Raw genomic sequence first — 283,671 nt, 5'->3', positions numbered from 1 at the left:
ATTTCTCGTCTTATCTTCCAGGTTCTTGACTTGTAAACCCGGTGAAGGTAGTGATTTCAAATATTTCCCTAGGGTGGCCTCAAAGCGGGAGAAACCCCTTGTGTAAGCCCATGACCAAGCCAACATTACGGTCCCCGAAAGACCTTTCAGATTGATCAATAATGTATGCATTGCGAATATGTCCAAAACCTTAGACACGAAAAGAGTGCAAGGTCTCGAGAATATTTGTCCCAAAAACCTCCAAGTGAGCGATCGGGATCAAGAAATATTCCCCAACGAGAGTGTGTGAGAAGCCCTTCAAATTAAGGATCTTAGCTTGGCATGCTCAATAAATCCTTTTCATGAAGCAAAATTGTTGTCTTTCCTAAATCAAGGTTTTCATCAAAAAAAAAATATAAAATAATAATAATAATTAATTATCATTTTCGGGAATGACAGTTCTCCCTTCAATCAATTTTCCCCATGGAGTCTAATAGTCAGCGATGTCATCTAACCGAATGAGAAGCTTTCGGTATCACGTTGTGCCAAGTAGCTTCCCCAGCAAGTAGATGTAGCTCTATCTGCCCATGCATTTAATGCCATATGTGCATCATTCTAAAATTGTTTCGAAAGTCCTAAGTTGCATAGGAACTTGGCTTGAGCGATTCGATTGTTGGCGACAAGTTTCAAGCTATGAAGCAAACATATCACAGATGTTCATTGGCGGAGTTCCGATCGACATGCAAGCACTAAGGTCGAGAGCTTGCCCCGTGCAATCCAGAGAATGTACTCCAGAGGCCGAAGTGTAAGTTCAGCCCCGTGTAGCACTCTCTCCCCGTTGGCATATTATTTGTTAGAGCTAACCTTTTTGGATAGGTAAAATGAACTTTAGCTTCCCGATGCCTATTCTATAAGCGGGTTTCCTCACTCGTGTAAGCAGATACAATGCTGAGGGGAACCGAGTCCTTTTAAAACAGCCTTTTCATGGGTCAAAGACCTCGAACCGTGGCTTTTTCAAAAGCCTTTTCACGGGTCAAAGACCCCGAAATGAGACTTTCAAAACAGCCTTTTCACGAGTCAAAGACTCTGAATTGAGACTTTTCAGAACAGCCGTTTCACGGGTCAAAGACCCCGAACCGAGACTTTTTCAAAATAGCCTTTTCACGAGTCAAAGACTCTGAATTGAGACTTTTCAAAATAGCCTTTTCACGGGTCAAAGACCCCGAACCGTGACTTTTTCAAAATAGTCTTTTCACGAGTCAAAGACTCTGAACCGAGACTTTTCAATAGCCTTTTCACGAGTCAAAAACTCTGAACTGTGACTTTTCAACAGCCTTTTCACGGGTCAAAGACCCCGAATTGAGACTTTTCAAAATAGCCTTTTCGTGGGTCAGAATACCATGAACTGTGACTTTTTCAATCGCCTTTTCACGGGTCAAAATACCGTGAATTGTGTCGTTCCCTTTGGGGCCAAGCCCGTATCATTTTTACGGTCGTCCCAAAGGTGTGTTTGTTTGAGCTAACCTTGCCCGAACAGGTACGGAGAGGCATGAGCCCCGGAGCTAGTTCCCCGAGCAAGTCCCCTCAAGTCCGGTGAGCCTTAAAGCCCGGAGCAAACGCATTGCCAAGTGAAGGCCAAGCCCGTATCGTCTATACGGTCGTGCCATTTCCATTTGAGGACTAAGCCCGTATCGTTTATACGATCGTCCCAAAGTTTTGTTTGTTTCAGTTAACCTTGCATGCGCAGGTACTAAGAGGATTGGAGCCCTGGAGCATATTCTCCGAGCGAGTCTCCCCATTTTTGGTCTCGATAGTTGCTTTGGCGGTTCTTCCCAAGCACTGTCGGGTTAGTTTATCGACAAAATTAGGTGTCCTTTCGTCTTGGAATAGAACCTCTTCGAGCTCCCATTCCAAGAGGGGCAAATGTTGACACCTAATTTTGGCGTTCCCCGTGTTATATATATATATTTATTAAATAATGACACGTCTAATTTATTTTCGTCTTATTGCAAAATAGAAAAGTAAAAAATATATATAACTAAAAAAAAAAAAAAGAAAGAGAAAATAAAAAAAATGAAATGATGAGCTATTGAATATGCATATTTTCTTGTTGTACTATAGAATGAAAAAAAAAATCAAAAATCAAATTTTATTTTATTATTTTATTTCTTTTTTTAAATAAAAAAGAGAAAAGAAAAAGAAATAAAATCGGATCGGGCCGGTCAAGCCCGCTCGGGCAAAGCTCGGCCCGCCCTTTCTCCCCTTTCCCGCGAACAGGCTTGTACCGGCGGCCCACCCAAGTCCTTTTTCTTTTCCCGCGAGCCTAGCTTTCTTTCTCCTCGCATGCGCCTAATCGGCATAGCCCATCTTTTGCTCTTATTTTTCCACAGCCCATCTTCTTCAACTCACATTCCCCCAAAGTCCATCTCTCATTTATTCATTTTTTTTTCTCAGTCCACTCACGTTTGTCTCTCACGTCACCTTCTGCACACCATCACATCTCACTTCTCTCCCTTGGTCTTCTTTCACCCACGTCCACATCCAAATGAGATTAATCCCCAGCCACATAATAAAACTTGCTGAAGGAGGCAAAGTGAGCTTAAAAAGAAAGAGAGAAGGGCAGGCTGGAGGTTGGTTCGTTCGGCTCGAGGAAGAAAGGTTCGACGACCAAATAAAAAAGGGGAGGAAACAGAGAGGATTGGGATTGGTTCAGAGGAAGCTCAGAAAGAGGGAGAGCACAGCAGTTGATTTCCGAGAACTCACTCGCGAACCCACGACTTCGTACGAAAAGGTTGGTGTGCTCTCTCGGGTTTGGTTGCCCCGTTTCGGTCCCAGAGCTCGCCGGGCCGAGAACTTTGATTTCTCGGACCGGCGAGCCTTGGGTTTCGGTGAATTTCAGCCTAGGTATCGAGTTAGTTCACTTCCATTGTTGCTTACTGTTTGTTGTCCGAAGTTGAACGGTTGTTTCGGTCTTGCCTTGCTCACATTTTCATTTGCGACCAGCCCACGTTCTCAACGAAATACCCTCGCTTTCGCCATAGACTTTCGCGCAGAATAGTACTCACTTCGCGCTTGTTAGCCCCTATATCATTTGTTAGTCTGCTGTACCTACTTTGTCATACTCCGTGGATCGTCGTTTGGGACGATCGGCCGTCTAAGAAGGCCGGCCCGACGCCAACCATATTTCTGCCCGTCGCGACCGAATGCGAGGGCACTTTGGATGAACGGACGCATTCGCGGGTCTGTCTCGGGTGCAGACGCAAAAGAGGATGAACGGAGACGACGCGAGCTCGAACTTAGGCGAAGTGAGGCCTGAACCGAGGCGACGCGAAGGTGAACGAAAGCGGCTCGAGTTCGGGCCGAGGCAACGGAGGCGGATCGGGAATTTGAACGTAGTTGGCGCCCATGAATCAAATCGGTGGTTGAATGAGAGTTTCGGAGGTGGCTACGAGTTCAAGGCGGAGCGACGCAAGCCCGAACGGAGGCGAGCCGAGGCTTGAGTTAGCGACGCAAACGGGTGACGACGCGTACGTGAGTGGTGCGGTACACGAACACGGACTAGCGACGATGCCAACGTGAGTAAAAGGAGGCTCAGGTTCCGGATGGTGGCGGTCCGACGAGACGACAACGTGTTTGGCGAACCCCCGCGTCAACCATCCGGTAGCGGGCGAGCAAATTAGAGTGAGCGTAGCGGTGCGAGTGTAGGAGTCCGGAAGGTGCAGCGGCTGAGCGGGAGTCTGTTGGCGTCGAGAATGCGGCGTCACCGTCGGTGCTGCAGAGCGACGTCGTGTGAAAAGACGATGAATAGTGGCAGTGGCGCGATGAATGGATCCCGGCGGTGCGGTGAACGAAACCTCACGCCGGCGCGATGATCGAGTCTTGGAGGTGACGAGGCGAGCGGCGAAGCCCGTTGGCGTCGGAAGAGCAAAGTCGCCGTCTCGGTTGCAGAAGAGACGGAGGAAGCCGCGCGAAGAAGATGATGAATAGGAGTAATGGGGTCATCAAACGTTTTTTTCTTTTTTGTTGACTACATTGGGCTGGTGCGATGGGTTGCTGAGGAAAGAAAAATGACATGCATTTGGTTTGGTTAGATGGGCAGGCAAATTAAAGGTTGGCGCATTTGGGCCGGCGTAAAAAAAAAAAAAAATAAAAGAAGAAGAGGAACTCGGGTGATCGGATGGGCTGGTGAAGAATAAAGAAAGGATAATATTTTGGGCCTGATTTGTGTTGTTTCTCGAGTGGGCTGGTGTGGGCGAAATGAAGAAGGGTTCTTTGGGCTGTGCTGGCTTGGGTGTTGCAGGTTGGGCCGGAAGGAATTTAGGCCTAGTTCGGTCAAAAAGAAAAGTGGGCCCGAGCTTTTTTTTGCGGCCCGGGGCCAACTCCGGTTCCCTCTCCCGGCCGGGATCAGGCCGTAGACCCGGTCCAAGCCCGGACCCGAGAACCCGGACCCGGTTCCGGTTCCCTTTAATAATAAAATAATAAAATATTAATAAAATAATAAAAAATTCAAAAATTCAAAAAATAAATAAAAATTCAAAAAAAAAAATCAGAAAAATTTCAGAAAATTAGAAAAATGGTTTCTTTGACCTTTTTACCCCTAATGTGAATTTTAAGCCTAAAATTGGCGTTGATTGAAGATCGATGTCCAATCCGATCCGATAATCGTTGTAATTCGACCTTCGCGTCGAAATTGTTTGTTTAAATATCGCCATCACAGATTTGGTCCGCATGTGCTTATCCCGATCTTTATTTGGCATATTTATCCGATTGAGTGTTTAAAAACACCGTCTTTTGAAAAATTGCCCGTTAATCGCTTTTCCTATATTGTTAGGTTAAGGATAATAGGTAATTGCATGAAATGACAGAAAATACATTATGCATGATCATTTAGTATTGGTTAGATACCCGATAAGTTTAAAATGATATGCAGAATGTGTGGTCACCTTAGGGAATATCAACTGGTTAGGTACCGAAAGGGCGCTAATTATCTAGTTAGCGTAAACAAGTCCCCGAACCTAGAAGCTCGGGTTGCGTAGGAATCGAGATAACCCTCCCGTGTCTCGATTGGTTTCTAGCCGACCCCAATAGGCTAGTGGCGACTCTTAATAGCATTTTAATTTGCTAATCGGTAAAAAGAAATCCAATGTCACGCGAGGTAGGACTTGGGAGAGTCCACGCCATTGATCTATGGCAATACCTCTAAACCCGCCGGACCCTCCGCGGGAGGCCGAAGGCGAGGTCGCGACAATTATCAAGGGTATAAGGGAAATCGAGGGAAAGTATATTGACTACCTATCGTTCTTGCTAGATAAGAGGGTGGTCCCCGTCGGCCCGCTTGTGGAAGATACTATGTTTGAAGATGGTGAAAAATCCAAAATCTTGGACTGGCTGGACAACAGGGAAGAGAAGTCAACCGTCTTCGTGTCGTTCGGGAGCGAGTACTTCCTCTCGAAGCAGGAAATGACAGAGATAGCTCATGGCTTGGAGGCCAGCAAGGTGAACTTCGTCTGGGTCGTGAGGTTTCACGACGGGGAGAGAGACGCAGAGGCGAACAGCAGATGCCACTTGCCAGAAGGTTTCCTCAAGAGAGTCGCAGGAAGAGGCCTGGTTCTACAAGGGTGGGCGCCGCAAGCAGCGATACTACAGCACTCGAGCATTGGTGGGTTCGTGAGCCACTGCGGATGGAGCTCAGTGATGGAGAGCATAAGGTTCGGGGTCCCGATCATCGCGATGCCAATGCACCTGGACCAGCCCATGAACGCAAGGGTGGCGGAGGAGGTGGGCGTGGGCACAGAGGTGAAGAGGGACGAGACGGAACATCCGGAGAGCGGAGGTGGCGAGGAGCATCAGGAATGTGATGGTCGACAAGGCGGGGGAGAGAGTGAGGCAGAGAGCGAGGGAGATGAGAGGTATCATAAGAAGGAAAGGCGATGAAGAGGTCGATGGGGCTGTGTACGAGCTCTTGCAAGTTTGCAGGAAGAGGAATTGGGGGGAAGAGCATCATAGGATTCTAGTACCCAACTGACGATGATGATGATGACTGTCCTGTTTTTCTGGTACTTCGTCCTTAAGATGAACATACTAAAGAAGCCATAGTGTAAAATATGACTCCGATGACGAACAATCTAATGGTCAACCGTCAATTTCTTTGGTATCCATCTCAATGTGGTCATGTTCTGGGAGTTCCCATTAGGTGAAAATCCAAAACTAGCCCATCAAAAATCCAGCCACTTACGATAATACTCGCAAGTCGTCGGAGAAATGATGCCGCCGGGCGTGCAGTGGGCTATCCGCGGGCACACCCCGCAAGGTATTGAAGCCATTGCCCCCACCCTGTGCTCCTTCGTGGCATCGGGCAACCTCCTGCACTTGTAACACACCCTACCAGTCGGGATGGAAGCAAACTCCCCAAGTCCATTGCTCCTCATTTCGATCACGTCGTTGTCCAAAACCAGTGCCCTCACAATGTCCCCGATCTGCTGGCTCGAGTAGTCGTCCTTCAGGACCCTGGACCGCCGGACGGCGTCCGCGACGGTGTCCACCGTCGAGACCTTCAGATTCCTGATGTGCTTCAGGCACTGGTCCTTGAGGAAGTTGATGAACTCAGAGTCGAGGCTCCCTTGGTCGTTGTACCACTGCCCGCCGGTGATCTCCGGGGAGGGCTCGAACTCGGAGGCGAGGAAGTGCTTCCGCCCCTTGAACTGGACATTGACCACCTCCTTGATCAGACCTCTGCCGAGAAGGGACTTGAGGGACTTATCAACGACGTTGTCGGGGAGCCTGGTCTCCCGCTTCATGTCCCTCGACCAGATGCCCAAGTCTTGCTTGCTCTGGATCAGATTGTAGAGTATCTTCTCTTGCTCAGTCATGGACTGAGCAGGAGCTTTCGAGTCCGGTCGCTTCCTTTTGCTCATCGCTGTCACTGAACACAAGATTATGAAATTGTTATCTTAACCAAAGGAGAAAAATTGCTCCCTCCGATTGCAAAACGACGTTAATCTTGAAAAAAACAGAGAATTTATACGACCCGTCTGGAAACTGATCACTAATTCGAGATTATTCTCACAATCCACCACCGTATTGACCACTAGAAAATTCTTACAACTAAATCAATCCACAAAATTTAACATCGTGAACCAGTTACAGATATGGTTCTCGCGTAGTAATAGTTCAAACCAGTCAACAGATGTACAAATCGGAGTCCTGAACAATCAAGAATTCATAAACAGACAATCGGCTGGTGATCAAACTATCAAATGGGGCATAAAAAGGTCCCTGTCTTCTTGATAACACACTGGAGAACAGTGAAAGAATGAAGATGGGAACCTGATTGGGGAGCGATTGGGCGGGGGGAGGAATCTCGACGGAGCTCGGGCTCAGCTGCGCCGAATGAAACAGCGGGACCGCCCAAGGCGACGGAGCTCGGCTGAGGAGTGGATCGGCGATACGATCGAGTTCCGCGTGGGCAGAAGGTGAAAGTCGTGAAAGCCGCCTGAACCCGCTATCCGGCGGGCTAGTCGTCATCCGGTCGAGGCTGCACGGATCGAATGGATTCGGTCAATAAAGAGAAAACCCATCGTCCATCAGAGTTCACACGAATCACTAAACACGATACCAAGCGACAGAACCAAGCATACCATGTTCGGCGGCTCCGCGGAAAGAACGGGAGAAGATGGAAGCACGAGGAGGAGAAGATCCCTTGGAGAGGCCGACACCAACGACAGTTACAGTAAGCGTGACAACAGCGCGAGCTCGCAGTGCTCTGCTCTGGAACTAAAACCCTTCTCTCCTCTTGGTTTGGGTCGGCACGTCTGGGCCTTCTTCCCTTTGGGCGAGAGTCGATGAAGAACCCAAAATCAAGAAAAGGCGTTTCATAAACACCATACTTCAAACTGGAAAATTTCATATAAAGTCCAAAATGCCCTTATTTTCTTAAATAAGAATTTAAAGTAGGCTTTATTTTAAATAAAGATCTAAAGTACCCTAATTATTTCAACAAAAAAAAAACTTGACCAAAGATATTTTCGTAAGTTACATTTTTTATTTTTTTCTTTTTTCTTTCTTTTCATTTTTTCTTTCTTTTTTCTTTTTTTTCCCTTCTTGTCGGTAGCTAATCGCCCACCGGTGAGGGCCTTGCCCGGGCGAGCTAAGGGCTGTCCTTGGACGGCCTCGTCTTGCCCAGGTGTGGATAGCCTCCGCCTCGCCCAAGCGAGGGCCGCCCTTGCCGGTGGCCGGCCATCGCCTAAGACTCGCCACCGGCGAGAAGGAAGGGTATGAAAAAAGCAAAAAAGCAAAAAAAAAGGAAATGGGAAAACATAAAAGCGAAGAAAAAAATTAAATGATGAAAATGTCATTAGTCAAGCCATTCTTTAAACAATGATGGCACTTCGAGCTCTTTTTTTTTAAACAATATCCACTTCAGACACCTATCTAAGAAAATGAGAGTACTTCAGACCTTTATTTGAAATTTTCCCAACTATTTTTATATTCTAGTGATTCACCTTCATCCGACCCTAAAACCCCTCTAGAAAATTGGAGCTGAGTCTTTTATCCGGTCAGTATACTGGTCCTCGTGTGGACTAGCCTAAAATTAGTCGGGGTAAGGCCGATTAGGCCCAAAATCATGCCTTGCTTTGTTTCCCTACATGGGAACATTTTCCTTTTGTAGGGCGACAAACGTGTCAAGCGTTTTAAGGAGTTAAACACTTAAATATCCCTTGAATTAAAACTATTTATTGTACAATAGTGATCCCTTAAATTTGATTTCTCAAAAACATTATCCCTCGATATACATAATTTTTCAAATTATTTTCTACTTATCATTTCTTGCATCAATTAACCATTTCAAAATACTTCACGAGTACTTAATTTTTTATGTTTTACCTTTTTATAATCGGTACCTTGTCTATTAGAAATATGTCTCGAATTTGAGCCCGAAACGAAAATCTGAATTTCTAAAGCATATCTTCATCGTGAAGTTAAAGATAAGAAAAAGAAGCATACAATCTTGGATTCCGCATTGGATAAGATTTGTTTTGAATCCCATGAAAATCTATTCTTGGTGAAATTGGTGTGATATCTCCTATTTTAAATAGATTTACTAATTCTTGTTAGAGAAGGTTTTTCTATTTTGGATTTAATCATTATCTTTAAATTAAAAGCGGATCTTCATTATGAAGAGTATCAAAGAGGAGCTTCTATTAGTGGAATTATATCAAGTAATCAAGTGTCGAAGCTAATTAAATATTATCGTAAGATTTGCATTCAATTCCTTCGTGAGATTGAGAGATTATTTCATGAGGAATTGTGGGGCTAAACACTTGTGGGATATTTTATTGTAATTGGGGTTGGGAAATACTGAGAGTGTTTGAGTAACTCAAGTATAGTTTGTAATCTCCGTACATCACTTGTTCTATAGTGAAATTCGTTGTTGCTCTCCCCTAGACGTAGGTCTCTACAATCAAACTACGTACATCCGATATCCAATTTATTTTATTTTTTTGTCTATTTTATTGTTCGATCATTTGTTCTGCGCAACAATCGATATCAAAGCTAGGCTTGCTTGAGTTAAAGCAAATCGATGGCGACAAAAGAAGTTGAAGTGAAAATTGATAGATTTGAAGGGAAAGACTTTGGTTTCTAGAAGATGCAAATGAGGGCTATCTATATCAGATGAAACGGCACTTGCTCCTGTCTAGGGAGAAACTAGAAACGATGAAGTAAACTAATTGGGAATTACTGGATAGACGAGCGATGCGTGTTATTCGGCGATGTTGGCTCATAACGTCGCGTTTAATATCATAAAAGAGAATACTACCGTGGGTTTGATGAAAGCCCCGTCGAATATGTATGAGAAGCCGTCCGCAATCAACTAGGCCTATTTGATGTGACGTTTGTTTAATTTAAAGATGGGCAAAGGTGCGTCGGTTGCTAATCATATCAATGAATTCAATGTGATTGTTAATCAATTGGGTTCAGTTGATATTGACTTTGAAGATGAGACATGTATTTTGATTCTTTATCATCATTGCTTGATAGTTGGAATACTACTCTTATCGCTGTTAATAATTATTCTGGTTCAACAAGTTTGACATTTGATGGGATTTGAGATTTAATTATGAGTAAGGACATCCGTAGAAGAGAATCCCGCGAATCTCTATCTACTGCTTTAATAGGTGAAAATAGAGGAAGAACTAGTACTTGTGTTAACAAAAGTAGTATGAACTCGAATAGATGCAATCGGGCTATGACTGGTGGTGTTGTTTGTTGGAACTGTGGCAAGAAGGAGCATCTTAGAAAGAATTACCTTAAGCTGAAAAATGAGAAGGATAAGGAAATTAAAGTTGAATCTCCGGATAATGTCAGCATGGTAGCCGACGGTAATTCGGATAATGTTGATTATGTCTTATCTGCCACCGATGATTCGTCATGTGATGAATGAGTTATGGATTCTATTGTTCTTTTCATGTTACACCTAACTCGAATCGGTTTGCTACTTATCCGTGTACGGATAGTAGTAAAGTGCGCTTGAGGAACAACGTTGAATACGATATTGTAGGTATTGGTAATGTTAGAATCAAAATGGATGATGGTATTGTAAGGACATTTACTAGAGTAAGGCATGTTCCAAAGTTGAAAAAAATTCGATTTTCTTGAGTGCCTTGGATTCAGCTAAGTGTCGGTACTCTTCAAAATGTGAAATTCGAAGGTTGTTTGAGATGCCCCGGGTGATAATAAAAGGAATCAACCACGATGGCCTGTGTGAGCTTCAAGGTGAGACAAGAACGGAATTCGCAAGAGAGACATCAAATGCATCCGTTCAACAGTGTGAATTGTGGCATATGCATTTGAGGCACATAAGCGAGAGAAACCCGAAAGTTCTAAGTAAAAGAAATTTATTATGTGGTTATATTGCTAACGAACTGATTATATGCATGTGCTGTGATTTAGATCAACGGCAAAAAATATAGTTTAGTGCGATCGTCAAAGAAACCACGGAAATTATAGAATTACTTTATTTGGATGTTCACAAGTTGTCGTGGTTTCCTTTGCGGAAGAGTGCTAGATTTATACTAACAGTTGGTGGTGACTACTTAAGGAGGACCTAGGTGTTTGTGCTTAGGCACAAGTTTGATGCTATTGTCGGGATTAAGCAATTGAGAGCTTTGATCGAAAAGGAAACTGGTAAAAGGATCAAGCAGGTTCGGACCGACAAAAGCAATGATTTTTGCTCGAAGCTGTTAAATAAATTCTGCATGAATGAAAGCATACCACAACATGTTGCGGAGTTGATGAGTAGAATATTACTAGAGAAGACTCATAAAATGCTCTATAGTACTAGTATGGCTAGGAGATTCCTAGCACATGCACTAAGTACGGCGAGCTACATGGTGAATAGATCTCCATCTACCGCAATTGGATGTTGGGCTCCCAAAAAAGTGTGGTCAAGTAACGTCGCTGATTATTCTGTTCTTAGAATACTTGGTTGCCCATGTTATGTTCAAGTTAGTGATGATAAGCTCGATAAAAGGGCAAGAAAGTGCATGCTCCTAAGCTATGCGCAAGGTGAGCAGGGTTATCGGTTGTGATATCAAGAATTAAATTCACATGTTATAAGCAAAGAAGTTACATTTGACTAGTCTCCCGCGCTTCCGGCAAAGAGTGATTATAGCAGTGCTAATACGGATTTGGACAGTGTTTAGCTTGAGGTGGAGTTGTAACTAGAAACTTCTGAGATAGCAGATACTAGCGAAGCAATCAACATAGTTAATGCTTGTAGCGAGGTGGAGTCTATAAAACTAATGGTTACTGTAACCGTTGATATTAACAAGGTATATGTTTGATCTCTTGATAGATGTGGATGCAGCGATGGTTTTGCTTTATCCGTTGTAGAGGAGCTTGTGTCAGAAAGTCCTTATGGAGTAGTTAAGGGTACATGTGTGGTCAATGTTCTAATGAGGTCCTCGATTATAGCGAAGTTCAAACGCGGCTTGGACTTGGAAGACTTCTATTGCGGTTGAGCCTGTTGGGGCTATGGAAGACTAGTAGCGAAGTGTGAAGTTCTAGAGAAGCGATTATGACATGGCTCAAACATCGAGCCAATGTGGAGATTGTTAGAAATATGTCTCGAATTTGAGCCCGAAGTGAAAATTTGAATTTCTAAAATATATCTTGAACGTGAAGTTAAAGATAAGAAAAAGGAGCATGCAATCTTGTATTCTACATTGGATAAGATTTGTTTTGAATCCCATGAAAATCTATTCTTGGTGAAATCAGTGTGATATCTCATATTTTGAATAGATTTACTAATCCTAGTTAGAGAATGTTTTCCTATTTTGGATCCAACAATTATCTAAGTAGATCTTCATTGTGAAGAGTATTAAAGAGGAACTTCCGCGATTGGAATTACATCGGTATCCAAGTGTTGAAGTTGATTAAATCTTGTCGTAATATTTGCATTTAATTCCTTTGTGAGATTGAGATATTATTTCATAAGGAATTGTGAGGCTAAATGCTTGTGGGTCATTTGATTATAATTGGGGTTAGGAAATACCGAGAGTATTAGAGTAACTCGAGTGTGATTTGTAATCTCCGTGTACCGCTTGTTCTATAGTGGAATTCGTTGCTGCTCTCCCCGTGAACGTAAGTCTCTACGATTGAACTACGTACATCCGATGTCCGATTTATTTTCTTATTTTGTCAATTTTATTGTTCAATCACTTGTTCCTTGCAACATTATCCCTTTTGCTTAACTTTTATTCTTTTCCTAATTTGTCATCTTTAGTTCCTCTATTAAAGTGGCTATATTCACCAAATTCTAACACAACTTTATAATTTATTAAGACAAAAGTCAATGGACAAAATTGAGGAACTTATTGAGACAATAGAACATGTTGAAACGTACGTATGGGACTAAAGTGGAGACAATATTGAACATTTTCATACAGTCTAAGGACTAAATTGAACAGGTACCAAAAGTCCGTAAACCGTGTTAAATAATAATTAGAAGTTTCGGGATGTCATTGCACATTAAATCAAAGTTGAGGGACCATTTGTGTCATTTATCATGCATGTTTCATAAACTTGTCATCAATTAGCAAGCAACAAGAGGGATGAACTCCAACTTCAACTGATATACACAGCTCAGTGTGCTTTCGAATGTTCAAATACAATTGTTCTCGCTCTAAATAATAAATATTCATTCACCAAGAACAGAAAAAGTTCAAATACATCCTTGTGAGATCAAATAGAAACAATAGTATCAAGCATTAAAATGAGAATAGCTTGATCACTTCTATCAGGAAGAATCTTCATATGTCAATGCACAGACTCTGCATTCTTGCTCAGCTCCTCAAGCTTCTTCATCCGCAACTTCTCACTCTCTGATAGAAGCTGATACAAATTATCACAACAAAACAAGCCGTGATCAATCATGAGGATACACCAACGTTATTCAAATCGCAAACTGTGCACGCGATGCTTGACATTAGAGGAGGACGATAATGAAGTGAGGAGAAGAATCGAAACGGGGGAAGATTGTGGATGATTCGAATGGAAGATACCTCCATTAATGTGGTCATTAGTAGAGCCTTCTCCTTGCTCTTCTCATTGAAAGCTTCCATGGCTTCTTTGTACTCCTTTTCCTGATTGGATCAGCATACCCAGATGACGAACCGAAATGAGAACCGATGCCCCCACGAAATGGTCCGAACAGTCCCATATGTGTCAAAGTAATTGAAAGGGCTTTCTCCGAGACAGACAATGCGGAACGAGGGTCCCCGTGAAGGAAAAGTTCATGCGGAGACTAGACTACGGATTGGAGAGTTTAAGGTCTGACCTTTTTCTGGCAACTCTGTCCGAGCGGCTTTAGCTCGCGAATGACCACATCAATCTTCTTGCGAACGGTCGCGACTTCCTTCCTCAAGGGGTCTGCTAGCTCTTCCAGATCCTGACAGATCATCAACACAAAGTGGTCGACAACCGATGCTTCACAATTAGCTCTTAGTTCTTTACTAGTGTAACCTAACGGTCCGAAAAATGCAACTTCATCTAGTTACGGATGAACCGGGAGAGTGTAAAGATGTTCGGTCATTTTCTAGCAACATATACAATGTGGCGCAGGTTTAGTGCGACAGAAGACAGATAAGTGCAGATAAAACTTTGGCTGACGAGAGCTTATCAAGGGCTGACCTCCCAAATCTGAGCTAACCGCCTTGTCGCTTCCTCGGCACGCCCCAACTGAAGTTCCACTCTCTCCTTGACCTCCATCTTCTTCCTCGCAATCTCTTCTTCCCGAGCTTGCAAAGTCGATATGGCCAACCTTGAGATGTCCTCCTCTTCGTTGACCTGGTCTTCATCCGCAGATGGCCTGCCACCGCCATTGACGCTCCCATGGTTCTTCATTCTATGCAACTGTAGCATAGCAATTCGGTCGTTTGCGGACTAGTTCGAGCAGAGGGCTCACGTTCTTTTTAGGGGTCTGTTTTTGTGTGCCCTCGCTCCATCCTTCCTTAGCCTTTTGCTTCAATCCTCTGCTTCTGCGAATGGGCAGAGAGCTTGCTTGCCTTTCAAAACATTCCAAGAGAAAGCAATGACAAAATAGAATCCTGCACTGCCATCTGCACAGCCAGCTATTGGTTTTGTGAATAGAAAGATTAGGAACTCACTCCAAAATTTCTTGTGCCATAATCTTCAATTAAGATTGAGATTTAGGAGAACCGTTCTTACTTCTTTAGACGTCTGTAGGGACAAACGGAAGACAATGTCAACAATCAGCAAAGCAAACCATGCTGTCTCCGAAAACAGTAAGAGACAGGGATAATGATAAGGGTGTTTTGTGACTTTTCTTCTATGTTCAATGTAGTCCTTGACTAGTGCTCAAACTTTTTAAACAACTGACTTAATATCCTTCGGTTACGAATTCTAACACCGTTAAATTGATGTTAGATTTGCCATGCCGGTGTTCATGTGTCTTCTAGTTCAATTTTCTCTCATTGTATTTGGCTCAAAAAATAGGGAAAAAAAATGCCGATTTGGAAAACAACGTGACAATTCCCGTCATGGTTTCAACTTAAAAATTGCTGACGTGACAGTTCAAATCCCAAGAATGCACGTGACTGGCAACATCCTTGATGGAAGGACGACATTGAGTGGATTTTTGAAAAACTTAGAGATCACATCAAACGCTCAAGAAAAGTTCATGGACCACTCGTATAGTTTTACCTAAGAGAAAATGGCATCTTGTTGATTAGCCTTGAAAGTCTTCCAAAGAGGAAGATCGTGGGAATCTGCTGTTACCCTTTCCTGCAACTAGAATTGTCGAACTGTCAATTTGGTATATGACCAACTGGGTCCATTTTCCAATATGGGAAGCTCGTTTGGTAAGTCATCTTGAGGTGGAACCAGAAAGTTGTTGGGGCAAGAAGGGTTGAATCTAAAAGACACTTATGTCATCTATTTTGGAAAAGATATATAAGAATAGACGACATGATATGTGTCTCAAATCTGATCTGGGGGTGCAATGTGACAGATTCAATGTTCTATAGAACTCTTGTTACTTAATAAATGAATTTAGTAGATCAATCACCTGCTAATATATAGTAAAAAAAATCAATTCAGATTTAGGCTCCTTTTGTTTTGCAAAAAATGTGACATTTTCCAAGAAAATGAAAATACTTTTGAATGTTTGGTTGAGACCTGAAAATGAACTAAAAAATATTTTTCGCTCATTTGGTAAGGAAAATCTAATTTGATTTTCCACGTTGTCGTTTAGTTAAAAATTGTTGATGTGGACACCAATAGTCCTACGAGATATAGCAAACCGTTCTACATGATACGGCCAGTGCTAATTTGGATAATTTTTTTATTAAATTTTTAATTTTATTTATTTTTTATTTTCTTTCCTTTTCTTTTTCCTTCTTTCTCAATCGCAACCGGCCGGCGGTGGCCATAGGCAAGCTTGAGCTCGCTAGATCCCGGTGAGGCCGGGGGAGCTCGCCAACCTGCATCTATCGCTAGTTGTTGACCATCATTGTGGCCCCAACGACCGAGGAAGAAGGAAAAAAGAATAAGAAAGAAAAGAACAAAAATGGAAAGAAAGAAAAAAATTATTAAAATATAAGATAATTAAAAAGAAAAGGAATGTGAATTGAGAAGAACATTTTCTTTTTTTTGAATGTGTCTTTTCGATTAATAGAATATATTTTCCTTAATTATTTTATTTTCTATAAATCAAATACAAAAAATTCTCGTTTTTTGTGAAACAAACACGCTTTTATGTCACCTGCTTTATCATTATTCAAAAGATATGCTACAATTATCTTCTTTTTTTTTTTTTTTTGGTCGGGATGCTACAGTTATCTAATTTGGTAAGAAAAAGGTGGCAAAAGTCTAAAACAGTAGTCACGTGATGTATTTCGTCTTGGCAGAACATTCCAAACTGGGTCTCTTCAAATTAAACTGATTAAATTTATCAGAAGAGGGATTGATTGCCGATCAAACTTGAAAAATTTTCAAATAAGAACTTATAGTACTCTCATTTTCTCATTTTCTCAAATAAAAGCTTGACTATGATTTTATTTTAAAAAAGAATCTGAAGTGCTTAAATTATTTTAAAGGAAGGCATCGCCGAAGGGTATTTTCGTCTTTTATTTTTTTTTGCCATTTATTTTCTTTTTCTTTTTTTCTTGCCTTTTCCTTTCTTTCTTTTTCTTTTTCTTTCTCCCCCCTCTCCCCAAGCCATCGCCGGACTTAGGCGTGGGCTGCTCAATGCCCGGCCTCGCCAACCCGGGCGAGGGCAAGGGTTGCCCTCCTCGGCGCGACGAAAGCCCTCACCCTCGCTTGGTCTCACCAGCCCAAGCGAGGCTATCTCACCAACCCAAGCGAGGGAAACTATCGCCCGAGGCTGGTGATGGCTTGGGAAGAGGAGGGAAAAGGAAAAAGAAAAGAAAATTTTGAAAGAAGAAGAAAAAAACAAAAAAACAAAATATAAAGAACAAAAATGCCAATCGGTCGAGCTTTTCTTTAAAATAATTTGAGCACTTCAAGCTCTTATTTGAAGCAAGTTTCAATTCATGTCTTTATTTGAGAAAATGAGAGTATTTCAGGTTTTTATTTGGAATTTTCCTATCAAACTTTTTCACACTCGAAAAAAAGGCTAGCCTAAAATGCATTTAAAGGACTTGAAATTGAGCGAAATTTTCCAAATCTCTAAGTTATTATAAATAAATAAATAAAAAATTTGAATGACAAATTAGCGATAGAACGTCCGGTTCATAAACCTCGAGGGTGAAAATCTCGGGTCCATAATCTCGCGATTTCACCTAACGATATTGCGTTTGCTAGAAAGTTCTTGTCATCAGCTTCCGGACGGCACGAATAATCACGCGAATCGGACAGCCTTGCCTATAAATACTCTTCATTTTGCTCATTTGGGGGAGAGGAGAGAGGGCGCAGTGGGGAGGCCTCGCTCCCTGCAACTCTATGTGGAATTTTTATTTGTTTTCAATATTCTAACGCTTTCAATAGTAGGAGTGTCAAAACCGAACAACAAATCGAATTAAGAACCGAATCGAATTGAACTGAAACTTCGTATATTTTCAATTCAATTCGGTTAGTAGAAAGAACCATAATTTTTTTATTGGTTCAATTTTTTTTTTTTTTTGCTCAGTTCAGTTAACCAAACCGAACCACACTTGGGCCTAGACTTCTCAAACTCAAAATACACAAAACCCTAGAATAGCCCGTTCCATTATCCGGCTCACTACCTCCTCCTCCTTCCTGCAACTCCACTTCAGCCCATTCTTCCTCCTCGTTTCCTCCTTCATCTCTTTCTACCAGCTCCAATTCTTCATCACCGCCCTGCTTGACGATGTTGAGGTCGAAATCCACGGCCGGGCACATTGCGCGATCCTCAGACTCCTAGGGTCCGAGATGCGAGGATGAACGAAACGGGAGGCAATTTTCTGAGTTTTTCCTCTCAGGTGGTAGACGAAGCTATGCGCATGCAGCAAGTGAAGTGAAAGGGGTTGACATAGTTGCCGGTTTTAGATTTTCAAAGTGAGGAAGGACATTAAAGAGGGAATTAATGACCTTGAACCCTCCAAAGCTTGGAGGCAGTTGAAGCCGCAAAGAGAAAGGAGATTGGCTTTTTGAGTCTAGGTCTTTCCAAGCGAAGAAGGTGAACCGGATTTTCAAATGCGCCTCTCCGCCGCCTTCAAAAGGGAAGAAATCATCCCAAAGGCTTTTCTCGACAACCAATTTCGTCTTAAATAGAATAACCCTGTCAATAGAAGAAGATTCAGCAAAAAAACATCAAATTCGAAGCAAAGGGAGCTCGTCAATCCGAAGGCATGATGAAGCAAAGACAGGAGAGAAATGCACCTGCAATGGTGAGCTTTCTCAAGACTAGAAAATGGTCGAACGAAGATCGATCGAAGTGAAGGAGGCTCTTGGCAGTTCTCTCTTTAATGACCTTCCTCACTTTGAAAATCCGAAAACTGGCAACTATGTCAACCCCTTTCGCTTCACTTGCCGCATTCGAATTTCTTCGTCCGCCACCCGAGAGGGAAACCCAGAAAACCGCCTCCCGTTTCTCTCATCGTTGCATCTCGAACCCTAAGGGTCTGAGGATCGCGTAATGTGCCCGGCCGTGGATTTCGACCTCAACGTCGTCGAGCAGGGCGGCGACGAAGAACCAGAGCTGGCGGAAGGAAATGAAGAAGGGGATGAGGAGGAAGAATAGGCCAAAGTGGAGTTGCAGGAAGGAGGCGGAGGAAGTGAGACGGATAATGGCAGGAGCTATTCTAGGGTTTTGTGTATTTTGAGTTTGAGAAGACCAGGCCCAAGTGCGGTTTGGTTTGGTTAACTGAAAGAAAAAAATTGAAGCAATAAAAAAATTATGATTTTTTCTATTAACCGAACTAAACTAAAAATGTACGAAATTTCAGTTCAATTTCAGTTCGGTTTGGTTCTATTCTTGGTTTGGTTCGTGGTTCAATTCTAACACTCCTACTCAAAATACGTTCATAATGAGTTTTTTAAATCTTAAATTGAAGTTAGACTGTTAAGACGCTACATCTGTTGTAGTTGCCTGAAACCGTATGAAAAGAGTTATTGAAAAATTCGAGATCAACAGACAATTCCACGGATTTCAAAAAGTTGCATTTCAAATTCCATTCCGACTTCTATTCAATCAAAAAAAAAATTTCTCATTTCGACTTCTGCTCGATCAAAAAAACAAAAAAAGCCATTTCGACTTCTAAGTCATTTAATTGTGTCTCATTCAATGTCTCTTTCCATGGGATCGTGGCCATATTAGTGTTGTGGTGTCAAAACGCATCACCATCGTATGTAATGAGTGGCGTGATTTGACTGACAATGGACATATTTGACTGTCTGCAGCCATTAGACTTGACTCATGATCGCCGTTCAAGATAAGGTCGGATCATCTAATTGTCAACAACAAAGTCACACCTAACTTGTTCCGAATAAAAAGGTCCATAATATGAATTAGGATTACATTGAACGATGAGTGCAATTGGAGCACTTATTAAATAATTAAATTGGAAAAAAGTTAACAATTTAAAAATGGATTCGAATTTCCTTTTATCAGATAACTATAACAAGTGGCCAATTAAGAAGCATCGACACTCTTCGTGGGTCTTCATGTCTTGCCCGACACTCTTTGACACGCGATCGACATGTGGTCGGCGTTCCCGACACACCCGCGACAAATAATCTAGTCATTTTGACACGCATGAGATTAATTTTAAGCATTTTCAATAAATTATGGATCAAAATATAAATTTATCAAAAATATATATACTTAATTATATACCCAACCACAAAAAAAAAAAAAAAAATCTAATGGTGAATCCCTAAAAGAAAAAGAAGAAGAAACTCACTATCGAATACAACATGTCGAAATTCTCTTTTTTTTTTTTTAAATGACGTGTTGGCGTGTTGTGTTGTATTGTGTAGCGTGTCGCGTGTCAATATCGGTATCGGTGTCGGTGTCGGTACTACTTAGATAGCCAGACATTCTCTCGAACAAGACAATGTGTGATTTTGTGGATATAGCTGTCCTTTTGGTTTTTTTTTTTTTTTTTTTTTGTCAGAGATATAGTTGTCCATTTAGTTAAGGGGAAAAATTCAATGAGTCTCGTTTTTGTGTTTTTGTCATTAAGGTATTTATAAACTTAAGTTCCATTTGTGTCGCGACCTAAAAATTAATTTAGGTTAATGAATTATTAGGTTAATTAGATGAATTAACTAACCTAATACGGACTCTCCCAAGCCTTACCAATTCACAACTTAGGTTTGATTTTTAATTTAGAAATCACCACTAATCTTTTTTGGTAGGTAGACTAGATACCTAAATAAAGTACGGGAGAATACTTTATTTTCTATTAACTAGAGATTCTAGGTTCGAGGATTTGATTATGTTAATTTTTAATTAACACCCTTTCAATATCAAATTTCATGAAAATGCCTTTTCCCGATTGATGATTTGTGATTTTGATTTCCTTTTTTTTATTTTCGAATTTTCCATTTTTTTATTTTTTCAAATTTTTGAATTGAAACAGATGAATTTGAACAAAATTAAACAAAAATGCCCATAATATACCTTTAAATCCGATTTTCTGATAAATCTTCTCATTCCCGAATATCCGGGCTAGAGCGAGATTTTGTTCGCTACATTCTCGGGGATTCGAGCTAGTATGCGGATAATGGTATAAGATATCAACGTCCCTTCTTGCAAAAGGGCGAATCACGAAATCTTATACTAAATTGCGTCCCACCCCATAAGATCATGGTCAAGGCTTGCAATTTAATATTCCGAAGGGTCGCACACAAGGGAGCATATATTATAGGCAATTTTGTTTTAAAATGTTCAAATATTTATTGAATTTTCGGAAATCCCTAAAAGATTCTAGAATTTTCAAGGAGATAGGTTCATATCCACAAATGATTGAAATCTTTTAAAAAATGGAAAGATTATCTTCTGAAATTTTTCAAAGTATATTAGATAACTTCCTGAATTTTAAAGATGCATTCAATATTCCTAAAAAAAAAAAATCTGATTCAATCTTGAGTTATTTGAATATTCCGAAAATATATCAATATTCTACAATATATGATTATATAAGAATAATTCGAAATAGGCAACAATACGTCTAAAATATATTCAAATTACGATTGTTACCTAATTCGCGGATAACTTTCCGAATTCGAATTCCGAACCAATCTTGTGATTCAAGCTTGAAAATTGAACCGATTGGCTAAGGGGATTTGCGCACGAATCAAAGGTTTCGGTGAAGGCGCATCTCGACTTGCAGCAGTAATTTTGACCACGAATCCACCTAAAAATCTGCACAAAATAGTCAAGAAATCATTCGTAAATAGCAGTAAAATTGATCATGGACAGCGGGCAAAATCTGCACTGAATAGTTAGTGAAATTGTCCAAAAACAGTGCTGTTTTTGGTCACGAACAGCAGCAAATTGTACCCCCAACAGCAGCGAACTGATCCCTCAACTTGTAGCAAAAATTCTTGGAACAACAACCAGAACAATCCTTGGTCATGCGCGACCCTTTTTGTGTCCTTCTTGTGCGGACCTTCAGAACATGCGCAAAGAAACCCTTGAATTCTCTCTTTTCCTTTTGACATGGACCACCGAAGATAAAAATCACCGCTCCCCAAAGCCTCCTCCTTTCTTTGTCGTATCTCCAATGTGGCTACGAGAGAATTCTGCTGAGTTATGTGTGGTCTCTCCTCCTTCTGCTAAATATCGCCCTTTCTTTTGACCATGTGCTAGAGATGTTGAGCGCTTTTAGAGGGCACCTGAACCTGCGAGAAGATTGTTATAACCTGCTGGAAATTCACCTACAGACACGTATTTCTGAATGTTTGTCTTCTCTGGATTTGTTTGTGCATGAGTCAACCATGTGGACCAACTCCCTTCTCTTCCACGAAGCTCTCAATGTGTCAAACCTCCTTTTGGGCTTCCACCTGTATCACACTCTAAAACCTGCAGGAGAAAGAAGAAACCTTCCTCTCCTTCCATCTCATGGCCGTGTGCTCTATGAAGGCCTCCAAAGTGCCATGTATTGCTCGAGTTAAAGTGGCAAAATCCACCGAGCAGAGGACAAATCCAATGTGAGGTATAGCACCACAACAAAAGGAGGAATCTTTCTGGACTCTTCCTAATGTGTCTCCCTTCTTTGCGTGCGGCTGTCAATCAGAGAAGACAAAGTTAGTAATCAAGAGAGAGAACCCCCACTTTTGTCACCTTTCTTCAAAGTCTACCGTGGCTTCAATATAGTATCCTCTCCATGGTGGCTCACAGAACCTGCAAAGAAAAACGTGAAGAGAAGACTTCTCTCTTGTGGCCGTATAAACTGTGAATGGCCCCCTCCTTTCTCAACGTGCCGTAGGTGTATAATGAATGTGGCCGCCCACGATCTCTCTCTCTTCTTTTTTCTCTGCCGTGTGTGACAATTGATTGACCTCCCCCCTGTCATGTGACCTAGCCATGTTTATATAGAGAAACCTTAGGTCAAAATCTAATAACGCGGGCTTAAGTTTTGGCCTTATTTTGATTAGTAAACTTTAATTAAAAGGTCTTTTTCAAAATCAAAATTTAGTGGACTGAAAATTAGACTCTAAGGCCTTGTGATTTTCGACACTTGCTCCCTTATGATGGCCGAATTATGGAATATGGGCTCCGGTCTTCCGCATGTCAATCCGGATCCAAATCCCGTCATTGGCCCGAAATAACACAAATGCAATGCATGCTTAAGTTATATATGCTATACATGAAAACTAATTTTTTTTTTTGTGAGAATCAAGGCTAATTCTCATTTTTGTGAAAATAAATAATTTAAGAAAAATCAAAATTTAGGTGTCAACAATTTGTCTTGCGGAAAATGCATAATTTGAAAAATATTTTTCTAAGAATAATAGATCATATCCCGTGAAATAATTAGTTAACAAAATTTTTTCAATAATTTATGTCTAAATATTTTGTAGATGATGAGAATGTTTGTTTTTTTGCCCATTCTTTTTGTCGGCAATGCTTTTAGAAAAAAATTTTGCGAATCATTTATTTTTTTGTGAAAGAAATGAAGCACGGGTTTATAAAGGCTTTAACGAAAAAAACTCATTAACGAGACCACTGGATGTTTTTTCTAAAATAAATAGCGATTCCAAATTGTTCATTTTTCAGAAAATAAATTGAACTTTTAAGTTCACACTAATCCCACCCCTTATATATATTTAGACATACCATAACATTTAAATGGTCCAAATAGCCATCGCTAAGAGATCATGATGAAAGAGCAAAAGCATACCTTTCACATGGATCGACCCACCTCGTGATTTTGACCCACAATTCCTCAATTGTTGTTTCTTTGTCTTTTGTGTTCAAATTAGAACAATTTACAGATTTATTTTCTTTTTTCTTACGAGAATCCTTAGTAAATTTAATTATTGGAATTCTATTTTGGAAGAATGTGATAAAGTTGTGATGTCTAGAACATCTATTCAGATTCTATCTAAAGCTCAATCTCTAATAACCCCAAGTTACATACAAGCTTTTGATTCACCACCTTTTGTTAAGTGGAATTATAAGTTAAAGTTGTTAACTATTCATTGTTATAACTTAGATTTGAGATATGTTTATTATCCAAGATTACCAACAGCATTTAATCTCATGATAACAAGAATCCTCCATAAATTTCAGCTTAAGCACATTAGTAAGTGTCAGCAAGGACATCAAGTTCGCGTAAAAACAAAGGGAAAATGACAGAAGGTGTTGTGCTAAAATAAATGTGTTTTTAATTATATACACAGTCTTGCATTTTCGTGATAATGCACAGTTTTTACATTTCCAAATAAATAACGACTTTCAACCTTTCCATGAGAGATTTCGATTAGTTAGTTCTTTTGAAGGTTTTCTCCCCATCTCAATAAGTTTGGTGTGGTATTAGCTATTTGTTCTTCTAATTGTAAAATAAAGAGGAAAAAAAAGGTAAATTGACCAACGAAAAGGGCGAAAGGATAGAGCAAAGAAATTAATTATCCGTTCGTATTAAGACCAAGCACTTGGTAAAATTCCTTAATTACCATTATAGTGCAATCAACCTCATTCATTCACTCTATGTGGAGAAATTACCAAGAAAGTTCTAAACTTGTTGCACTTGTGCTAATTCGGTCCTAAATATTTTTTTGATGATTGAGTCCTAAAAATTTTGCAATTGTATCAATTCGGTCTACTTTGCCACCTGGTGTTGACGAGGATAATTTTTAATAATTTAGTATTTACTAATTATCATTTTTTTCTTTTCTTTTTTTCTCTTTCTTTTATCTTTTCCTTCCTATTCCAATTTATGGTTGGCTAGGGTAAAAAAATATTATTAAAAATTATCAACGTCAATGCCTGCCGGTAAAGTGAATTGAATCGACACAATTAAAAAAGATTTAAAACCTTTTGGCTAATTACCCTCCTTATATGAGATGTTTAGTATAATTCCCTTATTTTCTTTCTGGATTTTTGAATTGTAAAAAGTACTTGTTTTTGGTTATCGAGAAAGAATGAGAAAACATTGGTCATATGTTTTATTATTAGCTATAATGATTACCAAAAGATGAGAATTAATTCAGCATTAATCCTCACATTTTTTTATGATTAGGCTCCGTTTGTTTGGCGAAAAATAAAAATTATTTCAAAAATATTTTCAAAAAAATGATCACTTGAAATACTTAGCCAATGAAAATATTTTCATTATCGATAATGTATGTCTAAACATTTTCGTAAATAATAAAAGTATTTTTTTTGTTCGTTTTTCATCGTAAGTGATATAAGCGATCGGTTTTAGTAAAATGTTTTCCCAATCATTTGTTTGCTTAGCAAAAAATGAATAATTGAGAAAATATTTTACTAAAACTGATCGTTCCTATCACTTAAAAGCTATTTATTTCGCAAAAGATGAATAATTAGGAAAATATTTTACTAAAACTCGTCGCTCGTATCACTTGAAATAATTACTCGGTGAAAATTTTTTCGTTGCCGATAAAAATTTACATCAAATCATTTTTATGGATGACAAAAATATTTTTTGTTTATACATTTTTATTAAACGATATAAGCGATCAATTTTTTTTAAATACTATTTTTCGCAAAATAAATGCAATAAAAAGTTATGATAAATTTCCCCGACATCGTGAAATCCGTGAGCCGCGATGCGTGTGAGTCAACTAACAAAGTGAGCTGTGCAGAAAAGGCGAACGGCCTCCAAAAACGCATGAACTATTCGGAATCACCTCTTCATCTCATCGCTCTGTTTTGGAAAAAAAAAGATATCTGCCCCCCCTTCATAAAAAAAGTAACAAAACGACGGATCTTGGTGCTGCTCATGGTGCTTCCGAGTCGCACACCCTTCGTCGCTCGCGTCCCGACAACCCTTCCGTAACATCGCAGCCGGTTCGTCGACGCGATCGATGGCGATGACGATGGCTCTGTCTCCACCCGATCAGGTCCGAATCTGAAAGAGTCGAGAAATTTTGCTTTTATCTTCCTGTTGTTGCGTCCGATTTGCTTGGTTTGCCGCTATCGATTCGGCAACGCTGTGCCGCGATCGATCGATAGATCGAGCGGCCCGTTTGGATTGCGATCGGTGATTGGCAGTGCCTAGGGTTTCTGGCGATTCGCTGACGCGTGCTAGCGCGCCTCGCCTGGTGCTCTCTCAGTGGATTCGGTTGAACGAGGTTGAGACTTTTGAGCCACGCGGGGTTTGTTCGCTTGATCTTGATTAGGGAGTGGGGCGAGTGAGGTTTTTGAGCGGGGATCGGAGATAGTGTATTTTTACTCTTGGAGGTGAGACGAAGATGCAATCGAAAAATCCTCGGGACTGTGAGATATTATCTCCGCTGGGGAAATCCATAAAAGTAAAGCCTGCTGTGGGTGCTGAACTGCACGCTGTTTCGCAACATGGTGGTCTGGATGGATCGCACGGAGGCGATGATCGGAGGAGTTTGAACTCTACGGGATTGGATGAGCCTTCAGGGGATGGGGGAAGAAGTTCGCCAGAAAGAAGGGGTTCTTATTTGCCCTCACATGGTGCTAGAGATGGTCGGGTCAATTCGAGATTGGCGACGTCGGGACATATCAAGAAAAGGTCTTCCAATGATGTGGTTAAACAAAGGGAACTTGAATTGGGTGAGTTCATTGGGGATTCTGATGCTGACACAGATGATAGTAGACTGATGCATGGACAATCTAATGATTATGCGTCTCGTAGATTCATAGAGGGAAGAGAGTGTAGTCAGAGTAAGATCCTACCCGCTGCTCGGGAATATGCGATGGTGGATAGAAAACCAGTAGCAACGAAAGATGGTGTTGTAGGGGAGCCTTATTGTGAACTTTGTGCGATGGAGGCAGCATTACAGGACACTAATATGCGCCGGTATGAAAGTGAAAGATATGGCTGCCAAGATCGCATTCACTTTAATAAGTTGCGACATCTTAAACCTCACCAGCAAAGTGATGCAAGATTTCATTCAAGAGCTGTTGCTCGCGCAGCTGTGCCTGTGGCTTATTCTAAACAATCAAGTTATCACAATGATTATGGGAGGTCGTCAGGCAGTCATTCACGGAGAGAACTTGTGTACTCTCATGGGTTTAGAGAACCCTTGAAATTTATTAATAAAAATTCAGAGAGGCAGAAATATGCAGAAACTTCATATGCAGGTGCCGATTACCAGAGAATGGTTACTGATTCTGGAAGAGATTCTGATATGGGACTGAGGAATATGCACATCCACAGGCAGCATGCTTATGACACCCCCGGGGATGAGCAGGACTATTTTGATGTCAAGCCACAAAGACTTGCTCATGAGATTGATAATTTGCATGAGACGATACCTATTCATGACCAAGTGAATGATCAAGCACAGTACAACCATGGTGAAATAAATAATCATGCTAGAAATATGACAGGACCAAGTATTGTTCGGGTTTCTGTAGACAATGATGAAGAAAATGCCGAGGATTATAGGAACTTTGAGAGGAGAAGTGCATGGAATCATGCTACCATGGAGGATTTAACTGTTCCGAAGAGTTTTAAAGCATCAAATGTTTCACATCAAGGTTGGACACGCGCTGATTATGGATCTACCCCCGCCATTCATAAGAGCAGATCATCGCAAGAGTCTGCCTTTTTACGTATTGGCGTAAAGCAAGCTAATCAGATCTCAAAAGTTAGACCAGGATATGATATTAGAAGAGATGATGACTCATTGATCCCAAAAGAGAACTATTTTGATGCCCCCATGTCCAATTATGATGGAGGCACGCACAGAACTGCTACAAGAGTAAAGAGACTGAAAGTGGAAGAAGGCTGCAGTTACGAGTCTTATAATAGGATACCAAAAAGAAAAATGTATGATATAGAGGAAGATTTTGGTGGCTATGCTCATAGAGATTCAATGCCTGCAAACAGAAACATATGTGAGTTTGAGGATCTAGATAACAGCGATGAGTTGGTTGAGGAAGATTATAGGACTGAGTTATACTCATCTAGTGGTGTAGCATATGATTCTGACGAAGAGAGATTGAGTGAAATGGCATATTATAGACAAAAGCATCATCAAGATGATGTTTCAGATGATTGTTGGTCGTACCAAAATAGTTCGGAGCATCAACAAGTGCATCCAGGGAGATTATCTGAACATGGACATAGATACTCGAAGAGTTATCTTAAATCTCAGCCTTTGAAACAGCACAAGTCACAACACAGTTACAAGAAGCGATTTTTCAAAAACCAGAAAATAAGGAAGAGATATGATGAATCCAATGGGGGTCAGCATTCAAATGATGGTGATGGATTTGAAGAAACAGAAAGTGCTGTAGTATCCGAATTTCCAGAGGAGTCGGAGGAATTTGAGAAATCAGTGCATGATGCCTTCTTAAGTTATTCAAAAAAGCTTAACACTAACTCAAGGGTTCAAGGACGATACCTGGCTCAAGGAAAAGCTGGAAGTTTATTCTGTGTAGTATGTGGCAGGAGGTCTGTTTTCCTATCCAAATTTTCTTATTTGAAGGTGGAGTACTTGCTTTATATTTTGATTGGTTGTCCAAGAACTATGCAATTGTGTTTCAAGCCATGTCAGCCGTAAGTGAATATCTTTTTTATGGTTAGGCTATCCTTAGGATAATATGGTTTCTTAATTCAATCAGCTGAGCTTCTTTTGCAATGCCAGTTTAGATGGCGTTGTCACTGACTCTGGCATCCTTAAAAAGGAAAACAGACTTCACTAGGGCTGGTGCTATATGCTTTCTGACATTGACAATGGTCATTGTGACTTCATACTGTGAGTGGTGTAAGTTGAGCTATTTGAAGAGGAGATATTGACGCTGTTGTAGTCAGGAAGCTTTTTTGGGTTCTGCTCCCATCTGAGTCTCTTAGCTTATGCCATGCCATGAGTAAAGTGGGTCACTTGTGACATGCTGTCTGGGCACAATTTTGTATGTTGACGGGCATGAAGTTAGTTTTGGTTGAGTTCCATGCTTTCATATGCTAGTGGAAAACTATATCCATTTTCTTGCCAGCTAAATTGTTTGCAAGCTGTTTGGAGTGGAACCAAAATGCTTTGGGCAGCATATCATATAAAAAAACTAGCTGATAGTAATAGTGATTTTCAACAAGGATGAGTTTAGCATGCCGATTGGAGTTTTCTAGCTTAGCTAAATGCTTTTATCTTGTCCTGGGTATTTGGCCCAGTGGCAAGTGAGAAGTTCAGATCTGGGTTGCAGGTGTGATCCTGCATATGAGCAAAATCGAAAAGGTTTTCGTTTGGAATCAGAGTTGTTCTCTGATTTATATCTTTCAGACTCACTCACACAGTTCGGGCCCTCTCATCTTTATAATTACAGTTAAGGTGACGGTTCAAGGGGCCTAGGTTTCTCTTTAGCTATGATTATGCATTATTTGGACTGGTCATTCTCAAACATAGAGCAGAGGGAATGTTAAAATGAGTTGAATACCTCCTTTTTGCTTGGTTTTGATGGTAAAGGTACATGCTTATGAGCTTTTATGGTCAAGAATCAGTGTTGACACGCTTGAAGTTCCTTTAGCTTGGCAGTGGAACCCAAATCTTAGTAGATCTGGTGGTGCTGTATGTTATTCTACTTGATGCTTAATCCATATCTAGCTCAAACACGTTTGAGGACTGTCTGATTTTTCAGCTTCCTGCTCAAACTGGGAATTACTTTACCAGTCTTTGAGCGTGTAATTACAGCATCTGGAGGTTTTCTTCAATCAGTATTCGCATCATCATTTTGTTTTCCGTGTGTCAATCCTACAATTGACATATCTCCTCTGATAAACATTTTTATGCTATTCTATGTTCTCAGTTCATCGTATCCTAGTCAAGCATTCTACTTCCAGTTGTTATGCTGTTAAATGTAATGTATATGTTTAGCTGATACGAGCTATGTATACACTCATTTTATTTAACATCTGGAAAATGATTTATCTATACAGTGACATCCTGGACATGTTTGTTAGAGAAGGTGTGCGCTCTCATCACACTTGTCGCATAGCATATATGTGGCCATGCACACACTACATGCACACATGCATGCCTGCGCACATAAACATACCCAAAAGGTGCTGCTTTCAATTTAAGGTAGCTTCAATTTTGAAATTATAGTTTTACAAACACAGTCATACACCCATTCACCCACCCACCCACATAAACTCAATTTTCACACTTTACTCATTGATTTCTGTCAGGTCTCTTAGAGGTCTGCTTTTTCTTGTCTGATTTACAGGTCTATGGAGTGCATTCTGATGCACTACAATTAGTGTTTTCTTCTGAAAGCAGCGTGATGTTTTTGCAATTGTTGTTTAAAGGTTCATTTTTCTGGAATATCTGGATAACAATGGGCTGTTCTATGGAAGCTGCTATTAAGGGAGATGCTGCTACTGAATGTCTTCTACTACACAACATACGCTTAGTTTATATGGTTCATTATACTGGTTTATAGTCACTGGTTCTTGATCACCTTTGACTTGACGACTTTCTTCCTATTTGCACATCATCTGTAGCACTTATTTCCACTTTTGGTTTTTAGTGCTTTTTTGTGCTTTAAAAGATTCTTCTTTCGAGGATGGGTTAGCGTCTTTATTGAATAAGATCCGCCCCTTCTTTGTAGAATGAATAATTTCCTCATCCTGTTATTACAATAATGGATTATGCACTGTACTGATGAACTTCGTATCAATGCCCTACAACAGCTCCTCCAAGGAGTTCCAAGGTACTCAGAACTTGGCAAAGCATGCCCTCATGTCTCGGAAAGTTGGGCTGAGAGCTCAGCATCTTGGACTTCACAGGGCAATCTGCGTTTTGCTTGGGTGGAGTCTTGTGACTGCAGACCCGATAAATTGGGTTCCTGAAGTGTTGCCTGATGACATAGCATTGACTCAGAAGGAGGACTTGATTTTGTGGCCTCCCCTTGTAGTCATACACAACATTTCTATGGCAGTGGATGATCCTAAAGACCAGAGAGTAATCCCAAGGGAAAGGGTCGAAACATTTCTGAGAGGTTCGTGCTTGTATGAATTTTTTGAGCTAGAACATGCTAATCCTTCTGAAGATGACTTCTTAAAAATATTCCTCTTTCTTAGTCACCTCTTCATGAAAAAGAGTTGGTTTTATAACATTTAAAACTAATTTAAAGAAAGCCCTACTCATAGCATTTCCCTTGGGCTTTGTCTCAGAGCTTTCTGATTATTCCTGATTCACTCGTTGTGTGATATGCCTGAAGTTAAGGCCCCATATGCAGCGTTCATTCTAAAAACAGGATATTGACCTATTTTGATTATGCTGCTTGGTTTGTTTTCCATATTATGGCAGGTAAAGGTTTTGCAGAGGGTAAAATGGTGGTTTGTCTCGGAAAGCCTGCAGACCAAAGTGTCATTGTGGTGAAGTTCCTAAACACATTCTCCGGACTTGGAAATGCCGGGAAACTGCACGAGTATTTTGCTGAGAACAAACGCGGGAGGGTTGAATTTCAGAAGAGAACTACGGATCATGGCAAAGGCAATGTCAGTGAAGTGCCAGGATTGCAGGGAGATGACCTAGAGGAGACACTTCTCTATGGATATATGGGGATTGCTGAAGACTTGGACAAAATCGATTATTATGCTAAGAAGACCAGTTGGGTAAAGAGCAAGAAAGAGATCTACGATCTTGCAAATGCGCCCGTCAAATCCAAGGAGAATTAATCGTGACCGACCTAGCCCTCCATGATCGACGAACTTACGCGGCTTCATTGAGTTGTACTGGAATTAGAGTGCATTTTAAAGGCTGGATGAGGACCTTTTTCTATTGCGAGATATGTGTATGACGTTGAACTTTTATTTTCTGAAACCAAATATCTTTAATGCTTCTAAAGATAATGTACAGGTGCAATGACCTCTTCTAGCTTTGCACTTAAGAGTCTAATTTATGGCCCTGTTTGGTTCAGTATTGGGAATAAGCATTGGGACTCTAAAGTCCTTTGGCCAAATGTAAATGGTGTTTGGTTCATTTTTAATTACATCTCAAATGCTCTCTAAAGTCCTTTAGTCCAAAGTATCTCTAGAAGTTCTTTGGACTAAAGGATTTTTGTGAAATGCAATTAATTTTTTTTCTTTTAAATTTGTCACCTTAACTTGCCGCCACTTGCCGCCGCCGATCGCCACCTCCCACCACCGCCGACAATTGCTCTTTTTTTTTTTTCAAAATGTAAAAATACTTTACAAAGTTCATTTTTCATTAAATAGTATTTACGTCAAAGTTGTTTTCTAATGTGTTTTTAAAATACACTTTACCAAACACTATTTACATTTTAGAAAATGTCTTTAGCCTAAAGGTATTTATATTTTTCCAAATTGTTGTTTTCTAAGTCTCCTTTTTTTATGGTGAGATGGTGGGTTGACTTTCCTGTGTATGAGAGAGAGAGAGAGAGAGAGAGAGAGAGAGAGAGAGGGGGGGGAGGGGAGGGAGAGCAGTAATGTCAAATTAAGTAGATTGCACAACAATTTGATTTAATTGTTACGCGTCTAATTAATTGTTCAATGCTTAGGAAATCCAAATAGAATTGCTTTAATTGACAGGATTATGTGACACATAATGTAGTCGATAAGACGTGAAAACTCGTACAACAGTCAGCTGCCAAGCAGCTAGAACACTAGCTCTCTCCCCTTCTTCTCCCCCACCCGTTACTTGAAGGCTGTCACGAGAAGTCACCAACTTCGCATCAAAGCTCGGCGATGGTCGCAACCTTTCAACGTCGATTGAGGTTGGGAACACCTCTATACGGCCACGGAGTTATCCCAGCTATGCCAAGCTCCCAGACAGAGCTTGCATAGTCGTCACAAGCTCGAGTGGCAGTGAGCTCACGCAACCATGGCAAGAGCTCTAGCTCGCCGTAAGTTTGGTTGGGGTGAATCGGGATTTTGGACATTTGAAGGGGAGAGAAGAAGAAACTTTATTTGCACGGTGGCGTCCTCGGGGAATAGGCGCAACTTTACTAGTCGCGCTCCAGCATCAGGTGACAGCCACTTTAGCTCGATTGAGCCGGAGTCAGTGCCGGAGGGGCTTGAAGGAAAGAATGCCTTCCCGAAGCACTTTAGATCCGCAAAATCTCGTCTTACCTAGTGTTATGTCCAATCTTCCATCCTAAAAAGGTGTTGGTCAAATGAGAAATCTTTTTCTCTATGGTATGGACGTTTGGGTCACATATCCAAAGAAAGAATTGCAACATTTCATCAAGGATAATACACTCGTCTCTTGATTTTAGCGACATGAACCCTTGTGATGACTGTATTAGGGGGCAAAAAACAACGAAGCTGTTTCAAATACATTTCTTAGCTGGAACAGAGGAGGAGAACGTTTCAGAGATGAGAAAGAGTCACCAACCAGATTGTTACCAAAACCGGCAAAAATAGAGAATGTGAGCACCACCGACTCCCTTCGAAATTACACTTGGCACGGGTATTATGGATGAATGATCACCTTTTCATCTGTTTAGGTATGTAAAATCCTGAATTTTCTTGTTAATGACAGTGCTAATACTAGACATTCTCCCACCGAAGCCAATGTCAAGCGGTGCCGGATCCAAGGTCTCCGCAATTTTCCTCCGGGATGCGGACCTTTCGCACCGAGGATCGATCATCTGACGACGATCAGGGCTAATGAAGGTGAGTTGAGGGACAGATTCGATCTCAGAGGGAATTGTTCTTGACGAATGCAAAGAGTCAGTCGATGAAGGAGAAGAAGAAGAGGAGGATGATGATCCTAAAGAAGATCCGGAAGAAGTGATCGTCTCTAAGAACGGAGAATGATGGTTCAGGGGATCTTAACCCGGTCGAAGATGAATATGAAGACGTAGATGAGGATGAGGACGGCAATGGCAGTGAGGAAGATGTGGATATTGGCATGGAGCGTCTCACATCGGATAATGATGGTTAAGGGTGATCAATTAGTATTTTACCTTAGCTGTGGTCGTGACAACTAAACAATCGACGTGATCTAGAGCGACCGAGACGACTAACCGAACCTTAGATACTATTCTCACGACACGCTCCTTAACATCCAATTACATCTCTTAGGTTAAGTGATTGCTTGCAAATGTTTTCTTCAAGTTCTATCCTTGCATGTGTTTTATCTTGATTGATCGGCTGTCAAGATCTATCGGTCATACACATGCAAATTTACCAGTCAGTGGATGAGAGAGAGAGATTTAAGCTTTTCCAATTTGAGGAATCTTATGGACTAAATTATAGTTGTCTTGTCATTTTTAAAAATTTATCAACCCATATGAAGCATTTTGGAAACAAGTTTTCAACGTCGTAAAAATCTTTTACAAATGTATAACGAAAGAATCGAGTATTTAACCGACAATGTTTTTGAGATTTTCCAAGGCCATGCTTCTGATTAATGATTTAGAGACATGATTATTACTTTGAGAGACAAACCATGTAATTAATCCCATCCCATCCCTTTTTCTTTATTTAAATCTTACTAAAACGCTATCAAAGATGTACCTACATTATTACGATGTTCCCAAAATAAAAATTCATTACATTTTGGCCTCCTTTTTTTTTTTTTAGGTCATTTCACTCATCTTCTTCAAGAGATTTCTCTTGGAGTACAATGGTAAGTTAGCAAAGGACCAAACATTGAAGTGAAATCTACAAGAAGATGGGTAAGAGTCTTCTTGAACTGAATTTTCAGAAGCATCGAATGCAATGCTTTTTGACTCCATAAAGAACATCATGATGCCCTTTTGAACGAGCACGTGTACTATACAGCTATCCAATATTTTGTAGGTTTTTTTTTTGGTCACAAAGAAAAGCTTTTGTAGGTTTGGAAGGTCAAAAAAGGGTAAAACTGGTTGAAGGATTGAATAGTCAACAGATGCCATGAGAGCTTTTTAGTTACGATGGCGTTGTCAAATTCATTACCATCTCTTTTGGAACATCATGTTTCTCGTTCTTTTAGGAGTGAACAAAACGCCCCGCTTTACACCTAATTAAAACGCATTTGAATCTAATCGATAAAGTCTAAAAAATTCAGCTTAAATACACTACAAGTGTCAAAACTTATGTACGATACTCACTTTAGTGCCAAAATTTTCAAAACGATTACTTAAGTACTAAATTTTTCTTTAAAACGATCATTTGAGTGTCAAAACTTTCAAAACAATTACTAAAGTGTCAAAATTTTTAAAAACGTTCACTTCGAGTGCCAACTTTTGCGAAACCATGTCAGCTTAAATATTAATAAAAAATAGGTTACGTCGAATTTTTGACGAGCCACGTTAGCTCAAATCGGAGTTGGCACTGAAATGAGTGTTTTTCAAAAAATTTAACACTTAAATGATCATTTTGAAAGTTTTGGTACTAAAGTGAGTACCACACACAAGTTTTGACACTTGTAGTATACTTTAGCTTCTAAAATTTAGTCTGTTGAGATCTCTACGGGCTAAAAAAAACATAAAATTAGGCTAGTAAATTGGGTTGATTATTGCAAATGGTTTAGAGTCTACATAAGACATAAAATGAGTGTTCAAGGATAATTCTTCTAGCAGTTGATAGAGATGGCTGCATTCTTTAGATAGATTGTTCTGAAGAACGGGGGAACATGTGGCCACTAGGACTCAGTTTGTTTCACGGAAAATGAACACTTTAGAAAATAATTTTTCAAAAAACAATCATTTATATAGTTGATAAAAATGAATAACCAAAAAATGTTTCCATCATTTACGCGAATATTTACACATAGATTGTTGTCGGTAGCAAAAATATTTCTCATTAACTAATTATTTCAAGTGATATAGATCATTTTTAGGAAAATGTTTTCTAAATCTAAATCACTATTTTCCACGAAACAAATGGAGTCTATGATGATTGTCACTTTCAGTCACATCGCAGCTTGAATTTTGACGAGCAAAATACGGATTTATAGAACTAACTTGGAGAGCGATGTGGCACACTAAGCTTATGATCCGTATTAAAGTACCAAATCGAATTTTTCCCAAATCACTTTGTGCACTCGGAAGATTGATCGTCGATGGATTTTTCTCTTACCCTAATTGTCACTTTATATACTAGTCCCATGAGGTGCGCGCGATTGTTTCTTATGATTTGTGCATGTATTCACCCTCTTACAGACATTTTATCCGGGCAACCACTTCAACTTTTCGTAAATCCAGTGATAAGACAAATACTCAAATACACATGAGCAAAAATTTGATGACCCTATTATAAAAAGATGAATGGAATTTGGTGACCAATGTGAAACATCAAAATGAAATCAAAACATGAATTTCGTCAAGGATATGATTTGCTGACTCCCGTTTAAATCATTAGTTTCATATAAAAATTCGAATACAATGATGCCGAATCTACATATTCCGTATTAGCTCAAACTTGTAATCAATTGCAGAACTTTAGTAAGTTGCCGGTAAAGTTTTTAAGACTCCATTTGTTTCGCTAAAAATGAAAGATTTGGACAACATTAACTTAAATTGTTATCGATAACCATAATATTAGTTATTGGCTAATTATTTCAAGCGATACAAACGACCATTTCAGGATAATGTTTTCCAAATCATTTATTTTCTGCGAAACAAACAAAGCCTAAATAACTACCAAAGACAAAAAGCGAGGTATGTGAAATGAGGACTAGATACATGTATATAGAGTCTATGAACTCCTAAATAAGATTTGTAGGAGGAGTATTTCGATTAATCGAGACGACGAAACTATCCCCTAGCTTTCAGCTGCATCCGTTAATCAAGCTATTGGTCACCGTAGTCCGATGACGATTCGTAATCAACTTTAATTTGAGGTGGATATTAGAAATATTTTATAAAGGAACAATTTTTCTTTTGTACTAATTTGATTGTTTATGTAACATACGATCCTACACTTAGGTTTGATCCCACTTTTTCTAATTCTATATTGTCGCCTCTAGATGTAATTTTCCTTTTGGTGAATACAAAATAGTCCTTTTCACTAGTAATATGTTATATTGCCAAGGTTATTGCGATTAGACGGTAGTGAAGTTATTGCAATTAGACAACCGTTTCCTATCAAATGAGAAAGAGAATAACGTGCTAGCTTGCTGCAAACGTGAACCAATCTCCAAGTAAATACAACTTGGCTTCATCCACATTAGGGAATGAATTACAACATTTGACAAATGTTCATGACTTTTCTGAATCAAATAAGGCTTTAATTCACTCATGTTTACTTGAAATATAATACTCGTCAAACTTTTGAGTGCAAGACGATGGAAAAGACTTAACAAAGTCTTGAAATTTCCGAATGAGGGGATTTAGACCACCAAGTGCCTCGAAATTACGGGGATGCATCCACTACTCTAGGGTTTGGAACAAAACGTAACATCATGAATTTTACGAAGAAGATAAACTACATTTTTACAATTTTGTAACATATTTAGACAAATTCACACAAATTAATCAATTCACTAATCCCACTCCCTTGTTTTTTAGGCGCATCAAACCCGTGATTATGCCTTTCCCCAAATGATCGAGAAGGGAGAAAGGCAAATCCGAAGAACGAGCAGGGAATAGGCATTCAGAAAGATGAAAAGAATAAAGGGGGAAAGAGCTAAAAGGGAAACCAACAATATCTTGTAGTATCAATTCGGCCTCAGAAAATCTATTAAAATATGATGGAAAATCAAAGAACTGATTCCAAATAAGTTTGTTCAAGGCTTGGGATAACATTGTCACGAATCTTAAGCATTCGCATATAATGCCTCACTAAATATTCTCTAGGATAAGTGTATTGAAAGCCCTAGAATTTGTCATTAAAGTGTAATTGAGTTTAAAAACTTTTAAAAAGTGTAATCAAGTTCTAAAACTTGTTAAATTGATGAAATCAAGTTCTTTAGATAACTCCGTTCAACTTGGCCATCAAAAAGTACTGTCGAAATTTTTTATTATTTTTTCCCTCTTACGTTCAACTGACATAGCCGAACATGAAGTATAAGGCTAAAACGATACATATATGATTTCTTAACATAAAACTTAAGTTTAGATTGAAAAAACAAAACTAAATCTAAACAATAATAAAAAGGAAACCAAACGAGGGCTTGGGCCTTCGTTGCAGCCTCCCCACCATCATTGGAAACGGCTAATGATGGTGGGGCGATGGCCAACGGCCCTCGTCGACCGTAGAACCTAGCCAGATCCGGTGGCTCTCGAATTTTATGACTCAATTACACTTTGATGATAAAGTTTTAGGACTTACTTATCTCGTGTTTTTTTAGTGATTGAGGAAAAAAAATTTATGAGTGCATGGATTAGCCACACTACAAGGTAAGTAGGTCGGATTCACTATTAGTATAGCAAATTCCTATAATAGACATAATCTTGTTGTTACTAGTTATAACAACTTGCTGGCAAAATGCTAGAAACAGTTGGAAAGTATATCCCAAACAATTATCACTTTTCCTTGAATATATGTGGCTATCTCAGAAGAATCCAAATTGTATCAAAAGAGATTATACGCAGCAAGAATTTGACAAGGCATGCAAATGTCTTAACACCCCTTTTTCTGGACACACCACAGTGCCAGTCAAACGCCTTCATAAACTAATCCACAGAGATCTTGGCTGGACTACATGTAATGACAACAATCATATGATCTTGACTTTGCCCTTAATCCACCTTAAAAAAAAAAAAGAATTAACGAATGTTTCAACCCAAATGCCGCACAGTATCCGAGATATGTTCTGCTTTGATTGTGAGATTTTGATTTTCAATAGCATTAAAGTATAATTGGCCAAATTTAGGGCACCCCCACTTGGCCCACCTATAGGGAAAAAAAAAGGTAAATAAAGATGGGGAAAAGGCTAAAAATAAAATGTTAAATTAATATCCAGCTGTTGGGCCCACACGTGGGTCCTCGCCACACGAAAGCGAGCCACGTGGCATAGCTTGATTTTGCCGGCCCATGCCCCTTCCCATTCCCCCACTCTTCAAAAACATCTTATCTCCTTTGGTTGCTTACCCGCTCTCAACACAGTTCCATTCAATTGTAATCTCTCCGCGCCTCTCGTCAATCAAGTTCCATATCTCTACTAGGGGCGGGGTGGCCTCACCACCACCTATGGCCACCGCTCCGCCGGCCGCGGCCGCCGCCTCGACCGACGCGAACCGACCATGCGCCGACGACTCGGCCGATGACCTACGGAGCCTCAGCTTCAATTCTGCCGTGTCAGCGGTGGATACCGTAAAGCGTAGCCCGAGTTCGGGGTCCGAGACGACGTGGACCGCCTCGAGCTTCGTCTCCGCCTCGTCCTTCAAGCCCCACGCGCACGCGCCCTCCGACGACCCGTGCCGGGACGCTATCCAGCGCGCGAGGGAGGCCCGCGACGGCTCCAAGCTCGGCCTCGGCGACCTCCGGTTCATGTACAGGCTCGGGAGCGGCGACATCGGGAGCGTGTACCTGGCGAAGCTGAAGGGCGGCGGGGAGTGCATGTTCGCCGCCAAGGTGATGGACAGGAAGGAACTGGCCGGCCGGAACAAGGAAGGCCGGGCGAGGATAGAGAGGGAGATCCTGGAAATGCTGGACCACCCCTTCTTGCCCACTCTCTACGCCACGCTGGATTGTCCGAGGTGGTCTTGCTTGCTGACCGAGTTCTGCCCCGGCGGGGACCTCCACGTCCGCCGGCAACGGCAACCGGAGAGACGGTTCGGCGAATCGGCTGTCCGGTACGTAGAAACTCGTTATAAATTCACGTAAACATGATCTCTTGACCTCTCTAAAACGTCTGAACAACCCGACACAATCCCAGAAATGGAACTACATTACAAACTCGTTTCGATTTGAATTTGAATTTCTCTTCTTTTTTTTTTTTCCCCCTTGGCATTATTGCGAAATAGCGTGATGAACGAAAGATGATGAACAATCAAGGGGAGGTCCACAAATAAATGAATTAAGTCGTGTCTGTCGTGCACTGTGAATCATAATAAATGCCACCATCTGATCCAGGAAAGTACAGAGTAAAGGTCAGCTCCTCCTCTTCTTCTGCAATGATTGCCGCTCTATTACCAGTTTTGGTGGATCTTCAGACGAATTATTTGGCTCTTGGTTCCAAACTTTCTGCCCTAAAGTTAAAAAAAAGTTGATTTCCATCTCTCTTGAATCTATGCATACCAAGTTCACAATGTCATTGATTAACCAAAATCCTAAAAAAAGATTTTTGTTAGGGTTTTGTTCAAGAGAGCCCTACCAGGGCGCTCTTTGGCCGTACATGGTTATGGGAATATTGTGATTTTGAATGCACCGATTACTCATAACACGAGAAAGACAGGGCATTAGAAATAGCAAGAATTCTTATGTTAATCACATGCCATATATGACGAAGCACTAGTGATTTGCGTTTCATTGTCTTTTCCACGTAAAACATCATTCAACCAACATTTTATACTCCGATCAGACGGACAGAAAATGTGATTTTTATTTGTAAAATGGCCTAAATATCTCTGAAAGAAAAAAAAAAAAAAAAAACCGAGACACCCACACTCAATGATTGATATACTTAAGCTCTGATCTGGCCAAAAAATAATGCTTAATTAAAAAAAAAATCAAATCCCTTCTAAGGAGTTTTTTCAAGCCTCCCAAAAAGAGATTTGTGCATTTAGAATTAGGTGGATTGAAAGTTTTTTTTTTGTGAATTGGATTGTGCGAGGCCCACTCAAATTATCAAACAGTACAGAATTCGAACTAATAATTATGCCATGCACTGACTTTGCATGGCGTGACAAAATACGCAGAGACAAAACATTAGTACTCTTTGCCCTTAGCCTCTCTCTCTCTCTCTCTCTCTCTAGAGAATACTAATAATTAAAGTTTTGATTTCTTAATTAGTTCTTGCAAAGTTGGAAAATCTATCTTTTGTCACGTCCCTAGACTTCACCACTTTCTCACTTTTTTATTCATTTTTTTTTTTTTGGCTGGGGAGGGGGCCATGATTGTCGGATTCTTCTCACATCATTCCCCCACTTTTTCCTCTATCAGAAATTGACATGCCATAAAGGAAACCCCAAAAAACGTAATCGAACGGTGCCTCGGCGATTCCAAAACCTCTCCTCTGGCCTGCTTTGAACGTTCATGATGCAACCCCCGCAATGGACCCCACCTCCGTTCATGATTGTTTGTCATTACGCCCATTCTCTCTCTCTCTCTCTCTCTCTCTCCTCTTTATTGAGCTTCTCGAACGTGGCAGACAATGCGACATTCTTCCTAGACTTGGAATTCTATGTATCCCCTTTGTCTGTACTTACGATGTAGTCAGTTTTTTTAAAGATTTCTCTGGTTCGTTCTTGTTCGAATAGGTTCTACGCGTCGGAAGTGGTGGTCGCGCTTGAGTACCTGCACATGCTGGGGATCATCTACCGCGATCTCAAGCCCGAAAACGTCCTCGTCCGGTCGGACGGCCACGTGATGCTCACGGACTTCGACCTCTCGCTCAAGAGCGACAAACCCGCGTCCGCGGCACAGCTCGTCTCCGATCAAGACGGCCCCGCCTGCGACGACCCGGCCGAGCGCCCTCCGTTCGCCGAGTCGTCGTGCATCATCCCCAGCTGCATGGTCCCCGCCGTCCCGTGCCTCCACCCGAGGCGCAGGCGCAAGAAGAAGCCCGGCGGCCCCCGCGGGAGCCTGGAGATCGTGGCCGAGCCGGTCAACATCCGGTCGATGTCCTTCGTCGGGACCCACGAGTACCTGGCGCCCGAGATCGTGCTGGGGGAGGGGCACGGCAGCGCGGTGGACTGGTGGACGCTGGGGGTCTTCGTCTTCGAGATGTTCTACGGGGCGACGCCCTTTAAGGGGATCGACAACGAGCTGACCCTGGCCAACATCGTGGCCCGGGCCCTCGAGTTCCCCAAGGAGCCGTCGGTCCCAGGGCCGGCGAAGGACCTGATCGCGCAGCTCCTGATCAAGGACCCGGCGAGGCGGATGGGGTCCACGATGGGAGCCACGGCCATCAAGCACCATCAGTTCTTCGACGGGGTCAATTGGGCATTGCTAAGATGTACAAAGCCACCCTACATTCCGAGGCCGATCGATTACAAGGACTTTGTGAAGGCAGATAGTAGCGCTGATAATTCAATGGAGTATTACTAGGGAAATTCAATTAAAAGAGGATTGTAATTAAGCCAATGCTAAGCTTGTTTCTCAATACCGTGCACGAGTCAAATCACATTGGGCAAAGCATGCCTTGGATGCCAATCCGAAAAGAAACTTTTTTGGGACAGGTGGGTCTTCAATCCTTAGGACCACTGGATAGGACCACTGGATAGGACCACTTGATAATGCCGATCAACGTGGGGATGATTATGTAAACATATATTGTCTGCAAGGTCAATAGGAATTTGTGATAAGGACGCATCATTAGTGTACTAACTTGCGTAGGACACTCATTTGAGTGTCATAATTTGTTTTTGATTATTTAAGTGCCACATTGATTAAAGATCATTCACTTGAGTGCCGGGGGTGATTCTTATAGCCAAAATGTCTGACGTGACATTAATTTACTATATATGTGCTGATGTGGCTCGTCGGAGATATGAAGTCAGCAAAAGAGTGTATGAACGATGTTGTTTGGACCATTTTGTTGGCCCAAGTCGACTTGAAGATGGAACCCAAATTTGGCCTAAAGGATTCCAATTTCGTCCGTGAGGAATGACGTTTGAGTATCGATTATGCCATTTGAGTAATGATCCTCAACCTGTGTTCTTACCCAGCTTTCGCGCAATCAAAGCCACCATGCATGTCCTTCACGGGAACGAGGTCCACAACAACAGCGAAGAAGAGCACATGAAGAACATGATCCCCCACTATTTATAGTTATTCTAGAGCCGTCAAATGGGTGGGTGGGTGGGTCAAGTTAGGTTTTGGTCGGAATTGAAAATGGTCTGGCTCATATTAACCCATTTTCATGTTATACAAATTTAACAACCCATACTCGACCCAATCCATATGCAACCCGACCCATATTGTTAAAATAATTTAATATTGAAATACATTTTAGAGAAAACCGTTTCTTATGCATTTTTAAAGAGATATATGTTGCTAAAACAAATATTTATAGTTTTTTCAAAAAAATTCTGACCCAGTTAAGACAATTATCCTGGCTAATTCATTTAGGACCCCGTTAAGTTTCTAAATAACGCATTTACAACCCACTTTAACTTGTTTTAACAAAAAAAAATTATTTTAACAACCCATTTATGATCCATCACCTTTAAATTAGAGTCAAATATGGGTTCTAAACCCATTTTGCCACCTTTTAAGTATACTAACTTGGTTAGTATCGGAGCATTTACCTACATGATGAGGTTTGGATCCATCTCTAAATTAAATCCACCTCAACTCTAGCAAAGAAATTGATTGCCATGATTATTTTATCTTGGTATGTTTTTCTCGATATTTTCACTCTTGCAAATTGTAATCTCGATACCGGCATTTTCAATAATACAACAAGCATAGTTTTTAACTCTAGCTAGAGGATGAATAGGTGTACTGTGACACCAACTCCTTTCTTTTTCATGCCCCATTCTTACAATTTTGCACTTTAATCAAAATGATCATTTTTGGCAAAAAAAAAAGAGATTGATCCTAACATTATGGAAGCACATGGCCTCTCCTTTAGATCAGGTTGCCATGATAAATCTTGTCGCCATGTGATGTGGTGTGGGATCAACATCTTAAAAACAAACGTTCGTACCCAACTCACGTGCTCAATATTCCATCTATCAGCAGCAGCAGCAGCAGCAAAGGAAAATGGAAATGCATTGTTTTTCCTAGAAGGAGCTTTACCTTTCAACATGCAGTGCCAGATCGATTTCTTCCACTTAAAATTGCAGGGTTGAAGATTTGGAGGCAGATGAACGAAGTGATAGCACAGGAGGATAGAGGGCAATGACCTACCTCTTGACAGGAAACAGATGCTTTATCTTCATGCATGCTTGCAGATAGATAAGCAGCATGACAAAGCTTTAGATGAATGGGTACTTGCAAACTAGTCATCCGTCGCTTTATTTTTGTGTCGGTCTCTCCTCGAGCAAACGATTGAAGCGATGCATCGATTTTGATCATCTATAGGGAAGCGATTCGCTGCTTTCCTTTTGCCAAATTTGATATACATCAAGAGAGTAGTCTTTTAAGCTTCGTGGCCTACCGCTGTGGCCAGCAAACTTCTTTTTGTGGAGCAGATAAATTTCCATGTCCACCCAATAACTGATCTCAGCCACCCGGAAATAATCACAAGTACACACTAACTAGGCAATTTGCAGAATGATTCATTGGTCGTACTACAGAAAAAGCCGTTGAACGCCACAAGCAAGACGCCATCTATGCTTAAGGCGCACATAATCACAAGGAGTTATTTTCTTAATTAGCATTCAAGCGCATACCACGCTTGAATGACTGAGTTTATGTGAACTAGAGTCTAAGCTTATCGAGATAAAGCATATCTATAAACCACTAGCACCATTAAAGCGAATGGGGCGAAGAGATTAGGCAGTGGCCACCGCTTCGGCGGCCTTCACTTCTTCGGCCGGCTTCACTTCTTCGGCAAGCTTCACTTCTTCGGCAGGCTTCACTTCTTCGGTGGGCTTCACTTCGGGTTGGGCAGGGGCTTCTGCTTCCCAGAAAGCAGTTTGTTTTCCGGACTTTGAGACGGTTTGCAGGACAGCATCGGGCTGCACATTTCCCTTGACTGTCACCTTCTGTTCCTTCAGATCGATGTCGAATGATTCCACACCTGAATTTGCAATTATTTGCAGTTTCAGGATCAGAGTAGGTAATACCAATCAATTTTGCAACCACATTATTTTCAGCAAATCACGAATGCTATCAATGATGTCAAATTAGTCATGTTTCTGCAGTCTAATCGGTCCTCAAAACCATTTTGAAAAATATGGGGAATCCAACTGATATAGCTATCTTAAGCACAATTCTACGACTGGCAAAGCAGGGGACATGCAAAGAAAGCTGGAAAAACATTTTAACTGCTGACGATTTGGAGATTGCACGTTCTTTATTTGTTGCTTTTAGGAACCAAACTCTAGTCGAAGAAAAGGCAAATTCTAAGGTACTTTAACAATACTTGTGAAAAGTAGACTTGAAGAACAAACTTCACATAGCATTGAAATGATGCAATGCAGAAAAAACGATAATGTCCTGCTGCTTATGTGACCAAAAACAAGGACAGAAGGTTGAGGAGAAAACAGGAAACAAACAGAGCATGCACAAATAGCGAACCTTCCATTTTTTCCAGCACCCTCTTGACGGCTCCCGAGCAGCCTTGACATGACATGCGAACCTTGAGAACAACAGTCTGTGGGAGTAAAACAAAGTGTCAAAAGAGGAAAACGATAAAATGGTCTCCTTTTCCTATAAGAAGTCCAAATATAAGGAGAGAGAAGTTGAAAATAAAACAATCCAGACATAAGGAAAGAACGGATCAGTACAAACTTTGGAATTCACAAACACCATCTGAATTTACGCACTCAAATTTCATACTACTTCACATGAGGTTTCCGCAGGACAGATAAATGTTCATATTAATGAAATTAGCTGAGCTCCTCTCTGAAGCCACGATAGAAGATGGATTATTCGAAAATTAACACTTCAAGAAGCACTCCTGTTTGTTCTGGAATGACAGAATGTTTTTGGGAATGACATTCCTGCTTCGTTGTAGCCTCAGTGGGACTCCAACTTCTGTCAAACATAGTTGCATCTGTTGTGATACTTTCAAGTACTTCCCGCCTCTTATTAATCTAAATTAATATTAGAATTTGATGGATACATAAGATATCGGGCTCCTAAAGATAGTTCTTTAGACGACATTTGTCAGAGAAGTTGAGTGATTTGATTCGTAACATTTGACCTCTATACCGGTACGTGTATGAAACCAAAGGTGAAATGTTACAACCACCTCTGTCGACAGCACGGAATTGACAACAACCCTATAGATCAAGGCATGCATATAACTAAATCAAGAGGGAAAAAAAAATGCAAACTGTTGGTATCATCTCAAGTACAGCTACTCGGTATCCAGATCTCTCATATATCCCATTTCGAACTTTTCCTATTAGACAAAAGGAGATGGGGATAATTTGGAAGCTCTGAATTCTGGGATTCAACACTGTTGCAGCCCACCCAACAGGATTTTAACAAGCTAGGAAAGAAATAGAGAACTTTGCCATATTTATTCAATGACAGAACACAACAAACATCCTCAATTACTCGAGCATAGACTCATTTCACAATCATTCCAATCTTAAAATCGGTCGAATTAAAGCATCACGAAATAACCCCTCAATGATTTCAGAATAGCTTGAGTGCTTCACTTCATTGACAGTTGACATAAGAAGAGCATAGCCTTTGCAGCCAAATCACACAGACTCATCTAGCAGATTCGGCCCAATTTCAACCGGTTCAATTTCACATTCACGCATCATGGGCTATTAAAAGAGATCAAAAGGTGCAAGCTCCGACAAAGAAACCATCTTTAACTTCTTAGTCTGATAAGAGAAAGCATGCCCTCAGGCACAAAAGAAAAAACAATGCTTACCTCCCAGAAAAAAAACTTATCTTTCGGCAACGGGAATTGACCCATTTACACAGAGAAGAAGAAAGAACAACCCAACCATACTCTCGAAAACAAAGAACACCAACAACGATCAAAACACTCGCAAACTAATTGCTAACGTAAGATAAACCAGTTACCTGAGACATGGTTCTGAGTTTGAAGAACGAAAGATGAACCAGAAACAGGGGTAGATACCAAACTTTGAAACTACCGTTCTTTTTTGTGGCCTTTGAGTGTTGAAATTGGGGGTTACGCGGTGGTGGTCCTTATAAAGGGATCGACAGGAGGGTCCGCCATGGAGGGTCGGGTGTGGGGTCAACGGTTCGAACCCCATGCCTTGACCCGCCACCATCATATATGACTTGTGGCGATTCAGTTTTCGTAACGTTCAAAACACCCCTCTTCTAATCGAATCTTGACTGGCAAAGGGACAAAGCGAGATTCCAATTGTCAGGGGCGTTTGTGGGAAATCCATGTCACGTTCTTTGTTCGCCTTGCTGCTCGAGTTGGATACCCACTTAATATTCCTCATCCGAGACCGTTCGTAATTTTGCAAAAAAAAAAAAAAAAAAAAATCATTTTTCCGCGACATGAATGGGCAAAGGGTGCTCGAGCAAGCCTCAATCGAAGGAGAAAATCTCTTGTTCGTACATGTCCAATGTCGTGATCAGATCTGTATGTCACCTCATGTTTATAGAGTTCATCATTCGACAAATGAAAACATTAATATAAAACCCAAAAAAGGGAGAAGCCAAACTCCAAAACATTAACCAAACCAATCAACAACTTCTTGTTAGGAGGAATGGTTTATTTTTTTTGCCCTTGCAATTTATTTTTTCAAATAATATTTATCATGAAATTTATGAAAAATATCCAAAATCGGTCGCACAGAATCGGGTAATGTGATTTGAATCAAATTCGCGACAAGATTAGAGGGGTAAAGATTCGACCGTTAAAACTCGGACTCAAGATTTTGGGCAGTACGAGAATACCAAGTAGTGGCAGTACAAGGGTCCGAGGCTGCAGTACCGAAGTACGAGGGTGCCCACGTAACTGTCGTGGGAGAGTAGCGTCCAGCATCTTGTCCTACTTTCGGGTAGGATTGGTTGGCGAACCACCATGTCCTACTTTCTCTTTTTACCTTTTTTTTTTTCCTTTTCTTCTCCCACCACCCAAAAAAAAAAAAAAAGCAAGAACACAACCGAAACTGATCTTAGATGCGATTGAGACATAATGTGATGTCCACGTAAACACTCATAGATAGATCATGCCCAAAATATTATGTTATGACTCGGCTATATCCCTGTCGAATGGTGCAATGAGATCGTGCTTTTGTGAAAGCTTTCTAAGGATGCTCCTTTTTGGATGGCCGGGTCTTGGGATATGACAACTTTTAACCGTGATTGCCTGAAATTTATACGTGGACATTATCCTTATATTTTCGACGTATCAAAAATCACTTCAATCGGAGTTTTTTTAAAGAAGATACCGTGGTGTTTCAATCTAGGCCATATATTTGGATCACTTCGTTAAAATCCGAGATCCCAACAATTTTGTTTTTTTTAAAATAGGCCCCCATTTCTAGATAATTTGGGGGGCGAGCTTCCTTTGGCCGCAAAAGTCAGGTTAATCGGACTCTAGATAAGAGAGCGAAACAAATAGTCAAGATTGAATCGAAAGTCAAAGGAAAAAAAGCAATAGAGGTGCAAAGAACAAACAAAAAATGGCCTTTATTGATAGGGATGAGGCATGATTCCAGGATAGAATCGGACAGTTACTTCCTAGTCCCATTCCAACTTTTACTGAGCCAAGGTCCGGTTTTTTATTTTATTTTTCTATGAACCGTAGGTTCTGGTACGGGTTCCCGATTCCTCAATGGAACCGAACTGGAACTGGAAAACCCTATCATAAACAAACCCTAACAAGGCATGACATAACAAACCCTAACATCGTGAATCACTTGAGAGTTCTGTCTCCCTACCTCGCGACCTCTCGTCCACTGGCGACCGTGAATTGCTATTGCCTGACATGTATTTTAGGCCATCCTTCTTTTCTCTGTATTTTAGGTTTTGAGGCAGTTGAATCCAAAATTGGTTTCCAAGGGTCATTGTTGATGCATCGACTCTGTTGAAAATGGTGAGAGAGAGAGAGAGAGAGACGTTTCGGTGGAACTTACAAGCATTTGTAACTTTTACAACAGCAAAAACATAACCTCTTCCGCTTTTCTCTGGACGAGCTCTTTCGATGGAAGAAAGGAACTCTTCCAGGGGAAGAAAGGTGTCGCCTTTGGATCATTTTGAGGTATGCCCAGTAAAATCGTGCATTTGGTTCTTTTTTGTATTTCTATGTCATTGGGAATGTTAGAGAAAATTTGGGCAATGTCTGTTTGCCAAACTTTTGATGGACATGAGCAGATTTTGAGACTTTTTTAGAGGACCTTATGAAACTTTGGACCGTGCATTGTTCAATCCATGACAAGTGGGTTCATGGTTTTCAAACTCATTCCTTTTTTGAGATTAGAGATAAGTATTGAAAGATGAGATATTTTCAATTTTGTTGTTGCGATCACTCTCATTTTGCTTAACTAAATATGAAAAAAAAAATTGAGAACAAATTGAAATTGGCAAGTTCCCGAGTACTCTGGAATCGGACCCTAGAATCTGGGACTGTAATAGGATAAGTTCCAGTTTCTAGGGTATGTAGGGTAGGTTCTAGATTCCAAAAAATAATAAACTTGTTCTAGCCGGTAGTTTCCATTTGGAATCGCTCACCCCTATTTATTGATGTGTCCAAAGTACGAATATCAACAGGTGAATCAAGGTAATAAAACAATACAAAATTAAAAAAAAAATATATATATATATATATATATATATATATATATATATGAAGCGGACAACATTCACATAAGTTAGTTCCTGCCATTGGTCGAATGGACATAATTGAGGAAACGCGAAAAAATTTATAACTTAAAAGTAAAATTAAAAAATTTAGGACTCAATTGAAAAAGTGCAATAGGTTTAAAATTTTTCTAGACAATTTTCCCTCGACGTGTACTCTTAAGTTAAAGGCTCTTAATGCACTTATCTTAAAGTTTCAACACGGGTCGTGGAGAAAATCATGTGCAGCCTTTGCACACTTCCACTATTCTTCACGTGGAATAAGAAGTAAAATCACAATTTAAGGATGTGTTTGTTTGGCAGCAAATTTAAAATTTTGGAAACATTACCCAAAAAATGATGGATTATGTTGGGTTATATAATGGTTACAACCCGCCCATGTGGGCCAAGCCCATAATCTTCGTGCAGTCCATGAAAAATCCACTTACGGAAATATATTATTACCGAAAAATGGCGTCATATCATGGAGCAGTAAAAAGCAACAAGATACAACCTTGTCTACCATGGAAGTCGAGTTCGTAGCATTGTCGGCGACAAGACAAGAAAGTGTTTGGCTTAGAAGATTTTTGGATCATTTGAGTGTTGCTAAAAATGATACAAATCCTGTATCGATTTATTGTGACAGTTAGGTTTATAATAGCTTACACTAATGATCCTAAGTTCCACCGCAAGAACAAACATATAGACATTAAGTATAACTATGTAAAGAATATGGTAGCACGAAAGGATGTCAATGTACAATATATATCCACGCATAGAATGTTAACAGTTCCTATGACGAAGCCGATTTCTAGATATGTTTTTCTTAGTCATGCAAAGAATCTAGGACTGCGTAGAAGTTGATGTACTGAATATTTGTATTTTCCCTAAATGGTCACAGTTGATGATATTGTTTATTTGATATTTATGCATGTTAATGTTTGGTGCATTATATTGAGAAAGTATGTCGGACAAATGAGAAATTAGCCCACTCACATGTGCAATTGCCTCTATTTATTGTGTGATGAATAGAGATAAGGCAATTTTAAGCTTATTATCTAGATGATAAATGAGAGCTCAAGCTTAAAATACTAATGCCGCCATAACTAAGTGTTAAAATGAGGTCATAATGTTTATTATTTCTGCAGTTGAAGTAATCCACACAATTCATCTTGCCTGTTTGAAATGCCAAATGTGAGTTCTAAAAGATTTTTTTTTTAAAGAGAATAGATTTGTGAACTCAAGTTAGACATTGGGTATGTTTGAACTATCATCCGTACGATATTATTTGTAAAGACATGCGCTCCATAGGAAAGGAGAGAATACCGTAATACGTATTTCATACTAGGTATGCATTATTCGACCAATAAGAGTTGGTAAAAGTTTTTATCTCAACTTTTTAAAACTGTGTGAGACTTTAGAAGATAAGAGTTCCTCAATTAGTGCCCTCACAACTCTTATTTATTCTCAAGGTTTCTTTTCGGTATTTGCTGTCTTAGAGTGTTGCCAATGATCATGGATGATATGGTATAATGGGGCATTTCTAAAAAAGTGAGCCGAATCGAAAATGAGAGGTTTAAGGAAAGGGGAAGATCAATATATTTTTGACTCACATTATAGTTGGTATTCTACGACCGGTCAATTATGATTGTTTTGAACTTAATCATAACTGTGAATATAATATATGTTGTTTAAAGAAATCAAGAGAGGTAAATGTGAATGATCGATCTAGGATGCTGCATATTGGATCTACTCTAAATAACCATGTTTATTTTGAGCTGCTATATACTCCTAACGGATGTATGGCGGTGAGCTCTCATAGTATGTTAGTCGCACAAACTATTTGTCAGTATGAACTTTGCAAAGAGGAGAAAGTTATGATTTAGCCCATCATGGGCGAGTGGGAGATGCTCAGTTATTTAATGATTATGGGCCGCCCATTTGGGCCAAGCCCATAACCTTTGTGCAGCCTATGGAGAAGGGAGTTTCCTTTTTCATAAAAGAAAACGTCGTCTTTTATAATAATACGAAAGTCCTCCCCAAAGAAGTGATACGACGTTCTCCCTACTGATAGATTCTATCGATGAACTCTCCTCCAACGAAGCGTTGCCAGATTCGTCTCGGAGATTGCAAAGGCGACATTTAGTCTATGAAAAATAAGGGACGCTGCGAATTCCGTGTCGTACTCTTCAATCGGTATTTCAACTATCCTGGGCATGTTCTTCCGCTGCAATTTCTTAGGAATTAGTTTCCTTCAAATTATTTGGCTTGGAAAATTAATCAACAAAAATCCCCGACAACAATTTGTGCCTACTACTCATTTATTATTATAAGCGATACAAGCAATTATTTTTTAGAAAATGTCTTTCGAATCTTAAGTTTTTCATGAAATAAACAAATCCTAAAAATTTTCCAAGGAAAATTGAAGAAGTTCATCAAAAGGGTTAATACCACGAAAGAAACCATAAACCGGTACACATGTGATAAATTTATCCTAATTAATTTTTTATCACCAAAAACCCTAAATTAGTATACATGTGATAAGTTTACCCCAAATTAATTTTTTTATAGTACACTTGTGACAAATTTACCGCAATTAGTTCTTGTTCAATTGAGTTAATATCGCAAAAAACCTCAAACAGATACACCCGTGACAAACGGAGGATAAAAATCTCAAACGTGTACACTCGTCATCCGACTCGGTAATTTGATGACAAAATTTAGCGAAAACTAACGAAAGACAAATTTGTTAGAGATATATCGGTTTGGGGTTTCTAGCAGTCAAAAAATTAGTTTTTGGTAAACTTTTAACGGTTTGAGTTTTTTGTGGTATTAACTTTAATCAAAATATATATTATGCATTTTGGGGAATACCTGTGTCTACAACCTCACAAGATTCTATCACATCAAAAGACACCGTCCAAGCAATCAAGAAATTGCCAACGTGTCCGCCACCACACATCTCACATCGGCATGCTCGAAATCCCCACGATTAAAGAACAAAAAAGCCAACGGAACCAAACAAAGGGAACTGGGTTTCAGCAATGCCCATCAGCTGACCCTGATCCTCTCTACCTCCATTTTTACCTCACAATTCCTTTTCCATATGATCTCAGCTCGATTTCTTCCTAATTGATTACATTTGATACTCCTTTCATCTGGCTCAACAATTTGTAACCAACACTTGTTTTTGCTGGTTAGGTTGGCGCCTTTGTCCGTCTCGCATGGCAACAGTAATTATTCTAAGCCGTTTCGAGTCTCTTGTGCTTGTCTTCGAGCGAAATGAATCTTTTCTCAGCGCTGCTTGCACATCACCGGTCCTTCCATAAGATTATGCAATGGAATTGATGTAGTTCACACTCATATTGACAAGTTAGTCTTCGGACTCTGGAGACTGTTCTTCTTGACAATGACCGATTTCTTGGACCTCTATATCAAGGGAAAATTACCAAAAAATTCCTAAATCTATTGCAATTTTGCCGATTCAGTCCTAAACCTTTTCTCATTGTGTCAATTCAGTCTATCCGGCGAAATTTGGCCAACCGGCGCTGACATGGATGCCGGCCGGCCGACCGACGATCAAATATTTTAATATTATTTCTGAATTTTTATTTTATTTTATTTGTCCCGTTCTTGATACGCAGATCCAGAGAGTCCCAAGTTCCATGAGAGCTTGCAGATAAGCTCGCACTCCCACCCATTACGGCAAAGGCGATAAAAGTTTTCCCACTACTCGAAGCACACATTATAGTATTATCCAACCTGTGCCACTTCTCCTATCTTGAAGATTTACTCTTGAATTCTCGTTCCAAGCCAAAACCCGCCCAACGTTTTCTTCACAGACTTGTGTGAACTCTCTCTCTCTCTCTCTCTGTTGTTCTTTGAGTACCGTACACTCTTCAATCTCTCTCGCAACTTCAATGGCTTCTTTAACCCCAGCATCTCCCCCCACCTGCTTCTTAAGCAACACCCAATTGAAATCGCCTCCTGTCCAGATTTTCTTTCCCCTCACGAACCCTACTCTAGGGACCAAATGGGAGGGATGGCGGGGACTGAGCCTCGCCATGGCAGTACGACGCTTGCCTCGCTAGATCTGGGCTGGCGAGGCTCGGCCTCGCCCCCACTGTGACGAGGGGAGCCGTGCCAGTCGTCCCTCTGGCCGGTCGCCGGACCTCGGCGATCGACATCCCTAGGAAAACTAGTGTCCCTGTGAAGACCGGCGTCCCTCTGCAGAAGAAGGAAGGGGAAGGAAAAAAGAAAAAGGAAAACAAAGAATAGATAAAAAGGGAAAAATAAAATAAAAAATTCAGAAATAATATTAAAATATTTGATCATTGGCCGGCGGGCGTCCACGTCAGTGCCAGCCGGCCAAATTTCGCCGGATAAACTGAATTGACACAATTACAAAAGGTTTATGACTGAATCGGCCAAAAAAAAAAATTTAAGACTAAATCGGTATAATTACAATAGATTTAGGACTTTTTTTTAATAATTTTCCCCTATATCCATCACAGCACAATATAACTAGAACTGAAGCAAAAGGACTGATTTGACCTTAACTAAGTTATCTGATGGCGATCAAGATAGAGTGAAAATTTACAAGTCAGGCGGACTACTGATTGTTATAATTAATACGATAACGAGGAAATACTTTTATCGATACATTTGATAAAGCGAAATTTCATAGCAAGATCTCCTACGGGCAAAAGCTGGAGAAGTATACCTTCAGCTGCTTATCTAATATACAGGCCTAATTCCCTAAAAAAAAAAAACCTCAATTTTAGATTCAGTTCCAAATCCACCCTGAACTTTTTCTTTTTTGTCTTGGAAAAAACCTTAAACTTTAGATTTAGTCTCAAATTTGCCCCGAACTATTTTTTTTTTGTCTAAAAAAAGTTCAAACTTTAAGTACAGTCCCAAATCAGCCCCAAATTTTGTTGTCTTAAAAAATCACAAATTTTCAATGTATTTTCAAATCTACATAGTGGTCCAGTCCCAACTTGACGTGGCATTCCTACGTCGATAAAAACACCCGCATTAGCAAAGTAATGGGCAATAGGTACGGACTAACGTGACATTTTCAAGTGGATATTAAATCCACCCCAATAAATAAATGCTCCAAAATGAAACCATTCTAGGATCAAAAAATTATGGACGAATAATGGAAACATTTGGACATAAGGCTAATGGAGCAAATTTAAGATTAGAGTAAAAATTAATGATTTTTTCTTGGACAAAAAAAATTTAGGGTAAATTTGCGATTGGGAAAAAAGTTTAGGGTTTTTTATGAGAGAAAAAAAAAAAGTTCGAGCCAGATTTGGGACTAAACCTAAACTTGGAGATTTTTTCTGAGATAAAAAAAGTTTGGGATAGATTTGGGACTTGACCTAAAGTTGTGAGTTTTTTAAGGAATTTTGCCCTAATGTACAGCTCCCAAACTTTCCTATATTTACCACTTTTGTCAGATGCAACTCCTTGAAAACATAATCACTTCTCCAAGAGCCTAGCCGAGGTACATGCAACAGCAACACCCTCGGTGAAATTTCACGACTACAGAAAAAGTAGGATGTTTTGTAATTTATCCAGTACTACTGCAAAGCAATGGTGCTTCTTGATCTTCTATGTTGTCCTGATCTGAGTTCTGGCGCGACCAATCTTCAGGTTTCAGCAGACAAGCGCACGCAAAAGACAGAACCTGAAGATGTACATCGTTTTAGAAAAAATGTAATCAAAACTCTATCACTGGGTGACAAAATGCGATCTCTTTTTCTTTTCTCACCATGCATACAGAGGCACATACAATGCTGAAGCCCTTGCAGTTGAAGGGGGCACTATCTGATAGGAACCAAGCTGAGAAAACAGAACATGTAAAGATTAGTATGGTCGGCTAGAGAAAATACGGTTTCATAACGCCGAATGAAGATAAAAGCAGGCAACTCACCGGTCAAGGGACTCATGGCAAGAGGAGATAAAAAATTGGCGATTGCTTGTATACCAGCTATGAATCCTTGCGCCTTTCCCTGCAGGTAAGTTGAAGCCGGTATCTTTTAATCACTTTTGATGAGTTCAAAAGGGTAAGGCCTTGCCTATCTTTACTCAGTCGCGCTTTTCATCATCTTTACCAAAAAAAAAACAGGTAAGGCCTTCATGATGCGACACATAGCAACAATTCTTGCTTAATGTGCAGAAACAATGAAACTATAGACTGAACTAATTAAGAACAAAGCACATCGATCATCACGCTTCAGAAGCTTAGATGCAGTTTTTTTATCCAAACACTGCATGAGCGCCACTAGTAGAAAGGAATTCAATCAGATACTACGGAATGCTTGGACACAGATCGAGTGTGAAGGTTAAGATATCTTAAGTTCTATGACCTGACTAATCTTTTCCATCACTTCCAGTCGGGTTGACTTGCTTAATCAATTATATCAGGCAATTTTCAACCTCATTGCCATTCAAAATGCTACTTCAGTTAGTGAGGTTTATAGGGAGCACAGACATATAAATCGTCCAATCTTTCTGGAGTTAGTAATGGGCTTCTAGCTAGCTCTCTCACTAAAAAGCAGGTGACACTATGGAGATCACATAATCATGCAAACTTTAAAGCACATTTTAATGCCTCGAACTTTTCTACGAACTTCATTTTAGTCCCTGTACATGAAATTTCGATAGTCTCATTCTCTAACATTTGTTATTGTGTCTAGTTAAGGGAAACCATCTGCATTTTTCATACTCTCTGGAAGGGCTTTCATAGATGTTTCTCATTTTGAAGGAGACGACCAACACATAGCATTCTTGTCATCCTACTTAGTTGTTCCCCACAACAAAATGTCATCCATTAAGAATCTACTCACAAACTGCACTGAAGGGAAAATTAACTCTCGATGCATAGTATTTTCAAGTGAGAAAAAGTCCAACAAGATCAGATGATTATTCTAGTGACTTCATCATGTAACATCCATGACATGACAACAAAGACAGGTTGGCTTACAGAAAATGACCTGTGTGTATGTTGTTTTCATGAGGGTGTATTAAAGAACAATGACTTGAGGAGGATAAAGTACAAGTCTTTCAAAATAAAGTGCCAGGCAAGTAGATTATACATCCAAATTTATTTAAATGTCTCTCAACATAACTTTTGAGTCAAGCTATAAAAAGAATGTATCAACTAACTGAGCTGTGTAAGTTTGAATTTCTGTTCGCAAGACAAGTTCAAGTTATGCATGTATAAGCATGAGCTAATTTCACTGTCCTCAGCACTGATAATTTGGCACTGCAATGTGAGCATTCTGGCAATCCGTAAGTGCCTCCAAATTTGACACCAAAAGATGTTTCCAATGTCAGTCATAGCAAGCCCAAACTAGTTTACCTTCTGTCCCCATAGCAATAACAAACTCTTTTGCTTATCCTAAGGCATGCATATCTGAATCTCGGTTTGTATTCTCAGAAACGGAGAGTGATCAAAGTGAACATCCTTTGGTAGCAGAGTTTGGCAGTAACTACAAGTCCATGATGCACAGTGCATAGAAACAGAATAGATAATGGAAGTTCTATGCTAACCTGATCGGCCGAGCTTGATGCTTTCGAAATTATGGTGTAGGTCTTCACATTCAGATGTTAAAGTCGATAAACATCACCAGTGGCAAGAGTAACAAGAAGGACAATGCATTAGAATGAAAGTCGCTCTCATGCGAGGAAATGATGAGAATAGTTACTTACAGCCGGATCAACAAAGGCGTAAACAACTCCGAAAGAGGCACTTAAGTATGCCACCTGCAATATGCATTGCCACGATTATTATATCATGAAGTCTGGAGAATCATCAGAACTCAGAACGTTGGACTTAGGTGAATAGAAAGCTATAGTTCCTTCATTTCACTTAATCACCCATAAAGGGTGCCCTCCTTTTTTCTTTTGTATGTTTTCCCTGGTGTTTCCAAAGTCATCCTACTTGATTTTCATGCTATTGACAACTCCTAAAACCAGGAGGAGGAGAAGAGATTGAAGAGTTAATCTAACAATATTCTCTTCTTCTGAAGAAGCCATTAGCATTATCATATTTGCTGAAGAACTAGTGTTTGGAAATGAGCCTAATTTATATCTTTTATACGTGACAACGGTTGAAGGTCTCGTTACTTTGCTTGATGTATGCGTAATAGTGTCCCATCCCCTATCTTCACGAGATATTTCTCTGTGTTCTCTACTGACCATGCTGCATAATAGCACGCTAAATTTTTCTGTTGCTTCAATAGTCATGAGATTGTTCTTTTTCTCTGACCGAACTGAAGAACCATTTTGGGTAGATAGAGAAACATACCCATGATGCCCAAGCCAAGCCATAGAACAATGCCTGTGAAGGGAAAGGCAATTCCCATGATTATCCATCTACAATTATTGTTGAAGAACTGTAGTTATCTGAGGAAGTACAACTTACATAAGCAATTGATGCGAGTAAGCCTATGCAGAGTATTACTTTTTCTCCGACCAAAGGATTTACAAGAGGAAGAACCAAGATCTGCAAAAACATAAATTAAACAGAAGATTGATTAGGAGGTGATTTTGTACCAAATAATCAGAAAAGCATCGGTCATGCCATGAAATGGTAAATGAATGACATTGGATGTGGTTCTGCAAAAGACACAGTACAAACTAATGCTTATTGAGACCAAAGAAAACCTTTGCAGGACATCTAACAAGAATCTTAAATTTTGCTTGGACTGTTACATTGCGCAAATGCATTGGTCAATATCCGAACCTTACTTGTCCTCTCCTTTTTACTTTACTTCCATGCACTAACATAATTACATAACATATCCATAGCGACATAACGATGCCTAGTGCTCAATCTGTACTAGTTATCAAATGAAAATATAACAACTTGCATAGAAAAACATACATGGTCTACTGATGACAAACCTGTGAAACTATTGAACCCGCTTCCACTACTATTAGAATCTCCGAAAATTGGTTCTTGGTAAAACCAAAAGCTGCCTCCAGATAGTACTGAAAAAAGGTAGGTCTGCAAGCGTCAAGCATTTAAATTGAATAAAAGCAACAGCTATGATTATGATAAACAGGAACACAGGTCGACTGGATATCACTAATTCCATCACTTAGGTCCTACTGGGGTTGGTGATCTTTCCAACAAAGTACAGAATTCCAGGCTCTGCCCCTCTCTTTCATTAGTCCATATCAATATGGGCTTTTCAGCACTAGCAACAAAATAATATCAAGAGATTTGGGAAGCAGGTGTACCATTTTGCAACCTCATATTAAGAAGAAATACGAGACAACGAGCATTAAGAAGATTATATCAGTATGACATTATAAGGATGTCCACATATTTGAGTTCAAATTCATAATGTCACGCTTTCCACAAATTTAAATGTGCTGGCAACCCGTGCTTAATTGTCTTGAAACTCCCGGTTTTCATGGAAGATTGAATTCTCCTATAATCACGTCATGTGCGTACTTCTGAGGAACTGGCAGTAGAAACAACCAAGTTTCAGAGAACCACTATTAGTATTGGCTAAAGAAAAGTATTACCAGTAATACGTTGCTGATGCCAGTCATTCCCAACTGGTAGAGGAAGGAAACAATGGAGATGCCTCTGAGTGTTTGACTGAAGAGTTGCAAGGAATTCATTAGGCAGATGAATACAAGACGAACAGGATCCTATTCTTATGAAAATGCGCACGATGTAAAAGAATGGAAATGTTTCTGAGATGCAATTTACAAGACCACGAGAAGAAGCAGACATAAATACCTCCTTATAACTATTATTGCGGCATCTCTCATTGACCTGTACCGTTTGGACACACCACTTAAAATCCTAGTCGACCATGTTGAGTCTTGGTCCTGCCTTGGGGCATACTTATCTGTCTCATGCAGAAACACGTACATATATATCGGGCAACAGAGCAGGAGAGCTACTGAAACCTGTCGTAAGGAGAAACTTCATTAGAAAGAGGACCAGAAAATCGAAAGGATAAAACAGAGGTGCTGTTAAAATTTCATCAACTGCTTACATCAAATATGTACTTCTCTGGGAGAAAACGTGCCACCAAGTTTCCCAGGACATGAGAAGCAGAAACGAAACCTGTCATCCAGCTAAACACGAAAGCCCTCTTACCAGGTTCGACGACATCTGCCTACTAAGAGGAACGTAATTTTTTGGTTATCATCCGGTATTTATGACTCAATGATTGCTTCCAGTTCAGGAAAATGCTCACCGCATATGCAACGGAGACACAGAATATACTGCGCTGGCTGAGAATGTTTGATATGGTCTGGAGAACATAATAGGCATATACAAATCCCCTGGACTGATTCCAGGCCAGCATAGCTGAAACAAGAGAACGAAGAAAAGGATGAACTCGCTATTGATGAGAACTACATTGAAGGTAATCATAATTCAATTACCAGAGAACAAGCCTACTTGATGTGATCGCAAACATAAGGGAGCAACCAAAGCATAGGCCTGGTATAGTTCCTTTATACGATTTAAGTAGCTTTTACTCTTTGTAGTACATATGTCTGCTAGCAATAGTTCAAAAGGGATAAACAGAGGGCACGATGGATGAATCATTTTATGACCGTTACAGGAACTTAGAACATGAAAGAACTTATTTTAGTTCCTAATCTTGTTCCTAGTTTGAACCTGCAACATACATTCTGTAATCAGTTCCGAGCAGCTGAACTTGGGCAATAACAACAAATAAGAGAGAATCAGTAGTCTGAGTCTGCTCTGAAGTGCATTAGACTTGAATGAGTCAGAGACATGTCGGCAGATGCACGAACATACAATCGGTAATCACACCACGTCACTCAAATTTTCAGAAGCTACTTTCAAGTGAGTCTCACCAAAGGGAAACACGGACGTCGATATGATCACGAGGAGCACCGGCTTCCGTCCATACTCGTCTGCAAGCTGACCGATGATCGGAATTGAGAACATCAAGAAAACTCCAACGATCTAAACTAGAAAAGAAAAAGGAAATCATGAGTTATCTTTGCCGGGCAGTGTTCTTTAAACTTATCAACTTAGTCAGTCGAAATGAATGCCGTCCTGCTAAGCCTTTTCCCCACCTGGCGCGCCGAATTGGATCTTACAATGCCGAAGCATGCTCTATATGTATCCGTATTTCCCAATGAACATTCTAGGAAACTAGTGAATGTCCAACATGGCCAATATAAACGTGCTTAAAGAAGTTCCTGTGAAAAACACGGCATGACCCTCTTTCACTAGAATCTTTACCCCCCCCGCAGCCGGCATATCGCTCGTAGTGACTTCTTGCTTTTAGCAATGTTAGAGCGGCAATCTGCTTAACCCATTTATGGGATTTAAGGGCAGATGACATAGGAGATCGACCTAACCAGTTTGTCAGCAAAAACAAATCTCCGAATTGAACAGCACTGCCCCGTCATGGGCGGAAGCCACCATTCGAGTAATCTGTTGCTTCATATGCTGCTAAGGAAATTTATTTTGAGCAGTACCAGGAATGTGCTGTGCTGGGGAACAGATAAATGAAAAGGCATACGATAGGGAGCGGCTACTGACAATCTGACAGTCTTATTATTATTTCTGAACTCACGATTTTTCAATTAATTAGTACTTTATGCAAAACACGCGGTAACAATGTGTGGATCTACTGTAAAAAATAACTATCAGTACTGTTATAAAAGCATTTCCCCGATATGTCATATGCATGGTAACATTACAGAAAAAGGAAGCTGGAGGCGATTGAAAATTCTCATTCACAATATCTTTTTTTTTTTTCCTTTCTTTTTTTGGGAAATCAATAATAGTCTACGGCATTCTAGAGGGAAAATGGCATTTTAACGGAGTCCTCGTAAAACTTATCGATAATGCCAAAACAATAAAATAAACCAAAGTAAAAGGAGAAGAAGAAGTAGTAGGGAGGGCTTCTACCAAAGCCCAGAAGGACCAAAAAAGGAGAGAGAAGATAAATAAATGTTTGACCAACAAATTTAGTAGCTGACGTCACGTGAAACGTCCTGAAAATGAATATTGCGTCAGCAAAACGTGATCCCGGTGCATGTATGGCCCAGAGGGAATTTTTTTACCAACTTCTCTCAGCAAAAACGCAATAAATAAATATATAAATCTTAAAAAAATAAAAATAAAAATAAAATAACGACAAGCCTAGAGTAATAATAATTGTTAATCACCGTCTGTTGGATACCATTGATGTAGATGACTTCAGAGCAGGTGGTGTCGCTGGGGCACAGAGCGTCGATCAGGACGTCGACGAGCACCGACACCGTCATTTCCGCGGCGATCCAGTGGACGCAGAGCGGGATCAGCAGGTGTACCAGTGGCCTCAGCCCCCTCAGTCCATCCCCGCCCTTCTTCAACAACATTCCCCTCGACAGTTCCTCGTCGCTGCCCTAACTTTAGCTGGTGATGCTCTTCTTTGTTCTGGGCGAACGTCGAGAGAGCGTCGTGCTTGGGGGTGGGGGGTGGGGGGCTGGTCTCTGGTTAGTACTGCGCGTATTTGTTGCCACCAGCCCCGAGCTAATTTCTCTTCTCCTTTTTCTGTGTTTCCAAGGAGAGTGTCGGCGGGTGCTGTGCAGGCGTTCCGTGTGGGCGTATGTGCGGGGCGTGCGGGGCGTGCGTGGCGTGCGGGGTGCGGTTGAGCGACATAATATCCATTATTGGTTTGACTGGTTGGCGTTCGTTTGGAATGAATGGACTGGAAACCGTTGTCCCGATTTTGAAGTGAATTTCGATAGAAAGGAGTGAGTTTTAAGAAGTTACGCAACTGCCACGTACTTCGCTGAAGTATTGGGTTTTTACTGACAAAATTACTAAAAAAAAATCCTAAACTTATTGCTTATTATGCCAATTCAGTTCTAAATTCTTAGTCAATTCAGTCATAAACCTTTTGTATTTATATCAATTTAGCTCATTTGATTGATCGATCTTGATGTGGCAAAATTTTAATATTATTTTAATTGTTTTTCCCTTTCTTTTTCTTCTCTCCCTCATTTTTTTTCCCCTTTCTCCACTATGGACGACGAGCTAGGATGAGGCTGGTGCGACCACGAGCTCGCCCGGATCCGGGCGAACCCAGCGTAGCTAGGGCCATGGCGAAGGCAAGGCATGGCTCGCCTTGCTGCGGCCGCCTTTGCCGCTGGCGGCAATGCCCCGGTGAGGCCGGGCAAGGGCCGCACACCCCTAGCTTGCCGGTCACAAGGAAGAAAGGGAAAAATATGAGAAAGAAAAGGAAAAACAAGAAAGAAAAAAGACATAAAAAATATTTAAAATTTTGCCATGTCGGCTCCAACGATGCCACGTTAGCGACCGCCAGCTAAATGGACCGAATTTGGCGTAAATACAAAAGTTTAAAACTGAATTGACACAATTATAATAAGTTTAGAACTTTTTTGGTAATTTCGAGTTTTACTTTCTTGTAAAATGAGAGATGTTACTTGCCAATTCTGGAATTTACTATTCACCTAGCAAAAGTTAGTATTTATGGACAAAATTATAAAAGGATTATTATATTGAAAGTCCTAAAACTTGTCATGAAAGTGTAAATGAGTCTTAAAATTTTCAAAAAATGAAATCAAGCTCTAAAACTTTCAGAAAGTGCAACCAATGGAAAGACTTGATTGGATTAATATGACAAGTTTTAGGACTTGATTAAATTTTTTGAATTTTTTAGGACTCAAATGCACTTTCGTGACAAGTTTTAAAATTTGATTATATTTTTTACAACTTTCAAGACTCGAATGCACTTTCGTGATAAGTTTTAGGACTTAATTGCATTTTTTAAAAAATTTTAGGACTTAATTACACTTTCTTAACAAATTTTAAGATTTTCAATGCACTTATCCCAAATATAATATACTGAAAGGATGTAACTCTACTTAATGACAAGGAAAAGTTGATATTCTAATTCATATCACAGTTTTATGATAAATGGGTCATCCTTCTTCAACAAGGTCATAAGTTCAATTGACATTATATCGTGAGTGAACATTTGAATGGCTCATATTATGTTACCTAACTGCAGTATACCTCATGTGGAGAGACTTTTAGTAAATTACATTGATAGGTTCGCAAACCTATAACCCTTCAATCATAGGAGGTGCGAAGTAATTGCAATTCAAACCATGAATTCCGTAATAGGTGTAAGATCCTTATTAGGTAAAAGTATTCGAATTCCGGTTGAAAAACAATACAGGGACCAGTTTTGTCAGGAAACAAAATTATCTTGAGCGTCACTAGGAATGCATGGATATATGTCTAATCTCGTCCAGAACATGATTGGGTTTTTCAATGAAAACTTAAAGAAATGAACGATTGGTTAGTTGAAGGAAACTTTAGGAAGTTCTAAACTCCCAAAGTGCTTTGACCGTAAGCTTTAGTGTTTGGTGAAATTATTCTAAAGCTCTTTGAATCAAATCCTGCCTATGAAAAGAAGCTACCCCGCTACTTTATCTAAAGTCGAAAGCTACTTTGTAAAGTTTCACAAACTCGAAGTTGCATTATCAGCAGAGAATAGTACAGGACTAATACTTGTCACAAAACGAAATAAGACCAAAGTGTACAGTACGAAACTTCACAAATAAGAGTGTAATTTACAAACTCACGGTTGAATCAGACAAGGAATGCTCCCCCCTGCTCATCCCAGAGTAGATCTCTCAAAGATTGAAAAATTTCCTGCTTCGAAATTTGAACCCACCCATCCACAATTCTCTGAGGAAGAAAGAAATTTCCACTTTTCTGCATATGCATACAGATACCCGCGGCCCCTCCTCAACACCCTCTCCCTCTCTCTCTCTCTCTCTCTCTCTCTCAATGGCAATTTAGGCGCACAGAAGGGCCCAAGGGATTAAATAAACAATCCAGACAGATATTTGTAGACTTACTAAGAGTCAATAGTCAGCTTACTGTCTACATGTGAAAAGCTTTGATAAAATGCCTAGAAATGCTGGTACGCCATGTCAATATCTTCCTTCCCACATACTTCTCTCACACTGTAAATGTGAAAAAAAAAAAAAAAAACAGACATAATCATGACACCAGTTTCATACTTATGAACATTCACACAGCAAGAAAGAGCATCTGTCATGAACAAACAGCAAACCAACCCTGGAAAGAGGAGGGAAGAAAGTTACAAACATGCATCCTGCTGGAAGGTGAAAATAAATCAACATATCATGCAGATCCCTCGTGTTCCCATGTTGAAGACAGTCCATCAAATGAGCTCTTGAGCATAATTTGCATAGGCTTATGCATGGATAGATGCCAGACTAATAGACTTAAACGAAGCAGCGCTTTAATTTTGAGAGATTCAAATGAAGATTGGAAACGAATTTTTTTGGCATAGAGATATAGCTGCTGAATATACTGAGTTATCTTTTAGAATTTCTCTTCTTAAATGCCGATTTGCAACTACCCTATTGAGCAACAAGCTACAGCAGATGTGATGAATACAGACCATGGGACTATCACAATTAATTACACAAGCTCAGTTCGATACCTGTGCATCAAAAGTTGAGCAATTGCCACAATCAACCATGCGGATACCAACTCCTGATGCCAGTATCGGACCTATGGTGGATCCACATCCCATGTCATTTCTAACTGCAAATTCCTACACACAGAATAGTCATGCGGAAATTTTTCTGTTAGGCCTCCTGTATAAAGCATGGCACAACCACAAACTTCAGTTCAATAAAATAGCAATAATGTATCTATTTTCCATTCATATATGAATAATAGTGAATAGGCATCCTTTGCGCATTGCATACGGCTATACAAAAGCACTTAAGTAGTAAACCCACCCAAGATGAGTGCTCTCCTATTTTGACTTCCCCCTTGCAAATCGACTTGGGTTACAGGTGTGGTTCTGGCTGGCCATAATTAATAAGAACATTCTGTAGTCTTAGTAAGAATAATCTACAAAAGTAATTGACACATCACATTGGTAACTCTGTATAATTTATATCCGTATAGCATCATTTTTGTCTCACCAACTATAGAGAGCTTGATTTCAAATGACACCATTTATCCATATAATCATTGAATACACACATTTACATACGCACGTGTTTGTGTGTTCGTGTGAGAGATTGATAAAGAGATGTCCAGCAAGAACTAGAAGTGAAACCGCAGTAGCTTTCAAGCAACCATACAAAAATCACCAAAACCTCCAGACCATATAAATCCTTAGCAACTTGTGGATAACAACTTTCAAAACAGAGGAAGATAAGCATGACATGTATAATACACTTGTTATTCATTGCCAGACTTCAGCAGTGAAAACACAGATGTGAGATTGACAGTTAATCCTAGGATATGGATTGGAAGAATGAAATGGGGAGAAAATGCTAAAGCGGGCCAACATTGCATCCGCATAGTAGCGAAAACACACATAAACGTTGCCGGACTTCAGCAGTGAAAACAAAGATGTGAGATTGACAGTAAACCCTAGGATATGCATTGGAAGAGTAACACGGACAGAAAATGTTAAAGCAGGCCAACATGGCATCTCCATAGTAGCTGATGTGACAGTTACAAAAACTCATATTTTGATATTTCAAAGAGATTGATCTCCTTTTGGCCAAAAAAAAAAAAAAAAAAAAAAGGTTGATCTCCTTGCTTCTCTTGCAAAAAAATCATCTTAAGAAGCATAAGGTCCTCCCTTTCTCCTCGGTCCACAGAAATGAAAAGTAGAATTAGGACCAAGTTAATTGCTGAAAGCTGATCTAACTATCACAGATTAATACTAACATATAAGGAATAGTGATTCTTGGTTACGCAAACGGACAGAATAACCAAGTATCTTTTTTTAATTAAAGACTGCAGGCTACATGTCAATAGCTTGTCAATAGCTTGCTTCACCACAATTTGGAGATGACAACTAAATTTCCCATGGGTCTAATATGATAGAGAGTACCTTGACCAAAACTATAATAGAAGCTTAAGTTTCAAGAGACATCTCTCTGTGTTAAAACTGAATCTACCTGTGTTGGCAAGTTATGAATTTTGACCACTTCTTTGAAAAGAAAAGCGGTAATGCCACTGGTAGCATAGCGCTGATTGGCATTGTGCTTAATTACTAGCCCCTTCTGCATTTCAGGTCGATGGTGCTCCTCATGCTTGTCCATAAAAGTTGGGTGAACTCCGTGAGCCATGTCTGCAGAAACTGCATTATCCAAGATGTCAGCAGTTATGGAGGGACAAATCATATTAGTATGAAAATACAACACGAACAAGTTTATTAGCTGGTGGTATTCAATTAGGAGATCACGGGACCTCCTGAAAGTGGCTTTAAGAAAAACCAGAAGAAATGTATACGTGTGAAAAAGAAAAAAAGGTTATTATTGTTTGCTGTTAACGCAATTTGAACCTTTAATATCTGCAACATAATTTAAAAAAATGGATAGAATTGAGCTTTGTGGTTGAGCCACGTCATCACAAAGGTCAGTTGCCTCTTGTTACCCTTTGCAATTATTGGAAGCCACCACCATTAACATTTTTTCGTCTCGTAGCCATTCATTCATAATTGACTACATCATTGATAGAAGTTATGGAAGCCATTTGACATACAGTCAACAAGTACGAAATAATAAATAGGACAATGCAACACTAATCTCACAATGACAAAAACAAAAAGTACCATGAAATGATTTCCGTATCGCACGCTCAAAAGCATTCTCCCCAACATATTTATCAGCTAAGGAATAATGTTGTTTCTCAGTTTTCTGAAGGAAGTAAAGGGCCACAGATCTCTCTTTTTTTATGGTCAATGTCAAAAACGAAATATGTGCATCATGGTCTGTGTCTAGACTGTGGTTACTAAAAGCTTTACATGCATATGATATATCTGAATTTCTTGGATCTGGCTTTGTGATAGCTTTTTCCTTTATCTTGACTATAATAGCTTCTTTATTTCTGCCAGTTCATCTCTCTAATTATGAGACAGAGCTGGGGAAAAAACAATGTAATTGTGAGGCTCATATTTTCTATCAAAAAGACTAGCATGATTTTCTACAACATTTACTAAGGCCAGTTATGTATTCAGCCAATATCTACTATTTAGGTTACGTACTTGGAGCTGAAATCCGCGTTAGATCAACTGTAAGCCGCGTTTTAAAGGATCTGACAGTCTCTACATGGATTCATGCTGTAATTTAGGGACATTTTGAAGGATAGGTTAAAATGGCTGGTGAGAATTATGACTACACGGAGAAGTTACAATTGGTGTTAAGAAGTCAAGCTAGCCGTTTTCTTCTAGTAGAAGAGACAGAGCTCTATGAGGGTTTTGTTGCTAGTCTGAAGGACTGACTGGAATTGTCAGAGCGGCAACTTAACCTGTTTATGTTTTTCAAGGCCACCGATTTTGTGCTACGTAAATTGTGTTATATGACTACAGAATGATTTTCTGGCTAATTGGTTGCTAAATTATGTAAATTTGGCTTTGCTTTAGCTACTCTGATATGTTATGCTTACTTTTTTTTTTTTTTGGGGGAGGGGGGTCGTGGGGGGAGGAGTTGGCCTAACAATCTAGTGATTTTGCATATAAAGGTTATTGTTGATGAGAATGTGGACTCTTTTAGTTGATCTCGTGGAGTCTGTTGGTGATGACATACTGATTTTCTTATCCTTTCGGGCTCTTCCTTTACCTTTTTAACTACTCTATAGGCACCCTGGTTGATCTGCAGCAATGAGTAAAGAGTCGTGGTGATTTGCTGAAAGAAAATAGTCTTCCCTCTTAAATGTTGGCAGTGAAGAGATATGGCGGTAGAATAGATGGATGTGCCGAGAGCTCTGTCTAGTGCTGTGCTTGATAAACTTGTGCATCTTACTTAGGTGGGCACTTGCCAAATGGCAAATTATCAGATTTCATTGCTTTTGTTGGAGGATAATAATGTGTCCTTGATGACTTTGTTGAACATGATACTGTCTAAAACTGAAGGTCCCTCGTTCATGAGTCCATTCCAGTTTGGCTAATATCACTAGATGTTATTTTGCAGGTTCCATGGATACAGGAGCGCAGGTCAAGATCACTTTTGCTGATGGTCCAGCCTGAAATATTCCTTGTTGCGATTGAGATGGGAATGTATGCTCTTCATTCTTGTCCAATATTCATTTTGCAACCTTGTATGATACCAAATATCCAGCTATTTACTCCTTTGAAAAATATTTCAATGCTAATGTGAAGTGGGATGGATGTATTAATTTGTTTTTTTAGGATTTCCAGATTAATGAGTGAAGTAATTGCGGAGTGGGTACCATTAGAATATCTATAGTAAGATTACCTTTTCAAGACATCGTGAATGTTTGCTGCATTTTCACATAAGAAACAACCTTTTTTCATTATCAAAGCATAAAAATGTAGATACCGGTGGCCCTGTATCACTTGTAACAAATAACAATGTCCTTTCCTGATTAGCTTTTCTTTAAGTTGTCCTAAATTCTCTGCTTTTAGGCTTCTCCAAACGGTGTAGCTGAGGGCTCATTGATAAGTTAATTACAGAAAACAATATTGTTTCTTTTTAGATGTTTTAACTTATATATTATCTGAACATAAATTTCTAAGCAAAAAATTTCATATCTCTAAGCATAGAAACAATTATTTTGCTTCTCATCTCTTTTAGATTATTCAGTTGATGTCTCTCTGAAGTCTGAAGTTCATTGGTCTGGCCACCATTATAGGAAGCCAAACCATTACAGTTGTCTCCTGGCGCAACGTTATACTCTAATTTCACTAGTGTAATTTCCAATAAGATTCATTATTGTGATTCAACTGCATTGAGCTATGACATGATTGCTATATGTGACTGCAGAGTTCTTCATCTCTTCCCATTAGCAGTTAATGCATTTGCGATACAGTGTCTCTCAACTGTCACTGGTGGTGGTCAATCTGTTTTTGCAAAGAAAGAAAATGCAAATGCTGCTCTTCTTGTGGCAAGCCAGGTAATATACCATAGGTATTTAGTTAAATTCTTTTCTTGTGCGGTTCGAGTAGCCCAAGTCAAAAGTGAGAGAGTAATACACCCTGCATCTGAGTCAAGGAAATAGAGGAAGGATACAAATGTGTTTGATGCAGAGAAAGAATATCATTGAGATCCTATAAGCATTTTACCTAAGAACGCAAACTAAATCTGATGTTAGATATTAAGGAAATTGTAGGATATTATTTTGTGCCAATTATCTTCAATCCTCGTTGAGACTGACATTGCTGTTCTACTATTATCGATTCCTTTAAAAGAGAATAACTCTTGTTTGGTTAGAATAAATCTTGCATTTGGTATTGTCATTCTACACCAAGTTCAATAATTGCAGATACACGAGAAAAGCTTAAAAAGTTAAGAAAAAGAATATAGAAAGAAAGAAGGAAAGTTGTTTGTAGTTTGATTGGAGATTATAAAACCATCTGGGCATCCTCTAGCAATAGCAGCCATCTTGCTGATTTTCAGAATGAAAGTCCCACGGCATTCATTGGAGATTATACTGGTTGGATGCAAACTCAAATGAAATTGGAATTATATATGGCATGAATTTCGTGGCTATGGACGAAAAAGTCCATTAGGGAGAGCTTCTTGGTGTGTTTGACCTTGAGTTGTGATTGTTCAGTTAAGGGATCAGCTATTAGTAACAGCTACACTTGTCTATTCTTCTGAGGAACACAGAGCAATCGCTTTCTGCTCTGTGATTAATAATTCAAGGGTTACTTCCTCAAGAATGACCACAATGTGCAGAAAACTCTACCAGTAATGGTGGCTGTCGTTGAACAGCTCGGTGGTGCATTTGGTGAATCTGGTCTGCGGGTTCTTCCTTGTGTTGCGTCACGTTTAATTCAGGTAAAGTTTTTCATTGTTTCTATCAGTCTCAAGTTTGGAGAGTTGATTTCCTCACTTCTCTTCCATGTAGATTACAATGGACTCCTTTCTTGTGAATTTCTGGCTGCAGAAAGATGCTGCTTCCAACGGTCTCAAAGTAGCTTGATGCTTAAGCATGTGCTGTTTACCCGATTCAATCTGTCGAACTCGGGCTTTTTGCAGATTGAAGTTTTGATTACTGCATTTTAAACAGAATTTTCAGATTGAAAGGGCAGCCGGACTCAGATAGTCAAGGATTTTAATTCAGTGGTCATTCGCATAAACAGCATACTGGGTCAAGTTTTGTACGATGCTGGCATGCACGGCAGCAATTTTTTGTTGTCCTTTTGGATGATAATTTATAATTACCATTCCATAAAAAAAGAAAAAAAAAAGAGGAACAAGCTTGAGAGCAAGGAACAAGCTTGTCTGGAAGAAGCCAAACATATCTCATGTTAGAGCGTTTCGCTGCAAAGCGTATGTGCAAGTGCCAAAAGAAAATAAGAACAAGCTCGAGAGCGAGGAACAAGCTTGAGAGCCAGTCTCAGAAGTGCATCTTCATTGGATACAAGGATGATATTAAGGGGTATAAGCTGTGGAATCCTGATACAAAACATATTATTTACAGCGGGGATGTGGTGTTCAGAAAATCTACGATAAATCAAATTGTTCCACTGGCTCCTAAAGAATCACAAACAGTTGAGTTAGATATTGATTTGAAGGAAGAGATAGAGGCTGCACAAGTTGGAAGAGAATATTCAGATGCTGAAGCTTATGAGCCTTACATGGAGGATGCCATAGTAGATGCTGAACATGAATTTGAAGCTAAAGCAGCATCTGAACCGGTCTTAAGGAGATCCACAAAGCTAAGAAGACCACCTGAGAGGTATACCTTATTTGTTAGTAATGCAAATTGTGCTATGACTATTACAAATGATTATCCAAGTACTTTCGTGGAAGCAAGAAGCCCGAAAGATGCCAAACAGTGGGAGATAGCTATGAAAAATGAGATGAACTCGTTGGATAAAAACGGAATATGGAGTCTGATAAAACTACCAACAAATCGAAAGGCATTTTGTTGTAAATGGGTGTTTAAAAAGAAGATATCTGTAGGTGGAGAGATAGAACAATATAAAGTTCATTTGGTTGCGAAAGGATACTCGCAAATAGAGGGAGTCGATTATGGTGAGATTTTTTTTCTCTTATTGCTAAATTAAATTCCATAAGACTTGTCTTATCTATAGCGATTGAATACAATCTGGAGGTAGAGCAACTCGATGTGAAAACAACATTCCTTCATGATAACTTGAAGGATGATATTTACGTGAAGCAACCAGAAGGGTTTGAGGTCAGAAGAAAAGAAAATTTTGTTTGTAGACTCAACAAATTCCCTTTTTTTTTTTTTTTCCTTACTTACTTATGATAGTTCACATATAGCCTTGGTGACCATATTAATGTTCTCATTTGCCCAATGATGAACTTTATAAGCGTGAGGTGACGCATAGATCTGATCACGACATTGGACGTATGTGAACAGGCGATTTTCTCCTTCGGTCGGACCAACCTGCTCGGGCTGCTCGAGCGCCCTTTGCCCATTCATGTCACATAACTGCCATGGGAGAGTACCATCCGGCATCTTTGTCCTCCTTTCGAGTAGGATAGGTTGAGGTTGGTGAAGCCTCCATGTCCTACTTTCTCTTTTCACACACGACAGAATCTCATTTTAGATTTCGACCAAAAAAAAATTCTCATTTTAAATGGGATAGAGAGTTTATAAGGTGATATCCATGTAAACACTTGTAGATAGATCATGCCCAAAATGTTATGTTGTGACTCCGCTATATCTCCATTCAATGGTGCAATGAAATCATGCTTCTGCAAAAGCTTTCTATCGACGCTCATTTCTGGATAGGCGGATCGTGGGATATCACGATTTTTAATCGTGATTGTCCGAAAATTTATATGTAGACATCATGGATAGATTTCCGACGCATTGAAAATCACTTCAATCGGAGTTTTTTCAAAGGAGATTTCATGCCTTTTTCATCTCGACCATCCATTTGGCTCACTTGGTGAAAATCCAAGGTCCCAACAATTGTTTTTTTTTTTTTTGAAAATAGGCCCCCATTTCTGGATAATTTGGGTCGCGAGCTTGGCGGCGAAAGTCGTGTCAATCGGACGCCAGGTAAGAGAGCGAAACGGACGGTCCAAATTGGATCGGAAGTCAAAAGGAAAAAAAGCAATAGATGTTCAAAGAACAAACAAAAAAACGGCCTTTATTGAAGTGTCCAAAGTACGAATACCAACATGTGAATCAAGGTATTAAAAAAATAAATAATTTGAAAATATTATTATAATATTATTTAAAATTATCCATGTAAATTGCCGGGTATGCCAACGATCCCAGGATCAATCCGCTAGTTTACCCAATTAAATACCACTAGTTTATCAAATTGGGACCTAAATCTTTTCTCTAGCTTTTAAACTAGATTTCATTTACCTTTATATCGCAGAAACGCATCGGTGGGTTCGTATGGTAATGGTAGATATAGCAACTTTCAAAATATATATAAACACAAATAATCTTTTATATATATATATATATATGCATTATTATATCTTACATCATGTACGACCTCCCTTTCACTATTTTACAAACAAAGTTCAAAGGATGTTACTTACTCGCTCTCATATCCTCTCATCTACTACCACCACATTACATGACTCAACACCCATATCACAAAACTCCACTCCCACAACGTCACAAAGATACATATGCATATGGGTAAATTGGTTGAATAGAGGAGCTCGTGGTGAATCCATCGGTTTCCTAAAAACTAAAGAGATGAGCGAGTAGCCCAATAAATGAAATTATTGGGTCTAAAGTAGGTATGTCGACTTTATACTTAACAAAGCTATCATGTGATCTATTGTAAATATGAGCATGAATCTCACTTGTAAATCATCAAATGCATTGATCCACCATGTAACTTTTATTCAAATGCCATGAACGCATCAATTCTTGCAATTCACATCAAATGGCCACTCCTAGCTCGTTATCCGGGCCACAAGCATTTGCCAATCCAAGCAATAATTAGTAAGTCGTATCCCGAGAACGCTTACTCATGGGTTTAACATTACTTAACGGTAAACATCTTGCATGATTACTTTCATGGAAATGATGGCTCAATACATCTACTATACGAACCATTGAGACTTTAAGGGAATATTTGCATATCCATGCCATAGTAATTATCTACTCGGGCCATACGTCGTTCCTCGGATGATTTGTTCAAACACATTCTTGCGGACGTATGATTCAAATCATTTTAACGCAAAAAAATATCGTTGTGTCATGACTTAAATCATTTTAATGCAAAAATTATCGCCGTGGCTTAGGCTATGTTTGTTTCACAAAAAAGGTTTTCTTGGAAAACATTTTCCTCAGTATTTGGTGTTTGGGGGTGGAAAATATATGGTCCAAGAAAATGTTTTCCGGTCAATTAAAATACTCTTCATAAAATTGTGGAAAATGATTTCCATTTGTGAAAGGAGGGAAATCATTTTCCAATCTTGTCCGCCCTCTTCCCTCACGCTGCCCTCTTGCCCTCGTGTCATTTTCCAAATCTCATTTTCCAGATCTGCTCATGTTCCTCCATCTTCCTCATGCAGCCTCTCCTCCTCCCTCCATATCTACTCCTTTTCTCCCATCTATCTCATTCAACCAAGCCGCTCCGCCTCTCGCTGCTGCCTCGCGCTTCCCTCCACGTCGTCATCCTCTCGAAGATCGTCGCCATCGTCTACCTCATCACCTCCTTCATCTACCTCCTCAGCTTCTTCGGCGAGCTTGATATCACGCCAGAGATCAGCGAGTCAAGGAGAACTCAAGGCCTCACGAGTCGCGGCAAACACACCAGATCTGGAGCCCGAAGCCTTGCGAGTCAGCCACGAGCAACTCCCTAGATCTGACGAGTTTGAGACCTCGCAAGTGGTCGCGAGCAACTAGCCAAATCTGGCGTACAATGTCGATGACAGCCGAGGATGAGGGATAGCGTTACTCTCGAGCTTGGCTCATCCATGGTTGGCCTATGATGCTACTGCCTCGGTAAATTGGTGAAACTGCTGTCCTTGGTCTGCTCATCCACGGCTATGAGCCCTATCCGCTGAGCCTTACGGCCATGCCGAGGGCCTCGTTCAAGGCCGATGAGGTGAGCCTCGAGCTCTCCAGAAGGTGGCGAGGCTCGGTGGCCGATCGCCGTGGCCGCTCGCCAGTCGAGAAAGACAGGAGAAAGAAAAAAATAAAAAAGATAAACAAAAGAGAAAAAAGATAAAAGTAAAAAATAAGAAAGAAAAACAGAAAAGTTAAAAGATAAAAGAAAATAATTAAGAAATTGATTTTAAAAAAATTATTAAAAGGCATGTACAATGGAAGTTCATTTTCCTTACCAAACGGCGGAAAATACTTTCCGATTCGTTTACAGATTTAGCCAAACAAGAAAAAATATTGTCATTTTCCTGGAAAACAATTTTCTGAAAAATATTTTTCAAAAATGCCACATTTTTCGTGAAACAAACAGAGCGTTAATGCAATAATACTCGTATCGCACACAAAAATGCACACAATTCATATCAATTTAATGTAGTTCTTCATTTAAGTAACAAATGGACGTTATCGCATTATATTTAGCAATCCCATTTACTTGTACCTAGGCTACGTATTTTATTCTACAACAAATAAACAAGACGAGAGGGAAGAGGAGGTGGCTTGGAGCGGTGTAGCAGCGGCTTGAGGCAACGGCAGCGTGGGGCGGCGTCGGTGGTGAGGCAATGGTTGATGGAGTTGGCAAGAGAAAGAGGAAGGGAGAGGCATGAGAGAGAATTTGTGGGGAAGAGAAAGTGCACGTGAAAGAGGAAAAAGGAAGAGGGAATTGATGGTTATGGGAATTGAAAAAATCTTACCCCTATTTATAATAGTTTTCTAACTTCTTCCCCAAGTTTCTTCATTAATGAACTTGCTCGTTAATTTTATCCATAGATGTAAATGTATTTATTGCATCTTGACTTTTCCAACTTCTTTCCCAAGTTTCATTTGCTCCTTAAGTTTTTTTTACCAATGTGAATGCATTTATAGTTTCTTGACTTTGTAAATTCTATAGTTTGAACTCATTTATAAGTCTCAACTTTGTAAAATTCTATAGTGTTCACTCATTTATAATTCTTGACTTTGTTATTGAAAGTAATATTGATCTTATCCTAACATTAATTACTTGAAAACGACATTGATCTTATCCTAGATTTAATTACTTGAAAGGGACATTGATCTTATCTAGCATTAATTACTTCAAAGCGACATCATTCTGACCCGATAATTTAATACTTGAAAATGATATTATTCTTATCCTTTGAAAAATTGACTTGCCATTGACTTAATTAACTTAGCATTGACTTCATTCTTATCCTTTACAAAATTGACTTGCCATTAACTCAATTGACTTAGCATTGACTTCATTCTTATACTTTCGAAAATTGACTTGCCATTGACATCTCTATCCTATTTGATTTATAAATATTAATTCAAGAACTATAATTTTCGGGGATAATTCCCAAATAAGTTAACTAATATCTTTCTCGAAAAGTTTCAAAATAGCCTCTTTTAAAAGTTTCTTAAATAACATTTCAAGAAGGTTTATTTTACTCTCCAATTATTTCTAATGTGGGAAAATTTCAAGATGTCACATCAATAATTCCGGTCAAAATTGGCCGAATGGACTTAATTGACAAAACGTGAAAATATTTATGATTTAATCTGAAAATTAAAAGATTTGGGACTAAATTAAAAAAAAAGTGCAATAAATTTAAGACTTTTTTGGACAATTTTCCCTTCATACATACTCTATGTTAAGGTTCTTAATGCACTTATCTTAAAGTTTCAACATTGCGGCTGTAGAGACAATCATGTGTAGCCGTTGCACACTTCCATTGCTTTTTATGTGGAATAAGAAGTAAAATCACAATTTATGGATGTGTTGTTTTTTTTTTTTTTTTGGTCTAGTTCTATCAAAGCCCATGTGTGCGCTATGTGCCGTGTGCGGGTTGCGAAACTCCGTTCTCTCTCATGCGTCCCAACCCCACTCCTCTGGAAGGTGGAGATTCGGACCCCCCCCACCTCCCTCTTTCCAATGGGAAAATTGACCACTGGGGCAATCCCTCGATGGTTTGGATGAAAATTCAAAATTTTCAAAAATGATTAATTATGTCACTCAAAAAAATGAATTAATCGAAAATGTTTTCATCCCAAAACAATAGTTTATGCCAAACGACTTTCGCAAATTATGAATATAGTTTACACTCATTTATTTTTGTAAGCGATAAGAGCGATTATTTCTTAGAAAATATTTCTCGAATCTTGAATTTTTCGTGAAATAAACGCACTCTAATAAATCATGTCGGTACATCAAATTTTCCATAGGAATTTGAAGAAGTTCATCAGCTAATAGAAAAGGTTAATGCTATGAAAATTCCCAAACTAGTACATTCTTGATGAATTTACCATGAACTAATTTTGTGACCATCAAATTCCCCAAACCGGTACATCCGTGAGATAAATTTATCATCTGTTAAATTTTCTTAAATTGGATTAATACCACGGAAAATCCCAAAATGATACGTGAGGATAAACATCTCAATCTAGTACATCTGTCAACTACCACGTGCCTTTCAATTTAGCAATTTGAGAATAAAATTTAACAAAAAATCGACGGAAAGTAAATTTATAACAAATGTAACAATTTGAGATTTTTGGCTGTCAAAAAATTAATTTGAGATAATTTTGTACCCATTTAAAGTTTGTCGTGGTATTAATCCTAATAAAAATACATGACATGCATTTTGGGAATCCCTGTCTGTGGAAGCTCACAAGATTCTATCACATCAAAAGACACCGTCCAAGCAATCGAAAGAAATTGCCAACATGTCCGCAACCGCACATCTCACATCGACATGCTCGAGATCCCCATGATTAAAGAACAAAGAAGTCAACGGAACCAAACAAAGGGACCTGGGTTTCAATAATGCCCATCAGCTGACACTGATCCTCTCTTCCTCCACTTGTACCTCCAATTCCTTTTCCGTATGATCTCAGCTCGATTTGTTCCTAATTGATTACATTTGATACTCCTTTCAGCTGGCTCAATACTTTGTAACCAACATTTGTTTTTGCTGGTTCGGTCGGCACCTTCCTCCATCTCACATGGCCACGGTAATTATTCTAAGCCGTCTTGAGTCTCTTGTGCTTGTCTTCGAGCGAAATGAATCTTTTCTCAGCTCTGCTTGCATAGCACCGGTCTTTCCATAAGATTATGCAGATGGAATTGATGTCGTTCACAGTTGTGCTGATAAGTTAGTCTTTGGACTCTTGAGACTGTTCTTCTTGACAATGACTGGTTCTTGGATCTTTATGTCCATCACAGCACAATAGAACTAGAACTGAAGCAAAAAGACTCATTTGACTTTAATTAAGCCATCTGATGGCCATCAAGATATAGTGAAAATTTAGAAGTTAGCTGGACCGCTGATTGTTATAATTAATACAGTAAGGAGGAGATACTTTTATCGGTACATTTGGTAAAGCAAAATTTCATAGCAAGATCTCCTTCAGGCAAAGGCTGGAGAAGTATACCTTAAGCTGCTTATCTAAGATTCAGCTCCCAAACTCTCCTATATTTACAACTTTGTCAGATGCAACTCCTTGAAAACATACTCACTTCTCCATGAGCCTCTCCGAGGTACATGCAACAGCAACAACCGTGGTGAAAATTCACGACTACAGGAAAAGTTGGATGGTTCGTAATTTATCCAGTACTGCTGCAAAGTAATGGTGCTTCTTGGTCTTCTATGTTGTCCTGATCTGAGTTCTGGCGTGACCAATCTTCAGGTTTAAGCAGACAAGCGTACGCGAAAGACAGAACCTGAACATTCATACCGGCTTAAGAAATAATGTACTCAAAACTCTATTACCAGATGACAAGCTGGGGTATCATAAAGTTTTTTTTTTTTTTTTTTCGTTTCTCACCATGCATACAGAGGCACATACAATGCTGAAGCCCTTGCAGTTGAACGGGGCACTATCTGATAGAAACCAAGCTGAGAAAACAGAACATGTAAAGATTAGCACGGTCAGTTAGAGAAAATACGGTTTCAAAATGCCAAATGAAGATAAAAGCAGTCAAACTCACCGGTCAAGGGACTTATGGCAAGAGGTGATAAAAAACTGGCTATTGCTTGTATACCAGCTATGAATCCTTGCGCCTTTCCCTGCAGGTAAATCGAACCTGGCATCTTTTAATCACTTGTGATGAGTTCAAAAGGGTAAGGCCTTCATGACGTGACACATAGCGACAACTCTTGCATAATGTGCAGATACAATGAAACTATAGACTGAACTAATCAAGAACAAAGCACATCGATCATCATGCTTCAGATGTTCAGATGCACTTTTTTTTTTCTCCAAACACTGCATAAGCGCCACTAGTAAGAAAGGAATTCAATCAGATACCATAGAATGCTTGGACACAGATCGAGTATGAAGGTAGTTCGAAGATGTCTTAAGTTCCATGACCTGACTAATCTTTCCGCCACTTCCAGTCAGATTGATTTGCTTAATCAACTATATCAGGCAATTTTCAACCACATTGCTATTAAAAATGCTACTTCAATTAGTGAAGGTTTATAGGGAGCATAGACATGTACATCATCCGATCTTTCTAGAGCTAGTGATGGGCTTCTAGCTAGCTCTCTCATTAAAAATGCAAGTGACACTACGGAGATCACATAATCATGCAAACTTTAAAGCACATTTTAATGCCTTGGGCTTTCTACAAACTTCATTTTAGTCCCTGCACATCAAATTTCGATAGTCTCTTCCTCAACATTTATTGTTGTGTCTAGTTGAGGGAAACCATCTGCATTTTTCATACTCTCTGCAAGGGCTTCCATAGATGTTTCTCATTTCGAGTGAGACGACCAACACATAGCATTCTTGTCATCCTACTTAGTTGCTCCGCACAACAAAATGCCATCCATCAAGAATCTACTCACAAGCTGCACTAAAGGGAAAATTAACTCTCGATGCATAGTATTTTAAAGTGATAAAAAGTCCAACAAGATCAGATGATTTTTCAAGTGACAAGACAGGTTGGCTTACAGCATATGACCTGTGTGTATGTTGTTTTCATAAGGTGAATTAAAGAACAATGACTTGAGGAGGATTAAGGACAAGTTTTTCATAACAAAGTGCTAGGCAAGTAGATTATACATCCAAATTTATTTAAATGTCTCTCGACACAACTTTTGAGCAAAGCTATAAAAAGACTGTATCAACCGAGCGGTTTAGTTTGTATTTCAGTTCGCAAGATAAGTTCAAGTTATGCATGTATAAGCATGAGCTAATGTCACTGTCCTCTGCACCGACAATTTGGCACTGAAATGTGAGCATTCTAGCAATCCATGAGTGCCTCCAAATTTGACACCAAAAAATGTTTCCAATGTCAGTCATAGCAAGCCCAAACAAATTTTGACCATCCCCATAGCAATAACAAAATCTTTTGGTTGTGCTAAGACATGCATATCTGAATCTCGGTTTGTATTCTCACAAACAGAGAGCAATCAAAGTCAACATCCTTTGGTAGCAGAGTTTGGCAGTAACTACATGTCCATGATGCACAGTGCATGGAAACAGAATAGATAATGGAAGTTCCATGCTAACCTGATCGGTCGAGCTTGATGCTTTTGAAATTATGGCATAGGTCTTCACATTCAGATGTTAAAGTCCATAAACGTCACCAATAGCAAGAGTAACAAGAAGGACAACGCATTAGAATGAAAGTCACTCTCTCATGGGAGGAAATGATGAGGATAGTTACTTACAGCAGGATCAACAAGGGCATAAATAACTCCGAAAGAGGCACTTAAGTATGCCACCTGCAATATGCATTGCCATAATTGTTATATCATGAAGCCTAGAGAATCCCCAGAATTCATAACTTTGGACTTAGGTGAATAGAAAGCTATAGTTCCTTCATTCTCACTTAATCACCCATAAAGGGTGTCCTCCTTTTTCCTTTTTGTATATTTTCCCTGGTGTTTCCAAAGTTATCCTACTTGATTTTCATGCTATTGACAACTCCTAAAACCAGGAGAAGGAGAAGAGATTGAAGAGTTACTCTAACAATATTCTCTTCTCCTGAAGAAGCCATTAGCATTATCATATTTGCTGAAGAACTAGCGTTTGGAAATGAGCCTCATTTATATCTTTTATACATGACAACAGTTGAAGGTCTTGTTACTTTGCTCGATGTATGCATAATAGTGTCCCTTCCCCTATCTTCATGAGATATTCTCTCTGTAATCTCTACTGACCATGCTGCATAATGGCACACTAAATATGTCTATTGCTTCAATAGTCATGAGACTGTTCTTTTCTCCGATCGAACTGAAGAACCATTTTGGGTAGATAGAGATACATACCCATGATGCCCAAGCCAAGCCATAGAACAATGCCTGTGAAGGGAAAGGCAATTCCCATGATTATCCATCTACAATTATTGTTGAAGAACTGTAGTTATCTGAGGAAGTACAACTTACATAAGCAATTGATGCAAGTAAGCCTATGCAGAGTATTACTTTTTCTCCAACCAAAGGATTTACAAGAGGGAGAACCAAAATCTGCAAAAACATAAATTAAACAGAACATTGATTAAGAGGTGATTTTGTACCAAATAATCAGAAAAACATCGGTCAAGCCATGAAATGGTAAATGAATGACAATGGATGTGATTCTGCAAAGACGCAGTTCAAATTAATGCTTATTGAGACCAACGAAAACTTCTGTAGGACCTCTAACAAGAATCTTAAATTTTGCTTGGACTGTTACATTGCACAAATGCATTGGTCAATATCTGAATCTGAACCTTACTTGTCCTCTCCTTTTTACTTTACTTCCTTGCACTAACATAATTACATTACATATCCATAGCGACATAACGATGCCTAGTGCTCAATCTGTATTAGTTATCAAATAAAAATATAACAACTTGCATAGAAAAACATACACGGTCTACTGATGACAAACCTGTGAAACTATTGAACCCGCTTCCACTACTATTAGAATCTCCGAAAATTGGTTCTTGGTAAAACCAAAAGCTGCCTCCAGATAGTACTGAAAAAAGGTAGGTCTGTAAGCGTCAAGCATTTAAATTGAATAAAAGCAACAGCTATGATTATGATAAACAGGAACACAGGTGGACTGGATATCACTAATTCCATCACTTAGGTCCTACTGGGGTTGGTGATCTTTCCGACAAAGTACAGAATTCCAGGCTCTGCCCCTCTCTTTCATTAGTCCATATCAATATGGGCTTTTCAGCACTAGCAACAAGATAATATGGAGAGATTTGGGAAGCAGGAGTACCATTTTGCAACCTCACATTAAAAAGAAATACGAGACAACAAGCATGAAGAAGATTATATCAGTGTCACGTTATAAGGATGTTCACATATTTGAGTTCAAATTCATAATGTCACACTTTCCACAAATTTAAATGTGCTGGCAACCCCTGCTTAATTGTCTTGAAACTCCTGGTTTTCATGGAAGATTGAATTCGCCTACAATCACATCATGTGCGTACTTCTGAGGAACTGGTAGTAGAAACAAAAGTTTCAGAGAACCACTTATATATTAGTATTGGCTAAAGAAAAGCAATACCAGTAATACGTTGCTGATGCCAGTCATTCCCAACTGGTAGAGGAAGGAAACAACGGAGATGCCTCTGAGTGTTTGACTGAAGATTGACAAGGAACTCATTAGGCAGATGAATACAAGATGAATAGGATCCTATTCTTAGGTAAACGCGCACAATGCAAAAGAATGGAAATGTTTCTGAGATGCATTTTACAAGACCACGAGAAGAAGCAGACATAAATACCTCCTTATAACTATTATTGCAGCATCTCTCATTGACCTGTACCGTTTGGACACACCCCTTAAAATCCTAGTCGACCATGTGGAGTCTTGTTCCTGCCTTGGGGCATACTTAACTGTCTCACGCAGAAACACGTAGATATATATCGGGCAACAGAGCAGGAGAGCTATTGAAACCTGTTGTAGGGAGAAACTTCATTAGGAAGAGGACCAGAAAATCGAAAGGATAAAACAGAGGTGTTGTTAAAATTTCATCAACTGCTTACATCAAATATGTACTTCTCTGGGAGAAAACGTGCTACCAAGTTTCCCAGGACATGAGAAGCAGAATAAAACCCTGTAATCCAGCCAAACGCGAAAGCCCTCTTACCGGGTTCAACGACATCCGCCTACTAAGAGGAAAGGAACTTTTTGGTTATAGTCTGGTATCTATGACTCGACGATTTCTTCCAGTTCAGGAGAATGCTCACCGCATAGGCAACGGAAACACAGAATATACTGCCCTGGCTGAGAATGTATGATATGGTCCGGAGCACATAATACGCATATACAAATCCCCTCGACTGATCCCAGGCCAGCATAGCTGAAACAAGAGAACGAAGAAAAGGATGAACTCACTATTGACGAGAACTACATTGAAGGTAATCATAATTCAATTACCAGAGAACAAGCCTACTTGATGTGATCACAAACATAAGAGAGCAACCAAAAGCATAGGCCTGGTATAGTTCCTTCATAAGATTTAAGTAGCTTCTACTCTTTGTCGTACATATGTCTGCTAGCAACAATTCAAAAGGGATAAAGAGAGGGCATGATGGATGAATCATTTTATGACCGTTACAGGAACTTAGAACATGAAAGAACTTATTTTAGTTCCTGATCTTGTTCCTAGTTTGAGCATGCAACATACATTCTGTAATCAGTTCCGAGCACCTGAACTTGGGCAATAACAGCGAATAAGAGAGAATCAGTAGTCTTGAGTCCGTTCTGAAGTGCATTAGGCTCGAACGTGTCGGAGACAATGTCGGCAGACGCACGAACATACAATCAGTAATCACACCACCTCACTCACAATTTTTTTTGCAGAAGCTACTTTCAAGTGAGTCTCACCAAAGGGAAACACGGACGTCGATATGATCACGAGGAGCACCGGCTTCCGTCCATACTCGTCTGCAAGCTGACCGAGGATGGGAATCGAAAACATCTTGAAAACTCCAACGATCTAAATTAGGAAAGAGAAAAAGGAAGTCATGAGTTTATCTTTGCCGGGCAGTGTCCTTTAAACTTATCAACTTAGTAAGTCGAAATGAACGCCGTCCCGCTAAGCCTTTTCCCCAACCGTGGCGCCGCCGAATTGGATCTTACAATGCCAAAGCATACTCTATACGTATCCGTATTTCCCAATGAACATTATAGGAAACTAGTGAATGTCCACCATCATGGCCATTATAAATGTGCTTAAAGAAGTTTCTGTGAGAAACACGGCATGACCCTCTTTTAGCAATATATGTTAGAGCGGCAATCTGCTTAATAGTCCACGACAAACGTACGTGGTCCTCGTAAAACTTATCGATAATGCCAGATAAAATAAAAGAAGAAGTAGGGAGGGCTTCTTCCAAACCCAAAAGCACAAAAAAAGGAGAGAGAAATTGTGAAGTATAAAAGGAAATTCTCAATTTTATAAATAAATGCATATCCAAATTTAGTAGCTGACGTCACCTGAAACATCCTGAAAAGGAATATTGCGTCAGCGATTCATCATCCCGGCGCATCTATGGCCCAAAGGGATTTTTTTTTTTTTTTTGCAATATATATATATATATTGCAAAATTTAAAATTTAAAATTTAAATAAAAGAGCGAGAAGCAGAGAGAAAAGAGTAGCGGCGAGTGACGATAAATTATTAATTACCGTCTGCTGGAGGCCGTTGAAGTAGATGACTTCAGAGCAGGTGGTGTCGCCGGGGCACAGAGCGTCGATCAGGACGTCGACGAGCACCGACACCGTCATTTCCTCGGCGATCCAGTGGACGCAGAGCGGGACCAGCAGGTGAACCAGCGGCCTCAGCCCCCTCAGTCCATCCACGCCCTTCAACAGCAACATTCCCCTCGCCAGTTCCGCGTCGCCGCCCTGAACTTTTAGCTGGCGATGTTGTTCTTTGTCCTTTGTTCTGGGCGGACGTCGAGAGGGCGTTGTGCTTGCGGGGCTGGAGGTCTCTAGCGAATTTAAGAGTGGAGCTCGTGAATGAGGGAGAACGGAGAAGTTGGTTGGTGTCGGGGCGGTTGACCGGTTGTTGAGCGCAAAAAACAATAACGTACGAGATGTGTGACAGGAACCGCTCAGGAGTTCCAGACATTTTTCGCCAGTTGGCAGCCTCTCAGGAGAAGCAGAGAAATTCTACACACGCCCAGAGAGAGAGAGAGAGAGATTGATTCAGTGAGATTTCATATCTGAAGCACCGAACACTGACGATATTTTTTTGTCTAAAATATTTTCATGAACGATGAGGTGCTTATCGTTCTTCCGTTTTTACGAGTCTCGGATTATTTATTTTTCGCGAAACAAACGGAATTTTTAACGTCCTAAATTCTTTGCCCAACTTGATTTGCGAGTGTCGAGATATTTAAGAAACCATCGATCACGAGCACGACAACAACCGCGATGATCTTTTGTATGAATCGATCCCCGTGCATGTCGTGGTATTTTGGCGTATCTCCCAACTCCATCCTAGACAGAACTCAAATCCAAAATAGATGTACGATGACATGGGATGGCTTGCTAGGAATCATAGGATTTCATACCCTACTAACCCCCGTGTCGTTTCGCTTATGTTTCTGGTTCGACCTTTGTTGACCGGACGCTGTTTCCAGTTGCCTGGTAGTTCAGGACGCTAATGGTGGGTGTGATTTTTTCACGCACTTGATTCAGTGGCCCATGTTCATCATTATCCTTAGCTTTTGCGGCCCCTCTGGTTGATAATGTCCGTGCTTTATCCAAAAGCACCAACGAAAGGCTACAGGACCAGCGGACCTTAGGATGTTGTGGGACCTTGGACGAGAGAATGTGCGTGATTAAGGTAGATCGGTGTGCGCGGCCCGAGTTTGTCGTGCACTGAGAGGCTAGCGAGGCAATAATCTTTTGGTCAATCTTGTTAGGATATGGCTCATACGCTCATCGACAGGAAGAGGCATGGGCCCACCAGCAGTGGGGGTCTCAAGGGGCGACGCTTCCAAAAAGCGAGAAGGTTCTTATAGTTTGAACTCGTATTTTATTGGTAATTTGAGTTTGAACTCATAAATAGCTATTGTGTCGTTTATATATAATCTTTTTGAATTACAATTGTGAGTTATAACAGAAATGCGGAAGGTGACAATTATAGTGAAAATGAATCATGATAAATCTTATATTTCGATTTCTCTTTCTCATATTTACTCTTTATTTCTTTGTGTTTGCGCACCTAATTCTAATAATGCGATGATCGTCTCGAGTTAGGTACTGCGAGTTGTTCTTGCCACCAGCCGTGACCTAATTTGTCTTCTCCTTTTCTGTGTTTCCGAGGAGCGTGTGGGGGCGTGCTGTGCAGGCGCTCCGTGTGGTCGGGGGCGTGCGGCCGCGTGTGCTGGGTGTGCGTGGAGAGCGTGGTGGGCGGGGGTGGGGTTGAGCGACATGAACAAGGGTTGACTCCATGAAAGCTCGCATGCGAGCTGAAATATGCATTACGTAGGTTTGACCGGTTGGCGTTCGTTTCGAAGAAGAAAACGACAACTGTACGATCAGATAAACGTGAACTGACTGGAAATTGTTATCCCGATTTCGAAGTGAACTTGGACGGAGAGGAGCGAATTTTAAGAACTTTGCTAGCAACTGATTTCAAGAATTTTGCTTTTATGTTAAGAAGTTTCAACGCTCACTAACTTTGCTGAAGTTGTGGGGTTTTTACTTGCTTGTAAAATGAGACAAGTTACTGGCCAGTTCTGGAATTTACAAAATGATGTGGAAAAGTTGATATTCTAATTCATTCGCAGCTTTGTGGTAAATGGATTATCCGTCTTCCACAAGGTCACAATTTCAATTCACATTATATTGGGAGAGAACATATGAAGCTTAACGGCTCATATTATATTACCTAACTACGATATACCTCGTGTGGGGAGACTTTTAGAGGATTACATTGATAGGTTCGCAAACCTCGAACCCTCCAATCACAGGCGGTGCAAAGTAATTGTGATTCAAACCGTGTATTCCATAACATGTGTAGGGCCATTATTAAGTAAAAGTAATTGAATTCTAGTTGAAAAATAGTATAGGGACCAGTTTTGTCAGGAAGCAAAATTATTTTGAGCTTCACTAGGAATGCATGAATAAATGTCTAATCCCGTCCAGCTCCAGAACATGTGTCAATGGCAAGTGCTTAATCAATAATCTCCATTGGATGTTTCAATGAAAACTTAAAGAAATGAATGAGGGGTAAATTGAAGAAAACCTTAGGAAGTTCTAGACTCCCAAAGTGCTTCGACCGTAAGCTTCAGTGTTTGGTAAAATTATTCTAAAGTTCTTTGGATCAAATCCTGCCTACGGAAAGCAGCTACCCCGCTACTTCATCTAAAGTCGAAAGCTACTTTGTAAAGTTTCACAAACTCACAGTTGCATTATCACCAGAGGATAGTACAAGACTAATATTTGTCACAAAACGAAGTAAGACCAAAGTGCACGTACGAAACTTCAAAAATAGAAGTGTAATTTACAAACTCACAGTTGAATCAGACAAGGAATGTCCCCCCTGCTCATCCCAGAGTAGGTCTCTCAAAGATTGAAAAATTTCTTGCTTAGAAATTTCAACCCACCCATCCACAATTCTCTGAGAAAGAAATTTCCACTATGCTGGATATGTATACAGATACCCGCAGCCCCTCCTCAACACAAACCACCCCCAACCCCACCCAAACCCCCCCCCTCTCTCCCCTCTCTCCTCTCTCTCTCTTCCTCAATTGCAATTTAGGCACATAGAAGGCCCCAAGGGATTAAATAAATAAATAAATTCAGGCAGATATTTGTAGACTTACTAATAGTCAATAGTCAGCTTACTGTCTACATGCGAAAAGCTTTGATAAAATGCCTTGAAATGCTGGTATGCGATGTCAATATCTTCCTTCCCGCATACTTCTCTCACACTGTAAATGTTAAAAAGACAGACATAATCACGACACCAGTTTCGCACATTTCAAAATTCACACAGGAAGAAAAAGCATCTGTCATGAACAAACAGCAACCCACCCCGGAAAGAAAAAGGTAAGAAAGTTACAAATATGCATCCCGCTGGAAGGTAAAAATAAATCAACATATCACACAGATCCCTGGTGTTCCTATGTTGGAACGGCCCATCAAGGAGCTCTTGAGCATAATTTGCAGAGGTTTATGCATGGATAGACGCCAGACTAAGAGACTTAAATGAAGCAGTGCTTAAATATTGAGAGATTCAAATCAAGGTTTTTTTTTTGTTAAAAAAAAATCAAATCAAGATTGGAAACGTATGGTTTTTTGCATAGAGATATAGCTGCTGAATATACTCAGTTATGTTTTAGTTTTCTCTTCTTAGAAGCCGATTTGTAACTACTTGCCTATTGGGCAACAAGCCACAGCAGATATGATGAATACAGACAATGTGACCGTCACAATTAATTACACAAGGTCAGTTCAATACCTGTGCATGGAAAGTTGAGCAATGCCACAATCAACCGTGCGGATTCCAACTCCTGATGCCAGTATCGGACCTATGGTGGATCCACATCCCATGTCATTTCTAACTGCAAATTCCTACACACAGAATAGTCATGTGAAGCTTTTTCTGTTAGGTCTCCTGTACAAAGCATGGCACAACCACAAACTTCAGTTCAATATAATCTACAAAAGTAATTGACACATCACATTGGTAACTTTGTATAATTTATATCCGTATAGCATCATTGCTGTCTAACCAACTAAAGAGAGCTTGGTTTCAGATGACACCATATTTCAATATAATCATTGACTACACACATTTACATACGCGTGTGTTTGTGTGTTTGTCTGAGAGATTGATAAAGAGAAGTCCAGCAAGAAATGGAGGTGAAACCGCAGTAGCTTTCAAGCAACCATATAAAAATCACCAAAACCTCCAGACCATGTAAATCCTTAGCAACTTGTGGAAAACAACTTTTAAAACAGAGGGAGATAAGGATGACGTGTCTAATACACTTGTTAATCATTGCCGGACTTCAGCAGTGAAAACACAGATGTGAGATTGACAGTTAATCCTAGGATATGGATTGGAAGAATGAAATGGAGAGAAAATGTTAAAGCAGGCCAGCACGGCATCCGCACAGCAGTGAAAACACACTTATTAAACATTGCCGGACTTCAGCAGTGAAAACACAGATGTGAGATTGACAGTAAATCCTAGGATATGCATTGGAAGAGTAACATGGAGAGAAAATGTTAAAGCAGGCCAACATGGCATCTCCATAGTAGCTGATGTGATAGTTACAAAAACTCAAATTCTAATATTTGAAAGAGGTTGATCTCCTTGCTTCTCTTGCAAAAAAATCATCTTAAGAAGCATAAAGTCCCCGCTTTCTCCTCGGTCCACAGAAATGAAAAGTAGAATTAGGACAAATCTAATTGCTTAAAGCTGATCTAACTATCATAGACTATTAATACTGATATATAGGGAATACTGATTCTTGGTTATGCAAATGGCCAGAATAACCAAATATCTTTTCTAATTATAGACTGCAGGCTACATGTCAATATCTTGCTTGACCACAATTTGGAGATGACAACTAAATTCCCCAAGTGATAATATGATAGAGAGTGTGCCTTGACCGAAACTATAATAGAAGCTTAAGTTTCAAGAGACATCTCTTAGTGTTAAAACTGAATCTACCTGTGTTGGCAAGTTCTGAATTTTCCCCACTTCTTTGAAAAGAAAAGCGGTAATGCCACTGGTGGCATAACGCTGATTGGCATTGTGCTTAATTACTAGCCCCTTCTGCATTTCAGGCCGATGGTGTTCCTCATGCTTGTCTGTAAAATTTGGGTGAACTCCATGAGCCATGTCTGCGGAAACTGCATTATCCTCGATGTCAGCAGTTATGGAGGGACAAACCATATTAGTATGAAGATACTACACAAACAAGTTTATTAGCTGGTGGTATTCAATTAGGAGATCACAGGACCTCCTGAAAGTGGCTTTAAAAAATACCAGAAGAAATATACACATGTGAAAAAGAAAAAAGCTTATTACTGTTTGCTGTTAACCCAATTCGAACCTTCAATATCTGCAACATAATTAGAAAAGTGGGTAGAATAGAGCTTTGTGGTTGAGCCATGTCATCACAAAGGTCCATTGCCTCTTGCTACCCTTTGCAATTATGGGAAGCCACCACCATTAACATTTTTTCTTTTGCCACACACTACATTACATAGTCTATGTGAGTGTGCGTGTATGTCGCACACACAACTGCAAGCTAATCTAAAGGACAAGAAAATCTCCTTAAATTCCACATCCACAAAAATACCATAACATGGATGCAATTTGACATATAGTCAACAAGTATGAAATAATAAATAGGACAATGCAACACCAATCTCATAATAACAAAACCAAAACGTACCAAGAAATGATTTCCGTATTGCACGCTCAAAAGCATTCTCCCCAACGTATTTATCAGCTAAGGAATCAATGATGCGTCTAATGGCCTGAAACATGGTCGGTGCACCAGCACCTTGAAAGGAATCTGAACCCACCTGATCAATAGAGTTAACAGCTTTACTACTACATTCAAAGTAGCAAAGCAAGATCAATGCATAAAAGCTGATCCATCCACTATGCTCTCGTGTTTGGTGCTGCTGATGTCAATCAGAGGATACTGAAAAAAATTTTGCGTACAGCTACCCAACAATATAAATTGTTAAGTATCATCTTGTTAATTATCTAGCTCATGTTTGAAACAGGTCAGAGTCAAGACAAAACTACAGAAAACATCTAGAAAATGAATTTGGATGTTCTCTTCCTATATAATGAGGACAGATTTGAATATAAGTTCGTTGCAAACAGCACTTACATATCCCTTTGTATCCATAAGCATAATCACATTTATAAGCGTAAGCATAACTTTCTACTGATCTTGAAATGATCATGCATCAACAGAAAGTCTCTGGGAGCAAAGCAGTCTAAATATTCTTATTTTCCCTCAGTCATAGCAATATTCTAATTAATCATGAAACTTGAACAGTACTCTCTCTAAAATATGATCAACGTGACTAAGAATGTTGAATCAATGGCTAAATCAGCAAAGCCAAAAACCATCTGAATTCTTAAACTCCTTTTTCAGCCGCAGGAGCAGGTGGAGACCCTTGCTTTGGTCTGCCTATTTATTTTAGGTAAGAAGAGGGTAGACAAGAATATGTCAACTGAAGGATACAAATATGCCTCCGAACTTCACCTCTTCATTGTCAAATAAAGCAACCATCCGAACAGCATGTTCAGTTGATAAATCCGCGGGTAATCTACAAGAGTCAATTAGAGCTCTCAATGCACAATAGCTTGAAGCAAGATTATCCAATCTTCCTGAAAAGATGAACTCATTGTTTCCACCCCCAAGGCAGCTAGGTTGGGTATCACAAAGATTCAACTCAACACTCATGATATCCTCTGCACAGCATCCAAGTTCATCGGACAATATCTGGAAAAGAAAAAAGAAATGTTAAATAGTTGACATAAGGAATTTCTAAGCATTATCTCTCAAAACTCGAGATTTGGAGACAACTCCAACAAGCAAGCAGGTGAAACTGATGATCATGTGTCAGATACACCAACTAAGCAACAAAATACACAAAAACAATCAAAGAGAAAAGGATGAAGAGAAAAAAAGAAAGCACATAAAGAAGACAGAATGGATTCCAGTAGAAAGTCATCTAAATTATACATCATCAATCTTCTGGAAAATGTGGAATAGATTTTGCCACCTATGCTTTGGATAGAACAGATGAGAATACAATCTCAGTGACTCTCTTGCTTTGCCTCACCGTAATAGGAACTAAATAAGTACATTGGCATGAAAATTGTTTATATTCATACCATTGTAAAATCTAGCATTTTGCAGTTTCCCTCCAAAATTGCAAATGGAGACAGTTACCTGCAAAAGCAGGGGATGATGAACAGGCCTTGAGGAAACTGTGGCACCTTTCTCTTTTGACTCTGCAGATGTTTCATCATGTTTTGTTGAAAGCAGTGGAATGAGGTGCGTTTCCAGGTTAGGCTTAAAACCATCCTTGTTTACTGTGCTAAACCATCAGAAGAAACATAATAGTATCCCAGCACAGTGTCAGTGAGGATATGGAATTGCCACCAGGCATGATATACATCAGAAAAAGAGAAAAAAAAAATAACTGCGATGTGTCAAGTACACAAACGAAGATGACCAAAGCAGAGTAAGATAACAACAAAACGAAGGCCCCACAGATAATTAGGGCCTATCCTCATAGTAAATATTCAGGCAAGCCAAACGTACCGGTCAAGGTGTATGGCTAAAGTGGGTACGCGTAAAAGAGGTCTTTTAATCTTGACAAGCTTGTGCAGAAAGGAACCATCACTATCTCTCACTATGACCCTTCCTGCAACACTCAGATCTCTGTCAAACCAAGTATGCCATAAACCACCACCATAAGTCTGCACATTGACCATGAGATAATTAGACTTGGTTGATGCAGATTTTGGCTTCAGTTTTAAGCAAGGGCTGTCTGTGTGAGCAGCAATAACATGAAAACCACTGCCAACATCATATCTGCAAACTAAAACCAGAAAGGCGTAGTTATCAAAAACAATGAAATGGAAAATTCCCTGTCAGTAATGGAAACAAAGTGACCAATTACTTTTGCAAATTCAGGGGGGAAAAAAAGAAATGTCATAAACTATAATTCCCATTGAAGGAAATATCAACAAGAGAAAGCACATATAGAACTTATTTCGAGATGGATTGAAGTTACTAAAAGCACTAGTTACGATAATCACTTCAGTTTCAGTACTGACTCTGCTGCAAAGCGCTATTTCCTAAGACATTAACCAGGCAATATTTCCTGATGACGTTTTACTGGCACTTCACAGAACCAACATCAAGTATATAACATTATTGCAAGCCTGCCTCCACACCAGCCGATTCCCTCTTCCAACGATATGATAATCAAATCAAGAAGTACTTCACTGACCTTTCTCCTACAGCAAAAGCAATTAAACAAGACATATTCCGCGTAAAGAAGTAGCGTCCTCCAGGCTTTAGATTCCATTCCTCATTTTCGTTCAGCAAATGAAATCCAGCATCGATTAAATGTCTTTTGGCTTCAGCTGGACACACGAAGGTTAAAAGCATCATCTATAAACGTTATGGAAAACCGCATTTAGTTGTACAAATTGGATGCAATCACAACTATAGCCTCGATACTGGTTACGTCAGGTCAAGATGAATCTCACCAGAGGTTTCAATGAAATCTTACACAACTATCATATGACACCACGCATGGAGCCTCAATACAATCATACTACAGATTGTGTTGATTTCATGTTAAACTCTACTGCATAAAAAGGTCCACTTACCCAGTGGAAGGGACTTGCGGCAGTTTACGTAACGATGCTCCCACAGGAAGGGCCTATCTATTATTTCAATACCACTATTCTTATTTAAAATCTTGCCTTGGAACAATTGCTTCACATTCACCCACAGAGAAAGTTGTCAGAAAGTCTAAAACTCCTTCTCCTCTAAAAAAACTGTATGAAAACAACTAGGATGAGATAAACGTCACTAGATGCAACCAAAGAACGAGTTCAAAATGTCAAGGATTCTACACTTTTACAGTTAATGCAAGAAATCTCCAAAAAGTCAAGGAAAATTATTCAACTTCCGTTTAATACTGCTAACACAGTGATAGGCTATGATACTCCTGCACTTGAATAATTTGAACGGTAATCGAAGAGTTATGAATGAAAGCAGCCATGGCATCAGCATTTGCAATGTTCTCTAACTCTTCAGATTGTGAGTTAAGCCTCGATACTTTGAATTTGTTAGTAAGAAATTCATGAGCAAGAATATACCATGACACAAATGGCAAATGGCATTGCCTAGTATAATACACACCAGATTTCTAAGACCAACTGCTGCTTGCCCAAAGCAAGGGTTTGACCTCGAACCAAAGGAAATTGACTTAATTGTGAGGATATGTGGCCTTGTTGAAGTACCATCCATATATTAAGCACACCATACAAAGGAGTTCTATTCACGTGCACGGTATGGAATATGGATGGCTTCAGACATTTTTCACCTTCTTTTAATTAGAACCAACACAATTGATGGAGAGACTAGCAAATAAGCAGAACCCTGATTATCAGATATTAAATTCTGATCCAAACTGCGAACTTATGGCAAGACATATCAGCTCTTTTTTTGGGAAGGTATCCATTCCAATAATTTGACTAAGTTCAGTTACTCAATTGGATATTTTCTAAGGATCTGTGGACATTTATCTAGCAAACTCAAAACTTCCCATACTGATTGTCACATATGGATTGATGTATCGTGTAGGAATTGCGGCAACAGAACTATGGCCATCTGAGAAAAATTCAGGAAGCAAATCCAGTCTTCCAAAACAACAAAAACACCTAAAGCTTATACGATGCCTTCCACAAACACTTTTATGCGTGTTTAACAACAGCTAAGCACCGCTAGAAGGAGCTCATACGGGAGAAAGGAACTGTAGTGAAAGACATTGTAGCTTTCGAACTCTTCCAAGGCAGACATATAAACACATTTTGAACAAACACAGCCGAACTAACATCACAATCAACCTCAACTACCATAAACCAAGGCGTAAACCTCGAACGACATAATTTGAAGTACCTGTAGCGTGAAACTGAGTCCAGGACTCATTGAGATAATCCAAGAGATCTCCGACAATCGAACCGCTCGACGCGGCTGACGAAGAAATGCTCTGATTGCAAGCAAAGCAGCCAGAAAGACGGATGAACATCAAATCCGGAAACACCAAAGGCGTCAATTCATAGAGAGAGAGAGAGAGAGAGACCTGAGGTGACTGATCTGAGTTGGAGCAGAGACGACGAAAAGTGGAGAGCTTGCGGATGCGCGAGGAACGTGGAGATAGCGAAGGTTTCAGGAACAGAAGAGAAGGTCTGGAGATAGCCGGAGGATACAGGAGATGAAGCCGAGCGATCGCTGCCATTTTCGTTCTGCGGTAGCTTCGCTTCCTATCTGAACCGAGTCAGGAGCTTTGACTGTGCTACACAACTCTTTTCCTTTTCGAGGAAATTGCACAATTGGTCCCTGTACTGCAGTCACGATTTTCAATTTTCGATACACATACTTCATCTTTTTAACAGATTTAGTCCCCATAGTACTCATATCGTTCCCGATTTAGGACGAATTCCACCCTTTCGGCCAAACATTCGGCGAATTTGCTGGCTAAGCGCCGGAGGATTTGCACACACACGATGCTGACGTTGCATGAAAAATTGGGGGTAAATTCCCTAAAAGAAAACTCTCAACGTTAGATCAAGTCCCAATTTACCCTAAAAATTTTTTAATCTTAGAAAAATCCTCCAACTTTATATTCAATCCCAAATTTGCCACGAACTTTTTTTTTGTCTAAAAAAAAAATCATAAACTTTGGTTCCATATCCAAATCTATCCTAAATTTTTGTCTAAATGAAAATTACCAATTTTTACTCTAATCTCAAATTTTCTCCATTAGCTCTATGTCCAAAAATCACCATTAGTCGCCACTAAGTCTCAAATCCTAGAATGGTGTCATTTTGGAGAATTTATTTATTGGGGTGGGTTTAAATCCAAGTGAATATACCACGTTAGTCCGTACCTATAGCACATAACAAGCTAATGTGGGTTTTTTTATCGATATGAAAATGGCACGTCAAGTTAAGGTTGGACCACGGGGTAGATTTGAAAATTTATTGAAATTTTATGACATTTCTTAAGACAAAACAAAATTCGAGGTAGATTTGGGACTGCTCCAAAAGTTTAGGATTTTTTTCGAGACAAAAAAAAAGTTCATGGTAGATTTGGGACTAGCATAAAGTTGGGATTTTTTAGGGTATTGGACCTAAAAAATAAGAACACTAAACAAATAATACAACGGCAGTCCCCATATTATTGCTAATGTTTGATTTTGGTCCTTGTATTTCAATTTTTATGGATTCTTTCTCTAACCCGATTATCAATCTTGATTTTAAGATGCTTCTATCTATTGGAATATATAAATATTAAACCACTGTCTTCTTCTATCGCCTTAAGCTTTTAGAGCAGTTGACCATGGTCCCATAAAATCTCTCATGGTATTAGAGCGGGAGGTCTTGAGTTCAAATCTTTCTAGGCCCATATTTGCCTACATCCACTTTTAGTACGTATTGAAATTTATAACTATTAAACCACACTTTCTTCTATCATCTAAATGTAGATAGAAATTGCTGAATTGGTGTCATCCACTAGCTCACTCGAATCCATGTAAATTATCACGGGAAAAGCAATACTCAAGAAATGATCATTTAGGGAGAGTCCCTCTTGGGTCATCAATTTATTCACTAATAGCAGCTTCACGTGTTAATCTTCAGCATTTGCGCAATTTTTTTTTTTTTTTACATTGAAATGGAAAATGCGAAGTTTGTCCAAAAACTAGGATCGAAGAATAGCCGAGGGACCAAATTTGCCAAAACAATAAAGTCCGAGGACCCAAATTAAATAGTGATACTAGCATAGGGACTATTTTTGTAAATTTCCTTGGACTTTTTATCTTCTCATTCCACGTCGGCGCCACGTGTTCATTCAAATGTTTAGCCAGTATTTTCCGCCGGCATTTACATGAAATTTTAGAATTTGTTTCAAAATTGAGACCGGAGATAAGTACACTAAATTTGCCTCCACGTAAAACATTGGAATTGACTCCAGTGAAGAGGAGGTTCCTCAAGCGGAAAAAACAAAAAGAAAAAAAAAAGAAAAAAAAAAGAGAATTCAGGCATTAAAAAGAAGGGGGAAAACAAGCACCGGTTACGTTTTGGAAGATTGACTAGAGAGAGTTGCAACGTTCCACGGGCGAATTGCCATGGCGGGAACGCTTCAAACCCTTATTCTCTCCCCTGCAACCTCCAAGATGGTCCTGCTTTGTCCCCGGAACATGCGATTCTCCTCGCACGGCACTCGTCTCTCCGTTTGCCCCGTCAAGATTGGCCCGCGTCGCTCGACTTTGCGACCCGTCAGAGCCTGTGAGGCATCGGGCCAGGTTAGTTCGGCTCTTTGCTCAGAACGATTCGTCGTAGCTGGGAGCTTCGTTCGCGTGTTCTGGGAAGTCGATCAGAGAATGACTGTTTGGTTCAATGAATTTTAAACTTCTAATACACGGTGGGGTTGAGGGAGAAATGTTTCAAGAATGAATTACCTTCTGCACTCAGTTAAAGTGGTGTTTTAGGTTCGGCATTTTGGAAGATAATGTCCGTTTGACATTATTTCCGTAAAGGATGTGATTGCCAGAAGATGAGTTGGAGCCCATTTTTTAATTCATAAGTGAGATTTTTTGGATGTTTTCAGGTAGGTGGAAATGATTATGCTCCCAAAACTCCCAGGAAGGTAAAGGCGGGAAACCCATTCTCGAAGTTTGTTGCAGATAATTTTCTTCCGTTAGGTAATGATATCTGTTTGGTGCAAAAATTGCAAATTCTCTGGCTTGACCTTATACATCGCGATATCATCGGCAACCTCTTTAGTTTCTTGTTAGAGGCGGAGTTTCCACTCTTCATTTTCATAAACGGTTCACTCCGATATGGAGGCCAGTGATTATGTAAGCCTTTGTCTGTAATGTCGACATGGTGGAGTGGCAACTATCCATGATCTCGAGCTTCATCCGTTTTCTATAGTAATTTAACGCTTAGCTAAATTTAGAGAGCTTTGACAGCTTGAACCGAGATCGTTTTCCTTTTAGTGATCTCGTTCTCTACTATAAATTCCTTTCTTGCTTGAGAGTCAATAATGATTTTAGTCTGACAACAGTACGATGGCTTTCTATTTGTATGAAATGTGTGCAGTAATGATAGATTAATGCCACTTCATCTCATGTCACAGCTCTTATAGGTGGGGTTGCCCTAGGACTTGCAAATCCTAGTCTTGGTTGTCTTGCAGATAGATACTATTTATCAAAATTTAGTACCTTTGGGATCTTTATTATATCAGGTTAGGAAGTGAACCTTTCTTCTCAGACATATTATTCCATTATTTTTGTGATGCCATCTTTGTGGAAAGCTTCCTTCATGTTCTAGGATTGACATTGCGGAGCAGAGAAATCGGTGCCGCTGCAGAAGCATGGCCTGTGGGAATGTTTGGGCTTGTATGACTCCAGTCTGGCCGCATGCATCATTCTTGAGCAGTCTCCTCTAACTCTACTTGCTTGATGGCTAACCTCAATGAAATTGAGTTATCCCGCGATAGTGAGTTTTAACTGTTATACTTCTTCTCTATGTAGGGATCAATTCTATTGTTCACTCCATATTTTTCAAAGCTAATTTTGCAAATTCAGCTTCAGCCTCAAGAATTTGTTACAGGTTGGGCGTTGATTTCTCTCTCTCTCTCTCTCTCTCTCTCTCACACACACACACACACACAGAGTACACACACTTAATTTGCAGATAATCTATATGATATTAATTTGTAAACTACTGGTGCATCTTTTTTTTATGTTGTGTTCAGGAAGACTTCTTTCCTATCCTGTTTTCTGGGATAGCTATTGGTTCTGTTGTCAATATCTGTTCAATGATAAAATAGGCGTGCAAACTTTGGCCGCCTTTTATATGCACTTAGGCATTTGTTATCTCTCTTTTAGGATATCTTTCTGTTATACCTTCTCAATCATATGTTGGATGATGTCTCTATCTGCGCCTCACTGTATTAAGCAAATTAAGATTACGTAGGTTCTACTGACTAAAAAAGAAAAGGAGATGGTTTTCGTTTGGTACTTGATGCTGTACATGATTGTTGAAGAGCGAGCTTCATATTTGCATCGACTTACTATTACTAAACTTTCAGAGCTCATAATCAATTTAAAGAGAACATTTTTCCAATTCTATAATGCTCTGTCTTGCTGCAGGACTGGCCATTTTTAGCTGTATGCCTACTACATTATCAAGTGGAGTGGCTCTTACTCAGGCATGCTTACTATTCTTTTCTTTCAAAGTTGTTGCTATCAATGATAACTTATCCATCGATGGAAGGTTGTGACTGCAGCTTGCTGGAGGAAATTCTGCTCTTGCTCTGGCGATGACAGTGATATCAAATCTGTTGGGAATTCTAATTGTAAGTTATAATATTGTCATTGTCACTGTACTGTCGTTCTCAGAACAGTAGGTGCTGTGCCAGATGTTACCCCCCCGATCTACTTTTTACTCGGCAGCTTTTTATCTGCTGTTATAATTCTTTCTGTTTTTCCTTCAAGAGCTGCTGTTGATGCATCTTCTTGTTCTCTTTCCTTTAATCTTCCTCTTTTCATCTTTTAAAATACCTAGAAGATTTTCTTTGGTTTTTATTTGAATGAAGATTTGTAAGTGCTCCTCATGCTTTATACTTTGGTTGTTGCAATCAAAGAGTGTGATTTTAGTTTTCTACAATAATTATGCAGCAATATTTCCTAAGAGACGGCTGCCTTTAACAACTCGTCTAGAATTTTGCACCTAACTCAGTTTGTAGAGCAAGCTTGGTCCTGCTTTCTAGACGTTAAAACTTGTTTATTTTCACATGCATGGTTGTCGATGCATGATAGTTTACTTTAAATACTTAGAAGCATCTATTTGCTGCTTATTTTCGACATGATCCTGATATTATATGACTTAAGTTCAACACTGTCATACTTGTACAACAATCTGATGGCATGAGTATCTTTCTAGGTGCCATTTTCTCTCTCCAAGCTCATTGCTGATGGAGTTGGAGTCACTGTTCCGACTAAGCAATTGTTCAAAAGCCTAGTTCTCACACTTCTTTTTCCATTAATCTTGGGGAAGGTATATGATCTGTGCAGTATATGCGGGGTTCTTTGATGCCTTTATGATTGGAACTAGTATTTTGCCTCATACATATAGATCAGGTCTAAACAGGCTGTCAAAAGCTTACCATCTTTCTGGTTATTGATTGCCTGAAGAAATACCGATTAGCAAGAGAAAAAAGAAGGCTGATGCTTAATTAAATTTATCTGCTGTAAATACTTGCTGTTCCATGTCCAATTAAATGACGTAACCTTTATGTTTGCTGCCATAAAACAAAATGTTGATCTTGTGAAATAATTCAGTGTCTTCACTAAGTAGTGCTAGTATATATTTCTGATTTTTTGCTACCTCACAGTATATCATTACAGTGGAGGATTAGTTTTTGATTGAATGGCCTGCAGTTACCAGATAGGCAGATACCTATTTGACTCTGATATGATCGCTATGTGATCTGCTTATTAGTATTGCTATTATATGTACTTTCAAAGTATCCCTTGGGTGAAAATTGCTAAGAGTAAAGACTTACATGGTTTTTTTCATTTTGATGATGGAAGTATGGTCAATGGAATGCATGGTGTAATTGTTTTACCTCTAGGTTTATCTATCTTATCACTGTGGCATTGATGAGGTACTTGTTACATTCTTCCCTTAGTTCCTACCTTTGGATTACGATTAAGCTTTCTCTCCTTCGTTCTGGAAGTCTTCATGTGGCAGTATGAAGATCCTCTGTCTGATTACTCTTTCATGGAACGAGAGAAAATGGTCATTATCCTCCAACAAATTGATGTTCCGCTTTTTCTTTAGATAATCTAACATCATAATTTTTTTTCCTACAGATATTGCGAGAATCTTTTAGAGGTATGTCTCAGACTCTCAACTATCGTTGTTCAAATTTATTTTAGAGAATATTATGTATTTGGTGGATTTTGAGAAACTGTCAATTTATAGGCTGAGTTGCTTTTCATTCTTCACTTGTTGTTGGGAAAAATTGCGCGTGAACGTTGCTGACTCCTGAAAAATATGTGTGGATTAAGTACCTGACATTTATTATAATGCTGAGTAAAAGTTATATCTCAGGCTTGGCAGATTTTGTTGATAACAACCAGAAGCTTTTCTCAAGGATCAGTGCGGTTTTTCTCAGTTTAGTAAGGACATCAAAATTTCCTTGCTATTTCATTTTGTGATTTGTAGAGGTAGCATAATTTTCTGATGACCAGCGGAAGTTCAAAGAACAGTATCGTTTCTCAGTTTACTGAAGGATGTAAAGGACCAAAGCTCTTTTTTGGTCAATGTCAAAAACAGAAGATATTCATCATGGTTCATGTCTAGACTGTGGTTACTAAAAGCTTTACAAGCATATGATATATCTGAAATTCTTGGATACTCCATAAGGAATCTGGCTTTGTGGTAGCTTTTTCCTTTATCTTTGTTAGAAAGTCCAATCCAGAAGCTTAAGTTGATAGGTGGAGGGAGACCATAGGAATAGACTAATTGTAAGGTAATGTGGGACAACAACAACTTCAACACCCCCTCTCACGTGCAAGCCGGATTACGAGTGGCACGTGGAAATTGACTAATAGGGGGTGGGCCCACATACGCGAACAACACTCGGCTCGATACTATGTTAGAAAGTCTAACTCAAAAGCTTAAGCTGATAGGTGGAGGGAGACCACATGAATAGATTCATTGTAAGGCGATGTGGGACAACAACTTCAACAATCTTGACTATAATAGCTTCTTTGTTTCTGCTGGTTCATTTCTCTAATTAAGAGATACAGAGCTGGGGAGAAAACAAAGTAATTGTGAAGCTCATATTTTCTATCAAAAAGACTAGCATGATTTTCTACAGCATTACTAAGGCCAGTTATATATTCAGCCAATATCTACTATTTGGGTTGCGTACTTGAGGTTGAAATCTGCGTGAGATCGACTGTAATCACGTTTTAAAGGATCTGACAGTCTCTTCAAGGTTGGTTCATGCTGTAATTAAGGGAGATTTTGAAGGGGCGGTTAAAATGTCTGGTGAGATTTATGACTACATGGAGAAGTTACAATTGGTGTTAGGAAGTCAAGCTAGCTGTTTTCTTGTTATAGAAGAGATAGAGCTCTGTGAGGGTTTTGTTGCTAGTCTAAAAGACTGACTGGAATTGTCAGAGAGGAAACTTAACTGTTTAGGTTTTTCAAGGCCACCGATTTTGTGCTCGGTAAATTGTGTTATATAACTACAGAATGATTTTCAATGGTTGCTAAATTATGTAAATTTGGTTTTGCTTTAGCTACCCTAGTATGTTATGCTTACTCTGTGGGGGAAAACTTGGTCTTTCAACCTAGTGATTTAGTGTATGGAGGTGTTGGTGATGAGAATGTGGACTGCTTTAGTTGATCTCGTGGAGGTTGTTGGTGAGGTCATACTGCTTTTCCTGTCCTTTCAGGCTCTTCCTTTACCTTTTTAACTACTCTAGAGGTACTCTGGTTGATCTACAGCAATGAGTAAATATTTTTAGCGATTTGCTGAAAGAAAATACTTCTCTCACTCTTAAACGTTGGCGGTGAAGAGATATGGTGGTAGAATAGATGGATATGCCAAGAGCTCTGTCTGTTGTGCTCGATAAACTTGTGCATCTTACTTTGGTGGGCACTCACCAAATGGCAAATGTAAGATTTGATGGGACCACAGCCAACCGCTCTAAAAGCTTAAGCTGTTAGAAGAAGGCGTGGTTTAATATTTATATATTCTAACACTCCCCCTCACGCTTAGTCTGGTCTTTTTGCCTAGTACTAAGCGTGGAAATATTCATTTGGGGAGGCAAATAGGGGCCTGGAAAGATTTGAACTCGGGACCACCTGCTCCGATACCATGTAAGATTTGATGGGACCACGACCAACCGCTCTAAAAGCTTAAGCTGTTAGAAGAAGGCGTGGTTTAATATTTATATATTCTAACAGCAAATTTTCAGATTCCATTGCTTTCGTTGGAGGATAATAATGTGTCCTTGATGACTTTGTTCACTGAAGGTCCAAAAAAACATGGGTCCATTTCAGTTCGGATAATATCACTAGATGTTGTTTTGCAGGTTCCATGGATACAGGTGAGCAGGTCAAGGTCACTTTTGCTGATGGTCCAACCTGAAATTTTCCTTGTTGCGATTGGGATGGGAATGTATGCTCTTCATTCTTGTCCAATATTCTTTTCACAGCATTTGTATGATGCCAAATATCCAGCTACTTACTCCTTTGCAAATATTGCAATAACTAATTTGTTCTTCAGGATTTCCAGATTAATGAGTGAAGTTATTCCAGAGTGGGTACCATTAGAGTATCTATAGTAAGATTACTTTTTCAAGACAGTGTGAATGAGTTATGCTGCTGCATTTTCACATAAGAAACTACCTTTTGACATTATCAAAGCACAAAAATGTAGCTACCGGTGGCCCTATATCACTGCAACAAATAGCAATGTCCTTTTCTGATTAGCTTTTCTTTAACTTGTCCCAAATTCTCTGCTCTTGAGCTTCTCCAAAGAGTGTGGCTGAGGGACCATTGATAAGTTAATTACAGAAAACATTATTGTTCCTTTGTAGATGTTTTAACATATATATTATCTGAACATAGATTACTAAGCAAAAAATTTCATATCTCTAAATATAGAAACAATTTTTTATTTAACATAGCAATGTCTTTTTTAGTCCTTTTTTCCTATATGTATTTATTTTTATTTTTATTTTTATTTTTATATAATTATTTCTTTTCTCTCAATCGGTCTTGTTTTTATTTTATTTATTTTGGGTTCATCGACCGCCACCCCAACTAGTTTGGGCTAAAGGTGATGTTGATGTAAGTATAGAAACAATAAACTTGTTTTTCATCTCCTTTAGATTTTTCAGTTGATGTCTCTCTGAAGTCTGAAGTTGATTGGTCTGACCACCATTACAGTTGTCTCCTGGTTGCAATGTATATCCAGCACACGTCTATACTATAAGTTCACTAGTGTAATTTCCAATAAGATTCACTATTGTGATTTAACTGCATTGAGCTATGACATGATTGTTATATTGTGACTGCAGAGTTCTTCATATCTTCCTTTTAGCATTTAATGCTTTTGCCATACAATGTCTCTCTATGGTCACTGGTGGTGGTCAATCTGTTTTTGGAAAAAAAGAAAATGCAAATGCTGCTCTTCTTGTGGCAAGCCAGGTAATATACCACAGGTATTTAGTTAAATTCTTTGCTTGTGCAGTTCGAGTAGCCCAAGTCAAAAGTGAGAGAGTAATACACCCTGCATCTGAGTCAAGGAAATAGAGGAAGGATACAAGTGTGTTTGATGCAAAGATATAATATCATTAAGATCCTACAAGCGTTTTACTGAAGAACAAAAACTAAATCTAACGTTTGATATTTAGGAAAGTTCTAGGATTTTATTTTTTGCCAATTATCTTCATTCCTCGCTGAGAGTGTGTCATTGCTGTTCTTCCATTATTTATTCGTTTAAAAGGAGGATAACTTGTGTTTGGTTAGAATAAATCTTCCATTTGGTGTTGTCATTCTGGACCAAGTTCAATAATTGCAGAGACACGAGAAAGCTAAAAAGGAACGAAAAAGAAAACAGATAGAAAGAAAGAAAGAAAGAAGGAAAGTTGTTTGGAATTTGATTGGAGTTATAAAACCGTCTGGACATCCTCTAGCAATAGCAGCCATCTTGCTGATAGTCCCACGGCATTCATTGGAGATTATACTGGTTGGATGCAAACTGAAATTGGAATTATATGTGGCATGAATTTCGTGGCAATGGAGGGAAAAGTCCATTAGGGTGAGCTTCTTGGTGTGTTTGACCTTGAGTTGTGATTGTTCAGTTAAGGGATCAGCTATTAGTGACAGCTACACTTGTCTATTCTTCTGAGGAACAAAAGCGTACACTTTCTGCTCTGTGATTAATAATTCAAGGGTTACTTCCTCAAGTATGACCACAATTTGCAGAAAACTCTACCAGTAATGGTGGCTGTTGTTGAGCAGCTCGGTGGTGCATTTGGTGAATCTGGTCTGCTGGTTCTTCCTTGTGTTGCGGCACATTTAATTCAGGTAAAGTTTTTCATTGTTTCTATCGGTCTCAAGTTTGGAGAGTTGATTTCCTCACTTCTCTTCCGTGTAGATTATAATGGACTCCTTCCTTGTGAATTTCTGGCTGCGGAAAGATGCTGCTTCCAACGGTCTCAAAGTAGCTTGATGCTTAAGCATGTGCTGTTTACCCGATTCTCTCTGCATGTTGTATATCAATCTGTGTAACTCGGGCTTTTTGCAGATTGAAGTTTTGATTACTGCATTGTAAACAGAATTTTCGGATTGAAAGGGCTGTCGGACTCAGATAGGCAAGGATTTTAATTCAGTGGACATTCTCATAAACAGCATACTGGGTCAAGTTTTGTACGACGCTGGCCTGCACGGCAACAATTTTTTGTTGTCCTTTTGGATGATAATCTACAATTACCCTTCCATGAAATTTAAAAAAAAAAAACATAACAAAACAAAACAAAGCACGACCAGACAACCAGTAACGTAGTGTTTGCTGCTTTTTTTATCTAAAAAAAAAATTTGGCTGCTTGAGTAAGCTTCATATGTTGCAAAACATAAAAAGCGAATCTTCAGAACTTTAATTGGTTATCTTATTCTGCTAACAGCCAGGGATTATCATGGCTAAACATTAAATCGGGCATCAGTATCACTTCACCTGCAACAGAATGGACTGGTCGTTGGGACCATCTTCAACGAAATGCAATCTAAACGGCAATGCATCTTTTACAGTAGCACTAGTTTTACCGCAAGCAAGCAAGACCTGTGTTTCTGAACCCAAAAAAAAGGCACGACCTGTGTTCTAACAAATGCAACATGCGAGTCTGGTAATTAAATAAAATATTAGGGCAAATATATTTATGGTAACACCATATTGACAATTGAATTGATAAATTTAGATTCACCAATAGTGCCATTACTGAAGACAAATATCGGCACTGTAATCCATAAAGGCTAAACACACGCATTGGAAATGTGAAGCATCTAGAAAATCATAAAATCAAAGAACTGCGTCAAAGAGGATCATTTCCATAATCTAGGCTTGCCCGTCCCACTCTTTGTATAATTATTTCAGATAATTGATCATGAACTTGATGCACAGTAACCAGCACAAATAAAGATAACAAGTTTATGACGAGCACACCGTTTGTGTCTTTTGTGCTCTTTAATTTACATTTACATCAATGGACCTACTAGTAGCGGAACATATGAGCTCTTTTTTACCAAGTTCTATGAGAAAACCATTCTCTTTTACTAAGTTCTATGAGAAAACCATACTGAGAAGGTTTTTTCAGAAAAACATCAAGACATACTCAAGGAGGCAGGGAATGGATGAAACACATGTCATCATTTTATAGCATCTCGCGACTCTCATCCAAAGTCCCTAAATTGATGTTGTTGCCTACTGTATGAGAGTGACGAAGATGCCATAAGATGATGATGTATGCTTCATCTATTCCCTTGCCTCCTTGTGCATGTCTTGAAGTTTTTTCTAGAATACTTTCCCAATATGTTTTTTTTTTTTCCATTCGTGCTTGGTAAAAGAGTTCGATCTTCCACTACATTCAGAGAAATAAAAATGTCTATCAATATAAATATAAATTAAAGAGCACAAAAGACAAATAAGTTGAACAGACTTGGAACCTTTGCAGTTCCCTCCACAAAAGGAAAGCTGTGGACATCCTGGTGCCCGTTCTACTATTGCACTCACCAAGCTATGGTACTCTGTCCCAATTGTCTCAATACTGTGTGTTGAGTAGTCTACGCATCTCGACATTCCATGCTTTCAGGGTTGCCATTACCAATTCTGACGTGAAATCTGCTTCCCACAGCAATTCTGGATGATGCTCAAGACATATAGTTCAGATATTTCACAATGTACAGCGACAAGACAGTAGTTGAAGTCAAAAGAAAATTGAGTATTTGGGTAGTTGTCAGATGGATCTTCATCTCGTTAAGTGCTACACTTGCCAGTGTGTAATTATACAGCAACTTCAATTCTCCGATCCTCTTACCTAAGCTGCACATAACATTGGATAAGCAATTTTCCCAAAGACGAAGAATCAAAAAGTTAGCTTTCACATTAGAGCCATCTTCTTATGTATATAGTAGTTGAGAAGAAAATGATGGACACAAGAATTTGATTGAGAAAGCAAACTTGGCTTGAAAATCAAAAGACATGCATTATACTATTATAGATCCATAAACACACTAGTCATGAGGCAAAAAAGAGTTAATGTTCGACAGCATTTTAAAGATTCACCAAATGGATAGGTATCCTTTAGACTTTGAATTGAATTAAATTGAGTCGTATCATAATATACGAACAAGAGCCGATCCATATCAATAACTAGGATTTTAGAGGAATAAACTGAAACTGTCATTTTATACTTTCAGTTAAGAGATCTATATTCTTGGATGAAATAATGTCCTCATGTAAAATGGCAAGTTTGATAGATATTGACACATATTCAAACCCATCATAATATGAATTGTAATTGTACACATTAAGGAACTCTCAGCCACAAAATCAAGAAACAAAGTCAATCAGGTTAAAACTAGGCTTCATTTATTTCGCGGAAAATGTGATGTTTTCGGAAAATGATTTACGGTGTTTGGCTGAAAATTAAAATAAATTAGAAAACAATTTCCACACAGCCTACTGGACCAACTAGGAGTCAAGTAAGATACGAGAGACATCTCAAACCATAGAGTCAAGGATCAGGGACTTGATCACAATAATTATGTAACTAGTGCCCTTTCGGTACTCTAACTTGGTAATCTGTTACCTAAATGATTCAGGCCGTCTTTGACCATTTTGTTAACTTATGCCACTAAATGATGTCCATGCATGAGTGCGCAATCAAGAAAGAGTAAACAAACACAATCAATATGACAAAAAGTAAGGTCAAAGAAAGTAAACCCAGTGAAGTAATAGGCAAAGAATCTACATGGTTCATTATTAAAACCCAGGACAGCAATTTGAGTCCAATTTTTTTGTCCAAAAGGTGAATATATCTAAACCTAGGCTATATCAGAGGTAACTAAAACTCAGCTACATCCAGCACTAAAACTTAACAACTTAATCAAGACCTAACATTTTTAAATCTTTTCGAATTTTTAATTAATTTTCTACAAATTATAATTCCGAAGCACACCCTCCTCAGTAACCACCATGAGAATCACCAAATTGTGGAGGTACCAAAACAAAGCAAACATGTAGGCATGCAGATCTCAGCGACCATGGTGAATACCTCGAAGAAAACTCACCTAGCAATCGATAAATCGATTTCTAACTGGTAACATAAATCAACTCATTTTCAATTTCAACAATGGCATAAAGTATTTCGCATTCGTGCATCAGAGGCATTTTGTCAGCATTTTGTCAAACACATCACAGGCGTTCTGTTGAGGATTTGAACCAAGCGTGATGAACTCTGGTTATATGCCAAGTCCATACGAGATCGGTTATAAATTTGCACAATCACTGACACAAACTCGAATGGAGCCGAGTCAATCATAATCTGTAACATGCCATCTCGGTTCCTAATCTTCACGAAAAACAGGGTGTGACAAAGAGGGATTACCTGGTTTATCGGCGGTGTCGAAAAACACGGGTTCGCTGCCGCGAAGCAGGGGAGAGAAGGTGCGGCACCGAGATGGCGAGAAACGACGGCAACAATGGCTAACCGCGTGGAGGCGGCGATGAGCGTCGACGAGTAGCGACGAACGGCAGGCGAACTTTCAGGCGAAACACCATAGAAACCTCCGAGGCTTTTTGTTCTGGCAGTGTATTTTTTCTCTTTAAGTCCCCCTTCGTTCTCTGTTACGTCTTTCTTCCTCGGTAAACGTCGCCCTGAACGAGAACGAAAGAGGACAAAGAATCCGAGAGCGACTAAGAGAGAGGACAGTCGGGAATCACCGGGAGGAGCTGAGACAAGCGGCGGTCGCAGGTTGAAACGGTGCTTGCGCGGCTGGCGGAGGCGGAGGCGGAGGCGTGTGGGAGAGTAAAAGGGAAGAGTGGGAGAGTCTTGAGTGTGAACAAAAATTGGATCTTGGCGAGAGCCCTTAGTGCCGCCGCCGGCATCCCCCACTCCCCTTTTTGTTTTTGCTATTTTCTATATTGTACTTTTATAAGAAGGAAAGCTTTTTTTTTAATTTTTTTGTCGAATAAGAAGAAAAGCCTTTTTTTTTTTTTTTTTTTTTGGGTCGAAGAAGAAGAAAAGCTTGAATTGTCGGCAAAAGCTCGACACCACATAATCAAACAAGTAACATGCCTTCAATCGAGGAGCGAGATGATTAAGCAACTCGATCTCTTCCTTCATCAGAATAAAGCACAACAAAGCATCTAAACGTTTAGGGTTCAATTAAGACAATTGAAAGGTTTGGGATAACCGACATTCATTGTTAGTGATTTTTTTTTATCAAAATTGACCTAATAAATTACATTGACAAATCGTTAAAAATTTTAAGACTCAATTAACACAATTAAAATGTTTATAACTAAACCGGCACAAATGTATTAAGTTTAGAAATTTTTTAACACTTTTGACGTGATGCAAGGCTTGGGTTGTCATTGGGTATTTTTCTTATATTATCTGTTTTTGTTATTTTTTTTAATTTGATTTTCATTCTTTTCCAAGAATCAAATTAAAATTGTTTATCAAAATTCAAGTATAAACACGAGCCCACGTGTGTAACACTAACTCAATGCAATTGCTTTCTCAAGTTGGCTGTGATTGACTTTTTGGCTTCTGAGCACAGTCGAGCGCTTTAAGAGTGACACCCCGTGAACTATTTCCAGACTAAGAGTCAAAACAGGTCCTAGGAATAAGTTAAAATGGACTGAGTATTTGCAATGGGAAGCGTATCCATAGATGTTTTGCTGAAGAGAACAGTTGACCAATAATAGTACAGTCTCTGGATACCAAAACTAGATGTGTCCATGAACTGAAATCAACAATATGCCAAATGTAAGACAACCGTCTTAATTGAATTTGAGAGTTCAGCAGTGGTAATTCTTGTTGCCTCGTTGAAGATACGGCTACAAAACAAATGAGCTTGTGATGCCCAGGACAAACTACAACTACACAAATACAGAAAGGAACGGAGAGAGTGGCTTCTCAATTATTTTGAGGGCCTTCCTTTATGCGACAAGAAAAGGTACTTTGAAGCTTACAGATGAAAGAGATACGGAACTGAAAACATTTATTTGGGCAACCCAGTTTTAGGGTCGATAAGAGCCTGGCTTTTGTCGGAGAGCTCAACCGGACCCCTCCCAGGTCTTGTGCAGATGAAGTAGCTAACTTCGCCTCTGTTCTTCTGGGCGGGGATCTTATCCTTGATCTCCGGAGGAGGTGGCAAAGCTTCCACATCATTTATCCCTTGGATACCGGCATCTTTCAGGATTGACTTGTCACCAAGAACGTAACTGCAGATAAAGAGAACCCACGTGATTAGTAATCAATTCCCAAACCTCTTTGAATCTTTCAGAGAGAACGATGACACGATGACTTTGTTGAAGACTAGAGTGTACCTGTTCATGTCAGTGTCTGCGTTGGGAGGGAAGTAGTATAGCAGTCGCTGAAGTAACAGCGAAGCCGCCTTTCTATTGCGTGCGATAAGAACCGCATTTGGCCCCGCATCAAAAGTGTATGCAACCTGTCATATTTTCCAGTATTAGCCACTTTCTCACCGAGTAAAGGCATTTCAACTACTATGTCAAGGAACATATTAAAAATGCTGTACATACTTTGGCTTTTCCAGACCTTATCAGTGCAATGAATCTTATACTAAATCAACCTAATTAATACTGAAGCTAAAAGTCTTGCTTTCTAGGTATTACTGCATGGCCATCAGTACTGGAGGCAACTGGATGAAATTGAATAAAAAAAAAAAAAAGGAGTAATCTAATAAAGAACTGTTTGTCAAATCTAAAGAGATGCCTTGCCCTCCTAGAAGTATGCTATTTCAGAAACTGAAATGGCATTACAACTCAAAATATATGTAGTCATTCTGAAAAATATGAGACACCATTCAACTAGATTCGGAAGTAAAAAATCTTGATCGAGTAATGTATTGGCTTCTGAAAATATTTTATGAGATGAACTTGTTGAACCTCATCAGTTTTTTGAACACGCCAGAAAATTCCTCTCTGTCTTCAAGCATATACCATGATCGGTAGAAAGAACATTCAAGAAGCTATTTTTAAACAGCAATCTCCATAAAAAGCAGTTCCAGGTAACATTTATCATGTTTTCTGTGACAAGAATGTAGACACAAGCCTTAGAAATTTGCAGAAGTTACCATGACAATAATGATGCCAATTTCCTTGTTCTTTTCTGATCAATACGGACGGTTTAGAATTACATCAAACACCTACTATCTCAACATGCAAAGAGGAAGTGTCCAAGTTAAACTGCTAAGTACGCACAAATAGAATGATGATCAATAAGAATGTGCCTCTACTTAAGCTCGGTGCTGCAAACCCCCAGACAGAACTTAGATTTTATGATGGTAGAAAGATAGGACAATTTGAATACCTGAGGTGCTTCTTCTGAGCGATTCCATTTCTCAACACAGCTTATTATCCTGGAACATAGTGCCAAATATTTTTAAATGGAAAACAACACGCAGTTATCACAGGGAAGAAAAAGTATGGACAAACCAGTAAAAACTAGTAGCATGAATTTTAGTTGTCTAGAAAATGGGTATAACTTGCCTGTGGGATGTGTCATTCATGTAGAAAATTGGAGGACATGTATCAAGGCACACTGCATGGAACTGATTACTATCAGCACAGGTTAATCCTGCAAAAGATGCAAAGTCACGATTTTGAATGGCTTCTTCCATCTTTACAGTCCGCTTGGGCACCACCTCCTATTTCAATTAAAACATAGGAGAATGAGTTGGTGCGTAACTTCAGAACCTTGCAGAAACTTCAATTGAAAGCTTTTTAGTCAAAGGAAATGCTCATAGGATGCCTGGAAAAAAACACTAAATTCATTCTCGAAGAAGCTACAGAGTTGGAATGGCATGAGATTTCATAAATTTTTCTTATGCAGCTTATGAAATTCTCCAACCATCCAAAGAATTTTAAAGACATGAACTATTAATGACCACTTCATTGAAGGAGAAGAAGAGATACCTTTGCTCTATGTTGCAAAAGCAAACTTGTTTCCACACTTTCACGCATTCCTGAGGTGCTACTTGTTTCCTTTTGCCGGGAACTTACCTGACATGACCATGCAAAGACTGCATAAGATTGAGGACGCACAGGAATCATGGAGCAACAAAATTTATAAGTGTCTTATGTGAGTGTTGGATGAATGAAGGTTGTAGGATCATTTGAATCTATAGTAACCTAACGATAGGGATATGACAAAGATATAATCACTCATCAGATTTTCATGCTACCCATAGGAATAAAACTGTCTATTGAGTGCTCTAACAGAAAATCTAACTGTTGGATTGGAAAACCGCAATAAAATAATGTCAAGAGAGTGAGGGAATCTCCTACTGACGTTCATAAATAACACCACATGTACTGTACAGCAATGGCCAAGTTAAACTGAAGAACCAATGTATAAGACCATGCAGAGCGCAATTGATACCTGAATACACAGCAATATCTAAATTGCCGACAAAATACATAACAAGCAGAAATGACGAGTTCTCAAAAGATGCAAAACTGCATAAAAGAAAAATACAAGTAAATTAACAAGGGAAGTAATCCCACCGGGGAAGGTTATAAATAACAAATACAAAGCGCTAAGCAGTTATGAAAAAATCATGAAAGATCAGAGAAGTAGAAGAAAAATTAAATAAAGATCAACTTACAATCGAAGAAGAAAAGAAACTACAATGGTAACTTGAACTACATCAATGCTGTCGTAACAGACAATTCTATCATAAACATATAAGGCTCAATCAATCAACATGCCAAGGAAGAATAAATCCAGACCAACAATCAAACTATAGGAAACGGAATGGAAGAGGATAGCAAGTTCTCAATTGAAAAAACGAGGTATGACTAATAGCCTCTTTGCTGCCTTTTGTCCCCTTAACGCTATATGCTTATTCTCTGCATTTTAAAAAATCAACTGGTAGGTCGCAAAAACATCACTAGTATAATAAAGAGGAGCATACCACAGCAATGATAATAACAAGTTCACCCCAGTGTTTTTCATCTGCCAGCTGAACAGCAAGGCTGTCACTTCCATTTTCCTCCTTAAAATCACCATATTTAACAATCAGAATCGCAGAGAACAATGTCTTAACAAGCTTTAACAGATGGAAAGGCATGACTTCATATCAAACTCACTTTCCCCATTATCCACTTTACAAATCCACCATATAAGCTGCGACAAGCACTACCTGAACCTTGCCTACATGTAGAAAGAACAATTATTTAGGAATGCACCAAGCTACCGCCCAACACACCAACTGAAAGATAGAACATACAGACAGAAGTGTCCACACACCTAGCAATAGCAGAGAGTTGGCTGTGATCTTCTTTAACATTCATTAACTTTGCAAGAGAAAACACTGCAAAAAGAGACAAAGAACAAATGAGTGAACTGTCCATTTTTATCCTAATAAAAGAAAAGATGTCATATATAATGTCAGGGCAAGAAAAAAATGTCGCCTACTAAAATATTAAGTGGAACCATAGATTCAGCATATGGGAATAAAAAATTCCAGTATACATCAACCAGATATAAGTCTAAGGAGCAATGATACTTCTAGAGACCCTTTCTAGTTTTGATCTATATCATGGGCATTATTGTAAAACCACGATGTAAAATAAATCCACCAATATATCTTGTTCTTTTTGTTTTCCTAGTTTATTGCACTTGACAATCTCTAAATATTACAATTACTCTGTCTTTTCTTAACCTATATGATTCTGTATTTTGCACGGATATTTGAGAAACTTATACCTAATTTTAGTGCTATAAATTAACCGAGTTTACGCCCAATGCAAACATGCAGCAGCGCACATATAAGCATCCACATATGGCATTTCTAAAGGCAATATTTGTGTTTTCCATTCAAGACTGTCGGATAACATCCATGTTGCCTTGTGTTTTGTTAAACAATGTTCTATACATATTCTTGCTCCTGAAACTCAAACTCAGCAGGGGAGGTAGATACAAATTGTTTGGGCTGGTGAAGGGTTAAATTTAACTGAAGCGCAAGGTCCTGCTACAGACCACTTCTTACACAAAAGTACGTCACAAAATTTGACCAGTTGGGACATTGACTCATGAAAGTATCCCAAGAACGACACTAGAGGGAATTGAGGAAAAAGATATGTTACCTAAACAGGCAAAGCCTGCAGCTGAGGAAGCTAAACCAGCAGCAGTGGGAAAATTGTTAAAGGAAGAAATATGGACGTGCAGTTTCTCCCAATCTTTCTTTGAAATTTTAATTCCTTTTTCCTTATTCTCAACATCAGTAGCTCGGGCCCGTATTTCTCTCAAGCAACTCTGAAATCTACCTCCAGAAAGAGATATCTCCTGAAATAACCAGAAAATTTTGTTATGTGCCGTAGATGGAAAAGTAGAAGAAGCATGAAAGAGAGTAAACAGGAGGAGAAATTAAACGCAGTGCTGTATTAACATCAAGAATCTAACTGCTTCGTCAACTGGCTTGCCACAGTCGTCTGGAAGATAAATAAATGATAACGCACTCGACAGAGCGACCAATATGGTCTTCCCAGCTATTTATTTCACATGAACAATCCAACCCTATCAAATCTAGTACAATCCATTCTGCAGCGGCTCAGTTCAATCTCAGCTAAATCAAGCACGTCTCTTTTCCTCGTCAATCGGTCCTCGTGCTAGCTTCAATAGCGACGCTTGTATCTACCAACCACCCCACTCCATTAGCGCGTGCAATTTATGGCCAACGTGAATCTAACTCCCCCTTACACGGTCTCAGCAACCACACACCCAATGAATCCACGAAAGACGAGAGGCGACGAATCGTACCTTGCCATTGAGCCACATGCGGTCCTGCTCGAAGCTGGGGCTGACGGCGACGGTGGTCGTCGTGCACAGATGCTCGGGATCCAAAGTCACGCTGATGCTATCGTTCACGGGCAAAATGAGGGATTCGTCTCGCTTTCCCCAATACTTGATCACCGCGATGTTGGTCGGCGTCTGCGCGGTCACCATCAGTATCCATTCGCCCGCCATCTCCGGGGAACGAGAGAGAACCGCAAGCGATCGCCCGAGTAGACGCCGGAATCAAATGACGGGAGGATTCCCGGTGGTGATCGGGGATTTTCTCGGGAAAGTGAGAGAGGAAATTGAGTGTGAATCAGATCTCGAAAGAGAAATGGGACAGAGAGTGCATGAGAGCAATGGAGAGTGGTTCTTATACACAGGGGGAAGGAGGAGGAGACAGCGAGTAGTGGGGCCCATAAAAACAACTGTTTGAATTGGTTGTTGGAAATTTGGAAATTTTATTTGGATTTTCTTTTTTGAGGTAGGCTGAAACTTTTGAACAACATTAAAGTCTTCAAACGTGACGTGGGACTCGGATAATAAAGGGCAACCTGCGTGGACGATCACCGGCATCTCGCGCCCGGTAACAATTTTATTTTTTTATTCTGTTTAAAAGATAAATTTGGAATATAAATCTATTTGCTAAAGCAATTTTATTTTTCTATTTTCAAATTAAATTTTTTGGTCAGAAATAAGAGATAGAAATATTCTACTTTTTTTTATTTTTGGGACAAAAACAAAAATAAGAATTATTTTCTTTGATTACTCTTTTTCTCTCTCGCGTGTGGTCTCTCTTGTATCCCCGCCACCCGTTGCCCACTATCGATCTCCCGTCATCGGTCTTCGATCCCGTCGCTAATTGCCCGCCACCGGGCTCTGGGCCCTAGTGCGCGCGGTCGCCACCATGGTCTCTTGTCCTTGGCCGCAAGTCTCGGGTCCTTGCCACGCGGCTCGGGTTTCTTGTCCTTGGTTGCCGTTCATCAACCAACTTTCGCTCACCGGTCTTTGGTCCCTCATCGTCATTTGCCCTTCGTCGATCTCCGATCCCTAGTTGTCATTCAACAACGACTATTCACCCGCCGCTGGTCTCCAATCCCAGGCCGCCGTTCACCGGCCATTGGCCGTCTGTAGGTCTCTAGTCCTTGGCGGCCGTTTGCCCACCGCCTACAATCCGTCGATCTCCGGTCCTCGATTGCCGTTTGCCCACCGCTAGTGGTCATTCGTCCGCCACCGATCTATAGTTGCTGTTCGCCCGCCACCTTTCACCGGTCGCCCAACCGTATAAATTTTATGTTGTTATCAAATGAATTTTTATTTTAAGAATAGAAATTTTATGTCAGTATCAAATGCATGTCTCTACTCAGAAATTTGTTCAATGAATAGAAATAGAAAATTTTATTTCCGATCGTAAATAAGGCTCGGAAAGAGAATAGTTGTCATTTGTGCCTAGTTGTTATTATAAGAATTTCACGTTTGTGAAAGAATTTTGTTGAAAGCTTACATTTTTCAATGCAACTTTTTTTTTTGCTATTCGCTCTCTGAAAATTGAATTTTTACAATTAAGCATGTTTAATAAGTGTCTTAAAAACACTCAGTTAATAACGTGTGTGACTTATGGAGTCATATTAACGAGTGTCCCGTGCACTTATTTGAATAAAGTCAATCCACGATTTTGTTAATTTCAAAATACCAATTTTATTAACTAATCGGTGCGTTAAAAATCGTAGAGTTTCTTTAATAGGAACAAATACTTTTGACACACTCGTTAGCGAAGTTCTAATTTATATCTCTGGAGTTGCTTGTTCAAACATAATAATAGTCGAATTCCTTGTTGGAAATTATCCAAGAACTACATGGATCTAATAAACTCCTAATCGATGTGGTTTCTATTATACAAAATGACCAATATGAAGTAGCTAAATCTTTTATTTGCCATCATTTAATATGCCCTTCAGAAGTATTACGATTTTTTTTTTCCAATTTAGAGTGATATTTTAATTAAGCCCACCGCTAAAGATATTTTAGATGAATTTATGTTGCTAAGTTGATGCAGGAGTGCAAGTTAAGAATGATAAAACTAAGACATAGAATTGGGAAATTCCTAAGGTGCACCGGGTGCGATGTGGTTGTCTTAGGAAAGGAGGCTCTGATACCATGCTGAGAATAATGCAGGAAAAGAGAAATGGGTAATTTTCGTGTATTTCGATATATAGAAAATAGTGCATTGAGAGAGCCTATTTATTTGTTATATTAGATGATTATTTAAAGAAATCAAATGAGATATATATATAATCAAAATAGATATAAAAAGTCAAACGAGACATCCCGTATATCCCTGGAACATATTTAAAATACCTTTAAGACCCACAATGGTTTCGCAGGACAATGAAGAGAATATTCTTGGAGATGTCCACGGTCAACATAGTCCAATAGTGTAATCGAATTAAGTAGTGGCAAGACAGTCTCTTGTGTGGTAAAAGATAAAAGAGATTCTCTTGTTTGGATTTGATGAGTTTATGCTCTTTTAGTCATTGTTGGACCTTCTCATAAGCAATTATTTTTATCTTGTTATAGATCCGAGATGATTTCATTAAGGTTAGGACAGTATACCTCTCGCTCTCCTACTTCAATTTGCAACTAATTAGGAGTATATTAAAGCTAGTTTTGAGCCCTAATGGGAAATTTCGAAATATTTCCAGCTCCTGTGGAATCATGATTGCAGTTCATTTGTTCTTTCAAATTTTAGAACCGTAAAGTCTAAAACACAAAAGATAGAATAAAAAAAAAAACAAATGAAAGGGAAAGAATCAAGACTAATTTCTTTATTCATATTGCTCATGAAAAATGCCCTCAATTCTTTTTTATGGACAAATACAAGGCTAAATTCGACAAATCCGTGAGTAGATTTGGACTTCAGTCGATATCGCTCAATGATTAGAAATGTCAATAAATAGACAATTCCCTAACGACTCTAACTCACAACGCGATGTCTTCACCGTATCGTTGAACTCATAATCGTGAAAACGAAAAGTCGAAACACGGTCTTACTCACGAGAAAAACATCTTTTCTAAATTTTACTTGCTCATAAGGACATGTGAGATAACTTAACTAATTCATTTTAGAGCAGACAAAAATTTGTTCGACCGATACCAACGAGGCGTCGGACAAGTTAGTGAGACGTCCGGGCTTTAGACAGTTAAACTGATGAGGTTCCAAGTTCGACTCCCGGTGATCACGTATTGAGAGACTTACTTGGTGGTATTGGCAAAAACCTCCATCATCCCGATGAACAGTTCATTGCACGTGGAAAACCTCGATTATAAAAAAAAAAAAAATTGTTTGACCGATGAATGATTTCACACGATCATGTGCAGTGGACACAGCCCAATAAGGTAGGCAGCGTGCCATTTTCGCGATCCAACTATAAGTTTGATGGCAACAAGCAAGACATTTTGACAGTCTTAAGGAGAAGACAAAACGTGATTTTGACGAGCACGCCGTGCAGTGACGTTCTTCAACTTGTCGCCGTTTTGTACGAGCCGAAAAATGGTACGAGCGTGAAAATCGATGTCGAGGGCTCAAAGCATTGACTTTCATTAGATATCTCGTGCTCTTAATTGACTTTCTTTTTGCCATATGCGTAAAATCTAAATGAGCGATTTTAAACTTCATGCCGAAAAACATAAAAGACCCAAGAAAAAATTGCTCAACAATTCAGTCATGGAATATGAAATTTATTCACTGCCACTCTTATGACCCAATCCCGTTTCGTAGAGCCTAAGCCTTCAAAAGAAGTGCTTTAGGAATGAGTCTTGACTTACGAATCACTCAACAGAACATCTTTCATTCGATGTGGAATTTGAAATGTCGTGAGCCTCCCACTAAAAAAATCGGCATTCCCGTCGCTATTACTCGTATAATTAGCCAGGAGATAACTCATTTCCTACATTCCGCTCGAATTATTTGACAGCATATATATATAACCTCCCACTCAAAAAATCGGCATTTCCCACGAGTACCTGGAAATTAAGTTCAAAGACAGCCAGCTTTCTCATTAAACTAATAAACCAATCAATGCGCGAAGTGAGTAAGCCACCAGTTTTTCTAAGCATTAAATGTGGATGCCTACGAATCAAGGAAATCAAGTCGCCAACCATACTTGGGACCTCTCAAGTGCCTCATAACTCAAAAGCCCCCCTTTTAAACGTGCGAAAGTAACTGCGGTTGAACCAAATTCTGGTGCACAAAGGTCCCAGCTAGGGTTCCATGGGGGGCCTACTATTGATTCACCGTGCCATCATCCTACAGTAGTAGTACTTTCAAGATTCTAATATTCCACACTGGGATTTTTTTTTTTCCAAAAATCAGGGAACTTCCCATCCTGTAATTTTTGTAAATCTCTCGACCACTTTCCTGCATGGCGTCCGACGGCGAGATGTGATGTGAATTCTCGTGAGATCTCGACTAGCTTCAAAGCTATAACGGCATGAAATATCCAAGCCGAAAGGTCGATTCGAGCTTTCGGCTCGAAGAAAGATCAGTACATGTCTTCGGAGGTGAAGAAAGTATTGATCCTCAACGGTACAACAAGTCCATCTTCCACATTGCCAGGATAATCTGAAAGAGAGAAAGGACAGAAGCCGGCATCTTTTATTCTTGTAAGAGATGCTTTTGGCCAACTTTCCACCAACCTTGGTCGAGTCTCACTTGGCAGTCAGGAAAATATAAGGATACTCCAGCATCGTCAAATTCTGCACACTATAAGTCAACGGGAACAGCATATATATATATACTCAGTCAAATTAGAGCAGCCCGGCACTCCATTGTGGGCTTCCCATTCATTTTATGTTGACCACCTCTACTATAATTCAATATACACACGTGTGAAAACGCCAGAAGTTACACGTGACTACTCAATTTGACCAAATTTATTGGATTTTTTTTAATTTTATTTCTGTTGATTTAGTGGGTTCGAACATGATATTTACGATGGCAAGTATCGGGCCTCATTCCCTGAAAAACTCTCATACTTTTGGTCCAATCTTAATTTTGTCATGAACTTTATTTTTGTCTAAAAAAATTTTTCAAAACTTTCACTCTAGTCCCAAACATGTCTGCGCATCCAAAAATCACCACTAGTTTGTTTAAAATTACCAACATCATCATCGGCTAGAAATTCATCATGAGTAATCTCATATTTTCATCAACACCCTCACATTCGTATAAAACTATAACGACCTCCTGATGTTGATAGTCCTTAAGAAACCAGCGGCGATTTTTTGACAAGTGGGTAGATATAGGACTATAGTGAAAGTTGGGAGATTATGTTTAAACATAAAAAAAAAAAAAAATCGGGATAGAATTGAAATTGAAACTAAAGTTAGCATTTTTTTTTTTTTGGGAATAAGCCCGTAAGTATCTTCTTTCAAGGAATGTTGGGTTGGGCCACAAAATTTGGGTTTTGACTCCGATTGGCTTATCAAAGCTCAACCCCGTCAAGCCTTGCACATCGTCTTTTTTTTTTCCCTCCTTTGAGATTTGTAGTTTGGATGATTTTGAGATTGTCCGAGATCGTCCAGCGATCCAGAAGCACCCGACTAAAACGACAGGATCATGACAGCTCCCTGGCCATAACTTGTTACGATGTCTGCATAGGTCAACGACCACGAATGCTAACTCGTCAGGGCTTGTGTAATTGGATCCTCGTGACAAATCGCGCTATGTCTTTGATGAACATCCTCCGTGGTGCTTTTTTTCCTAATGATAATGGTACTGCGCCCACGGCTCAGAAGAAGTGAGATTTCTTTCCCAGCTCGAGGGTCAGAGGCTGAGTGCATATAATTGTCTAAGGCAATGGCAATAAGGGGAGGTCTAGACAGGGCATCGTTCCGCTCTGTATGAAGAATTGCGGGCCATTACTAAATCCTCATGCCGATGAAGCGAGGTTGGGTGGTCACAATTCACCACGCAGCTCGCAAAGGAAATATGTGTGCTGACTGGCTGGCGCATTCAACTCTTTCCCAGGGGCTGGACTTCTTTCTACATTTGAGTCTTCCTGTGGGTGTTTAGAACAACTGTGTTTAGGAGACGAGGAAGTTTTGGGATGTTTGAGAATTTATTTTTTGGACCCCTTGAGCCAAATGCTGGCCTTGGCAAAGCCGAAAGACCCTTTTTACGAGGTAATCTGTCATGTCCTTTTACCTTCCATTACACCGAAAAAAGGAAATATGATACTAGCCTTTCCACACCGCAGCAACATTTGTTGTGAACCTGCTCAGCAGACGCCAAAGCTCATGAAGAACGAGCATTCGGTCTGCTCAGAATCCTGTTAATGAGAAGAATCCAGTTAGCTCCCCTAGCCAAAGGGTCAATCAAATGCATACCGCTCCACTTTTTGTCTTTATACGAATTATGTAAAGATAGGTACGGATGAGACACAGTTAGGAATGCACTTCTACCACAACAGGATGGGATCCAAAGCTGATACAGAAATTGATATATGGTAACTACAAGGGCGAGACAAAACTCAAATTGATTACTAAATTAATTAAAGATTCGACTCTTATGTTTCTGTTCTGCCTTTTATGCCCTGAAAAACGTGCCTCCATCCCTCCATCATGTGAATCATAGTTATTCCTCATCCGAATCTGGTTCTACATCAATAATATCGGGAAAAACATCCACAGATGATTCGTCATCCGGATTAACAATTATCTCCTTGCCCTTTCCAGAATCTAAAGTCCCCAGCATGACCATTTCACCTGAAGCGGAAATGCCATCCCCTGGAGTTACAACAACATTTCCCTCTAATCCATCTTCTCTATTTTCATGATCTACAGCACCACTGCTCGATGGATCTGTTTTGGTATCTCTTTCAGCACATTTAGAAGCAGTCGCTATACAAGGAATCAGCACAGGTTCCTGTTGTGGATGTTCTTGAACTTTCCTAGTTGACTCTCCGTGCTTTGGTGATTTCACAATATTAGGATTCCTGTCTTCCATTTCCATGTCATTTGTATCTACTTCAGGTGGCGACGTCTTACTTTTCTCGGTAGTGCTTTTATCTAATGAGTAGTCATGTTCCTTTACCGTGCTAATCGCTCGGGATGAGTCACCGCTCTCTTTGCTGTACTTAGCTTTCTTAACCTGCTCATCTAATGGAGTGTCAGGTTTTTCCTGATTTTGAAGCCACTTGCTATGGAGCTCATCATCATACGAATCAGGCAGAGCAAGCTCGGTCCTTTGTGAAAAAGCAACTATGGGCTGGCCACTAGAGTGCACATTTTCTGCGAATCTGCGGGAAAATCCTCCAAAAGAGTCAGTGGTGGCGGGTGAGTAATCTTCCAGAGGAAGTGCCCGAGGATGAATAAGTACTTCCAAAGCTAAAAGAGCGTGTGCGCAAAATTCAGCTACCATCGTCCCTGTTTCTTGTCTTCCTGCAGAAAACCATTATATACTAAGTCCATGTAAAGGAAAATAGAAGATTTATAAGAGAAGCAATTCAATGGGTGATAAGCATTGATTGCACTAGTAAGGACATGGCGATCTGCATCTCATGATGATGAAATAAGATATGGCAAGGATATGTCTCGCCAGTGAGAACAGAAAACCTAAGCAGAAGGAACCAGGATTGCTTCTGTCGATTAGCTGAGTGCAGGATAGATGGATGTTAATTAGTTTGGGTTGATAGGGATAACAAATCTCAGAAGAAATGAGATAGCTGGTCATTTTGTAAATGACTCCTTTAATCAAATAAGTTATCTCAAATCACCACTATCTAATCTAACCTTTTCGAACCCCTTAGTAATTCGTCATTCATGCAGCACAATCACAAATTCCACTGTACATTCCCTTAGAAGTTCACCAATGATGACTCTGAATTGAACTTTTTCTTTGTGGACTAAAAAAGGACGAAAAGAAAGGATTTCAGGTGACATCTAAAAAGAAAATGCAAAATGAAAGACTTCATCAAAGAGGTATGCAATGAATCAAATAATAATTTCACTGTTAAACATCTAAAATAATACACTATAGATGTATAACAAGGTACACAGATATTAAAGGGAAAAGCAGCCATGTGACCTCACAGTAAGCTTCCATCGGAAAATACTTTCTCCACCTAGCATCTTCCAGTAAAATAAAATGTGCATTTCATAGTGCGCTCCTGATCGAAGCTGCACCCAAGAATAACCCTGCTCATTTATGACTTGATTTGACTTCCCGAGAGGGAGGCATAAGACGGGTGGGTGTTATGAAATTGGCCGATGGACGCGTGATGATCCATCCAAAAGGTAGGATTCTTACAGATAATATTGTTGGACATTTTGACCAAATGAGCTCCAGCCACTGTATACCTTATTAATTATCATATCCCCACTATGGTCTACGGGGAAGAAAAGAATTCCTTCTTTTTGCACACTACCATCAAATTTTGAACATGCTTTTCTGAAGATACTTATTGCCCTCAAGGCTTTCCAGAAAGACTCCTCTTGACAGAATTTGAGGAATAGTTTCAATATCCAATTGTATAAAAAATGAAAATCTCACTAATCCAACTTCGAGCCTAATATTAGACAACTGGTGTAGTTTCCTCTGCATATGAATATAGTTCTTCCACTGTTACTTCTGTCACTATAGCCAATCATATATAATCACATAGAAAGGAAACTATGTGTCCGCCAATGAGAATTACCTCTTTGAAAGAGCTCGAGACCTCTGGCGATATTTGCGGGCCGCACATGAGATTGGGAAAGAAGTGATGCCAATAGTGCCCTCAAGGCAGCAAGTTGCAATTTCTCCATCATAGATATTAGTTCATTGGGCATGCAGATGCTATTTTCCTCAATGTTCCATCCATCATGAACTGAATCTGCTGCTACTGAAATCAAGAGTGTATCCACATTTTTCCTCCAAGAGTCGGACCTCAGAGCACCACCCTGCAATGAACATGTCAAAAGCAAGTTATGGAAACAAGACAAACAGTCATAAATTAACTAAATCAACGACAAAAATGTACGCCTCCTTGATGGAACATCAGATACTTTCCCTTGATATTTTCATTGAAAAAGCTCAGATTCGACACAAAAAAAAAGTGGAAATTTCACATTACCCCCTTGGAACTTCATATGGCACAAGAATGAAATATTCCATAATTTATTCCATTTATCTGTACTGTATCCCCAAAACACATTTGCTAAGTTACAGAAAAAAGTAACTTCGTAAGGTTCAAATATTAAAAATATTTAGTTGGAAAAGAAACTCATCCAACATCATTATATTGATTTATCCAAACAGTCTACCCAGCAGTTTATCTCTATGTCAAATGATGAGGGGAGGGTTCTCTATATGGACAACAGTGCACATTAATGCAGCACTTACCACAGTAAGAAGAACCTCTAATGCCTCCAGTGCAGCTATCTTGACACTGGCAGGTACCACCAGATGATTCTTGGGTGCTTCTCCAAAGCCTGTTTCATTCTTATCCTCTAAAGATCTAGCTGCAGAAGCATGCTTCCTTTTTTTCCTATTTGGGTATGACACTTCATTGGCCCTCGACAGGGTGATGGGAAAAGCAACGTCATTTTGATGATCAGGATTCAAATCAATGAAAACATTGTTGATTACTTCCTGCGTCAGGAATTTTGCTATACCTGCTAAGATGTTATTTCAAGGCAATTACCAGTAGAGCAGAGGTAGAGATATGAACATAAAAAAAGAAAATCAGGTTCTGTAGTAGAAACTTATCATTAGAAAGCAATGAAATGAAATAATAGAACCAAAAGGTGGAACAGAGAGAAGGCAGAACAAATGACTAACTGTTCTCAGTGTCAAGGGCCCTATAAATAATTGCAACACATCAAAACATGGATTGAATAAGTGCTGCAGAACTTTTTAAGCCAATCTTTTTGGATGAAAGCCACAATTAACTTGCATCACTAATATTAGCCCTTATGTGGGTATTCCACAGAAGCAATCTGCAGCAGATTGAGCTGTAAAAGTCACAAAACTCCACAGATGCTGAATTGGCATTTGATTGACTCGTTAAAGTTTAGGTTGGTTTTCACTCTCAGGTTTTGTCCAGAGAGCCAAAACAGCCTTTTGTTTAGGTTTAAAGCCAGACCCAACATCACATACAAATCCTCTTGGTATGTGTGCACATATGCATAGAGATGGAACTCTTTGTTGTCATTGATCAAACACGTTCCTTCCTTACATGTCCTGACAAGCATGACGGCACCATTTACATCGAGACTCAGAATTTAGTTCGCATCTTCCTTCAAGAAAAGGAAGTTCCAGGTGGTACAGAGAGAGGCCAAGTTACAACTGATTCAGAAGTTCTATATTTAATATTTGATCTCTCTTTCCAGGCCAATGCTTTCAGGGGAAGCAGGGTAACAAAATGCTTCCTTTATAACCTAACCCGATAAATAAACTGATTTTATTTAAACAGCCAAAAATGGAAAAAGCATGTAAGTCATAAAAGAAGTGCCTTACCTACACCCATGGACATCAGCAAAGTTCTTATGATTGAGTAGAGCTTTACCCTTAACTCTGGCAATGAGCAGTTCTTGAAATATCTCATAATAAGTCGGACAATATATGCAGCATGAGGCAACATTTGACTGCACAAGAATGAAGACTTGATGTCATTGAACACCAGAAAACAAAGAGAGACCAATGAGGAACATGAGGAAAGAGGACAAGTACATTGCAAGATTTTTCTATATAGAATCATTGTAAAACCTCTGCAATTTTGCAGAAACAAGAGAATGAAGGACAAGCAGCACTTAAAGCAACCCTATCGTTAAGTGGAGAAAAGTGCCACCTACTATCAAACACCTTGTTCTTCTCGCCCTCCAAAAACTCACACTGCGCCTCGGTACATTTTCAGTTCTCACCCAACTCAAGCCAAATCAATTAACTAGCCCACTGTTTTCTTTGTGATGGCTCACTTACAACCTTGCCATGCCCATTATCCAATCACCTTTTAGTCTATTCCTATATAGAGGAAAAACAAACTGTGCCCCAAAGTAGTAGATGCACATTCAATATATCACATTACATAGTTCTGGAGACAAAATCACTGCTTAAGCATTTCAAAGAATCTACCCTAGATAAAATGCTTACTTCGCCCCACAGAAAACTGTAGAAGGGCACTAGACAGAAATGGATTACCTGCGCATTCCTTTTGTCAATCCAATTAGCAGATCCAATGCATCGGAATGAAACATTGGAAGCTCTGAACAGAGAGATTCTTGTTGGGTGGCCGTGACAAAGGGCAATAAGCTTTGAGAGACAGAGCCATCCACCGTTAGCACTCTTTCTATAAGGGCTAACACTGCTTTAACAGGAATATTCACCTGTTCTCACAAAGTAATATTTGTCAAAACCAACAGAAGCAAGAAACAAATATTTGTGATATATTCTCAATCATCAACAGTTCTAAGGTTGCACTTAAAAACCTGTCGTAATGAAGTTGAGAAAAGGTGCAGAGAACATAGTCACTACCTGAACAGGATAAGGATTTGTAAGCATCTCACAACCACAAAGTATAAAAGCAGACACACTGGATGTTAGCAATCTCTTCGGTCTTTTTGTGGCCTCAACAGCTGCTTTGTCAGAAGAGTTCCGACATCCTAAGGGTGTTGGGGGATCTTTTCCTGGTGGAACCAATAAGTTGACAATTTTGGTGCTTTTGGTTTCTGCAATACGAAAAAAACATTAGTCCCACCACCAGATTTCCTGCACTAACACCAGATAATTAATTAATTAATGTATGTATGTATGTACGTACGTACGTAAGCACGCACGCACGCACTGCTAACCTTCCTCTAGGCATTGAAAGGCATCATTCAGATGACTATTGATTAAAAGAAGGATCTTCCGCATCAGTAAAGACCAGGTCTCCTCATCTCCTTTTAATTGGGGAAGAATTGATAAGCAGTGAGCAAGCTTCTGAAAGGTGAGCAGCAGAAATACATTAAGAGAATATATACCTCAGAACAACCAATCTTCTCTAAAGATTGCCAATCAATCTCACACAAGAAACAAAGAGCCAGAAAAGAGAAGCATACTTGCCTTTAACAAGCAAGTACTGCACTTCCCTGACATTATCTTTGAAGCAATAGCTGACTCGACCTGCAAAATGCAGAGGAAGTATGTCATAGAATGAATGATTAATCGAAAAACTAACCCCAGTTGGGAGGTCTAGCCCACTACTGCAAACTATTGCTTCTTCACATGAATCTGACAACTGGCTTTACCTCGTCCATTGCATTACCTTACCACTCTTTTCACAGTTGATATTGGGACCACATAAGATTGTTATCTATATGAGTTCAGAAGTATAAAGTGATTCTTAAGTCCTCAAGTGCTTTAACATACACCTATAATCTCCCACTTCAGTATGATAAAAAGAACCAACAAGGAATGTGTAACAGCAGCAGCAGTGCAAATATCCGTCGTTCAAATCATTTTCAAGAAAAATCTTTTCACAAGTGCTTACATATAAAAGTTAAATTCAATTTTGAGCGGTTACATTTCAAGCCAGAAGGCAAACATGACTGTGCTCTCACATCAGGATGCCTGACAGAAATGAATCTGGCTAAAGTATACCCGGAAACTCACACTGTCATAATGGCGATGGATGGCAGAGGGAAAGTAACATATAATGGTGCACAACATACTAGTTCCTCCATCCTGCAAACATCACAATAGCAATAGCATTTGGAAATACAAAAAGAAGGCTAAAACTTCCATCAGATAAACATAATAAACATTACCAAAAAGAAAGTGTTTGGCATTATTGTGCTAAAAACTGTAAACGCGTTGAAAGCTCTGAGAGAGAGAGAGAATCGTCATCACTGACTGCAAAATGCTATGCAAGAAATGCCAAGCACATGGCAGGATTACCAACCTAGATTTGATTTGCACTAAACAACACGAGTTCAATTACAACAGCAGTCTATGTACTTCCCAAATTCTGAAGAAGCTGCATTGTACTTTTTACAGTTAAGACCCCCCGTTTCACAATTGTGTTAAGGGATGGTCAAGTGAAAGCAGACACATAGCCACTAGCCACTTGCATTGCATAGCATCAAGTGTGAAAATGCGGTTTACTTTCCCCGTGGCTACATATGTTGCAGCCACGATGTGAAAGACCGGTAAATTGCTAATGCTACAAGTGCACAAGCAAACTGCAGTAATCCAAAACCGTAAGGACCATCACATTCAGACCCACCAAAAGTTGTGTTAGCTGCTTTCAAGATCAGAAGTTGGAACAATTTTGCCTTAATTCTATCCACAAAATTAACATTCAGAAAGAATGACATGTTTCAAGTTGCATACAAGCAAAGTATTGCATTACACAAAAGCATCACATTAGAAGTTGCAATCCCGACAATGTAAGATCTCCTAGAATGCCTCCAATTCAAAAACCATCATTTTGTTCAATTCCGTAAGTGTAAAAGCTCCCCAAAGTAGATTGCATAACATTGGCATAATGCGAGTTACCAAGTTAGGTATTTCATGTTTAAGGATAAATCAAGAAACTAGACATAAAGCACCAATTTGTGCCCTGAGTAGAAGAGATAACTTTTCCAAATTGCCGTTGTGAGCACTTATATGAATCATAGGCTTAAATGACAATGCTTTGAACAGCAATTACAACATTTACAACCTTTAAGTTAATCTAACAATCACATGAACAAGCACAAAGGCCCTTCTCCACCTTTCAATTTGCAGAGTTTAAAAACAAAAGCAAAGAATAATAGATACTCAGGTTCACATTGTAGAAAAAGCAAAAGAAGATAATTACTAACCCATAGAGCCTCCGATCCATCTTCATCTAAAAGGTTCAAAAATGGTTGAATTAGCTTCCCAGAAAAACTAATACCATCTTTCTTCACGTTGGGAAACTGACCTAACCTAGTCCAGGAAAATAAAGCACATTAAGACTAAACAATGCATCAGGTAAACAAGATCTACGGTTCTTGCATTGTTCAAGGCCAACTAACAGGTGGTGGCATAGATGTTGGTTGAAGTAACTATTTTATTAAAAATGCTTGAATGGAGTCATTATCAGATGTCACTTTCTCATGGCCTCCTCCTTTTGCTTTTTCTGTAGTTTAATGGGAAATGATCAGTTAATCTCATAAAAACCTTCTGTCGATTAAGGTTTTCAATATCCAATAACCTCAGCAGGAACCTTAAATTACCTCACATTTAAAATGAAGCTAAGTAATTTGTTCTATTAAGGAAAAACACAAGGATCATAACGCCACTAGTCAATAGGATTGAGAAGATGTGACTAAGAACCATATTTATCAAATGACAACATCATCATCGTCATCAGCAACTAAGCTGCCTTCATCTAAGTTTGGTTAAATATACACCTTTATACATGCATTCTAGGCAACAGCGTGAAAAATATTTTCTATGTCAAAATGCAGATATCCCATCATTCACCCCAGTAGCAATCAAGATGGCTATTCCTTGAAAATACAAGTGCCAGTGTTTTCTGAATTTTTGGATCTTTTTATTGCAGTTAGTTTAGCATAAGTCTTGCACACACTTGATGCTCTTTGTGAAAAGCTAATTGTAAATGAAAAATCTTCTTTATAAATCCTTCATTGACATTCTTGATAATCAAGAAATAATATATGAGATATGTGAAGTAGCAGAGGAAGTTGATCCAGATGCATTTATCCTAATAATGAACTCGTCAATGACGTCTGGTAACACAAAATCTGCAATTATTTGATTCTTACCATAATACAGTGCCACGCTTTCTTAGGTTTCGACAAGAAGTAGTGGATGAGTTGGATTTTCTGAATCCATAAGTACAAGGACAAAGGGAAAACAGAAGACAGCTCACCTTGTAAACAAGTCCGAAAGTGAGGCAATGGATGCCACTCTCACAAACTTGGAAACCCCTGGTGCCTATCAAAAAGATGAAAGAAAGAGGGTTTTTAAACTCCAATACCAACAGTATGCGCCTCTTATCAATTTCTAAAAGCCTAGCGTCATATCATCAATAATTACTGACTAGAATGCTATCAAATTACAATGAAAAGCATGGATTTTCTCAAATATGGTGCTATGTGGCAAATTACGTTGGATTGTGATTTTTGTCCTCAATATACATGATATGACACTAAAATTTTCATTGACGATGCATTTAACAAAAAGCACTACATTTATTGCAGGAGCCTTTCAAAAGATTACTCTTGTTGGTATTGCAACTTGTGCAAAGAGATGCATTTAGAAGTGCAAAATTCATAACAACAGTCAGCATCACTTGGAGACATCCTTCTTACACTTTTATGACTTTCCTTCTGCCTTGCCTTCTCTTTCAATTGGGTCTTATCATGCAACAGAAGTTACACAGTACTTTCCAAAAGCAAAAGATTAAAGCTTCCACAGAGACGCTTAATCTCTACGCATTTAATAGTTTAAAAAGCCACTGCCCAAGGGCAACAAGGTATCGATGACTGGGGTTTGTTGGTTTTACATCAAGACAACACCAAACGCAGTCGGTCAACCACAATGTCCCTCACCCGAAAAAGAAGAAAGAGAAGAAACAGGAAAATAAAGGTATAATCACAATACAATTCAGATACCTGAACATGCGCATGAAGTTTCTGATACCAAGAAGAATAAGATGCCAAGAAACGGTGAGAGCTGCAGTCTTGGCAAGTTATGCCCAGCAAACAGACTCCTGCCCAACATTTGTCTGGCTAGAAGAGAATCACATGCTCAGATTCATAGATACTGATACAACAATTCCAAAGTTCCAAAAAAGCAATTGCAAAGCCATTGGAAAAGGGTCTCCTCATCTTTCACAAACAAAATCTGTGTTCCGCCAAGGGTATACGTTAATTCACAAATCCAACAGATCCCATCTTCTACTTTACATGTAAGCAACAAAAATTTCTTCACCAGGTTGCAACAGATTACCCAAGACAGCAGAAAAAAGTACCAAGTCCATCGAAAAGGAAGAATAACCTAATAAAAAAAGTACATTGAACCTAATTAAGCAGCAAGCAGCCATTTTTATCCTTAAGCAGGCATATTCATCCTTACTTCCCTTGCAACTTGGCCCTAATACTTCTTCCTTTTCATCCGTACAACAGGACAGCCAAAGAACTTCATTTTGAATGAGCTAGCATATAGCATGCAATTCACAATGCTAATATGTCTCATGCTGCCAGCCTAAACTACAAAAGCATTCTAACAGGGCAAAAAGAAAAGGAAAAAAAAAAGGAACTGTAGTCAAACAAAAGTATGAGCTTCCATAACCGCCAAGCCAACATCATCACAAAAAAGAAGACAAGGCGGAGATCGGTACCACGTCGCTAGACACCAGGAGCAGCAGCCGGTCGACCCAAGCATCCACCGCCTTCTTCCAGCTCTCGACCAACTTCTTGTCCGTGGAATCCTCGACCGACTCGGACAACAACTTATGGACTCTGAGCGTAGCGGCCACGCTAGCGAGCTCCGAGGGGTCCGAGAAGGGACGCGAATCGTCCGGGACATGCTCCCTCAGGAGCGTCGCAAGCAGCCGCGGCTTCAGGGAGATGTCGTACATGTTACCGAAGTTGCCGTAGGCTGCCATTGAGCACCAAGGTCCAAGCCTGAGTCGAAGATGACAGTGACGGAGAGAGAGAGAGAGAGAGAGTGGGGTTTGACACGGGTTAAGAATCAGAGGAGCGGCGGGAAGCGCCGGCGGCAAGGGGCAAACGTCGCGGGGTTTTGGGTTTTACACAAGAAACCGTCGCACAGAGAGAGATTTTGTAGTTTCAGTAGCGGAAAAAGTGGACAGTCACTGAACCTGACCAGGCAAAGCCCAAGCCCAAATGGGAGGATGTTGGGCCTAGTGAACTTCGGCCCAGTAAAAGAAAGAAAAGAAAAGAAAAAAGCGAAAAACGGAAAGAATTTGTAATATTAATAATTACTCAATACGACGACTTTTTTTAATTACAGGCTGTCCATGTCAAATCATTGGCTGTGACATGTGGAACGGCTAACAATGATTAGATTACAACGATAGCGATTTTCGGCCAATTTATGCCGAAACAACATTGGAAAATCATGAAAGTGTTTAGATTACATCGACCAAATTATAAAATTTATGCATGTATTTTTTCATCATATTATGCCCGAATGAGCACCCCTATAATATGTTTAAAATTGATTGGATAATTTTTTTTTTAAACATTGGTAACTTAGGGTGCGCGAGGTAACACTTCCGGTAGCGAATTTTTGCTACGTAAGTGATTCTAAAGTAGAAATCTGTTTGGTAATGTAACTTCTGAAATAGAAATTCGTTTGGTAAAAACTTTTACTCTTGAAAGAAATTTCTACTTTTGAAGTAAATTTTTACTTCTGAAGTTGTTTTTCCCATAATTTGAGAAGCTAAAAAAAGTAGCTTCTCAACTCAAGAAGTACTTCTTGGATTAAAAAAAAAAAAAAAGACCTCACAAAGTACTTCTCGCCTAACATCTTTTCATTACGCCATCACTCTTTTTTATCAAGCCTGCCTCCACCGACTTTCGTCGTTGTCCATTGTCGGCCACCGACACCCACCGCCGCTGACAACCGCGGACCATCGCCATCGCCAACCATCGCCGGCCACCGCCTATCGCCGCCCGCGACATCGCTAACCGCCGACCATCACCCGCCGCTTCCCATCGCCCGCCACCCACCATAGTCGTGATCGTCGACCATCACACATTGCCCCCCATCGCCTGCCACCGGCCGTGATCGCCGACCACCGCCGCCACCAAGCCACCATCTCTGGGTGCCGGAGTAAAAAATAAAAAATAAATTATTTTTTAAAGAAATTTAAGAAATTTTTCAATGGTCGACAATAATTATTCATAGAAGATTTTCTGTTATTAATGTTTTAGGAGTAGTTGTTTTCAACCGTTACCAAACGAATTTCTATTATCGAAAATCAACTTCCGGAGCGTAAGTAGAAAAATCAATTTCTACTTCTAAGTAGAAGTAGAAAAATCAACTTCTGACCGTAAGTTGATTTCTAAAGCAGAAATGTTGTCATGTGCGCTCTTAAGCTGCACAAAGACATATTTGTAAACTACTTAAATAGTCAATTATCTTGGAAAATTTTAATACTTTCGTAAAGAATTGTTCACCTTGTTCAGCATATAATTATCGGTAAATCATCAAAAGAGCTAGTACTTTTGAAACAATCAAATAAATGTGATTACTAAAGTCACATTCGAGTTGGTAATTTCATATAAGAGCTGGTCCCTTTAACAAATTGATAAGCTGCGGAAATGGAAATTTTCTAATTATTAAGAATAATTTATTATATCGAAGCAATATAATGAATGATCATAATTAACTCAAAACAAGAGTTGGTAATTTCATATAAGATTAGATAACATAAACGTAGACTTGATTGAGTCAGGTGAAACTGTGTTTCTGGAGCAATGGATGATGGACAAGGAAGGTGAGCATGAACCTAGAGATGCCGATTATCATCCATCACATCTTCGTTTCGCATATTGGACGTTCTGCATGGATCAAAGAAGAACACGAGTACGATCAATCTTCTTCTACGGTAGCCATCGGTGTTCTTTTAAGCAGGAGGTACTTCGTTGGTTCGATTATAATTTGTATATATCCTTATTTCGATTTCATCAGGTTTTTTTTTTTTTTTCTAGTGGTCGAATTTCATTAATTTTTTTTTTTGGTTCATAAATTTCATTAGGTTGTTTTTTTTTTTTTTTTTTTTTGTCATAAATTTTTTGGTTCATAAATTTCATTAGGTTGTTTAGTGGCCAGTAAAAGGGATGAATCTTTCTTGGTTCTCAACAATTTGCCCTAGCTTCTAATTTCTAGACAATTGCATTATTCACAGAAGTGATAATCAAGAAGGCTACGAAAGGTTCAAGCATTAGAATTGAGAAGGGTATCACATAATAGGCACATGGGGCTATTGAGTTCAGCGAATTATGTTAAATGTTAAATGCGTGTCATTTTCTAAAGTTGGTAATTTTAGAACTCCCAAATATAATATTAGTACAACTATTGAAACAATTTGTACTTTCAATGTGATCCGTAAACGTTGGTAAGTGAACTCGAATAAAAGTAGTAATTCCGTATAACATAATAAAAGTTCCTCCGGGGACTCAAAAAGGAGTCAGACGATTTCATCGAAAATTTGGTAACCCTATCATAATGGTATGCTATACAAATGTCCATTGGTAATTATTAGAAAACTTCCTAATTTTGAAACAATCAAATAAATGGTATTTATTAAAGAATTTCGTAATTTTGAAATGAATCGATAATGTCATGTAAAAGTTGGTAAAAGGGTGTAAAAGCCTCCGGACCCTGGCCGTCACCTCCGTGAGTTCCCTCTTCCTCCGCCTCGGCTCCGCTCGATCGCCTCCGACAAGGCGGCGGTGAGGCCATCGACCGAGGAGCCGAGGAAGAGGAAGAGGAGCGAGGGCTTGAGGTCGCCGATCGAGCGGAAGGTGTGCTCGAAGGAGGTCAGCCAGGGGGCGGAGAAGAAGAGGAACGTGTCCTCCCTCGTCAACTTCTTCTTCTCCTCGTGGACTCACTGGTAGTGGCTGAGGACCTGTTCGATTAAGGCTTTGCGCGCTTTGCCGTCGCTATGGTGGGTTCTACTGTTTAGAGAGAGAAGGTGTTCTAGTTCTAGCTCGAGTTACTAGTCCTACTGAGTCAGCAGCGTGCATTTGAACGAGTTGGGTTGCGGGGATGATCATCGACCCAACTGAGTAGGAATCCTTGTTTATCACAGAACCTGCGCGAGCAAAACAACATCCGTACACAGACCAAGTCTTCGAACATGGAGGCCTGAACACGAGTTAGCAACGACTGCGGCAAAATACTTTTCCTAGATTGGCACGATACATCAGTCAGCAGTTTTCTGGTACAAAGGAACCTGAGATGCCGACCTTTGTCCGACCGATACATCAGTCAGCAGTTTTCTGGTACAAATGAACATGAGATGCCGACCTTTGTCCGACCAATTCACACGCCAAGGTTCGCAAGCATCTCTTTGAAATGCCGGTCGAAGTACAACTTGATATCATCAGTATCCCAATGAACTTCGCTCCACCAATGTGCATCACCTCTAATCTCCTTTATCGAGTTGCCATTCACGGTCCTGAATGGCAACTTCTTGAGCGAAGGGCAGCGCGTGACCTCGAGTTGCTCGAGCCTCTGCCACGACTCCTCTCTCCTGCAGAGGCGCTGTAATCGGGGCAGCCCGCTCAAATGTGCCGCCTGCAGGTTAGGAACAGCAGCATGTTCTTTCGCACTTCCTGGGACGTATTGGAAGAGTTCATTCAGATGGACACAAGTGTCTACCTTGATTTTGCTCAGTTTGGGCAGGCTTGTGATCCGATCCCCAAAGAAGAACAGATTCTCCAATTTGTCGCACCCAGTTACCACCAAAGCTTCCAATTTGGGAAACCTCAACCCCAAGCAATCGGCTAACACCGATAGGCTCTTTATCTTCCCGATGTTATCAAGATACAGCTCTTCCAAATTCGGTAGTAGGTCGAACTTGGCGTTGCTTCCTTCGTTCAACACGGCATCTTTGAGAGTCAATATCTTCATACTAGCAAAACAATCCACTCGGTTTACGACGAGGTTTTCCAGAACCTCGTGAAGGTTGCAACAATTATCGAAGGCTAGAGAAGTCGCGTGAGATATGAACCATTCTGTACTGTCTCCTGAGAGGTCTCTTTCCATTGGCCTTGGTATGTCGTGCGGCGAATGCGTCAGTCCCATCGAGCAGCGAAACGTTTTCAGCCTTTGGATCCAATAAACATCGCATTGTTCAAACGCCTTCGCTGTATCGTGCAAGCATAGACATAGGACAGATAACCTTTGCAAAGACTGTAAATCCTCCAGTGCCGCCCTTTGCTCCGTGTGGCGCTCTTGCAAGTAAATCTCAAAGTAGAGCAGCGGAGGTCTTTGCTTGATGAACCAGCGGTAACTGCTTTCTGTCATGTCTAGGAATTCCAAGGAAGTCAGCTTAGAAACTGTTTCTGCTAGAACGAATTCCAAGTTGAGTGTGTACGACAGATCCAACTTCCTCAGGTTTGTGAGTTGATCCATCCCTTCCGGCAATTGCTTGATACTCGTGTCATGGAGATCGAGTATATTGAGATTGGTAAGACTTCCCAACGGCGGCAACTCTTCGAGATGGTTACAGCTCCTCAGAAGCAGAGCGCGAAGATCTCGTAGGCTGAGGAGAGAAACGGGTAGTGACCTTATCTGGGTTCCTCCCAAATTCATTACTTTCAAAGCTCCGAATCCTCGCAGAAAGTTCTCTGGAATCTCTTGTAGGGAGGGGTTGTATTGAAGGAACATAGATATCACTTTAGGACACTCTATCTCCTGATCAGACAACTCCTTTATGCTGTTCCTCATCAGAGAAACCCTTTCCAGGTTTCTTTGCAACTCGACCTCCGAAAGTCTGATCACTCTGACATTAGCTCGAACGAGAAACTTGGACTCTGGACCTGCGCATGTCACGATCCAAATCGCAACGTCGCGAACCACGCCGTGCATCTTTATGCTATTGTCGGAATCGCCGGTCTCCAGCAAACACGAGTCTTTCAAGCTCTCGATCAAGGCGATTCCCCTGTTTAGCGCAGCATGCTAGGCAAGTTGTTCGCCGATCAGACCTTCGGCCCACCAGCATTCGGCCAGTTCGCTTATGAGAATGGAGTGGTCCTCCGGATACAGGCAGCAATACAGAAAGCAAGATTTGAGTTTTTCGTTCTGTAGCGAGTCGTAGCTCAATTTCAGTGAGCTGTACAAGTTGGGCTCTATACCGTGAATAGAAGGTCTCGACATTCTCAACTCATCTATAGCATCCTCCCACAGGCCAACCTGCGTCTTCCGTCTCATCGCCGAACCCACGGTGATGAGAGCCAGTGGCAGCTTCCCGCATGCTTTGCAGACAGTTCCTGCTAATGGCTTGATGCTCTGCAAATCAGCTACTTCTCCGGCATGTTCCTTAAATAATTCCCACGTTTCTTCATCCGTCAAGACTTCAACCTTAACCTCAACATCGGTCATCATTGTTCGACATACATTCAAGGACCGCGATGTCAGTATGATCTTAGACCCCAAATGGTTTTCCGGTCGGGGGATGCCGACACGATCCAAGTCGATGTGTTCCCATACGTCGTCAAGAATGAGAAGAAATTTTTCCCTCATAAGCCTTTGCCAAATCTGTATGGCTGTCCCTTCCATGGTTTTCTCCTCCTTCAAGTTCAACCGATTGGCTATCTTGTTCTGCAGATTCTTCACATCCAGCTGCGACAACGAGGTAGTTTTCGAAACCGTCGCCCAGATAACCAAGCTGAAAGGCTGCCGCGACGACGACGAAGTGCTGCTGAGCTTGTTGTTTAGGTTCTTTACCAGGTAGCTCTTTCCCACTCCTCCCATCCCCCATATTCCGACTCGCCGCACTTCATCTTCGCGTAATAATTCCAGAACACGAGCCATCGTTTCCGATGAAGTCGTGTGGTCTCTGATCGAAGGGCAGGGAATATGCTCAGCCACCCTTACAGGAGGATCAGTGGCATCTCCAATCGTTTCTCCACGCCAGCACCTCCTCATCTTGGAAGTGATGGAATGGAGAACAAACTTTCCGCCTTCTACGACAAGTGAAGAGACAAGCGAAACGGCGAATTCCATACCGGAGGACGGTCTATGCAGGTCGGCGCGATCAAGAAGGACGGCTAGAATTCGAACGAGGATCGATTGCAAGTGCTAGAAGCTCTTTGGACCGGATTGCTCTGCGCAGATTCAGCTCAAGACGAATCGATTGCATAGTCCAAAGTAAGTAATCGACGATGGAACAGGACGAACAGAAAAAGGTGCCCGACTCCAAAAACAGAGATGTGGCAAACATAAGATCAAAGAAGTTTAGTCCTTCTGTTAAATGAACAGTAAAGAGCCCGATGGCCAGATGGCCTTGAGAAGCACCGTCGGTAGCAAGGGCCGGTAAAGCTCGTGGAAGGGACGGCGGAGGGAAAGTTCGACTCACGGTTTCTTCTGGTCAGCGTCGTGACTCGGAAGTCGACGGCATGCAAAAGGCTGTGAGGGAAAATTCGCAGAAAGCATGGGTGGTGGCGACTTCTTTTTTTCGGGGCTGGAATGACTGGTTATGACTAGCCAACGAAGTTAACAATGGACCCGACCTCTGTCGCCACCACACCCTTTTTTTTCCTTCCTTTTTGACATAAAGTAATTACTCAGCACTACCTTTTCGAAAGAAAAATTTATCTAAAATGTCATAAATCTACTGTATTACGGCTAATTTAATCTTAAATTTTTTAATTTGGACAATTTAGGGGTTATACCATGAAAAATCCCAAATGGGTGCACTTGTGACAAATTTACTATAAACTCATTTTTTGGCAAAAAAAAAACCATAAACTTGTATATTTATGACAAATTTATCATTCGTTAGTTTTCATCAAATTGGGTTAATACCACAAAAAATCTCAAATCGGTACACTTATGACAATCGGAGGGTAAAAATCTTGAATTGGTCGCCAACCGCTATATGTCATCCAACTCAGCAATTTGACAAGAAAATTCAACAAAAACTAACGGATAATATATTTATCACGTGCATACTAGTTTGGGAAATTAGATTGAGGTAAATTTGTCACAAATGTAATAGTTTGGATTTTTTTTATGGTATTAACACTTAATTTAATCCTAAACTTTTTCCCTATTTCCTAATGTAACCCTTTTAGTCAATTTTGACCGGAAATCACTCATATGACTTTCAAGTTAGCAATAGTGGTCCTGCATTGCTGTGGGCAATTTTTATTAAAACTAATTTAACATTTTATGATTTTTTCTCTTTTTCTTTTTTCTTTTATCGTATTTTCTTATTTCCTTCCGCCAATCGCTAGGGCCTCGGCAATTGTCGGCGAGGAGCCCTTGCCAAATTTGGGCAAGGGCATTGCCCTCGCTTGATTTGGGCGAGGGTGTTGTAGCCCTCCACCTATGGCTGGCGACCTATGCGGGCCATCACCAAAGTTTCTCCAACTGATGGAGGAAACCACCACAAAAAAAAAAAAAAAACGAGGAGGAAATTCGTAATTTTTTACAATATATTTGCAAAAATTATCCATGTCGGCGCCGTCCGTGCCACGTGGGACGTCGATGTTCATATAAGTGATTTATGGTCAAAATTGATTGGAAGAACCATGTTGTAAAATCGCTAAAAGGTTTAGACTAAATTAATCAAATTAGAAAGTTTAAAGCTGAATTATCCGCCATACAATAGTTTAGGACTTTTTGGACAATCATTTTCACTGGAACGAAAATGGAAATTTCCGGCATGAGCGGAAGTTTCGAATCATCCAGCTCGCGTTGCTCTTTTGGACTTGCCTCGAGCAAGGCATGGGGACTTCCTGACACTCTCTAAGGATATATGCTCCCCAACCAGTGCGACGCGGTTTCATTACCATGTTTGCACAACAGGAGAGTACGAGGCCCAGATAGAAATAAATGAGCGGAAGTAAAATGTCGTAAAAAAAGAAAAAAAAGAAAAAAAGTAAGTCTGCAAGCAGACCAACTACTACAGGTTAGCTAGGGCTTGACCTGTTCATTGGGTGGGCCGGGCCAGGGCCTGCTCAATGCTCAATCTCGAACCTTCGGAGGCGCCGTTTAGGCCCGAACTTTTGGGCCAGGGCAAGTGTCCAAGCCCGCCCAAGTAAGGAACATGGATAGGTCTGGCCCACCTACTACCGAAAATGTGCATTTGAGTTCTAAAGCTTAAAAAAAAAAAAAAAAACGATCAAGCCATCCCTCTAATTAACACTGTCAATTTGTTGAAAGGAAAATGCTAACATGATGTTTTTATATTAATTTGCCTTTCCTACTTGGCATTCTTTTTTATTCCAAATCTTATAAAATTAAACAATGCAAAAATTTTATTTAAAAAAAAAAAAACAAAGCTGGAAAAGAATGGCAGTGCTCATTGGCGGCACCACCATCGCCCATAGCTAGGCTGGCTGGTGGAGGGCACCGGCCCTAGGTGTGGGCGGCAGGCCCAGGGCGAGGCCTCGCCCCCATATGGGAAGCATTGGCCCTAGCCTAGCCCGGCGAAGGTCACCTATGGCCAATGAGGCCTCGCCTAGGGTTGGCGAGGCTCGCTGACCCCATCGCTCAAATTTGGGTGATTCTTGCCTAGGTGCCGCCGGGGGCGACTAGACATTAAATAAAACTTTAGCCATTTTAGTCTTTTAATCTAATTTAGAACAAATTAGAAGAAGACAATAACAATAAAGAAATGACAATAGGAGAGAGAAATTATTTTTAAAATTCCACGTAAGCACAAATTGACGGTATTAACAAAAGTACTTGATTGTACTTTTTGAAAGTTTTAGGATTTGATTGTACTTTCGCGATAAATTTTATGAATTATAATGCATTTATCGGTAAATTGTTTTATTAGCTACTTCATCTATGAGTTTTATACTATTTCTCTGTGATACATTGGAAAATTTGGTTCAATCTATCCTATTATTGTCGATAAAATTGTGTATATCAAGGCTGAATTATTGATAGATAAATAATTCACTATATTTTCTAAATAAAATATGGGCCAACCAGGTACGTCCACTGATTGGGCTTGGAAATTTTTGCCCAGGATCGCCGAATGGACCCAAAAATCCAGCCAAGCCTGCTAATTGATCAAAGTCTAGCTTGGGCATTGTTCATCCATGTTTCTTTGTTCTTATTTTGTTCCTTTCATTCTTACCAACCAAACGACTCTAACTGGTCGACCCAGTTGGATGGAGCGCCAGGGAATTGTCAGCAAGGAGTTGCAGGTTAGTCGTTCATATTTCATCAATTACGTGTAAACTCTTTTAGATCAATACAAGTTGCACATGCTAAACATCTAAACTTAGAGTGCGTTTGTTTGAATGAAAGTATTTTCTAGAAATTAGTCTAAGATTCTTACCCGTTTGGTTTGTCGAAAATGATTTAGTCAATGGAAAACACTTTTCGATCAATGAAGGTAGATACTTGTATACATCTAAATGAACATGTGCTGGCGAAAACTATTTAGCCTATGATTAAATGCGATTAAACTCATTTTTAGTTTCCGATAAAAAAAAATTTTCATTTTTAGTAGCACATTTATGTAGTGCAACTCGAATATATCATCGGCAGTTTAAGGGTGAAATTATGAATTGTCATCCATGCGAGTTTCGCATTGTTGTCCAATTAAAATAGGACTATTTGTCATGAATTTATAATTAACTAAACTAAAACTGCAATGAAGAAAATTGGGAGTTAAAGAATCTAAAGCGGAAGAGAGAAATTCTTGTATATGTCAATGTGAATAGAAAAGAGTAACGGGAGTTTATGTTTAGCCTTTATTAAATAATTATCTAAGGTAATAAGATATACATAATACCGGATATAATCAATTAATGATATGCAATATCAAATGCTATATACACGCACACTCCCGACGGATGTGCATAATCAAGTATATATCCTAATATCGCTAACATCCCCCTAAAACTCAAGTGACCTAGTCACATTGAGTTTGAAATCAAGTGTGACAGTGGCATTAAAACTTATTTCTCCATGAAATCAACACTCAATGACAGGCTTGTGGAGCCACGACGAGGAGTTATGACATCCAAATTGCGGCTGTTCGTAATGGAACTTTCAGATCTAGCCGGTTTGAGGGTGGCAAGTCCGATGGTGGTATTGGCTTCTTAAACAGATGAGAATCGGAGGGGAAACAACAAGCGGCCTATACGGCTAGCTTGCAAAACAAGAATTGAGCAACGCGGCCTAAATGGCTGGTGTTGTAGCATTAAGTAGCCTATACGGCTGGCTTGGGAAAATAATTACTAAGCGATGCGGCTAATATGGCTGGCATCGAAAGAAAACCACCTCCGTGATAAAGGCTCAACTTGGCGACACGTCGTCGACTTCGTAACACGACCACCGAGACATAGAATCGATATTTTTTTTTATATGTATTGAAAAGAGTACATAGAGCCCATGCATGCACTTCGGATTTCCTTAGGAACGAAAGCTCTGATACAAGGTTAAAGAATGTAAAGCGGAAGAGAGGAATTTTTGTATATTTTTTTGGGTCTAAAATTCTTGTATATTTTGATTTTAATAGAAATGAGGCACTCTGATGAACACTATCGAGAAATGGGGATGGATTTATTTTGCTATGGAGACATGGGGTGCACTGGGTGTGAATGCACCCGGTGCACTAGGGTTACCTTAGGAAATGAGGCTCTCATATCAACTTGAGAATAATGCGGAAGTCTGAATTTCGATATTTATTTGTATGTAGTGAAAAGAGTACATAGAGCCCATGCATGCACTTAGAATTTCCTTAGGAACAAAAGCTCCGATACCAAGTTAAAGAATGTAAAGCGGAAGAGAGGAATTCTTGTATATATTTTTTGGTCTAAAATTCTTGTGAATTTTGATGTGAATAGAAAAAAGTACATGGAGCCTATTTATAGGCTTTATTAAATGGCTATTTAAGGTAATAAGATAAATATAATACCTAATATAATCAATCAATGACATGCAATATATTAAAGGATATACATGTATAGTCCTTACAGATGTGCACGATCAAGTGGATATCCTAAAATTGCTAACAAGAAGACATGTAAAATATCTCTAATATTGGGAAAATTGTCCAATAAGTCCTAAACCTATTGTACGACAGCTAATTCAATTCTAAACTTTTCAATTTTATTAATTTTAGTCCTCAGCCTTTTGATGATTTGTCAATTAAATTCTAAAATTTTCAATCGTGTCAAATTAGTTCTAAACCTTTTGTAGTTTTGTCAATTTAGTTATTAATCTACTATTTGGATAATTGGGCAAAGTAACATATTGAGAAACTGTCGAAAGATTTATGACTAAATTGGAAAATTACTAAAAGATTTAGGGCTAAATTGGATGCCATACAATATGTTTATGACTTTTTGGATAATTTTCCTAAAGAAAATTAGTCCAACATAACTTAAACCGGCACCGACATATAAATCGAATCCGAAATCAATACTTTTCGGGAAGTGTCAAAGGATATGGTGCTATTCCTAACTTGCGAGCGATACCCGTTGGAGCGGGTTATCGCAATCACAATGCTTTTGCGGGAGAGAAGAGTGGTGGCAAACTTTTCGAGCAGCTCGAAGTCGCGCGATGTCGTTGGCACGAGAAGTTGCCATTCAGGAACATGAATGACAACTCGATAAAGGAGATTAGAGGCTACCAAAGGAAGCTCGTTGGGACATTGGTGGAGTGAAGCTCGTTGGGACACCGATGACATCAAGTTGTCGTCTTTGACCGCAATTTCATTTACAGGCCAACCTTCGCAGACGAAGTGATCAAAGGAAGTATCGCAGATGTCAGTGTTCCTGTGCACCAGAAAGACTTGGTGACTGGCTTGTCTTGCAATACCTTGGAAGGCTGCGTTTGATTCGGCTTCGAAAATAGGTTTTTGGAAAAATGTAAAGACAGGAATCCTAAAGTTAATGTTTGTGTTTCAGTTGGTGCAACTTCAAGGATTCGTGGCTTGATTTTAGGTCGAGAGAGACCAGATTTCAAAGCATAAGTGCTCCTTTCCTCGTCAAAGTTCCACTCCCCACGTCCGCAATCTACGGGGTGAGATGGTCATTTGCTTTTCATTTCCACCTTTCGACCGCACCAACTTCTTTACGAAGAGAGGAGCACCTTATGCATCGAAATCGACCGGGAAAAAAACATCAGAAGTGTTAAAAGTTATGTGTGATGCTCACTTTAATGTCACAAATTTTTGTCGGATCACTTAAGTGCCAAATCTATAAAAAAATATTACTCAAATGCCTCTAACGAGAAATTCCGATCAAACCGATTACGTGACAATTATAATTAAAATTTATTCTGGCGTGGCAATCTTTTTTTAAAAACTCAATTTATGTGGATTTCTAAAATTAAAAACAAGCTAAAAAAATTAAATTAAAATTGAAAATATGCCAAAAAAGGAGTGGGTTGCACGGGCGGCGAGGGCTGTGCTGTGCAACCCTCAGTTTTGTATTTTTTGCTTATTTTTAAAATTTTCTTCTTACAATATAATTACTTTTTTTTTTAATATTTTAATTTTTTTCATTGCTGATCGGACCTTCAATGTCGGCTTTAGATATTAATTAAAAAACATGCTACGTCCGATTTCCTACAAAGAAGATCGGAGTTGACACTTAAATGATTTTTTTTTTGTTAAAAAAAAAATAACACTTAAGTGATGATTTCGAAGCTCTTGGTACTTAAATGAGTGTCGTACGCAATTTTTGACACTTATAGCGTAATTCACTCTCAAGTGCTCCACACTTGATTCACCGAGAAACAAGCGACTAGGACTCAGGTGTTGATCTTTGAGAAACGATGTGGGTCTGACGTACCAAGTCTTGGTTTATTCGTTCTTCCTCGTCTCCGCCCTTTTGAAGGAGTTACATCCTTAGACGGTCCACATGGTTCCACTGCTAAAGCAAAGGATGATGATCACAGTCGACACTGGACAGTGCTGGAGACCACCAGTACAAGAAATCATGGCAATCATGAGAGAGAGAGAGAGAGATGTGGGACCTCAAAAGACCGCATGTCATGCCTTGATGGACAATGTTACAGTCAACTTCCTTTTTTAAGTGCATGGTTGCTCTTGGCTACTCCTTTCATGGGGACCCTTCTACTCTCCAAGCGCTCTCCGATGGCCGAACCGACGAGACCCAAGCTCTTCTCGATCCTCCTCTTCTTCTGCATTGCCCGTCTCGCCCACTTGGACCGCTGCGAGTCCACGCGCTTCGTGAACGACCTAGTGGAGGAAGAAGACAGCTCTTGGCTGGACGAGGAAGATGGAGTGGACATGGTCCAGACGAGGCGCGATGCTCGGAAGCAGAGCTGCGACATGTCGACCGGGCAGTGGGTGTTGGACGCATCGTACCCTCTCTACGATTCCAACTGCCCTTACCTCAGCACCGCCGTGACTTGCCAGCGAAATGGGCGGCCGGATTCGGACTACCAGAAGTGGAGGTGGAAGCCCCATGCATGCTCACTGCCTAGGTATCACTACCATCATCAAATCTCCGACACTCTACTTTAATTTGGTATTAGTAAATTATGCACAGATGATGGTTCCGATGCCTTTCAAGATCTATACAATCCATTTTCCATAACTCCTGTTTGATAGAAAAGGGGAAAAAACAGAGACTTGGTAATATTAGGAGCTCGTTCTTGCTTGGCCGAAACCTTTATAGTTTCTTGGGTGTGTGAATTTGCAGGTTTGATTCACTGAAATTTCTGACAAAGATGAGAAGGAAGAGAATAATGCTGGTGGGCGATTCCATAATGAGGAATCAATGGGAGTCTCTTGTGTGCTTAGTCCAGGGCGTGATTCCGGCTGGCCGGAAAACAGTCACGTACAACGGCCCTTCCATGGCTTTTCATGCAATGGTAAGAACACTTTCAAGAGTCAGGCTGAAACTGTGAGAGACCTTCACATTTGGAAGTTGATTATTTCCTTCTTCCCAAACCTCTTTCTGTGATGATATTAGCACAGGCCGCCGATCTTACAGTGAAGAGTCGCGAGGACAATGAACCAACTCATCGAATATAGCTCGAATTTGTTGCTTGAACATCATGTGTTTTATGTGTCTGTTGATGGTTGGAACCAGAAAACTCAATGCCACTTGAATTTTTCTTAATGCGCATAACTAAAGGCCATTTCTGGGCAGGATTTTGAGGCATCCATAGAATTTTCCTGGGCTCCACTGCTGGTGGAGCTGAGCAAAGGGCCTCAAAACAAGAGAATCTTGCACCTGGACTTGATTGAAGAGAATGCCAAGTATTGGAAAGGAGTTGACGTTCTCGTGTTCGATTCCGCTCACTGGTGGACTCACTCGGAGAAATGGAGTTCGTAAGATGAATACCTTCCTCTTACCCTTTTTTCTGTTTTAATCTTCCGGAGAATGAAAAACGAAAACATTCCTCTTTCTCGAAGACCATATCAGGAGCATCATTTTTGTTGCCAATACGGCGTGTCGAGCCACAAACAATGTTATCCTGCTGATTTAAGAATGCGGAACCATCTGATTCTAGGTGGGATTACTACATGGAGGGAAGATCCATGTTCAGGAACTTGAATCCAATGGTGGCTTATGAGAAAGGACTCACTACATGGGCCAAATGGGTGGACTTGAACCTGGATCCTCAGAGAACCAGAGTCATTTTCAGAAGCATGTCACCTAGGCACAACAGGTACTTGCACTTGCTTTGAAACTGTAAAATCTCCTAATTGAAGACTCCAAAATAAGAAACCTATCTGCTTTTTCGTATCCTCATTCATAGCAGAAGAGTTTTGGTCCTGAGTCTTCCATCAAAGAAGATAGAGAGGCAGAGTTTAGGTTTCGTTAGGAAAAACATTGCTTGCCCTTGTAACGTAGTAAATCTAGGGCACACAATGTAATATTACCATCTTCTTTATAATGAGAACCACCATTTTTGACTTGTGTTCTTGTGTGGCTAGGGAAAATGGGTGGAAATGCTACAACCAGAAGCAACCTCTGGCATACTTCAGCCACCGGCATGTCCCTGAGCAGCTAGTCGTACTACAACAAGTGGTGAGGAAGATGAGATTCCCTGTGTATTTGCAGGACATAACGGCGATGTCCGCATTGAGGAGAGATGGGCATCCCTCGGTGTACAGAAGAGCGATGAACCAGCAGCAGAGGCAGAACCCGAGCGGCTTCTCGTCTGATTGCAGCCACTGGTGCCTCCCGGGTGTGCCTGATACTTGGAACGAGATGCTGAATGCTTTGCTCTAAGCATTGGAAATCTAGTGCAAGTGTTTGTAGAAGAACTACTTCTCCGGTTGACGGCGTGTTTCTTTGTGTTTTGTCTATGTAAATTTGAATGTGATGTTCATCGTCGATGGATTTATCGTGTTTGTTATGTGATTGCTGCTCCGCACCTGCTATGCCATGCTCATCTTTTTACAAGAAGATAATCTTGCCAGATGCGCATGCCAGGTGAGGAGTGTCATAGGGCATGTCGAAACCTAGATCGGACCAAGCTTTTCTAACTTAATATATGTATGGTATTAGGTCTCATAAGATGAATTACACGGGTCCGGTGCGCAAACACCGTTTCAGTCCTTGAATGAGACTTCACCGCAATGAAAAATAAAATAAAATTCAGGTACGATAGTATTACGCTGACAAGTCTCCACAGTCCTCATTCACGAGATCAAAATCTCACTCCAAGTATGAAAAATGCCAACCACTCCTCTATGGATGAATCATAAAAGAAACACAAATTATGGATTAGGTGACCATCTCAGGAAAGTGCTTTTGAATCGAAGCTTTACTTTTTCAATGTGGAGATGAGAGGTCCATGGGAAAATGCTTTAGGGCATAGGATCCCACTATCATCAAGGTGACTAACTTTGACCACTAGAGATCAGAAGGAACATAAGCAAAAGAAGCAGTAGAGGTCTCTCACTAATAATGGCCCATGTTCTTGTCATGATTCACATTATTTGTCTTACAGGTGAGAGCAGGAATCAAGGGACGCGAGAGGTACATGCGTTTGGTATGCTTTTTGCATTTTAGTAAAGGAGACAATGATGGCCTTGACATGAATTGATATGATGGCTTTATGAGCATAGACCTTCACATCCGGAGTAACAAAATGAGTCACACTCAGTCTTTTTCCCTCGTACTCGATCATGTTGCCTCGTCTATAATCATGCCAACCGGAAGAAAAAGTCTAGAACACATGAAGTCATTAAGGGTGGTGAACAGTGATCAATCGATAATCATGATTGTGTTTGTTCCACATTGAGTCGAGAACGCAAAGGGAAATGGGTAAATCCAAGAACCAACGATGAATTCGATTTGATCCCTCCATTTTATTGAAGAGTTAATACTATGGTCCGATCGACTGATACAAGTAGAAAACATAGTCGTTGTAATCTTAACCTCTTATCCGAAGTTTGGAAAAAAGCACAACCTCAATCCTATGTAGCTGGAGCGAACCTTCTCTTCAACATAGACATGTCCTCAGAGCTCAACCCCGAAGGCCTTCTCCAAGAGATCCTCCCTAGTCCCGGACCCGAAAATGGCAGATGGAACTCTCAGCAGTCAAGGGCTTTGGCTGTTGAAGCTCCCCAGAGTAGTGGCAGGCTTATCTCCCATGTTCTTTTGGAAGTGGACTAGACCTCTTGGGAAAACCATCACTTCACCTTTGTCCAGAACTATAGCGAAAACCTTGCTCTGAGCGTCGACGAATCCTAAGTAAACCCTTCCCTCCAACGCAAAAGCTACCTCGGTTGCTTTCAGATGAAGAAGTGCGATGTTAATTCCGTTAACATCGAAATCCGGTCTTACAAAGGTCATATATACCGAGGGTGTTTAGTGCCGGGAAGGTGTGTGCATTCATAGGTGTGGCCAAATGATCCTGCTTGGCTGAGCTTTACAGCAAACTTTATCCCGGAAAACACGAAGTCTTCCAACGTGACTAGCGCCGAATTTTTGCAATGGGTGGTTGTCTTGGGTAACATCCGTTCGCACCTCTTACGGGATAGACAATAACTTCCACAGGCTGAGTATTTGAGTTTTCGAGAACTAGTTACATGCTTTTCTCCACAAGAATCGAGACATGCCAAATGAATTGATGAGGAATTCTTGCATTAGGGGTGAGCGGTTTTAGGTTCCTTACGGGTTCCACTTGGAACCCGGAACCTACTCGTTGGAACAGGTTCCTTATTTTTTGGAACCCGAAACCTACCTATCATACCTTGGAACCCGGAACCTACCCCGTGACTGGTTCTAGAGTCGGTTCCAGGGTACACGAGAACCTATCAATTTCTTTTATTTTCTTTTATTTTTGCATTTTTAATTAAGCAAAATGAAAGTGAACGCTATAACATCTAAGAGAAAGTAGATGTGAGTGATTTTAGACTATGTACATGTTACATTTAAAACCCGAAACCAATCCATTGGAACACGAAACCTAAAAATTTGTTTGGCTCCAAATCATACATTCATCATCGGATGTCATAGAACATTGTATGATCGTGCAAAAACATATACCAAGAAAAATATAAAAATTTATTTCAAAATCTAGGGTTCGGATTTTAGGTTCCAGGTTCTATGTAGTGGAACCTACCCGTTGGAACATGTTCCTCAATTTTTGGAACCTAGAACCTACCCCGCATACATTGAAACTTGGAACCAAACCGGATCCTACGGGTTCCGGTTCCAGGTTCTCGGTTCTATCCTGGAACCATGCTCACCCCTATCTTGCATCACGACCAGCACGGCAGGTCTTTTCAGGATTAACAGAACCTTCCATTCTGTCTTTACCTTTCTTTTTATTTTTTTGGTCGAAACTCTTTTCCTTTCCAAAGCACAACACTTACCTTTGGAAAGAAGGGATTAGTTCCCCTGAACATGGGATCTACCGTGGCTCAAGCTCACTTTTGCCCGCTTTTCAGTGGCTGCTTTTCCCCTCTCTCAGAGAAAGTGAAGCTGAATGCTACCCTCTTTTGTACAGCTCTCCAAGTCCTACTAACATATTATATTATCGTCGACACGGTTTTGTCTTTTTTCTACTTCTATCAAGCACCCATCACACGTATTGAACTGCACCGCAAATTATGCCGGAGTCCACTATGAAGAAAACAGATAGATATAGCTCTTGCACTGCCTAGCGCTCAGCCGTTTTGGAATAGACTAGAGTGACCTTTGGATGCAAACAAATGGTCATTCGAAAATGTGGGACAATCGAAGTGCTTTGGTGTCAACAGATTCATCACTTAAAAAACGACCCGTGCGTACATAAGATGTCAAGTTTCATTGCAGTCCCAAGGAATTCAAGCAATTTATGGCAGAATCAAAGCTTTGACAATAAATAGCAGACAAGGAAACGTTGGTAGCAGGAAAGATTGGTTATCGCCAGTCACTGGCCACAAATCTTTGCTTACATTATTACGTTTACTTGGCCAGTAGGCCGTAGCACTTAGCAAAAGATCAACCCAGTCTCCCCCGCTTCCCCAAATAAGTCGGCCGATTTTGTTTTTCCCTAATCAAGTCACTATCTAATTATAAGAGAAATCCAAAAAATTTTAAGAGTTCTTCGTATTTATATCGATTCACTTGTTTACAGCGTTGGCCAATGCATCCATTGACCAGATCATAAACACACTAAGGTCAAATTTTGGTTACAGCAGAAGCCACTGTGGTTCAAGAAGGAAAATATTTGTAGGTCAGAAGCCTTTTAGGCATACTAATGAGTTACGGGTGCTCCACCAACTTCTTACTATACAATGGTTGCCTTCAAGGATGGATCCAACCAATATGCCTCAGCAAATAATCCAAACAAGTGCAGGTTGAATCAACTGGAGTGTGCTCGGTCACTAACTTGTTTAAGGTAGAAAAGAAGGTAGGAACTACCTTCTTTGACCCGGTAAATTGAGAAAACTGACTCGAACAAAGAAAGACGAAAAATGATAACGAAAGAATGATCCACAGCTGTGAGAACAAAATCAAACCCATGTGCGACATGTCCACTAAGTAGCCGTTATTTTGGTAGATGAGGGAATTCCAATCAAAAAGAGTCATGGAGCTGATAATAAATGTGGGGGAGACGTCAAAAGCACAAGAAGTGAAGTAGCGATATCCAAGCAAGCAATATTCATCCTTTTTCTAGCTGAAAGAAATCGAATCACACAAGATGATGTGGATCAATTTGCCTCCTCGGAGAGAGAATGAATGAGGAAAATAGGATGGCCACTCTATGGAGCACAAATGGCGCAATAGAATTCGACACCACATTTCTATCTACTGCTTTCTCGTTTATAGGTTCATGGCAGAAAAGTTTATCACATCTCGTCCAAAGATCCAGATTGAACTCGACACTAATGAAATGTGTATTTGTTGAGCCAAGACAACAGAGTTTATACTAGAAGAATGGTTACATTGGGTTTACATCAAAATTTCTTGGTCCAGTTGTTAGTAACTATCAATATCCGTTTCTGGCCTTCGAAGGTAGTATCGCAAGCAATTAACTAGCACCTGCAATTTCAGAATGATAATGCAAGTGAACCCTGTGACTACAAATGACAGACTTAATAGACAATGTTTACAAGGTGCTCAGAATGGCAGTCAAAATATTGATCCTACACGGTATACGAACATAGATATTTGTAGTTGAATGATGGTTTTAATAAGATTATAAACTCGTGAGTAATCAAAGACTGAGTAATTAAAGACCAACATCAATACTAGAACTAGGGATTGCATAAGGTTTATTTATGCTCACAACACTAATATTTCAAACTAAAAGCCCTTATGATCCAATCGTACCACATAATCCTTTAAAGGGTATTCTGAGTGAGTTATTTAAGCTTCACGCTTTTTTTTCCTTTGAATTAAAATTCTCTTATTAGGTGGAGCCCAAAGTAAAATCATTTTTATTTTATTTAGTTACATTTTTGTATTTGTAGCGAACAATTAGGCATTTTATCGGAATCAAAGTAAAAATTCTAAGGAAGAATTTCTTTTTTCTTTGGTGACATAATCGATAATATTGAATTCTAAATTGTGTAAAGAATCGTGTGGATAATTCTTTTTTTATACCGATATTAATTAGGAAACCCTATCAACAATATAAAAAAAACGATTCCTTCTTCGAAATCCAAATTGGTCAAGGCAAATAAAAGAAACCGAGGGTCATCTTTCCTTCTTACTTCGTATATATGGTATTATATAATTCAAATATAGAAATTTTACTTTTAACCGGTACAAAAATAATATAAATTTAGCCCATGAGATAGGTCTAAATATGTTCAGGATACTAATATTTCAAACTAAATAATTTTCTTTATTTTATTTTAACCTATACAAAATTATTATAAAATATATAGCCCGTGAGATCAGACAAATCAATTCCATGATTTCATCAATTAGGATAGGAACCTCTAAATATCCGATGGACTCTTTGCTAGGTTTTAGATCCACAACTGTAGCGGCTTTTCAAGATTCAACAAATATCACTGAAGATATTTTTACACTTACTTGGTGTGCCTATCCACAGATTGAGTTTGAGCTGCACTTCGAAGAATGTAGTGAAGTTGATTGGTGTTATTGTTCGGTTGTTGGATGAATTAAGAAGGCAGACAACAATTTATTAGTTGCGTACTGGTTTCTATGCCCTATAAATTAGCTCCCTTTTGTACTCTTGATAGGGGATTACTGAATAAGCACTTTCAATCATTTGTCTTACGTTAGTCTTAACTCATAGGATTTTAGGATCCTACAATCCAGAGTAGGCATTTAACCACCATCTACTGAACCCAAATCGCTACATTTGACATAAGTCCAACGGAATAAGTGAGCACACAGTTTTATGAAATGCTATGAAAGCAAAGATATTTTGGAGTCTTCACCAATTACCTGAGACAACGAGCTATTCAGTGCTGCTCCCCCATAGCTCACGTAAAATTTATCTTTAGCCACCAACCCCTGCAAGATGAAAATGTCTTTTAAGTGGGACCAAAGTATTCAAACAGCTTGAACATGGATGGATCTGCAAACATAAGCAAGACCAGAAACAGGCTAAAATTTATCGTACTTGTGTATCAATCTCTGCTGATTCCACCTCAATATTAATGTCAGCAAGATTTTTTATGATGTCTACAAGCAATCCAGGTCGATCTGCTGTCTCTACATAAAGCAAGCTGGTCCAAAGCAGGACATATTTGCATAAGCAATCTGTTAGTTGCATCTCTTTAACAATATGTAATTTACTTACCAAAAACCCAGGGAACCTAGTATCTTGCAATACAAAGATGATTTGATGAAAATGCATACCTTCTCTTCGGTCCATCTTCCTTCACGTGAATGCGAGTTGCAATGTCAACATCAAGCTGTTACAATAAAAGAATGCCACTCATTACAGATAACTTTACAGCACGAGTGCAAAATTTCTATCAGTTAAAGTAGAAAGTATTAGTTAATCTTCCCAGAATATAGACAGTCATAGCAATGGTCTGAACATTAAGCAGCCAAACTACAAGATGCCTAAACAGGAAGTACAACTAAGCAGTAAATGAAATTTCTTTCATGCCAAAATAGAAAAAGGAATTGGGACCTTTGAAATAGATTTTGTCATGGCGGAAAAATTTGAACAATTATTTCTAGGCGCGGAGTTTTATTGGCCTAAAAACAGAGAATCGCATCATTTTTTCCTCTTCCTGCCGTCTGAACATAGAAACTTCTGCAAACTATCAGTTTCAAGGGGACAATGCAAGTCTTGATGAATTTTGTTCCACATGTAAAAAGTATCAGCTTACAATGGATCTATGTGAAAGTTTAAACTATTAAATGGCGGCATGATTTAATAAATGCTCTATCACTCAAGGCTAAATTTTGATGTATGGCCCACCATTATAGGGCAATTACGTCTTGACCAAGACATGGTTCTGGTGTAAGATCATCCAAACACATCTTTCCTAACGTAGTCACACAAGGTGCAGAAGAAACAGTTACCATAAGAATGCGTAAGGTGCGGGTAAATAAGAGCAAGAACCTACGAAGGAAAAACCGACTCAGCATTTCCAATTGATGATATCAGCATCATTGGAATGTGTAATATTAAAGGCCTCAAAATTACATAGAGACCATTCTCAGATGCAAACCTAAGCAGTCCAAACTAAAAGCAGGATGCCTAACAAAATCTAGGTCAAAAGCAAATGGACCAACCAAACTGAAGCAAGAATAGTATCACACGACAGGTAATCAGTCTATGTTGCTTAGATCAAACAGGTTATTCTAGTAGTGTTTTAGATAGTTCTCTCGCTGTCCCTATATATATATGGACAGCGAGAGAAAATGAGGTTCATGTTTCCAAGTAAAAAAAAAATGGTTTGACATGACGGGATAGAGTAGAAAACATTTTTAAATCTATCATATGTCTACCAGCCAAATATTATCAGCAATTTCACATAGATTTTAAAACCATGCATCCACACCTTTCGCTATGACTCCTAAAAAGCTTGGGAATCTTCACTAATCCTATGCCTCTCCTCAACAACCCTTCCCCTCCTCCCCCTCCCCCTCCCCCTCTTTCTTTCCACAAAGAAAAGAAATAGAAAAGAAAAAGAGAAGAATGAATGACCTGGATCAACCACACTGAAAAAAAAAAAAATTCCTGTTTCTTCTCTCCAGAATATTTTCTTCTTATGCGATCGTCTCCTACTAATAGCATATTATAGTGTTCACAATGCTGGCTTAGCAATGGTGCCAAACTTATTAACTTCCTCTGTATGGTCAAAGGAAATGAATAGGTAGTGCACTGATGATGAGACAAAAGTCTGTGTGGAGGAAATCGATGGAAAATGAAACTTACACCAAAAAGAATCATGGCCTCTCACAAATATTTGATGCAAGTGGGTTTCAGCTGGTGACCAACAGGAAATTATCAAAACAAGAGAACCCCCTAGCAGTTACAGAAGAGACATTCCTTATACCTTCACGGAATAGGCAAATCCTATCCTATGTTTAAGCATACCACAATACTTGTTGATAGGGTTTGCAGCAGCCTTATATACACAAAACTGCCTCGACCTAAAAGCTTAAGTTTCTGGATGGGACTTTCCATCACTAGGAATGAGCCAACAAGTGCCAAAGTACAATTGACACAAACCAAGTAAATGAAACCTGCAGAAATCTAAAAAGAACGTCACCTTCTTCTCTGGAGCTTTTATTCCAAATGCCTCACCTAATGCAAGTTGTGCACTGGACTCCTACAGGTAAAATAGCAAGGGAAACAGGACAACCAGAATTAATGTCCACTAGAAAATATCTCTATGATACTCTCACCAAAGAACTCAGTTCAATAAACACTATAGAGCAAGAATCCAAACTCATACTGGATGATACTTCAAAAGATTGTTTATAATTGTAAGGCGGATCCTCTCCAACAGTTCGGGATCCTCAACTTTGCGGCCAGTGTCCCTGAAAAACAAAATGAGATAAATGACTGCTTACCCCTTTTTATTTCTTTCAATAAGTGACTGTTTCCCACAATGTGATACTAAAATTGCCCTATTTTTGCTTGCACAAAGGAAGAAAACATTCGAAAGATAAGGACAGCTAAAATTTGAGTGTGTAATAGAAACATAGTGCCTGTCTGGTTGAAGATGCAAAAAATTTGTTCTAAATCACATTTGACTGTGATAATAGGTCATAGCAAATGTCTGGTGATATCATCCAAACAATTTCCAGCAAAAACAGGTGATCTGTTTTGCAAACTTAAACCTACAAACAGAAAACAATTTCTTGTGTCTTCAGTATTTCATTCAAATGACAACAAGAAGGTTTGATACAACCAAAATACAACTTCTCGTAATTTTGACGGATACCAAGCATTTTCTCACAATTTTTCATTCCTATTGAGAATTTTCATTCTCACTTGCCGAACCAATTTTCAAGAAGATAATATATGAAAAACAACAATCTCATATTTTTGAAATATGCATAAACAATTATGTTTAAAGCCTTATCAGCTCCTTAAATGCAATGCTTGCTTCTTTTGCCATGGAGATGGAAATACATGGGCAGAAATAGCGCACTTTGCCTAGATAGTTCACTCATCCTGCTTATATAACCACAACAGGACATGGTAAATGTAGGTCTGCCGACAGATAATATGAGCCGAAATGTTCTAAAAGTCGAGAATTTTGACCCCCAGATATATAGTTTATACAGTTCCAAAGGAGGTCACTAATCGCCTTCTCTTATGGCAACATGCTAGAGGTGACTCTGCTCATTGTTAGGCCCATTACCACACAAACACAGTTGCTATAGACCACCAAGAGGTGCAATCCGTGTAAAAATCATCTGTCAGAGAACTAATCCAAAAACTCAGAGAAATATGTAACAATCTTCCCTGATCTACATAGCCGAGCCAAACCTCCACAAAGGGGCACTCAAGTTGGTGATCATCTGGGGCTGGGCCACTTTTTATATGTCAAAACTCTCTCCCTCCAACAGTCCAACTTCATGTGGGACTTGGGGGTGTCATAGAATGTGTGTCAAATAACCTTGCCAAAGTGGGGCCAAAATTATCAAGTGGACAGCAATCTATCCTGTCAAGTTCCTACACAAACCCTTCTAGTTATCTCTTTCCTAATGGCCCAGCAAGTAAAAGCTAGAATGAAAGACAATGTTGAAAGCCCTTCTACCAGTCTCCGTTTTAAATAACCTGAAATGCAGAAGCTAGAGTAAGAGATGAAAATATCTTTCAGCTAGTAAGTCTATTTTTCCATGTTACAAGTTCCTCGCTCACTGACCTCCATGCTACCAGGGTGATGAATAGGAGTACAAAAGCAGAATTTTGTAAGAACCAGCAACAGTGCATGACAATTTCAGTTCTTTCTTTTCAAGGATAATTAGCTGATACTCAACCCAATAGACTATATGCCCGGAAGATAAGACAAACACTTGCAACAACATGGCAGAAAGCCAGAGAACTCAGGCATAGGGGACAACAGTATGTTTTGTTCTAGAGTTTCTGCAAATGAAATCATTAAAGCATGGATGACAACAGACAAAGAGTCACGATCATTGTAAGTATAGCTATTCAGCAAATGATACTGAAAAGTAAATTGAAATAGCAACATAAATAAAAATGAACTGCACAGAATTTGAAAATAAGAGAATATGCATAGAGAACACGGATCAGCAATTCCAAAGAGGAGACAAAAACAATTTACGTAAAAAATACAGCAAGAGATGCTGGTAGAGACGAAAATGAAATCTCTTACAGTCTTGTGATGTGGAATTTTGTTTGCTTGACAGGTCCCTCTGTGGTAACAATTCCCTTCGACACATCCAATCCTAAATCCTTCAATGCTCTCATCTGTCAACATAAATCATCAGTCTAATCTCATCAGCATATACACAAGGAAGCAAAACTCTGGACAGATGCCTATGCCATTAAGAACTCTTCTGATAAATTCATTCCAGTACTCAGTAGATGTACTCAAACCATTTCCAACTTTAAGAACCTACACATTTACATTTTAAAGAATCCAATTCAAAGGAAAACAACCAACTTAGATGATGCAATAATTAAATACTTTTGTCCGTAAATAGTACATATTTGATTCAATCCATGAATCGATTTTCTTCCCTATGAGTTCTAGTCTCGATAAGAATTTGAGTTCTTGTTCATATGTTATGATATGATTCGATTGGTTATGTATGGATGATGAGATTCCCAGTGCTACCAAAGATACAAGAGACTATGCTCACAAGTTTATGCTTCATAGTCCGGCTTGAATCTAGAGGGTAAAAGGTGCTCAAAAGAAAATTTTGAATGATTTGGTTCCTCAAACAAATTATTAAAATGGCAAACCAACTCAATCTGGGAATGGGGAATAACACAGAAAAAGCCCAAATTAGATCAATTTAGCCACAAGGCAATAGTAATGGCATAGTAGGCATCATTCTTCTCTTTCATACTCCTCGTTTTTGGGGCATATATTTAGCAGGATGCACACAATTTTGACAGACAAACAGAGATCCATTCACTAAAAAAAGTGGGGAAAAAACAGAGAGAATTGTTGCTGGAAAGAGCATTGGTAGCACGTGCAAACAGCTGAACCACCCCAATAACTCAAACAAGAGCAGCCTTACAGCAGTGAAGCTTATGCAGAACTGCAAATGGTTCACCACAAAGAGTAACAAAGAAGGGGCAAAACTTGCCATGCCATGCATGGAACAAAAAGTGGCACTTTTCTTGCTGCAAAGCAAAAGATTTCTACACATGCCCCAAAATTTTCCATAGGCATTTGGATTCAATTTTCAGTTCGGAAAACAAATCTTTAAATTCATGTTCCTTACCTGTATTCACCAACTATGTTTGATTGACAATATTTTAATTCTCTACACCGCAACCATATCTACCAAGGGTTGAACAAATTAATACAGCAGCCACCAAGGGCGAGAATAATGAGAACAAAAGCAAAACTGGAAAACTCTTTCACCTCCTAATGAGTGGATGTTTAAGAACTACCATGCTATTCAGAAACTTCATCATGAAGATTATGACTAGTTTCCAAGTCTAATATTCCTGAAACTGAAACCAACATCACTGCTACTTCTAGGAAAGATTTGGCAATAAAATCTTTATAAAGAGCCACTTCACCGTGTCAATAAGAGCCCCAAGACGATCCCCAAAGCTGAGTTGCACTACAGTTGCATCTGAATCTGCATTTTGATCAATCAGCACCACTGGCATGGGAACATAATCAGCAGGTTCATTGGACTGCAGAAAAAGTTGCACTTGTGTCATGTCATCAGAACAGATACTTGGGACTTTTTGTACTCTATACCAACTAAAAATTGACACTTAGAAGAACAATTTAAAAATCCCAATAGAACCCCTGAACAAGTAAAGGACTAAATGATGACAGAACATCCCATTTAGGCTGTTGTTTGTACTTCATCTAGATAATAGGGAATGACTATACGAAAGAACTGATAAGTGCAGTATATGATTTTCAGTGAAGTTGTGGAAAAAACCAGAGCAGAATACAAGCTTCTCCATCTCACAACTGGATAACGTAAGCAGAAGACACGAGTTGGAGAAAATAATTGGCGAACAGAAAAGACAATAAATGGCAATATGCCTTCAATATGTCAAACCACACAACAGATTTACACTATACAAATAAAATTTGGCCCCATCCAGACATTGATTTTCAACATCACCATTAAAAGATGCTTGTTGATTGCACCAATTAGCAATGGAAGAGAAAATGGCCGCGATGAAGGCATTCATTACTAGACAAAGACGGAAAAAACCGGTTTAATTGCCACTGAAGCTCTATTAACAAATAACTGAGGTAAATTTAGAGCGAGGGCCAGTTCTCCACAAAATTACATTACAAAATCAAAGGATCCAATAGGCACCAAAATCAAATATAGAGATAGACAACTGTGTTTTCATCGTTCAAACGTCCAATACATTGGTAAACATACGAGTTACTTAGCACTTACCATTGAGGTGACGTGCACAGCTGTGCCATTAGTAGAAGCATGAACAATGTTTCTGCATAATAATCCAAATGAATATGGAGAATAAAATAAGCAGAACAAAACGCATGCAACAACAACAAACTACACACTGCTTCTCTGGAAAAATAAAAGCTGCGTATATGAGCCTCTGTGTGCATTAATGATCGCGCGCGCGCGCACAGAGACTGCAGAATCGTTCTATCCTTGTTTTAGAAAGGTCTAGTCAAAAACATTTCTCAAAGATGCCAAAGAGAACACTAGAATTAGAGTTCAGGCAACCGTTCGATCACAATTTTCTCGACGCAATTTAATGCGATGATCACAGATGCTCATAGAAAACGAGCGATTAGACAAAAAGATGTAGGAGAAATCAACCAGATTTTCTTCGTCAAACTATATTCCGAAACGCAGGCATAAAAGTTCCCGATCAGAGTCTAGACAATCAGTCAAGTTCATCGTCCACAAAGTACTCCAAATCCAATGAAAAGGAAAACAGAAGAACTACCGAGGAGGTCCTTGCAGCTGCAGATTCAAATCTCAATCTAGTCCTAATCAGTTTCTAAGCGGAAAAAAAATAGCAGAAAAGCGACGAAAACACGTTGCTCACCTCTCTCGCCAGAATCCGATGCTGAGCTGGAGGAGTTTGCAGTCGAGCGGATGACCGCGCGATGTCCGGAGAGACGGACATAGACGAGTGACGTGATCGGCGAAAGCTCTCGAACGACAGAGAGCGAGTGACGACGAAGAAGAAGAGGAGAAGAAGGCGAGCGATGAAGCCATGGAAGAAGCTCCGGAAGCTTCGGGTGTCCGTAACGCGAAGTAATGGAGAGACTGAGAGTGGCACGGCGGATCTGGGAGGTATTTATGGCCGGGACGATGGCAGAACAGCAATTAGAACAGGCCTTTCGGTAATTTTGGAGGAGTCTCGAGGGCTGAACCGGGTTTTCACATGTCTTCGTGGGAGTCGCCCGACTTGTCAATGATTAGGGGTGGGGTATCGCGTCGCTTTGGTGGGACCTACTTTGAGGCTGTGGCCACGTCACCCTAGCAGATGCGTTCCGAGTTCACCCCATGCTTGCTCTACTTTTAAACATAAAAAAGGGACCTAAAAAAATGGAACCTTACAAAAAAAAAAAAAAAAAATCTCTATTATTACTTCTATTCAATTTTGGTAATTTACCAGATTTTACCTCGACACCGATCTCCGGTCGCACGATAGAATCTAATGACCTAACCAATAATGCTAGCCATGTGATTCTTTTGTTTTTTTTACCCTTAGGAGAGAATCATATTCAGTGCTCAAAAAGATATAAGAGAAGTACGTAAAAAAAAAGCACATGTATACTTCATAACAAAGCAAATCGATTCAGAACAAAACCCTAGAATACTGCAAAATAAAGCCAAATCCATAAAATAACAAGGATCGACATATCATTAATAGAGTTAAGCGCACACTCGTTCAACAAGAATGGATCTGTCAAGCAAAATAATCGACGTTCGATCTCGTATCTTCTTCACCGATGAGCACACGTCGGAAATCCGTAATTTTGTTTACACCTCAATCTTTTCTCTATAATTTTTCTTAATAAAATTACCAATAAAGTCCCGAACTTATTGTATGAATGTAAATTTAGTCTTTTCAATTTGACCAATTTAGTCCTAAACCTTTTGTTGATTCGCTAATGTAGCCTTCTAACCAATTTTGGCCACAACGGCAGATGTGGGTTATTTTTCGATATTTATAAAGCTTCTCTAAATATTTTTCTTAGTTTTTGTTTTTCTTGCTTTTTTCTTTTTTTATTTACTAGCAAAAATTATCCACTTTAGCCGCCCATAGTGAAGAGCAAACATCCAAGTTAACAATTGTCAACTAAAATTGGCCGAAATGATTCTATTAACAAATTGTCAAAAAATTTAAAAATAAATGGATCAAATTAAAAAGTTTAAAACTCAATTGACATACGTGTAATAAGTTTTCTTTTGTTAATTATCCTAACTTTTGAGATTTAGTTCCCTCGTGCTTGCATTTCTTATTTAGTTAGTGTCAATGCATCTATCTCAATTTCAAGTCCAAAAATCTATTAACGAAAACGCAACTAAATCCTAAAATTTTTAAAATATAAAATTTATCAAATTCATTTTCTTGACAAATGCCAAAAAAGAAGAAGATGAGAGAAATATAAAACTTCGAGAAGAGAGAGATGCATGCGGGAGGAAGGGGCGGTCGCCTTCGCTTAACCCACCTATTTTTGTCCCCCGTCAATTTCAAATATTCCGGTGACTTTCTTTTCTTATTTTTTTCTTGAAAATAGTTCGACATGATACTAAACATTATTTGCTTGGACTATCTTTCCTCTTCTTTTTCACCGTGGAGCTTGCGAATGTAAATAATTTTCTGCAGCTAATCTTAGATGAATGTAGAGATCGGTTCGACTATTCGTCCAATCAATAGCCATCAATAAGAATGTTTATGACACAGCTTCATAAACTTTCGACAATTATGTTGCTCACCGTTCCCGATTTAAATATAGATCCGAGAATTTTCTATAAATATCTAATCTGTGCTATTTCAAACGTATTGATGATATTAATGATATTACTCAAGAATGGAGATAGGAACATTAAATCTAGACGCGCACCGCAAGTCGTTGCAATTAGTGTGAAAATTCTTGATATATGCTCTCACTGAATTTGGTAATTTGGTAGTGATCGACCGTTGAAATTTTATAATAACCACTACCGTTGTAAATCAAGACTGAGCATAATACACTGATCGAATCAAGAACCATCCAAACTTCGATCCGATTCCCATGAAACCAGGGTCTAGACGATCGGGACCGACAAATTTTCAACACGACTTTGTCCTCCGTTGGTGAACGTGAAAAGCAAACGGAGATTGGGCACTTCGTAATAGTCCGTACGGCTTTCGTTTGCTCATGGCGTTCGACAATATACCTAATTGGAAAATAATCTTTGATTATTGTTAGTGAGAATTCTAGTTCGTGACGGAATAGGAATGCTAACATCTGTGGCATTGTTGGAGTATGAATGCTGACAGTGGTGGCATTGTTTAAATACTGGAGCATGATGCAGCTGTTTTCCTTTAGTTGTTGATTTAGAGTAGCTGAGGTTTCCATGGAGGAGAACAGAACATGATTGTGCATAGAAAGAGGATCCTCCCTTTCCGAACTCCATCAGCTCTAATGAACCGCCCAAGAACGAGGTCGAACCCGGGAAAGAGATCGAAACGTCGACCAAGACGTACTGATCCGATTCTAAGGACCTCCGATTACTCCTAATGCAAACCATGTCACGTAACGATTGCGTTAGTAGAAAACTAGATATATTCACATGGTCGCGTCACCAGCATACGATTACACGCACACGTACACGTACACGTACGCGACTACATCAAAACGTCTTGTTTTCCATCTTCCACACCACAAAACAACGAACGAACGAACGAGAAAACACAACGTTGACGTTGACCTTATTTACCAGCCAAAACACGCCATCTTGTCTCCTCTTTCTCTTCTCACACCTCCTCCTCCATCAGCTTACTCAACCGGCAATCCTCTGTCTCTCCGGCTCTCCGCCGCCGATGTCGATGGCCTTGACCTCGGGCTTCCTCTCCTCCACCGTAGGGACGACCACCGTGAGCACCCCGTTCTCCATGTTGGCCCGCACCTCGTCCAGCTTCACGTTCTCCGGCAGCCTGAACCGCCGCATGAACCGCCCGGTGCTCCGCTCCACGCGGTGCCACTTGTCCGTCTTCTCCTCCTTCTCCCTGCGCCTCTCCCCGCTGATCTGCAGCACCCTCCCGTCCTCCACCTCCACCTTCACCTCCGCCTTGTTCAGCCCCGGCAGGTCCACCTTGAACACGTGCGCCTCCGGGGTCTCCTTCCAGTCGATCCGCGCGTTCGCTATGGCCGTGGCCTGCCGGTCCCCGCCGGACGGTTGGGCGGCAGGGGCGACGCCGAAGCCCTCGAGGGGGTCCCAAACGTCGAGGGAGAAGGGGTCGAAGATGCCGCTCCGGCGCCCGCCGAAGAAACTCGGGATCATCGACATGGTTGTCGGAAGGAATTCTCAAGTGACGATAGTAGTAATGTTTCGGTGGGTTTCGGTGCTTTTCGAGAGAGATTTGAATGAAAAACCGACAGAGAGCAGAAGGAATTTATACGCGAGAGAGAGAGAGAGAGAGTAGTGTTTTCATGGCGCCTCGAAAGGATGACACGTAGCGGTACGAAGTGAAAGGTGTCTGTCTGACGTCTCTCCTTCCCTTCCACGGCGTTCCAGGGCCCTCTTCGGAATTCTGAGCTTGAGTTGAGTCTGAATGTTTCCACACGAGTGATAGCAGAGGCGGGCAAAGAATGGCCAGGAGTTCAATGGGCCGCGAGACCGAACTCGGGGACTGTCTCCTGGGCTTGTTATTAAAGTCAGGTTTCCAAAAAAAATCGATAAGTTATTTTTTAAGAAAATAGTAATATTTTTTTTTATGTTCGGATAAAATATGAAAATAAACTGAAAAACATTTTTTTTCATCGTTTGGCATATAACAAAATCGGAATTTTTTTTTAAAATCAAAAATTTTTATTTTTATTTTTCTTCCTTCTTACAAATGGTCGCAAAGATCGCCGTGGTTGTTAACCTGTCGAAGGAAAAATAAAAAAGATAAGAAATAAAAATAATTAAAATTCTATTTTTAAAATATAATAATAAGGAGTGATGGAGGAGAATGTGATTGGTTTGGGTGAAAGAAAGAGAAGGGAAATTGATTTCATCTATTCAAAATGCGGAAATGATATTCCCCACTTTTAAAGGTGTTTTTTATTGATGAAAATGTTGATGGAAAATGTTTTCATTGATTAATTTATTTTTCACAAACCAATCACTGAAAAATTTGAAAAACATTTACCCAGAAATTACTTTCACGAAACCAAGGCTGGAAAATTCGAAAAAAAATTTCCTAGAAGATATTTTCGTCGAAACAAATGGAGCCTTAGGCTTCGTTTCAATAAATAGATTGAAAAATATTTTTTCTAAAATAATCGCTCATATCACTTGAAATAATCAGTTAACAAAAAATATCTTTATTATCGATGACGATTTATATCTAAACATTTTCATACATGATGCAAATATTTTATGTCGGTGCTATAAGTGATCATTTTTTTTTAAAAAAAAATGTGTATTCTAGAATTAGTTTTTCAGAAACAAGCGCAGCCCTTAACATGAAATTGTAAAAGGCAGCCTTTGATATCCATGCAACTACTCTAGCAACAAAGGGCGCATTGTTGTCCATTCCGCGTGTGCACCTAAAAAGCTTGAGGGGAAAAAAAGGAATTTTAAATGGGTAAAAGGGAATACCAAGCACTTGGTCATTTTACAAATTGAATTTAGTTATCATCTGATGATGAAGATCAAGATTTATTGTGTGAAAATCTAAAGAATAATTTAGTAAAAGGTCTTTTGTGACATTCAAGTCTCTCATCGGATATGTCGTGCGATTTGATATTATCCATCGGTAAGATCCACTCTTGAACAGTCGTCAAATAATGTAATGAATTCAAGTACTCTTTTTAAAGGCTTAGTCCATGTGGAATGAGTCGAATCTGATCGTCCCATATGATATTAGAATAAATTTCCCTCCTGAGTAAATTACGGTTCGTGGAGTTCACGTCTGCATCAATCTTGCCAACTATGATAGTTCCTCGCAATACACGAATCGTGCCTCGTTGATGACAATCATGTTTGGAAGAGGCATCTTCTACAGATCGAGTGTGGCCGTCGGGATCTCGACATTAACATTGGTCGGATCTCGACCGCGACGCTGTAGATCTTGCCATGCGCGCATGCTTATTTAACTGCTAACCCGGTGAAGGATTTGCGAATTGATTATGTCCTTCTAAGAGTGCTTCATAATTTCAACGCTCTCAATTGCTCGATACCATTCGTCTCCCATCTGATTTTATTCAAATTCAATATCCTTCATTTTTGGCAAATTATATTCTTAGTAAGTCAAACGTAGATCACTCGCAATGTTTTTATGACGATCAATACTGAAAATTCTTATCCAACTAGATCAAATTCCAAACCTTACGATTGTCCTGGTTGTGCTAAGCATTTGTGTTCGTTTTGCATCTTTAGACAACTCCATTGTGGGGAAAAGTATAAAAAAAAAAATTCCTAAATCTATTGTATTGGTGCGAATTCAATCATAAACTTTTTAATTGGATTAATTTAGTCATAAATCTTTTCATATTGGTATCAATTCAGTCCATCCGATCAATTTAAACTTGAAATTGTTGACGTGGACGCCGATCGTCTTCTGTGGCACCGTAAATGCTAAAGTGAATATTTTATTTATGATATTTTTTTTTATTTTTTTTCTTTCTCTTCCATGGCAGCGTGGGTCGCCACCTCAATGGCGCTCCCTCTCGCAGGCCATGGCCTGTGTGCCCACTGGCACAAGCTATAGAAGAGGAAAAAAAAAATTTAATAAAAAAATTAAGATATTATTAAAAATTATCCACCAACTAATCTTTTGCTAGTTTTCCGCTCCATTGAGGAATGCATGCTTCCGAAAATCAGCCGAGTTTGCACAATGAGCGCTTGGTTTGCGGCCGATGGCAACATGGTCATCACTCTGGCATGTACATTTGACTGGAACCTTCACTGTTAAAGAAATCTGAAATGTAGGAAGCATTTGGAAACAGAGGCAACCACGTGAAGGAGGACAAAGAAAAAGATGAACCCAACGCCGTCCCGCTCTCACGTGCTCGTCTTCCCATTCCCGGTGCAAAGCCACGGGAGCGCCATGCTCAGGCTCGCCGAGCTTCTCTGCCTTGCCGATCTCGACGTCACCTTTCTCAACTCTGACTACATCCAGAGCTCCCGGAGGCGATGAACGAGAGAGGGTACTGTTGCATCTTCTCAGATCAATCAAAGCTTTCTCACCATTTGAACTTTAGTGGGAGATACTCTGTGCTAGTGTCACACTAGGCTGCCTTTTCTTTCCTAGAAATTAGGGGTTCGATCAGGTCTGATCCCACCATGAAATCGAAAACCTGAACAGGAGAACCAATTCTTAGTTTCAAGGATCGGGAATTAGACCGGATCCGATCGATTGATTTGGTTCGGTTCACAAACGATTCAATTATCGGACCGGTCGCAATTTTTTCTTTTGGTTATTTGTTGTTAAATTTTCCCGTTAATGACATTCATCGGACCACATCTCGTTAATTACATCATGTTATCACTTACCCGACATTTAGAATTTAAAAAAAAAATTATTCGGTCCAATCAGGCGGTTTGGTCGGTTCGATTTTCCCTTGAAATCAAGAATCGGACTGAGTGTAATCGATTTCAATTTTATAGAACCGAAAATTAGATCGAAGACCTTGGAAACCGCCAACCAGATCGATATGATTCGAGTCGATTTGGCCGATCCATTATGCTTAGCACTAGTAAAAATCAGTCCAAGCTTTCTCATCATTTGAACTTTAGTAATAGATACCTTGTGCCACTGTCACACTAAGCTGCCATTTCTCTCTTAAAAATCGAGGCATCACTTATCTTGCAATTCGTTCCTAAGCATTTCTGATAATTCAATTTTGGGTCTCCCATCATATGGTCCTATAAAAAAAACCAGGTACCTAGTCGAGTGGGCCCCACAAGAGGAGGTCCTGGCCCACCCAGCCACCGGCTGTTTCCCGAGCCACGGCGGATGGAACTCGACCCTCGAGGCCGTCGCCGCCGGAGTCCCCGTGAGGGACAATGAGTTCAGAGACTGCGAAGAAGATGGCGAAGCTTGCCAGAACCATTTCTGGCTTCGGAAGCTCGTCCTATCGCCACCGGGAGAGGTTGGTTTTGGATATCAAGAGCATGGCGGAATGACGAATTGAAAAGATTAATGAAACATATTTACTCGAGGTTTAAGGATATGTTGCTGTCTCTAGCGTTGGCTAGAACATGGAGAGAAAGAGAAAGAAATGTATGTGATAAAAGTAATTTGATTTGTTTAACGTGACTATGCTCATTGGGAGCAAAAGAAATTTTCTATGTTAACATGTGTGAGATCTCGGATTCAACTCATAGTCGGCATAATTCCTCTGCCGCCGAGTTATAAGGAAGTGTTTTCTTGCGAATCTCCCAATGTGGACGACATATCTTTTGATCAGATTGAGAAGGCGGATTTCATCCGGTGCACAAGAGATGATTTGGGTTACCACCTTACCTTTCTGGTGAAAAGGAATTTGGGAGAAAATTGAACAAATAAATCATGAAACTAAAAGGCGAGGAGGATGTTTGCCTCTGCATAGTGGTGTCTTGTGAAAAACCTTAAGAAATTAATATCTTAAGGCAATAAGAGTTGCGGCTAAAGGTAGCCATATATTGTGTCTTATAACAATTTTGTACATTGCTAATGAAAGGTACATGTGCATATTTATAGGCTTTAAAGGTTAATTATCTAAAGTAACAAATAACAAAATATCAATTACATCAAATCAAAATCAAGACAAAATCTCCTAATATATTTATATCTCTATCATAGGAAAATAATCATGGAGGAAATCTTTCTTGAGCCGTAGCCTTGCTGTCTAACATCCCCCCGCAAGTTGATGTGGCAAAGGTCATGGTAAGCTTGATCTGAAGAAGACGGAATCGAGGAGTGGAGAGAACTTTAGTGAAGATGTTAGCTGGTTAATTATGAGTAGAGATGTACCGAACATGAAGCTCTCCTTTAGTGACACGCTCGCGCACAAAGTGGTAGTCAATCTCTACATGTTTAGTGCGAGCATGGAAGATGGGATTGCCAGTGAGATAGATAGCAGAAAGATTATCACACCAAAGGATAGGAGGAGCGGGCAGATGAACATGAAGATCACGTAGCGCAGCTTCTATCCAAGTAAGTTTTGCGGTGGCTGGATCATGCAACAGTCCCCTGTTTACGGGAGCTCCACGAAATGAGATTTGAACCCAAGAAGATGCCAAACCCGCCAACGTAACGACGAGTATCTGGAGCACTAGCCCATCCCGCATTGGAAAAGGCATGAGAAGTGTTCGGATTAGATAATTGACCTACAATTTAGTCGGCCGTCGTGCTTAAGATCCACCCGAGAGCAATCGGGTCCTGTATATACCGGTTATCGTATACGGGATTGGGCACAATATTGGAAGAACCATCTGTATTGGTTTGAGTAATATGTTGCGGAGAACATGGCAGCATTCCATCGACGATCGAAATCGGTTTATTTGCTCGAAAGAAGGGGAGAATTCGAGCTTTCCACACTACATAGTTGTCCCAGGTGAATTTCACCCCAAGATTCGGACAACCAAATGTCCCCATGAAATTTCCAGATGAAGGAATGACGGGGCTGGTGAGAGACAAGATTGTTGAACTAAACGACATTGAAATGCTAACAGCAGCGGGAGTCACGAGACTCGATTCCGTTGAAGAACTTAGACCAGAACTCATGGCTATGATGCTTCGCAATTGATGGCTCTGATACCATGAAAAACCTTAAGAAATTAATATCTTAAGGCAACAAGAGTTGCGGCTAAAGATAGCCATAAATTGTGTCTTATAATAATTTTGTACATTGCTAACGAAAGGTACATGTGCCTATTTATAGGCTTTAAAGGTTAACTATCTAAAGTAACAAATAAAAAAATATCAATTACATCAAATCAAAATCAAGATAAAATCTTCTAATATATTTATATCTTTATCATAGGAAAATAATCATAGAAGAAATCTTTGCTATGCTGTAGCCTTGTTGTCTAACATCTTGAACTCCTTAAATGCTCTAACCTATGATCTTTGAGAGGTGACCACACAACATCAATGCTACCTAAACCTTCGGTAGGAAAGTTACCAAATCAATTCTAAACTTATTGTGTGGATATCATTTTAGTCCTAAAATTTTTAATTTTGTCGATTTGCGTGAAATTTCAATATAGTCATTTTAGTCAATTTTCGTAAGAAATAACTAATATGTTGGTCCAGTCATCGCTGGCCATCCTATGTGATATATGGTCACATTAGCGATTTCAAGTGAAAATTGGCCCTAAGGATTACACCGAAATTTCCTACAAAAGTTTATGATTAAATTGGCAAAGTTGAAAAGTTTGATTATAAATTACCATCCATACAATATGTTTAAGATTGATTGGATAATTTCCTATCAACATACTCACATTGAATTACAAACCAGAGATGTCGAGTTTGGAAGGTTGTTAGCATGCCGTACTCGTCAAGCATCCATGACAAAATTTTCTTTAGCTCCGTTTGTTTCATTATAATGAATGATTTGATTTTTTTTTTCAAAAACTGTTCGCTCGTATTATTTAAAATAATTAGTCAATAAAAAATATTTTTATTATTGACATCAATTTACCCTTAAATATCTTCGGGGGTAATGAAATTTTTTTTTATCGTTCATTCATTTTTTTTAAGCAATATAAGCTATCGTTTCTCGAAAAAATGTTTTCTAAATTATTCTTTTTTCGCGAAAGAAATAATGCCTTAACCTTCTCCACCAATTCTTCCCATAAATTTGGAAATATATCGGCAAATATGAATTGAGAACCTAGATTTTAATTTAGATACGACACTAAGTTAGGTATTTGTAGGGGTGTGCATGGTCCGCGCCGGTCCGATCCCGGCATGGAACCGGGGACCGGATGGTAGTCCCGGTCCCCATATTTTTGGAACCAAGGACTTGACCGGGACCGCCGGTCCCGGCCCAAGAGGACCGCTAACTATTGAAAATCTAGTCGACTTAATAAACTATACCATGGTAAAAACATATCAACTCGCTATGACTTTTATGATCGACGAACTTGACCAAAATGTTCGAATTCAATACCAAATCCAGTCATTACATGATAAAAACATCACCAACCGCACTAAAAAAAGCCTGCAGAGAGAAAAGATGACCAAAAACAAGATGAAAAATAAGACTAAAAAGAGAGTCTTGAGGAGGAGAGTGCGACAGTGCAAGGTTGGAAAAAAATAGGCGATGGACTTTTATCATTTTGTTTTGTTTTCAATTTTTTTTTGCAATTGTATATATTTATATATAAATAATTATATATTATTGGCGGTTCGATCCGGGCCGGGCCGGTCCGGTCCTAATACAAGAAACCCGAGGACCGGACCGCCCATTCACCGGTCCCATTTATTGGGACCAGGGACCGGACCATCCACCTCAAGGACCGGACCAACCCGGCCGGTCTAGGCCGGTCCCGGGCTGGTTCGAGCCGGTCCCGTCTAGTTTGCACACCCCTAGGTATTTGGGTGAGTTTTGAAAGGTTGGCGATGACAATAACCATCAGCACCGTAGATTTCGCCAAGGCCATTGATTTAAAATATTGTTGTAGGTGATCCTTCCTATTGGAGGGCCGAAGGGCAAAGGCCCATCATCTCTCTCTCTCTTCTATAAAAAAACCAGAGACTGATGTTTCTGTCTCCCAAAGGTATTTTAAGGAACGATGATTATTAATGCTTTCGCAAGGTTTCTATGAATAATCACGATTATTTTCTTAACCACTGCACGCCGTGCGGGGCCAAGCAAGTGTTGACCAAGCCTTGAGCAGTTATTGATGAGCAAATTTGTTTGTGTTCTTTAACTTGTTGTTGCACAACATTTCAATTTTATCGGTGATCGATTCGAAATCTATAGAACCAATCGATCACTTGTATGAATATACTATGATAATCCCATTGTTGATCCGTCAATATGCTGCCTTACCAAGGAAGATTAATTCTCAAATATCATAGAGGTTTCATACTTGTTGTTCTTTTTTCGGGGGACCGAGCCTGTACTAGAATATAGTTGACTTCGTCGAAGGACTAACCCTAATTTGATTCGATTTACATCTTCAAGGAAGTCTCTTGCCCACACGATCTCAATTTAGTTCATATTTTACCGTCTCGAGAAGGAATGTTGGACCCACCATTTACCTCATCTAAAGTCAGGACTGTACCACATGTGCCTTTGTTTCCCTCAAAATTTCATGATAAAGAAAAATAGTTTCCAAGAAAGTGATTTTTAAGGAAAACAGCTAGTTTGCATTCCTTTGATTGTCTACAGTAAGTGAATCTGATTTTCCTTTTATTAAAAGGGAAATTCGTTTTCCCTCAATCAAAACTTATTATTTTCAATCCATGGAGAACGTTTTCCGTATATCAAATTAGTTTTCCATCATGCAAACACCGAAAAATCGAAAAACAATTTCTTGAAAAAAAGTTTCCTTCGAACAAACGAACCCTCGACTTTTGCGAGATAAAAGCAATGCGTCGGCCAAGTGAAAGGAGAGTAGAGACCATTACGGCGGTGTCAAGCAACAATTCGTCGCATTGCTTCAATGATACATGGGGAAGTTTTAGCAAAATTCTCTAGCACATGGAGCATTTCTCCCTTTACAAGTAAGGTGTTTTTCTATAGAATTAGTGTCTGTCAATTCATGCTTAAAAAAAAGACACCGACCCAATAAGGAAATAAAGCACGTGCTTCCTGTCAATAGTCATGTGCTTCCGTGGCCCGCACTCCATACAGGCCGAGTAATAAAACACCAAGTAATCTCAGGGCCGGCCTTCGCCTTTCGGGTTTTGAGCTCCCGGACAAGAGCACTGCATCACGAGGCGTCATATAGGACGGCGACTAAACGACAAATCGTCCGATGGAAAAGGCCCCTGGCGGCGGTGAGAATCGTTTGGCAGAGTCGAACCCCCTCGGCCATTATCCTAGATCGGTGAATATTTTACTGGCTGCAGCGGTGGCTGAGAGAAAGCGAGCGGCATCTTGTGCAGGATGAACGGAGCTTCAAGGAGCGAGCCTCTTTCGGAGAAAGTTATTGCTTGGTAGCCACAGCGATCGGGAAGTCCCGTGCGAAGGGCTCTTATGCGACCGTTCGAAGGTGAGCCAGAGATGACACGCTTATTATTGTACGGAATTAAGCGATCAAACAATAAATAGATAGAATAAAAAAATAATCGGACATCAAATGTACGTGATTCGATTGTAAAGACCTACGTTTACGGAGAGAGAACAAGTGATTGGACGGAGATTACAAATCATACTCGAGTTACTCAAACACTCGTTTTCTAGCCCTAATTATATTTAAGAACTTATACAGTATTTACCTTTCAATTCCAAGCGAAATAATCTCTCAATCTCACAAAAGAATTATATAAATTTTATTCTAAAATTTAATCGGTTCCGACATTTGAACTCTTAATGTAATTTCACGAATAAAATCCACAGAGAAAACCCTCTCAAGCACTCGACAAGGAAACCGCGCTTCAACGATACTCCACGGCCGAGTTGTCGCTTGCTATTATATATATATATATATATATATATATATATATATATATATATATATATATATATATATGCAAGCTGGGCCCACGTGAAAAGCAAAACCACTTCTGCAGGGGGATTAATCCATGTCCTCAAGTTTTCTGACCCCAATCCAATCGTAGGATCCAAAAGACCGCAATGGATCCATCGCCTCCTCCTCCTCCTCCTCCTCATGTCGTCATCTTTCCTTTAGCTGCTCAAGGCCATGTCAACCCCATGCTCAAGCTTGCCGAGCTCCTCGCCCTGTCCGGTCTCCACATCACCTTCATCAACACCGAGCACATCCACCATCGCCTCCTCCAGCATGCCGAAGTCCAAGCTCGTTTCGATGCCTACCCGTACTTCCGATTCAAGACCATATCGGACGGCCTCCCGATGGACCACCCGAGGCCTGGTGACTACTTCACGACCACATTCAATCACATCAAGAGCATAACCAAACCACTCTTCGAAGAGTTGGTGGCCGCTCCTGGTCAGCCGGTGACATGTATCATTGCGGACGGGATCTTCACCTTCACCATCGATATCGCTCGAGACCTCGGAGTTCCCATCATTGCGTTCCGCACGATCAGCGCGAGTTCCTTTTGGGCTTATTTCTGTATTCCACGCATGATTGAGAATGGAGATCTCCCCATCAAAGGTAATATTCCCACTTCAGCATTGACTGAACCTGTTGATTCTGTTCAATTTAGAGACAAGCTTGATCTCAAAGTAAGGTATGTTTTCTTTTTTTTCAAATAAAGGTATGGGGTTGAAAGGGTACAAAACAATTAAGAAGTTGGACTGGAACTCATTGAGGAATTTCATTAAGCACATGGACTTCCGTAATTTTGTAGGAGACGAAGACATGGACCATATCGTGACGAGCGTGCCAGGCATGGAGGACATCCTCCGGTGCCGAGACCTGCCGAGTTTCTGCCGAGTCTCCGACCTCTCCGACTGGCTCCTCCAGTACGTGACGACTCAGACCCTCCAGACCACCCGAGCCCGAGCCCTCATCCTCAACAGCTTCGACCAACTGGAGGGCCCCGCCATTTCCCAAATTCGAACCCACATCCCAAACCTCTACACGATCGGTCCTCTCCACTCACACCTCAAATCAAGACTGTCGTCGTCGCCGTCGTCCCCACCACCGCCGTCTGCAAGCAACAGTCTGTGGGAAGTCGAACGTAGTTGCATCTCGTGGCTCGACGAGCAACCTCCGAAGTCGGTCATCTACGTGAGCTTCGGGAGCATCACGACCCTCAACAGACACGACTTTGGGGAGTTCTGGCAAGGCCTCGTGAACAGCGGGAGGCGCTTCCTGTGGGTCGTGCGGCCAGATTCCCTCGCCGAAAGCTGCCCCGGCGCCGTCCAGGAGGAGCTGAGGGAGGCGACGGCGGAGAGGGGGTGTGTCGTGGGGTGGGCCCCGCAGGAGGAGGTCCTGCAGCACGGTGCCGTCGCGGCGTTCCTAACGCACAGCGGGTGGAACTCGACGCTGGAGAGCGTGGTCGCAGGGAAGCCAATGCTGTGCTGGCCGTTCTTGGCGGACCAGCAGGTGAACAGCCGGCTCGTGAGCCACGCGTGGAAGCTGGGGCTCGACATGAAGGACGTATGCGACCGGGAGGTGGTGGAGAGGATGGTCAACGGAGTGATGGGGGAGAGGAAGGAGGAATTCGCGGCGGCGGGCGCCGTCCTGGCGAGGAGGGCGAGGGAGGCAGTGGGCGAAGGTGGGTCCTCGTGGGATAATCTGGACCGTTTGATTGAGGACATAAGATCCATGAAGACGGGTAGCTGAAGTCGAACGTGGCGAAATAGAGTTGATAGGACTCCACATTTCAAGCAACAAACTGTCAAACACCGGTGGGTGCTTATGAGTGTCTCATTTGACGTCTTGAATCTCATAATCCTTAATATATCCGACTATGAATGTAATGTCAAATGCACGTTTACATTAAAACCATAAATTAGATTGTTGAGACGTCGTAAATAGACATGGATCTTAATAGAGATAATCTTTTTTTCCTTATAACCGTGGGGAATAGACATTTTCCTAGGTGCCGGGTTTTCGCGGAGTGGAACTTTTTTCGAGTAGCCATTGCGGTTCATAAGAGTTCAAAAGTAGTATTGGCTAAGTCATGATATTTTAATTTAGCTCTGGAGAAAATATTCAGGACATGCTTTTTATACTAATTATACTCCTCATCGTAACCATAAGAGTGCGATTGCACCTTTTGACAACCCATTTTGTTTCAAAACTCACAAGCATAATAATTTATGCTACTATCCCAGAATCTTTCAAGTAGTTGGTGAACGACTCCTTATACCGTCCAACATTGCTTCGGAAACAAAAAAAAGGAAAGTCAAATTCATTTGGACTATTTTCTCAATTCCAATAAAATGAAACTGGATCTAGTATGAGTTGTTAATGCCTACTAGAATGCTCACCAAATCAGTTATATCTAGCAACCTTTATGACTTTTCCCAGTCGTTTATCGATTTCAATCCGAAAAAAGAAATTTGAACTCATCAAGATACTAAAACTTTTCCTTAATCAAGAATAGATAATCATATCGAAAATAATTGTTAATAAATATGAAGAAATAAAAACTTCCGCACCAAGTTGCCATTTAGGGTCGCGCTGATATCGGTGTGAATGACCTTCAATAGGTCAAAACTACGGATTACAGTTTTCTATCTTATCTTAGTCATCTTATCTCTATAAATGTCACGCCCCGATCCCCGGGCTCACAACAACCTTATCAAATCACCTACGGGTCATAAAAAAATAATATCCCAGGCATGTCATCGATCCATTATTTTATCTTTTTATTAAACGCATGTGGAATGTGTAACTCCCAGGCAGTTATAAAATTAACATGGATAGTAAAGTAAGAAATCACACCAGAAAATATCCTTTTAATTATTTAATTACTGTTAACCTTGGAAAGTACATATATACAAGCCCTACCTTAAGGTCACTTCCTACATTATAATGAATGACAAAATTTTCTTAAGCTCTGTGTGTTTCATTATAATGAATGATTTGATTTTTTTTTCAAAAACTGTTCGCTTGTATTATTTAAAATAATTAATCAATGAAAAATATTATCTACGGCAATTTACGCTTAAATATCTTTGTGGATGATGTAATTTTTTTTTTATTGTTCATTCATTTTTTTCTAAGCAATATAAGCTATCGTTTCTCGAAAAAAATATTTTCCGAATCATTCGTTTTTCGCGAAAGAAATAATGCCTTAACCTTCTCCACCAATGCTACCCACAAATTTGGAAATGTATCTGCAAATATGAATTGAGAATCTAGATTTTAGTTTAGATACGACACTAAGTTAGGTATTTGGGTGAGTTTTAAAAAGGTTGGTGATGACAATAACCATCAAGCACCGTAGATTTCGCCAAGACCATTGATTTAAAATATTGTTGTAGGTGATCCTTCCTATTGGAGGGCCGAAGTGCAAAGGCCCATCATCTCTCTCTCTCTCTTCTATAAAAAAAACCAGTGAATGATATTTATGTCTCCCAAAGGTATTTTAAGGAACGATGATTATTAACGCTTTCGTAATGTTTCTATGAATAACCACGATTATTTTCTTAACCACCGCACGCCGCGCGGGGCCAAGCAAGTGTTGACCAATCCTCGAGCAGTTATCGATGAGCAAATTTGTTCGTGTGCTTTAACTTGTTGTTACACAACATTTCAATTTTATCGTTGATCGATTCGAAATCTATAGAGCCAATCGATCAGCTGTATGAATATACTATGATGATCCCATTGTTGATATGTCAATATGCTGCCTTACCAAGGAAGATTAATTCTCAAATATCATAGAGGTTTCATACTTGTTGTTCTTTTTTCAGGGGACTAAGCCCGTACTAGAATATAGTTGACTTCGTCGAAGGACTAATCCCTAATTTGATTCGATTTACATCTTCAAGGAAGTCTCTTGCCCACACGATCTCAATTTAGATAATATTTTACCGTCTCGAGAAGGAATGTTGGACCCACCATTTACCTCATCTAAAGTTAGGACTGTACCACAAGTGCCTTTGTTTCCCTCAAAATTTCATGATAAAGAAAAATAGTTTCCGAGAAAGTGATTTTTAAGGAAAACAGCTAATTTGCATTCATTTGATTGTCTACAGTAAGTGAATCCGATTTTCCTTTTATTAAAAGGGAAATTCGTTTTCCCTCATTCAAAACTTGTTATTTTTAGTCCATGGAAAACGTTTTCCGTATATCAAATTAGTTTTCCATCATCCAAATACCGAAAAATCGAAAAATAATTTCTTGAAAATAATTTTCTTTCGAACAAACGATCCCTAGACTTTTGCGCGATAAAAACAATGCGTCGGCCAAGTGAAAGGAGAGTATAGACCATTACGGCGGTGTCAAGCAACCGTTCGTCGCATTGCTTCGATGATACGTGGGGGAGTTTTAGCAAAATTCATTAGCACATGGAGCATTTCTCCCTTCACAAGTAAGGTGTTTTTCTATAGAATTAGTCTGTCAATTCATGCTTAAAAAAAAAAGACACTGACCCAATAAGGAAATAAAGCACGTACTTCCTGTCAATAGTCATGTGCTGACCCAATATGGAAATAAAGCACGTACTTCCTGTCAATAGTCATGTGCTGACCCAATATGGAAATAAAGCACGTACTTCCTGTCAATAGTCATGTGCTTCCGTGGCCCGCACTCCATACAGGCCGAGTAATAAAACACCAAGTAATCTCAGGGCCGCCCTTCGCCTGTCGGGTTTTGAACTCCCGGACAAGAGCACCGCATCACAAGGCGTCATATAGGACGGCGACTAAACGACAAATCGTCCGATGGAAAAGGCCCCGGGCGGCGGTGAGAATCGTTTGGCAGAGTCGAACCCCCTCGGCCATTATCCTAGATCGGTGAATATTTTACTGGCTGCAGCGGTGGCTGAGAGAAAGCGAGCGGCATCTTGTGCAGGATGAACGGAACTTCAAGGAGCGAGCCTCTTTCGGAGAAAGTTATTGCTTGGTAGCCACAGCGATCGGGAAGTCCCGTGCGATGAGCTCTTACGCGACCGTTCGAAGGTGAGCCAGAGATAACACGCTTATTATTGTACGGAATTAAGCAATTGAACGATAAATAGATAGAATAAAAAAATAATCGGACATCGGATATACGTGATTCGATCGTAAAGATCTACGTTTACGGAGAGAGAACAAGTGATTTGACAGAGATTACAAATTACACTCGAGTCACTCAAACACTCGTTTTCCAGTCCTAATTATATTTAAGAACTCATACAGTATTTAGCTTCCAATTCCAAGCGGAATAATCTCTCAATCTCACAAAAAAATTATACAATTTTTACTATAAAATTTAATCGATTCCGACATTTGAACTCTTAATGTAATATCACGAATAAAATCCACAGAGAAAACCCTCTCAAGCACTCGACAAGGAAACCGCACTTCAACGATACTCGACGGCCAAGTTGTCGCTTGCTATTTTATATATATGCAAGCTGGGCCCACGTGAAAAACAAAACCACTTCCGCAGGGATTAATCCATGTCCTCAAGTTGCTCTTATCTTTTATTGATCAAGTCAACCAACCAAGTCCAGCTAGTATTATCCCTTTTTCTGATCAGCGCCATCGTGAAAAAAAGGAAGTCCACGTCCAGCACGCAACGTAATTCGTCCAACCGTCGGCAAAATCCAAGCTTCCTTCTTCTTGTTTATAGGCTGACAACTACACGGAAATAAGATATCCGTAATCTATGAAAGCTGGACCTATCTGGGCTAATCAAACAGAATCCAAATATTTACTTTGGCTTCCTGTGGAATAGGAAATATAATTACAAATATTTATATATTTTTATAATTTAAATTTTCTATTCGGATTTAAAACTCAAATCGAGACATATTTTGATACTCATAAATGTCAGTAGCTCTTACGATGGAGTTGTTTGATAGCTGACAATTTTTCAATAACTTTCTAAACATTTCCCCACGCAGATTTCTGACCCCAATCCAATCGTAGGATCCAAAAGACCGCAATGGATCCATCGCCTGTTCCTCCTCCTCCTCCTCCTCATGTCGTCATCTTTCCTTTAGCTGCTCAAGGCCATGTCAACTCCATGCTCAAGCTTGCCGAGCTCCTCGCCCTGTCCGGTCTCCACATCACCTTCATCAACTCTGAGCACATCCACCATCGCCTCCTCCAGCATGCCGAAGTCCAAGCTCGTTTCGATGCCTACCCGTACTTCCGATTCAAGACCATATCGGACGGCCTCCCGATGGACCACCCGAGGCCTGATGACCACTTCATGACCACATTCAATTACATCAAGAGCATAACCAAGCCACTCTTCGAAGAGTTGGTGGCCGCTCCCGGTCAGCCGGTGACCTGTATCATTGCGGATGGGATCTTCACCTTCACCATCGATATCGCTCGGGACCTCGGAGTTCCCATCATTGCGTTCCGCACGATCAGCGCGAGTTCCTTTTGGGCTTATTTCTGTATTCCACGCATGATTGAGAATGGAGATCTCCCCATCAAAGGTAATATTCCCACTTCAGCATTGACCGAACCTGTTGATTCTGTTCAATTTAGAGACAAGCTTGATCTCAAAGTAAGGTATGTTTTCTTTTTTTTTCAAATAAAGGTATGGGGTTGAGAGGGTACAAAACAATTAAGAAGTTGGACTGGAACTCATTGAGGAATTTCATTAAGCACATGGACTTCCGTAATTTTGTAGGAGACGAAGACATGGACCATATCGTGACGAGCGTGCCAGGCATGGAGGACATCCTCCGGTGCCGAGACCTGCCGAGTTTCTGCCGAGTCTCCGACCTCTCCGACTGGCTCCTCCAGTACGTGACGACTCAGACCCTCCAGACCACCCGAGCCCGAGCCCTCATCCTCAACAGCTTCGACCAACTGGAGGGCCCCGCCATTTCCCAAATTCGAACCCACATCCCAAACCTCTACACGATCGGTCCTCTCCACTCACACCTCAAATCAAGACTGTCGTCGGCGCCGTCGTCCCCACCACCGCCGTCTGCAAGCAACAGTCTGTGGGAAGTCGACCGTAGTTGCATCTCGTGGCTCGACGAACAACCTCCGAAGTCGGTCATCTACGTGAGCTTCGGGAGCATCACGACCCTCAACAGACACGACTTCGCGGAGTTCTGGCACGGCCTCGTGAACAGCGGGAGGCGCTTCCTGTGGGTCGTGCGGCCAGACTCCCTAGCCGAAAGCGGCCCCAGTGCCGTCCAGGAGGAGCTGAGGGAGGCGACGGCGGAGAGGGGGTGTGTTGTGGGGTGGGCCCCGCAGGAGGAGGTCCTGCAGCACGGTGCCGTCGCGGCGTTCCTAACGCACAGCGGGTGGAACTCGACGCTGGAGAGTGTGGTCGCAGGGAAGCCAATGGTGTGCTGGCCGTTCTTCGCGGACCAGCAGGTGAACAGCCGGCTCGTGAGCCGCGCGTGGAAGCTGGGGCTCGACATGAAGGACGTATGCGACCGGGTGGTGGTGGAGAGGATGGTCAACGGAGTGATGGGGGAGAGGAAGGAGGAATTCGCGGCGGCGGGCGCCGACGTGGCGAGGAGGGCGAGGGAGGCAGTTAGCGAGGGTGGGTCCTCGTGGGATAACCTGGACCGCTTGATTGAGGACATAAGATCCATGAAGACGGGCAGCTGAAGTCGAACGTCGCGAAATAGAGTTGATAGGACTCCACATTTCAAGCAATAAACTGTCAAACCAATGGGTGCTTATGAGTGTCTCATTTGATGTCTTGAATCTCATAATCCTTAATACTTCCGACTATGAATTTAATGTCAAATGTACATTTACATTAAAACCATAAATTAGATTGTTGAGACGTCGTAAATAGACATGGATCTTAATAGAGATAATCTTTTTTTCCTTATAACCGTAGGGAATAGACACTTTCCTAGGTGCCAGGTTTTCGCATAATGGAACTTTTTTCGAGTAGCCATTGCGGTTCATAAAAGTTCAAAAGTAGTATTGGCTAAGACATGACATTTTAATTTAGCTCGGGAGAAAATATTCAGGACATGCTTTTTATACTAATTATACTCCTCTTCATAACCATAAGAGTGCGGTTACGCCTTTTGACTACTCATTTTGTTTCAAAACTCACAAGCATAATAATTTATGCTACTATCCCATAATCTTTCAAGTATTTGGCGAACGGCCCTTTATACTATCCAACATTGCTTCGGAAACAAAAAAAGGAAAATCAAATTCATTTGGACTATTTTCTCAATTCCAATAAAATGAAGTTGGATCTAGTATGAGTTGTCCATGCCTACTAGAATACTCACCAAATCAGTCATATCTAGCAACCTTTATGACTTTTCCCAGTCGTTTAGGCTCGTATGGTAACGTTTCTGTTCCCGGAACAACTTTTAGAACATAAACATTTTTTTTCGTTTCCGTTCCCAACAACGATTTTTGGGAACAAAAACTCGTTTGGTAATCGTAAAAAAAATCTGTTCCCGAAATAAAAAAAGAATAGAAACACGTTTGGTAATCGCATAAAATTTCTGTTCTGGAACAAAAAAAAAGAAGAAAAGAAATGCGTTTGGTAACTGAAAAAAAAATTGTTCCTAATTTTTTTCATTTAATTAAGGGGACTATATATATTAAAATTAAAATGTCTTTATCTTTTTAACTTACTAAATCAAATTAAATCGCATTTGTTCAATTTACTAAATCAAATTGGACCAATATATGTATACGTAATTTATGCACGATTTATCAAATGATGATATGGACGAGATCAACTATAAAAAAAAAAAAAAAAGCTGAAAGAGAAGACGAATTGAAATTAGACAACGAGAACATCAAATATGTTTTCTATAGTTAGGAAAAATTACAATTATGAGTTACACATAAATGTTCCCAAGTAGTTAAAAATATGATTACTTTTAAACGGGGACCCTAGAAAAATATTAATTGCACTTTGAGTGAAATCGGGGACTAAAATGAAAAATATTTGTGCATTTAGGTCCTTTGAGTCCAATTGTGCAATTTTTCCAAACATGAGGACTGAAATGAGATGCAAGGTATCAAAATCTCATGTCATGACTCTAAAAGTAAAAATTTTGGCTAAAATGATTTAAAATGAAATTTTTTAGTCAATTTAGGATTATGTTCGATGAAGAGGCATGTGGTCCCAAACTGAATTTTTTTAAATTTAAGAGACCAAAATGAAAAGGGAATTAAAATAAGAATATGGACTATTTTTGCACATTTTTCTGACCACAAATACTATTTTTCCTTATTTTCGGCTATTTTTATAATTAAAATAAATCTGCAAAATGTCAAATATTACAAAAAATATTTTTTGTTCAAAATTGGTTGCCAAGGCTAGGCCAAAGCTTCCAAGGTTGATTTTGTAATTTTATGAATGTTTTCATATTTTTAATTAATTTTTTAAAATAAAATGATCAAAAATTAAGTGTCAACATCATGCAAGAATAAAAGAGCAAAAGTGTGTTCAAAAACAAAATTGTTCCCAATTGTTTCTAAAAAATGTTCCAAATGTGTTTCTAAAAAGTGTTCCGGGAACAAAGAAACAAGTATTTTTTGTTTCTCGTTTTCGCTCCAAAAGTGTTCCCGTTTTTAAAAAGTGTTCCCGGAACACTTTGGGAACACTTTTTTACCATACGCGTTTCGGGAGCGTTACCATATGCACCCTTATTGACTTCAGTCCGAAAAAGAAATTTGAACTCATCAAGACACTAAGACTTTTCCTTAATCAATAACAGATAACCATATCGGAAATAATTGTTAATAAATATGAAGAAATAAAAACTTCTACACGAAGTTGCCGTTTAGGGTCCGTTGATATCGGTGTGAATGACCTTCAATAGGTCAAAACCACGGACTACAGTTTTCTATCTTATCTTAGTAATCTTATCTCTATAAATGTCATGCCCCGTCCCCGGGCCCGCAACAACCCTATCAAATCGCCTACAGGTCATAAAAAAATAATGTCCTAGGCATGTAATCGACCCATTATTTTTATCTTTTTATTAAACGCTTGCAGAATGTGTAACTCTCGGGCAGTTATAAAATCAACGGGGATAGCAAAGTAAGAAATCACACCGCACAATATCGGGGATGGACAAGTGAAGAACATACCGGGGATGGACAAGTTCTCGAGACGGCGAGATCTTCCGGGCAACCGCCGCTCTGCCGACGCCGCCGAGGCCACTCTCCAATTCATTGCCAGCGAGAGCCGACGGACTCATCTTCAACACCTTCGAAGAGCTTGAATTGCCAACCCTCGCTCATATCTGCGACCACGGCTCTTTCCCCGAACTATATGCCATTGGACCCCTCCACATCCAACTCAAATCAAGACTAATGGCAGTTGACATTGACGTGCCGGTCTCTATAAATGATGGGATTCTGAGAGAGGATAGAAGTTGCATGGGTTGGCTCGACGACTAGCTGCCGGAGTCGGGGGTCTATGTGAGCTTCGGGAGCCTTGTGGTGATCACAAGGGACCAGGTCATGGAGTTTTGGTACGGTTTGGTCAATAGTGGGGTGAGATTCTTGTGGGTGTTGAGACCGGAATCGCTGGGAGAGAAAGATGATAGCGGCCGGATGCCTGCCGAGCTCCCGGAGGCGACGGATGAGAGAGGGTACTATTGCATCTTCTCATATCAATCAAAGCTTTCTCATCATTTGCACTTTAGAGGGAGATACTTTGTGCTAGTGTCACACTATGCTGCCTTTTCTTTCCTAGAAATTAGGGGTCCAATTAGGTCTGATCCCACCATGAAATTGGAAACCCGATCGGGAGAACCGATTCTTAGTTTCAAGGATCGGGAATTAGATAGGATCCGATCGATTGATTTGGTTCGGTTCTCAAGCGATTCAATTATTGGACCGGTCGCAATTTTTTTTTCGGTGATTTGTTGTTAAATTTTCTCATTAACGACATATTGACCGGACCACATCTCGTTAATTGCATTATGTTGTCACTTACTTGGATTAGGCTTACATTTAGAAATTTTATTTTTTAAAAAAATATTATTCGGTCCAATCTAGCGGTTTGGTCGGTTCGATTTTCCCTTGAAATCAAGAACCGGACCGAGCGTAATCGGTTTCGGTTTTATAGAATCAAAAATCGGATCAAAGATCTTGGAAACTGCCAACCGGATCGATACGATTCGGGTCGATTTGGCCGATCCATTATGCTTAGCACTAGTAAAAATCAGTCCAAGCTTTCTCATCATTTGAACTTTTGTGATAGATACCTTGTGCCACCGTCACACTAAGCTGCCATTTCTCTCTTAAAAATCGAGGCATCACTTATCTTGCAATTTGTTCCTAAGCATTTCTGACAATTCAATTTTGGGTCTCGCATCGTATGTTCCTAAAAAAACCAGGTACCTAGTCGAGTGGGCCCCACAAGAGGAGGTCCTAGCCCACCCAGCCACTCGCTATTTCCCGAGCCACGGCGGATGGAACTCGACCTTGGAGGCCGTCGTTGCCGGAGTCCCCCTGATCTGGCGGCCCCGCTTCGCCGACCCGGTTCCGAATAGTAGGTTCGTGGGCCACGTGTGGAGGAACGGGATGGACATGAACGGCACATGCGACAAAGTCGTGGTCGAGAGGATGGTGAGAGGCCTGTTCGATCCAGAGAGGGACAATGAGTTCAGAGATTCTGCGAAGAAGATGGCGAAGCTTGCGAGAACCCGGTTCGGCTTCGGAGGCTCGTCCTATCGCCACCGGGAGAGGTTGGTTTTGGATATCAAGAGCATGGCAGAATGATGAATTGAAAAGATTAATGAAACATATTTACTCGAGGTTTAAGGAAATGTTGCTGTCTCTAGCGTTGGCCATTGTTGACACCTAAATTTTGATTTTTAGAAAATCATTCACATAAGTATAAAATGAGAATTAGACATTGTTCTCACAAAAATGATTTCTCATGCATTGCATATTCAATTTTTGTCAGTCATTACATTTAGAATCAGAGGTAAGTCAATTGAACTTAGTTTTAGCATTCACCAAGATCAGATTCGGTCCGAAAAATTTTTGTTCGAGCAGAGGGTGTGCCGAATTTATTAAGCTAATTGAACTTAACTTCAAGCCAATTTTATTTCGTTCAAGCTTAAATTATCCAAATAAGGCCTTCGGTTAAATGTCCGTTATTTAGAAAAGCCTTAGTTGAGTTCAAGAATGTGAGACGAGCCCATGGATTGATTAGAAAATTCGAATGAGGCATTACAAAGGCTGGCTGAAATTCCATGATGGGTTCGGTCCTTGATTTGACTCCAAATTAGCCCATCGTGAAGTGAAGCCCCTAGTTAATTAGCCATTAATCATCTAGAACCCAATTAGGCCTAAAATTGCATTCTAAACCCACAAAAGAGGCCATTTTCAGCCATTTCTTTCATCATTATCCCCTTTGGCCGAGATTCATAGAGTCCTAGTGGATTAGGACTCCTCGAAGTTCAAATAATTCAAGAGTTCTAATGATTTGGGGATCCTATCTAGCTAGAGTTTTATCGGATTCAGAAACCTAAATCTAACGGTTCATAATAAATCCCATTCTAGCTAGGGTTGATAATCCGACGGTTTCCGACAACTCCTACTCCTACTAGGACTCTGGCTCAGGACTCTATATAAACAAGAGCTCATTCATGTTCAGGGGATTGGACCATTACTAAAATTTTTGGCACACGTTGGACGGAGAGAGTTGAGAGTTGTTTGAGAAGTACGAAGGGGTCCGATTGTTTCCCCCGCGGTCGAGACAATCCCTCTCAAAATTTCGTCGACTCTTTGTCGAATCCTCTTTCGTCGCTCGTCCATGACCACACACTACCGCCACTCCAGCAGCTCACCCAAGATCAGACGTTTCTCGTTGTTCCAGGCGAGTATAGCTCAATCTGCCGCATCATCATCACTGAACCGCCAAGCTCAATTCACCGCTGTCCAGCCCTGTTTCAGCCGCAAATCAGCCTGACTTAGACGGTAATTTGGCTTCGTTTTGATCAATATTCAGCATCCAACATGACTACTCCTTCGCATTAGATTACCTCGCTGTTCCGAGATCAAATCCGGCTCAAGAGGGACTGTTTTTGAGTGGATTTCCAGGGACTGTGCATGTGCAGAATTTTGCCTAGAAAAGGTAATTTTTTCTCGACTTTCGATTGCTAATCTATGCTTGTTAATTTGGTAACTTGCATTGTTGTTCTTAGATCTCTTTGAACACATTGATTTTGCAATTAAACTGAAAAGTTCAAACCTTTTCCTATCAAATAATGGCTAAACTGAAAATCACCAGTTTGTTATACAAAGTCCTGATTTTTCCCTAAGAAATTTAGCTTGTTCATGAATTGGTCAAATCTCACATGTATCCTTAGGAATTGATTTATCTTGATTGGGAAGTATCTTTTCTTAAGGTAATAAATCGTTTGGATTTTCGGTTCACATGCTCTCTTGGCGGAGTTTGATATGCTAATGGATGAGCCTCCTTTGATCTTGCTCTTGAATTGGTTGAATTGCATTATCCTAAGATTTCCCATTAATACTTGCATGTTATGGATAATAATCGAGCTAAGTTAGATAATATCTAATTTGAGAGCTTCTTAATTGGATAATATCTAACCCTAAGGGATAAACTTCTTGATCTCGATGATTATCTCCGATACGTGAAGTTGGTTGGATGATTTTATCTCTTGTGGATATTCAAGGCCATGGATGAGGTTTACTTGAATCAGCTAATTATTCGAATTTTTGAGGATTAACTGAATTAGATAATATTTGATCTCTGTCTTGGATAATATTTGCTTTGAATTGTTATCTCGTTATCATTGAGTTGGTTGACTCACTTTATCCGATCGAATGGACTTATCTTGTGGATTTCCCGATAATGTCCGATTGGATTTGGATATATATATATATATATATATATATATATATAAATTTTTTTTGGGGATTATCTAAAATTAAATTTTCAAATCTCAAAGATAATTTCTCAAATTAAAAATAGATTGAGTTTTTGGATGAGGAAATGTGGATCCCCAATCTCACAATTTCGGCCACCCCTCCAAATTTTTGAAATTTCAATCTCAATTGACTCATTTTTATTTTATTTTTGTCATGCTGTTTGTTTGCTTTTGATTGTTATAAAATTTGCACAATTTTAAACAAACATGCCCATAATATATGCTCCCCTTTATGCCTAGACCCGTTGAAAAAATAAATCACACGCCTTAGCCACGATCTCGTGGAATGGGATGGTGATTTAGTATAGAAATTCGTGTTCCGCCCTTTGTCAAAAGGGATGTTGTTTTTCTATACGCGTATCTGCATACCGGCTCGAATCCTCGAGGATGTAGCCAATAAAATCTCGCTCTAGCCCGGATCTTTGGGAATGAGAGGATTTTCGAAAAAAATCGGAAATTAAAGGTATATTATGGGCATTTTTGTTTATTTTTGTTCAGATTTTTGAATGCTTTTGAATGTTTTCTTTTATTGTCGAAAATACCAAAAAAAAAATCATCTTCCGGACGCATAATATATGGTCTCATATTACACTTTTTTTTCAAAAAAAAAAAAATCAAAATCATTCAAATCACATTGATTAATCAAAAAGGGATTTTTCATGAAATTGGTACCGAAAGGGCATTAATTTTTCCAATTAATGTAACCAAGTCCCCAAACCCATTTTTCTCTCGTGCGCAGAAATAAAATAGTTCTCCCTCTATTTTATTAAGGTTTCTAATCAACCTTCCGTAAAATGATTAGCGGCGGCTCCGATTGAATAGATTTTCATGAATAAATCTAAGTTGTGATTCGGTAGGACTTGGGAGGGTCCAAATTAGGTTAGTTGGTTCAATTGACCCGATAATCCGTTAGCCTAATTTTAGGTCGCGACAGCCACAACATAGAGAGAAAGAGAAAGAAATGTATGTGATAAAAGTAATTTGATTTGTTTAATGTGACTTTGCTCATTGGGAACAAAAGAAATTTTCTGTGTTAACAAGGGTGAAATCTCGGATTCAATTCATAGTTGGCATAATTCCTCGGCCGGCGAGTTATAAGGAAGTATTTTCTTGAGAGTCTCTCAATGCGGATGACATATGTTTTGATCGGATTGAGAACGAATAACTCATGAAACTAAAAGGGGAGGAGGATGTTTGCCTCTGCATAGTGGTGTCTTGAACTCCTTAAATGCTCTAACCTATGATCTTTGAGAGGTGACCACAAAACATCAGTGCTACTACTGCTACCTAAATCTTTGGTAGGAAAGTTACCAAATCAATTCTAAAATTATTGTGTGGATATTAATTCAGTCCTAAAATTTTCAATTTTGTCAAGTTAGTGATACATCATTGTGTGAAATTTCAATGTAGCCATTTAAGTAAGTTTTCATCGGAAATAACTAATATGTTGGTCCAGTCATTGCCGGCCATCTTAGGTGGTATATCGCCATTATCAATTTCAAGTGAAAATTGGTCCCAAGGATTATATCGAAATTTTCTGCTAAAGTTTATGATGAAATTGGCAAAGTTGAAAAGTTTGATTAATATCCATACAATATTTTTAAGATTAATTAGACAATTTCCCATCAATGTACTCAAATTGAATTATTAACCAGAGATGCCGGGTTTGGGAGGTTGTTAGCATGTCGTACCTCTCAAGCATCCATGACAAAATTTTATTAAGCTCCGTGTGTTTCATTATAATGAATGATTTAATTTAATTTTCTCAAAAACTGTTCGCTCGTATTATTTAAAATGATTAATCAATGAAAAAGATTTTTATTATCTACAACAATTTAAGCTTAAATATCTTCATGGATGATGTAATTTTTTTTATTGTTCAATCATTTTTTTCTAAGCAATATAAGCTATTGTTTCTCGAAAAAATATTTTCTAAATCATTCGTTTTTCGCAAAAGAAATAATGCCTTAACCTTCTCCACCAATTCTTCCCACAAATTTGGAAATATATCGGCAAACATGAATTGAGAACCTAGATTTTAATTTAGATACGACACTAAGTTAGGTATTTGGGTGAGTTTTGAAAGGTTGGCGATGACAATAACCACCAACACCGTAGATTTCGCCAAGACCATTGATTTAAAATATCGTTGTAGGTGATCCTTCCTATTCCGGGGTCGAAGTGCAAAGGCCCATCATCTCTCTCTCTCTTCTATAAAAAAACCAGTGAATGATATTTCTGTCTCCCAAAGATATTTTAAGGAACGATGATTATTGACGCTTTCGTAAGGTTTCTATGAATAATCACGATTATTTTCTTAACCACCGCGCGCCGCGCGGGGCCAAGCAAGTGTTGACCAAGCCTCCAGCAATTATTGATGAGCAAATTTATTCGTGTTCTTTAACTTGTTGTTACACAACATTTCAATTTCATCGGCGATCGATTCGAAATCGATAAAGTCAATCGATCGACCATATGAATATACCATGATAATCCCATCATTGATCCGTCAATATGCTGCCTTACCAAGGAAGATTAATTCTCAAATATCATAGAGGTTTCATACTTGTTGTTCTTTTTTCAGGGGACTAAGCCTGCACTAGAATATAGTTGACTTCGTCGAAGGACTAATCCCTAATTTGATTCGATTTACATCTTCAAGGAAGTCTCTTGCCCACACGATCTCAATTTAGATAATATTTTACCGTCTCGAGAAGGAATGTTGGACCCACCATTTACCTCATCTAAAGTTAGGACTGTAGCACAAGTGCCTTTGTTTCCCTCAAAATTTCATGATAAAGAAAAATAGTTTCCGAGAAAGTGATTTTTAAGGAAAACAGCTAGTTTGCATTCATTTGATTGTCTATAGTAAGTGAATTTGATTTTCCTTTTATTAAAAGGGAAATTCGTTTTTCCTCATTCAAAACTTGTTATTTTCAGTTCATGGAAAACGTTTTCCGTATATCAAATTAGTTTTCCATCATCCAAATACCGAAAAATCGAAAAATAATTTCTTGAAAATAATTTTCTTTCGAACAAACGATCCCTAGACTTTTGCGCGATAAAAACAATGCGTCGGCCAAGTGAAAGGAGAGTATAGACCATTCCGGCGGTGTCAAGCAACCGTTCGTCGCATTGCTTCAATGATACGTGGGGGAGTTTTAGCAAAATTCATTAGCACATGGAGCATTTCTCCCTTCACAAGTAAGGTGTTTTTCTATAGGATTAGGGTGCGTATAGTAACGCTCCAGAAAAAGTGTTTACGTTCCCAAAGTGTTTACGTAACACTTTGGGAATAGAAACGCGTATGGTAAAAAGGTGTTCCCAAAGTGTTCCGGGAACACTTTTCAGAAACGGGAACACTTTTGGAGCAAAAACGAGAAACAAAAAATATTTGTTTCTTTGTTCCTAGAACACTTTTTATCAAAGCTTTTAAACACATTTTATAACGCAAGAGGAACACTTTTTACAACCCTCTGTTCTCGGACTGCTCCTTCACACTCTCAAAGATGACAACTTTTTATCAAAGCTTTTAAACACTTTTTTTTTTTGTAGTTACCAAACGCATTTCTGTTCTCAAAAATCGTGGCCGGGAACAGAAACGAGAAAAAATGTTTCTGTTCCAAAAGTTGTTCCGAAAACAGAAACGTTACCATACGCACTCTTAGTGTCTGTCAATTCATGCTTTAAAAAAGACACTGGCCCAATACGGAAACAAAGCACGTACTTTCTGTCAATTGTCATGTGCTTCCGTGGCCCATAGTCCATACAGGCCGAGCAATGAAACACCAAGCAATCTCAAGAGCACTGCATCACAAGGCGTCATGTACGACGGCGACTTAACGACAAATCGTCCGATGGAAAAGGGCCAGGAGGGGGCGCGGTGAGAATCGTCTGGCAGAATCGAACCCCCTCGGCCATCATCCTAGATCGGTGAATATTTTACTGGCGGCAGCGATTTTCCAAAAGCATATCCTTTGGATTCTTTAGTAAGGGTGGGCATGGGGAGTGCCTGCGGACCGCTACATAAGCTGCAGCGGTGGCTGATAGAAAGCGAGCGGCATCATGTGTAAGATGAACGGACCTTCGAGAAGCGAGCCTCCTTGGGAGAAAGTTATTGCTTGGTAGCCATAGCAATTGGGAAGTCCCGTGCGAAGGGCTCTTACTCGGCAGTTCGAAGGTAAGCCGGAGATAACATGCTCATTGTTGCGCGGAACCAAGAGATCGAATAATAAATACATAGAACAAGAAAATAAATCGGATACCGGATGTACGTGGTTCGATCGTAAAGACCTACGTTCACGGAGAGAGAACAAACGATTTGACGGATATTACAAATCACGCTCGAATCACTCAAACACTCGTTTCCCAGCTCTAATTAAATTTAAGAACGCACACAGTGTTTAATTCTCAATTTCAAGCGAAATAATCTCTCAATTTCACAAAAGAATTATACAAATCTTACTACAAAATTTAATCCGTTCTGACACTTGAACTCTTAACGTAATATCACGAATAAAATCCACAGAAAACCCTCTCAAGCACTAGACAAGGAGACCGCGCTTCAACGATACTCCACGGCCAAGTTGTCGCTTGCTATTATGTATATGCAAGCTGGGCCCACGTGAAAAACAAAGCCACTTCTGCAGGGATTAATCCGTGTCCTCAAGTTGCTCTCTTATCTTTTATTGACCAAAGTCAACCAACCAAGTCCAGCTAGTATTATCCCTGTTCCTGATCAGCGCCGTCACGAAAAGGGAAGTCCAAGTCCACCACGCAATGTAATTCGTCCAACCGGCGGCAAAATCCAAGCTTCCTTCTTCTTGTTTATAAGCTGACAACTACAAATGAAAACTGGACTTATCTGGACTGATCAAACAGAATCCAAATATTTACTTTGGCTTCTTATGGAACAGAAAATATAATTACAAATATTTATATATTTTCACAATTAAAATTTTTACTTTGAACTCAAAACTCGAGATATATTCTGACAAGCATAAATATCAGTAGGTCTTAGCGATGGAGTTGTTTGATAGCTGATAACTTTTCACTAACTTTCTAAACATTTCCCCACGCAGATTTCTGACCACAATCCAATCGTAGGATCCAAAAGACCGCAATGGATCCATCGCCTGTTCCTCCTCCTCCTCCTCCTCATGTCGTCATCTTTCCTTTAGCTGCTCAAGGCCATGTCAACTCCATGCTCAAGCTTGCCGAGCTCCTCGCCCTGTCCGGTCTCCACATCACCTTCATCAACTCCGAGCACATCCACCATCGCCTCCTCCAGCATGCCGAAGTCCAAGCTCGTTTCGATGACTACCCGTACTTCCGATTCAAGACCATATCGGACGGCCTCCCGATGGACCACCCGAGGCCTGGTGACCACTGCTTGACCACCTTCAATTACATCAAGAGCATAACCAAGCCACTCTTCGAAGAGTTGGTGGACGCTCCTGGTCAGCCGGTGACCTGTATCATTGCGGACGGGATGTTCACCTTCACCATCGATATTGCTCGGGACCTCGGAGTTCCCATCATTGCGTTCCGCACGATCAGCGCGAGTTCCTTTTGGGCTTATTTCTGTATTCCACGCATGATTGAGAATGGAGATCTCCCCATCAAAGGTAATATTCCCACTTCAGCATTGACCGAACCTGTTGATTCTGTTCAATTTAGAGACAAGCTTGATCTCAAAGTAAGGTATGTTTTCTTTTTTTTTCAAATAAAGGTATGGGGTTGAGAGGGTACAAAACAATTAAGAAGTTGGACTGGAACTCATTGAGGAATTTCATTAAGCACATGGACTTCCGTAATTTTGTAGGAGACGAAGACATGGACCATATCGTGACGAGCGTGCCAGGCATGGAGGATATCCTCCGGTGCCGAGACCTGCCGAGTTTCTGCCGAGTCTCCGACCTCTCCGACTGGCTCCTCCAGTACGTGACGACTCAGACCCTCCAGACCACCCGAGCCCGAGCCCTCATCCTCAACAGCTTCGACCAACTGGAGGGCCCCGCCATTTCCCAAATTCGAACCCACATCCCAAACATCTACACGATCGGTCCTCTCCACTCACACCTCAAATCAAGACTGTCGTCGGCGCCGTCGTCCCCACCACCGCCGTCTGCAAGCAACAGTCTGTGGGAAGTCGACCGTAGTTGCATCTCGTGGCTCGACGAGCAACCTCCCAAGTCGGTCATCTACGTGAGCTTCGGGAGCATCACGACCCTCAACAGACACGACTTCGCGGAGTTCTGGCACGGCCTCGTGAACAGCGGGAGGCGCTTCCTGTGGGTCGTGCGGCCAGACTCCCTAGCCGAAAGCGGCCCCGGCGCCGTCCAGGAGGAGCTGAGGGAGGCGACGGCGGAGAGGGGGTGTGTCGTGGGGTGGGCCCCGCAGGAGGAGGTCCTGCAGCACGGTGCCGTCGCGGCGTTCCTAACGCACAGCGGGTGGAACTCGACGCTGGAGAGTGTGGTCGCAGGGAAGCCAATGGTGTGCTGGCCGTTCTTCGCGGACCAGCAGGTGAACAGCCGGTTCGTGAGCCGCGCGTGGAAGCTGGGGCTCGACATGAAGGACGTATGCGACCGGGTGGTGGTGGAGAGGATGGTCAACGGAGTGATGGGGGAGAGGAAGGAGGAATTCGCGGCGGCGGGCGCCGAAATGGCGAGGAGGGCGAGGGAGGCAGTGAGCGAAGGTGGGTCCTCGTGGGATAACCTGGACCGCTTGATTGAGGACATAAGATCCATGAAGACGGGCAGCTGAAGTCGAACGTCGCGAAATAGAGTTGATAGGACTCCACATTTCAAGCAATAAACTGTCAAACACCAATGGGTGCTTATGAGTGTCTCATTTGATGTCTTGAATCTCATAATCCTTAATATATCCGACCATGAATCTAATGTCAAATGCACATTTACATTAAAACCATAAATTAGATTGTTGAGACGTTGTAAATAGACATGGATCTTAATAGAGATAATCTTTTTTTCCTTATAACCGTAGGGAATAGACACTTTCCTAGGTGCCGGGTTTTCGATAATGGAATTTTTTTCGAGTAGCCATTGCGGTTCATAAAAGTTCAAAAGTAGTATTGGCTAAGACATGACATTTTAATTTAGCTCTGGAGAAAATATTCGGGACATGCTTTTTATACTAATTATACTCCTCATCATAACCGTAAGAGTGGGGTTGCGCCTTTTGACAACTCATTTTGCTTCAAAACTCACAAGCATAATAATTTATGCTACTATCCCAGAATCTTTCAAGTATTTGACGAACGACCCTTTATACTGTCCAACATTGCTTCGGAAACATAAAAAGGAAAGTCAAATTCATTTGGACTATTTTCTCAATTCCAATAAAATGAAATTGGATCTAGTATGAGTTGTCCATGCCTACTAGAATACTCACCAAATCAGTTATATCTAGCAACCTTTATGACTTTTCCCAGCCGTTTATTGACTTCAGTCCAAAAAAAGAAATTTGAACTCATCAAGATACTAAGACTTTTCCTTAATCAAGAACAGATAACCATATTGGAAATAATTGTTAATAAATATGAAGAAATAAAAACTTCTACACGAAGTTGCCGTTTAGGGTCCGTTGATATCGGTGTGAATGACCTTCAATAGGTCAAAACCACGGACTACGGTTTTCTATCTTATCTTAGTAATCTTATCTCTATAAATGTCATGCCCCGATCCCCGGGCCGGCAACAACCCTATCAAATCGCCTACAGGTCATAAAAAAATAATGTCCCGGGCATGTCATCGACCCATTATTTTTATCTTTTTATTAAACGCTTGCGTAATGTGTAACTCTCAGACAATTATAAAATCAACAGGGATAGTAAAGTAAGAAATCACACCGCACAATATCCTTTTTATTTAATTACTGTTAACCTTGAAAAGTACGTATATATAAGACCTATCTTAGGGTCACTTCCTACAACCCTAAAAAATACCGGATCATGGTTAGGGGTTAACATCACTCTGTGCTACTAAAAAAGAATCCGCGCCTACTTCCGGCTTTCCATAACTAAGGGCTTGAAAAATAGTTAACAACAACGGGGTGAGATATAAAATTTCAATGAGTAAATGCCTAAATCCAAGCGGGATATTGACTGGCTCAAGGCGATCTAAACATTCAGGACAATGTCAACGACAGTTCAATAGCGTACGACTCTCGCAACGCTCTAACTATCACATGATTAAGCACAACTCAATAGTCAATCATCAAATATATGCAAGCTTACCTCGCCTTGATTTACACATCTAGCAGTTCATATCACTACCATCAATTGCACACAAATCAAGGTACACAACCAGAACACTCATCACAATCTCATGCACAATGCATCACATGTGTTCCGGTTATTAAAGGCCATTCGGCTTGGCACACTAGATAGTTGGTGCTCTTACGGTAAGATCGTGTACCATTCCATTCCTTTGGCAATGACAACCGTTAAGTCATGTGATTCTAATCGACACGGCATGACTAAAAAGCATTCCTATAGGGAGCGTCGGTCCGTCACAAGCTGCGATGGGCATTCGATCAGCCCGGCGATACGAACCGTCATGAATCTGATAAGTCGTGTTATTCGGGGGGACACCGCATGAGCATACTAGGTATTCATTGTATAACCACACAAGCACGCCAAACAATCAAGTCAATTTATATCTTTGCATTAAATTTCAATGCATACATGGTCGTGCTCAAAATTTGGCTCAAGGCCACTTTTCATGCTTACAATTCACTCCACATGTGACCACATGAACATATATATTATCCACCAGATTTTGCATATATAAATAAGGTGATCAATGACCACACAATCATAGCATACAACAATCAGCGGATAAACATCCAATGATAATAAATTAATAATTAATTATCCCAGCCAAAAATAATTAATTAAATCAATTATAATTAATTAAGTTTATCTTAATTAATTAATCCAACTTAATTAATTAACTCACCTTAGTTAATTAATCCCAATTCAAGCTAAACAATACCACAATATTTAACTAACTCAAGCTTAGGCAAATAATATGATCATGATTAATTAATTTAATCCAAGTTATTTAAACCAACTACATTTAGCTAAAAAGAAACCGTAGTTAAATTAAAGTAACTATGACTAATTTAACCTAATCGCGATTAAATAAATAACCACAATTACATTAAAGTAACTATAGTTATTGTAATCTAACCATGGTTAATCTAATTTAACCATAATCACTAATTTAACTCAACCTCAATTAATTACACTAATAGGCAATTAATGATAATTAATCTAATCCTTAAACACAGTTAACATTCTAATTGGAGTTAACCCCTAAAATCAGAGTTTAGGGGTTAACTCATAAACTCCGGTGGTCGGCGATGGTTCAAGCGTGGCGGCGACAAAGAACTACATCCGTGGAATGGCGACAACACAAGTTCGGGTTTGGGCGGCCGGGCCTAACGTCCGAGGATGACGGCGGAGGGTTGGACCGGCAAAGGTGGCTTACGGTGCGAGGGTCCACAGAGAACAGTAGGTCGGTGCAGCTAGGGCTCGGGTTTGGGATTGAGATCGCGAGTTTGGGTCCAAGGTGGTTTTAGTTGATGGGGTTCGATTGGCGAGCCGTCAAGGTCTCGAGTTTTGGGGGTTACCGGCGACAAGCTTGGCTAGGTGGTAGCTGGAAGCCATTGGGCATGAGTAGAGGAGAGAAGGGGTCGGCGTCATGGGTCGCGACGGCACCCCGAGGGGGGGAGGGACAGAGCATAGCGAGCGGAGGTGGGGCGGCAACCGCGACGGCTCACAGGCCGGTCGTCGGGTCACGAGCCGACCGGCGGTGTTGGACAGAGGAGGTCGAGAGGGGTCTTGAGCTGGCTGGGTTTACCGGGTGCAGCTCGGTCGGCCGAGTTCTCGGAGGCTCACGGCGACGAACAACGGAGATGGCGTGGCTACAGGTTGAGGTAGGTAGCGGTTGATGGTGTCTTTGGGCGAAAGAAGAAAACGAAAAGGAAGAATGAAGAAGAAGGTGAATAGAAGATGGGGGGGAAGTCGTCGCCTGGTCCACGAGGAGAGAAAGAGAGAAAAATAAAAATAAAAAAACCAAAAGGGAAAATTTAGGGAGGGGGCAACCATCTAGAAGTGAACTTGGGGTCCCCACCCTTGGTGAAATCAAATTTAATTTTTTTTTGTACATGCATAAAATCCAAGGGCAAAATGATAATTTGACAAATGGGTACCAAGGGGTCATTTGGCTTAATCGATTGAGGGCAAAATTTGAATTTTCACATTTAGGATTTGGTTAAGGTTACGTTCAAACGCGAAAGGTCTCGGTAACACAAGTTGACGTTTGAGTAGTTTAACTTAACTTTTTTTGACTAACGTTTCCGAACAACCAATCATCGTCTCTTAAATCCTCAAAATTCAAATTTATTTTTTCCACACTAAAATTCACAATTTTTCTTACGGATGTCGAAAATTTCGGGATGTCACAATAACGGTTTATGCAAGTTTCTATGTTACATTTCAGAGTAGGTAGGATGTCAGCCTTTATCTACCTTTTAACTCTTTCCTTAGAGATGTTGCCAAGACGTTTGTGCCACAATGCATAAGATTTTCTAAGATAGAAACCTTTTGGAAACAACTTTTCAGCTTGTATAAGCTACGTGTTTATCATTGGGAATTAAACACAATATGTACAATTTACTGGACATATTGTAGCATCCAACCTTATTTGAATTACAGAACACCGAAATATTATTGTTCCTTATTTCAAAGGAGTAACCGCACATGTTCAAACATAATACGGATACTATGTTCCATCTAAATGAAGGTACATAAAATGTGTCTTTTATCGTTAAGATTAAATCCACAATACGAATTTAAAATGACATCTCTCATGATCTCAAATACTTTATTGTTATTGCCTACAGTGAGCATTGATTCATCCCAATTTGGCTTTCTCCAATTCATAAATCCCAAGAAGGTGAACACAACTTGACTGATTGCACGCTTATCTAGCCACAAAGAGCTGAATGGGGTTGCATATAGGTTGGATTCACAAACCAATGCCAAAGAATTATTACTTGTACGCTTATTCTTGGACAATCAAGTTTAGAATTCATCGCAATTTTCCGTATGTGAGATTTCTTCTTACAAAAGAAGCAACGGTCACCATCCTACATAAAATGATGCTATATTAAGGCTCAAACAATTAGAATAATCAGTAGTTTCATGATTTCCTTTATGAGTATAATTTTCAGACCTCTAATTCCGCTGGTCTACCGTCCTTATAACATAATTTCTAAATTCACCGGAACTATCAGAAACTCATGCTGAAAATCCTTACAGATGTATCTTTATCTCGGCATTAGACAAGATACATTACATAGTCTCCAAGACTTCCATCATTTGTCTAGCAATGCGGTTAGATGGCACAACACTTTTCGAGTGTTCCCGTATGGATCGCCTCATAAATAATAAGCATATCCTATTGCCCTTTTTCCAAGCAGCAAAATCCACTTTCTAGGGTCCAAAATGATCTCAATGAGATTAGTCGGCTAATTCTTAATAAGAGTAATATGAACATCTACCACCTCCATCCAAAACAGAAAATACTATATCTATTTCTTAATTATTGAACTAGTATGAAAATCAATCCTAATGGAGTTGCTATTACAGAGAAGGTAACTAATTTAAATAAGCAATGTATATAATCACCATCACGTGAGCACTATATAACTCGAAACCGTATAAGTACACATCTGCAGAATATCTACATAACAGCGACCATGGGAACATTTTTCAATCTACGTAAATCACTAACTTTGGGTGTATGAATCATTAGGAATTAGACACTCATCAACTATATGCTGTACATGTGACCTTCTATGAACAAATAATGTGTAACTTGAGATCGAATAAATAAATATCCCGAGAGTTACATGCATCATCATGTAATCATCTTTGGGCAAAATATATGACATGCAATTGTCTATTCTCAACATGACAACGACTATTCTCAACATGACTATGACCATGAGAATATATACCAACCTTCGTGAACTTACCATCTTTGGGTGCATGAACTACAAGGATCAGATAATTCTCAAGCACATGCTGTACATGCATCCCTCCATGAACTAATATACAGTCACCTCCTTTGGGAGTATGACCACGCCTTAGAACAAGAGACATCCCATCATGGTATGAGATCAATATTTCTCAAACCCAATCAAGTGTGCCACTTTGGCAACCACAATCCAATCGAATTCTTGAAAATCTCTCGTACCAAGGATATAAACCTCATGCCTCATATGACATCCCGAATTTTCCTAATACTAAAAATAATTAAAGGGTAAAAGCAATTCTCTCGACCATTTTTTAAGGAATTTTTTATAAGTGGTTACTCCATAACTTCTCAAGAAAGTTATTTCGAAAATTCTCAAGAAAACTATTACTTAACTTATTTGGGAAGTTTTTCGAAAAATTATATTAGAAAATATAATATGAAGAAATAGTTCTTGAATTAATATTAAGTCAATGGTAAGTCAATTTTTTAAAAGATAAGATCAATGTCATTTTCAAGCATTTAATGATAGGATAAGATTAATCTCACTTTCAAGCATTTGATGATAGGATAAGATCAATGTCATTTTCAAATAATTAATGCTAGAATAAGATCAATGTCGCTTTCAAGTAATTAATGCTAGGATAGGATTAATGTCACTTTCAAGTAATTACTAAGATATGATCAATGTCGCTTCCAAGTAATTAATGCTAGAAAACTCCTATAAATAGGGATACGATTTCTTCATTCTGTTGTCCACCAATTCTCTCCTTCTTCCTTACATACTATCCCTTTTCCTTTTTACTCCCCTTCTCCATCACGCCAACCTCCAACTCTTGGCCACCCCATCGACGGCACCGCCTCACGTCATCTGCCATTCGCCGTCACGCAGTCTAGCGGTGCCACACGCCTTCCTACAGCCATGCTGCCGTGCATCGTCCCCACTCCGTACCTCACACATTACGGGTAAATGGGATTATTAGATTTAACGTAGTAACATCCGTTTGTTACTTAAACGAAATATTGGATTAGATTGATATGAATTGTGTGCATCTTATGTGGGATACAAGTATTATTACATTAAGCCATGACAATATTTTCTTGCATTAAAATGATTTGATGCATGTGCCTGCAAGAATATATTTGTGCAGATCATCCGAGGAACGACGTATGGCTCGGATAGACAATTATTATCGCCCGGATAGGCAATTATGGCTTGAATAGTCAAACGTTCCCTTACAGTCTCAATGGTTCGTATTGTAGGTATATTGAGTCGTTGTTCCCATGAAGGTGATTATGCGAGACATTTACCGTTAGGTAACGTTGAATCCACAAGTGAGCATTCCCGAGATACAACTTACTAACTATGGCCCGGGTAGGCAAATATTTACAGCCCGCACAAGCACAAAAATTAGCGAACCAAGAATGGCCGTTTGATGTGACTTGCATGGATTGATGTGTTTAAGGCATTTGAACAAAAGTTATGTGGTGGATTCCGTGCATTTGATGGTTTACAAATGAAGATTTATGTTCATATTTACAATAGATCGCAGGATAGCTTTGTTGAGTATAAAGCTGGTATTCCCGCCTTAGGCCTAGTAATTTCATTTGCTGGGTTGTTCGCTCATCCATTTATTGTTTTTTTAGGAAATTGATAGACCCACCATAAGCTCATCTATTTGGCCAGTCCACCCATATGCATATGTAACAAAGTGATGCTGTCGATGTGGAGTCTTGCGATGTGGGTGAAAAAAGCTGAGAGAGATAGAGTATGAGAGTGAGTAGTTAACTGCTTTCGTATTTCATTTGTAGAGTAATAAATAGGAAGTTATATGATGATGTAAGATATATTGATGCATATATAAAACTATGTGTGTTTATGTATGGAGGTTGCTATGTTTGCTATTTCAATACGTCCACCGTTAGAAATAAAGGTTGGCATAAAATATGGAAAACGGTTAAAGAAAAGTATAAAGAGGGTGATAAGAGGAAAGGTCTTAGGGTTGTTACACCTCACATCTATCATTTACATGAAATCTTAGACTTGATGACTAGGCAATTTGTCCCTAAAATTACATGTGATGTCAATTACATTGCTCCATTCATTGATACATATGAATAAATTAGCTCTATCCATTCCGTATGTGGTCTTAAACATGTGAGCTCATATCATTATTTTCGAAATCAAATGGAAATAGAAGAAAAATACCCAAAATACCCTTAAAAATACACGTATATAGAGTTCCATATGCATTTTTCTAATCATCAAAGTCTCAAACATATAATATTAAAATACCACAATGTAGAGCAGGACCATACGAACACACCGCCGCAAACCACACTCCAAACGGAGCTAAAACGCGCCCTCACGCGCTACTTGAAATTTCAGCGCGTGAGGACCACGTGCATCACGTGCTTTGCACATGTACGCTGTTTGGTGGTTCACTGGCCGGTTCGACAAGTCAACCCGATACGACCATAAATCGGTTCAACCAGTCCAACCTACGACCCGCTCAATTAGTTCGATCGGTCAACGGTCAATCGGGATGGGCCAACGGACGGGTCCGGTCAACAGGCGGGTCGCTTAATGGGTCAGGTCAAGATCCCGATCAGTCCGACTCGGGTGGATGCTGATGTAATGTTGACATCATTATAATGCTGATGTCTACATAACGGTTAACAACGTGTTAACGGACGTGTTGTTCCGCCGTATAGGCTTGTGGCTCTTACACACGGTCGTAACTCCGGTGCGTGTAGGAGCATGTGACGTCGTCCGGTGGCCTATGATGACCAGCAACCACCCATACTGCTCGTCTTGACGAGCTCTATCCATCTATATGGTTATTTTTAAATTTTACTGAACAAAAATACACAAAAATGGCACGAACAGTAATGTTTGGCGGTGATCTCGCGTGCCGCCACCGTCACGGCGTGTGCAGGCGTGCGTGGCTTTTTCCGGCGTCCTTTAGAGGCATGCGACCACTCATTTTTCTCATATCGATGAGACGAATCCAAATATGTAATCAAATATAATTTTCGTTGGACGAAATTAACGAAAATACGCTAGAATAGAATGTATTTCGATTCTCAATTAGATGGTTCTGATGCCAAATGTAAGGCCACAAATATGGCATGCCCAATAATCGTCTAATCGGAATCAGAAACGCTACACGTATAAGAGAGAAGAACGCATGCACCTTTATGGGAATCTGTCGGAAAACCGATGCCGAACGTCGATGATCGAGACTCGAGTGCTCCTATTCCCTCTTATTTACGTTGGCCAAATGAGATAACCATCATTGGAACGAAGTGGTACGTTCTAATTTCTATGAGTGAGGGCTGCGGGGGGGACTTGGGCCTTTATATAGAGTTTCTGGCGTAGACTCTCTCATCAAGGGTCGTTCTTCTTCGGCCTACACTAAGCCAGCCCATAGCATAACTAATTAAGAATATGTATCATACTTTGATGGACCAACCTATACTTTAATTTCAATTAATGTAGACCACATTAGGATAATTCTAATAGAAACGTGAGAGCTAATGCACTCATCTTCAGCATCTTCGAAGAGCTCAAATCACCGATCCTCATTCACATCCGCAACCACGGCTCTTTCCCTAAACTATATGCCGTCGGACCTCTACACATCCATCTCAAATCGAGAGTAATGGTAGCCGACACCAATGTGCCGCTCTCGAAAAATAATGGGATTTTGAGAGCGGATAGAAGTTGCTTGGGTTGGTTCGACGACCAGCCGCTGGAGTCGGTGGTCTACTTGAGCTTCGGGAGCCTTGTGGTGATCACAAGGGACCAGGTCATGGATTTTTTGTACGGTTTGGTCCATAGTGGGGTGTCGCCGAGAAAGATGACGGTGATCGGATCCCGCTGAGCTCGCAGAGGCGACGAACTATAGAGGGTACCGATGCATTCTTGATCTTCTCAGATCAATCAATACATCGCCGATCTTGCGGTTTATTCCTAAACATTTCTCATAATTCGACTTTGGTTCTCACATCGTATGTTCCTAAAAATATAGGTACCTAGTCGAGTGGGCCCCACAAGAGGGGGTCTTGGCCCACCCAGCCATTGGCTGTTTCCCGAGCTACGACGGGTGGAACTCGACCCTCGGAGGCCGTCGCTGCCGAGTCCCGGTGATCTGCTGGCCCCGCTTCGCCGTCCAAATGGTGAACATCACGTTCGTGGGCCATGTGTGGAGGAACGGGGTGGACGTGAAAGACACGCGCGACGCAGTCGTGGTCGAGAGGGTGGTGAGAGATTTGATCGATCCAGAGAGGGACAACGAGTTCAGATACTCTGCAGAGAAGATGGCAAAGCTCGTCAGAACAAGTTCTGGCTTCGGAGGCTCGTCCTATCGCCACCGAGAGAGGTTGATTATGGATATCAAGCACATGGCAGCTCATCAAAATCGGATTCCCAATTGAAAATATTGATGAAATATATTTACTCGAGATATAAGGAAACGTTATCGTCTGTAGAGAGAAAGAGAGAAATCTTTGGGATAAAGTAATTTGATTTGTTCGGCTTAAGTACACCCCAAGTGCCATAAGTTGTATACAGAGCTCACTTTAGTGCCAAAACTTTCAAATCGATTACTTTAGTGCTAAATTTTTGTAACTTCGATCACTTAAGTGCTAACTTCTTTTAAAAACGATTACTTTAGTGCCGGAGCTAACGTGGCTTGCCGAAAATTCGAAACGTGGTATTTTTTATTAATATTTGAGATGACGTGGCTCGGTGAATTTGACACTAAAGTGATCGTTTTTTAAAAACATTGACACTTAAATGATCGTTTTTAAAAAAAAAAGTTGGCATTTAAGTGATCGTTTTGAAAGTTTTGGTACTCAAGTGATCGGAGTTACAAAAACTTAGCACTAAAGTGATCGATTTGAAAGTTTTGGCACTAAAGTGAGCGCCGTACACGACTTGTGGCACTTGGGGTATACTTAAACCTGATTTGTTCCATGTGACTTTGTTTATTGGGAGCAAAAGAAAATTCGCTATGTAGCGTGAGGTTTCGGATTCGATTCATACTTGGCATAATCCCTTGCGGCCGAGTGAGGAGGAAGTAGTTCCTTGCGAATCCCCCAATGTAAAGGACCTATCTTTGGTCGAATTGTGAGGGCAAACTCAATGGGGTGCGCAAAAAATCATTTAAGATACCTCCTAACCTTTATGATGAAAAGGAGTTTGGGAGAAATTAAACAAAGAAATTATGAAACTAAAAGAGGAGGATGTTTGCCTCTGCATATTGGTGTGTGGATCTCCATGCTCTAACCTTTGATCTTCGAGAGGTGGGATCCCACAATAACATTGCTGCCTAACCCTTCGATGGAAAAATTACCCAATCAATTTTAAATCTATTTTATGGATATCAATTTAGTTCTAAATTTTTGAATTTTGCAATTTGATTCTACACCTTTACCCGAAATTCCAATGTAGTGATTTCAATCAATTTTTGCCGAAAATGGCTGACATGGGAGTCCAGTCATCGTTGGCCGTCCTAAGTGGTTTACCGCCACGTTAGCGATTTCAGGTTAAAATTGTCTAGAATGATTACATCGAAATTTCCCACAAATATTTGGCTTTAATTGGCAAATTTGAAAATTTTAGTTATGAATTGGCGTTTATACAATATGTTTAAGGCTCATTTGACAATTTCCCATCGATGCAATTCCAATGTAGTGATTTCAGTCAATTTTTGGAAAGGCCCATCATTTGACATCACCTTGCATCCATAGGATGGGGGTTAGATTTTGAAAAGTAGCGAAGCTCTCGTTATAACCTCCATCAAGTGAATGATGCATCTTTTTTTCCCCCACAATAAATCAGGGAATGATATTTCTATCTCCCAAAGGTATTTTAAGGAATGATGATTATAAGCGTTTTCGTTATGTTTCTATTAATGATCACGATTATTTTCTTAACCATTGCACGACCAGCAAGCCCTTGCAAAGCAAGTGTTGACCGAGCCTTTTGCAGTTATTGATGATCAAATTTATTCATGTTCTTTAACTTGTTGCTACACAACATTCCAATTTCATCAGTAGTCAATGCGAAATTGATCAAGTCAATCATTGTATGAATACACCATGATAATCCCATGTGGATCTGTCAATATGCTGCCTCACCAAGGAAGATTAATACCCTTTTGACAAAAAATAAATAGGAAGATTAATTCCGCAATACCATAGAGGTTTCATACTTATTGTTCTTTTTTCAGGGGACTAAGCTTGCATTAGAATGCAGTTGATTTAGTCGTTTGATTAGATTTACATATCTAAGGAGGGCTCTGGGCCTACATGATGTATGCTTAGATAAGATTTTACTCGTCTTGAGAAAGAAAATTGGACCCACAATTTACCTCATCCAAAGTTAGAATTGTATCAAAGGATGCATTTATTTAACTGAAACCTTTATAGTAAAGGAAAATATTTTTCATGGAAATCATTTTCAGGCTTTTTCATTTGTCTGATGATTTACGGTAAGTAATTTCCTTGTTGCTAGAAGAAAAAGTCGTTTTCCCCTCATCAAAACTTTTTTTGTTCTGTCCAAGGAAAACGTTTTCTGTGGAACGAATTTTGATTTCCGCATCCAATCACCGGAAAGTCGAAAAATAATTTGCCAAAAATAGTTTTCTTTGGAAGAAACAAACCGTAAGACTTCAGTGAAATAAAAACAAAGCTTTAGCTCAGTGAAAGGAGAGTAGAGACCATTACGGCGGTGTCAGGCTAACAGCAACCATTCATCGCATTGCGTCAATAATGCATAATTCCACGCTAAAAAAAGACACCGACGCAATGCGGAAACAAAGCAGACACTTTCTTCAAATGTGATGTGATGTCAACAGCCAACTGCTTTCGTGGTCTATACAGGCCAAGCAACAAAATACAAAGTGATGTCAGGGCTGCCCTCGACCTGTCGGGTTTTGAACTCGGGGACAAGAGCACTGCATCACGAGGCGTCGTAGGACGGCGACTTAACCATAAATTGTCCGATGGAAAAGCGCCGGGGCCGATGAGAATCGCCAGGCAGAATCGAAATCCCTCGGCGTTTATCCTGGATTGATTAACATTTTATCGGCGGCAGTGATTTTCCGAAAGCATATCCTTTGGATTCTTAAGTGGGGTGGGCGAGAGGTGTAGCGTCTAGGAATGCCGCCCGCCACATAAGCCATCAGTGGCCGGGAGGAAGCGAGCGGCACCTTGTGTAGGATGGACGGGGCTTGGAGAAGCGAGCCCCTTTCAGAGAAAGCCATCGTGCGGTGGCCATATCGATCGGGGAGCCTGGCGTGTGCGAAAGGTGCTGGAGTCAACACCTACTGTAGGAACAAAGAAAATGAAACGGGTAAAAAAAGGAAGCAAAGTTGATTTGGGCTTTTGCTTTGAAAAAGTTACTGCAAGCTCGCCTTTTTTTGATATTTGTCTTCTGTTGATATTTGCTTGAGCTTCAAGTTAGTCTTCAATCGCAAGAAGAAGGGAAGTCAGTTTGCTTTCTGAATTTGGCACTTGGACTCCATGGGGCTGTGCAACTTTAGCCTATAAATAAGGTTTAACGCTACCGCATTACCTACGAGTGATATACCACTGAAGGGATCTCACTCGTCGGATCGAAGTAAGCTGAGGATGACCGGTTGATAATTTTCGAGAGCTCTTATCGACAGAGTCGTTTGGCACTTCATAACATTCTCAATAACTTTCTAAACATTACCTCGCAAGTTTCTGACCACAATCCACTCATAGGATCCAAAAGACTGCAATGGATCCACCGCCCGTTCCTCCTCATATTGTCATCTTTCCTTTAGCTGCTCAAGGCCATGTCAACTCCATGCTCAAGCTTGCCGAGCTTCTCACCTTCTCCGGCCTCCGCATCACCTTCATCAACTCCGAGCACATCCACCATCGCCTCCTCCAACATGCTGACATCCAAGCTCGTTTCGTTGCCTACCCATACTTCCGATTCAAGATCATATCGGATGGCCTCCCGATAGACCACCCGAGGACTGGTAACCACTTCATGACCGCATTCAATTACGTCAAGAGCATAACCAAGCCGCTCTTCGAAGAGTTGGTGGCCGCTCCTGATCGGCCGGTGACCTGTATCATTGTGGACGGGATCCTGACCTTCACCATTGATGTTGCTCGAGACCTCGGAGTTCCCATCATTGCATTCCGCACGATCAGTGCGAGTTCCTTCTGGGCTTATTTCTGTATTCCACGCATGATTGAGAAAGGAGAACTCCCCATCAAAGGTAATATTCCCACTTCAGCATTCACTCAACCGATTGATTCTGTTCAATTTAGAGAAAAGCTGGATCTAAAAGCAAGGTATGGGGTTGAAAGGGTACAAAATAATTAAGAAGTTGGACTGAAACTCATTGAGGTATTTCATCAAGCCCTTGGACTTCTGTTATTTTGTAGGAGACGAAGACATGGACCATATCGTGACGGGCGTGCCGGGCATGCAGGACATCCTCCGGTGCCGAGACCTGCCGAGTGTGTGCCGAGTCTCCGACCTTTCCGATTGGTTCCTCCAATACGTGACGACTCAGACCCTCCAGACCGCCCGAGCCCGGGCCCTCATCCTCAACAGCGTCGACCAACTGGAGGGCCCCGCCATTTCCCAAATTCGAACCCACATCCCGAACCTCTACACGATCGGCCCTCTCCACTCACACCTCAAATCAAGACTGTCGTCGTCGCCGTCGTCCCCACCACCGCCATCAGCGAGCAACAGTCTGTGGGAAGCCGACCGTAGTTGCATCTCGTGGCTCGACGAGCAACCTCCGAAGTCGGTCATCTACGTGAGCTTCGGGAGCGTCACGACCATCAACAGACACGACTTCACGGAGTTATGGCACGGCCTTGTGAACAGCGGGAGGCGCTTCCTGTGGGTCGTGCGGCCAGACTCCCTCGCCGAAGGTGGCCCCGGCGCCGTCCCGGAGGAGCTGAGGGAGGCGACGGCGGAGAGGGGGTGCGTCGTGGGGTGGGCCCCACAGGAGGAGGTCCTGCATCACGGCGCCGTCGCGGCTTTCCTGACCCACAGCGGGTGGAACTCGACGCTGGAGAGCGTGGTGGCCGGGAAGCCAATGCTGTGCTGGCCGTTCTTCGCGGATCAGCAGGTGAACAGCCGGCTCGTGAGCCACGCGTGGAAGGTGGGGCTCGACATGAAGGACGTATGCGACCGGGTGGTGGTGGAGAGGATGGCCAACGGAGTGATGGGGGAGTTCGCGGCGGCGGGCGCCGACGTGGCGAGGAGGGCAAGGGAGGCTGTGAGCGAAGGTGGGTCCTCGTGGGATAATCTGGACCGCTTGATTGAGGACATAAGGTCCATGAGGACATAAGATTCCACATTTCAAGCAACAGGCACCAATGGATGCTTATGCGTGTCCCTTTTGACGTCTCAATCTCATAATCTTTAATATATTTAGCCATAACATTCAAAGTTAAGTTCAAATTTACATAAAAACCATAGGTTATATTGTCGAGTCGTCGTAAAGAAATGCGACTAGTATTAGGGACGATCTTTTGTTTCATTTAATTATAGGAGAAAGATACTTTCCTAGATAATATGATCACATCATTTAACTTTTCAAGATCTTCCATTGTGATTCTTAGCATACGGTGATTTCTCTTTCACTCCATACCAAAAATCATCGTTGATTTCATTCCCACTACTTGATGCTCATCTATCGATACTATGGTGTTGATCTTTTCGCATATCATCTCTTCACCGGATTTGTTAGCTTAAGATAAAAAAGAAGGAGAAGAAGGAATTCTATATTTTACCGCAACACAACATACAAGAAATTATCTTTCGCTTTCAACATCTAGGAGTGTGGCCCTCTTGAGTCCCGCTTATAAAAGAGGACAAAAAGTTTGGTGCATTGATCAATGACATTATACTTGGCCCAAAAGAATTTGCATTATAGATCTTCAATTTGATATCGGTCATCCTGTCATTTATGTTGTATGAGATGACTTGTTGGAAGTGATAAAGCATGGATGTTACGACTGATGAACGCACATAGAGGCTCAAGTATCGCTTGGACAAAACTTTTTCCGAAGTAAACCTAAAATAGACGAAAATGAAACTTAAAATCCACGATTGGAGTGATCAGTACGAATGAATTTGGTTTTCCAAAGAATATTCAATTTCGCGAATAAACAAAATGGGTCAAACCGCGACAAAATATGTTCACCAGTAGACATCTTTATGGAAGGACTAAGATCCTGTCAATTAATATCCAAGAGTAGCGCGTTCAGTGTCCAATCAAGAAGTCAATGATCAAAGTCTTCACCAACATTCCCAAAATCCCATCAACATTATTATTCAAGGATAGCAATAGAGAAGCTAAAAGATTTTCCTAGAATGAGGCCAAGTACTCGGTCAATTCCTGAAGAGACCGGTATGAAGAACCACCTTCCTTGAGGCACTCGTCCACCTTCCTCTTCAGAGCCTTCATCCTCTCCCTCATCTCCTTCCGCTCTTCGCCCCCCATCAATCTCCGAATCGCATCCTCGATCTCCCTCCTCTCCACCTTGTATTCCAAATGCAACCCGACTCTCCACTCGTCGCGTACGTACCTGGCGTTCACTCTCTGGTCGCCGAAGAACGGCATGCACATCATCGGCACGCCCTCGCACACGGCCTCCAGCGTCGAGTTCCACCCGTTGTGTGTCCAGAACCCGCCGACCGTGGGGTGGGCCAGGACCTCGTGCTGCGGGGCCCACCTCACGATGTGGCCCCTCCCGTCCAGGCCCTCTAGGAACCCGCTCGGCAGGGCCTCGAGCCATTCCGAGCCACGGACCGATCCGGGCCGGACCACCCAGAGGAAGTGCCGGCCGCTGTTCGCGAGCCCCCAGGCTATTTCCAGGAATTGGGCCTCGCTGACAATCGAGAGGCTCCCGAAGCTCACGTAGAGGACCGATTTGGGCTTTTCTTGCTTATCAAGCCACGGAATGGAGCTCCTATCTTGAGGCAACAGGCTGCTTGATGGCTCTACGGACTGCTTGTGGAATGGGCCGACCGTGAAGATCGGGACGGAGAAGCGTCGGCGACACTCGGCCAGTTTTGCCGGTTCGAGCTCTTCGAAGGAGTTGAAGATGAGGCCTGAAGAGGCCTGGATGGTTTCGGCCATGGCGACGATGAGCCTGAGGACATCCTCGGGGTCCTTTGTGTTGATGACGTGAAGGTCCTTCACTTTGAGCGGAGGGAGTTCGGGCACTGCGTCCTCTAATCGGGAATCTGTGAGTAATGAAATGAAGAAAAGGATAAAACTCGGAGACACATTAGAGCTGTTTTAAGTGTATGAATGTCTGCTTCTTATAAAACAAAAGCTAGTTCTCATGTCAAAATTCGTCATAAATATATTTCTTAACCCATATATGATAAGTTGAGTTGTTATATGGGTTAGTTATATTCAATCAATATATCATAAATGGGATTAAACATAATATGGGGTAAACGAGTCATAAGTGAATCATAAATTGATCGGTTTACAACTTACTTAAATCTACCTCACCTCTATGACTCTCTTTTAATTTTCTCTCATCCTCGCTCGATCTCATGCTCGGCCGCTTCGCACTCTTGTCTCATTTGAGGATGGGTTTTCCTAAACTTGGGTTATATATGGAAGTGTTTTAGGAATATTGATCGAGTCGGGAATGAGTCACTAGATTGACATTATATGTAAATTCATTTATTTGGGTCGGATCATTTTTAACCTGATCCATTCATTTGATGGATCTAACGAGAATACGATCTTTTAACGATGTCAATTAAGGTGAATCTCGATTTAGGTTAAAACAATACTTTCAACGTGCCACTCTCCATCTCCCACGACCACAATGTCCACAAGATGAAAAGCATCTTATTTCTAAGACAAAATTGCAAACAGTAAATGCCAGGGATAACGACATAAAGAAGGAAGACCATAATAGTTTATGATGACAATCCAACAGTTATCATATTCCACCCGGATACGTGAGATCTTGATTCACGCGGAAATGAATTCTAACAATACGACAAAACTGAAATCCATCAATGTGTCTCACTATGATTGCCGTATCCCAAAAGATATGTACGCCCAATGGCGACGCTAAAGCCAATTCGAGCACAAGGGTATATGAAAATTGCTTTGTCCCCGTTCAAGAATTTCTTGATTAGAGGTACAAATGTCAGGTGTGATGCGAGGCCTGACAACTTAATGAGTTAAATAACACAAGGGCTTGCACCAAAATCTGACAAGCAGAGGGGACAATCTGATTGCACCGATTCAAGTTGATACAGATTAATATGTGAAACCTGAAATTTACTCGCCGAAATTAGTTCATCAATTTTTGAAACCTAAAATCTATACTGCATATCCTGAAATTTGAAACATAATCCTTCTAAGGATTTAGGGTCACAGCTTCAAGGTCGGTTTCAAGTGTCTACTTAGATTCCATCTGTATTTTTAATTGAATGATTGCAGTGAATCATCATGTCTAATGATCATCATTTGCTGGCATAATCCATTGACCACAACTCATATTTGGACACTTGAAGAATATAAGACATTGACAAAGTAAAAAAATGTCAATCACGAATATTACCAGAAATGGAAGATCACACTAGTAATTTTAGATTGCACACTCATTGTCGAATATCGTAGAATTCAGTAGGATCGCGAATATATAGGACAAGTAAAACACAGAGACTTGTTTATAGGTTCAAAGTTCTAGGTTCCAGGACCCGTTTAAACCGGTTTCGCAATTTTTGGAACTTGAAACCTATCTTGCAAATCTTAGAAACTGAGTCCGGATTGGTTGATCCAATTCTCCTATTCTCAATACTATTCTAAAATCATGCTGACCCCTGGGAGCGTCAAGACAATATTGATAATGTTTCTACTAGGTCCCATGGAAAATGGCCATCCAACTTTTTATGAAACAAATAATTAGTGTTTTTTTCTTTCTTCAACAGGGGAAATAATTATTACTCGGACGTTCAAGTGTATGTGAAGATAACCATCCAATGCTTGCTCAAACACTTGTATAATGATGATTGAAGGCTTTATCAGCGGGTATTCTGCAAATTGAAAGATTCTGAGAGACCGCTCGTACATCAGAAAGAATCAAGCTCTGGCTTGAAATTTCATAGTCTGCAGAAGAATAATAGATCTATTGCCTTTCCAATTTGCTACATAGAACTCGGTCACGTATGACACAGTAAGATCTAGTGCACATCATAAGAGAACTAAGTTCACTGGTCTAGGAATTTATATGGGGAGATGTGGAAGAAACTTACCTTGGAGCGGGAGGTAACCCTTTTCTCGCATGAGCGGCAATGCGCAGAAGGCGAGAAAAGACGAGATGCTGCTAGTCCGCAGCACCATCCTTGGGACGCGAAGCTCGTCGGCGACTGCCTGAGTGAAGTGCCACACCGGGTCAGTTATCAGGCAGCACGAAATCCGATCCTCCGAAGCATCGGACAACAGCTTGGCCAAGCAGTCTCGGAACGGCCCCACGCAAGTAACATTCATCAGCGTCACGAGAGCTATGAAGTCCACGGTCGAGGCCTGGCCCTCTAGGAAGCCGTTCGGGATCGGTCGGAAGTCAAAGTGAGGGTAGTTGGAGGATTTAGGAGAGTTGAAGTGGGTGTGGACTATGGTGATGGAGAAGCCTCGAGAGTAGAGGATGTTGCCGAGCTGAAGCATTGGAGTTATGTGGCCTTGCAAGGGAAGTGGGAAGAGGATGATTTCGCTGCCCGATCTTGGCTTCGCCGGAGTAACTCTCTGATCCTCCATGAACAATTTTGTTTTCAGGTTTTTGCTGGTGTGTGTGTGGACAGGACTTCCTTTCTTTTTATATTGGTACAAGGGAGTGCCGTGCATCACGTGACTGAGCCATTTTTCCAGAGATGAGATCCTGGTAAGATGGTAACTTGGTAACTCTTTTATTTAGACACTTCTTAGTCTCACTTCATTGCATCTCTTCGGAATTTCTTGATCGGTTGAACTGGACGGTGGTCAAAGGAGTTTCTGCGACCATGACGACATCAAGCAACGTCCCGATCGGTCCATATCACTAGCACTAGACTCGATCTGGGGTCTCTCTGTTATAATATGTCTCGAGTTTTAGCCCGTAAATGAAACCCGGTACAAAATAATGCTGCAGATTGTATTGGTTTTGGTTACCGAATGTGTGTCAATTAGGAAAGTCAATATATGGACTTTGGATCATTGACATGGAGAAGACCGAATTTTGGTTAGGAAAGCAAGAAACGTATCCTAATCGAATTCTGCTAAGGAATATCTAAAAGGATAAGTGTGACCATTGACGAAGATATTCAAATCTTGAATGATACCTTTTTCACCTTGGAGTCGGCATCTGCAAGCTATTATTTGCTTTGTTTCCGTGGGACTCACTTTCATATAAATAAAAGGAAGCAACATTGTTGGCGAAGAAGAGGTCTGCCGAGAGTGCTCAAAAGGTGAGGCGCTGTTGTTGACGTAAAGATTTCTTGAAGCACCGTTTATCAAGTGCTTGCTCGTGGGGTTTATTCTGCGGAATTACATCAAGAATTTAAGTGTCAAAGCCGATTAAATTCTTAAGGTAAGAATTTGTATATAATTCTTTTGCGAGATTGAGAAATTATTTCGTTAGGAATTGAGGATTAAACATTGTATGCGTTCTTGGATGTAATAGGGGCTTGAAAAATATTGAGAGTGTTTGAGTAACTCGAGTATGGTCAGTAATCTCCATGTATCGCTTGATCTATAGCGAAATTCGTTGCTTCTCTTCTCATGGACGTAGGTCTCTATGATCGAACCACGTACATCCGATGTCCGATTTATTTTCTTGTTTTGTCTATTTATTGTTCGATCGCTTAGTTCCGCACAACACTCTCTATCACTCGTATCAACCAATTTTACCTTATCGTATCCGCAGGGTCCCGAATAAGGAAAACTAACTCGGCATCCTATTTTTGCATGCCGAGGACATAAGGGGATTGCCGTCTAATCTTTAACCCCGTAAGATTCTCTATGAGATAGGGAAAAAGCATCGCAATATGCCAGCCATTATTGTTTCAACCGTCATGAGTCGATTAGCATTTTTCTGTCATTTCAGTCGAGATCTAACCGTTTTTAGTGCGGTCGACTTGAGGCGGTGTACCAAGTCTCGAACCTTCTTTGTACCCGAATCGACCCGTTGGTCTACTATGTCCGTAATCGCTACCAATTTTGAGGACGACCTCGGCTGTTTCTAACCGCACTTTATGGAGTTAATGCGAAGACGCAACTCCACACCCCGTATACATCGGGAAGGAACCAACAACTAGTTGAGAGTGAGGAGTACAATTGCCATTGTTTGGTCCCGAGCCCACCACGGACAGCAATTGCTTTCATCGCCAGAGTCCCATCATTTCACAGTGGTCGTGCTCATTAATGTTTACCCAACGAATTCGCTTCGCATAATTAGGTCAGTGGGCCTTGGACCGCTGTTGGAGCTTTGCCTCCGGGGATTCTCAAAGTCGGCTTGAGAGACGTGTTTGAGGAAACAATCTTATCAAGGATAAGGACATGGCATGTGTCTTATATTTCGCCACTTGGCCATAATTTTTTGATCAATCACTCGAGTTTCGTAAATCCCGTAATGTTCATCTGGATGTCTTAACTTTCAAGTTGATCACCCGGGTATTATGGCTTTCGTAAAGGTTCATATAGCACTTGTGATGAATTTTTTCAAAAGCTATCGCACTCAAAATATTAATTAGCAAGTCATGACACTCAAGTTATCAACTGAAAAGTCACAACACTCAAGTAAATGTTTAAAAACTCATGGTACCGAGGTGATTCATTGGAAAAATTATGAAATTTAAGTGAGCATCATACGAAATTATGGCACCAATGATATCCTTTTCATGTTAATTGTATACCTTTGAATTTGGTGGGTCTTCGTGTGTCACGTCCCGATCCCCGAGTACGCAATAACCTTACCAAGCGACTCAAGTCATTAAAGGACGACATCCCAGACACGTCATTGACCCATTCATTTCATTTTTTAATTAAGCGCATGCGGAACGTGCTACTTCCTCAAATAACAATATAAATAACAGGGATAAAACAAGAGGAAATCACATCAATCAACATTAGCAAAATATCATTTTATTTATTTATATTCGTTAACTCTGGGAAGCTACAATATCTACAAGCCCACTCTTCAAGGTTGCTTCCTAAGACCATAAAAAAGATAGCAGGTCGGGGTAAGGTTAACTCCACATGCACAACTCCAAAAAGAGACCAACATCCACGTTCTCCACTCACATCCGGTATAATGCTACTCCATAGCTAAGGATCCAAAAAATAGTTAACAACAACGAATGAGATATAAAATCTTCGTGAGTCAATGTCTAAGTCCGAGCAGTGCATTGATTCGCTCATGGCGCCCTACATAAGCCGATCATCGTCGACAATAGATCAATAGCGTACGACTCTCGCAACGCTCTAACTACCACATGATTAGGCGCAACTCAACAATCGGCCATCAATCACATTCAATCTTACCTCGTCTTGGATCACACATTATACGGTACTCAACATGGCATCCAACCACACACAACCCAAGGTACACAACCAAAACATTCATCACAAACTTTCATGCACAATGCATCACATGTGTTCTAGTGATTAACGGCCACTCGGCCCCAGCACACTAGACAGTTGGTGCTTTTCCGGCATAATAAGGCTTCGTCCCATTCCTTCGGCGACGGCGACCGATAAACCATGTGATTCCGAACTTCCGCCAGCATGGACATATCAAGCATTCCCGTAAGGAGCGTCGGTCCTCAACTTGCCGCAACCAGCATCCGATCGGCCATGTTATTCTAAACTCCCGGCGGCACGGATTGTCATGCATCCGATAAGCCGTGTGGTTCCGAACTCCCGCCGGCACAAACATATCAAGCTCGACCCCGAGTACCCATGGGTGTCGGCTTCGTCCCCAAGTATCCAAGGGTGATGGTATTCATCATGTGACCACACAAGCATGCCAGCCAATCAAGCCGGTTTATATCTTTGCATTTAATTCAATGTACACACAGTTGTGCTCAAAACTCGGCTCAATGCCATTTTTTCATGCTTCAAAATGCAATGGGATATTCACACATGGTCACATGAACACACTTTTCCATTAACCACGATACTCCAACATGGGTGATTAATCCTCATATTCAAGTGTGTGTGTGTGTGTGTGTGTGTGTGTGTTAAGCATGAAAAATGCAAGGCACATAACAATCACCAACCAATCGCCCAATAATAATTAATTATTCCAACCAAGGTTAATTAACATAACCGTAATTAATTAACCCGACTATGATCGATCAACTCATCTTAATTAATTTACCCAATCATAGTTAATTAGCACCACAATAATTATCTAACTCGACCTCGGTTGATTATCCCGATCATGATTAATTAAAATAACCAAGGTTAAATAAAGTAGCTACGGTTAAACTAAAGTAACTATGGTTAATAATAAGGTAACTACAGTTAATTAAAAGTAACCATGCTTATTTAAAGTAACCATGAATAATCAAAAGTAACTATAGTTACTTAATCCAACCAAGGTTCACCTAACCTAACCATGGTTAATTAATTTAACCTAACCATAGTTAAACTAACCTAACCACCATTATTCTAAACTAACCATAATTAACTTAAGCTAATCTACCTCCTAAATGTAATTAACGATCTAATCGGAGGTTAGAGATTAACTTACAAACTAATGACAATCGGCGATAACGGCGGCGGCAAGAACTCGGACGACCACACGGTGGCGACTCACGGGCGAGGCGGAGGCATGGGGCTCGCGGGCTTCTTGCTATGGGTTGTGGGCGGCTCACGGCAAGGCAACGGCAACACGGAGGACGGCGGCTTGCGGGTCTCGGCACACAGGGGACCTCAAGCGGTGGGTGGCCGAGGTGACTCGCGGGTCTCGATGAGTCTCGGGTGTGAGGGCCACGGGGCTTGGGGGGCTCGAGTTGAATAGCGAAGGGCGGAGCATGGCTCGGCAAGGCAACTAGTGACGATCACGGCGGCTTGGGCTACAGGCAATGGACGCGCGGAGGAGGCTTAGCCGGGTGACGGCGGCGGTGAGGGGTAACCCGTGACGAAGACGGATGAAGGGCGATGGTGGTGGGGAGTTGTTGCCAAGAGGAAGAGGGGGGAAAAAGAGAGAGACGGTCGGGTGTCCGAATGGAGGGAAAGGTGAGGAAAGGAGAGAGAAGAGAGAGGAGAGAGAGAGTGAGATATGATGGGTAATTAATGGGAGGGGCCCACGGTCAAGTCAACATTAATGACTTTCGTCTTATTTGGATAATATCTAGGGGCAAAAATGTAATTTGATAATTAAGGGCATGTTAGTCATTTGGCACAAACGATTGAGGGCATATTGGTAATTTCACATCTAGGGCTCAATCGGGACTAGGCTCGGGCGCGAAGGGTCTCGATACTACGACGCCATGGCTCGACTATCCAAGCTTGATTTCTCTAACCGACATCGCTGGATAATCCAATATCCATTTCTGACAAATAAATCAATATCCAATTATTGTCCTTTAATCCTAAAAAATTCAATATTATTTACTAGGCCAAAATTCGTGGTTAAAACCCATCGAACCCAATTATCTTACAGACATCGAAATTTCGGGACATCACATCATGTGACACACCTTACCGTTACATTACGATTTCGATTAATTAGCGCAAGCGGAAGAAAGATTCATATTACGTCCGTGGTAAATATAATGCCTCCATTTCTATAGAAACTTATGGACATAAACAAGTTTATAATCAAACCATAGCCGAAACATACAATACTATCCGAGGCGTTCGGGGAGAGGAGTACACAAAAAGGATCCTACCCCTTCCTATCTGGCGGTCTCGACAAAATTTGTCTAATGCATATGGTCATTATATCCTGTGCGCACAAACATACACATTTATGTACATATACATCCACTATCTACGCCTTTACCACCTCCCCTAGATCGCCCTCTGACCTATTGTCGCCATCTCCGCCATTGCCGCCTCAATTGCCACTATCATATATGATTAGAGGTTTTAACACATGACCACTTTACCTAAAATACTAAGCAAAAAATCTTAAAGTAACAACAGGCAGACAACCCGTGTTTATAAATAAGACGGTTGTATACTTAACAAAAATAGTTGGCGAATCATGGCTAATGATCCGAAATATTAGCAACAACAATGGGTCATAGCCCAACAAATAAAACATCTAAACATTAATGTTAAAATATATCTCGAAGTGAGCCCATTGAACAAGTATCAAAATTAACATGTGCTAGTCGGTCTCGATAAATAACGTCCACGTTGGACTTTTGTGATTGTGATGACCGTACCGCGCAATTTAGTTTAAATATTATTTTTTATAATTAATGCAAGCGGAAGGAAAGCTCATATTGAAAACACAATGTCTTCATTAATTAAAAACAATGGGCACAAAATAGGTTCACATCCGGGAGTCACAACAACTACGATACAACAGACAACCATGATATGATAGACAACGAGACACGGTACAACAAACACCAACAGATAACCTTACACATATAACTACGACCCCAGCAGCAGCCTAGTCATCTACCACATCTAGGTTGCTCTCCTCCTTAGGCTCGCCACCTTTATCGTCCGTGTCGGCTCCACCATCATCACCATCGTTACCCCCAATGCCCGTTATGTGCAACGGACCCAAGACACGGGCACCTTGCCTAACATACTTAGCTATAAATCTATATGGGACTAATATCACTCGCCCCGTATGAACCCACACTATTGACGTCCGCTTCACAAACACCGATTCGAATCAAGGAAATACAACATCTTCACTCCATGACTCGAAATTGACAGGACCTCCATATTGATGATGTGGCAAGAGATCCATAGCTAATGGTCTGAAAAATTTAGCAAGAATGAGTTATCGCCCAACAAGAAAAATATCTAAATATTATAAAGCATGATTAATATATTGTACAACACCAATTTATCCAAAGACATGCATTTTTTTAGTGGGTCTTATCAAGAGAAGCATATTTGGTAATTAACAGAACATTATTTCAATTTCAACAAAAAGTTTTTATTTATTAATATTACATAAACGGTTTTCAGGATTCGATCCCCGGTCATTTTCGGACCTTTTTCATTCCCATACCACCACGCCAAGGTGTTGGCAGTGTTAAATAACACCCTTTTCTTTTTATTTAATATTAACACATGACAATTTATTCAATCAAACGGACAGTCACAGCTACAATGAGTTTTACATAGATAATTATGCAATGCATTCCCGAATATGCAGATATGTATTTATCTCAACTTTAACCATTTTTTTCCATTCACATTTCACAGTATTTCTTGTCAAGAACCCATGGATTCCTCCCCTACATCCGCGCATGGCAACTACCAAGCTTACCGTGCTTGGGCATCTCCAACTCCGGAGACTTCCCCGATCATACAGCGGGGGCTTCCCAAACACCTGGGCTCCATCCGAACTCAATCAATGTGAATTTTCTTTGTAATATTTTATTCTATGATCAATGCACACATGTATTTGAATGATATGTTAAATGATCATGCCATATGCAATTCACTTAATTTATTACCATCCGTCGTTTACGGAACATCTTCTCATATAACCATTTGCTCTATCCCAAAACTGAAACAAGGGTAGATTTAGGCCTGATTAATCACCATGATTAACATACTAATTGAAATAAAAAAATTCCCAACTTTCACAGAATAATAGCTCATTCGATAAGGATCAATTTTTGTGTAAAGCTCGTAAGCATTCAACCCATAGATCAATGGGTTTACCCAATTTTTGCGAATAGCACCTCTAGGGACAGTTTTGCACATTGAACGAATTTTGCACATTTATCCAAGTAAATTAATTTAAAAAATACCAAATTTTAGTATATTGTAGTAAGACCCAGATCTACAATTTTTGTGATAAGCTCCAGAATTAGATCTTTATATATTTTTCACGAAAATTCGTAGAAGTAACACCAGATTTCAAACCTAGAAACAAAACACATCAATTCAAAAAATGGTCTTAATCCCAACTTAGGTTGTCCCAAAAATTTTCCAATTTAATATATGTTTTAGCTTAAGATGTTAGTTTCAATTTTCATGCTTTGTTCCAGAGTCGTATGTATCCACACAAAGAGACACAAAAATGTTAAGCTTCAAAGGTCATATCGGACACAAAATGGGACATGCAGACCCGTGGGAATAGAAAATAGTAAGGTTGGTTCCACATGCTCAAAAAATTCTCAATTAAATATATGTGGTAGTTTAAGATGTTGGAAGTGACTTTTCTGATTTGACTGGGATTATTTACAGTTCACAAAGGACAGTACAAAAATAGAAAAGTGAGGGTTTTGGCCGACCATATGAACTTCAAAAATTCTTAAATTAAAATATGTTATAGTTTAAGGTGTTGGCTTCAACTTTTGTGTTTTTTTCCAGAATATTTGAAGCCCACAGAAATTTGTATGAAAATAGTAAAAATAGTGGATAAAACTAATCTCTTTTCGGGACAGCTTGCAATGTTTCCCCATTTAGTCCTTTTCCTTCCACATGAGTTCGAAATCTACCATGCATACATCCATTTATACATCATACTTCACATAAACTAGGCCTAGCAACATTGAATGATAAAATGTAACAATTAGATGTTGAACTTGCTTCACATGCTAAGAACACTTCAACCTTTGAGAAAATCACCCTTGATCTTCGTTGATCTTCTTTGAGAGCAATTTGTGGTATGTAAATATTTGAAAACCAGAGTGAATGAGAGAGGGAGAGAGAGTTTCGACCATGGGGCGTAAAGAGTGAGAGAGAGAGCTTGAGTGCAAGTAACACATTGTCATGAATTTTCATTAGCTCCCATGGGTGGTGAAATGATCATTCTATGGTAAAAATTAGGAAATTGAGTTAGATAATTTTGGAACAATTCCCCTAAGTTGGTCAGCCATGATTATGGGGCTGAAATGTCCATTTTGCCCCCATAAGCTTAATTATGTATAGTATGTACATTAAACCTTAGTTTAGACTATAGTTTTCTCTATAATTTAATTAGCATAATGTTAGTAACTTTATTATCAAATAATTAGTCGGGTGAAAAATTTGAATTATTAGAATACTTAATTGATTTTAATATCATATATTATGCTCTTGTAAATTTTCTTAGAGGTCAATATATATTATAGTCCTTTTTAATTGATTTTTCGATATAATTGACTTAGTAAAAGTTTAATTCACATCATAACCTTACTCAATTAGCAAAGTAACATTTTTAGGGTGTCCCCTTCATACGACAATTACCCATAATTTATCATCCGAGAAATTGAGCTCATATTGCCTATTATCGAGAATTACATGACATTAGTCAATTCTAAATTACGTAATTTAACTATAATATATATACATATACATATATCACCTTTAATTAATTAGGGGAGAAAAATCAGGATGTCACAATGATCGCCTAATATTTTGTACGGTGGCTGAACTCTCTACATTAAATGCACATGGGCTGTTGGAGAATTAAGAATGCGGCTTGGGGATGCGTGGAGCCGCAATGTAGGAAAGAGGACGGCGTATCACTTTGTATTGAATGTGTTCCCTTCTTTTCTTTTGTCTTCTTTAGGAAAGGCTATGTGAATGTGCGGGGAAGAGAAAAGAAAATGAGGTATTTAATGAGCCATCATTGTTATCCCCTTGGACTTTGACGAAGTGAAGAAATGAAGAGCCAACAAGAGCTCTTCGTGCAGCACAAGAGGAAAAGAAGAGATGGAGCCCTCTATTACAATATGTCACCTTCAAAGAAGACTTCCTCATATAGCAATAAATGATGGGATGCTTCTCTTGATTATAAATAGAGAAGTTCCCTTGAACGTTGAAGTGCGCTAAGTTCGGTGGCTGAAAGATAAGAGAGTTCTTCTCGTGAGGGTTTACTTGTTATAATTACATCCATTAGTGATTTATCCAATTAAATTTTTGTGAGTAGAATTTGTATAATTCATCGAGTGAGAGTTTACTAGGAATTGTGAAATGCTAAACATTGTGTGAGTTATTGGGTGTAATTGGGGGTTGAAAAATACTGAGAGTGTGTTTGAGTAATCTAGTGATTGTAATCTCATTGTATTGCTTGTTTCTATAGTGTGGAATTTCGTGTTGCTCTTCTCGTAGATGTAGGTTCCGACATTCGAATCAAAGCATGTAAATTCGGTGTCCAATTTCATTTCCTTTGTTCCGACTATTTTACCGATTTGCTGGATCCCTTTATACGCAACAATTAGTATCAGAGCCGATATCTGGTTGATTTGAGGCAAATCGGTAATGATGGAAGAAGGAAAAGTGAGAATCGATCAATTTAAAAGGTAAGATTTTGCTTTTCGAAAAATGCAAATTGAGGATTATTTGTACCAAAAAAATTTGCACTTGCCTTTGTCTAGGGTGAAACTAGATTCAATGGAGAAAGATAAATGGGAATTGTTGGATAGACAAGCAATAGGTGTTATTTGACCGACGTTGGCTCGTAACGTTACGTTTAACATCGTGAAGAAGACAACCACTGCGGGATTGATGAAAGCCTCATCGAGCATGTACGAGAAACCCTCTACGATCTGTAAGGTCTCTTTAATACGACGTATGTTTCATTTGAAGAAGAGCGAAGGTATGCTGGTTGCTGAACATATCAATGTACTCAATGTGGTTGCTAACCAATTGAGTTAGTTGAGATTAACTTTGAAGATGAAGTACGTGCATTGATTTTATTATCATCATGTCCTCACAATAATATTACTGCTATAGTAATTCCTCCGGATTAAGAAGTTTAACGTTTGATGAGATTCGTGATTTGATTCCGAGTGAAGACATTTGTAGGAAAGAATCCGGTGAACTCGTGCCTAATGCTTTAGTAGGTGAGAGTAGAGGAAGAACTAGTACTCGTATTAGCGGGAATAACATGAACACGAACAGACGTAGTCGGGTTAGGATTGGCGGGGTTGTCTGTTGAAATTGTGGTAAGAGTGGGCATGTCAGAAGAAATTGTCTTAAGCTGAAAGATGAAAAGGGCAAGAAAAATAGAATTGAGTCTATGGATGATATTGCACCTATAGCTCGGAATAATTCTAATAGCGTCAATTGTGTCTTGTCTGTCACTAAGAATTCGTAATTTGGCGGATGGATTATGGATTCTGATTGTTTGTTTCACATTACACCAAATAGAAACCGGTTTAGTAATTATCATTGCACTAATAGTGGTAATGTTCGGTTGGGGAACAATGCTGAATGCGATGTTGCGGGTGTCGATGATGTTAAATGCATGATGGTATTGTGAGGACATTAACTAGAGTAAGACCTGTCCCAAAATTGAAAAAGAACTTAATTTTTTTGAGTGTCCTAGATTTAGTTGGATGTAGGTATTCTTTACAAGGTGGAGTTTTGAAGGTTGTCCGAGATGCTCTAATGATAATGAGAGGAATCAAGCATGAAGTCATATATGAATTTCAAGGTGAGATAATGATAGGTTTAGCTATGGAAATGTCAGCATATGTTCGAGAATCTAACGATTGCTTGAGGAAGACCTGGATGTTTGCACCTATGCACAAGTTTGATCAAGCATATGCGGACTAACGGTAGCTTGGAGTTCTGCTCGGAGTTGATAATAAATTATGTATGAAGAAGAGCATAGTAAAACACCGCACTAATGCCAGTAAACCACAATAATATGCAGAATTGATGAGCAAAACATTACTAGAGACGGCCCGTGAAATGATCTCTAGTACTGGTTTGGCTAGAAGAATCCTAGCGGATGCGTTTAGTCCGGCAAGCTACCTAGTGAATAGATTTCCATCGATTATGATTGGGTATTGAACTCCCAAAGAAGTGTGGTCAGATAACGTTGCAAATTATTCTATTTTTAGAATGTTTGGCAGCCCGTATTATTTTCGAGTAAATGATGGTAAGCTTGATGTGAGGGCGATATGCATATTCCATGGCTATGCACGATGTGAATGGGGTAATCGGTTATGGTGCCCGAGTATAAATTCGTCCGTTCGCAATAGAAAAGTTGCCTTCGATGAGTTTGCAATACTTTTGGCTAGGAGTGTTTGTAGCAGTATTAATACGGATCCGGACAGTATTCAGCTCAAGGTGGAGTTGCAACCAAAAACTCCCGAGGTAGCGGGTATTAAAGCGTAATCGACACGAGATGATGCTTGTAAAGCCAACGGTTACTGTAGTTACTAAATTTGACAAGGTGCGTGTATGACCTTTTGTCGGATATGGATGCAATAATAGTTTTGCTTTGTTTGTAATACAGGAGGTTGTGTTAGAAAACCCTTATGGAGTAGCTAAATGTAGAAGCGGAATTGGTATCTTAATGAGGTCTATAGTTATGGCGAAGTTCAAGTGCGGCTTGAATGTGAAAGACCTCTATGCTGATTGAGCTCATGGGGGGCTATTGGAGAGTAGCATTGGAAATTAGATTTCACCGAAACGATTGTGACTTGGCTCAAACGTCGAGCCAAGGTGAAAATTATTAAAATATGTCTCGAATTTGAGCCCATTGAACGAGTATCAAAATTAACACGTGCGAGTCTATTTTGATAAGTAAAGTCCACGTTGGACTTTTGTGATCGCCTAAGATTTTGTAGGTAGCTGAACTTTCTACATTAAATGCACGCAGGTTGCTGGAGAATTAAGAATGTGGCTTGAGGGACACGTGCAGTCGTAGTGGAGGAAAGAGGACGATGTACCACTTTGCATTGAACGTGTTCCCTTCTTTTCTTGTGTCTTCTCTAGCAAAGGCTCTGTGAACGTGTGGGGAAGAGAAGAAAATGAGGCATTCAATGGTCATCATTGTTGTCCCCTTGGACCCTGACGAAGAGAAGAAATGAAGAGCTAACAAGAGCTCTTCCTGTATCACAAGAGGAAAAGAAGAGGTAGAGCGCCCATTTTACTTTTTGTTGCTTTCAAAGAAGACTTCCTCATATAGCAATAAATGATGGGAGGCTTCCCTTGATTATAAATAGAGGAGTTCTCTTCAACGCTGAAGCTCACTAAATTCGGTGGCCGAGAGAAGAGAGTTCTTCTCGTGAGAGTTTAGTTGTTGTCATTATTTCCGTTAGTAATTTAGCCAGTTATATTCTTCTCGTGAGGGTTTAAATATATTAGGTGTCCAATTTCCTTTCCTTCGTTCTAGTTATTTTACCGATTCACTCGACCCATTTATTCGCAACAATTACAACAAACGATTTAAATACTTCCCGACAACAATCTACCTAAGATATGCTTTTTTAATGGATCACGTCAAATAAGACACAATTTAATGGCTAACAAAATGTTCTTTGAAGTCAGACAAGGAAACAATTATTATTGTTACTATTACAACAACGACTTCTAGGGATCGAATCCCGATCATTTACGAACCTTTTCATTCTCATACCACCACATTGAGGCGTTGGCGGTGTCCGATAATGTTCTTTGTTTTCATCTATTTAACATGCCATGTAATTTACATTCGTTTAATCGCATCTAGAAAGACCACGACATACTAATCAAATATTCATAGAAATAAAAGTCACATCGCATGAAGTATGCTATGCTCTCATGAATATGCAGTTAATTTATCTTTAAGCTTTTTTTCAATTCACATTCTACAATTCCACTTGCCAAGACCCATGGATTCCTCCTCCACATCCACACAATGGCACTATCAACATTTTCACACATGGGCATCTCAACTCCTAAGACTTCTCTGATCACACAGCATGGGCTTTCCTTATACACAAAGGGGTGTTCCAAATACACGGGGCTCCATTAGTGCACTAGCCGATAGGAAATTTTCGAGTCTTTTACTCCGTGGTCACGTACACATGTTATTATGTGATATGCAATATGAACTATCCATGCATAATTCAATGAGTCAACCAGTACTCAGTAAGTTTAGGTGTACATTTTCATGAGAAATCCATCATTGTAGCAAAGAGCTGTTGAACGCAGCACAAGGTACAATATTGGGCAGATTTGGACTTAATTAGATTGCGTTGATTAAAATTATCAAATCAATTCTGAAATTAGGAAAATTCACAGAATGGTAGTCCAATGTATGCTAAACAACTTAAGTTGGTAAATTTTTCTCATTTGGGCTATGGCCATATGATTTTTCCTTAAAATACGAAAGCCACTCACAAACAGTCAATATTGCACACTAATTGAAATTTCCACTTTTCAAAAAGTAAAATAATCTCAAAAATCACAAAAAATTAAAATGTTGTACATAAGACTTAGATCTACAACTTTCATACCATGCACAAAGTCTAGATCAGCATGTATAAATCACAGTAAATCGAGAAAATTACAACACAAATCAGTCTCAACCACAAAACAGAGTTGATCAAAGGATCAGAAGTTTCACCAAATTGAAGAACTCAAAAAATTCTCAAATTAATATATGTTATATCTTAAGATATTATCTTCAGCTTTTGTGCTTTGTTCTTAGGTAGTAGAAGCTCATGGAAAATAGTACAAGCGCATGTAAAACATACGGCAGGCATGACGCCTAAAGGTAAGGCTTTTCATAGGATTCGTAAACATGATAAAATACACAGCTTTCAAGCAACAGACTTGGGAAATAAAGTTAAGTTTATATACATGTACATATACCTTTTAGAAGGTTATTTACAAAAGTTCAAAGATTTGAAGAAAATTAAAGGAACAATAATTACTCCCAACTAACAAACACTACCTTCGAGCTCCAATAGCCTTCCTCTCTTCCACGGTATCTTATCATCTTTGTCTTTGCTGTCGATCTAAAAGGGATAATAAAAACGGGGGGTGAACTGAAGGCTCTACAAGTAAACATCTAGCCACCGACTCGGCAGTCCATCCATTTATTCCATCAAGTAAATCTTCGCAAATTTCAACTCGATAGAATATCAAACAAAAGCAACACGAAACAAAGGCACATAGGTTCACTAGACATAAAAAGGAACATAAGGGAGCCTAAGAAATCCATGGCTCCTCCCATTGATACTTAAGGGCCAAAACTTACGTAGTCTCGATTTCCATTCACGCTGAACCGACGACTTAACAAGCAATCTCATTGTACTTTCATCCTTTCCCAAATCAGATAACCCTCGTACAACCATCGGCCTCCACTTGCAACCACCGAATTCCTTAAGCCCTTTCTCCAACTCAAATGGAAGAACCTCCTCCTTCGCAATTCCATTTCAATTCATCAAATTCCACCAATTTCAGGACGAACGGTCCACCATTTATAGTCAATCATGCCTTGTAGGCACTAAAGTAAGCAACAAACCCCACATATAAATCCCAAAACTCCTCGCTCCATCCCTTAGGGTCCATGCCCAAATGCCCACATATGGTCCAGTTTCAATTCCCTCCGAACAAAAGGCGGCCAAGATGATCGGCCCTTGTAATCTAGTTACCCAGGAACTAAAAGCACTAAACCGAGCTATAGATTCAACATCCAAGGCAAATTCCCCATCCATGCAAGCACAACTTTCGCTTACAATATGCATAATCAAAATTGGCAATCCGCGCCCAATCAACGAACAATGGGCCGTCTAGTAGGAGAAATAGATGAATAATTGCCTCGGATTAAAGCTTGGTGAAGATGAGAGATGAAACGACGGGTAACGAAGCCCGGGCCGTCTCCTTCATTCTTTGGCCACTGTGACAAGGAAAGGGAGGGAGGGAGCGACATCGAGGAGCTGAGCACGAGCTTGAAGCTTCGAGATGTCACCGCCATCATGGTCGAAGTGCAGCTCGGGCAAAAGGAGGGTGGGCAAGTATGGGTCGGGTGTCGGGCGAAGTCCACAAGAGAAAGGGGCGTGCACAAGAAGAAAGGGGAAGGGGAAAATGAATAAGGAGAGAGAAAAGGGGGCCTTAAATAGATGAGGGGGAAGTGGGTCGATCGGCGAGGGTTTTTAGGATAAGCTTTTTCCCCAAATTGTGAGTTATTTTTCGGCCTGAATAATTCCTTTGCGGTCCAAATAACCGACGTCAATATCTGAATGCGTATTAGTTAAACCTCAAGTCAAAATTTCTAACACTTAAGTTCAACATTGCCAAACCCACTTGTTAAATAATTCGGTAAAAATTCAAACCGTCACAACTCTTCCCGCCTTAAGAAGTTTCATTCTCGAAACTTCCATGCTTGTCTCCTTAGGAAAATTCGTCCATGAAGTCTCCGTCCTTATTCTTTCTCATCACATCTCGTAATTTTGACCAATACTTGTGATCACCACCGACCTTACCGGTTTTCACCTCAATTGGCCACATTACTATGCCATTCTTACCACTTACCAGTCCACATGCCTGCCTATGGTACGTTTAGTTATAGTCTTCATACAATTCGCATCCCACCACAACACTATTGGGTCGTTGGCTAGCTAGTTCATATGGGTCTCACCTCATTTTAAGGCTACCCTAATCACACAGCGGGGGCTCTCTCCGACACACTTTCGAAGGCACACATACAACCGACTTTCACAACTCCCCACCGGGTATTCAAGGCATTACATATCCCTGGCACCATCCATGCGTCCTTTCGCCCGCTCATCATGTAATGCCATGCATTTTCAAAACGCTTCACATTTTAAAATCCATTTCAACTTTTAAAATAATGCATATTTCAAAACAAGCCAGACTTAGCCCGATACCTATACCCACCTTTTTCGATTTATGACTTGGTTTATTCTTGCCCCCATCGCCATCTTAGAAGCCTGCTAAGAGTCGTTCCTTGTCCAGGCCTTTACGCCTCGATGTCACTCACCACCCTCATCAGACCGGGTCATTGCAAGCCCTATGCATGGTTTGTCCCCAAGCTACACATCTACGAAGGGAGTCCCGTTCGACGAGTCTCATACCAAGTCTCACGGTTTGTAGGTATCCCGTCTATCTCATCCCATACCGAGCCGATGGTTTATCAAGTCCGACTAAAATAGATGATATGCTCATGCATGCACATTTCAAGCTCGGCGGTTTTAAGACAAGAAATTCGTGCAATGCATAATCATCTTCTCTATCTTCATGTATCACTCACTTCCACATCAATCTTTATCTTAAATTGAACATTCTAACTCCACAAGTGACCAGCAACATCAAAGTTCAATTATTTATGATTCATCTATAAACCACAAGTTTGGTCGTTGTCCTTGTTAAAAGTAACATCATTCAATCAGAATGGCTCGTCATCCAAATTCAATGGCTAAAACCTCAATGCACAATTACAAATACAAACCTAACACTTCACAATCCTTGTTCGCTTCCTTGCGAACATTTCACCTCATATCATCCAGGGCCTTACGATACGATATCTAGAACCATCAATATTAGACATACATATTCAAGCCTATAATTCTCTATGTTAGTCCATCATAACTTTGATTATTCAAGCCTAAATTATTAACATTTGAACCTACCGTCCAATCCACTTGTTGATCGCTGTACTATAACCACAAACAACCACCGGAATCATCAATCCTAAGCAATGATCAATAAATCTCTTGTATAATAGGTAGCCTAAGCTATTGCTAATCCCCTTACAAAAATAAGCATATGCACTTGTAGTTTTAAATGCGTACATGCCTACTAAATACTTCATCCACTAGCGCATCTTATCAACACCGACCCATTATGATATCGACATTGTTAGGAATGGGCCCTCGATCCTTCGATTCCGATACCAACATTGTAAGAGAACGGTCCTCAATCTCACTACTCTGATACTACATTGTCAAGGACAATTCTCGATCCTCTTGCTCTGATACCAACTTATAAGGGACCGTCCTTAATCCCTTACTAATCGCGATCTATTTTAATATTATAGTACGTATGAGGGGTCGCATGCGGAAGACTGGGTAAAAATAACATAAGTGCATGTAAAACATACGGTAGGCACAACGCCTAAAGGTAAGGCTTTTCATAGGGTTCGTAAACATCATAAAACACACGATTCTCAAGCAATAGACTTGGGAAAGAAAGCTAAGTTTATATACATGTACATATACCTTTTAGAAGGCTCTTTACAAAAATTCAAAGATTACAAGAAAATTAAAGGAACGAAACTACTCCCAACTAACGGACACCACATTCGGGCTCCAACGGCCTTCCTTTCTTCCATGGTATCACATTAGCTTTGTCTTTGCTGTCGATTTGAAAAGGGGTTATAACAACGGGAGTGAGCCAAAGGCTGGGCAGGTAAACATCTAGCCAATGACTCGGCAGTCCATCCATTCATTTCATCAAGTAAATCTTAGCGATTTCAACTCAACGAGAATACCAAACAAAAGCAACACGAAACGAATGCACATAGGTTCACTAGACATAAGAAGGAACGTAAGGGAGCCTAAGGAATCCATTGCTCCTCTCATTCATACTTAAGGGCCAAAACTCACGTAGTCTCGGTTTCCATTCACGCCGAACTAGCGACTAAACAAGCGATCCGACTGCACTTTCATCCTTCCACAAATCGGATAACCCTCGCATAACCAACGGCTTCCACTTGCAAGCACCGAATTCCTTAAGCCCTTTCTCCAACTCGAATGGCTGAACCTCCTCTTTCACAATTCCACTTCAATTCATCAAATTCCACCAATTTCAGGAAAAAGGGTCCACCACTTCTAGTCAACCATGCATTGTAGGCAATGAAGTAAGCAACAAACCCCGCATACAAATCCCGAAACTCCTCGCTCGATCCCTTAGGGCCCACAGCCAAATACCCGCATATGGTCTAGTTTCAATTCCCTTCGAACAAAAGGCAAGCAAGATGATTGGCCCTTGTAATCTAGTTACCTAGGAACTAAAAGTGCTAAACCGAGCTACGGATTCAACGTCCAAGGCAGATTCCCCATCCGTGCAAGCACAACTCCCACTCACAATACCCATAGCAAAATTTAGCAATTTGCGCCCAATCAACGGATAATGGGCGACATAGTGAGAGAGGAATACTTGCCTCGGATTGAAGCTCGGTAAAGACAAGAGCTACAACGACAAGAAACGAAGCTTGGGCCATCTCTTCCATTCTTCGACCGCCGCAAGAAGGAAAGGGGGGGGGAACTAGCGACGTTGAGGGACCGAGAGTTATTTTTCATCTCGAATAATTCCTTTGTGATCCAAATAACCGACGTCGGTGTCCCACTACGTATTAGTTAAACCCCAAGTCAAAATTTCAAACACTTAAGTTCGACATTGCTAAACCCACATGTTAAATAATTCGGTAAAAATTCAGGCCGTCACACTTCCGGCCATGGCCAAGAGCCGATCACCGGAAAAAGGAAGAAGAAAGGGAAAAAAGAAAGAAAAAATGGTAAAAGAAAAAAAAATCATGAAATATTAAAATGTTATTGCAGTTGTGCACGCTAGCGGTGACCATGCAATGTGAAGAGAGATTACGCGTGCAGTCAAGAGAACAATGTGGAGAGAGATTAAATTCCGTTATCGTGCAACGATGTTTTTAACTCAATATTCATGGACTTTTTTTTTTATGTATAAAAAAGACATGTAATATTTATTATTAAAATAAAAGGCATGTAATATTTAACATCTAATTAAAAAAAGTCACATGATGTTTGGGCTAAGTACAACACAAGTATCATAACTTTCGATCTGCGCTCACTTGAGTGCCATAATTTTTTTTTTATCACTTAAGTGCCATAACTTCTAAAAAAACGTTCACTTAAGTACCAAAACTTTCAATCGATCATTTAAGTTTCAATTTTTTTTTTTAAACATTCACCCAATTACCCAAAAATCCGACTTGGCATATCACTTGTGGTGAGCGTTTTTAAAAATTTATGAAACTCAAGTGATCGAAAAAAAAGTTATGACGTTTAAGTGAGCGTTGTACATGAGTTATGGTACTCAAGTGTTCGAAATAAAAGTTATGACATTGAAGTGAATGCCATACGAAAGTTATGGCACTTGTGGTGTCCTTGTCCTCATAATATTTTTTTTTTTTTTGCGGAATTTTATCGTTGAAGGCACTTAAATGACCGTTTTTTTTTTAATTGAACACTTGGAGTGATTGGGAAAAATATTTTTGGCATTAAAATGAGAGTTCATGGAAGTTAATGCCCTTTTTTTCAAAATAGGCTGACTTTTTATTTTTATTTTGTTAGAATTTCATTCCTTTTAATCAGGTAGTATGCTACGGATTAGTTTATAATATGTAGAGCAAAGTAAAAAATTTCAGTAGTCATTGCACAAGACAAAGATCCATGGTGAACAGTCAAAACTTTTCACATTGAAGTTACTTATAGAAGGAGAACATTCAAAAGGTTCAATCAAAGAAACGTTTCCCATTTCATAACCTATCATCCCCAACAAATTGAAGAGACAAAAGAGTTCCTCGGGAAAAGTACACTAGAAGTGCCATAACTTTCAAAATGTTCACTTAAGTGCCATAACTTTTAAAAATCGTTCACTTGAGTGCCATGTTGACGTAGACACGGGAAAACCTGACGTGGCATGTCGGAAAAGTTACTGTAGCACGCCGGAAAAGTTACTGTAGCACACCGGAAAGCCGACGTGGCACGCTGGAAAAGTTACTATAGAACTCAAGTGAACGATTTTGCTCCAACGTAGCACTCAAGTGAACGATTTTTGAAAGTTATGGCACTTAAGTAAACGTTTTGAAAGTTATGGCACTCAAGTGAATGTCGTACACAAATTATGGTACTTCTAGTGTATTTTTCCCGAGTTCCTCAGCTAAAAGATTAATGTCGTCAATTAAGCCGGCTCTTGGCTTCTTCTGTGGAACCAAACCACAACACCGTTTTCGATACGATTTCAAGTGAAACAAAAACATCCCATCAATAATTTTGGAGGCAATGAAACACTCTGGTTTCTGCATCATCTACACTACCACAGAAGCTGCAATCCTTCTTCACTTACTCTCTAATGGCGACTACCAATTTTTTCCTCCTCCAATGGCTTCTACTCGCCCTTGTTGGCAACGCTCCACTAATTAAAGGGATAGTCTCCCAAGATGATCGAAAGGCAAGCCCCCTGTGTTCCCTCGCTCGAAAACTTTCTCTTGTCCAATTTTGTGCCGGGGTCTGATGGGAAGTATCCCTTCTTTCTAACTAAATTCTCGCCTAAAGATCATTTCGATAGACTGAACAAGATGAACTTGGACCTTAAATAGGATTTATTCATTGTGATTGATTAATGCTCGTCGCCTTTGATGTATAGAATGCTTATGTGGTATGATTCTATCAATGTTACACCTGAGCAACTCTACTCTGATAGCTAAGAGCAACATCTCAGTCATTTACATATTTCTCTCTTAAATACTTCAACTGCCTTGCATTACTTCCAGATTGACTGACTTTTTTTTCCCTATATTGATTGAATTTTTCTTGTCTGTTTAATGTGCAATCAGGCCTTCATTGTATACATGGGCAACCGGCTCAGAAATGGTGTTTCCGCGCTGTCGCCTCAACACATCAACATGCTCCGGAAAATTATCGGGAGGTCAGATAACTCGTCCGATTTTAGAACCTAGCTCGCTATTAATTTCTTACATTTGTACAAACCTATCTGAAGCAACTCCACAGGCATGCATAAGAGAAATACTATTCCACCGTTTTTTGAGATCTGTATTGATCGATGATGAAATTAGTATTCATTTGCCTTTGATCTAGAGTGGACCGAACTATTTCATAAGAATTTTCTGAATGTGTACAGCGATGTTCCCTCAAAGCATCTGCTCCACACTTACAAAAGGAGCTTCAATGGATTTGCCGCAATGTTAACTGAAGAGGAAGTGAAGAAGATGGCTGGTAATCAGCATCACGGATTACTCTACATGTTTTATCTCTTCTTGCTTGGATAATCTGAAAAAAGAAGAAAAAAATTCATTTCTGGGACACAATACTGAGGACTGGAGGGCGTGGTGTCCGTTTTCCCCAACCGGAAGAAGAAGCTCCACGCCACAAAATCATGGGACTTCATGGGCTTCTCACGACATGTGAAGAGATCGCACACGGAAGGCGATGTCATCATCGGGCTGCCCGACGGTGGCGTGTGGCCGCCGAGCAAATGGACTGGGACTTGTCAAAGTTCATCCAATTTCACTTGCAACAAGTACATAAATTAAATAATATTCCTCATAGGATAAGTACATAGATATCTTATGTGTATATCATATTCTTTAATGTGCTACGACAACTATATTTATGTTTGCTAGCAAGTCGAGACATTGTTGTCACATCAACATTTTCTTTAAAACAAAAAGAAATCAAATAAAAAATTTTGATGGATATGACTCGTTCTATCCATCGATTGATAGCTTTGTCTTGTAATGAGATGGTCGAGTTTTACTTTGCATGCCTAGTTTCAAAGTAAACTAGAATGGCATTTTCGATAGGCTCAATCTTTTTCCCTTCATTTCTGCACAATGTCTAGGAAATAGAAAAGCAAAGAACTACATCCGGAAAATCACGAGGCTTATGATTAGGATTATCTAAACAAAATTATAATGCAATCATTCCATATCGTAACAAGGACGCTTATACGTTCAATTCGTTTATAGCAAGGTTATCGGGGCGAAGTACTACCGAGCAGATGGCAAATTCGGTCTGAGCAATCTCCAATCACCGAGAGACTCCAATGGCCACGGGTCGCACACGGCGTCAACAGTAGCCGAAGGCGAAGTAAGCATGGCCAACCTATATGGCCTGGCTCAAGGCACGGCTCGCGGCAGAGTTTCATCTGCCCGCTTTGCGGTGTACAAAGTGTGTTGGTCCAATGGTTGCTACGACCCCGGCATCCTTGCCTCGTTCGACGACGCAATCACCGGCGGAGTCAATATCATTTCCGTCTCAATCGAGTTCTTCTACGCTAGAGACTATTTCAGCGATTCCATCGCGATAGGAGCTTTTCACGCCATGCGGAATGGAGTACGCACATCAACTTCTGCAGGCAATGAAGGACCCGATCTCGCCTCCATCACCATTCTACTCGCCATGGTCTCTCTCAGTCGCTGCTAGTACCATGGACAGGAAGTTCTTCACTGAAGTGCTATAGGGTAATGGTAAGACTTACGAGGTAATAAAGTAATCGCACTGGGATGGGTTCGGTTCAACATATCGTGCACAGGCTAGTCGGTACAAAGTGAAAAATTCTTTTTTCTATGTACAGAACATTTTTTGGTACGTGAAATTGAATTGGCAGGGAATCTCCATAAACACCTTTGATCTCAAACGTGGGATGCATCTACTGATTTATGGAACAAATGCCCCCAATGTCTCCGCTAGGTATGATTGGTCCATATCCAGGTAATTTTACTAATCACCAGAGATTATAGTAAATTTCACTAGCAGCTACTAAGGGCGTGAATGGTAACTATTCTATTTTTTTTTTTTTTTTTGGCCTTATCCCGGAAACAGGTTTGGAATAGAAATCCATTTGGTAAAATAAATTTATTTTTCTATTTCCCGAGCAAATCTAACCCCGAGATAGGTTTGGAAGAGAAACGAGAAATATAAATTTTTCACTTTTCTATTTCTGAATTGAAACATAAAGAAAAATTCTTCTCATCGCTCACTTCCTCTCTCTCGCACCTATCGCCGGTCGACGATCACCGATCTCCTATTTGCTAGCCACTAGTCTCCGGTCCGGCGGCCAGCAACCATATAATTTTTTATTGTTATCCAACAAATTTATGTTCCGGGAACAGAAATTTTGTATCATTATCAAACGCGTTTCTCTATTCAGAAACTCGTCCAGGCAATAGAAATAGTAAAATCTATTTCTTGCTAGAAATAGGTCCCAAGAACAGAATGATTATCGCTCATGCCCTAAGTTTAGGGCATTTTGCAGTCAAGTCACCAAAGACGAATTTCGATTTGAAGGTATTGCTTTCCAAGCACATTGGACTCCCAACTTGGTGAAGGGCAAGATTGTGTCTTGTGATACTGTTGAAAATAGTGGGCCGTTCTTTGCCGGTGCTGTTGGTGCTTTGATGCAAGAAGATGGACCCAAAGACGCCGCCAACTCTTTCCCCATACCCACATCTTACCTAGACCCAGAGTCCGGCAACGATAACTACTTGTACATGAACTCCACCAGCGACCCGACGGCAGCCATATTCAAGAGCTATGAGGGACCCGATAAGCTCGCACCTTATGTGGTGTCCTTTTCGTCGAGGGGTCCAAACCCAGCTACATTTTCTATTCTTAAGGTACAAGACTGAGAATCGAGAGTCGTGTGAACCGGCATTGAACTTTTTTCTGGTACAATTGTGACAATAATATGCGATGTCCTGCTAATTACAGCCGGATATGGCGGCCCCAGGCGTTCATATTTTGGCTGATTGGTCTTTGGACAGTCCAGTTTCGGGGCTTCACCGCTTCAGGGAGATGACAGATTTGTACCTTACAACATTATATCAGGGACATCGATGGCATGCCCACACGCGACTGCAATCGCGGCTTACATCAAGTCATTCCACACCACATGGTCTCCTGCTGCTATCAAGTCTGCTCTTATGACCACTGGTAATGTGCATTATCTGGTTGATAAAAAATCCATTTCTTATGGCTAGATTGACAGTTTCGAAGTAGAACAAAGGAAAATGTGATCATGAAAAGTTATTTGCAACTTTAGACGAATGCCGCACCATTTGAAAAGCATACATCCAATGCTGCTATGTGATATCCAATGTATCGATTATTCCATGAATGATCTGATGTGAATACACCGACTAATCTGGTTTGGTGACACTACTATCAATTTATCATCAGTAAAAATTATGATCGCTAAGAGACATTTATTAGAATGCAGGTCTAGTTGGTAGGTTTTCAATGAGGTTGTGCAAGGAACACAGTGACCCCCAGGAACCTTTCAATTTTCATGTTTCACAATATATGCACATCGGTCGGGTCTGATTCACCTTCATTTCTAAATAATTTCTAGCTCTTCCCATGAGTACGGGGCAGGCCACATTGATCCCGTCCGATCGCTAAATCCTGGCTTGTTGTATGATGGCGATGAAACTGACTATGTCAACTTCTTATGCAGACAGAATTACACCACGAAAACGTTGCAGCTGGTCACGGGTGAAAATAGCACTTGCTCGGGTACACGTATTGTGACTAAATGGGGTAACCCGTTTGAGGTTATCTGCAACCCATCTGTTGTCTGAAGAGCATGATGCTGATACTAAACTCTCGAAGCTCAAGAATCTGAGTAATCTTTCCTCAAGCAAAAATCTCGAGTGAATCGGTTGAAACTAGGTGATCGAAACACAGGTTATTGTCATAAAGTAGTCTAAGTTAGAGACTCGAGAATGCCATCGGAGTAAACTATACTGAGGATGGAAGAAAATTGCAGAGTCAAAAGAGCTAGCTGAAGTGGCTGTGAACTTTTTCAAGTCATTACTTGGTGCTCCTGACAATCTGAATGTTGATCTGTCTGATGTTACAGAATTTATTCGATTGCAGGCTCTTTGATGCTCGAAGGGATCTTCTCACTTAAACTGTCACTCCACAGGAGATTAAGCTGGTTTTGGGGTCCATGAATGGGGACGGGTCTTCCTCGACCAAATGATTTTATACCGCCGTACTTGACAATATCGTTTGTTGTTTAATGTTCTTGCCTTACTGTTAGGTCCACGTTATACCAAGAAAGGTCACATGCCACGAAAACCAGAAAACGTGCTACAAACTTGGATGTAGGCAACATATGCTTCCTCTCATTCTTGGTCCAAATTCGTCCACAGAGACCAATTGCTTTTATTGCCGCTCTCCCGTCCTTTGCAATGCTCATTCTCACTAGTATTACCACATAAATTTTGTTCTACAAGATGCTAAATTGAGGTGGAGTTCGTCGAATCAACATAGGTGCTTTCCCCTAGAGATAATTCTGCAGTGGCCTTGATTGTTTGCGTTGAGCTTGCTTCAAGGACGCGCTCGAGAAAACAATATTTTCTGTTTAACAAAGATGGTAAGACATATGCAATTCAAAGTGCAAAGCACAAACTATAACAAGGGGTGTTCAAGGAATGAAGAAGTTTGAATCTTTAAGCCTGAGAGTTATGACAAAACGCATAGATTCGCTGAATTGAATGTTCGGTAAAATAACCAGTTGAAGGATTAATTTAGCATGGACAGAAAACTCAGAAAGGATGAAGTAGGAAAGGAAATTATGAGACTCTTGTAAATTCCAGAGATCTATCAAAGGGAAAGCTAACAATTTCAATTCAGCAAATAAACTGATGGAAAACTAAAGATACAGATAATCTTCAAGATTCAAATTTTCACTAGCATGAGAGTGCTAATAATCAGGAAACAAAAGCAATGGAAAGGAGAATTGAAAGACGATTCCTAGAAGAAGTTTAACCTCTAAAAGCAGAGTCCTACAATGATGATAGGAAACCAGTTAAGCTGTCAAGAGACCTATATGAGGAACCCCCTTCCTTAAAACACTGATCCACCTTGTCCTTCAGTCTCACAGCTCTGTCCCTAATAGCTTCACCTTCTGGATCTGCCATCAATCTTCGAATCGCACGCTCTATCTCGCCTCTCTCCAGCTTATCCTCCAAATGCAACCCGACCCTCCAAAAGTCACTCACATATCTCGCATTCACCTTTTGATCCCCAAAGGAGGGCATACAAATCATTGGAACACCTTCACAAATGCTCTCCAATGTTGAGTTCCAACCACAATGAGTCCAAAATCCGCCGATGGCCTGATGAGCCAGCACTTCTTGCTGCGGTGCCCACTTCACAATATGACCCTTTCCATATAACATCTCCAGGAACACGCTTGGCAAATGTTCGAGCCAGTCCGATCCACATATTGATCCGGGCCTGACAACCCACAAAAACGGCTGCTCACTATTTGCTAGCCCCCATGCTATTTCCTGGAACTTGGCCTCATCAATGGATGCAATGCTTCCCAGGCTCACGTAGATGACTGATTCGGGCTTTTGCTTGTTCAGCCAGGAGATCGAGCTCATGTCTTGCACCAGCAAGCTGCTCGAAGAGGCTGGAAAGTACTTGTGAAATGGACCGATGACGAAGAAAGGAATGGGAATGGCTTCCTGAGCTCCGGCAAGTTTTGTCCCCTCGAGTTCTTCAGAGGAATTGGAGATGAGTCCAGCGGAGGCCCTGGTCTCTCTGCCCGTGTTTGCTAATATCTGTTGGAGATCCTCGGGGTTCTTTTCGTGGACAACCGGAAGGTCTTTCATTTTGAGAGGCAGAACTTCGGGAACAGCCTTGTCTACTTCGGAATCTAACAGAGAAACGAGAAGGAAGCAGTCAATACTCTCTTGAGGTGAAAAACATAAAAACCCTATTAAAAATGAACCATTTTGGTTGAAAACTCAACTCTTGTGGATACCTCAGTGTTGGCTGTCGAGTGATAAACGATTTTGGTCATCAGGCAGCTGAGTTCAACATAAACTTCATCTTTATGTCTAATCTAAAGTGTAAAGTACGAATTTGCTGCTTAGTGCTGGACAAAGAAAGTAGCCCACTATACAGTAAATGAAAGTTTCAAAGGCATACTGTTCCATTGAGTATCCACGAAAGATGTTTGCAAAGCAGTAAAATTTGAGTGGAGAAAGATGGAAGTAAAACAAGCACATAAAATCTACAGGAAAGCATACAAGGGTGGTCATTTGATGTACAAACACCACTTGCCTCTTGAATCCAGATTGTTCAGACATGCAAAGATTTCTAATAATTTAGCTAGAAGGCACACCTTTTATTGGGAGGCAACCCTTTTCTCTCAGAGCGGACAAGGCAGAGAAAGCAGAAATTGAAGAGATACTCGTACACCTCAGGACAATCCTTGGGATTTTAAGCTCATCCGCGACAGCTTGAGAAAAATACCAGACAGCATCCGTTATCAAGCAAGCAACTCGATCCTCCGAGTCATTACTCGAGACCTTTTGCAAGCAATCCCGAAATGGGACAATGCAGCTAACGTTGAGGCGCATTATGAAAGCCAGGAGATCGGATTCGGAGGCGTGCTCGGTTTCCAGTAGACCATCAGGGAATGAGTTGAACGTGAAGTGAGGGAAGTTGTGAGGATTGGGGGAGTTGCGTTGGGTGTGCACAATGGAAATGTTGAATCCTAGGGAATGAAGAATGCGTGCAAGCTGAAGCATTGAGTTGATGTGGCCTTGAAGGGGGAATGGAAACAGCACAATTGTGATGACCATTCTCTATCTTGAGCTGAGAAAGAGACTGATCACACTTCATAGACAGATCAATTCTTATGCTGATGCTTCTTTCTTGTGGCTCCCTGTTCTTCTTGCATTTACAGTATTGGATTGGTGGGGCTAAAGATTTGATAGTCTGTAACACGTGAAACTGATTTAGTATCGGAGCATGGGAGAGACCTCAGCGGGTTCGACAGATCATCATCTATTCAATAGGCTCCAATGTATATATCGATAATAGTAAGAAGAAAGGGATAAATGTACTGAAAGTCCTAAATATTGTCACGAAAGTGCAATTGAGGCGCAAACCATTCAAAAATTCAATCAAATCCTAAAATTGTCAAATTGATCAAATCAAGTCCTCCCGTTGATTGCACTTGTTGAAAGATTTAGAACTCGATTGCATTTTATGAGACTTTTAAGACTCGCTTGCACTTTTTTTTCAAAAGTAGCTCAATTTATGTTCATATATGCTAAGATGACACGTTCATAACAATCGAATTATAATCTATTATTTATATGTTCGTTTTGATCAGCCACCACACACTAGACTAAACTCACTTTTCTCATCTCCAACTCCTCCGATTGCAATGGTTCGACCACAACATCACCCATAAACTAAGGTCTATACATTATCTTCTCAAGTCAAGCAAGTATGCATAGATCAGGTGTACCAGAACAAGCTAATTACATTTCTAGGATTTGAGGAAAAACACGAATTGCCATACGAATCATATACTATACTCTATACATTATCTTCTCAATTCAAGCAAGTATGCATAGATCAGGTGTACCAGAAGAAGCTAATTACATTTCTAGGATTTGAGGAAAAACACAAATTGCCATACGAATCATATGCTGTAATTGATACCGTATAGTGTCCCTCACATCATCCATAAATGTTCTCTCAACCATATAAGTAGTAGCAGCAGCAGCAATCTTGTAATTATGCACTGGTCCAGGGTCAAATCAAAACCCGAGCCAAATCAAATCGGCGCAACCCAACCAGTTCTAGTCCAGTTCTTGGTTCCAAAAATTTGGAATCGGTTTCTATCAATCCGATACCAGGCTCAAGGTGCTGAACAAGACCGAATCAGGTACTGATGTTGTTCAATAAAGATGAATAACCTATATCAAGGGGGTTCCTTTGTCGGATAAAAGAAAAGCTGCAGTGTGCTTCATCTTCTTCGTCAATGAGTTATACCTGGCCCGACCCGGCCGCTTCTCCGTGGCTCCACCGCTCGCCTCTTATTCTTGCTAGTTAGCTTCTTGCTCCTCAATGGCAACGATTGAATTATTATTGGTGGTGGAAGTTGGAGTTCAAAGACCGGAGGTGCACCGGCAAGTCCCTCTTTGAGGCTCACAGCCATCATCAATCAATCAATTTGCGAGTCTCGCTCATTCTCTCTCAAGTAGTAGGTTTGTCTTTCAAGGAGTTAAAAAAAAAAAACAAGAAAAAGAAATCAGCCGGTTCCCGCCATGAATTTGGAATTGAACTGGACCGGTAAATTCGATTCCATGTTTACCGGGTCAGTTTCAAGTTTCAGAATTTGGAAACCAGCACTATGAAGGTAGATTTCAGGCTCCAAATCTATCAATCTTAGAACCGATGATCCCAACCTAGAATGTTGCGGTATGAGGTAGACCAATCGTGGGAAAGAGAAAGGTGATCCCAAGTGCCAAGAGAGATCTATAAACGTGACAAAATGTAAGTAGAAGACCATCACGACCCAATGCATGGCCAGGTTGGAATGTGGATTACACCCAAGGCCATAAGCACAGCGACCCTCATGATCTCGAAAGTACGGATGCGATATTTATCTTCTGTGATTGTTGTATCTGCCGGGCTACTTCTAGTCTACACATCATTTTTTACACGCGATACAACACGACACGTCATTCCGATAAAATAGAGAATATCAACTTGTTGGGACACATATATTATATATCCATTTTTTTATATACATGATAAGTTAGCATGTATATAGTGAGTTTCTTCTTCTTCTTTTGTTAGAGATTCATGATTAGATTTTTTTTTTTTTTTTTTTTGCTGGCTGGGTATATTAATTTTGGATGGGCTGAGTATATAACTTAAGTATATATATTTTTTATAAATTTATATTTTGACGCCTAATTTATTGAAAATGCTTAAAATTGACTCCATGTAGCTCGCATATCATTGGCGTGTGTGAAGCGCTAACCACATGTCAATTATATGTCAAAGAATACTGTAGAGTGCCGAGCATGACACGATACGAAGTCCTCAAAGAGTGTCGATGCTTCCTAATTTCTAGTGACTTTTTAGTCAACCAAAAGACACGCATCATCATGTAAACTAAAATTGTCAAATAAATAATTGAGAAAATCATACGAGGTATTGTGTGAATTCACTCGAGATGGAACAAAAAAGGGCTTAAGTACATTACAAGTGTCATAAGTTGTGTACGGCGCTCACTTTAATGTCAAAACTTCCAAATCGACCACTTTAGTGCTAAATTTTTGTAACTTCGATCACTTAAGTGCCAACTTCTTTTACAAAACGATCACTTTAGTACCAGAGCTAACGTGGCTTGCCGAAAATTCGACACGTGGTATTTTTTATTAATATTTGAAATGACGTGGCTCGGTGAATTTGACACTAAAGTGATCGTTTTTTAAAAATATTGGCACTTAAATGATCGTTTTTTAAAAAAGTTGTCACTTAAGTGATCGTTTTGAAAGTTTTGGTACTAAAGTGATTGAAGTTACAAAAACTTAGCACTAAAGTGATCGATTTGAAAGTTTTGGCACTAAAGTGAGCGCCGTACTTAAGGCTTAAGTACACCCCAAGTGCCATAAGTTGTGTACGACGCTCACTTTAGTGTCAAAACTTTCAAATCGATCACTTTAGTGCTAAGTTTTTGTGACTTCGATCACTTCAGTACCAAAACTTTCAAAACGATCATTTAAGTGACAACTTTTTTTAAAAACGATCATTTAAGTGCCAATGTTTTTAAAAAACAATCACTTTAGTGTCAAATTCACCGAGCCACGTCATCTCAAATATTAATAAAAAATACCACGTGTCGAATTTTCGGCAAACCATGTTAGCTTTGGCACTAAAGTGATCGTTTTTAAAAGAAGTTGGCACTTAAGTGATCGAAGTTACAAAAACTTAGCATTAAAGTGATCGATTTGAAAGTTTTGGCACTAAAGTGAGCGCCGTACACAACTTATGGCACTTGAGGTGTACTTAAGCCAACAAAAAAGTATAAATAGCTTTCTTTAAGGTTTACTTATCTGTGTGCCTACCGTGGCCCAACGGACGAACCTGTTTTGAGGATATATATTATCCATCTGTTGTCTGAAAATTTTGATGCAAGGCTAAACCCTGAAAGCCCAAGAAGCTGAGGAATCTTTTCTTAAGCAAGAATCCCGAGTGGATTGGTTGAAATTAGCCAATTACGTGACCAAAGTAGTCAATGCTAGAAACTCTAAGACCATGTTAAGAGTTATCCATGCTCTGGATGGAAGAAAAGAGGAGGGTCAATAAAAATATGGAAAAAAATCCAAAATATATTGTACTTGTACCAATTTAATCCTAAATTTTTCTATTGTGCCATTTTTTTTTTTTTTTGCCAATTATGTCGATTGAGTCCACAAGGCCAATTTTGGCTGGAAATTGTTGATATGAACAATGGTCATCCTATGTGATATGATCGTTCCTGACGTGGATAATTTTTAATAATAACTTATTATTTTTTTGAATTTTTATTAAATTTTTCCTTATTTTGTCTTTCCTTCTCTTTTCCTTCTTTACTATTTTTCACTATAGCCAGCGAGGGTCACGGGCGAGGCAGCCTTGCCGGATCCGAGCAAGGCCATAGCAAGACCGGTCTCGACCGGATATAGGCAAGGCGACCTCACCCGAGGCCCTCGCTAGCCATTAGGGAACAAAAAAGGTAGAGAAAAAGTCACAAGAAACCTTAAAATATGCTCACCGTAACACATTTGCCCTAACCTTTATGTGTGACATCAAAAACCTCAAATTATGCTTACTGTGACACATTTACCCTAAACTTTTTCTTTAGACATAAAAAAATCCCAAACTTGTATATATGGCACATTTACCTTTCGTTAAGGTGCCTTAGATGATTTTTTAGCCAAAACGTCCTTTTTATTTGACTTAAGCAATATGGGTGCAATATCAACACTGTTTGCTTTTTGGCGACTAAATAGGCAGATTTTAAACAATTCTCATTGATAGAATTTTGACGGAGAGTAAATGTGTCACAAGGATACATGTTTGGGATTTTTTATGTCAAAGAAAAAAGTTTAAAGTAAATGTGTCATAATGGACATAGTTTAGGATTTTTGGTGGCTTTTTCCTAAAAAAAAAAAAAGGATAAGAGAAAATAACTGACCCAAATAAAAGAAAAACTAATAAAAATTCAAAAAAATTAAGAAATTAAAAAAATTGCCCATATTAACACCGATGTGCCACGTTAGACTGTCCGTATTCACGTCGGTGATTTCTAGCCAAAAATCAGCCGAATAAACTCAATTGATGAAACATGAAAATCTCTAGTACTCAATTAGCACGATTAAAAAGTTTACGACTTTTTTGGCAAAAGTGCAATAGATTTAAGACTTTTTTTTATCATTATAAAATTGGATATTTATTTGTCTAAATTACGGGATCTATAAGATTTCAGGCTCTTTGATGCTCAAAGGGATCTTCTAATGGAAGGATAGTCCATATGTTAAAAAGATATAACTTATGTGATAAATACAAAGGCCTAATTTCGCAAAAAAAATCTCCAACTTTAGGTTCACTCCCAAATTTGCCCAGAATATTTTTTTGTCTCAGAAAAAACTCCAAATTTTAGGCCTTGTCCCAAACTACCCCAAAATTCTTTTGTCTCAAAAAAAATTCCCAACTTTAGATCCAGTCCCAAATATGCCCCAAGTTTTGTTTTGTCTAAAAAAAATTACCAACTTTCAATATATTCTCAAATCTACACTTGTACTCCATTCCCAATTTGACGTGACGTTTTCACGTCGATAACAAATCAAGTGCAATAAAAATTATTGAAATTCTCCAAAAGAAAACCGTTTTAAGATATGAAATTTAGGGATGATAAATGATGGTTTTTGTATAGAGGGCTAATGGGGGCAGATGTGAGATTAGAATAAAAATTTATGATTTCTCTCTTAGAAAAAAAGTTTGGGGTACTTGGGACTAGATCTAAGTTTGGGGTTTTTCTCGGACAAAAAAAATTAGGGGCTGGTTTGGCACTAGACCTAAAGTTCGGGCTTTTTTTTTAGACAAAAAAATTTAGGATAGATTTGAGATTGGTCTTAAAAGTTGAGATTTTTTAGGAAATTAAGCCGAAATACGTGATTCGTATAACTTACATGGTTTTACATCTTGATTGCTTGCTTCCTACAATTCGGACATATGGGGTATTCCATATCAAAAGAATTCACTCATTTGATAATGGAAATAAAACTGTTGCGGAAAACGCCAAGAGATGCGCAAATTCAAGAGTAAAATAGCTAGGGATAAAAGTAAAATAAGAATGCACAAGACACGATATACGTGGAAAACCCAAAACGGGAAAAATCACAGGGAGAGAGGGGGGTTTCACTATATTCAATAACGAGTACAAGCGTACAATCAAAAATCTAAAGAACTGACAAGAATAAAGTGAAAAACAAAGGGTTTTGGGGCAAAAATAAAAGATTCTGAGGCAAAAGCAAAAGCAAGAGTTGCAATATAATATGCAACATATCCTTTTGTAGCCCCCTCTAAAAAACCCTAAAACAAAATGGATGGTCCAAAATAACCTTATCACTAATTTGAAAGTCAAAATATAACAAATCTCCACATTGACTTCAAATTTCCGGAAGAGCGTTTCACCAAACACCACAAAACCTCTCTCCCTCACCATCAAGAGTGACCCCACAAGGCCACCCGCCAAACGGCAGAATCGACAACACACATCCCTAAGCCTATGAGAGCATATTCGATGTAGGAAACAAGAAATGAACCGCTATCAATACCGCCTAAGCAACTCAAATGGTGAGAATACCAACCAAGTTCAAACAATGCTTGAACTTGGTCAAAGGAATTGGTTTGGTCAACATATCCGCTGGATTATCGGATGTAGGTACTTTCTTCATTGTAACTATACCCTTAGCAACCTCATCACACACAAAGTGATAACGAATATCGATGCGTTTCACTCTCTCGTGATACATCAAGTTCTTGGTCAACGAAATCGCACTTTGGTCATCGCAAAAGATGACGGAGACTCCCTCCCGCTTTACCCCAAGTTCTGTAACCAAATACTTCAACCAAAGAGCTTCCTTTATTACATCCGTTGCTACTATGTACTCTGCTTTGGTGGTAGATAAAGCAACCGTGTCCTGCAAAGTTGCTCTCCAACTAACCGCGGAACCACCAAGTATAAAAACATAACCTGTCAAAGATCTCCTTTTATCGAGATCACCTACATAGTTAGAATCAACGAAGCCAACGACCGAATGCCCTATATCACAACTTCTATCAAAAACCAAACCAACATCCGAGGTACCCCGAATATACCGAAGAATCCACTTCTCTGCTTGCTAGTGAGATTTACCTAGATTTGCCATATACCTGCTCGCAACACTAACTACCTAGGAAATGTCTAAACGAGTACATATCATAGCATACATAAAACTACCCACAACACTAGAATATGGAACTCGAGATATCTCATCTTCCTCTTCTTTGATTTTCGGTGACAAAAAAGCAGAAAGTCTAAAATAGGATGCCAAGGAGTACTTACAAGTTTAGCATTCTTCATATGGAAACATTCACGCGCTTTCTCAATATACCCCTCTTGCGAAAGGTATAACTTCCCAACCTGTCTATCTCTACAAATCTCCATACTTAGAATTTTCTTGGCAGCTCCAAGATCCTTCATCTCAAATTCCCTACTAAGTTGCCACTTTAACAAATGTCTCTCCGATATGTCCTTCGCTACAATAAGCATGTCATCTACATACAATAGCAAATAAATAATAGAACCATCATGCAATCTCTTATAGTACACACAACTGTCATGCGCACTTCGCATGTAGCCATGACTTAACATAAAATTATCAAGTCTCTTGTACCATTGCCATTGAGATTGCTTGAGATCATACAATGAGCGTTTCAACCTGCAAACATGATCTTTTTTACCCTTAACAACGAATCCCTCGGGTTGAGACATATAGATTGTCTCCTCAAGCTCGCCATGCAGAAAAGCAGCCTTGACATTAAGTTGCTCAAGTTCTAGATCATAAAGGGCCATTAACGCGAGCAACACACGAATGGAACTATGTTTCATAGCTGGAGAGAACACTTCATTAATGCCGATCCCTTCCTTCTGACTAAAGCCCTTTGCTACCAAATGTGCCTTGAATCTTTCATCTTCAACCCCCGGAATTCTCTCCTTTCTCTTGACGATCCACTTGCATCCAACAGCTCTTTTACCCTTAGGCAATTTCACAAGATCTCAAGTTTGGTTCTTATGAAGAGACTCCATCTCTTCATTCATTAGAACAAACCACTTCTCAGATTTAAAGCAAATAACAGCTTCACGGAATGTAGAAGGTTCTTCAATATCAAGCTCTTCAACAACCGCAAGAGCATATGCTACCAAGTCGCCTCTCTGCAGCCAAAGTCCGAGGTTGTTCAACTTCTTATACCTCTTCTTTTATCAAATCTAAGTCTTGTTGCTCACCGTCACTTTCTAACCGAATAGGAACATCTTCACAGGTTCTCCGTGGATGCTCTACGCTAAACTCTACCTCTTTCGCTATATTCTCTTCCTAAATATCCGTAGACTCAACGACTTTTCTTTGTCAAGCATAGAATTTTCATTAAAAATAACATCCCTACTGATTATAAACTTTGGTGACCGTAGGTCAGAGCATTACAATCTATATCTCTTAACACCATCCGCATAACCAATGAAAATACCTTTCTTGGTTCTAGGTTCTAGGTTCAAGCTTACCATCTTTTACATAATAATAAGCAAGACATCCAAATACTTTCAAAACAGAATAATTAGAAGGTTTACCAGACCATACCTTATTTGGAGTCTTACATTCAATTGCGGTGGAAGGAGAACGATTTACCAAATAACATGTCGTGTTCACGACTTCAGCCCGAAAACCTTTATCAAGTCCAGCATTAGAAAACATACATCTAACTATCTCTAAAAGTGTTCAATTCATGCACTCCTTCCCTCCCCATTTTGTTGAGGTGTATACCTGACTGTTCGATGTTAAACAATCTCTAAATCTTCATGGTACTTGTTAAAATCACCTCCACAAAACTCAAAACCATTATCTGTTTTGAGATGCTCTATCTTCTTGCCAGTTTGATTTTCAATCAACATCTTCCACTTTGTGAACGTATCAAAAACGTCACTTTTATGCTTTAATAAATAAACCCAGACTTTCCTAGCAAAGTCATCAATAAATGTCAGAAGATAAACTGCACCACATTTAGATGTAACTAGTGTAGGTCCCCACAAATCAGAGTGAATGTAGTCAACTATGCCCTTCGTCAAGTGTACCCCAAGATTGAAACTAACTCTGCGTTGTTTCCTGTAAATATAATGCTCACAAAAGTCAATTGAGACTGTATGCTCCCCACGGAGTAAATTACGCTTACTCAAGATTGTCATTCTTCTTTCGCTCATTCGGCCCAACCGCATAGGCCACAACCTTGATTTATCAGAATCTGAAAAGGATGATATGTTTAAAAAACCAACAACGATACTTTCTGCGAGAAAGTAAAGACCATTCTTCTTGTTACCTTTCATCACAATCAAGGAGCCCTTTGAAATTTTCAAAACTCCACCTCTACGGGTATACATGCATCCAATGGAATCCAAACCGCTCGAAGAAATAAGGTTCTTCTTCAAACCCGATGTGCCTAACATCTGTCAAAGTTCTTACTACCCTGTCATAACATTTGATTCGCACCATATCAATACCCACAATCCCGCAAACTACATTGTTACCCATCAAAACCGAACCACCAGTTACTTTCTCATATGTGTGGAATCAATCTCTATTGAGGCACATATGGCATGAACAAGCCGAATCCAAAATCCATTCATCGTCTACACGACAATCCGAAGACAAAACAGTAAGAGCATTATCTGCATTAGTAGACTCATTATCCTTCACCGGACTATCCAAATTAGAACTCTCCATCGACTTTTTCTCCTTAGCCTTGAGCAAAGGACAATCGTTTTTATAGTGTCCGAACTTATGACAATAGTAACACTCAACTTTTTTTCTTATCCCGACTCGACTTAGACTTCGAACTCCCTTTACTATTACCGCGTCTATCCCGATGATTCGACCTTCCCCTAACAACTAAGCTATCGGCTTTATATGCACTACTACTCGCATTTAACTTCGTACGCATCTCTGCAGAATTCAGCGATGATAAGGCCTTCACATGCTCAAGAGTTATGGATTCTCTTCCATACAACATAGAATTCACAAAATTCTCATACGAGCTCGGTAGTAAGCATAATACAATTAGCGCTTGATCTTCTTCATCGTCTAACTTCAAGTCTAGATTTTTCATATCTATAACGATTTTATCAAATTCATCTAGATGTTCTTGGATAGGAGTACGTTCTTGCATCTTTAACTTATAAAGACGCCGCTTCAAGAATAATCTCGTCGTAAGAGATTTCTTCATATAGAGACTCTCTAGCTTTTGCCATAATCCCGAAGCCGTTTCTTCATCAGCAACTTCACGAAGCACCTTGTCGGACAACGACAATTGGATAGTGCTATGCGCCTTCTCTTCCATCTCCTCGATCTCTGCTGTAGTCATGTCGTCGGGATAATTCCCATCCAAGGTTATAACCGAACCTTCCCAACGCATCAAAGCCTTCATCTTGATCCTCCACAGCCCGAAATTGTTTTGGCCATCGAAAGGTGCCACTTCGAACTTAATAGATGTCATCTCGGACAAAAGACCGAAATTACTTCACTCTAATACCAATTTGTTGCGGAAAACGCCAAGAGATGCACGAAATAGCAAGGGATGAAAGTAAAATAAGAACGCACGAGACACGATATACGTGGAAAACCCAAAACGGGAAAAACCACGGGGAGAGAGAGGGGTTTCACTATATTCAATAATGAGTACAAGCGTACAATTAAAGATCTAAAGATTTGACAATAAGAAAGTGAAAAACAAAAGGTTTCGGAGCAGTAGCAAAAACAAGCGTTGCAATATAATATGCAACATATCCTTTTTATAGCCCCCTCTAAAAAACCTGAAAATAAAGCGAATGGTTCAAAATAACCTTATCACTAATTTGAAAGTCAAAATATAACAAAAACTATAAACATTTACAAATGCCCTTTTGAACGAAAAATAGCATAGTCAATTTGCGGTCCACAAACATAGTAACGACCTACTTCAATATAGACAAAAGCTCTTTTAAGATTAACAAAGGATAATACCAAACTATTAATGTGCGTCCAACACATGGGAAGCGAACGTGCCCATGCCACACCACAGATAGGTCTTGCGCATGCGACACACTACGACGTGTTCAAATAATCCATTCTCGTATAGGAAAATTCATTGATATATAGCAAAGAGAGACTTCATTTGTGTCATTTTCTTCAATTTAAATTAAAGGCTAAAAGTTTTAAATGTCCGGTGATTTGTTGATGTTGTTGAGGGTAGAATCGGCAGTCGAAACGTTTTAGATAAGACGTAGTTAGGTTAAACCTGTTAATTTGAGATGTTCAAAAGCTTGCTGATTTTTTTTTTTTTTATATAGTTGGTGTGGCATGGAATTGGATTGGTGTGTCATATATAGAGAGCAATGTGCAAGTTTTCAGTGGCCATAGGATAGGACAAAGATTCATGGAGAACAGGTGAAAGTTACAACCATTAAAATGAAGTTAATCAAATAAGAAGAGCGTTCAACTAAAAACCACAAAAAATAGAATGGACGGGCGCGACTGGAACATTGAATGTCACCTATAGAGCCGGCTCTTGACTTCTTGCGTGGACTCATTAGCATGAGTTTGGAGAGGAAGCTCTGTTTATCAACGGAAAATGAATGACTTACAAAATATTTTTCTAAAATGATCGTCCATAAATAATTTTATGGTTCATGAAAATATTTGAAAATAAGTAGTAGTCGATGATGAAAAAAAAAATTATCAATTAATTATTTCAAATAATATAAATAATCCTTTTAAATAAATAAATAATCCTTTTAAAAAATATATTTTTTAATTTCCGTGAAACAAACGAGCCACGACATCAGTTCAAGTAAAACCAGACATCGCATGGGTATCATAAACGCGCCCCGACATCGACTTTGTCCCTATGCGATAGTACTGTCAACTATAAGCGAGGAGACTTGGGGGGGACCTATGGGACTGGGAGTGCCCTATTTTCTGCGTCATCTGCCCTAACACAGAACTGCAACTTTCTTCACTTGCCCTTCAATGGCAACTACAAAGTTTCTCCTCCTCCAAATTTTTGTCCTCGCCCTTGTTGGTAATCTACTGATCAGATGGATGGTCCCCCGAGATGATGATCCAAAGGCAAGTCCGCATCCCCTCTCGCTCTCTCTCGATCTCGCAAATTTTTTTCTTGTTCAATTTGTTGCCGTATTTAGGACGTAAAGTATATATTCTTTTTGTGCAAGTGAAAAAATTCTTGGCTAAAGACCGCTTCGATAGATCGAACAAATCATTATTGAACCTCCATAAATCATATGAAATCCACAATTCTATTTGATAGATGAAATAGAGATCAATAGGGATTATTCTTTGTGATTGGTTACTACTCGCCGACTTTGATATATAGAATGTTAACATTGTGTTCCACGAGGTATGAATCAGATAATTATCAGAAAAGTCCTAAATATATTGTACGGATGTTAATTCAATGAAAACTTTTTAACTTTGCCAATTTAGTTCTAAACCTTTGAATAATTTGCCAATATAGTCATTTCGATCAATTTTGTATGGAAATCTCCGATATGAACACCAGCCGTCCACATGGCACAATCAACGCTGATGTGAACAATATTTACATTTTTCTGAATTTTTCTTTTTTAATTTTTCTATTTTATTTTCTTGCCTTTTTTTCAGTTTTTCTTTTCTTATTTCCATCCCCTGGTTCAAGGCCTTAGCGGTGGCCAACGGAGGTTAGTAGTCACAGGCAAGGGCCAAGAGGCACTCTTCGGCCCACATTGAAAAAAAAAGGAAAGAAAAGTAAGAGGAAAAGAAAAAAAATTATGAAAATTATAAAAATACTCACATATATTAAGAAAATGCAAAAATTGTCCAAGTCAACGCTGGCCATGCCATGTAGGACAGCCAGCTAAGCAATTTCCAATCAAAATTATCCGAAATGACTATATTGGCAAATGGCCAATAGATTTAGGACTAAATCGGTCATATTGAAAAGTTTACAATTAAATTGACCGCCATTTAACAGATTTATGAACTTTTTTGATAATTTTCCTGATATGAATCTATCAATGTTACACCTGAGCAACTGTATTCATCTGGCTAAGAGCAACTTCTTAAGTCATTTACACATTTATCTTACATATTTCAAACGTCTACCTAATATGCTACCAGGCCTTCATTGTGTACAAGGGCGCCCTCAAAAATGATGTCTTCGCATCGTCGCCTCACCACATCAACATTATCCAGAAAATCACTGGCAGGTCAGGCAATCAACAAATTTTCCGGCCTAGATCATTCGCAAATGCTAATAATTTGTACCAATCTATAATCAAGGAACTCCATAGGCATGTAGAAGAGAAATGTTATCCCGCCATTTTTTTCACATTTGAATTGTTAATGAACCGATTCATATTTTAGGTGTATTAATACAGCTTATCAATGACCAAAATTTTTTTGGAAGACCCCGTTTTTGCTACCTTTCCTTATATAGCTCAGTACCATTCGAAAAAAAAAAATCCTATCCACATTTATCCCGTCCTCCACGTGAAATTTTTTAATCCAGATTATATCCATGTTTTATCCGGCCTTATCATATCTTGGACAACAATCAAATGTCGGATAGAACAAAATTTACCTTATCCAGACTTTCATCATGGTGGCCAACCCTGGCCTTAGTATTCGTTTGACTTAATCTAGATTAGAGCGAACTATTTCATAAGAAGTTTGGGAATATGTACAGCCATGATCCCTCAAAGCTGTTGCTGTATAGCTATGAAAGGAGCTTCGATGGATTTGCTACGATGCTAACCGAAGAGGAGGCGAAGAAGATCGCTGGTAATTCACATCATAATTTACTCTATATATATTATTGGGCAAAATTTATCAAAAACCTTAAACTATGTCTATTGTAACATATTTACCTCCTAAATTTTTTCCGTTGGTACCAAAAATCTCAAACTTGTACCTATGGGACACATTTACCCTCCGTCAATGTTCTGTCAATCAGAACTATTAAAAATCTGCCTATAGGGATGACGGAATGCAAACAATGTTGACATGACGCTCACACGGCTTTAGTGAAATAAAAACGGTGTTCTTTTGTCAGAAAAATTATCTAACGGAACCTTGACGGAGTAAAGGTGTCACGTAGGTACAAGTTTGGATTTTTTTATGTCATGAGAAAAAAATTAGGGTAAATGTGTTGCATTGTTTGAGATTTTTATGTCAGAACAAGAATTCAGGGTAAATACGTCCTTTGGACATATTTTGAGTTTTCTTGTCATATTTTTCCTATAATTATTGCTTGTAACAAACAAAAAATAAATTCTGGGACAACCTAGGATTGGAGGGCGTGGGGTCCGTGTTCCCCAGTCAGAAGCAGCAGCCCCACACGACAGGATCATGGGACTTCAGGGGCTTCTCACGACAGGTGAATAGATCGGAAACCGAAGGCGATATCCGAAGGGATTTATTGAAACCGAATCGACGATCACACGAGAGAATCAAGAAAAATTGAAATGACGCACGAGATTACCCAGGTTCACCTCAAGATTAGGGCTACGTCCCGCAAAGAAATTTCACTATATTTGTCGGTTTACAACCAATTCTTCCACTTACAATGATAAAACCGAGCAAAATATATGTGCCCCAAAAACGGGCTAAAAAACCTAAAACCTCTTAATTCCAACCATACGGGCCAGCTTAAATAAAAGTCCAAACCTGTAGAGGTTTCGGGGGCGCTGCCTCCGAATTCCCACCCGCTCATCGGCGAGCGGGCCGTCTCTTGGCCGACCGGCAGTGGAACCCCCATTGGGAGGCGCTGGCCCTGAACCCCCGCCCGCCGACCGGGCAGCGCGGGGACACCCGTGTCGGGGCGCTGCCCCCGAACCCCCGCATCCTGTGCGCAGGGATCACATATCGTTGGGTAACACTTCGGTTTCCCTAAACTCATATGGGCGTACCCGGTGTAAGAAACAAGGGTCCCCGAAGTATTCGCCAACTCCAACAATATCATCGTCGGAGTGCTCGACAGTGGCATATGGCCGGAATTGGAGAGTTTCAGTGATCAAGGGCTGTGCCCGCCCCCTAGCAAATGGACCGGCATTTGTCAAAGTTCATCCGATTTCACTAGCAACACGTAAGTCATTCTATAACATTCTTCTTAAGAAAATACATGAACATCTATATGTAGCATATGCTTTTAATATGCTACGACAATGACATTTATGTCTGCGAGCATATTGAGAGATTGTTCTCACATCGATATTGCCTTAAAAAAAGAGGTGAAAAAATTGAACAAACTTCTGTTCGACTACAAATTTTGATCGACTTGACTCGTTATATCCATGTATTGATAGTTTTGTCTTGTAACGAGATGATCGCTTTTTGCTTTGCATGCATAGTTTTGTGGTCAATTAGAACCGTTTTCTCTATGGATTTAATCTTTCTACTTCGTTTCTGTACAATCTCCAAAAATTAGAAAAGCAAGAGCACTGAATGGGAAAAATCAAGGAACGTATGATTGGTATTATCTATAACTTGTATTGGCCATTTTAAAACTATATATGTTATGAAGCTAGAGAGATGAGACCCTAGAATCAAGAAGAAATATGAGGCAGCACGACAATGTGATAATGAATACACTCATATGTCCGATTGTTTTTATGGCAAGGTTATCGGGGCGAAATACTACAAAGCAGATGGCAGTTTTCATCTGAGCGATGTCCAATCCCCGCGAGACTCCTGTGGCCATGGGTCGCACACGGCGTTGACGGCAGCCAGAGATGAAGTAAGCATGGCCAATCTCTACGGCCTGGCTCAAGGCACGGCTCGCGGCGGAGTTCCATCGGCCCACATCGCAGTGTACAAAGTGTGTTGGGCTGATGGCTGCAACACGCCGACATTCTCACCATGTTCGACGACGCGATCGCCGACAGAGTCGACATCATTTCCATCTCGATCGGGTCCAGCACTAGAGGCTATTTGAGGGATCCGATTGCGATAGGAGCATTTCATGCCATGCGGAATGGAATACTCACATCAACTTCTGCATGCAATAGCGGATCAAAGTTTAACTCCATCTACAACTAGTCGCCATGGTCTCTCTCAGTCGCCGCTAGTACCACCGACAGGAAGTTCTTCACCAAAGTGCTACTGGGTAATGGCAAGACTTACGAGATAATAAAAGCCCACTCTAAACACAGCAGGTACCTTCCGGGTTCCATCTTGCACGTAGAGAACAAGTATTCCGTAGACTAAATCATCTAATTCAAGCCAATAACTTGTGGCACTCCCAATGGTCCCCTTTGAAAATCACAAGTTCCCATGCAATTTTTTCATCGTGATTGGTTATGTTCACCTGAGGGTAGACCGTTGTGTCAGGGAAAGGAAATCCTCCTGATCATTGAGGAATCTTCGAATTCAGGAACCCATTTCCTAACAAGTAGCTACGGAAGTTGAGCCACGGCCTTAACCTCCCTAAGATATCGTCCGTAAACTAGGATTGTACAAGATAAATCCCCTAAACATGTGGTGCGGTAAATCGAATTGGCAGGGAATTTCCATAAACACCATTGATCTCGAAGGTAAGATGTATCCATTGATCTATGGTGGCCATGCTCTCAATGACTGCTGGATACAATGCGTCCATATCCAGGTAATTTCAGTGCATTTTTTGATCAAGTCCCTAATTTTTTTTTAATTACGCTAGACAAACTGAAGATTTAGCTTTTATCTGAAGAAAATGCTCTCCGGGAACATTGGACCCCGAGTTGGTGAAGGGCAAAATTGTGTTCTGTGATGCTTTTGAACGTGCTGGACCATTCTATGCTGGTGCTTTCGGTGCTTTGATGCGAGACGATGGACCCAAAGACAGTGCCCGCTCTTTCCCCATACCCGCATCTTACCTAGACCCGGAGGCCGGCAACGAAATCTACTTGTACATGAGCAGCACCAGGTCTTCTTTCTTTCTCTTTTTCGCCTTTCGTAGCTTCGGTTAATTTGGCTATGGCAATGGCATGAGCAATGAATTGTTCGAAAACTCTCTTAGCGATCCGACGGCGACCATATTCAAGAGCTATCAGGAACCCGACAAGCTTGCGCCCTACGTGGTGTCCTTTTCATCGAGGGGTCCGAACCCAGTTACACCTGATATTCTTAAGGTAATTTTACATGTTATGCTAGTGTACAAGATTGTGCATGGAGATTTTTATGAACCAACATTGAACTTTCTGCAATATACCTGTAACAGTAATATGTGATATCTTGTTTATTACAGCCGGATTTGGCGGCCCCGGGTGTTCATATTTTGGCTGCATGGTCTTTGTACAACACGGTTTCACAGGTTCCCGTTGAGGTTGATGTCTTGTATTCTGTTATCCAAGAGATTATGAGGCGGTTCCAAAAGGCCCCCTGCGATTGGACAAGACTACCCGAGCCGCCGCAGGCGTTTTATGTTCGGTTATAGAAGGATTTCTATGAGAAAATTAAATATTTTAGGCTATGTGGGCAATTTTGTAATTTGTGCCATGTAGGGTTTCGCTATATATATTTAGGGCGAAACAGGTCTCTATTATATATAGAGAGGGTGTGAGAAAGAGTGGCTGTACACTTTTCTTTGTTATTAGTAAAAAAGATCTCATCTTCCCGTGGACGTAGGTAGGCGGAACATCTCCGTTGCCGAACCACGTAAATTCTTGTGTTGTGCGAATTTCCATTACTTTCTTGCATCGTTGATAGGATCGAATTTAGATATTCGACAGTTCCGGGAGATATGAGAGTTGTATCCTACAACATTATATCCGGGACGTCGATGGCATGTCCACATGCAACTGCAATCGCGGCTTACATCAAGTCATTCCACCCCTCGTGGTCTCCGTCTGCTATTAGGTCTGCTCTTATGACCACTGGTAATGTTCATTATCCTGTTGAATGAATTTGATTTTCTTATGGCCAGATTGACAAATTTGAAGTAGAACCGAGGAAAATGTGCCAGAAAAAAGATGCATGAAAAGCTATTTATCTCTCTGGTCCAATGTGATGCCGTTTGAGAAGTAGCACCATCTAATGTATCGAGCACTCGATGAATGATCTGACACGAGCACATCGACTAATGTGGTTTGAGGACGATACTATCATTTTGTCGTCAGTAAAAATTAGGATCAATAGCAGACATTTGTTAGAATGCAGGTCTAGTAGGTAAATTTTCTAATGGTGTTGTGGAAAAAAACACCATGAACTCCAGGAAGCTTACAATTTTTCATATTCCGCAATATGGACATATACCGGGTCTGATTCGTTTTCATTTCTCGATAAATTCCAGCTCTTAAAATGAGTGCAAAGACCAACAGAGAAGCCGAGTTCGCATACGGGGCAGGCCACCTTAATCCAAAGCAAGCGCTAAATCCTGGTTTGTTGTACGATGCTGATGAAACTGATTATGTCAACTTCTTATGCGGACAGAATTACAGCACAGAAAAATTGCGACGGGTCACAGGCGACAACAGCGCTTGCTCGGGATCGAACAATGGAACAGCAGCTTGGGACCTGAACTATCCATCGTTCGCACTTTGCACTGCATCAGAGGCCTTTAGCCGCACCTTTAAGCGGATCGTGACCAATGTCGGGCTACATAAATCCACGTACGCTGCTGTTGTTGAAGCCCCAACCTGTTGAGATTATACGATCGGCACATAGTGCTGCCTATGCAAACCATACAACTCCAGTACGTAGTGCTACTGATAGCTCCAGCATTGCGTCTTCAACCAGGAAGAAGAGAATGGTTTCAACCAGAAATAAAGGAGTTTGTTGAGCTTAACAACTTCAGTTGTTACTCAACAGTTTTTCTGTTAAGTAGTTTTTCCTGTTACAACAGAAGACTTGTAGTAATAGCACTATATAAAGAAAACCAAGCGTGAGGAATGTGTTGAGCTCTCAGATGAAGAATGTATGATGTTGAGCATCTAAGCATCTACTGGTGAATGCAGCGTATCACTCTTGTTCTCTGTTTTACCTCTGTTCTCCTCTTTCTTTTTTGTGCATCATCACTCTAGATTTCTTCACAGGGTATCAGAGCCTTCTCCGAGAGCTAAACTGTGAATTCCGATCTTCTCTTCTGTGAGCACATCAATGGCAACAAGAACATCGAGATATCCTTTTCCAATCCATGTAAACATTGCTAACTTTGTCACAATCAAACTTGTTGAAGACAACTTTCTACTCTGGCAAGCACAATTTCTCAGATTCCTTCGCAGTCAAGAATTGCTCGGCTTCGTTAATGGAAAAATCCTACGACCTCCACAACAGTTGCAGGTTGAAATCGAAGGAATCGAGACTCAAGTAGTGAATCCAGATTACACCGATTGGGTACGAACGGATCAACTGGTTTCATCATGGATTAGTGGTGCAGTTTCGAGAATATACTTGGGACCGATCATTGGCCTGGAGACATCTTTCGAGGTATGGCAAACTTTCTTGAATCGTTTTACACGTAAATCAGCTGCTAAAGAGTTTGAGCTGCGAGGAAAGCTTCAAGCATGTCAGAAACGAAATCGGCAGCTATCTGATTATCTTAGGGAGTATAAACCGATCTGTGATCAATTAAATGCAATAGGAAAACCTGTGGATGAGATAACTAAAGTTTTTGGTGTCTTGGAGGGCTTAGGTTTGGAGTATGAAAACTTCAGAACGACGATGTATTGTGTGAAACCTCAACCTGATTATGATGAGGTTATATCACAACTGGAAAGGTTTGAAGCACGACCGCAAAACTACTCTTCAAATCAGTATAATCCTAACCTGGCTTATTACAGTGAAAGGAATGGAGAGATGGAACCGAAGATAGCATTTGACAGAGAATCAAGTCGCCTTAATTTTGCATTTATAGGACAGAGAGGGAGTATCCGTGGAGGACGTCACTATGGCGGAGGGCGTCACCTTGGTAATCGAGGCCGTAGCTATGGATATCAAGGAAGAAGTCAAGCTTATAGACCATTGAGCTCAAATCAAGATCAGCGGGTTCAGTATTCTAAACCGCAAAATAACTTCTATGTAACAGGTCGGGGATTTAGACCTTACACTGGTTCATCACAGAGGCATTCGAATACCAAATCCTATCCCTCTCCAAATTTCACAGCCCCCAAGATCTTGCCTCAAGAGAAAGTACCGAACGGCACTCGAGTAACTTGTCAAATTTGCAAACGACCAGGGCATGATGCTCTTCGATGCTAGTATCGATTTGACAATTCTTACCAAGATGATGTTATTCCTCAAGCTCTTGCAGCAATGCACCTTGAAGATTCAACAGGCGGTGAATGGTATCCAGATACGGGAGCCACAGCCCACATTATCGCTAATCCTGGTATACTTCATAATCTTTCAAAGTATACTGGTACCGATACGATTATGGTAGGAAATGGCTCATGTCTTCCTATTACTTATACTGGTGATGCCTTGTTATTGTCTAAACTAGATGCATTACCTCTCAATGATGTGTTGGTGGTTCCCGAAATCAAGAAAAATCTTCTGTCCATTTCAAAACTAACCAATGATTTTCCTTGCTCCTTTGTGTTTGATAAATATGGTGTCTATGTAAAGGACAATCAGACAAATTCCACAGTGATGCTGGGAAAGAAAATTGAGGGACTTTACCGAGTGGATCAGATGGCAACTCGGGCTCTGTTTACACAAAGATATAAGACTGTTAGAGAGGATATCCGGCATCAACGTCTTGCTCATAACAACTCACAAATTGTGAGGTACCTTCATCAGAAACAACAGATTTCCCGTGATAAGAACATTTCATCCGTATGCGGTAGTTGTCACCTTGTTAAAAGTACTGCCTTACCATTCTCCTTATCAGACTCTGCTACTACGGTTCCACTTGGAAGAATTCATTGTGATATCCGGGGTCCTTCCCCAGGAACCTCTCTTCGGGGCTTTCGGTTTTATGTTGTTTTTGTGGACAACTTCTCTCGCTATAGTTGGCTTTATCCAATGAAGTTGAAGTCCGATTTCTATGATATCTTTCTTATGTTTCGGAAATATGTGGAGAATCAATTTGATCACAAAATCAACGGTTTTCAATGTGATGGTGGTGGTGAATTCACTAGTATCGGGTTTCGAACTCATTTGGAGAATTGTGGTATTCAGCAATATCTTTCTTGTCCTTACACCCCTGAACGTAATGGCATTTCTGAAAGGAAACATCACCATGTTGTAGAGTTGGGCTTGACTATGGTCTATCATGCTAGAACTCCGTTGCATTTCCGGGTTGATTCCTTCTTAACCGCCAATTATGTTATTAATTTGCTTCCCACTCCAAAGTTGCAGATGGATTCTCCTCACAGTAGGTTGTTTAAACAAGCTCCGAGTTATGATCATCTGAGAGTTTTTGGCTGCGCTTGTTATCCTTGTCTCCGACCCTATGCCCAACATAAATTCGATCCGCGATCTCTCACTTGTGTTTTCCTGGGATATAGCGAGCGCCACAAAGGGTATCGCTGCTTGGTACCTACAGATGGTAGGATCTATATTAGTCGCAATGTGAAATTTGATGAGAGTTTCTTTCCCTTTACTAAGAAGCTCACTGCTGATTACCCTCATTATACATCCTTATATCAAAAATGGGTTGACGAGATAAATTTTCTTGATTATGTCAAGAAGAATCCCACACCCCATCCTTCAAACTATCATACCGGTCATCTTCAAGATGATAGAGCTCAGGTAGTTAACTCACTTCGTCTACCACACAGTACAGACTAGTCCCCAAGTTCTATCCTGCCATACCCGGATGATGTTTCAGGAACATCCGCATCACATTCGGTTCCGCCACACTTAGATGTTGTTTCAGGAGCCTCTACTTCCAATTTTGATGCTATTAACAAATAACCTCATTCTTTATCCCACCACCAAAGTGGCATCTCTGTTCATCCTATGCATACTCGACTTAAGTCCGGCATAGTAAAACCAAATCCCAGGTATGCCTGCTTGGCTGAATATCAAGTACCCGTTGAACCAAAGTCCGTTAAATCAGCCTTGGCTCATGATGGGTGGTTTCAAGCTATGAAAGAAGAAATGGATGCTTTGTCTGAAAATCTAACTTGGACTTTAGTTCCAAGAACTACTCAAATGAATGTCATCGGCTGTAAATGGGTGTTTAAAACCAAGTTAGCACCCGATGGGAGTCTTGACAGATTAAAGGCTCGATCGGTGGCTAAAGGATTTCACCAAGAAGAAGGAGTCGATTTTGCTGAAACTTTTAGTCTAGTGGTAAAACAGGCAACCATTCGTATTGTTCTATCTGTAGCTATGGTCAAAAACTGGCATATTCATCAACTGGATGTTAAAAATGCCTTCTTACATGGCTCCTTAATCGAACCTGTTTATATGGATCAACCTCCTGGCTTCATAGATCCCGCCTTGCCTCATCACGTCTGTTTACTCCAGAAATCTTTATATGGTCTTCGTCAAGCTCCACGTGCCTGGTTTGAGAAATTCAGTAATTTTTTACTTGAATCGGGCTTCTTTTGTAGTACAACAGATCCTTCTCTCTTTGTGTTTCACAAGGGCATGGACACAATCCTGCTGCTGCTTTATGTTGATGACATTGTGCTCACAGGCACCTCTCCTCGGCTCCTTACGGACTTCATCAAGTCTTTGAGTACCAATTTTCACATGAAAGATCTTGGTTCTCTTCACTACTTTTTGGGTATTGAAGCCAAACGTAATTCTGATGTTCTCTTCCTCCGCCAAACTAAGTATGCTCTTGATCTTCTTAAACGAGCACACATGCAAGATTGCAAACCTATTTCAACTCCCCTATCTGTTAGGTCCCTCTCCACGTTAACCGATGATGTTTGTCTTACCAATCCACTTGAATACAGAAGTCTAGTTGGTGGCCTGCAATATCTCACGCTCACTCGCCCTGATCTTGCATATGCAACGAATCTTACGTGTCAAAAAAATGCAGCAACCCACCATTGCTGATTTTCTTAAGCTCAAAAGGGTTCTTCGGTATGTCAAAGGCATTGTGTCTATGGGCATCTTTCTTCATTCCAATACCACCATGAACTTATATGGCTTCTCGGATGCTGATTGGGCTGGTTGTCTTAATACCAGACGCTCTACTACTGGTTTTTGCACATATCTTGGCTCCAATATCATCTCTTGGTCAACCAAGAAGCAGCCGACAGTCTCTCGTTCTTCCACCGAAGCAGAGTATAGGGCTCTTGCTTCCGCCACTGCTGATCTTACCTGGATTGGATTTGTTCTCCGTGATATTGGGATTTCTCTTTCCTCACCTACGGTGCTCTTTTGTGATAATCGATCAGCCATATCTCTCACTGCAAATCCTGTTTTGCATGCTCGCACAAAACATATTGAAGTTGATTTCCACTTCGTCCGAGAGAAAGTTTCGTTAGGGTCTTTACGTGTGCAATATGTTCCCGGTCGCCACCAGATTGCCGACATTTTCACAAAAGCCTTGTCTCGACTGGATCATTTCACGCTTCGCACCAAACCGGGTTTGGGATTTCACCCTCTCTCCGGTTTGCGGGGGGATGCTGAGATTATACGATCGGCACATAGTGCTGCCTATGCAAACCATACAACTCCGATACGTAGTGCTACCGATAGCTCCAGCATTGCGTCTTCAACCAGGAAGAAGAGAATGGTTTCAACCAGAAATAAAGAAGGAGTTTGTTGAGCTTAACAACTTCAGTTGTTACTCAACAGTTTTTCTGTTAAGTAGTTTTTCCTGTTACAACAGAAGACTTGTAGTAATAGCACTATATAAAGAAAACCAAGCGTGAGGAATGTGTTGAGCTCTCGGATGAAGAATGTATGATGTTGAGCATCTAAGCATCTACTGGTGAATGCAGCGTATCACTCTTGTTCTCTGTTTTACCTCTGTTCTCCTCTTTCTTTTTTGTGCATCATCACTCTAGATTTCTTCACACAACCGGGATCAAGGTCACAGTTACGCCCAGAATCTTGTCTTTCTCAAGTGTTGGACAGAAACTGGCTTTCACGGTAGTGGTTGCAGGGAAGTTGGACAGAGACATCCTTTCTGCTTCTCTAACATGGGATGATGGGGAACATCAAGTAAGAAGCCCCATTGTCGCGTTCTCCAGCAAGATTACTATGTTGTCATCTTGAATAAAGGGGTTTAGAATAGCAAACTTCAAAAAAATATATAAGTGTTAAATGGTTTGAGAGGGTGAGAATTATGCTTGTGAACTATGTTCTTGATGTATTGCTTCAAGAAATCATAGCTATATGCTCTAAAAGATAATCCATCAGAGAGATTGCTGCAGGTACCCATGAAAATCCATATTTTGAATGTGCTTTAAATGAAATGGGTGTAAGGGAATCAATTTAAAATTCAAATTGTCCTCCGTAATTTCAGCCTTTCTCATTATTGTTAATAGCTATCAATTAGTCGAGATTTTCTAGCTGTCAATTAGTCGAGATTTTCTAATTGTCAATTAGTGAGATTTTCTCCATATCTTTTAGTTGTTGTCATACTTGTATATGTACTATAAATATCTTAGAAATACAGCAATGAAAGTTATTCTGGAAAACATTCTCTCAATCTATCTCTTTAATGGGTGCGGGTTTTCATAGGTAGGATTAATTATAGAGGTGTTTTAGTAACACAGGTCGCGTACGGAATCGGGTATGTGTCATTAAATTTACATTACATGAAAATCAGTCAATATGGATCGAACCATTTTCAACTCGATCTACCCATATGACAACTTTAAGTAAGACAAATGAAAGTTGGTAACTTACAAGAAAAGTTTATTGGTTACCTTCATTACCAACATTGTTCTTAAATGTTACTAGCCTAAAAGTCTATTTTTTCTTTACGATGAATTTAGGCTCCGTTCATTTCGCGGAAATGAGGCGTTTCCGGAAAATGTATTCCAGAAAGTCATTTTTCGAGAAAATAGCAATATTTTTTGGTGCTTAGCTAAAACTTGAAATGACCTAAAAAAAATATTTCCGTCGTTCAGAATGAAAAATCGTGATGTGATTTTCCTCCATGCATTGGATTTAATAAATTTTATTTTCATTTCAATTGTTCTTTTTCTTTTTCTTTTTTTCTCTTTTCCCTTCTTCTTCCATCGAACATCGGCCACAAGCGAGGTCGAGCTCACCGGCCTCGAGCAAGTCGAGCCGAGCCAAGCCGAGCCATCCTTCACCGAGGCCAGCAATTGGCAAAGGAAGAAAGAAAAGAATAAGAAAATTCAAAAAAAGAGAAAGGAAGAAATGAAAAATAAAAAATAATTGAAAAAGAAAATGAATGTGAAGGAGTGGATGGAGGAAAGATGAAGGAAAATATTTTTATCTTTTTCAAAAAGAGGAAATCATTTCCATAACTTTTTGAATGTGTTTTTTCCATGGATGGAAAATGTTTTCTTTGACTCATTTATTTTCGCTGAATTGAATGCCGAAAAATCTATAAAAAAAAAATTTGAAAGTGATTTTTCGCGAAACGAACGGAGGAGCCTGATAAGGCTTGCTTTTTTCCCTTATTGCTTTGCCACGTTTTCGGTGGTTAATAATCGTTCTATAGCCAAAGGAAATTGTTTACTTGTTTCAGTCCTACCTAATGTGCAGTTTCTCTACTTCTTCCGAAAAAAGATCCGGTGAAAGAGACAGACAAAAATACAACAGACAGAGAAGAAAGAATATACGTTTCGAACGTCAGAAATGATAAATCACATGTTTCTGGACTATTTAAATGATCCTACTTTACCATTTGATGAAGTCCTGATTCCTGACAACATTACTTGTATGTGACCGTAATCTTCATTTGCTGTTTAAAGCAATTACAAGAATGACAACAATTACTTCTCATATTAAATAATCTTGTCACGTTTCAAAAGTTATCCAGCCATCATCCCTACTTTTCATACAAATTGCATTTACTACCCACGTAAAACTTACCACATCGCCATTTTGCTTTACAAATTGCCCCTACCCTTTCGAAAAACCCAACACCCACCCACACTCTCTTCCCCCCGCTCGACAGGCTTGCTCGGTCCGACACGCTCGCCGCCACGTCTCTCCTTCGCGACCGCAAGCCGCTGTTGCTCATCCTGAGGCCAGCACTAATCGAATCTAAGGTCAGAGACGGTCGCCCGCAGCACCAGCTTAAGGCCAAATTCAGGTCAATCCCACTGGCCTCAATTGCCACGGCTGAGGTTTTGCTGTAGATCTAGTGTGGCTCGTGAGACTCATTGCAAAGGCTCATAGCTTTGCCAACTTGAGGCCAACCTAGCACAGCCTCGACAAACCCCGAGCCGCCGTTTAGGCCAAGCTTGTGATTTTCGGCCAACATTGACTGGATGGACTTAATTGGCACAAATGTAAAATTTTTAGAACTCAATTGCCAAAGAAAAAAAGGCTTCGGACTGAATTGGCACAATTATAATGGGTTTAGAACTTTTTTCGAAAATGCGGAAAAGGGATTCGGTCGTAGATTTTCGACGCGCATGAGGGCAAATTTGAGTTTGGAAGCTGCAAAATGTAGGTTTTGAAATATGAGGACGGTGATTGATATGCGGAGTTTTCTGTGGCAGACAACAAATGAGGACAACATTAGCAACAACCACAGTCTCGGATCACATGGTCGGCATAATCACAAAGAGGAAACAATGATTAAGGGCTTTGCTTAAACGCTTATAAATTTAAAGGATTCTAAATCCAGTGATTGGACAAAGATTTTGGTGAGGGGAAAAGTTTAAATAATCAAAGTTTCCATGCTTCTCGAATCTTGCCTCCACCAGATGAAGCCTGCAACTAGTACTCGTATTGAAAAATGCGTTAGAGAACAAAAAGAACACGCGAGACCAGTTTCTGATGCCATGTTCCGAAATCCAAATCGTCCCAATTCCTGACAAAAACCATTTGCTTTGGATCTGTAAAGCCAACCAGACCACCAAGTCCTGTCAGATCATAACGCATGTTACCTGAAACTGGGGCCAATTCCCTTAAAAACCCTCAATTTTATGTCCAGTCTCAAATTTACCTCGAACTTTTTTTTATCTCAAACAAAATCCTCAACTTTCGGTCCAATCCCAAATCTATCCCAAATTTTATTTTGTCTCAGAAAAAAAAAAAAAACCTTAAACTTTAGGTCCAGTCCCAAATCTGTCCCAAACTCTTTTTTGTCTCGAAAAAAATCTCAAACTTTAGGTCCAGCCTCAAATCGGCCCAAATTTATCTAAACAAATTCACAAAATTTCAATTCATTCTCAAATTTACCTTGTGGTCCAGTTCTAACTCGACGTGGCATTTCCACGTCGATAAAAAACCCACATAGGCAAAGTAATGAAGCGATATGTACGAATCAACGTTGCATTTCCACATGAATAACAAATTCACCCCAACAAAAATTCTTGAAATTCTCCAAAATGAAACTGTTTTTAGATATTAAAGTTAAGGATGACTAACGACGATTTTTTAACATAAGGCTAATGGGGGTCTATTTGAGACTAGAGTAAAAAAAATGTTCGGGGTAGATTTGGGACTAGATTGAAAGTTGAGGTTTTTTTTTAAGAAAAAAAAAGTTCGGGATAGATTTGGGACTGGATATAAAGTTGAGGATTTTTTCTAAAACAAAAAAAAAGTTTGGGGCAACTTTCGGATTGGACATAAAGTTGGGGGTTTTTTTTAGGGAATTAGGCCACTGAAACTGCTGCTGTGATTGCTGAAATTATCAGACTTGAGATATTTCAAGAAGGACGTTTCAATGAAACATTCAAAAAGAAAAAAGAAAAAAAGGTAAACATTCATAATCGAACTCGATATTTTGAAATTACTACTTTGTTTTCTTCCATTTTCACTTCGATTGTTTCACAAGTATTTTCCGAGTACTTTTTCAAGCTTTTTTTTTTTCATTTTCAAAAAAAAAAAAAGAACCTGCTAATTGAAATATTCTCAACGATCTTTGTAATATGTACAAAAAATTTCGCTATCCTGACAATACGTGTGGCGATCTCCAAAATCGTTGATTCTCTCCGAACTCGACCCTTTCCTCTGCATGGATTCGGATGTTGGATCGAGCCCTAGCCCATGCAATCTCCTCATTAAGCACAGAGGAGAGATCTGATGCCTCACCAGATTGAGATTATAATGATTAAAGAGAGTATCGAGTAAAGATTAAAGAGGAAAATACTCAGCAGAATTAAAAATATAATGTTAGCAATGCGAAACATAACATTAAAATAAGCCAACAGGGGATTCATGTTACGTTTCACACAATTGTCATACTAACCAAAAACAAAAGTCAAACGTAGGAAATCTCCCCACCCCCACCCCCCTTGGGGGGTCCTCCTTCCTTGGAATTTTGTATTATCGCCTAAACCACAGAAGGGTAAACTAAGTACTTGATGAACATCAAATTTTATAATCATCGTCTTATTTAACGTTGAGCACCTCAAGATTGACAACAAATTATCATCTTGAGTTCCCCCGTAATTACAAAATTTAAGATAAATTCAAAATGTAGAGTGCTTATTTCGGCTTAAAGCTAATCCGAAGCCCTTTGCGAAATTTCTTGTTAAAAGTTTCACAAACTTATTCGATGAGTTAATCTCACAGGCCCGATAGTTGATTTCTTTTTCTTACCGTTCAAGAAAAATCTCGAAGTTGATTAATCAGACATGAATGTTCACCTAACTATTTACGGTTCTGCTAGACAAATTTTCAAATTGAACCGTAACTAACAACCGAGGAAGGCGGATTCGCGCAGTTCATTGGGTCCGGGGAATCACCTCCACCAGCCTTGCATCTCCTGCAGGAACCGGTCAGATTTTTCTCACTCAGGAGTAGAGAGAATTTGTTGGGAAAAAAAACGGGTATGCGGAAGCGAATCCTTTTTTCCCACTTTGCGTGATCAAGGTGGGAAAGAAAATATAAAGTAATGTAAAGGCGAAAACACGCGAGTTTTACGTGGAAAACCCCTCGAAAACGAAAGGGAAAAACCACGAAGATCTTCCATTATAATAGTAGGATTACAACAATATTTCCTCACCGAAGTTGGTGGATCACCCTCACCTTTGTAGTGGAATACACTAGTTCAAGAGGATAAAACTCTCTCAAACTCTTTAATCAATGGTGGCTTTCTCGCTCTCTCTCTCGGAGGATCTCTTGTCGAATGACTTGTCGAATCTGTCGAACTTGCCGACGATTTCTTTCTTTTGATACGAAAAAGATTGCTTCAACCCATCTCTTCATCCCCTATTTATAGATGGCCATGGGACCTCTTTTTCATGCTCTAAAATCTTCACCAATTAATAAAGGTGGATTTACGAAGATGAGAAGTATCTTTCCAATACATTGAGCCACAAAAATCTATTTTTCCCGTGCGAGGTTGTTGCATTGGGATTACGTAGTCAACAAAGCTTTAATGCTTTGATTCACCCAACTAATTAAGGAGAATCTCAATCCCAACAGAATCGTTGGGCCAAAATAGTCCAGTTGGCCACGTGTCAATCCGGATCCAATCGGACGAATGAGCATCGCTTTGGGCGCCGACATGTCGCTTTGATGACTAACGACTATTTTCTCCCGGCGAGGCTTACTTGCCGCTCGCCGCTTCTCCGGCGACACAATTTCCATAGCCTCGAGGAATTCCCAAGTCTCGCATCATTGCGCGGCATTCGCCATTGCCATCCTCCCCAAGGAAGAGAACTCCCCTCCCCAAGCTAAGTTCACCTTGCGCTCTTAAAACCAAAGGTTCCTTCGGATCGGTTTCTCATTTTCGTGAAAGAGCCTCAAAGGAAAATCCTTCGGGGAGCTTACAATGGAGGCTTCCATGTTTCTCGTTTTATTACGGAGACAAAGTTCGATTAGAAAAGAAAGTTGCTGGCTCAATAGTAGTGTCAATTATTTCTGATCACGCGATCTCTCAATCAATAAGTAATTTATGCAAAACACATGTTGATGGTGTGGATTTACGGTTGAGATTGTATCATTCCTAACAAGATTATCGGATAAGCATTTCTCATTAGAAAATAGTCGTAAAATGATACGAAAATGATGTTCGCAATTCAGAATTCAAATTCGAATCGAACCATTATTAATGGGAGATTATTTCCAAAGTCTATAAAGTCTGGCTTTCGATTTGAAATGTCGTCCAGATCGAATCGACAAGTTTTGCGGAACGTTATTTTGAAATTTGAAATCTGCTTGTACAACGCCCAAAGAGCGCAAAACGTTCAAAAACCCCAAAGGGAGGGTTGACTGAGTCAACCACCAACTCGCAGCTACCAAGGCCGCGAACCTGCGACTCCCCCACGGGCCCCACCATCCTCCTCCGCCACTTGGGATTTTTAAAAAAAAAAAATCGCAATTTTTGTTGGGAAACCGGACGTACCGGAAAACGACAAAAAGAAATAAATGAAAAAGGCAGACGAGGGAGCGAGCGAGCGAGCGAGCGAGTCGTCACATTGGGGGGTGTGCAGAACGGGCCCCACTTGGGGGACTGAAATCACGCAAAGAAGGAGAGTGAGGATTGGAAAACGTACGTCAAAAAAGAAAAAGAGATTTCACGCCCGTCCACGTCACGCCCCCCCAATTCAATGCTTCCCGCTGAAGCAAAAACCTGCCCCTTCTCTCTCTCTCTCTCTCTCTCTCTCCTCGCTTTCCTTTTCCTTTTGCTTTTTATCTCCGTAATGATAAACGCGTCAATTAAGCTCTCGGCCCGTAACGCAAATTGACGCTAATAACCTCCGATTAATTAAATCTTTTTTTTTCTCTCTTTTTCTTTTCTCCCCCAATTGTGGCTCATAACATGGGATGCCATTTTTGCCCGAAGGGGGACCTGAATATCCAAATACAAATCACGCATGTACTAGCACAAAAACTTAGATCCTTGTTATTAAATATAATATGCTCTTATACTTTCGTCGTCGTCGCCCTCGTTGTCGTCATCGTCGTCGTCTAGGCAAATGTTACAAAGAGAGGGGGGATTGTGGTTGTGGATACCCTCATCTACAACCAATTCACACTAAACCCAAAAAGAGGGAAGAATACCTATTCTTCCCCCCACATAAAAAAAAAAATCACATCTTGACCTAAAACCCCCCCAACCCAACAACCAAATTCGACACTATAACCCGAATTTAAACCCGACAGGGACATCAAAAACCTTTTCTTGATGTTTTACCCACTCCTTATTACAAGAAAACCCCTCCTAACTATTCCCCTAATTCAATTCCTAAAGATTTGTAGCAAATCTCCTTAAAAGCTGGAAATTATATATATATACTTAAAACTTATTTCTAACTTCTATTTCCCTACCACTAAGATGCACTTGATTCAAGTACCATTCTCCCTAGTCCCGACCTTCCATGGGGCCCTGTCTTCACGAAAACTAATGGTTTTATCCAACAAACAGCATTAACAAATTCTTGGTCGTCTTCGTCTTCTTCAGTAGGTCCATTCCTGAGGGAGCCGTATTTCGTGGTTTAAGCTCCTCTGTTTTGACAAAACCGCATTCCTTCTCGCCATCAACGCGGCTGCAATCAATAACGCCTCGGCATTAGCATGAACGGCAATCAATGCCCGCGTGAACAGTAATTTATATGAGACATCTACGAATCACGCGCACCGTGGTCAGGGGCAAAAGCGTCATTCAGGTGCGGCTGAGCTTGACCCCTCGTGCCGTCGACGTTCAGCTGCAGAGCCTGCACGACTTTCGGAGGGACGACCACCGTCGTCGAACCACCTGAACCAGGGACCCGAAGCGGAAGAACCCCACCGAATCAGCCGAAAAGACAGGAAGAAGAAAAAATTTTACCCGCCAGCCCCAAGAACCTCAAGAATCGGCCGACCCCCAGTACCTGATTTCTTGCGAGGTTCCGGCAAATCCCCGTATCTCCGAGGGAGGAAGACGCCGGTGCCGGCGCACTCGCGCTTCGACCCGGATCCGGCCACGAACGGAGGAGCTCTCGCGCCCGAACAGTTGTGCAGAGGAGTCCATGCGGATTGGGGAAATCCCTGATTTCCCCCGCATCTTGCATTCACGAGCCCTGCATTTTTCACTCTGCTCTGGATCTGTAACTGTAGCTGTTGTTGCTGTTGCTGATTCTCGGACCAGCCCTCCATTGTTCTTTCCCAGACCGGAAGGGACGCTTGTCGTTTTAGCACTCGGTTCTCTCTTGCATGTTGAGGATGCTACGAAACAAAGACCATGAAAAAAAAGGCATGTCCGCATCAGTAATGGCTCGAAAAGCTCATTCTCTGCGCTGCGAAGCATTTATGAGCAGAGTATTGTCACCACACCTGAGCTGGCTGAGTCAGAACGTGAGCGACCCGGTGGTGACCCGAGTGGAGCCCTGAGTTAGCGATTCTCCCGGAGACGAGCCCTCTGTTTTGCTGGTGAGTGCTGTACTTCGCTTCCTGGCATGCCATCTTCAACCTCGCCACCTCCATAGCTGCAGCGTATACGAGATCCCAAGTCTCGCTCTCGGCCCCGAACGCCGTGGTTGGGGATGGAATCTGAGAGACGCCCTTCGGGCTTTCGTTCGCGGAAAGCAGGCTGCGACTCGACCAGCTGCCGATTCCACTCAGTGTGGACTTCGGTGAACCGGCCATGGCCCAAAACTCCTGAGTCAAAAAGAGAAAAGAGGAGAAAAAGAAACGCATGCTACAGCTCAGTTTTCCTGTAAAGTCAAAAGGAAAAGCAAACCAGAGCAGGATAAACTCGTCCTTTAGAAGTTTTCAATGCGTTCCTTGTAGATTTTGCTTTCGAAAATTTTCTCCAAAGCAGCGAGTGACGAAACAGAGCACTCCTATTCTCTTCTCTTTTTTCTCTTTTTCATCCTTTCTTTTTTGGGTGCTTTTCTCACCTCGCGCTTGTGGCGTGCGAAACCAGGAACGGGCAGTTTCTGAGTGGGGGACTCGTAAAAAGGGGACTGAGTCAGCGCTCGAGCTAGCCCGGCCCAAGGGTCGTCCTCGTCGCTGCTCTCCGTCTCGGTCGAGCTCAGGACGGACTCCACCGGCGAGTCGATCTCGTAGGGGAACTCGCTGGGGAAGTTGCTGAGGCTCTGAGCATACTCGCGGTCGAGTCCGGACTCAGAACCGCGCCGATGAAAGGAGAGAACGCCATTGGCGCTGAGCCCGAGCTTGTCTCCGCCCATGCACGAGCCGTGGCGAGGAGGGAGGTGCTTCAAGGGAAGCCAGAAGTCAGCGTCGTCAAAGGACTGCGCCATGCAAACCCCAGAGAGAGAATGAAGGGGAGAGAGAGAGAGAGAGAGAACGGAGGAGAGAGTGGATGGGAGAGAGGAGATATCGTGAGGAGTGTTGTTGCAGAGGAGGAGAAGAGGGACCCAACAAAAGAGAAGGAAAAGGATGGACAAGCGAGAGAGAATGTTGAGGACAAAGCTCTTCTTATTGAGGTTTCGCGGTGTCTCCCTTTTGGCTAATTTCAAAGTTTTGTTTTTTTTTTTTTAATATTATTCCACTTTTCTTTTCTTTTCTTTTTTCCAGAAACGCCGGAATTTTTTTTTTTTTTTTTTATTTTGTTTTTTGGTGTTTGATGGAAAGGAGGGCGATAAAATCTGCAGAATTTATTAGTCTGAATTTTTTCTTTCTTTTTTTCTTGGAATGTTGATGATTTTGGATTAAATTAGTATTGATGGTGGAAGCAGATGACTATAGAATTTAGTCTGAATTTTCTTTTTCTTCTTTTTACATGTTGACGATTTTAGATTAAATTAGTATTGACGGAGGAAGTAGATAGCCATTCTGAGGTAATTTTTCTATAATTTTAACTCCGTTTATTTTACGAAAAATGAATAATTAAAAAAAAACGATCTTTTATATTATTTACAAAAATGAATAAACGAAAATATTATTTAGATCTAAATTATTACCAATGATGAAAATAATTTCCGTTAACTAGTTATTTAAAGCGATCATTTTTGCATAAGAATATTTTCGAATTATTCAATTTTCGAAATATTTTCGAATGTCATCGCTGACGTGGACGCCGGAAAGCTAACGCGGCACTCTAGAAAGCCGACGTGGAATGCCGAAAAAGGCGACGTGGATGCCAGAAGAGTTAGCGTAACACTTAAGTGAGCGATCTTTGAAAGTTATGGCACTTAAGTGAACATTTTCAAAGTCATAGCACTCAAGTGAACAACGTACACAAATTATGGCACTCACGATATACTTATCTCGATGGAAACTAAAGGAGGGGCGAGGACTTGTTTGGTTGAGGATGTTGAAGCCAAAGGAGAAGGATGGTTGTTGGCCTCCGCATATGAGATGGAATCGCGATGGCACACGACACGAGCCCAACCCCTTCGGTACATCAAGGATGGGTCGGCTGCTCAATGCTTGAATTGCACTCGAATATATTTACCATCTCATATTTACCTTTGAATTGCGCGGTTTGTATCCTCGAAAACAATAGCAGGCAGGCATTCTAGTGCTACTTCAACGCAATCAGCATTGTAACAGCCTAATTCGTTTTGCGAGAAGTCGTCTCGATACTCTAATGACATGCATAATGGTTGCATTTGGTTCAGCTTTATCAAGGGAAGCATCCAAAGCCCTTTGGAGAAAATATAAGGTGTTTGGTAAGTGTTTTTGGAACTCTATTAAATTGGTCAAATGCTACCTACTTTGGACTTTCAACATTTTCGAAATGTTACTGTGAGAGTTTAATGGTTTTTTTTTTTTTTTTACCTTTCCTTTATAGCCCTCCGTCACTGATAATTGCGTGTTTCGCTTTTGTCCTTGAAAAAGCACCATTCATGTTCTTCCTCTTTGTCCTTCCTTGAGCTTGTTGTTTAAAGGTGATGTCTTTACTTGACCTATCGTGGGTCGAGGACCCAGATCCGACCCTTCAATCGCAGTCATGCAACCTCGGCATTGTGCTTCCTCAACGAAGCCTCACCTGAGGTTGCGCGATCCCGGCGTCTCATCCTTTGAGGTCACTCGAACCCAATGGCCGGTTGCAACCTCGCCAACGGGCCTTGCCTAGGCTTTCCGGAGCTTTATCGACCTCCATCACCTGGGCTTCGCTGAGCTCCGACAAGAGCTGCGACAAGATCTATGGCCTTGCCTAGCCAACGGTTGCCTCTGGCTATCGCCGATGCTCGCCTGGCCAACGGTCATCTTTGGCCGCCTCCATGCCTTCCTTATCGATGCTTGCCATATCTGCCTTCTTTTTTTCTTTTGTTTTTATTTTTTTTTTGTCGTTTCAAAAATGCTTTGCAAAGTATGCCCAAAACGAGTTATCCAAACAACGTTGCTTTTGCCAAATACACCTTCATTCAAAGTTTCTTGAGGAAATGGCTTTGTATTCCGCCAAAGCCAAATCAAACGCACCAAATTATAGATGAATTTCGTAAGCACAACAACATATTTTATTACTTAAGCTTTTAGTTCAACAATACTATGGTCCCGAAACACACTTGTTCGATTATTCAAACAAGCAGCATAACAAAAATTATAGACTTTGAAAATTTAAATTTGACATCATGACAACCTAAGAACATGCATTCTCGACAATCCAAATGAACAGCATAACAATGTACTCTCGAATCTATGATTCCAAATGAGTGTAATGGCTCTTGGGAAAATCTCCTATGACAATTTGAAATTGATAAAATTATTAGTTCATATCAAATAATAGATACATGCATACGTTGTCTTATCTTAAGTTAAACGAATTCAAGGAAATTCTTAATACCATTGACAGAGCCTGGAGTATGGAGTGAAAGACTGATAATAGTTGTAAGGCCTTTAATGAAGGTGAACAAGCTAGAGAACGATAAGTTCATAAGGACTTCGAGGTACCGTGACAAGTTGTGCTTATACAGTCATGGCCACACTCGTGAAGATAAAGTGGAAAGCGGTATTGTAACGTCCTGGTCCGATGAGGGAGGAGAGTGGTTGTCGAGGTTAGAAGCCCTAGACAAGAAGCGGATTTTGTCAAGCTTCTAGGATAATAAAGAGGGCATGTATCAACTGAACTATGCACCGAACAAGAGGAGAGCAATTCTGCAATATATATGAAAAATTTGAAATTAACTCACCGAAGAGTACTTTGACGTAACGGCAAACTTTGCTTTGGAATTCCAAAGTAAGCGTGTTTAGGTGGAAGCACTCCTAGAATGGGTAACCTTCTGGGTAGGAGACTACATGTACGCCAAAAGACAAAATCGTGAGATTTGATATGAGACAAGCCAACGCGAACAAACCTTAATAGACTCAATTGTTGCTTATAGAAGCGATTCCTTGTATCGACCGAGACAAGCATGAGGTTCATACCATTATACATTATTGTTTTAAGGCCTAAAAACCTATTAATTATCAATCTAAGTCTCAAGGAATATTGATAGTAGACCACAAGCCGAAACTTCAGACAAAGATATATGGAGGAGAATCCAATTAGTTGTTAATCAAATGGCCAAAAAGGATTCCTAATTTAGGCAATTCTATTTGTGGAAATCACACTATTGCTAAGAAGATTTGATTATATAGGCGACCGGATCTCATGATGATTGTGTTTATTTTCTTTGACGGATAAAATAATTACCTTGAAGATAATCCAACCGTTAGTTTGGATCTTGAGAACTAAATGAGAAAATCAATACATGCCAAAGAAAACACAAATTACGAGAACTACTATTGGGAAACCTTTATTCCCTTATAAACGTGTACTTTTGTTATTGTGCAAGCAGTTCATCCATATTAAGACCATTCATTGATTGTAATCTCTTCTAAGAAGTGTACAACAGTACAAGTATCCTAGTGGTGCTTGGAACTTGCTAACGTGATCTATCAGCTTTGGGTAGGGGCAACACGCAAAATTCAGTAGTGATAACTGTTCGTCTAGGAGAGTGGACGTAAGTTTTATCTTAAATGAATCACTAAGAAATCTGCGTGCAACTCTTTTATCTCTTTATTCATTTCAATATTTGTTTGATAGAAGCATATTGCACTAGATATTATCAGCTTACTCTTGCATATATTATCGAGCATAATCGCAAAAACATAAACCTCAGCTTTTGACCATACTGAGGCTTGTATGGAAAGTTCCGGTCGATTTTGAGACCTCTAATTATGGTTTTAGACTTTGAGATTCTTTTGGGTACCGAATTGTGATAGGCAATTACTTCCTCGTCCAACATGTGATCAGCCCTATTTTTGTTTGCCACACCCGGTTTCATGATGTGCTATTGAAATCTGGAAATCGGAAACTTCTCGGCACTAAGGAAAACGGGCGTTCAATTAAGAAGGGTCCAACAATTTACAGTCAAATTCGGATAGTAACATAAGTGTCAAAAGACTCGTCTTGACGAGCAGAAACCATTTTTGAGGTTTAAAATGCGTTCTGTGCGTGCTACTGAACGAACAAACTTGGATTAATCCTCTGTCGGAGACGTGGAGAAACACATTAGCTTGACCGATCTCTTTTGGCTCATGTAAAATTGGTAAGTACTGAAAATAAAATCTGTTATTTGAGAAATACCTTCTCTCTTCCAAAAGTCAAGTCTCGTTAGCATATTCAGCTCTACCTATAGCTAGTAATAGTTGTTCTTTTGTATACCGGACTTCTCTCTCTCTCTCAAAAATCCAGGCCGCCACCATTGTCGTCAAAACCACCACCGCCTACTGGCGTTACGGTACGGCCAAGTGTTCCATAATCACTACCAATATTGCCGGAATTATGGCGCCGCCATTGCCTTGGCAGTCTTTGACGATCTTTGACTCAACCCTTGCCGATACACACGCGCGCACAGATGTGGGAGGTTGGCGATAGCAGGTGGTGGCTCGGCAGACGATAACGGACAACGGAAGCGGCCTACAATGGTTGGAAACGATAGCCAGCCGCGACTTGGCTACCGTGGACAAGTAGTGGATAGATAAGAGAAAGAGGAAGGGGGTTGTCTTGTTGGGCTCGAGGGTTTTTTGCACTACGGGGGATGCTTGGTCATTAAAATCGTATTATCTCAATGCCGATGATTAATGATAGAGCATCCTTCATCCGACAGCTCAACATTTTAGTACAACCGACAATGGTCCCATAAAAATATTCTAACACCTTAAGTTATAAAGGTTTAAACCCTTAGATAACAACATGGTTTCAATATTTTAATAGGCCCAATATAAAAAAAAAAAATCGACAACTTTAGTATCTGTCCCAATTATATCCAAAAAAAATTTTATCACGTAAAAAACCCACAATTTTTACTTTTGTCCAAATTCTACCAACCTAATACCCTAAAAAATCCCCAACCTTGGTTTTTACCCCAATTCTACTGACCTAATACCTAAAAAAATCATAACTTTAGCATTTGTCCCAATTATATACAAAAAATTATTTTTGTCTCATAAAAAACCCAAACTTTTACTTTCTACCATCGTTAACCTGCTGTTCATAATCATTGTTAGTTAATCCTACGTGGCATTTCCACGTCGTTAATGAATTACAACTCGGGTAAGCCGACATGAAAAAATCCAGCAACTTCTCTTATGTTGTCTGCCTCTACACATTGTTGAGAGATATAGAGCCGTTGAAGACAGTGTGTTTCGGATTCTCCCCAATACTGTAAGAACACTAGACATTGAGATATGATAATTTGGACGAACGATCTCAAATCTTGTCATCCCCGAAGCTTATTATTTTTGAATTTCGAAGATTTATTGGTAAGTTCGGCTATAAAATTCTAGCCATGTAGAACTAACTAATAGTAGTGAAATTGGGAGAAAAATAAAAGTTGAGAGTTCTTTATGAGACTTCTTTTTATATAATTGGGACAAATGCTAAAGTTGAGGGTTTTTTAGACATCAGATCTGTAGAATTTAGATAAAAGTAAAAGTTAATGATTTTTTGTAAGACGAAAAAATTGAATATAATTAGGACAGAACTAAAGTTGGAGGTTTTATATATATATATATATATATATATATATATATATATATATATATATATATATATAAAAATTGAGATAGAGGCTAAAGTTAGAGGTTTTTTCGGTATTAGACCAATTTTAATATAATATCGTCTTTCACAAATATCCAATAAATTATCGGCAGATCACTAGAAGAAAATTTAAGTCTTGTTTTTTTTTGGGTCGAATAAGAAAATTTTAGTCTATCCTCTAGGATTTCTTCATTTAGACGCTAACACATGATCGTCCTGGCTACTGCTTTAGTCGCCCCACTTTAAGGTCATCAATTAAAGTTAGAGACATAATCATTAGGACGTCTTTTGACCACGACATCTCATTATCTATTGGGGCTGGGGACCTTCCTAAGATTGGTCCCGTTAAACGTCCGAATTTCTGCCCCCCTTCCTTTTCCTTGTCATGAATGCTAATAATTGAAATAATTTAACTTATGATTTCTCCTTACATGAATGTCCGGACATGAGATGAGACGATCCAATGAAAAAAAAAAATCGAATTTCGGTAATTATCATACTGCAATTTCACGCCAACCACCAACCTAACTTTACATGATTGCATTTTTTGACTTTTAAAGTTGTTTTATTGGACTATTTGATTCCAATAATACCATGCTAGAGAGTTTTTTTATATATATAAAATTGTTTAATTAGACTAATAATTTCTGTGATCCTATGTCGAGTGAATAATACTATTTTTTGGCTTTGTTTTTGTTTTGTTTTGTATTTGATTATCGTTAACCTTTTCACTTCTAAAATTATTTGACTCGTCCATGTAGTTTTAAGTAAGAATCCGCAACCGGAACCACCCCTAGCAAAGTTGATGTTTGTCACTGTAGTCATTAGGGTGGTTCGATTTCAATTTTTTTTTTCTCACTTTTTTAGTATTTTAAAACATATCTTTTTATTCGGTTCAAAACTTGTCGAAACATCGCTAAATATTTAACAAGCAAATCCCAATGTAAAAGAAATCCTACGCATGAGATGCGTTAGGTCACATTTTTGGACGAAGAAGGAATTACGGAGCAGCCTCGAGGCCACCGCATTCCAATGGTAATATTGAATGTTCAAGATAAAATCGAATTTTTCTTTATTTCGAAGTTAACCTCGTTATTATTGTTATTGTCGTGACTGTTGTGTCCTAATGTTTTTTCTAATGTTCGTTACATATTTTTCACATATTTCTGTATTTGTTGTATGAGTTCTAATTTATTTTACACTATTCAATACAAAAGAGTGATTTAACTAAGACAAAAATAAAGAAAAGTTTCCATTTTGCCCTAAAAAAATATATTAGGCACGCGTAAAAAGAAAAAAAAAAGTAGACCGAAGGATGACGGCCATAACAAAATGAAAATTGGGTAGGAATTTTGTGTGAAGTTTGAAAGTTCAAGAGCAAACATGTACCATCTTGAAAGTTTTAAGGAATTTTTCTAGGGAAAATTTTAAATAACGGCCCGAAATGTTCTTATTCTGTCAAATAAAAGCTTGAAATGAATCTAGTTTCAAATAAGGGCATGAAATGCCCTTTTTGTTTCAAAAGAAGGCTTGACCAGGAGTATTTTTGTCATTTCCTTTTATGATTTTCTTTTTGCTTTTTTTTTTCATGTCTATTTTTTCCCTTTGTTTCGCCCAAACCCTCACATGTGTACCCTCTCCAAGGCACTGTTCGTCGTCCTCAACCCAGGGCATTGTTCATCATCTCTTTTACAAAGACAACTAGGACTGTTTTTTGGGAAATGAAAAGAAGAATGAAATGTAACGAGGATTCTAGACACCTTGCGGTGATAGATGGAAGCTGAATGCCGAATAGAGTACTATGGCGGGACAATTACCAAAAAAGTCCTAAACCTACAGTAATTGTGTTAATTAAGTACTAAACTTTTTTTTTGCCAATTTAGTCTCAAACTTTTTGTAATTATGCCATTTCGATTTATTCGGCGAATTTTAGCTGGCCGCCGCTGACGTGGAAGCCGGTCGGTTGGCGACCCAATATTCTAATATTTTTTTTGAATTTTTATAATTTTTTTACAAATTTTTTTTTTATTTTCCCCTTTTTTTTTCTCTTCCCTTTCCCCTCCTTAACTCTAGCTGCTCGTCAATCGGCAACCGGCCGGAGACTCAACCAGAGAGGCCGAGCCTCGTCCGACCATGGCGGGGGTCAACCTCACCGACTCGGGGCAAGGCGGTGATGGCGAGGTCAAGCCCCGTCATGGCCACACGAGGCTCGAACTCGCAAGCCCATATATAGGCCGGCAAGGTCGAAGGCCGGGCGAGGCAGCGACGGCAAGGTCGACCCCCGCCATGGCTACGCGAGGCTCGACCTCTCCGGCCGCATCTCCGGGCGATTCTGGGACCTTAGCGACCAGTTGGAGGTAGGGAGAAGAGGGGGAAAGAAAAACAAGGAAAAAGAAAAAGAAAGAAAAAAGAAAGTAAAGAAAAAGTTTTATAAAAATTCAAAAAAAATTAAAATATTGGGTCAACGGCCCGCCGGTGTCCGCGTCGGCGTCGATCGGCCAAAATTCGTCGGATAGACCGAAGTGGCACAATTGCAAAAGATTTAGGACTTAATCGGTAAAAAAAAAAACTTTAGGACTGAATTGATACAATTACAATAGTTTTATGACTTTTTTGATAATTTCCTCGTACTATGGCTCTACGAAGAGTACAGAAAAATGAAATTAAGAGCGACTAGGAATTCCCGAACGTCCATTCCTTCGCGGTAATGCAAAAAGTACGAAAAGGGATAAGAGATTTGGAGGGTCAGAATCGCGATTCCGTTCTAGCCTTGCCATCCTCTCCCTCTGTCAACTCGTGTTAGGTTGAAAATTGATTAGCTCTAGCGAGAAATTGAGGGTTTTTAAACAATTCTATGAGCCCTGGTTGTCTCTGTAAAAGAGACGATGAATAGTGCCCTGGGTTGAAGACAATGAAAAGTGCCTTGGAGAGGATGAATAGGCGAGGGTCTGGGCGAAATAAAGGAAAAAAAAATAGAAATGAAAAAAATAAAAAATAAAAAAAGGAAATGACAAAAATACCATTCGTGAGACTCTCTTTTGAAATAAAAGGATGCTTCGTGTCATTATTTGAAATGAAGTTCATTTTAAATCTTTATTTAAAAAAATTGAAAGTATTTTAGGCTATTATCTGGAATTTTTTCTAAAATAAAGCATCGGCAGGCCGAAAAGAAAAATAAGGAGTATCTGAAAAAGGAGGAGCAAGAGGAGAGAAATTATCCAGTCAATTGCGTCCCCACCGAGCACCAGTAGGGTATCATCAAAAACCCGTGAAGCCAACGCAGTGATCAAATCATCGCCGTCCGTGCGACCTTCCCTCCCGACCGCACGAGAATCTGCAATCCTCGATGACGTGGCAGCCACACGCCGCCCCGTCCAATCTTAACGCTCGTCGCCATCGCCGTTAAGAGGGCGAAGCAGGCCGAGGCGAGGGACGGGCGTTGACGGGGGTCCGTTAGCTCTCGCTGGATCGGAACCGGCCAATCGGGGCAGCGGACCCGAAGGCCTGCTATTAATCGGATTGGATAGGGTTCCCGCCAAAAGAAGCGAGTGGTGGTGGGGTCGGGGGGAAGAGGCATAACCTGCGGAAAAGGACAGGACCGTAAGTCAAAAGAGCGGGAAGTTTCTTCGTCTTTGCTTTTTCGATTTTCGTGTTTTTTGTTTTGTTTGGGGAGATTAATGTTTTGATTTGATGTACGGGTCTTTGAGGAAATGAAATATATACCTCCCTCCTTCTTGGACAGCTACTTTCTTTTTTTTTTCAATTCACTTTATCCCTCTTTTCGCTAATTCTATTTAATGTGATTTCTAAACTTTAATACGACGCGTAATGTCATCCATAAATTTTTAATTCGTTAAACGGATCTATTCCTAGATTGTATGACAATGTTCAATGATGTGCTTTCTTTAATTGAAGTTATTGGAGTTTGCTGATTTTGCTTCCAATCCGGTATGTTGAACGGCGGCAAAAGAATAATGTCCCACGTGGATTATCCACGTAAAATATTCAAACTTATTATGATATAATGATCCTTTCCTCTGGTTTAGATTTAACATTTATTAAGAGTTCGAGGAACACATTGAACAAATTAAAGCTCGGGAAGGACATAACGTATTAGGCCAAAGTTCATAAACCATTTGTGTCATTTTCCCTAAAACTTTTGATTTCGAAGGTATCCCATCATTCATTTGGTAAACTACCGAGATCGTGGCGGATATTACTAACTTTAATTTTACAAAGTGTCCGATAGAACCTAAGATGTCATTCAAATAGAATTGAGAGAGAAAGAGAGAGAGAGAGTCATATCGCGCGACCACCGCTAGGTGATTGTGAGCAGCATTGATGTGGCGTTGCTTAAGCATGAAGATCTTTCTTCGTAATTACAAACCATCACGGTCGAATTTAAAAAAAAAAAAACCGACTAGATTACTAGAAGGTCGTGTCGGACCGAAATACATGACCTAACTCGACCACAGCTCGTAAGAAAATATTCAATGAACGAAGGAGCTGAACAACTCTTAACATATAATATAAGGAAAATAAAATTTCATGGTTAGATGGATATTCTCATGGCGTGTTAAAAGAACAGCAAAAATATAATACATTTTCCGTAATGGATCAAATTGTACTTCGAATTTTCCCGCCGAAAGCAAAGCACGGACGAAACTGGGACGGTCGTTTTCAAAACATCCCGAGACAGATGCGTTCGTTGCCGCATCTTACTTTGTCTTTGTCGTTGGGGTGGTGTGGTGGGTGGCGGTCACTTTCCATCATCATCTACCTCCGAACTGTTCCCTTGTCGTTTGAAAATTTAAACCAGGAACGGTCGGGGTTTCTTGTTCTGGTGTGCCACTGCAAAACGACGAGCGGACGAAGATCTCTCCCCATGCGACGCCACCATCTCCCTTGTCGTTTCGAAGTGCGGGCCTTTTGCTTTCTTGGGTCATTCTTTTACTGTTTTCCCTCCAAAATTTTCTCCGAGGAGATGAGCGAAAATGAGTGCTTCCTCTACCCCCGTCTAGAGAAATCTGACTCGCCCAAACTTTGCCGTTGCCTACCGTTCTTTAAGCTTTGCGAGATACCTGAGAACCCGAAGAGAGAGTTGAATCAGACAGGCTTCTGTCCTGATCAATCCGACCCGTCCAGTGCCGCCGCCACGATTGCCTTGAGGGCAATTTGTGGACCACTGCGGCCATGGTCGCTTGTGAAAAAATACGGCTAGGTTCGATCAATAGGCATGTTCGAGTTTGCGTGTGAGATTATTCCGGGACCATTATCATCCATTTTGAAAGCGTAAGTCGTTAGATAAAGGCATTATTTGATATTTAGACATTCTAACAAGGCGGGTCTATGTGAATACCAGGATTAATACTCAATGTCTAGGTTCACTCGTTATTGTGATGAGTATTGAATTTTCTCCGTGAAATGATCATGCGGTGTCGGGAGCTAAAGGGCGGGCTCACCCAATACATGCTTTGGGCGTGGAGGGCCTAGATAAGCACGATGAGTAGCTAGGTTCACAATCGCGTCTAGCTATAAACCTGCGATCATATCGTTATAGTCAGATTGATCACCATGTCTAATATTATCTGCCCGTATCCTCAAATGGATTAATTGATTACTTGAGAGAGCGATATAGAGAATCCAAATAAAAGTTGACTCAAGCGGGGTCAATTTGATGGGAGGATGATACTAATTGCATAAGATATGGATCCAATTGACAAAAATAAATTTCAATGAAGATGTAGGACAAAGTTAAATTTAAAAAAAAAAAAAAACTAGTTGTGTCGGTACTCATTAATTTTTACTTATTGAATCTAAGTAAACAATTGCAAATCATTATGAAAGAGTTCCTTACCAGTCCTCCTTTGATTAACGCGCCTAATGATACAATTTTATCGGGCTTCGAATATGAAAGTACAGAAGCATCGGAACATTTGAAAAGTCTTCAACAAATGAAACAGATTTGTTTCTTTCTTATTAGTTGATTATCGACTCGTTGAGGAACGGCTTTTGAGGATTCTGGAATCACCCATTGCTATGAGACAAGGATTGGATGGCAAACACACTTTGACGAGGAAAATTACCAAAAAATTTCTAAATTTATTGCATTGATACTAATTTAGTTTTGAACTTTTTATAGTGATACCAATTCAGTCTTACATCTTTTACTTCGATCAATTTAATTCTAAATCTTCCGTAGTGGTACTAATTCATTCCAACCGGCAAAATTTGATTGAAAACCGCCGATATAGGCATCATCTATCCTATGTGGCTAGATTATCTTTGACGTTGACAAATTTTATAATTTTTACGAAT

At 40.1% G+C, this 283,671-nt stretch overlaps 25 protein-coding genes and 5 pseudogenes across 33 annotated transcripts in view; 14 read left to right on the top strand and 16 right to left on the bottom strand.

The window, feature by feature from the left end:
* The window catches only part of LOC115738321 (UDP-glucosyltransferase 29-like), a 17,191-nt gene extending 11,269 nt beyond the window's left edge, over positions 1-5,922 (top strand). Inside the window, exon 2 of the mRNA XM_048284212.1 lies at positions 5,227-5,922. Within this exon, the coding sequence (XP_048140169.1) occupies positions 5,227-5,913 (687 nt within the window). The 3' untranslated portion in view covers positions 5,914-5,922. The remainder of the gene's footprint in view (positions 1-5,226) is intronic.
* Positions 5,923-6,105: 183 nt separating this feature from the next.
* Positions 6,106-7,767, bottom strand: LOC115738322 (DNA-directed RNA polymerase III subunit rpc6). 2 transcript variants are annotated; one of them, XM_048284214.1, is made up of 3 exons: positions 7,617-7,767; positions 7,312-7,513; positions 6,106-6,909 (listed from the first exon to the last, which is right to left on the bottom strand). In XM_048284214.1, the coding sequence occupies exon 3, from the start codon at positions 6,891-6,893 to the stop codon at positions 6,195-6,197; it is 699 nt and encodes a 232-aa protein (XP_048140171.1). In that variant the 5' UTR covers positions 6,894-6,909; positions 7,312-7,513; positions 7,617-7,767; the 3' UTR covers positions 6,106-6,194. The 2 variants fall into 2 exon arrangements, with proteins under 2 accessions (XP_048140171.1, XP_048140170.1); XM_048284213.1 differs by having other exon boundaries at positions 6,106-6,901; positions 7,306-7,767.
* A 5,347-nt stretch (positions 7,768-13,114) lies between these two features.
* Positions 13,115-14,775, bottom strand: LOC115738275. 2 transcript variants are annotated; one of them, XM_048283834.1, is made up of 5 exons: positions 14,646-14,775; positions 14,170-14,391; positions 13,817-13,927; positions 13,542-13,622; positions 13,115-13,371 (listed from the first exon to the last, which is right to left on the bottom strand). In XM_048283834.1, the coding sequence occupies exons 2-5, from the start codon at positions 14,380-14,382 to the stop codon at positions 13,297-13,299; spliced, it is 480 nt and encodes a 159-aa protein (XP_048139791.1). In that variant the 5' UTR covers positions 14,383-14,391; positions 14,646-14,775; the 3' UTR covers positions 13,115-13,296. The 2 variants fall into 2 exon arrangements, with proteins under 2 accessions (XP_048139791.1, XP_030526721.1); XM_030670861.2 differs by lacking the exon at positions 14,646-14,775 and having other exon boundaries at positions 14,170-14,577.
* A 10,584-nt stretch (positions 14,776-25,359) lies between these two features.
* LOC115738214 lies at positions 25,360-31,471 on the top strand. The gene is made up of 3 exons (XM_030670769.2): positions 25,360-28,046; positions 30,279-30,586; positions 30,898-31,471. The coding sequence occupies exons 1-3, from the start codon at positions 25,867-25,869 to the stop codon at positions 31,266-31,268; spliced, it is 2,859 nt and encodes a 952-aa protein (XP_030526629.1). The 5' UTR covers positions 25,360-25,866; the 3' UTR covers positions 31,269-31,471.
* Positions 31,472-38,550: 7,079 nt separating this feature from the next.
* Positions 38,551-41,803, top strand: LOC115738262 (serine/threonine-protein kinase D6PKL2-like). Its single transcript, XM_030670846.2, has 2 exons — positions 38,551-39,277; positions 40,904-41,803. Exons 1-2 carry the CDS (start codon positions 38,673-38,675, stop codon positions 41,691-41,693), a joined length of 1,395 nt encoding a protein of 464 aa, XP_030526706.1. The 5' UTR covers positions 38,551-38,672; the 3' UTR covers positions 41,694-41,803.
* A 2,043-nt stretch (positions 41,804-43,846) lies between these two features.
* On the bottom strand, positions 43,847-46,469 carry LOC115738267 (copper transport protein ATX1-like). Of its 2 annotated transcripts, none has more exons than XM_030670852.2 (3): positions 46,305-46,469; positions 44,835-44,910; positions 43,847-44,334 (listed from the first exon to the last, which is right to left on the bottom strand). In XM_030670852.2, the coding sequence occupies exons 1-3, from the start codon at positions 46,311-46,313 to the stop codon at positions 44,087-44,089; spliced, it is 333 nt and encodes a 110-aa protein (XP_030526712.1). In that variant the 5' UTR covers positions 46,314-46,469; the 3' UTR covers positions 43,847-44,086. The 2 variants fall into 2 exon arrangements, with proteins under 2 accessions (XP_030526712.1, XP_048139591.1); XM_048283634.1 differs by lacking the exon at positions 46,305-46,469 and adding an exon at positions 45,048-45,113.
* An 8,010-nt stretch (positions 46,470-54,479) lies between these two features.
* Positions 54,480-61,515, bottom strand: LOC115738269 (hippocampus abundant transcript-like protein 1). The gene is made up of 14 exons (XM_048283635.1): positions 61,242-61,515; positions 59,913-60,024; positions 59,282-59,394; positions 59,071-59,200; positions 58,816-58,981; positions 58,596-58,671; positions 57,966-58,052; positions 57,484-57,564; positions 57,367-57,399; positions 56,769-56,822; positions 56,610-56,651; positions 54,988-55,066; positions 54,826-54,896; positions 54,480-54,741 (listed from the first exon to the last, which is right to left on the bottom strand). The coding sequence occupies exons 1-14, from the start codon at positions 61,431-61,433 to the stop codon at positions 54,625-54,627; spliced, it is 1,353 nt and encodes a 450-aa protein (XP_048139592.1). The 5' UTR covers positions 61,434-61,515; the 3' UTR covers positions 54,480-54,624.
* Positions 61,516-63,851: 2,336 nt separating this feature from the next.
* LOC115738266 lies at positions 63,852-66,904 on the bottom strand (annotated as a pseudogene).
* A 670-nt stretch (positions 66,905-67,574) lies between these two features.
* LOC125316330 (probable sodium/metabolite cotransporter BASS4, chloroplastic) lies at positions 67,575-70,038 on the top strand. Its single transcript, XM_048284361.1, has 4 exons — positions 67,575-68,149; positions 68,877-69,006; positions 69,792-69,893; positions 70,003-70,038. Exons 1-4 carry the CDS (start codon positions 68,106-68,108, stop codon positions 70,036-70,038), a joined length of 312 nt encoding a protein of 103 aa, XP_048140318.1. The 5' UTR covers positions 67,575-68,105.
* Positions 70,039-76,801: 6,763 nt separating this feature from the next.
* On the bottom strand, positions 76,802-84,058 carry LOC115738263 (hippocampus abundant transcript-like protein 1). Of its 4 annotated transcripts, none has more exons than XR_007199479.1 (15): positions 83,799-84,058; positions 82,999-83,110; positions 82,359-82,471; positions 82,155-82,277; positions 81,893-82,065; positions 81,673-81,748; positions 81,040-81,126; positions 80,553-80,633; positions 80,436-80,468; positions 79,836-79,889; positions 79,675-79,716; positions 78,146-78,224; positions 77,983-78,053; positions 77,590-77,878; positions 76,802-77,434 (listed from the first exon to the last, which is right to left on the bottom strand). XR_007199479.1 is itself a non-coding variant. In XM_030670848.2 (14 exons), the coding sequence occupies exons 1-14, from the start codon at positions 83,988-83,990 to the stop codon at positions 77,762-77,764; spliced, it is 1,353 nt and encodes a 450-aa protein (XP_030526708.1). In that variant the 5' UTR covers positions 83,991-84,058; the 3' UTR covers positions 77,470-77,761. The 4 variants fall into 4 exon arrangements, 1 of the variants encoding a protein (XP_030526708.1); XR_007199481.1 differs by having other exon boundaries at positions 76,802-77,410; XR_007199480.1 differs by having other exon boundaries at positions 76,802-77,396.
* Positions 84,059-86,851: 2,793 nt separating this feature from the next.
* On the bottom strand, positions 86,852-94,247 carry LOC115738261 (probable aspartyl aminopeptidase). Its single transcript, XM_030670843.2, has 10 exons — positions 93,999-94,247; positions 93,815-93,905; positions 92,133-92,268; positions 91,439-91,711; positions 91,064-91,211; positions 90,371-90,610; positions 89,540-89,672; positions 88,810-88,991; positions 87,589-87,701; positions 86,852-87,058 (listed from the first exon to the last, which is right to left on the bottom strand). Exons 1-10 carry the CDS (start codon positions 94,152-94,154, stop codon positions 86,950-86,952), a joined length of 1,581 nt encoding a protein of 526 aa, XP_030526703.1. The 5' UTR covers positions 94,155-94,247; the 3' UTR covers positions 86,852-86,949.
* A 1,712-nt stretch (positions 94,248-95,959) lies between these two features.
* LOC115738265 (probable sodium/metabolite cotransporter BASS4, chloroplastic) lies at positions 95,960-104,421 on the top strand. The gene is made up of 14 exons (XM_030670851.2): positions 95,960-96,221; positions 96,527-96,620; positions 97,058-97,165; positions 97,252-97,319; positions 97,455-97,533; positions 98,076-98,134; positions 98,213-98,281; positions 98,869-98,982; positions 99,801-99,822; positions 100,042-100,109; positions 102,039-102,124; positions 103,029-103,158; positions 103,939-104,040; positions 104,111-104,421. The coding sequence occupies exons 1-14, from the start codon at positions 96,045-96,047 to the stop codon at positions 104,183-104,185; spliced, it is 1,251 nt and encodes a 416-aa protein (XP_030526711.1). The 5' UTR covers positions 95,960-96,044; the 3' UTR covers positions 104,186-104,421.
* Positions 104,422-108,993: 4,572 nt separating this feature from the next.
* Positions 108,994-114,398, bottom strand: LOC115738264 (diphosphomevalonate decarboxylase MVD2, peroxisomal-like). Its single transcript, XM_030670850.2, has 10 exons — positions 114,024-114,398; positions 113,351-113,549; positions 112,512-112,575; positions 112,352-112,415; positions 112,177-112,257; positions 111,176-111,262; positions 110,750-110,907; positions 110,571-110,619; positions 109,565-109,689; positions 108,994-109,459 (listed from the first exon to the last, which is right to left on the bottom strand). The coding sequence occupies exons 1-10, from the start codon at positions 114,228-114,230 to the stop codon at positions 109,237-109,239; spliced, it is 1,257 nt and encodes a 418-aa protein (XP_030526710.1). The 5' UTR covers positions 114,231-114,398; the 3' UTR covers positions 108,994-109,236.
* A 6,072-nt stretch (positions 114,399-120,470) lies between these two features.
* Positions 120,471-130,808, bottom strand: LOC115738179 (proline-, glutamic acid- and leucine-rich protein 1). Its single transcript, XM_030670714.2, has 13 exons — positions 130,391-130,808; positions 129,663-129,779; positions 128,918-128,982; positions 127,863-127,968; positions 126,670-126,741; positions 126,121-126,180; positions 125,868-125,997; positions 125,551-125,744; positions 125,218-125,402; positions 124,537-124,664; positions 123,421-123,692; positions 122,735-122,978; positions 120,471-121,478 (listed from the first exon to the last, which is right to left on the bottom strand). Exons 1-13 carry the CDS (start codon positions 130,655-130,657, stop codon positions 120,673-120,675), a joined length of 2,646 nt encoding a protein of 881 aa, XP_030526574.1. The 5' UTR covers positions 130,658-130,808; the 3' UTR covers positions 120,471-120,672.
* Positions 130,809-134,008: 3,200 nt separating this feature from the next.
* Positions 134,009-137,128, bottom strand: LOC115738180 (disease resistance protein At4g27190-like). Its single transcript, XM_048284676.1, is given in 1 exon segment — positions 134,009-137,128. A coding segment is annotated over 1 exon segment (2,688 nt). The 5' UTR covers positions 136,756-137,128; the 3' UTR covers positions 134,009-134,067.
* Positions 137,129-143,757: 6,629 nt separating this feature from the next.
* Positions 143,758-146,079, top strand: LOC115738181 (protein trichome birefringence-like 36). Its single transcript, XM_030670719.2, has 5 exons — positions 143,758-144,174; positions 144,393-144,564; positions 144,846-145,027; positions 145,210-145,368; positions 145,637-146,079. Exons 1-5 carry the CDS (start codon positions 143,789-143,791, stop codon positions 145,932-145,934), a joined length of 1,197 nt encoding a protein of 398 aa, XP_030526579.1. The 5' UTR covers positions 143,758-143,788; the 3' UTR covers positions 145,935-146,079.
* Positions 146,080-146,334: 255 nt separating this feature from the next.
* LOC125316329 lies at positions 146,335-147,670 on the bottom strand (annotated as a pseudogene).
* Positions 147,671-149,789: 2,119 nt separating this feature from the next.
* LOC115738249 (ACT domain-containing protein ACR12) lies at positions 149,790-159,033 on the bottom strand. 2 transcript variants are annotated; one of them, XM_030670826.2, is made up of 10 exons: positions 158,803-159,033; positions 158,178-158,229; positions 157,324-157,443; positions 155,939-156,033; positions 154,043-154,127; positions 153,857-153,916; positions 151,983-152,038; positions 151,744-151,849; positions 151,566-151,634; positions 149,790-150,185 (listed from the first exon to the last, which is right to left on the bottom strand). In XM_030670826.2, the coding sequence occupies exons 1-10, from the start codon at positions 158,973-158,975 to the stop codon at positions 150,123-150,125; spliced, it is 879 nt and encodes a 292-aa protein (XP_030526686.1). In that variant the 5' UTR covers positions 158,976-159,033; the 3' UTR covers positions 149,790-150,122. The 2 variants fall into 2 exon arrangements, with proteins under 2 accessions (XP_030526686.1, XP_048139733.1); XM_048283776.1 differs by lacking the exon at positions 158,178-158,229 and having other exon boundaries at positions 158,803-159,015.
* A 2,609-nt stretch (positions 159,034-161,642) lies between these two features.
* LOC115738256 (17.8 kDa class I heat shock protein-like) lies at positions 161,643-162,354 on the bottom strand. The gene has a single exon (XM_030670837.2). The coding sequence runs from the start codon at positions 162,261-162,263 to the stop codon at positions 161,757-161,759; it is 507 nt and encodes a 168-aa protein (XP_030526697.1). The 5' UTR covers positions 162,264-162,354; the 3' UTR covers positions 161,643-161,756.
* A 9,312-nt stretch (positions 162,355-171,666) lies between these two features.
* Positions 171,667-173,346, top strand: LOC125316177 (7-deoxyloganetic acid glucosyl transferase-like). The gene is made up of 2 exons (XM_048283678.1): positions 171,667-172,205; positions 172,402-173,346. The coding sequence occupies exons 1-2, from the start codon at positions 171,704-171,706 to the stop codon at positions 173,340-173,342; spliced, it is 1,443 nt and encodes a 480-aa protein (XP_048139635.1). The 5' UTR covers positions 171,667-171,703; the 3' UTR covers positions 173,343-173,346.
* A 4,196-nt stretch (positions 173,347-177,542) lies between these two features.
* On the top strand, positions 177,543-183,335 carry LOC125316176 (7-deoxyloganetic acid glucosyl transferase-like). Its single transcript, XM_048283676.1, has 3 exons — positions 177,543-178,107; positions 178,305-179,249; positions 183,227-183,335. The coding sequence occupies exons 1-2, from the start codon at positions 177,603-177,605 to the stop codon at positions 179,243-179,245; spliced, it is 1,446 nt and encodes a 481-aa protein (XP_048139633.1). The 5' UTR covers positions 177,543-177,602; the 3' UTR covers positions 179,246-179,249; positions 183,227-183,335.
* LOC115731913 lies at positions 181,814-183,358 on the top strand (annotated as a pseudogene).
* Positions 183,359-190,586: 7,228 nt separating this feature from the next.
* On the top strand, positions 190,587-202,078 carry LOC115733388 (7-deoxyloganetic acid glucosyl transferase-like). The gene is made up of 3 exons (XM_048283677.1): positions 190,587-191,168; positions 191,366-192,310; positions 201,897-202,078. The coding sequence occupies exons 1-2, from the start codon at positions 190,664-190,666 to the stop codon at positions 192,304-192,306; spliced, it is 1,446 nt and encodes a 481-aa protein (XP_048139634.1). The 5' UTR covers positions 190,587-190,663; the 3' UTR covers positions 192,307-192,310; positions 201,897-202,078.
* LOC115738154 (myricetin 3-O-rhamnoside 1,2-glucosyltransferase UGT709G2-like) lies at positions 201,275-202,049 on the top strand. Its single transcript, XM_030670685.2, has 2 exons — positions 201,275-201,435; positions 201,644-202,049. Exons 1-2 carry the CDS (start codon positions 201,275-201,277, stop codon positions 202,047-202,049), a joined length of 567 nt encoding a protein of 188 aa, XP_030526545.2.
* A 3,203-nt stretch (positions 202,079-205,281) lies between the features above and the next one.
* On the top strand, positions 205,282-206,968 carry LOC115738280 (7-deoxyloganetic acid glucosyl transferase-like). Its single transcript, XM_030670867.2, has 2 exons — positions 205,282-205,876; positions 206,046-206,968. Exons 1-2 carry the CDS (start codon positions 205,384-205,386, stop codon positions 206,966-206,968), a joined length of 1,416 nt encoding a protein of 471 aa, XP_030526727.1. The 5' UTR covers positions 205,282-205,383.
* Positions 206,969-207,734: 766 nt separating this feature from the next.
* LOC115738279 (UDP-glycosyltransferase 76B1-like) lies at positions 207,735-211,440 on the bottom strand. Its single transcript, XM_030670866.2, has 2 exons — positions 210,916-211,440; positions 207,735-208,872 (listed from the first exon to the last, which is right to left on the bottom strand). Exons 1-2 carry the CDS (start codon positions 211,412-211,414, stop codon positions 207,992-207,994), a joined length of 1,380 nt encoding a protein of 459 aa, XP_030526726.1. The 5' UTR covers positions 211,415-211,440; the 3' UTR covers positions 207,735-207,991.
* A 20,684-nt stretch (positions 211,441-232,124) lies between these two features.
* LOC115738155 lies at positions 232,125-235,874 on the top strand (annotated as a pseudogene).
* Positions 235,875-236,883: 1,009 nt separating this feature from the next.
* On the bottom strand, positions 236,884-238,982 carry LOC115738259 (UDP-glycosyltransferase 76B1-like). The gene is made up of 2 exons (XM_030670841.2): positions 238,436-238,982; positions 236,884-237,964 (listed from the first exon to the last, which is right to left on the bottom strand). The coding sequence occupies exons 1-2, from the start codon at positions 238,896-238,898 to the stop codon at positions 237,087-237,089; spliced, it is 1,341 nt and encodes a 446-aa protein (XP_030526701.1). The 5' UTR covers positions 238,899-238,982; the 3' UTR covers positions 236,884-237,086.
* Positions 238,983-250,421: 11,439 nt separating this feature from the next.
* Positions 250,422-262,550, top strand: LOC115738156 (annotated as a pseudogene).
* Positions 262,551-269,825: 7,275 nt separating this feature from the next.
* LOC115738294 lies at positions 269,826-271,705 on the bottom strand. 2 transcript variants are annotated; one of them, XM_030670889.2, is made up of 5 exons: positions 271,259-271,705; positions 270,693-271,016; positions 270,251-270,575; positions 270,019-270,135; positions 269,826-269,926 (listed from the first exon to the last, which is right to left on the bottom strand). In XM_030670889.2, exons 1-5 carry the CDS (start codon positions 271,619-271,621, stop codon positions 269,838-269,840), a joined length of 1,218 nt encoding a protein of 405 aa, XP_030526749.1. In that variant the 5' UTR covers positions 271,622-271,705; the 3' UTR covers positions 269,826-269,837. The 2 variants fall into 2 exon arrangements, with proteins under 2 accessions (XP_030526749.1, XP_030526748.1); XM_030670888.2 differs by having other exon boundaries at positions 270,251-270,584; positions 271,259-271,704.
* Positions 271,706-283,671: the final 11,966 nt, after the last annotated feature.

This window comes from Rhodamnia argentea, chromosome 8 (assembly GCF_020921035.1).
Source record: "Rhodamnia argentea isolate NSW1041297 chromosome 8, ASM2092103v1, whole genome shotgun sequence".
NCBI classification, from domain to species: Eukaryota; Viridiplantae; Streptophyta; class Magnoliopsida; order Myrtales; family Myrtaceae; genus Rhodamnia; species Rhodamnia argentea.
Note: the sequence above shows the minus strand (reverse complement) of the source record. Positions and strands in the feature narration are given on the sequence as shown.

Excerpts from the sequence above, each read along its gene's own strand:
- LOC115738259 (XM_030670841.2), bottom strand. The coding sequence starts at position 238,898 with ATGGTCATCACAATTGTGCTGTTTCCATTCCCCCTTCAAGGCCACATC. Across the intron at positions 237,965-238,435 it reads GGGTTGCCTCCCAATAAAAG|ATTCCGAAGTAGACAAGGCT; the intron begins GTGTGCCTTCTA and ends TTTCTCTGTTAG.
- LOC115738294 (XM_030670888.2), bottom strand. The coding sequence starts at position 271,621 with ATGGCGCAGTCCTTTGACGACGCTGACTTCTGGCTTCCCTTGAAGCAC. Across the intron at positions 271,017-271,258 it reads TCGCACGCCACAAGCGCGAG|GAGTTTTGGGCCATGGCCGG; the intron begins GTGAGAAAAGCA and ends TTTTTGACTCAG. Across the intron at positions 269,927-270,018 it reads CGCTTTTGCCCCTGACCACG|CCGCGTTGATGGCGAGAAGG; the intron begins GTGCGCGTGATT and ends TATTGATTGCAG.
- LOC115738262 (XM_030670846.2), top strand. The coding sequence starts at position 38,673 with ATGGCCACCGCTCCGCCGGCCGCGGCCGCCGCCTCGACCGACGCGAAC. Across the intron at positions 39,278-40,903 it reads TTCGGCGAATCGGCTGTCCG|GTTCTACGCGTCGGAAGTGG; the intron begins GTACGTAGAAAC and ends TTGTTCGAATAG.
- LOC125316330 (XM_048284361.1), top strand. The coding sequence starts at position 68,106 with ATGGTCCAGCCTGAAATATTCCTTGTTGCGATTGAGATGGGAAT. Across the intron at positions 69,007-69,791 it reads CTCTTCTTGTGGCAAGCCAG|AAAACTCTACCAGTAATGGT; the intron begins GTAATATACCAT and ends CACAATGTGCAG. Across the intron at positions 69,894-70,002 it reads TTGCGTCACGTTTAATTCAG|AAAGATGCTGCTTCCAACGG; the intron begins GTAAAGTTTTTC and ends TTCTGGCTGCAG.
- LOC115738261 (XM_030670843.2), bottom strand. The coding sequence starts at position 94,154 with ATGGCAGCGATCGCTCGGCTTCATCTCCTGTATCCTCCGGCTATCTCC. Across the intron at positions 91,212-91,438 it reads TTAGCCATACACCTTGACCG|CACAGTAAACAAGGATGGTT; the intron begins GTACGTTTGGCT and ends CTGATGGTTTAG. Across the intron at positions 89,673-90,370 it reads CTTTATTTGACAATGAAGAG|GTGGGTTCAGATTCCTTTCA; the intron begins GTGAAGTTCGGA and ends TCTATTGATCAG.
- LOC115738264 (XM_030670850.2), bottom strand. The coding sequence starts at position 114,230 with ATGGCGGGCGAATGGATACTGATGGTGACCGCGCAGACGCCGACCAAC. Across the intron at positions 110,908-111,175 it reads TTTTGCAACATAGAGCAAAG|GAGGTGGTGCCCAAGCGGAC; the intron begins GTATCTCTTCTT and ends TAATTGAAATAG. Across the intron at positions 110,620-110,749 it reads ATGAATGACACATCCCACAG|GATAATAAGCTGTGTTGAGA; the intron begins GCAAGTTATACC and ends ACTATGTTCCAG.
- LOC115738154 (XM_030670685.2), top strand. The coding sequence starts at position 201,275 with ATGGTAGCCGACACCAATGTGCCGCTCTCGAAAAATAATGGGATTTTG. Across the intron at positions 201,436-201,643 it reads GACCAGGTCATGGATTTTTT|GTACCTAGTCGAGTGGGCCC; the intron begins GTACGGTTTGGT and ends CTAAAAATATAG.
- LOC115738181 (XM_030670719.2), top strand. The coding sequence starts at position 143,789 with ATGGGGACCCTTCTACTCTCCAAGCGCTCTCCGATGGCCGAACCGACG. Across the intron at positions 144,565-144,845 it reads CCATGGCTTTTCATGCAATG|GATTTTGAGGCATCCATAGA; the intron begins GTAAGAACACTT and ends ATTTCTGGGCAG. Across the intron at positions 145,028-145,209 it reads CACTCGGAGAAATGGAGTTC|GTGGGATTACTACATGGAGG; the intron begins GTAAGATGAATA and ends ATCTGATTCTAG.
- LOC115738322 (XM_048284213.1), bottom strand. The coding sequence starts at position 6,893 with ATGAGCAAAAGGAAGCGACCGGACTCGAAAGCTCCTGCTCAGTCCATG.
- LOC115733388 (XM_048283677.1), top strand. The coding sequence starts at position 190,664 with ATGGATCCATCGCCTGTTCCTCCTCCTCCTCCTCCTCATGTCGTCATC. Across the intron at positions 191,169-191,365 it reads TGGAGATCTCCCCATCAAAG|GAGACGAAGACATGGACCAT; the intron begins GTAATATTCCCA and ends GTAATTTTGTAG.
- LOC115738263 (XM_030670848.2), bottom strand. The coding sequence starts at position 83,990 with ATGTTGCTGTTGAAGGGCGTGGATGGACTGAGGGGGCTGAGGCCGCTG. Across the intron at positions 79,890-80,435 it reads GCTTGGCTTGGGCATCATGG|GTGGCATACTTAAGTGCCTC; the intron begins GTATGTATCTCT and ends TGCATATTGCAG. Across the intron at positions 78,225-79,674 it reads CATCAAGCTCGACCGATCAG|GGAAAGGCGCAAGGATTCAT; the intron begins GTTAGCATGGAA and ends ATTTACCTGCAG.
- LOC125316177 (XM_048283678.1), top strand. The coding sequence starts at position 171,704 with ATGGATCCATCGCCTCCTCCTCCTCCTCCTCCTCATGTCGTCATCTTT. Across the intron at positions 172,206-172,401 it reads TGGAGATCTCCCCATCAAAG|GAGACGAAGACATGGACCAT; the intron begins GTAATATTCCCA and ends GTAATTTTGTAG.
- LOC115738265 (XM_030670851.2), top strand. The coding sequence starts at position 96,045 with ATGGCGGGAACGCTTCAAACCCTTATTCTCTCCCCTGCAACCTCCAAG. Across the intron at positions 96,621-97,057 it reads AGATAATTTTCTTCCGTTAG|CTCTTATAGGTGGGGTTGCC; the intron begins GTAATGATATCT and ends CTCATGTCACAG. Across the intron at positions 102,125-103,028 it reads GTTGCGATTGGGATGGGAAT|AGTTCTTCATATCTTCCTTT; the intron begins GTATGCTCTTCA and ends TTGTGACTGCAG.
- LOC115738249 (XM_030670826.2), bottom strand. The coding sequence starts at position 158,975 with ATGGCTTCATCGCTCGCCTTCTTCTCCTCTTCTTCTTCGTCGTCACTC. Across the intron at positions 154,128-155,938 it reads AAATTCCACATCACAAGACT|GGACACTGGCCGCAAAGTTG; the intron begins GTAAGAGATTTC and ends TTTGTTTTTCAG. Across the intron at positions 151,850-151,982 it reads GAAGATGGACCGAAGAGAAG|CTTGCTTTATGTAGAGACAG; the intron begins GTATGCATTTTC and ends GCTTTGGACCAG.
- LOC125316176 (XM_048283676.1), top strand. The coding sequence starts at position 177,603 with ATGGATCCATCGCCTGTTCCTCCTCCTCCTCCTCCTCATGTCGTCATC. Across the intron at positions 178,108-178,304 it reads TGGAGATCTCCCCATCAAAG|GAGACGAAGACATGGACCAT; the intron begins GTAATATTCCCA and ends GTAATTTTGTAG.
- LOC115738279 (XM_030670866.2), bottom strand. The coding sequence starts at position 211,414 with ATGGAGGATCAGAGAGTTACTCCGGCGAAGCCAAGATCGGGCAGCGAA. Across the intron at positions 208,873-210,915 it reads GGGTTACCTCCCGCTCCAAG|ATTCCCGATTAGAGGACGCA; the intron begins GTAAGTTTCTTC and ends CATTACTCACAG.
- LOC115738267 (XM_048283634.1), bottom strand. The coding sequence starts at position 45,068 with ATGGTGTTTGTGAATTCCAAA. Across the intron at positions 44,911-45,047 it reads TGGTGTTTGTGAATTCCAAA|ACTGTTGTTCTCAAGGTTCG; the intron begins GTTTGTACTGAT and ends TTACTCCCACAG. Across the intron at positions 44,335-44,834 it reads GGTGCTGGAAAAAATGGAAG|GTGTGGAATCATTCGACATC; the intron begins GTTCGCTATTTG and ends TTGCAAATTCAG.
- LOC115738214 (XM_030670769.2), top strand. The coding sequence starts at position 25,867 with ATGCAATCGAAAAATCCTCGGGACTGTGAGATATTATCTCCGCTGGGG. Across the intron at positions 28,047-30,278 it reads TGTGTAGTATGTGGCAGGAG|CTCCTCCAAGGAGTTCCAAG; the intron begins GTCTGTTTTCCT and ends GCCCTACAACAG. Across the intron at positions 30,587-30,897 it reads GGTCGAAACATTTCTGAGAG|GTAAAGGTTTTGCAGAGGGT; the intron begins GTTCGTGCTTGT and ends ATATTATGGCAG.
- LOC115738275 (XM_030670861.2), bottom strand. The coding sequence starts at position 14,400 with ATGCTACAGTTGCATAGAATGAAGAACCATGGGAGCGTCAATGGCGGT. Across the intron at positions 13,928-14,169 it reads GGTTAGCTCAGATTTGGGAG|GATCTGGAAGAGCTAGCAGA; the intron begins GTCAGCCCTTGA and ends ATGATCTGTCAG. Across the intron at positions 13,372-13,541 it reads TAATGACCACATTAATGGAG|CTTCTATCAGAGAGTGAGAA; the intron begins GTATCTTCCATT and ends AATTTGTATCAG.
- LOC115738280 (XM_030670867.2), top strand. The coding sequence starts at position 205,384 with ATGGATCCACCGCCCGTTCCTCCTCATATTGTCATCTTTCCTTTAGCT. Across the intron at positions 205,877-206,045 it reads AGGAGAACTCCCCATCAAAG|GAGACGAAGACATGGACCAT; the intron begins GTAATATTCCCA and ends GTTATTTTGTAG.
- LOC115738256 (XM_030670837.2), bottom strand. The coding sequence starts at position 162,263 with ATGTCGATGATCCCGAGTTTCTTCGGCGGGCGCCGGAGCGGCATCTTC.
- LOC115738179 (XM_030670714.2), bottom strand. The coding sequence starts at position 130,657 with ATGGCAGCCTACGGCAACTTCGGTAACATGTACGACATCTCCCTGAAG. Across the intron at positions 125,403-125,550 it reads CAAATCCTTATCCTGTTCAG|GTGAATATTCCTGTTAAAGC; the intron begins GTAGTGACTATG and ends TTGTGAGAACAG. Across the intron at positions 122,979-123,420 it reads TAGAGGTTCTTCTTACTGTG|GGTGGTGCTCTGAGGTCCGA; the intron begins GTAAGTGCTGCA and ends TGTTCATTGCAG.
- LOC115738269 (XM_048283635.1), bottom strand. The coding sequence starts at position 61,433 with ATGTTGTTGAAGAAGGGCGGGGATGGACTGAGGGGGCTGAGGCCACTG. Across the intron at positions 60,025-61,241 it reads TCAATGGTATCCAACAGACG|ATCGTTGGAGTTTTCTTGAT; the intron begins GTGATTAACAAT and ends TTTCTAGTTTAG. Across the intron at positions 59,395-59,912 it reads GACGTCCGTGTTTCCCTTTG|CTATGCTGGCCTGGAATCAG; the intron begins GTGAGACTCACT and ends CTCTTGTTTCAG.